The following is a 288,358-nucleotide window of genomic DNA, read 5'->3' on the forward strand; positions in this document are numbered from 1 at the left end:
GATTTGAAAAATTAAGAATTAACATACTTATGGTAATTTTCTAAAAGTAACAGAGTTCACTTACATAATGACACTGTCAAGACCCAATCCATACTTGCCAACTTTTTTGAAGTCTGAATCCTGAGTGTCCGGTACCCATGTACCCGAACATAAATATGTGTGAGCTCCTGCAAAATGTGATGCTGTCCCGCCGCGCATGAAGCACACGGGCTATTTAGTTGCTGCGGCTGCTGCCTCGTCAGGGTTGGGGAACTTTGGCTATCCTCGGAACTCCCGCCCAGTGGTTGGAAGCGGAAATGACGCCCATCGAAGCCTGCTGTCCAGGCTAGTCTGGACGTTTCAACGAAGGTATCAAAATCGTCTGAAAGTATATATAAACCCCTGCTCAGCTCATTCAGCTGGAGAAAGAGCCCAGCGGACGTCGCCGAAGACTGCCACGCTGCCGGAACACCTCGCGAGCTACACTGTCAGCAAGCTGCCCGCTGCCACTGCCCTACCGATGACGTCGAGAGAGATGGACTTAATCTCTGGTGACTACACTTTGCTCGAGTCAAATAAATAAGACTGGTTGCACAAAGTTGCAGAATTGACTCAGTAATTTGGAGTTTGTGGCAATAAGGAGTAACAAGTGGTAATTTATACTCTTAGTTGCTTGAGTGCTCAACTTTAATAAGTAGTTAAGGTAATGAGGGCAGACGGCAGTGTTGAGGTTCGCAACGTGCAGGCAAGCAAACCATAAACATTACCAGACTTAACTTTGTACCCCAGTAGAGTTGCACATAACCAAGAAATACATTATTTGTGTTGTTACATTGTCGTGGTGTAGTCGCATACAGCGAGTTGAAGCTGCAAGAGAACAGACACTTTGTAGTTTCAAGACTTGAGGGCATAGCGAGTCTTGCAAAACCAGAGGAAGTTGCTGTTTGAAGGAGCGAGTGTAACAACTTGTGTCGCTGGTCACCAAGTTGTAGTATTTGCGAGTGGCAAACTGGTTCTGCTACTCGCTGGAAGCACCGCGATTAGTCGCCGCCATCAGCGAGTTCGCAGCCAGGAGACAAGTTGCTCCAGAAGTCATTCCCTGCAACGACGAAGCTTCAAGCTGCACGTGGCACCCTGGGAGAGGATGTTTACAACCCAGAGGAGCAACTCATTGGGACTACACTGTAATATTCCGAGGCAAGTACGATTGGGATTGGAACCACATTAGTAGGCGGTGTATTACGTTGACAACCTCATAAAGACTTACCGCAGTGAATTTTGGGCCCACCTTCAGGCACAAGACATTTATGCAATTTTTTAAAATAATTTTTGATAAATTTGTAAATAATCTTTGATCTATACATGTTAAATAGAAATGTTAATATTATAGTTTGCCAAGCTCTCAGGTTGGAGTGTAGTTTATTTTTAACTTGTTAACAGCCCTATGTTTTGTCTTATACTATAAAATAATATTCTATTACGTTAGTGCTTTAATTATCCATGTGTTAATCATTCACTGATTAAGTTTTCAGCAGTCAATACCAGGACATAACAAAAAATTTTTTTTGTTAATAATAATCCAACACATTTATACAGTTTGGTAGTTCTTCTTACAGCATGGTCTTTAACCTGTTTAGCAGACGGTAGCAGGGCGAACGCCAGTGCGGTGGTCATAGTCACCATTAAGGCTCTTGCAGTATATGATTTCTCTAAAATATTGATTTTGCTAAAATCGCATTTATGTTTACAGATCTATTACGATAACGGAGGCAAGCATAGTTGTGAATTATACAATAAATTGTGTGTTAACATATGTATGCATTCATTCTCGCCTCTTAGTTTAAGTTGTTTTGCATCCCTCTCCTTTTAAGGGAATTGTATCACATGTTAACAATCCAAATGCTTAATTTCGGCATAAATCAAATGAAATAATTTGGCTGCAACAAAAAGATTAAATATTAAACATTTTATACAATCTCTGTCACAATATATGTCAAGAAAAAAATTCTGTATTTACAAAAAAAAATATTGTCGCTGGAAGAAGAAAGTGAATTAACAGTGATCAGAACAGCCTAGTTAAAAAATACTGAACATCCTGCCTTTAACTGATCTGCCTTTAACCTGCTCTGCCTTTAACCTGCTCTGCCTTTAACCTGCTCTGCCTTTAATCTGCTCTTGTTAATGGCCACCTGCATCTCAGCGAAGACATGACATATGGAATGCAGTGAAGTGGAAGGAACTGAGAATTCAAGTGGAGGCTTCCTTCAACCTTCTGCTTCTCTTCACTGTGGCTGCTAGCAAAGCCACCCTCCATCTGACCGACCACCATATTTGCTTTCTGAATGATGGCTTTAGAAACATAGCCAACAAACTCAACTTTGATGTGACGTCTAATAAATCTATGAACGCCAGCTGCACACACGAAAAAGGATGACTCTGTCCCATTACGCTCATTGTACACTTGCACCGCATCCTCTCGATTGGAACAACCATCGATTTTACTTTTTCAAGGCACATTAAACTTGAAACACTCCATTTAGTACAACTTTGACTGAGAAGCTACAACGTTCGTTTGAGTTTCAAACATCAGCTCTTGTCAAAATGTATCGATTGCATCCATAAAACATTTAGTGTAAAATAGTTTGCGAATATATATGGTGTTAACTTAAAAAATATATTATCACAAATATATAATGTCTGTCTATACACATCAAAAAGCCAAATGGAGATCGTGTACGGTTAGAAAGGGCTTCCCAAAAGCAACCTAATGATACCAGTAAAACAACATGACCGAGTGAAGCAGTGCCAGGAATGTAAAAGAATTAATGCGGCCGAGCAGATCAACAACGGTGCCAGTACATCTGCAGCTGGGGCAGTTGAAATTATGCAAGTGGATGATGAAATCGCTTCTATATCGAAGCCGGACTGTGTACGATCGTCGATTATAAAGACACATTGGGCAGCAGCTAGTGCAAGTTTCACCACGACATTTGTCAACAATCCATTCTGACATAAGTGTGATCGATGGTTTCTGCTCATTGAAGCCAACAAAAAACACCGCTGCTTAGTAATACTTTAATATAACATACATAAAATAGCATAGGTATTTTATATTTTGTATAGAAAATATTACCTGCTGCACATATTCACATATAACACATGGCCGTGTCCATGACACAGCCACATCCCATTTCTGTTATAAATTTTTGCATAGGGAGCTAATAATTTGATAGAATAAAGAAAATCCTGCACTGTAAATAAATTATGAGTTTCCTAATTTTTTTTTAAACCAATAAAAGCCCTTGTAATTCTATTGATTCCAATAGTCACCCTGTTTTAAAATATGAAACATTTGATATCGCTGAACTAAAAACACTATTTGTGATGCTGAAGTTGAAACTTTAAATCATTTGCATGAACTACACACAAAAACAGTTCACATTTGACATTTTAAGTTTTATAGGGATGTGCGAAAGTGACTTCCATCCACACAAAATAAAAGTGAAATAAATTTATCAAGTTTCGCGAAAGTGAAACGAAAATGAATTTTTCTACGAGATAAATCTATTCTTAACGAAAGTTAAGCGAAATTTTTTAATTAAGAAAAAAAGTGCCCCAAAATTTGCTCTTCAGTAATAAATTCTATTACATAAATCATTTTGGTGCCTTTTGATGTATCTAAAAATGACAATTTCATAAACTCATGTTTGAAGACATGCTAGCAGAATACAATATAACCTCAAATGTCATTTGAAATTTTCTACAGATGAACCAATAAAATTCTTGTGTTACTCCAGTTTAAGGTTGAGATGCTAAAGCTACATAAACTTGTTCCAGATTTAAAATTAGGCTTTTCTAATCACGTGCATGGTACCGACGAAAAAACACGTGACTACTGCGGAACGGCCACAATCTTGCACCGTCACACATGGCTAGCTCAGGAAGCTGTAGATCAGGCAAAGGGACATCGTCAAAACAAAACAAATGGTTGCTGCCGAGTGGTCATTACACGCAGTGACTTGATCTTTTTGTCTGATTGGCTGTGTATTATGAGGATTTTATATGCCGGACAGAGTATGTAAAATTTAAATAAAGCCGACGACAATGTTTTTGTTTGGCAGTGCACGAATAAAAGTAGGTATGTTCTTTGTTTGTGTGTATACGGTAAATACTAGTGTACTAACAGTACTGGAATGTATGTTTTACGAATATAGTACCTACACTGTTTGAAAGCAAATTAATCAGGTAATTTTTCAAATATTGCATGATTTTGTTTTGATACCTAGGCCTACTGTAATCACGTTTGAATTTTGTTTACTTTATCTGCCATGTTTGTTCACATTATGATTTTACCATATTTTCATTAACGTGAGTTTTTTTCATCACTACGTAAATTAATCTTAACAGAAATCTTTTTTCCTAATTAATGTCTTTATATGATTTGCATATGTTATTACGTTATTAGTACAGTACATTCCCTTTATTAAGTACTTGAGGGGGACCAGAAAATTACACACTATTTAATGGAGGTGTACTTTATATTGGGTGCATCCCGAAAATATGTTACAATTTGTCACTTCGCTCCAATTTCAACAACCTGATAGCTTTTTTATTGTAGGCCTAATTACTACATTATTATTTCTAGTAGTGAACTAATGACATAAAAAAAAAAGTTAAATTTCAAGACTAAACAGCACAATTAAAAAAAATTGAAATCCTGCATGACCTTTTGTTACAGTTTAATTAGACATTCCAAATGCACTGACATGCAATGGAACAGTACCAGTCCACGAGAAATAATTGGCAGAATTTGCATTTTGTGTCTACTTTATCCCTAATAGCTGGATATTCAAACCCAATTATAAAATAATGTTCAACTGTACAACATACAGTACCCAGTTTTATTCATATAGTCAAGAATGTTTGAACTTTCCTTTGAGAAATGTCTTTCATAACTTTTTGCAATGCTGATACCCACACGCTTTTGGGTACTCAAACTTTTACGGGTAGGCCTACCTACATATGCTGCCGTAATACACTAAATATAAAAATATAAACTAGTTATCCACGTCGTCACGTCGCCATTAAACAAGCTTCACGAAACGTCACAAAATGTTCACTAGCATCGGAAACTGTGTGCCACGAGATCTGTTAAATAAATGTTGTAAACATATTATACATGTGTACGATTGCGAAAGATGTCAATCTGAAATGATGTTTACAAACTATAGGTTAGGTCATCCTAACAGAAATCAAATGGTAACAAAAAACGCTATAGAATTGTGAATGAAATGAGAAAATGTTTTAATATTTTGTGAATAAATATCGGCAAAACAATACGTATTAACAAGAAATTACAGTCCAGGGCTTTCAAAAACATACGTTATATATTTATTATGCCTATTAATTTGCATGGCGTTTCAAGGGACCGGCGGCTTTAAACGTTTTACTGGATCGTACGTTAACAAGAGGGACGTACTAGAGAAAATTTGCTGTAATAACATATGCAAATCATATAAAGACATTACATTTTTATTAAATCAAGAGTTCTTTTTCAACTAGAACAAACGAACTTCGGTAAGCTATTGAACTTTCGTTTTACTCTAAATATTTCGCTAAAAACCAAATTCGACAGATGAAATTCATACAGAAATTGAAAATGAAAGTAGCAAAATTTCTGTTTCAGTATACCGAACATTCTCACAACCCTAAAGTTTTCACAACTTTCTCATCAATAGTACCTTAAACCGTAAATCTTAGAATAAATGTGCGCAAGGAATGAAACATGTTTATAATTTAATGATTTTAATCAACAAAATATCCAATTTTAATGGCAAATTTCCACATGCCTGGCTTGGCTGATGTTTGTTCTCCCACTAATTCCAAGCCCTTCCAACCATTAACTTGATGCACTTTCAACTAATCAAGAGCTTAGTTAGTAAGCTCTGCCTCTAAACCAAGTCACTTGCGAAACTTTTGACCGCCTTCTGAACCAACAGGAATATGACAAGAGGATAACCTTGAGACTGGACGAATGAGGGGAGTGGAAGAACGAGCTATTTAGTGTCACAATGTCCCTTACACTTTTTTTTTCAGTCAGCAATGGCTGCACTTTCCCCTCTACATCACCCACCAAGTCTATCTTCAGATTCTTAACTTTTTAAGTTTATATCTGCTGCCTTTCATTATAAAAGATGCCACATGAAACTTGCTGATGAAAGCAGCACCAGAAAAGCTCTTAAATACCATAAAACTAAAAAGTGTTAAGATGTCTACCAAGCTGTTTACGATAATTTTAAAAAAAAATTCTAATATTAAATGTTTTAGGGAATTTACAAAAAAGAAATTGTGTTAATAAAATTAAATAAGTTTTTTTTAAATCTGCCATCCGTGTACACAGAATAAAAAACTTGAGCCTCTGTCTCAAAACTTGTAAAAAAAAAATACCCTTTCAAGAAAATTATCTTGCCCTTGTTGCAGATAAATTCCAATGTAATAGTACCATCAACTAATGCACACCCACCAACATTAGACATTGTTCATGTTGGCTATAAAGATCTTCCGACTAACATTACTTCTGTGTTCCAGTAAGAAAGGAGAGAGAAAAAAAATTCCACAATACTGCTTATCAGTTCTATATTATGTATAAAAATATTTACATAGCAAAATAGTAGTTATTCAACATTTCACCAACTTTGTTAAGAAAATTAGACATACTGCTTATATATTCAGTCTTAAAATCTTATTACTTCTGCGTTTCTTCTAAACAGTAACATATAATATATAGAAAACTCTTTTGACACCATCACTACTTCTCTTTCTTGTCTGCTGGATTGGGGCTTGCCTTTCCAGAAGGGTGCTTCTTGGACGGGGCGGGGGTGGGGTTGGGAGCGGAGGTGGGAGCAGGGGTGGAGTTGGGGGCGGGGGCGGGGGCTGCGGAGTTGGGGGTAGGGGCGGGAGCGGGGGCAGAGGCGGGAGCGGGGACAGGGGCAGAGGCAATGGCCGGGGTGCGTCGCAGAGCGTTCACGTAGTTGGTTATGTGCACCAGCTCGGCGAGCGAGCGCACGTACTCCTGTATGTTCTCCCTGTTGAGCGTGCGCACCTGGCTGGACAGGGCGTGGTACAGGCGCCGTGCTGCCTTCATGGACAAGCGGCCGACCGTGTGCACGGACGTCAGCACCTTGTCGCCCTTGTCTGCCGGCACATCTGCAAACAGGAGTTGCAGCAACAAGCTGAAGCCATCTTGTACACATTCAGTTCCAGCCAGTGATTTATTTACCGTATTGGTCCGAATATAAGGCGACCATTTTTACATAAACGAGAGATGCAAAAATTGGAAGTCGCCTTATTTTCGCACCCAAGACGTCAGAACCGCAAACATTAGTTCCAAGCTGAAAGCTACAGTAGAAACACTGTTTAACAAAACGTTCACGATTTTTTATATTAACTAAAACTTTGTTACCTCACACGGGGAAAAACGATAAATCCACCTAATATTGCAGTAATTCACAATTGTTTGAAGTTGAAAATTAAAATATTTGTTCTTGAGTAAAAACGTGAATGTTGAAGCATCTCAAAATGGCAACCTTTTATTTCACAATTCATATTTGTACTTTGTGTACAATCGCGTGTTAACATTTACGGTAATTTATCTTCAGATTTTTAATGGAAATATTTGTACTAAAATATCAGTTATTTTCAGAACGATTGTTTACGTTTACAAACATTTCGGATGTAATGTTTGGAAATTCACGGCTGCCAACTGTCTTTCCACAATATTTCTTTGTTGTAAAACGAACATTGCCGAACACGCACGAAGACGCCATATTAACAGGAATTTGGTACGTTGCTTCAAAAGCTATTTTAATAATCCACTCTTTATTTATGTAAAAACCTTTCATAATTATAATAGATTATTCTTTCAAATTCATAGAACAGACTCTCTCTGTCAGAGAGTAATATGGACAAATATACGCGGTCACGTAACCGAAGTTATTCATGGCCGTAAGCTTCATCATGTCAGCTAACCACTTGTTTTGTTCCGGCAAGATGCATTCTTTGTTTGCTTTTTTTACGTTTAACACACTACTAAATAGTAATACGCCTTGTTCTGTGGTAATACGTAGCTTAAGTCAAACGGATAGTTAAATGCTGTATTTTAAGAGTGATTAATAGCCATTGTAAAAATTTTAAATTCGTAGATACAGTAAACTGTGAAAAATGAACAATCGCACATCGGTGGAACGGCGGGGAATGAGCTCTAGACAAATAAACAGCTCTGAAGATGACAATTATGCAGCTTCATTAGAGTAAACATACGAAAAAATTTCTAGTGTAATACTTAAAAATGTAAATATTTTCTAATTTTTTTCTTTTGACTTTTAGGCTAGGCCATTCAAACTTATTTTAAATAAGTAATGTGATAAATATAAATTAATTGTTATACATACATGCAAAAACGATTTATCAACACAAAATGTATGTCTAATGAATTTTCACATTAATTTCTACCAAACATTATTTTTACATTTGTTTGGCCTCCTAAAACTGCAGGTCGCCTTATATTCGGGGTCGCCTTATATTCGGGCCAATACGGTAGTTATTCCAAAAAAATTTGCAAGGCACAGAACAACTCTTAATATAACCTTGACGTCTGGGGAAATTATGTAGAATTATATAGACTAATTTCTAGTCATGGACTTCGGCAATACCACATGGATGGGCACGTAGGCCCGGCTTGAGACTACCCCGGCAATACCACATGGATGGGCACGTAGGCCCGGCTTGCGACTACCCCAGGGTCGTAACGTGACCCGTGTGGATCCTAGGCTCAATTCCCCTTATGATCTTTCACAAATCCAAGTCCACGAACATCATAAGTGAAACGTAGATCATTAGGTTTGGGAAACAATTTTCTTTGACCGAGGTCAGACAAAAAAATAATGTTCAAGTATTTGTCATTTCTACCTCTCCCCTGACTTCATCTCCACCAGTTCCCCCACCACATACTTCACTCTTTCCTTTGTGCAATTTGAATTTTCTTAATGCTCGAAAATATAAAACCCCTCAGCAAAGAAAACTATGTAAATTCACAACATATCTTAATTATACACTTGTCAAAAAGCACCTAAAATCTTATAAATTAATAAGAACTTTACCTGACCCCAAATATACAGGAACAACATAGTCTAGACAAGGATTTAATTTTCTCCCACGAAAATCTTCACTACATTAGAAGAACAGTATTGGTTTAGTATTTACATTAATAAGAAATGGCAAATTCAGGCTTTAATGATAATTGTTCTGTACCATGTATCTTAAGTTTATGCATTGATCCTGTGGTACATGATACTTGCAGTTTTAATTTAGTACATACATCTAAAGATCTGACGTAACTAGTATCACAACACAAATTGTCAGGTCTTGAGGAAATGTTTTAATTTGTATTCAACTTATAATTCATTGTTACATCACCTGTTATGCCAAGGAAATTTTGACATACAAAATTAAAATAGCAATCATCATGTACCACATGATAAATGTATACAAGATCAAGCCATCATGATCAAGTGAAACTTGATACATGATGCAGAACTTTTACATATGTTCAGTCCCAATCTGTATAATTTTTCTGATTTAGAACAAAACTAAACAAATTTTATTTCAGAGTATTTTCAACCAAATTTTAACAGGTTTTAGTCTCCGACAAGTTTTAATAAAAAAAACATTCACCCAGCAGGTGCTTAAGAATTTGCATCCAGCCGATAAATTTCTTTACTAAATGAACTTAAACACATATTTACTACAGATGCTGAAAAACCACGACCCCTCTATATCCGAACTACCTTTATTAAGCATGTCAAAAACTGTCAACTAACACCTGTAATGAAGCACATTGTTTAACATACTATCCCAAGTCAGTTTGCAGAGTTTAGCATCTACTTTTAAAAAGGCTTTTACTAGTTCTATCCCCAGTACAGTGCAGTTATTAGTCACTGTATTTGTAGTTATGTTGCCAAACTACATTTAATCTTTCTACTAATCAAACTTGGCGGCAAGCATTTTCGAACCCACATGGTAGTTTCATTTTAATTGCAAGCCTGAAGTAATGCAGTATTAATCACGCTGACGGCGAGACACGCACCAGTCTCCATGGGCTCTCCCTCGACGGGCGGCAGATAGTAGTCGATGTACTTCTCCGCGACGGCGGCGGTGTTGTCGAAGCCACTCAGCGCCATGGAGCCGTAGCGAGAGGCCAGCACCTCGTTGGCCTTGGCCAGGCTCAGCTCCTTCAGCGAGAGAGCCTTCGTGGTCCCGTACTCCTTCACCACCGACACCGTGTTGCGGGCCGGCTGCAGCGCCGACGACACGAACGTCTTCGCCGTCTTGTAGATCTGTTCACAGACACGACACATCGGGACTTTGTGGCTTCCTGCTCAATGCAAGCATGAGCTGCCAGAATTACCCAATAATTTACCAACAGTAGAAATGCTACTTTGAGAAATAGTTTAATAGTTAAAACTACTTCCATTAAAAAACTGAAAGGGGTGACAAAGTGTATACATTTTTTGTTTAGCTAAAAATTTGTTAATGTCCTAATCTCTGACTATACTGTAAATCCTCATTATGTGAAAAACCCATTCAATGGAGAATCCTCCTCCTGTGGGGAAATACCCTTTCAGTGGTTAAGTCCCAGTCAGATGTGCAGATTTGCTAGACTTCAGTTCCTTATTTAATGTTATAACTTTTCTGGGGTAACATTAGTGGCAGAAAGCAGGATGTTTGATGGCTTTCATTTGAATATGCCGAGAACCAAAATAATTTAATAAAAAAAAAAGCTGGGTTAAAAAACTTTAAAAAATATCTTTTCCAACCATGTCAAAAAGTGGTATGGGGAATAGAGAGTTCTTGGTAATGACCATCAAAAATCACAACAGTTTTAAAATTTCATTATAAACAAAAACAAGTTGCTCATTCCACAAGATAATTTAGAGTTTTACGGCCTCACATTTGCCACCCCACATCTCCAAAATGGTGACTTTCAAAACCAACATTCTAAAAGGATTTCAGAAGAGAACTGTATATACTCCATACCTATGCAAAGACCAATATCCCAATAACTATTCATAACTGGTATGAATTTGACATTACTAAATGTTGAAACCAAAACCGCAAAACAGCAAAACTGGAATGAAAACCGGATTCACAGTGCCTTAAACCTACTTAACAAGCATTAAATAGGTCTAACCAAGTACTACTACACTAAAATCTTGCAACATGCTACTCAGAAATTGCATTTCAAACACTACTTCTGTTTCACACATTATTACCAATTGTTTTTACAAAAATATTTTTGCTTCTTAAGTAAACCAACAATTTACAAAAATCTGTATTACCTACTAACAAACATTCAATAGGCTATTCATATAAAATGTTTAAATAATGACTTGGAGATAAACTTGATTTTCATAAAAAAAATGCTTTATTAACTGTAATTTCAATGCTACATTATGCATTATCTTCCATTTATTGTACTGTTTTCTATTATTGAACTATTATTTAACTAGCTGACGTATCCTGGCATTATACCCAGGCTCTATGCATCATGATTTTAAATTTAATAAAAAACAACTTCTTTATATAGTCATTTACAGAAGCTTTATAGAAGCTCGTTGCTTGTTCATCTACATACAACCAGCAAGAGATACATGCTGCCTACAGGGTTATAGGAACTATAGAAAATTTACTTTCCTCACATAAACCAACACAAACTTAATATCCATCTGATTTTTACTATATATTGGCAAAACAAAATTTTTACTTTCGAAGACTTAAAATGTGGAATGTATTTCAAAAGGCACTAATCAAAACTGAGAAAAATTCCTAAACAATCTTTGCCACTTTAAATAACTGTAAAAAGTTCATTTGCTTAGGTCAAATACATTTATAATATGTATTCCATATTAATTAGGTTTAAGGTAGAGGTGGGTTGCAGAGTATCAATTCGCTACTTTGTAACTGATACACACCTGTATCAAGTACTGCAAAATAGTACACTATTCAAGTATCAAGTACTTTAGTATCAGTTTAGAATTCACCTGGAACACCACCACGGCCAATGTGCACAGAACCCGATCGCAGATGACGGTCACTTGGGCGGAGCTTGTGAATGGGGAGGGAGCGGCACGACAAATAAGGGATAAAGAAGGGAAAGAACGTAGGGTTTACGCTGGTGATGACGGCACGGAGGATGTGTAACCTGTAACGAGAATGCTGATATCTTGTATCCTGGGACCGCTACTGCTTTAGGTGATACAGAAGTATCAGCTACTTGTAACCAGTACATTACTGTATCAGTAACTGGTTGGAACAGATACCAAAAATTGCTGTTAACAACCCACATCTAGTTTAAGGGTAGGTATTACGATGTAGCTATGTCGGGGGAGGGAACGCACCTGCTCCGGCTGCTCCTTCACGATGGGCAGCCTCTCCTCCACCAGGTCCAGGCCCTTGCACAGGGTCTGGTCCACGGAGGAGATGGGCTGCTCCAGCCGCCGGGCCAGCGGCGACGCCTGCTGCAGGGCGCGCAGGAAGGAAGCCTCCGCCGCCGACAGGGTCCAGCTCACCACCCCGTTGCAGCCCTTCACCCGGCCGTACAGCCCCGACGACTGGCTCCAGGCCCTCTCCACCACCGGCAGCTTCCACACGCGCTCCACGCACTGCAGGTGGGGCAGCGCCCCGGAGTCGCTGCTCAGCGTGGCCGTCTCTGCCGTCATCTTCCTGTACATGCGCTGTCACGAGCACTGCCCTCAGCTCTCACGCAGTGGTCCACGTACCCCGACACTACGCTCCGTCATCTGTTCATTAATAAAAATTGATGCTTTGCAAGCAACAGTTGGGAAATGGGCACCACTGGTAGTAGTACCGCCACTATGTTGGGAACTGTCAAATTTCAGACAACCTGAAAGACTAGGTACACCCACACAAAACTGTATAATTTTACCAACATTTCTGCAACATCGCACACATTTTTATTTTTAAATGACGTGGCGGCTTTAGATTTACTCTGCTTCAGCTGTTTTATTGGTCTATCTATACCATAATTTATGAAGAAAATTATAAAACTGAACTACTGAGTAATTTGTCAGGTTTTTCTAAATACTTTTAGCAACCAAATGCTATACATAATGAAACATTGAGTATATAAATTATACTGCATTAAAATTACACAGGTACCTCAACATGGCAAGTCAAGCAAAACCATAATTCGATTTCCATTTTTTTTACCACATCTCCTTTACAATAACTGATGAATTTTCACTCTTTATATTTTAATGAAATGTTCTCTAAAGCAAATGTACCTACATACCAAATTACATAATGGTCAACTGCTGTAAACATACCAAATTACATAATGGTCAACTGCTGTAAACAGGAGTGCAACAACTAGATTCCCAAAAAGGGGGGGGGGGGGGCAATTTACCTTATTATAAAGAATCATCGATCCCCCTATTGAAGGGGTCCTCCCCCAGAACAAAATCTGTATTTCAAGGTGGAAAATGGTGCTATTTAAGCAGTTTTATTATCTAAAAATTGAATACACAGCACTTTCTTGGCCCCCGTTTGCCCCCACTTCAAGGTTTCAGAGGGGGGGCAAAATACCCTTGCCCCCCCCCCCCCCCCCCACTGTTGCACCCCTGGCAGTAAACAAAACATAAATTTTTTTCCAGTTTATCTATAGAAATTTAATGTAATACAATTTATCTAATAAATCCCTATTTTATTGGGTAAATATGTAGAGTAGCGGTATATACGAAAAAAAAAATGCTAAAAATACGAAAATACTTATATTCTATGCTCTTTCACTTCCTCTTTTCAAATCAACCGGCGGAGATAAGAAATTCTAAATACTTTAGGAGATATCGAATTTTTTTAATTTTGAACATGTAGAGTAGCGGTATTTGCGAAACAAAAATTCTAAAAATCTGAAATTACTTTTATTATATGCTCTTTCACTTCCTCTTTTCATTAAAACCGGCGGAGATAAGAAATTCCAAATACTTTAGGAGATATCGAATTTTTTAATTTAGCAATACAACACCTGTACAACCATTCCCCCATTGCCATTTTTGTTATTTTTGTTATTTTGCCGTGTGTTCGTGAATGCGTAATAAATAAAATGGTCGATTAGGTCAGGTCAGTTACATTATTAATATTACTTTCAAACTAAGCGGACATAAAAAAATATGATTTAATTTCAATGGTTCTTTAGTTTTAAAGTATTTATAATGTAAATGACCTGACCTAACAAACCCGGACAAATGATGAACATTAACAACTCACGTAATTTTTTTTTTGTTACTTATTACTTGTGCAACAATATCCAAATAAAAAATAAGACTTTAAAATTAGAAACGTTAAAAGCCCACCTAAGTTGGGGGCGGGTACATTTCCTTTGCCATTATTAGGAAATGATGTAGTCGTTCACCTACGTCGCGATACCTCCGACGGAACATTAATAAATAAATAATAACGTATTGGTTCATTTGAATACTGGCCAATCACGGAACTGTCACGTGACAAAATTGTCCAATAAGAAACATAATAGATACTGGTAAACAAGAAACAATGATAATCGCAGCATGAATACGCAGGTATTGTGATGAAAATTAAAAAATTCTATATCTCCTAAAGTATTTGGAATTTCTTATCTCCGCCGGTTGATTTGAAAAGAGGAAGTGATAGAGCATAGAATAAAACTATTTTCGGATTTTTAGCATTTTTTTTCCCACATAAACCGTGACTCTACATATTTACCAAATAAAATGTCATTTATAATGAATGATCGTCAATTCCAATAAAGGGGAATTTTTTTTTTCCAACCTACAATCTTAATCCGTTCTTATTTCGCAATTTCTATAACGTGCAAGATCTTCCGAGGTATTGAACTAAAACAGCAAGCAACAGTAGGTAACAAAATCAAGCCAATACGATCATTCCATTAGGGTTAAGCTTTTAGGATCCAGGGATAAAATTGGATACACGAAACACCAGCCATAACGAACACAGAATGTACGACGGCTGTAATCAAAGAATGCTCTGGAACGACTGCAAAATCCAACGTGCGAGCTACTTCAGTGCAAAGCACTTATTCTTAAGTTAACAATTGAATTTAAATTTTAGGCACCCATCAGACTCGTTCGTTATAACGTCACTCAAAATAGTACGTACTTTAAATGCAATGTAACAAAGCAAACCTTTCTAAATACAATTACGTACCTATTCTATAAACAATCGTGAAATACCAGCATTAAAATTTTCCTTACAACTGCAATACAGTCGTTATTTACTACCCTAATCAAATTTTCATTTTATTCACCAACACGAAGACGTGAATACTTATTTACCAAACTCTTAAATAATTATATTTCCTCTAAAAGTATTTTATCGCGTTTAATGCGTTTAACCCCACTAATTTCCTTACTTCACTGTGCCCTCCCCTATCTCCCAACTACTAGCTTCCGAAGAATGTGGAATGTTCTACAGAATGTTTATGAGTTATAGGTTTTATAACTGGTCACGTACAACTTTGTTAAAGGTTTTCTGCAGCGTAGAAAATTAGGGAATATTTCTACGAAATGTAACGCCCGCTCCCATAAATTCTACATCAAACTATGTTCACACATGAAGAAAATGAACGGGTTCAAATTGCTTACTAACAGAATCTAAATATTTTATTAAGTCTTTCACCACACTTACCAGATACTTCAAGAATATCCCACTTTACGCACAACGAGCACCTAACAACACGTTCGACACGCAATACGGAACGAAACTGACGAAATTTGACGGAGCAATTACATTTTATAAACCAAGCTGTACAGTGTCGCGCTCTATCTCGTTGTCAGTAACTACATCCTCTGTCTTTCTTTAACTCTTAACTGTTTAGCTCTCTTTCCCAGTCGTTCATGCGCAACCTTTCTCTCTCTCTCTCTCTCTCTCTCTCTCATTCTCTCTCCCTCCATCCATCCTTCCCCTTTCCCCCCCCTCTGCCCACATGCCACACTACATGCACCGTCATTTCACTTCCTGGACATTTCCCCATCCAAAACGAATGACGTTCATAAATGCTGTGTCTCACCCGGGTATCACGTGATAACTACTCCCGTGATCTTTGATCATGAAGGTGAATTAGAAAGTAAAGAGTGAGCATACATACATTTACATATTGACTCTAGAGTGAACCAACTACACATACCTAGATTAAACTTTTGTGTGGATTTGTAATACACTTAATTCTCATTATTACAGCACGTTTGGGATTGGGACCAAAATCATGCCAGATTATTGATTTTTTTCAGGATTATTGAACGTCACTGCGGTTGTACCTACAGTATCAATATATCTACATTACAATGATATTATAAAACAGTTGTAGGTAATAAGTTGTTCTATGGCTATAAACTGTATGTACACTGTCGTAATATTGTGCCAACAAGCACCATGATATTTTATATGTAACCGATTAGAAAACAGAAACTTAAAAAGAAAACTCTAATCACAAGCGGTTCGATAGGTGCCGGATTAAATAATGTGCCGAACAGAAGAATTCCTGATTAAAGCGTGCCTACTGTATTAAGTGTGTGTTGACAAACAATTTTCACTTTTAAGGGATATTTTGACCACTTTCTTACTTCAGCTCAACACTTACGCAGACGATAGATACTACCAGACACAAATCAAAAGTGAACTGAATTCCTCATAAAGCTAATCGGTTTTATAAACATTCAAGATAAAAGTATTATTAAGTATATTATTCGACAGTAACCAGTAAGATAGAATAAGCGATAGTCCCTGTCTTGATATAATAAGATATTTGAATTTTGCTACTACAAACACGCCGTTGGCACATTTTGAGTTTGGAATGAATTGTAATCGGCGAGCACTGATATTCACTTGACTGCCGTAATTGCACACAGAAATAAACAACTGGCCGCTTCATTAGACATTTCGAAACGTTCGGCAATTATTTTTTTTTTTTTTGGGGGGGGGGGGTTATACAAATAATGGAAGCATTTTTTTTTTTCTTAATTTTATTTTTTGGATTGTCATGTGTTTCTATTTGTATACTATCTTTAAAAAAATACTGGATTAGAAATCATTTGTGTATTCGGAGGTGATTGTATGTTTCTTTATGCTGAAATAAGGTGAAAGATAAATCTACATACTACACTGAATCGTGACGCGCCAAAATCAGATTTTACTGACGCTACACGCTACACAACACTCAACAGCTCCGATGTTCTCAGTGATCAATGTAGCCTCGAACAGGGTGCTTTTTGGCTCATGTTTTTCTCTGAAATCAATGACCAGTTAAATTTGAATATAGTAACGGGGTTCTAAGGGAAGATAATAGATTGAGAGAAACAAAAGAGGGGGGGGGAGAGAGAGAGAGAGAGAGAGAGAGAGAGAGAGAGAGAGTAAAGCCAAAATCTCCGGGACATTGGTGCCAAGGGGTCCCCGGTTGGTTTTCGAGATTTATTTATACGTGAGTTTATCTTGTTAGTAGAACGAAAATTACAGGTCTTTTGTTAATAGAATTAAAGCCTTTCAAGTAATGTACATATGTAAATTACGTTTACGTTTCAGTTATGGCTACGATTAAGAAGTGCGCATAATTTCATTTCCGGGGAAGGGTGGAGGGTTAGAACCACTCTGACAGCGGTTGGTTCTGAAATCCTTTCCTTATGTTGATGGAGATTATATAAAATCAGGTCCAAATCCGGGGTTTAGTATTTTTTTTTTCATGTCTTTCTTCACTTTTATCGGAGCCGTTTCATCATATAGAATTATAGATTAATATTTCGGTCTGTTAATCAAATGATTCAATAGTCGACGTAGCTGCTCCGGCAGCGAATTCTAGTGGCCAGTGCGGAAACTACATGTGATTCGCGTCAAGAAATGTAGTTGAAAACACAATTTGCGGATATTTATCACGCTTGGCATTATTTTACAGAATTCTGATTTAAACTTCGTGTCCAAGTTCCGTAATATAAGTGTATTTGCAACATGAGAACATATGAATTTTCTCGTTACCAAAGTTAGATGTTACACATCTCTGGAGAGTATGTACTGAAAAGACTCGTTCACCCTTCCTCCCCGGTTCAAACCCCAAAAAACATTGTTGAGTGACTGACAAAAATATTTGCCCCCGGGTCCTTAGTTTCTACCGATGGCACTGATCGTAAACCAATTTTTTTTTTTTTATTTTTTTATTTTCCTAACCTAAGTTTAAAACTAAGTGTATTGGGAGGGGTCCGGGTTAGGGAGAGACTCTAAGTGCGTCTCAGGCCGAAGCCTATACGCTCTAATCATGCAGGGGGTACCATGCAGAAAGGGAACATGCATATGTGCTAAGGAGGGGGATTGGCCAGCCATGGCAGCAATTGGCGCCATGACTAACTCCCCTCACTTGACTATTCTAGACTATACTAGATAAGTTGGGCCCAGGTAAAACCTGCATAGACACAGGGAAAACCCTGGGCACTGACATGCGGGATGCAAAAATTCATGCATTAATTTCATGCTGGTTGGTTACGGGAGTAGAAGGATGGCTCAGGAAGAAGAGTTGGAAGAGTAGAAAATGTCTACTAAGCAAGGGCGGGCACTTGGACATTTCTGTCCGCATTTTAGTTTGGTAGGACTGGTTTTTAGGGGGCGACTTTAGTCGTTTCCCGCCAGGCTGCCAGCCAGCCAGGTTTTGAGAAGGGAAAAAAAAATTTGTGTTATGTATATATATATATATACACGCTCAGGCTTATATACATATATATACACACGCATACATATGGTTGGTATGCATGTTGTGTGTGTGCGATGTCACACTAGTTGCAATGGTAGCTGGTATTCAAAATCTCATGCCATCAGAAACACGACCGTCACTGCAGGTGAGGCCTGCAGGCGAGCCATGCCCATCAGGCATAAAGAGTCAGCCCTAAACACACAGGCAGTGGACCTCTGCATAAGTCAAAACCTACACCTGCGTGCCTCGGACCATTTTGAATAAGCATCATGTTTGGTTATCACATGTATTACAGCCATCTGTGTGTTTATTTAGGTGTAATTCAAAATCTCATGCCATCAGAAACACGACCGTCACTGCAGGTGAGGCCTGCAGGCGAGCATGCCCATCAGGCATAAAGAGTCAGCCCTAACCACACAGGCAGTGGACCTCTGCATAAGTCAAAACCTACACCTGCGTGCTTCGGACCATTTTGAATTATTATAATCATGTTTGGTTATTACATAATCACATATTTAATTGTCATGTATGATAATTAGGCGCGTATGTTCTTAATTTGCGCCGGCAACTAGTTTTGTTTGGAGGGGGTCGTGCGCTGATTGGCTGTCGGCTCGGCCAATCAGAGGGCGCCTCGCCCGCAGCTACGGCGGGCGGTGCGCCAGGATTGATTTCGGAAGCTTATACTTCTGTGTATTATTTGGATCATAGTTTCCAAGGGAGGAAATATGTGGATTTAAATTATTTACGCATTTATCGTAAAAATTTTGGGTTGTGCGGATATAAAAATCTTGCAAAGTTTCAGTGTTAGTTTCACTGTGCAAGTTCTCTACTGGACAGTATATCGGGGCGTCTGCAGCGATTCGAATGCATCTATTCTGAACTCGCTGCAGTTTTATTAGATGGCAGTATGCTGCAGTAGCCCAGACTGGGGCTGCATACGTGATTATCGGGCGTATGAGAGCTTTGTAGAGCAGTAATCCATTTTTGACTGTGCTGCCACATCGCCTGCTCATTACAGGATATAATGCGCGCATTCTAACCTGAGCTTGGGTTTTTTTATTGTCAATGTGCTGTCTCCACAGGAGTTTCCTATCCATGTGGACTCCTAGGTATTTAACTACGTCCTTGTGAGGGATTGGCTCATCAAATAGGCGTAGTTGCGGCCTGTTGTCGGCTGGCGGGAGGTTTTTGCGTGTAAACACAATCGCCTCAGACTTGGTCGTGTTTACTTTTATGCGCCAGGCTGTACACCACTGTTCAATTTCCGTGAGCGCAGTCTGGAGCCTGGTAGTGGCTAGCTGTAGGTTATGATATCTGCTATACAGTACAGTGTCGTCTGCATAGCAGCCTAGCTTGACTAGTCTGTGTGCGGGGCGAGGCATGTCGCGTACATATATATTAAATAGTACTGGGCCTAGGATGCTGCCCTGCGGCACTCCGGCTTTAATTAATTTTAGGTCAGACGTTGCCCCTTCAGATGACACTCTAAAGGTTCTGCCTGCTAGATAGGATGCTATGAGTTTAGTGTAGCAATCCGGGAAGTTTGCTGCATACATTTTATGTATGAGCCCTGCATGAAAAACTCTGTCAAAGGCCTTTTCTACATCGAGAAACGTAGCAACTACGTAGTCTTGGACGTTGAATGCGCTGGTTATCTCTTCAGTAAGACGGACCAGTTGGTGGGTAGTCGAATGAGCACTGCGAAAGCCAAATTGCTCATTTGGCAGCAAGTTTTGTTCGTGTATGTGTACTTGGAGTCTGTGTAAAATTATGCGCTCCGCAACTTTAGACACAGTACTTAAGAGGCTTATTGGCCTGTAATTTTGGGGCAGTGTTTTGTCCTTGCCTGGCTTGTGGAAGACTATTACTTTAGCTTCCTTCCACTGGGAGGGAAAAATATTCAGTCTGAGCATTGCATTAATGCATTCAGCCAGATATTCTAAGGCTTCATCTGGAAGCTGTTTGAGAACGACTGCTTGTATGCCGTCGTTCCCAGGGGCTTTTCGCGGCTTCATATTCTTGATAGCGCGCTTAATTTCTTGGGCCTGGGTGGGGAGAGGCTCAGAGATAGTGGGCTGGTGCAGTTTAGCGCGGAGTTCGCGGTAAATTTGTGCAGTGAATGGCCTGTCGCAAGGCTGCAAATTGGGCTGGAATGCTGTTTCTAAGGTGCTTGCGAAAGCTTGCGCCTTGTCCTGGGGAAGAAATGCGAGTCCATTATTTGTTTGGAGGGGTGGAATTTTATCAAATTTATTCAAAATTCGCTTAGTCATTGCCCAGGTACTCCCGTCCTGTACATTGAGCTTCGCGATTTTGGCTTCCCACTGGCTGCTACGCCACAACGAGAGTTCATCTGATATAGCAGTTTGAAGCTCGTTGATTCTGCGTTTGATAATGTGCGTGCGTCGCCGTGTGTATTCGCGGCGCAGTCTGTTCTTTTGCGATATCATATCGCAAATGTATGCTGGCAGCTCGTCATGCACTAACTTAACCTCCTTTTCTGGGATGCACTGGCTAATTCCGTCTTGAATTTGCGCGGTAAAATTGGTTATAGCGTTTTCTAGATTATCACTATTATTTATTTCGTCAAGTTCTGAAAGATTTAATGACAAAAAATTTTTAAAACTAACCCAATCTGCATTTTTGTAGTCCCTGACTTTACGAGGTGGGTTCGATTCGACATTTGCGTCGTCAAAAATTAAATGAACAGGGAAGTGGTCAGACGTTAAATCGTGTACAACTTCGAGTTCGAATCCCGAGTTCACACGTTTATTAATAACGATGTCTAGAACATCTGGGAGAACCCCCACACGCCCAGTGTCGTGTGTGGGCTCCATGGGAGCATGAATTTGGTAGTTGTGATTTAGTTGGTGGTTATAAAGATTTGTACCATTCTGTGTGGCTCGCCTGCTGTTCCACTCTCTGTGTTTAGCATTTATGTCTCCTAAAGCGAGGAAGGTCGGGGCCGCCCCATACAGGGCGTCCAGATCAGCCTCGCTCAGGGACCTACCTGGTCGCGCATACATAGAAATAATTTTTATGTTTTGCCTGTTAATAGTTAAGTTAATTGCTACTGCTTCGAGATTCTGAAAGTCGGGGAGCTGCCATTCAGTGTGTTTTATGCTTTTATGGACAATAAGGGCTACTCCCCCTCCTCTTTGATTAACTCTGTCGCGCCTATAGATTACATAATTTAGTATAGTAATTCTATCAGTCGGAATTAAGTGGGTTTCATTGATCGCAGCTATTTTTATTTTGTATTTTTCTAAATGGTGAATTAATTCCGGTAGTTTATTTTTAATGCCGCGTGCATTCCAGAATAGGAGGGACTTAAGACTATGGGCCGCGGTTGGTATACAACACTGGGCCTGATTATGAGCTGCCATTAAGCTTGGCAGCCAGTGTCTGGACGAAGCCCATCATGGCGTGGACTTTTTCTGTTAGGGCAACAGATGGGTCGCACCATATGACCATAAGCTGGCACATGGGGACGATTGTGGCCGCCAGATTTGCATCCGTGTTGAAAGTGCGCGACTGCTCGAGCACTTTCTGGAAGTCAGCCAGGCCCGGTTGCGGGGCTGGCTGCTGTTGGGGCGCGGGCGGTGCAGTTGGCAGCACTGGAGCTGCGTCTACCGCCATGCTCATCTCAGGTGCCGGGGCTACCTGCGGCCGGGAGAGCACAGACGTGCGCCTCGCCGGGGCTGGCGCAGCCTTGGCTGCCACGAGCTTGTCCTGGGCGGGCTGTCGCGGCCTGTCCGGTCCAGGCTGCTGGGGTCTGTCCTGAGTGGGTCGCTGGGGCTTGCCTTGGCCGTTTTTGTGGCCCGTCGGATGTTTTTTGAACCCCTGCTTTCGCTGCCAGGGATTGTTAGCAAGCACTGGGTAGTCCAGCTCATTGTAGCTGGGCTCGCAGTGTTGCTCCAGGGGCGCAAACCTGTTGCCACCTGCCTGCTGCAGGTAGTCTCCGAAGCTCTGGGGAGGAGGGTACCTCGGTGGGCCCCAGGGATTTTGCCTCGGGGGGCCGAAGTAGCCCGGAGGGGGCCGTGGCATCGGTTGCGGCTGGGGCTGCGATGCAGCTTGCTTATTTGCGCGCAAGTCGCGGCGAGACTGCTGCTCGCGCTGCTTGCGCACCTGGGGCGGGAGGTGCCTGCGTGTCTCTTTCTTGTACACCTGGCAGCCCTTGTAATTCGCGCAGTGCGCCTCTTTGCAGTGAGCGCACTTCTTAAACTCCTGGTTGCCCCCATTGGGGCAGTCGGGAGCGCGGTGTGGCCCGCTGCACCACCGGCACACAGGGGCCGCGTGGCAGGCCTTGCCAACGTGATTGTAACGCTGGCAGACGCTACATTGAGAGGGGCCTGAGGGGCGACGGTAGTCGTCAACACGCACAAGCATGCCGGCGAACTCTTTCAAGGCGTAGATGCGCTCAGAGTCGCAGCTCTGAGGCACCTCGATGACAAGTGCATCGCACTTCTCTCTGCGCTGCCGGTTCTCCAGGAACCAGTGGTTCTGAACCGGCAGGTTTTGGACACGGAATTCCTCCTGGAGAAATTCGGAAGGCGTGTGGCGGTGCACCCCGCGCAGCACGAACTTCTTGGGAACCTCGTCCCTCTGAAGGAGGACCGAGTGTTGGGCACCGATGGCCTGCAGTGCTTTAACTGCTCGTTGGTAGTCGGGGACTGAGGCCACGTTGACCTGTATTTCATCACGCCCGCGGTTCTGGCACGTGAATTTTTCGGCAACTGCCTGTTTCAGGGCAGTGTACACACGCGGGTACTGGTGTCCCTGATCTAGGAACACGAACAGGGGCTTAATTTTGGGCGCTCGCTTGGCGGCCTCGGTTGGTGTTGGTTGCTGGAGGCGGGGGGCGGGGCCCGCCTCGTCATCACTGCCTGCACCGGACACCTCCGCGTGCAGGCGTTTCGCTCGCTTTCCAGCGGCGACTGTCCAGCCACTGGATTGATCGTTGCTAGGCCCTGAGGGGGCCTCGCTTTCTGCCATCTCGACAGCGTCGCTCATGTCGTCGTGGTAGCCTACGCTCGGGTCCACCCACTGACCGTCCCCCGGGGCTAAGTTAGCCGGGTTCTGGCTAGGCTACAGGGGAGCTAGCTCCCCGGGTGTTGCCGAGTTGTTGGTTGCCAATAACTTACTTTACCGCAGCTCACTCTTACCGCCTGTGCGCATGTAGCACACAGGCACCTTTCAGTACACCGCTGGGTAGCACTAAGAAGTGCTAACCACAGCTTGGGCGTCGTTGATCTGGAAGGTCACGTCGAGCAGCTCCGGGACACGTCCGTCCTCCACGAAGGCGCAGCTGGAACTCTCTTCTCCCCTTTTCTCTCTTTCCTCTCAATTTTTCCGATCGTAAACCGCTGAGTATTTCGGCTTTTCGTATCACTTCTTTATGGCAACTCCCAGACTTCCTATGGATGAAGTATGTACGCTCGAGAGGCCAGTATTTCCGCTATGCTGTGACGATACTCGACTAAGCGGGCCGTTGTTGACACGGGAGACAGTTCGCCGCTCGCTGCCGACTGTCGGCTCGGCGTGGGAAAGTCAGGGGTACGGCTGCTCGTCTCGAGTGTCGGCGAGGAACTTTCTCCCGTCGCGTCGTGAAGGAGTAGTAGTAGTTCTCCCGCCACACGCTACTTCCTGCACGGCAGCACCAGCAAGCCTCGAGATTACTGCCTGGGCTCGGGCCAGCGGCGAGTATAGCCTCCCATTCCAGGTCATGATTTTATATTTATATTCATCACTGGTCAACTTTTACACTTTTTTTGATTGTTTAACTTTCACGAAATTAAAAAAAAAGTTTATACAGCGCATACTTTTTGCATAATTAGCTGCCAAAGTCACAATTTTAACGTTTTTGGGTTGTACAAATAAGGAGAATTTAATTTATTGCACAACTGGAACTTTTTAGGTTTAACTGCAATGCCACTGGCTACGTCATGATAAGGTTTGCAATTCTATCACAAAAACTCATTTAATGTTTCTTGGCTGTCGAAATAGTAACAAATTTGAGAATTTTGAAATGCCAGGTAAAATAAATTAATATTTTCTGAAAGAAATTCAAAAAATTTCTTGAAGTAGCCAGTGGTATTGCAGTTAAATCTAAAAAGTTTAATTTTTTCAATAAATTAAATTCTCCTTATTTGTACAACCCAAAAACGTTAAAAATGTAACTTTGGCAGCTAATTATGCAAAAAGTATGCGCTGTATATATTTTTCATTTCGTGAAAGTTAAACAATTGAAAAAGTCTACAAGTTTATCTATAATTACTGTAAATATAAAATCTTGACCTGAAATGGGAGGCACCCCCTTAAGCCGGGCGCACAGTTGAGAAACTAACAGAAACTCGTGCGCAGAAGATTTGACCGCCATGTTTCCCACCCTACTGATTCACAACAACACACTGGGCGGACGTGTGCGTGGGAGACAAGTCGTGCGCATGATAGGGAAATGAATATATTTTATTTATGTTACGGACGCAAGGCGCTACAACCAATGAGAGTCGAGTAGGAAGCCACTTTTTAATATAGTTACTCACTAACACTGCCAACAGATCTCGGAAAAGTCGCGAAGTTTCATTGGCTGGAATTTACAGAGAGATTTCAATTGGGAACCGACTCCGCACAAGTCGCGTGCACAGTGCTGTGCGCTCGCTTGTGTTTATTTTTTGACGTGATAACGTCCTATAAATCGATGGACGCCGGCTGCACGCACGAAATTGTCACGTTCCGCCTGAGCCGAGCGTGCAAGAACCGGCCAACCACCGTGCGAGAAAATCTATAATATCAAACAGGTTAAGGCGCGCTTTTTAAAAGCAGCAATTTTAAAAAAAAATGTATTTATTTGTCCAATTTCGTCATTTAAAATTAACAATTTATTGATATTGATTTGATTTCAGTTTATTTCTATAACTAATTGTTCGTGATTATATTTTTAAAAAATATTTAAATTAAATTTGCAAAAACTGTAAATAATATTTGTAAATTAAAAAGTATGCAATTTTTCATCAATGTTTTCTTATGACGTTATAATGTAAAATTATCGTCCGTAAACCGACTTTACATACAACCCCCTTTATTTATATATTGTGAACCCGGCCTTGCACTGCGCGAACTTGACTTCCTACTCGACGGCGAACAATGCCCGCTCAGTCTGATTGCGCCGACGCTGTTCAGCTGAATACTGGTCGGCCGTTCTCGCAATTCGCTGTCTACTGCACGGGGAAAAAATTTTTTGTACTTTTACAAAAGATTCCTTTGGAAACCAGTCGCCAAGAAATAGTTTGTAATACTACAAAGAAAAATATTGTAACTTTGTAAAACACACGGCTGTGGTTATTTTTGCATATATGAAATGCGTTTTTTTTTTAAGATAATACTGAGTATTTCTTAAGAAAATTGGTGCATAATTTTATATTTTGATTGGTACTTCATTCAAGCATAGTTTTTTTTCTAAGCCATGGAATAGATAATCGAATATTCAACAATTTGACTTTATTTTGTTGTATCATGCTTATTACGTGCACAGTTGATACTGGAAAGCTATTCAGGGAACGGTTTGCACATAACGTTTAACTGTAGGAGGTACTGGGACAACATAAAACATAAATGCCCGGGTAAGTATCCTTACCCAGTATTACTGTGAACACTTTTTTTTTTTAAAAGGAATGGTTATTTTCATGTAACTGTGTAAATTTATAAATATATGTATTTTAAATGAATATTTTTGTTCCATTTAGAAAAAAAAACTACATTGTGTGTTGTGATTGTCGTTGAAGTCTCGATAAGACAGTTGAAGAAGGAAGTTGTTAAGAAAAATGTTGGTAGATATTGTTTCATTGTAAATCAAACTTAAATGCTTAGTAAAAATAATAATCAATACCTAGAAGCGATTTGATTCAAGAATAGCACTACTACCTCACAGCAAACCTCTTGTGAATAGACAAGTTTCACTCGCTCTTTTGTAATCGACTCTCTCTGGGATAGTGACGTCACTCCCACACATGATCAGGGTTTTTTTTTTCCGGCGTCGAGTAGCTAGTAAATTCGTCCTATGTATTAAATGCGCGTTTACTAGCGATTCGCCGGCGAAAATTTTCCATTGGCAAGTGAGCGTGTTGTCACTAGCTCAGCGAGTGTCAGTTGTACAGCGCGAGTAGAACTTTCTTACTCGCTCGCGTTTGGTTTTTCTTGGTGCTTTTTTTTCTTTTTAATCTTTAATAATTTAATTTGCATTTTTTTATCAGTCAATTATTTATGCTTGTCAAATAACAAGCGTCTTCAATTTAACTCGCTGTAGCTAAGCGTAAATGCGAATAGCAAGAGGAGTCAGAATAATTACATTGAGATGGTTTGTTCGCAATGAGTGAATTCACCAGCAAGTAGCATAGGGCACACACACACACACACACGCATGTACATATATTTTTATTTTATTTAAACATAACTTATATCCAAACACGATATTGCCACTTCAGTCCAAAGCGGCAGCCACCACGACCAATGTAGGCCACAGGTGGATTCAGAGCCTTGCACTTCAGCGGTATGCTGATAATGCCGATACCGCATCATAGAGAACACAGGTGTCACCATAATTATGCTAGTGTCCAGCGATCGTCCCAAGTTTTTAACTGACTTTTGCGACACTTGAGGCCCCTACACGCCTTCCAATCCAATCCGATCCGATGTCCTAAACGTAGGATGAAAATGGAAAATTGTGTAGTGCGTACGTTGATCGTCATAACAAAAAAGTTGGAATCCGATTTAGGAAGGTCGGACGGTCTTCCCCATCCGATTATCCGACTAGGATCATTACCAGATCGGATAGTGTGTAGCGCAGTCGGGCGTCGGTTCCGATTAGTTGATACTTTCCTTTTCAACGGACTGAGAGTTGTTGAACGAGTTTTTTTCATTTGGATTCTCGCAAAATGGTATTACGTTTTTGGTTTTTCTATGATTGGCTTTACCATTCTATAAAACACTGTTCATTCATTCGTAAAAAAATAAAAATCGGAAATCGTCCGAGTTCAATTGCTTCAACAATATCGAATCGGCAAATTTCTTTATTTTCTTTGGCCATTTGTTTGCCCAAAATTTCCTTTCTGATAGTTCTTTCTTCTAAAGAAACAACAATGTTGTAACAGCAACCCCAATTTTTTTTTCCTCGCGACTGAACGGTGCCATTACGAGGGTGTGATCAGGACAGGAGTCGCAGTGGCACTAATGACGAGATCAGAAGAAAGAAATTGTAGAGTCTGGATAACGACCTCCTTTCCTAAATTGGAGATCGGATCGCTTTATTGGATGTGTGTAGTGGCCTCCAAGCTCTAAATCGCTTTGCCATTTGGCTCTTGGTGCTACTGGAATAAACCACGTCAACTATATATGCAATGAACAAATAAAAAAATAAGAGTGAAATTATTTATTTCACGTTTAAAATTTAATTTATTTATATATTGCTGTTTCGTTTAGTTAAGCGTACATACGGGATATCTCTAAATCCTGCAATTTTGCAATGTTGTCCTAAACTGCCAAGTATGCTTGATATTCATGTTCATGTATGAACCAACAACTCAATCTACATTCAAAGAGAAAGAAGTCGCGTGCTTAGCTAATGCAGGTTGAGAAACCTAACGATTTCTTTGCTCGTAGGCATGAGAGTAATGCTATCAAAGAGTGGCTAATAATATGTAATTCATTTTTTTTTTTCTCGTTTCGTTAAGTTCAAAGCAGATCAATATAACATATGACTCCTGGCATAGGGCTCGATTCTTGGCCGGATAGAGGATTTCGTCAAGTTGAAAATTTTCCCTCGGTGGTCTTTACACTTTCACGCCACTGAAGGCAGTGAGTGTCAACTCAGCATAGCCACACCTTGCAAGAGATGTCCTAAGGCGCGACGCACTTTCTCTAATGTACCAGTGTTCGTTGAGGTCACTTACCTCCACATGAAGCAGCTGGGCACCGTCTTTTTTTTTTTTACGTAATATCTTAGCTCTCGTATCCGGCATTTGGTGGGAGTAATTTCGTGGATGTAACGGAAGTCGCATGGAACGGAAATGTGTAACAACGGTGCTACCACGTGTGGCGGTTGGTGCGAACCAAAGTTCGATAATGCAAAGGGTAAATTTATAGCATTAACTGTTTAGTGAATTTTAACAAGATGGGCAGTATTTTAAAAAAATTTCCTTGTCGAAAATTACTTTTTTTTTTCAGGTATTTTTCGTTGTTATCGGAGCCGTATCATTATTTAGATTAAAATTTCCGTCTGCTAATCAAATGATTGGATAGTCGACGTAGCTACTCCGGCAGTGAATTCTAGTGGCGGGTGCGGAAACTACGTGTGATTCGCGTCAAGAAATATAGTTGAAAAAAACTATCTATATAACGCTATATATATATATACATATATATAACGCTCGGCGTAATTTTAAGAATTCTACGTTAAATTTCATGATCGAGTTTCGTATTAAAAGTGTATCTGCAACATATCTCGTTACCGAGGTTAGATGTTACACATCTCTGGCGAGTACTGAAATATTCGCTCACCTTTTACTTTTTGCTACACGTTTTTCAACAGCGATGCCATTAAATGCAAATATACGTAACTAAAAATTGAAGAAATTTTAGTAATGGATCGACCAAGGCCTTTGGTAGAGAACCACCCGGTGTTTGCTAGAAGATTTATTTCAGCGAAACAACGGGAAACCTAAATCAGGATTACTGGACCGGAATTCGATCCCAGGTCCTCGCTCATCCGTCTACGTAAAATTGAAACGGTTAAAAAAAACTGCAAATCAGTGATATTTTGACTGTGGGTCGGTCATGCCTGCTCCTTCGGGGTCAAATGTCCCTGATTTGAAGAGGTTTTAATTGTATCTACGTACCTATAACACGTCTAACTCTTGGTTTGCAGTACAGGGAAAATGAAATGCGTTGTTGTCAGATTGATATTGCGTGGCGGCGTTTACTTAAGTAAAGCTACATCTTTAATATACATATCATTGCTTAGTATAGTTTTAAAAAATCTCTAAATCATCATACGGTATCATATGGTATCTTGGGGTATGTACGTGTGTGTATATATATATATAAAATAACTTATTTTAATAATTTGTATTTGTATATACATATACACAATGAAAATGATTTAAAGTAATACTAATTTATTAATATGAATAAATAACGAGAAAAACATGTAAGTGGTTATTCAAATAAATAAACCGTCACACATTGTTCATGAAAATCGCTGGACAGTGGTTGTAGAAGTGTTAAGGGGCCCGCCTAGTCAGAGGTGTACTTGTTGTACATGTGTCAGTGAGACGGAATGATAAGTGCGTCGCACAATGTTGCTTCTAGCGCGGTATCGCCTCTAAGGTCTAAGGGTAAGGCTCTGAACTGGCGCACAGTCTTTTCATCGTGCATGGGACTAAGAAATTTGAGCGGTGGCCATGACTTTTTATGACGGAGAAATAAAGTTAACGGTGTAATGCAAGTCAAGAATCAGCACCTGTTGTTTTACGCTTAAAAATTACCCTGAAAAAAAAAATCTTTTTAGCCATTTTAACTCTTCTAAAAATACAATTCAAAATGTTAATCCGGAAACCAAACATCTTATCGGCGCTCAGCGAACTCTTAAATTGTTGTCGTAAGCAGACCCCACTCGGATATCTTCAGCTGTTTTCAAAAAACGAGAGAGCCACACCCGAAGTTCCCCGAAGTTCATGCTCGCATTTTTTTTTTTTTTTTTTTTTTTTCGTTTTATCTCATTGTATAAACCGGTTTGGCATTATATTTTGCGGTCGATTAGGATAGGTTAGCTGCATTATAAATACTTTAAAACATTGTGGATGGTTGGTTATAAATATTAGGTAAGTATAGCTACATTAAAAATACTGTAAAATCATTTTATGGTTGCTTAGCAAATATATTTTTAATATGTAGCTATACAGGGCTAGGAAACCGTTTACATGATTTCAGAGTATCTTTAATGTAGCTATCCGAACCAAATCAAGCGTCCACAATGTTTTAAAGTATTTATGACGTAGCTAACCTAACCTAATCGACCATTAGTTATCATGAGTTACAATGAACAAAAAAAAAACCGAAGATGCGCGATCGGACGTTTGTCTCTCTGGTCTGTGAAAAGAAGACCTCTCCTCGTGCTGGCGGAGGGCAGCGGACGCGAGGCGCCGTGAAAGCGACGCCTGAGGCCGGAGAAAGCCCGTGCGCCCCTTGTCGCCGGCTCTGAAGGGACGCCCCGTGCGCTGTGTCCGCGCGCCGAGCACACACATGGAGGGGGCAGGCACTAGGAGGCCCGCCTAGTCAGGGGTGTAGCTCACATCTCGACAATAACCAGACAGCACGACACTGAACTCAGAATATGGATAGAAATAAGTTACTAGCGTGGATGGTCTTGTATGGAAGATCGAGGAATATTGTTCAAGCCACCCAAAGCATTTCTCGTCAAAATTATGTCGTTATAAGCCGCTTGAGTTTTAACCCATCAAATGGTTCGATCATAAACTAACGTAATCAGTGTAATGTTACGGTTATCTCTAAATAATTACATGGTCGTCCTATGCACGACGATAAGAATGCGGAGACATCGCGCTAAGAAGCACCAGCGAGCGACGCACTTGCCATCCCGCCTCACTGACATACATATGTACACCTCTGACTAGGCGGGCCTAGTCTCATGTTCGAGATGTTCCTGCGACCTGTCACTAGGAGGATTGCGAGATGAGACCCTGGACCTGTAGAAGAGAGCTGTAGCCGAGATGCTCTCGACGAGAGAGAGAGAGAGGAAAGCGGTGCGCCTTTTCGCTCTCTCGCCCTCAAGTGGCCGGTTCCTGTCGCGACTGCGGCTGTGCGCCTCTCTGCCTGCGGGCTCGCCGGAGTCAGCCTGCTGAGTGCCCGCCTGACTCCTGACTCCTGACTCCTGACTCCTGACTCCTGACTCCTGACTAGCCGCGGCCCGCACACCTCCAGTCAGCCTTCAGTGTCATTGCGGAGCTATCATGTTTAGCAGCGCACTCCAAAAGTTACAAATAATAATAATAAATGTTGAACTGGAATGCAATTAGACCATTTTATCATTTGGATAACATTTTTGTTTCCAATACTGCTTTAAATTTTTTATCAACCAACATATAACTAGTTATAATGTTCCGTTTTAAGTTTTGCCATCATGTTACATTATCTTTCCCTGTTGTAGTTATATTATCTTGGAGTGTTCCAAAATTCCAACTATAGTTCTGTCAGTGCAAAATAATGTGACTTTCTGTAGCTACCGATTTTATTGTTTTTGCAGTTTTTAATTGTTTATAAGGCTTACACAATATATGGTGTAATTCATACATGTACAATTAACCAATCAATGTTATTGTTTTCATTCAAACAAACACAGTGAAGCACTGACAGCCCACAGTGTCACCCCTACAGTCACCTCTGCTCGCAAGAGAGTGAGCGAGTTCGTCTCCAGTTGCGATACTACCTGAGTCTGCAAGACTTCAAGAGATGGCCCTGTATTTGCATCGTTTTTAAATGTGAAAAAATGCACACGCCTTGGTTGGTTTTGAAGGCATTCTGTTTTTGAGATGCATCAGTGTGGAAATCTCAATTTTACTATGTTGTAGCCACCCTAAGTATTGTGAATATATTTTCATTCGTGAAAACGGATTGCGAATGCGTCCAGTAGTTCCCTATATATTGTTACGAATTATTAAAAACATAAATAAATCGTCGTAAGAAAACAATTGGGTTCGTTAATGGATAGACGAATTAAAATTTTTACTACACCGTATTATTGATTGTCAATATTTACATCACTAACAAATGATCTTCTAAAAATGCCTAATAATCAATTACACTACTGAAAAATGTTCATTCCCCAGTCACTCAGTTGTTACACACAGCGCACCTCGCTGGACCGCAACTCTCGCCGCAGCACCCCTCGTGGACCTCCGTCACGGGACTCCGTCACCGCACTCCGCCGCCGTCGCACTTCCCTTCGCCGAGGTTCCGCTCGACGCTTTGCTCGGAACTACGCTCGGGACTCTCGCCGCACCCGCGGCACTCTCGCCAGAAAACTCGCTCGCGCAGACTCTCTCGCTCCGGAACTCTCGCTCAGACACTGGCCCCGGAACTCCACCACACCCGCGGCTCTATCGCCCCGACTATCGCACTGGAACTCCGCCGCACCCGCGGCTCTATCGCCCGGATCAACTCCCAACTACACTGAACTCTCCGTCCTGGAACCCTTCGTCCAGGGACTTCGCCGCTCCGCCGCGCCCACGGCACTATCGCCCTGGAAACTTCGCCGCGGGAAAACTCCCGACTCAACTGCCCTCTGAGGCCGGTGTCCTGGGCTTATATAGATTTCTAGAATTCACGATCGCGACTGGGGCCAGTCGCGTCATTCCGCGCCGACCCGACGCCAGATATCTCTAGAAAGGCATCGGCAGCTCGCATGGCGGCGCGCGGAACTCCCCAGCTGTCAGGTATCAAGTGTCAAGTTAACTGCGCCGCGCGGGGAGTTTGGGAAGGAGGGGGGAAAGCGGCGACCCTTGTAATCTACCAGACGCGCGCGGCGCGTCTCACGTTGCGGCGGCCACGTGACGTCAGTGGCCATGTGGGGCCGCCAGCCAGCTCTGCAACTGCGCGCCGTGGCCCTGCTTACGTTTCGTAACAATATGTTATATTTAAAACACCTTAAAGCGCAATTTAGTGCAAGTTATATGATTTGAGTAAATGTATAATACCGATTATGAACGATTTTATTTTCCTGGTATTTTTTCACCAAGATATACATAGATGATTACATATCTGTCGCGGCGCTGTCGATAAATTTGCGCGCATCAAAAGTTTTTTGCCGCTACAAACTTTGTTCGCGTGGCTACACTTAGCTATTCTAGTCGCAACGCATACTTATACTGCGCGCGAATTATCACGCTAACATCTCATAGCTATAGCCGCAACACGACGAGAGGACTGGACGCTAGTTCATTGACTTGCGTGTTAAGGGGGTACGGCACTAGTGTCCTACTGCTCTCTCGCTCGTGGGCCTTAATCGTGCGATATGGTGCGTATCTGTGCATTTACTTATCTTTATAACATTTCCTGCTTTTAATAAGGTCAAAGTGTTAAAAGAATTTTATATTAATATCTGTTAATCGTGATATCGTGTGGCAAGATAACGTAACTTTTTCTAATTTATCTTGTAATTGGGAAATTTAAATAAAATATACCCTTCGCCATTTAATCCATACTTAATAATGCGAGTTATTTAAAAAAAAAGTTATCAGCCAGGTGCCAGACCTGCCTTGATATTCAGCACTTCAACAGCTAAAGGGAAGCCACAGATACACACACCATGTATGCACGATGGAGTGCTTGAGAACATCGTGACAGGCAGCAGTAACTTGGTAACTTGCCAAGAGCGTGCACTCGACAAGAGGATAGTGGGGTGGCTCCTGTGTTGCGGGGAACGTGACGCTAAAGGCCTTCACACACGATCAGTCCAGTTCGAATCCATCAGTCGGAACTGGACAGATGGAATTTGCTAGGACGGTGGACTCATCAGTCGAAACTGATGCACTGACGTACTGAGGGCTTGAGAACCTTCAGTCCGAACTGCCGTGTGCGGAAACAGCGTCCCGCCAGTCCAAACTGCTAGTCCATCAGTCCATCAGCTGAGTGTCGTGGCAGACATCTTTGTTTACACTCTTTGGTTATTTGCTTTTTTTTTAATTTTCCTAACTATAAATGCAGCTGCAATTGCAACGTCCAAAGTTTATTTCACATCCTACTATGAGACGATACATCCAACAACAACAGCAGCAACAGCAAACACAAAACTGATCGCGTGTGGGGAAGGCTTCAGTTCGGGCTGGGAGCTGGACTTATCGTGTGTGTGAGTGGGCCTTAACAGCGTGGCAGTTTGCTGCGAACGTTAGCGCTGCAATCAGCGCCATTAGCAAGTCAGCGCACTCACTGCGGGGCGGTCAGCAGCTGGCGCGGACCTGAGGGTCCTTAGCCAAACACTACAGCCCTCCCATTCCCAAAGACATATGACCTTCAGGCTATGTGCAACGCGTACACACTCCAAACAAATACAGACAGGGTGGGTTTGATATCGAGTTCTGAAGAACTAGCATTAGGATTTTATTGCGACTATGTAGCCTGTACGAGTGTAAGGGTCTATGATTGTCCTGTACGGGTAGTGTGCGAATCAGCCGTTGACTCAAGAATTAAAAGAAATTATTGTTTTTTTTCTATATATCTTTACTTAATAATTGTAAGAAAGCGCCAATCATAGCATAGTACAATGTGTTGTTTGGCGTGAAGAATTATTAGTAGGATGTCAAGAGACGAGGAAGTGCTAATGAAAAAATTGTACGAAAAACTAAAAGCGATTTGGTCAGAAAATATATTATTGTGATTCTGTTCCTGGGAATTGATTATCTGTGGGTTTCTGGTAAACTTCTTATTAGAGTTGATGAAAATGAGTTCACAGTTCGTGTTTCCTTTTATTTTTAACTGTAGCCTACAGCTTTTTCATGTTACATCAATTGGCTCGGAATTTTTTTTAAAAAAAAAAAAAAAGCATTTTAACACCACAATTCTCTTGTAGTTGTTGTTCTGTCATTTATATGTTCAACTAATATTAACAAAGTATAATACTACGGGTGTAAAAGGTCGTGCAAGTGATAATAGTTACGAACACTAGTGCGACTTTTTACATCGATAATATTACACTTAGTGAATATCTGTCTATAATATATGTGACGGATCAGCAAATGCAAGAGAGATATCGAGTTAAAATCACGTAAACAGCCCTTAAATAACGGTAATGATGAGAAGAAGAAAAACATGGTGTGTGAGACGGAGCCTACCCGAACGCTCATACCGTGTGCAGAGCTTTGGTGAAAACAATCGATTTGAAAACTGCTGAAGATAACCAATTGGGATATGTTTACGAAATAAGAATTTATGAATACTCTGAAGGTATATGAGTAGTTCTCTTTCCGGATTACGTTTTTAAAAAGTATTTTTAGAAGAATGAAAATGGCTAAAAAAAAAATTTTTTTCCAGAATAATTTTAGGTATGAAAAACCTGGTACAGATTTTTAGAAGGACTCAAGGGCCTTAAATTGCATATTTATCTTAATTTCTCCGCCATGTGTAAGGGTAGCGCTTAGACCTCAAAGTTGGCCTATGCACGACGAGAAGACTGCGCGTCGGTTCACAGCCATGCGCTAGACAGCTGGAGGGTTGACAGCGCTACCTACCGAGTATTCTATACACTACTTCGAGAGCAATGCCGCTGTTCTCATTCCATGGAGTGTATAAAAAAATATGGCCGAATTCCACCTCGTCCTTTTAACTTCGGCAGTTTTCCATTATGGTACTTTTCCACCTTTTTCGAAGAGGCCAGGCGGAATTCTTCAATATGGTAGTTTTCCAATATGGCAATCTTCCGCGACCCCCTTGCGCGTAGGCCCGTTCTACAATAGCTCGGGAACGGAGAGGATTCTCCCAGGTCTGCTGCTTCCACAATTAACATATACGTAACAAATGGCAACCAATCAGATAATATTTTAAGGTTACAAAATTTTAATTTACTTTTTTTTAAAAAAAATAAAATTATTCGAGATCATAGCACGGGCAGAATTTACATATAGTTATAATTAAAATAAACCACAAAGTAAATATAGAACACTAGATATTCTTGACCTTGAAACAGTTTTTTAGCGTATTTAGAACAAAAATAAACATCGCTACCACCGCAGCCAAGTACTCGGCTTCTATTGGTCGCACGGAGCAACGAAAACGTGAGAGGTCAGCACGGGTCAGTCTGCGTGCTGTAGTAGAAACTCTGTTCCGTGAGATCCGTCTCCGTGTCCGTGATCCGTTTACGTTTCAATGTGATTGTGGACGGGCCTTAGAGGCGATACCACGCTAGATGCACCAGCGAGCGTTGCACTCATCACCCCCCACCGGGGACGCACCACAACGCCGAAATACACTAACGTCGAAAATTGTCATTGCAGGACTGCCACAAAGGTTAGGTTAGGTTAGATTAGATTAGACTAGGTTAGGTTTGACTAGGTTAGCTTAGACTAGGTTAGGTTAGACTAGGTTAGGTTAGGCTAGGTTAGGTTAGGCTAGGTTAGGCTAGGTTAGGCTAGGCTAGGATAGGCTAGGTTAGGTTAGGTGAGGTGAGGTTAGGTTTGATTGTGGTATTTCGGCGATAAGGTACATTTAAGAAACACACACAAATTCATTCGGTTGTTATTTCGGCGTTGTGGTACACAGCAGTTTTATAGCTGTCGGCGTTGTGGTCAATTTTGATATTCGGCATTATGGTATTTCGGCGTTGTGGTACACAGCAGTTTTCTAGCTGTCGGCGTTGTGGTCAATTTTGACATTCGGCATTATGGTATTTCGGCGTTGTGGTACACAGCAGTTTTCTAGCTGTCAGCGTTGTGGTCAATTTTGACATTCGGCATTATGGTATTTTGGCGTTGTGGTACACAGCAGTTTTCTAGCTGTAGGTGATGTGGTCTATTTTGACATTCGGCGTTATGGTATTTCGGCGTTGTGGTAACGACCCACCCCGCCTCACTAGCTAACACAGACACACCCCTCGCCTGGTCGACAGCGATGTCTTTGGAGTAAGATAGCGCGTCACACGGCCTGCGGCGAACAGCACCGCCACAGCATTGGCCTGCAGTGGTGCGGGTAAACCGCGGGAAACAAACCAGGACGGCCGGGCCAGGATTCCAACTCGGGTCCCCTCACGTACTGCATCGTCTCGCTCGGTCAAGTGAACATTTCCAACTCGAAAGCAAGCAGGCAGTGAAAACCATTTACTTCAGTCACGCAAGAGTACGGAATGCATAAAGCGGGGTGGAGGGTGGGGAACAAGAATAAAATTGTTACTGTAACAATATTGCCGTAGTGTTTTTGTTTACGTAGATTTAATGTTCAAGTAGCTCTTTCCACATAAATTTACTCCGCTTCGCAGCAGATGTAAGTTTTTTTTTTGTCGGTTTGAATGAAATGACAGAACCCGAGGAAGGTATGTCGTGAACAGCAACGAGCGGCTGGCACTGCGCCGTGTATGCCCACCCCTGGCTCTCCACGTGTCTTGCTCCTCGGGCTGAATGATGGAAGGGGGGAGGGGGGTTGAGGGGAAGGAACCGCCGGCGCCGGGTCGTGAGACGAGCAGAGCTAGCGCTGCACTGCGCGCGTTACGCAACTCCCCGGCTCGCACGGCCGAGACCGCCACACGACCACACGTGGCCGGGAAGCCCAAGATGTGCGTCCCTGCCCGAACACGCCCGAATATTCACCTTCGCCCAACCTCGGGATTTGTTTCATTTTTGCGCAGGAAAAATGAATTCAAATATTAAAAGTGGTCGGTTAGGTTAGCTACATCAAAACACTTTAAAACACTATGGACGGTTAGTTAGGTTAGTATTAGTATAGCTACATTAAAATAAACAGAGAAATATAAATATATATATAAATAAACCCGAGGTTGGCCGAAGGTGAATATTCGGGCGTGTTCGGGCAGGGACAGAACTTGCACATCTTAGGCTTCCCTCACGTGGCCTGTCTGCCTGCCTGCCTGCCACCCAGCGCAACCAGCACTGGTACAATGCTCCATCTTAGCTCTAGGTGTGCACCACTTGCTAGGAGTCATTTCATGAGTATGGAACGGAAAACTGTAACCGCGGTGCTGCCATCTGTGGCGGATGGCGCGAACAAAAGTTCAAAAAGCCAAAGGGAAACTTTATTGTATTAACTGTTTGATGAATTTTAACAAGATAGCTAGTATTTTAATAAAATTCCTTGTCGAAAATCATGTCCAAAGCCGGGGGTTTAATATTTTTTTCAAGTCTCCCCCCCCCCCCTCCCCACGTTTTTATCGTAGCCGTTTCATTACATAGTTCAACCTTTAGTTATGCAAATCGAATGATTCGGTAGTCGACGTAACTGCTCCGGTAGTGAATTATAGCGGCGCCGCGCCGGCGGTTGCGGAAACTACGTGTGATTCGCATCCAGAAAACACTATTGTCGTGTATTATCACACTTACCATTATTTAAAGAATTCTACGTTAAATTCTGTGTTCGAGCTTCGTATTATCAGTTTATTTACAACATGAGAACGCGTGAATTTGCTCGTTACCGAGTTTAGATTTGACACCCCCCGAACAAGAATTCGTTACCGGAGCAGCTTCGTAGACTATCGTATAATTTGATTAGCAGATCGAAATTTTAAACTATTTAATGAAACGGCTCCGATAAAAACAAAACAAAAAAAGACAAAGAAATACTGAACCCTGGATGTGGATATGATTTTCGACAAGGAATTTTATTATAATACTGCCCATATTGTTTTAATTCATTACACTGTAAATACTCTCGTATATAGGTTCCCTTTGGCTTTGTAAACTTTGGTTTGCGCCATCCGCTACATATGGCAGCACTGTAGTTACACATTTCCGTTCCTTGACTTCTGTCACATTCACAAGATCACTCCCACCAAATGCCGTATATCGAGAGCTAAGATGTTACACATAAAAAAAATTCTACTCTAAAAATATTATTTACAACCAATTCACAAAAGTGCACACATTTTCTCGCGTATAACACTATGAACTGCACATGCGGCTCATTAGGCACTCATTTTATTCGTCACAACAGGTCACGCGCAATGCAACGTTTTCCTTTTCGTTTGCCATAGAGTGGTCGTACTTACTTACACTTTTATGGTGTGATAATTATAATCAGGGGCCCCACATGGTTGGTGCTACCGTTGCTATGGCAACGGGGCCCATGGGTCTAGGGGGCCTGCGAAGGAAAGAAATAAAACTTAAAACAAAAAAGTAGACAATTTTAAATAAATCATAGAAAACAATTAAACAGTAAGGCCTAAATTTAGTTACCGATGAAATATTACACCAGAGTAATATTATTCGGAATATGCTGTGCGTACAGAACGTGTTTTAATCTACAACTGTGAGTAACAAAACCACCACCAATTGACGTGACACCATGTTGACAGTGCAGAACACTTACACTCATTTATTTGCCATTATTCAAAATAAATTTACGTTAACAATCGAAACTCTGACTTAAAACTAGTTTTAATGTGTTTTAAAAATAAACGTGAAAAGGTTAAAAATATATATATAACTAAAACGATGTACATAAAGGAAAAAAACATTTTTTTATCTGTGTTAGAAAATAAAGGGGGGGGGGGGCATCATGACTTCTAGCAACGGGGCCCACAGAATTATGTGGGGGGCCTGGATATTATTCAACATCATTCTATTCCATAGCTTGGTAAGTACGTATTCTAGTCGGCCGGATTCCGGCGGTGACATGCGCACAAGCAAATTATGTCGCTCGCTTGCTACACCGGCCTCCTTTATTAATAGTGATATGGCTTACACTCACCTCTCAATCTCGCCTCTTCTTGATGGTCCTAATGGTTTAAAGCTGTGCATCTGCGTAATCAACATCACCGTCTATCATCATTTATACCACACATTTCGTTTAGTTAATGCTTTTCAATTTTTTAGTTAAATATGGTACTTTTTCTGAGATACTTATTTTTTCGGGGGGGGGGGGAGGGGGTGAATATAAACACCTAATTAGAGGACGGGAAAATATTCTTCTCCTCCGCCCCTTTCTTCCACAGTTTCGGAGCCCGTTGTTTACTAGCTACTTGTGGACAATACACCTCGCCCGCGTGTATTTCACCAGCTCTGGCGGTGTTCTTTATGTTTTAAATAAAATTAGACGGTAAAATTATGTATTATTCAGTTTGTACTCCAACCGTTTATCGAAGAATCCAAACAACCAAGGAAAACACAGCCATGACAAGCTTGTGGCGAGGAATTGGAGCTAGTTCGTTCACGATAGGTCGGCTAGAGAGTAGCTAGTGAACTCGTCCGATGTGGGAACCACACATAACTTAGAAACACACAACTTATGACAATCATAACCTCGAAAAATATCCACGTAACCTAGAACTGTCTTAAGTTAGAACGATCATAACTTAGAAACACGTAACTTAGAAACACACAGCGCATAACCACAAAACTTAAAAACGTCGTAACGTAGAAAGTCATAACTTAGAACTATCACGAATTAGAAACTCACAACTTAGAACTGCCATAGCTTAGAAACACGTAACTTAGAAACACGTTACACCGAACCACATAATTTAGAACGATCATAACTTAGAACGGGCATAACTTAGAAGATTCTATCTCGTGTGTTTGTAAGTTGTGACAGCACCCCGTCCGATGTAATGCTAGCTCCAGGCGGACAGTGTCGAGGCGGTTGCCCCCTGCCCGCGTGCTGCGGCGTGGTACAGGGGTGGCCACGCCACGTCCTGCGATGGAAGACTGGACGTCACCGCGCCTGTCTCTTGGACAGCCGTCAGCGGTCATCCGCCGCGCTCCGGAGGACAGCAAGGAAACACCACCGCTGTCGACACTCTTCGCCTTTAATTCGCGAGCAACACTGGCCGCAAATAATCCAGCGGGCATCTGGTTTGACCATGTCACAACGCAGGGGCGCAAATCTGTGGGATTCGCAAGAGGGTGAGTGGGCCGCGCGACCCGACAGGTTTGTGCGTGGGGTTAATAGACACAAGTAATCTCCGAACAGGGCGATTCATCGTTTTGCACTGCCTATATTTTGGCCTGTACGCATGCAATAAGCAGAAAACTTTAAAATATACACAAAGTTTTCCATACACAAAGTTTTGACGTTAATGTTTTCAACCCCGTTTCACAGTCACGATTTTGCAAGCGCAAGCGAACAATGAGGAGCTTTTTTATTCCAGGGGGTCCCGGGTTGCCTGTCCCCCCTTTCCCCCATGAGATCTACACCCGAATTCAAAATAGTCGTCTTGGAGTATCAAAAAAAATAACTATCGAAGACTTGTTAAGTCTACAGCAGAAACACTCTTCTTCCTTGCACGTGTGTGATTTACGTGTCTGCATCGGACAAATAACTCGGAGGTCGAAATGCGGAGTATTTTTGACGAGGATCCTGTTACACGATACATTTGGAACAACGAAGGATCCTTCGTGTGTAAGATTGCACACCGCTCTTGGGTGAAAGCAGCACCTGTGAAATAAATAAAATAAACATTAATGCGTAACAGAGTATCCTGTTTTGCACCGCACGGGTGCAAATGTAAAGTTGTCATATTTTATGGGAACTTATGTTAAAGATTACGAAAATGATGTTTGCCACGTCCACAGTTATGATACATGTGTAAGGCATCCCCTTGACATATTATGCATTAGGCGTAACATTAGTTTCATGTAAAGTTCATTGAGACTTCAGCCAGACGAAAAACGTATGCTAGAAATAATGGATTTACACAATATTTCATCGTCAATCACCAGTTGCTGTTAGCAATTGTAAATTTAAAAAAAAAACTTGTAGTCTTTGAAATTCTCACTGTAAAAAACATTTTCCTCCGTCAATGTCTTACAAAATGGAGAGTACTGAGAAAGCCATTTTCAATTGAAGCAATTGAAGCTAGTTGGAGCAAAATGCATTTGTAGCAATTGGAGAAATTGGAGCTATTGTAGCCAGTTAGAGCAATTGGACTATTGTAGTCAGTTGGAGCGATTGGAGCTACTGTAGCCAGATAGAGAAATTGGTGCCATTGTAACCAGTTAATGCAGCAATGATAGTAGTCAGTTGGAGTTGTTATATCAATTAGAGAAATTGGAACAGTTAGAGCAGTTGAAGCGATTGGAGCGATGTTCAAATATGACTTGTGAATATTCATCATTTTGTCTTCAGTTCCATCCCTGCTATACATAGAATTTTTGGTGCATATATTTGTAATAAAGCTTGTATTACTCGTTATGCACTCCCGTTTATGCCAGTCCTACTGTGAGTATGGCAATTTGGGGACTCTTGTTTTGTCTGCTTGAAACTGGTCTTAAAGTACGCTTAAAGAATGTTCAGCAAATCCTCACAGCAGGTGTTCGGAGACGAATGGCCTATATGCCTGATATTGTACATGACATGGTTGAAAGGTATGTCAAGAATCGAAAAAGAAAGCCTGGTAGTTCGGAGACACTTGGTCTATATGCTTGAAGTCGGCAGTTTAGTAATCATAAGAGGAACCACATTTGGCATCCATGGTAGGCGTAATTAAATTGTGTAGCATTTTTATTTAGCCGTGCAGTTATTTTGTATAGTCATTGTTTTCAGCGAGGATGATTCATTTTAATAACGAATTTAAACCTTAAATTACGTTTTACTTCTACCAAGGATTGAACCAAGGAAGGAAATCGATTGAATTAATCAATTTATTATTTCATAATCTTTAAAATGATTCCTAGAATTATATCAAAAAATTTTGGTTGATAGTTACAGTGGTTAATGTGGTAGTCGATCTGACTTCAGTGGCTTACTGGATGCTGGTAGATGGTAAATATAAGCCACTTTGGCGACATTTCATCATTATTAATTAAATAAGTATTTTAAATAAAAAATTACCTTTTCCGACTCCGGCCAAGGATCAATTCGAGGATAGAAATCAATCGAATATATTGAAAAGTAATTATTTACCGAACGTTTTGAATTATTTCCGAATATTTTTGGTTGATAATTACTAATTTTTAATAAGGCTACCAAGATGGCTGACGAGATAGCGGATGCTACGACAGTTGATGATCTGGTGATTGACACTTCTGCTATCTAGTAGGTATAAATTAAACCAAGATGGTGACAGCGCACTCCAGCAGACTATGGGTGCAATATGTGACACTAGCTTTCCTAGTACCAAGCATTGAAAACAAATATGGTGGCTCTGTGTAAAACAGGTTCTGGTATTATTCCTTCATATTTAAAAAAATACAAGTCCGACTATTTTTTATTTTTTATGTATACTTTTACGAGTGGGGGAACATCGGGTTCGTAAGGTCAGCCCGATTAATTTTATACATTTTTATTTGCTACTAATATTTACATTACTAATCAAATCACCACACTTAATGTCTGTTCACAAATCACTAAGTATCTGTCAGGATCCACAGTTCACACTCTTCACTGGAGCTAGGCTCGACAGTGCAGTTTGTAACGAAACCCCATAATATTGTAGTTTCTGAATAAAGTGAGTATTTTCCGGCCGAAGGTATGTGACGCCCCCCTGAACAGGCTGCCTGCCCACTGTGGTCAATGTATGTACATGGACAACAGAGATAAAAGCAAAGCACTGCGTGAATGGGCCCGCCGTCGCGTCGTTCAAGCTCTGGCTGCTGCCGGTCGAGCATGGTTCTCTTTTTCGCCCGTCATAGGGATGACGCGTCATCGGTATGACGCTTCGCTTCTAAAAGCGAGCATGGATCTTTTTTCGCCTTCTGTAAGACGCCTTAGCTACGACATGCCTGTCATAGGTAAGGCGGGATGGTTTGCCCGTCGTAAGGCCGTCATAGCCGTCATAACCCCGTCATAATGCCGACTACGTGCGTAACTTTCATTTAATACTGGGAAATAATTCTTTCAAATGAGTTAAATAATATATTTTCGTGAAACTTAAGGTTTTGTCTCAATTATATTTACTCATAAATTACGTAGGCCTATGTGAGATATACGACGTATCTCAAAAAAGGTTATGTTTTTCTCTGAACAAACTTCGAAACAACTTGTTTCCGATAATAATCACGCCGCATAAATAAATAGTTTCTATGTTTCGTGTGAATGAGACACATTAATTCTTTTTTTCTCGATATTTTTAACTGCACAATACTCAGTTTACCAAAATATATCATACTAAAAAAACTGCCAATCTGCCTACTTTTGTCATATCACATAGTAAAAAAAATAAAGGTCGAGACAAAATAACGTAATATTTCAACAAGATAGAAGAAAACATCACATTAGTTAATTATTCTGTATAAAAGTTAAGTGTAAAACACCTATAAGCGTGTGGTTTATTAAACTTCTAAAAACAACTAATTTTCCCTTCAGCTTCCTTATGTGTAATAAAAAAAATCACTTGTAAAAATAAAATACATGCGTTGATAAGGTTGAAAATACACAAGAATGCCGCTGATAAATACATAGTAGTCTGATGGTTATTTTAAACCTTCGTTTTATCGCATTTTAAACAGAAAGCATTTCCTCACATGATTTAGTGACTTTTAGGTTAGGCCTACTCCCCACCCTCGTTGGTGGCTAGGTTTGCTCCTGCTGTATCGCATATTGAAACGTATTTTATTCACCTAAGATTCGCTCAAGTACTTTCAGTATGATAAAATGGTAACAATGTAGGAATAATAGTGTCTCATGTAGAATTGAGGGGTTTCGTGTTTATAGTTAATACGAAAATCGTAATTTGTGAGAGGAGCGGCTTGTGTGAAAAGTAAATAATTCCGTTAAAGGGTATTTTTAGTTCCTCTACTCTTCTGGTTGTTATAAACTGCACACACAATACTGTCAACTACAATTTACTTAATAAATTATATTCAGGCATTTAATTAACAACACCGACTTCGTGTTATATTGTTTCAAGCTTGAAAGATGCTAAATAAATAATATTATCAGCGTATTCATCCAGTACATATGCTACGGTACAAAATAGTGTGAATAAAACTTGCAGTGTACTAGAAAATATGCTATAAACAAGTCTAATAATAATGTGATTAAATATATAACAGTAGTATTTTTTTAACAGTCTTTATAGCACACCGAGTTGTTTCGGTACCTTCAAATCGGCAAATTAACTTGAACGGTGACGAAAATTACCAAATAATGATTAAATCAGGTCTAGTATTGTAATGTTTTACGTCGAGTCACAAGAGTGTTTTTAAATATTTTTTTTTTCATCATAATGATCTTAAATAGTAACAACTGACCATTGAAAACAAAATTAATAATAACGTGCAACACGTTTTATAAGATCGCTAAATAATATTGTCCTATTAAAAACCACAAACCTTCACAGTTTCTAATACACTCAACCTTTTTATATACTATTTAATAATCATAAACGACTTTGCTATGTAAAATTATTTTATTATATTCTGAGACTGAGACGTGACGGGTGTTTTACTGGGCAAAAAATAGTCTGTAAAACACATCCTTTCTGTAAATTCACTGCCAACCTCTGCATATTATCGATTGCCAAGCCGTCGTAGGTAAGGCGCCTTAGCGATGACGGGAGAGATATGACGATGGGATCCGTGCTCGCATTTTCACGCGGCCGTCATAACTCCGCCGTCATACCGGCGACGCGTCGTCGCTATGACGGTGGCGAGTAAAAGAACCATGCTCGACCTGCTGGTGTGTGGACGAGACGAGATACTCCGACCTTCGCACGTGTGCGCCAGGTACAGGTTGGCCCGCGGCTACCGGCCCGCTTGTACCGGGTGTGCGTGAAACAGTGTTACAACGTTGCAGGGGCCAGGGATGTCGCGTGACACCGGGCCTACCTAGTCAGGGGTGTATTTGTGTTAGTGACGACGCTCGCTGGTATTTCTAGCGCGGTGTCGCTTCTAAGCGCGAGACTCCAAACTGGCGCGCAGTCTTCTCGTCGTGCTTAGCAAAACTGTGAGATGTGAGAGATGACTATATCATTATATATGGTGTGGAAGTGAAGACAAAGGTGTAGTGCAAGACCCTTGAGTACTTTCCAGAATCTTGAGTGGATGAAAATTGCTGAGTCTGGCGCAATTTATTTCTTATGAGACTACGATTTGGTGGCTTACTTAGTAGCGGTTTGCCAATTGTGAGGAATCGGCCATCTTGGATGACCTTGAACTTTGATCTTGACCTTAACCTTCAAAATTTTTCCAAAATTTGCCAAAAATTCCTCAAAATTTCCCCAAAATTGGACAAAATCCGCAACAATTTCCAGTTTTTAGAAGAAACATTTCGCCAAAAAATTTCAAAAAATTTGAAAAATAAAAAATTACCCAACTTCGAGGGAAAATTTCACGTTTTGAGGGAAAATTTCCCTTTTGTCTTCAAAATTCCCCAAAATGGCTTAAAATCCCCGGCGAAAAGTCACTCTAAGCCGCCGAGGTCATGACCTCGATCATTAGGATGTCACGGCCGCCGTTTTGGATTCTAGAACGTTGCAATTTTCGTTTAGGCCACTATATAGGAAATCCGTTATTTTTAAATTAGAAATTAATGAAAAAATTTACAATTAATAATAATATTTAATAACAACATTTTTATAAAAACGTTCTGAAATTTTGAAAATTGTTTACCATCTTGAAAATCCGTAATTATTTAGCCAGAAAAAATCGGGAATAAAATTACTTTTTAAAAAATTTAATTAGTCAAATTTTAATAACATTTTTATTAAAACCGCACTACGTCATGTAGTCCTCGGTTCGAAACCAGTGAGGGCAAAAATAAAAAAAAGCGACAGATCCTTCCTCCACGGAAGCCACTGCCAGACTGACCTCCCACCACTAGTCCACTACTGATAAGGTATATATCGCCAGCTAGTATGACGTGACGCCCGCCATCTTGTTTTCGTCTGCTGAAGGCCATCATCTTGGATCCAACATCATGTTTTCGTCTGCTAGAGGATGCCATCGTCATGTTAGTTAAATTTTTACTTGCTAGAGGCAGTAATCATTTATTATTGTGGCGCCCACAATCTTGAAATTTGGACGCCATCTTGAAATTTCGTAATTATTTAGTTATAAATACGAGAAAAATTCCAAAATTTATTTTAAAAAGACTGCAATAAATATACTGATTGTTTAGATCAGGCCCTGTCCTTGGTTCGATACATAATCAATGGAAAAAAAAATAATTTTACATAAAACCAGCCTCCAGTAAGCCTATATTCCCGCCATATCGGATATTTGTATTTATTGACCTAGAAATTCGAAAAAAAGATTCCAAGATTCATCAAGACAATTCCCTTATTAAATCGATGGATTTCCGACCTTGGTTGATTCCCCGCCAGTGGTAAGAGAAACAAAAGCTTAAAATAAATTTTTAATTCTGTGGAGTTTATTAATCATTCTCTCTACAAAAAAGAAAAGATAACTGTTCGTCGAATTAATAAGTAGTTGCAGTGCCTACCACGAAAGTATAATTTTTCGATACTTGGAATACCTTCCAACCAGGTCTTGTACTATGTTAGGCGTAAAGTCCAAGTGTCTTCGATCCACGAGACCAGGTCATATGAAATGTCATACATATAGACCAGACGTCTCCGAACCACAAGACCTTCTTAGTAGATAGCTAATATAACATATTTCAAGCAGTCAAGACAAAGTCTCCGAACTAAGACCTCAGACCATGAGGTTTTGAACCAATAAATATTCAGACTTACTACATATTCGACTAGGCACATTCAACGAAACGACACACATTAAACAAAAGAGACGACTGGACATGCAATGAACACACAATGGAAGCACAGAACACACAATGAACACACAGTATACACACTGGAAACGCAATTAACACACAGTACACACAATGAACATGCAGTACACACAGAGCACACAATGAACTCATGAAGTCATGGCCGGTTCGATCCCAATCCTAGCGTCACAAGTGTGGCTCCTGGAAAAAGGCCGGCGGGGAGGGGGGGGGGGGCGAGCAATATCCCCTGCCAAGCCTGTATATTTTTGATGCGTAAACATCTTAGCTCTCCGTATACGGCTTTTGGTAGAAGTAATTTCGTAAATGCGATGGAAGTCGCATGGAACGGAAATTTGTAACCACGGTGCTGCCATCTGTGGCAGATGGCGCGAACCAAAGTTCACAAAGCCAAACAAAAACATTATAGTATTAATTGTTTAGATGAGCAGTATTTTTATAAAATTACTTTTCGAAAATCAGGTCCAAAGCCGGGTTTTAATACTTTTTCAAATCATTTTCGCTTTTGTTGGAACCGTTTTCATTATATAGTTTAACCTATTGCTCTGCGAATCGATTGATTCAATAGTCAACTTAGCTGCTTCGGCAACGAATTCTAGTGGCGGGTGAGGAAACTATGTGTGATTCGCGTGTAGAAATATAGTTGAAAACACATTTTCCTTATATTTATCACGCCCGGCATAATTTTTAAGAATTCCAATGGAATTTCGTTACCAAGTTTCGTATTATTAGTCTATTTACAACACGTGAACATATGAATTTGCTCGTTGTTACGAGGTTAGAATTTTTACAGCTCTGGAGAATACTGAAATATTCACCTACAATTTTTTTTTTTTTAATTTTAATATAGTGAGTAACTTTATATTTACCGAATTACTTAAATCCACGTGTTAAATATTCATTTTATTACAAGTTGTATGGAACTGTTAAGGTTCAGTATTTGAGACCGTGAATTTGTAATTAATTATTACATCAGGGCCACTTTCTGGCTTCTATATCATTTCATTGTAAATTAGCCCCTTCCTAAAATTCTTCCTTGAGCCGTCACTGTAGGCGTTATAAAAATTAGCAATGGGTGTAAAAAATGTAAGCGGAATTTGAAAATCTGTAGCGTCCCGTCTGAGATGGTGTGTAGTGTATTAATGACCTAAGAATTGTCCAAACGTAAAATATGCTTTGTAAATAAAACAAAAGTTTATTTTTGCGCAGTAAATCATAAATTAGTGCTTGAAATATAAGGAAGTATTTTCTATAATTACTCATACACTGACTCTATATAGTTCAAGCGTATGTATAATGCATTCCAGCTAATCCCAACTTTTTGAAATCAGTTCGTGATAGTCACTCCTATTAAAAACTACATGGAAGTAAACTAAAATTCTGGACTGACAACGTAAATTTTACAAGTATGTATACTCTCGTATTGCAAATGCTTTCATGACCGAAAGAAAACACTTAGCAAGAATTAACTGAACAGATTAGATAGAATGCATCCCATGTGCACGCAAATACACACATATATATAATTTGTATTTAAAAAGATAAAAAAAAAAAAGTCGCATCGCGCATTAATTACGAGAATATAAAAACAATAAGAGAATCTGAACGTCTTGACAGAATTCTACGGGGTTGGTTTTGTCGGGTATATATTCTCATTACGAAGACCAGAATGTACAAAAATAGTCAATATAGTATATATATTTTAAAAAAGGAAATATTTTTCCTAAAATAAGGTCTTGAAACCAAATAATAAACATAAAAGAAAAACATTTGGCTGTAAAATTATTAAAATCACATTAGAAAAACCCCTTATGATAACCAAATCGTAGAACGAATAATTTATTAAATTTTTAAGCTAATTTTAATAAATTTAAGCAGTCTTTTATTCAATTGTAAAATATAATCATTTAACTATATTTCGTTATACGATTTGGTTACTTCAGAGGTTTTTATTATGAGATTTTAATAATTTTACAGCCAATTTCTTTCTTATTTGCTTATTTTATTTGTCTCAAGCCCTTATTTTATGAAAAACTGAAGGAAAATATTTAGTCGAAAAAAACCAACCCCCTAGAATTGCGTCACGGCGTCAGATTCTGTAATTGTCACTCGTGCACCATGCGACTTTTTCTATCCCCTTAAGGTACATTTTCTTGACTTTGGTTTAATGCTGGGAGACGAAACAAACATAATGTCTTGTTAATGTGGTGCTATGCATACTGAAATAATATCTTTGAAAAATATTAACAATAATAAAAATAAAAAATTATATAACCTCAAAATATGAAAGAAAATGCAACAAAAGTTAAAAAAAATAATAAAATATTAAATTTACGTTTTTTTTATCATGTTATTATTTCAACACCAATATGAAATATATACTTACAACCTGTAAAAATCTGGAACAAATAGCTTTCATAGATTTATCTAAAATGTTCGTTATGTAAAGCCTATGTTAACATGGCAAGCATAGGGTGCTCCGTACCCCCTTCATGACCCGTCGGCGGCGAGGCGCGCGACCACTCAGGACGGTGACACGGGGGAAGGGGTGATCCAGCATGGCCGCCTCGGTGCGCGATCCCGGGGCCTCTGCGACGCGAGTCCGGCGCCCCGCGCTCTGCGGTATGAGGTGGATGCCGCGGGCAGAGATTAGCCGTCACACGTCAACCAGTTTTTTTTTACCCATTTTTTCCTTCTGATTTTTACATGCTAATATGGCGGACGCTTGTTTTATGTTTGTATCAACTGTTCTGGCATGGTTTCATAGTTAAAGCTGTTCGGAATAAAATTATATCAAAATATTACTGGTTAATAGGTTGACATCTATTAAAAGTCCAAAACGAATCTTCATAATACAAATGTAATGATATTGAGTTGACATTTTTCTCCAATTTAACATGCAAACGGCCGCCATATTGGTACGTGTAGTACCCCTTCCCTTTTGGCTTCAACCCACTCGTCTAGAATCTGACCTTAGGTTCCATCCGTATATTTCCCTAGTTTCTGGCCGCTGTTAACTAATTACACGTGCATTGGAGGCTATAATATTTGTGGGACTCATATTTTGGATAGGTGGCTTATCGAATTGGGGGTTCGGGGTGGGAAGGGGTTATAAAAGAGCCCCCAAAGAGAATAATGATAGTTCGGGAGTTATTCTTCGGAAAAAAAAATATATATATACATCCAAAACAACGTTTTTAACCCAGCAGAGAACTTAAATTTTGACAATGATTTCATCTGAAATTTTGGTATTCTTGTTTGAATCAGAATAAATTATGTTCACGTTATAAAATGAATATGAGTCTACAATTTATTGACAAACAACAAACATTCGCGTCGGTATAGTAAACTGGAACGGAGCCCTTCGGGTTGATCTGGGGGGGGGGAGGGGGCATAGCGACATCCCCCCCCCCCCAAACCCTGAATATTTTTCATATTTTTTCATTATTCCTTATCATAATTTGCCAAACTTACTAAAGTATTATTTTTACTGCAGTGCTTAAGATGACATGACCTTTTGAACCACAAATAAATGTTACTAAATATTTCAATTGAAAAATGTACTAAAGTTGTAGTGTAATACAGTACACTCCCGATTATCCGCGAAATTAAGTGGCTGGGCCACCGTGGATAGTGAAAATCGCGGATAATCCGCAAAAGAGCCGAAAATGGGAAACAAAAAAGGAAACCTTATTTTCAACTTAAAAATCTAAAAAATTTTGTACAGTAAAAGTTACAATTAACAGTAAAAAATTTTAAATGATGCTAAAATTTTAGTATTTTACTGAATAATTAACATACAATACATTTCAGTAATGTGAACATAAAAGTGCTCAACCATACGACTAGAAACAAAGCGCGACAGACAAAAATAGCAACGCATGCCAGCCTACTGCGTGAGTTCCGAGAAGGTCTGTGGCGTTTTACTGTATACTGAACCCAATACACTCGTCAGTAGAGTTCAAATTTGCTCACTTGTAATAAAATACAGGTTTATTTATGTGCTGTATTTTTTTTCGTAGCATGCGCGGATAATAGGGAGTTTACTGTATTCATCTGGGCCCTCCCCTGTCCCTGGGGTCGCGCCTGCACGCGTGTCGACACAAGCTCCGGCTCCTGCAGTCTCGCAGTCGTGCGATGAACAGGGCGTCTCTCGGGCAGACAGGCCGAGCACCCGTCCCTTTCACTGCTGTCTTGTGCGTCTGGTTGTCCGTGGGGGGGAAAGGAAGAATTGAACTGTTTTTAGCGTGCAGTTCAAACTGCTGTGGTCGATACTTTTTTCGATTTCAAATGAGTTTTCATGATTTCCTACTAAAAAAGAAAATATTTAAAATATTTTATTGCCTCTTAAAATACCGAGATTTCACCGGAGTTTGATCGTTAGAAGTCGTAAAACCATCAAGAAAATAATTTATTATAAAAAAATCTTAAGATAGTTCAGCATAACCATAAAGTTCCAGACTGGATTATAAATGATGTTAAAAAAATTTATTTTCAAAATTACCGGAGTAGAGTGTATATTCCATAACACATTATCCTCCCCCCCCCCCCCACACTCTTTTCCAAGACCCCTGGTGAAGTCACTCTCCAGAAATATGAGACCCTGTAAAGCCCAAGACCGCCACTGGCAGGGACGCAAACCTTTAGGATTGGAAAGGGTGTGTCTCGGGGAAATTTTCCAGAGGGGGGCAGAGAGTTTTGCTCGTGGGGTTAACCGAGACACACGCCATCTCTGAGTAAGGTGCTTGTATGTTGTATACTGCCCATATTTGCATGCAATTAGCAGAAACCTTTAAAAGTCACAGAAAGTTTCCCATAAGACATAGTTTTGACATCAAAGTCACATTTTCTCAAGTACAGGTAGACCGACCGACCCCCCCCCCCCAGGAACTACGCCCATGGCCACTGGCGAAGAAAGCGACTGGGAGCCAAGCAGTGACAGCGACCGTGGGGTGACTTGCAGGAGGACTTGGTATCTCGAGCTGCGAGTGCGTCACTCGCCGCAGACCCCGTGGACTGGCGGTGGACTTCGTCCGTCTGCGAGCAGAAGCAGCAGATACGAGCGACGCTGTTTTCTCTGGGCTTATTATATACGTGAGTCATTAACTACCCTCCCCCGATGAGAGGCGTCTTAAAGGAGACACGTCACAGCAGGACTATGTGAGCTATAAAACATTTTATGTTCTCCTCAGCAACAATGCATTTTGTAAATACATGTGTGCGCAATGAGCGAAGTTGAGTAGGTTAATGTTGTTTTTTGACGTGACGTCTAATAAATCGAATAACGCCGGCTGCACGCACGAAAAAGTGTCCCGTTACGCACATTTTACCGTTACGCTGTGTCCCGTTACGCTCATTGTACGCTTGCGCCGCATCTAATTCTCTTCCACTCGATTGGAACAACCATCGATTATACTTTTTCGAGGCACATTAAACTTGAAACAATCCCATTCGTTTCCTACTTTTCCTATCATCGTCCTATCCTTAACAGAATAACACAGATTGGAAGAAGTTAAATAGCAAACATGTATACAAGTTATAGTTAAAATAATCTCTTCGTTAAAGTAATAAACATAATATTTTAATTAACGAGTGCAAATAAAAGTAAATTTATCAATTAAATTGTAGATTTCATTTCACTCCTTTGTATCCATACGAAATAGTGATAATTTAATTAAAATGATTCAATTTTATTCATAAAAGTATGCAATCATTTCATCAATGTTTTGTTATGACGTCACGTTAAACTATCATCCGTAAACCGACTTTACAGACAACCAATTTTTTATTATTAGAATATACACTCAGCATCACAAAAATCGCACCTAGTGAAATATCTTATTCAGAGTTTGTGATGATTAAATCAACTTTAAAAAAAAGAAATAAATTGTATGCATTTTTGGTTATCCGTGTTTAAATAAAGGGTTGAGGTGTGAACTTCTCGCCGGTCACTGTATAACAGGGACTCCAACCTCCGACTGCGCAAAGACGTCCAGACAATAAAGCGATCGCGTCTTTCGGATGTGCAGCGTCGTCGTCCTGATCCAAGCCACCAGTCTGATGAAGCCACAGGGAAACCCGCTTGGGCTGGATGTATTGGCTCGGGAAACGTATTTCTGAAGATGTGCTATTTTTGTGACTCCGAGTGTATTAGCGTCTTTACCTTAAGGTTGAGATCACAGTAGGGAACAGCCTGCAACAAACTAATACTAAATAATTAAGTATGAACTTCAGCCCTCAATGACGAAGTTAAAAGTTATGTTGGCTGACGACAATACCAATGAATCTTACATTTTCATTCTTAAGCTATGATTTGAATTTTTTTTTAGTTCAAATTTTTAACATACTAGACGTTAATTTCCTAGTAAAAAAATTTATACGAGTTTGTTTTTGAACTGTACAATTGTCTCCTAGAGTTGTTTCAATAATAAATGAAACATCTCAATTTTATGACATAAAAAGACACGACTAAAGCACTCAATATTGTATTATTACTATGCCCACTACAGTGAGTGCTTAATCAACGTCAAGCTAGTTTACGAAGTTTGCAGGTTTTTCTATGTCTATATTGACATCGAAATAACTTCCCTTCTTGCCACATCGCAGGCAATGGACTATATGTTCCATGGTTACATGGAGGACACATGGCGTTTGACCACACCGGGAACAAAAAACAGATGGCTGACGTGAGTTTCGAGTGGTTTGACTACTACACCGCTGTGTCCTCGAAGCTTCACGTGACCATAGAATAACAAGGCTAAGGGCGGTATTGCAAGACGTTCGGGTAAGGCAGCGAATATGCCATGGCGGGCTATCTCTTATGGGAAAACAGCTTACAGTGTAATTAGTTCGAGGTACACCCACGTGAGTGCATTTGAGCGCTAGTAGTCTGTTTTGTTTACGTTGACTGACATTTTTTCCCCGCTGAAATGCTTATGCACTGTGCACAGTTTGGTTTAGCTTATTTCTGTTGATCGTGTAATTTATATTTAGTGTTTTTGTCGTACTTGCGTTATGTCAATATGTACTACACTAAAAACTGTTGTGTGCCCAGTTGTCAAAACAGGACAGAAACCCGTCACAGATTTCCTCGTGTTTGTGACGTGGAAAGATTTCAGCACTGGAAACGTGTGATTGCTTCGCCGAAATTAGCTCTCATTAGTAAAGAGCATATTTACAAAGTCTACAGGATATGCGACAGTCGCTTCAGTGCAGATTGCAATTGGGTAGGGACTGTAAACCTGAAAATGATGGTAAAGTAATGCACAATAGTGATCAGATTGCATCAGAATTCAATAGGTTATTTACAAATGTAGCTGACACACTAAATGTAACAAACAACACTCGATTAATTACAGCCATTGAGAACTTGAAACGTAGGTGCCCTTCTAACAAGAAAACTATTTATTTACATCCTACATCAATAAAAGAAGTAATAAAAGTCATAAAACAGTTGCAAAACTGAAACTTGACAGACGCATATGGTATATCAAACAAAATTATAAAACTTGCTGTGTATCAGATTGCAAAACCATTATCAATCTTAATCAATGAAGCAATGCCAGATTGCCTAAAAAAAAAAAAGCTAAAATATTACCTGTGTTTAAAAAGGGAAATCCTCTAAACGTAGCCAATTATCGACCCATTAGCTTATTACCAATTATTGGGAAAATATTTTAAAAAGTGCTATATAGTAGACTAGCATAATTCCTTAGAGACTGTGAAATTCTTAATAGTAATCAATATGGCTTTCAAAAAAAAAAAACAAATCAATGCTAAACGCAATACACAACTTTACTAGTCAAGTTCTCGAAACTTTGGAGGGCGGTAATGCAACAATGGGAATTTGTTGTGATTTATCTAAAGCTTTCGATCTCGTAAATCACAAGATGATATTGGAAAAATTGACTAATTATGGGATCAGAGGTAAAGCGCATGATTTATTGAGTTCATACTTGCTAAACCGTAACCAAAGAGTTGAAATAAAATCACACAGTAAACTAGATCTCTCAGGCTGGAGTGACATTAAACATGGAGTTCCTCAAGGAAGTAATCTAGGTCCACTCTTATTCTTAGTGTACATTAATGACTTGCCCTCTCACATTTTACAAGGGAGCATAGTTCTCTTTGCTGATGATACTTCAATAATAGTGGAGGGAAATAATGTAAATAATGTCATACCAAAAGATAATCTAATACTTGGACAACTAAACAATTGGTTTGAAGCTAACAAACTTGTATTAAATCCATTCAAAACCAACTGTATAAATTTTAGTAATAAACATTGTATAGGCCTAGCATGTGATAAAAGTATTAATTTGAAGTTCAACGACAATGTCATATCTGGAGTCACAAAGGTAACGTTTCTGGGTGTAAACTTAGATGAAAAACTAAAATACAATGATCATATTAACTCAATAGTTAGCAGGCTCAGTAGTTCATGTTATGTGTTAAGACGACTAACGGATACGGTAGAATTAGAAACGCTGAAAACAGTTTACTATGCCCAATTTCACTCTGTAATGCCGTATCACATTGAAATCTGGGGCAATGCAGTAGGAGTTGATAAAATCGTAAAAAAAAAAAAAAAAAAAAAAAAAAAAAGCTATTACAATAATAACAAAATATAAAAAAAACATCTCACTGTAGACCAAAATTCAAAAAACTTAAAATCCTGACTGTCATAAATGAATACATTCTGTGAACCGTTTTATTCATTCATAAGAAAAAAAACCAATTTAAAAAAAAACCTAGATATTCACACATATAACACCAGAGATGCTATTAAATTGAGGATAGTTGAACATAACTCTAGGCAATTTGAAAATGGACTTAATTATATGGGAGTAAAACTTTACAACTTAATATCACAGAAAATAACTTACATAAACAGTTTACCAGTATTCAAAAAAACAATATAACAAATACTTATAGAATATCCTACCTACTCTCTGAAGGAATTCTTTAATTTGATTGATAATAGAGAAATTGAACTGTTAATTTGTTGAATGGACTTGTGATAACAGATGCTTCATGTTTTGCATAACGTATCAAGTATCACTATACAGTTAAATTGTGTAACATGTTCTGTATTTTTTTTGTAACTTGCATCATGTAAATATTAATGTCTGCACATACAAACATATGTAAAGGGAACTACATGTATAACGTAACATGTTCTATATCCCGGAGCCTCGACACCATGTGGGATCAACGGAACAAAACTACAAAATAAATAAATAAACTCCAATTCTGTACCAACCCTCCTATTGCCAGGTTAGTAATATCAAGTTATGCCCTAGTATTATCTGATTCTGTTACTACAAATGTATTCGTTAATGTCGGCATAATGTACGTCACTACAAATGTTGGCAAAAGTATGTTATAACTTAAGCTCATATATTTGCAGTGGGTTCGGCATTCATGAATTTTGTGTTGTCAATACATTCACATAACTTATGCACTGCCAATGTTAAATCAGCAAGATTGGCAAAAATGTGCCTTGTCCCAATTCTTCGAGAGAGTACTCTTGCATCCTCTTGTCAGTGTACTTACTCTCTGCTGTCCGAATTGAAAGGGAGTGTGAGCAATGATACCGTCTGGCTGCACCATTTTTTTCTTTCTACCCCTGTTTTTTCAACCCCTTTCAGCAATTGTTAGTATTATCAAAAATTGTTTCATGTAACAGTTTTAGATAAAAATTATAAGATTTATAAACAATTCGAACTGTTTTGATAGTGTGCCTAATGAGGGAGTTATGAATTTTTGTGTTCTTGAACCCCTGTTTTTTTCTCCCCTTGCAATAAATTTAATCGTATAAAAAACTGTTTCAGATGAAAGTTGTACAAAATAATTCAATTTTTAAAAATAAATAAGATTGTATTTAAAATCTTACATAGTACTGAACTTACGAATTTTTATTTATATTCAACCCCAGTTTTTTCAACCCCTTTCTGCAATGTTTCGAATTATCAAAATTGTTTTTGATAAAAGTTTCAGATAAAAATTATAAGAATAATCTAAAAATTGAATGGTTTTGATAGTTTGCCTAATGAGGGAGTTATGAATTTTTTTAGTCCCGGAAACCCTGTTTTTCTACCCCTAGCAATATTGGTTGGTTGGTTGTATAAAAAAATTAGTTTGGACAAAAAAGAATTGTGTTTTCACTACAGTTTATGATATGTTCCATCGAATGTGATATTCATCATATTATGGGAGTTACTGCAATTTTTCTGTTTTTCGAAAAACCTCCCCCATTCCTACGCATTGGAGCGGATTTTGCCCATTAACGAACTCGACCGAGATTTTCCGTTACGTTGATTTTATGTATCAGTTTGGATGTGATTTGTGCAAAATTACGGCAGATTTTGTGTCCAAATATCTGAAAGATATATATATATATATATAATTTTGAGTTGACTATGGTTTTGAGATCTTTGGACCACGAAACGTAAAACTATGTAAAAATTTTCCTGAAGTTGCACCGTGTGAACGGATACAATTGGTAGTCTTTCTTCGAAATCCACCTAAAATGAAGCCAATCATATGGACAGTACAATCACTGTTTCTTGATAGAATTTGTGCTTTTATGGCACAGTACATCGTATGATTTATAGTGTAGGTACTAACTATTTTACTATTCTGCAATGTCAATAAATGATTAAACATTTTTTGCCAGTTATATGTACAATCCAATAAATAAATTATATTGTATACAGTTTGTCTAGTTGCTGCTTTATACATTTGGCAATATGTTTGCTCTATGCTGTTGCAAATGTACAATCTTAATGCTTGTTTTTGTTGTCACCAGTATCATATATACCTATTTTTGTTTTAATAAAGTTATTACAGTGGCGTAGCCAGGATTTGTGTATGGGGGGTGTTAAGAAGCATGGCCCCCCCTCCCGTATTAAAGCGGGGGGCCGGGGGTCCTCCCCCGGGAAAATTTTGATTTTAAGATGTAAAATAGTGCTATTTTAGCAGTTTTCGGTACTTAAATTTAAATATTGTAATGGTAAAAATTTTATTAATTTTAATATTAAATTTGTCTGAGTGATGAATAAGAAATTAATTAAAGATTTGGTACTAAGTGGGGGGGGGGAGGAGGTTGAGCCCCTAACCCCCCCCCCCCCTGGCTACGCCCCTGTATACAATATTTTATCTCAACTAACAATTTACATGCACACATGTGGTGGGCAGTTCAAAATGCACTGTTAAAACTTAAAATTCAACTCATAATTTTTTTATTTTGTTGCTTTCCTTCTAACAATTTATGACAATGTTTATTAAAATTAACAAACAGGACTTTCATTTATGGTGACGTATACTCGGTAAATGGAATTTATTGTTTGTAAAATTTAATTACTCATTGGCTCTTACAGTTAAGCAAATTCATTGATGGAGTTGGAATGGAAGTCTCAATAGTGCATTTTGAACTGTCCGCTACAGTATTTTTTTTTTGGTTTAATTCGAGCTCCAGCCACCAGGAGCGCTGTAACCACTGTCAATGTTTGCTCTATGGAAGATATCCATCTATCCCCTCCCTTATCTATGGAATATGCACTGCCTTGTTGGGACACGACCGTAACTTAACTCGCGGGCCGTATTTCAGAACGAATCCCAGTAAAGGAACAAAGCAGTTTTAATAAACTGTGCCCTGCGCGAGGCTAGAAACTGTTTTCAACGCATTCTAGCGGACGTTCCGCAACCGTCGAGACAATTGTTACAGCAAAAATCATAGGGACAGCAGCACCATCGAAAAAAAAAAACGGAACAGCCTTTCTAATTTTCTCAAGTATTATTTTAAGTTGTAATTATTTCTTGTTATTGAATACGTAATGTATTTCAGGATAGTTTTGCTTTTATAAAGTTTCATTGGACACACTAAATTTTGCACACTTCCCCCGATGTTCAAAAAATGAATACATACCTACATACGAGTTAATGGCGCCATACACGGATCTGTCATCTGGACGAAATAAACGAAAAAGTGAGCTCTGCGCATACGCGGAATTTGGGCAACAGATCGGTAACGGATAGGACACCAAAATTCGTTCACTAAAAATAAGGGACTGGCCGTGACCTATAGTGCATTCTGAATACGGTTATGGATGGTACAGGTTTAGCATATTAAACACCTAAACCCTTATTGTTGTGTCTTTGGTATACCGTCCTAAGTGAGATACGTACTTGTACAGTATGCTGCAGCATATACCTTGAATGGTTTTGGAAAGGTTGCGGATATCTGGCTGATCTTCAAACAGAGGCTCCTTTAAAAATAACTTGCCAATAGTAGATTTCACCAGCAAGTAAATCTTCAGTCACACGTATCAAATGAAATATTAACTATTGGGTTTTTATATGTCATAACTATTCTATTATGAATAGAAAATAAATAAATCCACAAATCTGTGACTGGACAAACTGGATTTTTTAAAAATAAAATTAAACTATACATTAAATCTAATGAACCACTGTATGCAAGATACATGCAGACCAAGCCTGCTTATTGACCTGAAGAAAGGAAAAAAAAAAAAATTACAAAATTGCCCGACCATTCACTACAAAATTTTCAGTTATGAGTTTCACTATTGATGTAAAATTTGGAATAATTTCAGAAATATAATGTAAAGTCTGATTTTTAAGCATATATGTATATTAAATGTTTTATTATTTATTTATTTCTGCTTCATTTGCATCAGTTAATATTACCGTAGTTAAGGCGTGTAGGCATTAAATTATACTGAGCATTTAACTTTTAATAACTTAAAAACAAATTGACAATCAAACATTAAGTATTAACTTGTTTACGTTACAACCACAAGAATGGCCAAATATGTTATTGATATAAAATTGCAGCATTAAGGAAATAGTTTACATATTACACACATATATTATTTTTGAAACATTTATTTTCTTTATACATAGCATGGGATATTCTTTATGATTTAACAATCGATACTACAGAACCTATTCAGGAATATGAAGACCTATAGTTTCAGAGCAACAACTGGAAATCACTCAAAAGAAGAACTAAAGGCCCTGTGACACTGTCAAAAATTTGCCTCCTTCTATATTTGACAATAGAGTTTGAGGGGTAGTATTGGACAAAAAATTGGCTTCTTCTTTTCTCCATCAAATAAATTTAGACAATTAACCTCAAATATGTTTTAAATAATGTCACAATACTAAAATTTATTTTTGGTCTGAGCTATCTCAAATTTTCCAATTTTAATCTCATTTTGAAATCAAATAACACTCACAGTGCTGAATGGAATTTTACAAAATGTCATGATACTTGTGCTTTTATATTTTTTTTAAAATATAAAAAATTTAACTCACAATAATATTTGTTAATTATATGAATAAATTTTCAATGATTTTTTAAATTATAGAAATATAGTTTCATCTTTACACATAAAATTATTTCGCATACGACTCTAATGTTAGATTTTAGTTATTTCACTTTCATAGCATCTTTAATCACCAATGTGTTCTTCGCTATTTTAAAGATTCGTTTGACGGAAACGGATTTCGTTTTCGTTTCCGATAGACACCATTTTGATTGGATGGTATCATCCAGCATCAAACATATTTTAGAACCTGTCCTACATGAAACATAATTGATGGAAACTCAGGTCATCCACCTTGTCAAACAAACATGACTGCACTAGTGACGTTTTCGATGACGTCACAACCCTTCAAATTTGAACACAACATTTTGAAAGATGTTGGAAGCGAAATATTTGACTGCGTGACAGGGCCGCAAATAACACCAGCCAGGAGCGGCTTCTTCGTTGTGGAATACGCTCCGCGGGGTCAGGCAGGCGACGGGGAACGGGACATGTATTGCGCGGATTGTTCCAGTTCGTTAATAAAAGTCAGCACTTTCAGCTTGGCGGCGCCTATCACCCCCGGTGTGAACTTCTTGACGGTCAGCGCGATGCTCCTGAAGAACGCATCGACGTCGTCCTCGGAGCTGACGGTCCTGACCAGCCGCGGTCTCTCCGCCGGGCCTCTATCGAACTCGCTGACGACGGTGCAGAAGGGCCGCGGCCTCCTGGCGCCGAGGCGCGGCATCTTGGAGCGACGGGGGTCCGAGGGCAGGGACCTCGCCCGCCCGCGAGGCGTGGACGGCTCCTCGTGCCCCGCGGGCTGCTGCGAGAACAAGTCCGTGCGCTGGTCCTCGTCCGTAAAGTCCTCCCCGGAGTCCGTGTGCTCGCACTCGCCGCGGTCCGCCGGAGGCTGTGGCCGGGACCTGCAACCATACACTCTGCAGTTCCCCGCGGGCTGCTGCGAGAACAAGTCCGTGCGCTGGTCCTCGTCCGTGAAGTCCTCCCCGGAGTTCGTGTGCTCGCACTCGACGCGGTCCGCCGGAGGCTGTGGCCGGGACCTGCAACCATACACTCTGCAGTTCCCCGCGGGCTGCTGCGAGAACAAGTCCGTGCGCTGGTCCTCGTCCGTGAAGTCCTCCCCGGAGTCCGTGTGCTCGCACTCGCCGCGGTCCGCCGGAGGCTGTGGCCGGGACCTGCAACCATACACTCTGCAGTTCCCCGCGGGCTGCTGCGAGAACAAGTCCGTGCGCTGGTCCTCGTCCGTGAAGTCCTCCCCGGAGTCCGTGTGCTTGCTCTCGCCGCGGTCCGCCGGAGGCTGTGGGCGGGACCTGCAACCATACACTACACTCTGCAGTCCCCCGCGGGCTGCTGCGAGAACAAGTCCGTGCGCCGGTCCTCGTCCGTGAAGTCCTCACCGGAGTCCGTGAGCTCGCACTCGCCGCGGTCCGCCGGAGGCTGTGGGCGGGACCTGCAACCATACACTCTGCAGTTCCCCGCGGGCTGCTGCGAGAACAAGTCCGTGCGCTGGTCCTCGTCCGTGAAGTCCTCCCCGGAGTTCGTGTGCTCGCACTCGACGCGGTCCGCCGGAGGCTGTGGCCGGGACCTGCAACCATACACTTTGCAGTTCCCCGCGGGCTGCTGCGAGAACAAGTCCGTGCGCTGGTCCTCGTCCGTGAAGTCCTCCCCGGAGTCCGTGTGCTCGCACTCGCCGCGGTCCGCCGGAGGCTGTGGCCGGGACCTGCAACCATACACTCTGCAGTTCCCCGCGGGCTGCTGCGAGAACAAGTCCGTGCGCTGGTCCTCGTCCGTGAAGTCCTCCCCGGAGTCCGTGTGCTTGCTCTCGCCGCGGTCCGCCGGAGGCTGTGGGCGGGACCTGCAACCATACACTACACTCTGCAGTCCCCCGCGGGCTGCTGCGAGAACAAGTCCGTGCGCCGGTCCTCGTCCGTGAAGTCCTCCCCGGAGTTCGTGTGCTCGCACTCGACGCGGTCCGCCGGAGGCTGTGGCCGGGACCTGCAACCATACACTCTGCAGTTCCCCGCGGGCTGCTGCGAGAACAAGTCCGTGCGCTGGTCCTCGTCCGTGAAGTCCTCCCCGGAGTCCGTGTGCTCGCACTCGCCGCGGTCCGCCGGAGGCTGTGGGCGGGACCTGCAACCATACACTCTGCAGTTCCCCGCGGGCTGCTGCGAGAACAAGTCCGTGCGCTGGTCCTCGTTCGTGAAGTCCTCCCCGGAGTCCGTGTGCTTGCTCTCGCCGCGGTCCGCCGGAGGCTGTGGGCGGGACCTGCAACCATACACTACACTCTGCAGTCCCCCGCGGGCTGCTGCGAGAACAAGTCCGTGCGCCGGTCCTCGTCCGTGAAGTCCTCCCCGGAGTCCGTGTGCTCTTCTCGCCGCGGTCCGCCGGAGGCTGTGGGCGGGACCTGCAACCATACACTACACTCTGCAGTCCCCCGCGGGCTGCTGCGAGAACAAGTCCGTGCGCCGGTCCTCGTCCGTGAAGTCCTCCCCGGAGTCCGTGCGCTCGGCTTACTCTTAATGTAATTAGACAGTTTTCTGGAATGAAGAACGATTTGTTAAATAGCACGTTATCATCTGCAGCTCTGCATGCCTTTTGCCTATTAGGCAGGCAAATTGGCATACATGTCACAGCCATTCTACATAAGATTTATGTTGGGAAATTTTCAAATTGGATGTCGCATGTTGGGGTGTAAACAGGGCTGCATTGAAATATATATAAACGGATTTTAAATTCTGTCATTAGTAGTACACTTATATTCCTTCTGGTGCAGGGTTTTCTAAAGAGCAGCATGAACGGGCGAGTCAATGGGTCGACCGTCATATTTAATTTCTATGACTTTGACCTCGACTGTTGAACTTGACTAAAGCCTTCAAATTCACTCAGGGTTTTAGAATGACACCCGTTTCTGCCTTTTTTCTATCTTTTCTTTCTTTTTATTTACGAAAAACAGCTGGTACCAGCGGTAAACGTTGAGTTAGTTCAAAGAATACATGATATAAAAACGTACACTGAGTACAGGAGTGTGGAAGTTATATATCCTATATCTACCAGTTTACCTATTGAAGTGTACCGTAACTTATACATTAAGATAAGCCTTCTGTTAACAACGACTTCATTAGTTTTTTTTTCTGACATGCATATGCAAAATCAGTAGTCAGTTTCTGTCTTTTTTTAAAACATCATCTATAATTTGTTTTAATTGTACTAAAATCCCTAATATTATAAATTTAAAATCTAACAGATACCATTGCTAGTTTTATGTGTAATATTTAGTAATTTTTAAAAATATAATGAAGAATCTTTTTAGACATTAAGGAATTTTTTATAAGCTATAAACATACCTTCGTTCCTTCCTCAAACCATCCAAAAAGGTCAACGACTCAAAGAGATTCCATTTCGGCTGTCTGCAGGAAGACAATGGTCCGATTTTCATCTTTCTTTTGATTTTGAAGTAATGGTCCCTTATGTCTCGCCATCTCTTTTTGCATTCTTCCACTGTAAAAAAAAATTACAATTTACGATCTTTCTTTTGATTTACCAATCCAATTTGTATTCATACTTTCGGGTTTTTAAGTTTCAGTAACAAATTGTTCAAAATAAATTGGCTGGATGAATGAAGTTTCTGATGACTGACCCGTCTGAATAATTTTAAAGGTCCATAGTCACCACCCTCAGAAGATGATCGCAAACACCCAAACCACAAGGCAGATTTTAAAAAAAATTATTCCGTGATGGTTATCAACTACCTTCTGCGATATGCTCCAATATTTCAGTACATTTTACTTTCAAACAAAGTCTGCCTTATTGTGCACCATTTGCATTATGTACCTATACATGGTTTGTGTTTCAGTGTCCCTATCTTCACTTGCTATAAATATTCAACCAGAATTTGTGTTATTTACTAAGAAGCACAGTAGTATATAATAGGGCATTCAAGGACAGGCTTCAGGCTGTGGAGCCAGAGCCGATGTCCGCCATCTTGGATTGTGATGTCACGGCGGCAATTTTGGAGATCTTGAACTTCATCTTGACATTTGAATTTCACCCTGGCGGCCACATTTGATCCGCCATATCAGAGTCTGCCATATTGTATTCCGCCATTTTATTTTCTAGAAATTTCCACCATTTTGATTTATTACATCATTGTTGCAATTTTAGTTACGGCCGCCATCTTGAAAATCCGTAATTATTTTCAAAAAAAATAGTAAAAAATTTAAAAATTATAAAATATTATTTAATCAAATTTTAATAAAATATTATTTAAAAAGTGATCATGGCATGGATCTCAGAGTCCTTGGTTCGAACCCAAGGTGGGAAAAATAAAAATGGCGACCAATTCTTCCCCTATGGTGGCTCCTGACAGACTGACCCCCACCACTAATGCCAAACTAAATAAATATCGCCAGCTAGTAATGTTGCCACATCCGCCATCTTGTTTAATTATGCTGGATGCCGCCATATTGTTTTCATCTGCTAGTGTGCACTGCCACCATGTTAGTTTAATTTTTCCCCAAGAGTTTCCATTTAAATAAGTTTTTATTTAAATGGAGTATTTTGGCAAGAATTGTCGAAGGAATTTATCAAAATTGTGTTGATAACAGGTATTATGCTTTGGAGAATAAGTACAACTTTATTGGTATGTACAGTCCACCACCATTAAATCAGATAAATCTTTTTGAGAAAAACAACCCTGATGTTTCAGTTAATGTGTATGTGCTAAATGAGGATAATATGGTGTTTTCGATTCGGGTAACTAAACAAGAAGGAAAAGATCATTTTGATTTGTTGCTTTGTGACAAATGAAAGCAATGCTGCACACTACTGTTCATCAAAAACTTTTCCCGACTTGTGAGACCTCAGGTTACAAAACATCAGCACAAGATTTACGAGTGTAAGATGTGCTTTGAGAATTTGTTGATCAACCTCGAAAATCGGGGCAAAAAGGTATAAAATGTCTTGAATTGCGCAAAATTAAATGTGGAAATAAATCTTTAAAAGAATTTGTTTAGGTAATCTAATTATTAAATTAATTTTTTAGTAGTGCAATTTATGTAATAAATTTTTTTTGTAAAAGAACTTGTGGTGGTTTATTTCTCGAACCTTATCACTTTTATGGTATTTAAAATTAAATTGCCTTTTTTGCATTGACTAAGGATCGAAGCAAGGACAGGAATCCATCGATGTAAACAGTAAATTAATGAGTGATTTTTTGATGATTTTTGGAATTTTTCCCGAATTTTTAGGTTAATTATTACCGATTTTCAAGATGGTGGTCAATGTGTGATCGTCGGCTTACTAGATAATAGTAGTATAGGAATTTAAGCTTATTTGAGGAATTTCACCATATTTATTGAAATTATTATTTTTAAAAAAATTTTTTTTTGCATCGATCAAGCATCGAAAAAAGGACAGGAATCTATAGAATTAATCAGTGTATTAATTGCAGATTTTTAAAATGAATTTTGGAATCTTTTCCGAACTTATAGCTAAATAATTATAAATTTCCAAGATGGCATCCACATTTCAAGGTGGCGGGCACCACAGTGATAAATGATAACTGCAATCTTGGGGGAAAATTAAACTAACATATGGTAATGGTGGTAGTGCACACTATCAGATGGAAACAAGATGGCGGCCTCCAGCAGACTAAAACAAGATGGCGGATGTGACAACATTACTAGCTGACGATATTTAAATACCTTGGCATTAGTGGTGGGGGTCCGTCTATCAGCAACCATCATTGGGGAAGGATCGGTCGCCATTTTAATTTCCCCTCACTGGGTTAGAACCGAGGACTCCGAACTCCATGATGTGCTTTTTAAATAGTGTTTTATTAAAATTTGATTAATAATGTTTTAATTTTAAATTTTTTCCAAATAGTTTAGATAATAATTACAGAATTTCAAGATGTCAGCCATAACGAAAATTGCAAAGTGACATAATTCCAAATGGTGGAAATTTCTAGAAAACAAAATAGCGGAATCCAAGATGGTGGATACAAGATGGCTGCCAGGGTCATGCTCATTCAAGATGGCCACCATGACATCATAATCTAAGATGGTGGACATCGGCTCTGGCTCCACAGCCTGAAGCCTGTCCTTGGATGCCCTATTATATACTATTAAGCACATTTTAATTATTAATACAGTTCTTAAATATTCCAACCAATAATAAAAATATATCTTTGCTAATATTTCTTATAGTATAGTAGGCTACTTGCCATAAACGAAAGGAAAAATAGGATCTTTTTAAAAATTGCCATTGTATACAAAGTATTATTGTGATTTAAATACAGCTAGAGGCTAACTGATATACCTTACCCACAAACATATTGTTACGAACGTAAGAGACAAGACCGCGATGTGCGCCAGGTTCGGATCGGGCTTGCGTCAACGCATGGCCACTGACGTCACGCGCCGTCCATTGGCATAAGGCATGCCACGCGTGCCTGGCCGTATTAAAAGAGAACTCCGCCTCAGCTCCCCGCGCATTGTCCCGACTCGGGCTATTATCACCTTGAGTGGCCTGGGAATTCGGTTTACAGACGCCGCGCCGCGTGCAGAGGCTTGAATAAGCGTCGCCATTCTTGGTGTTTCGGTTTGGGGTCGGCCCGGGATGACGCGACACGTCATAGCCGCTCTCGTCGGTTCGATAAGGGTGCCACAGGTATTTAAGCAGCGACGCCGGCCTCCGCGGGAGTTCCACGAGTGAAGGGACGTGCGACATCGGCGAAGAGGGTGAGAGACTCGCTCGAGAGTGGCGCGACGCGGAGTGACGGGATCGAGAGAGTGCGACTGAGTGGCGCGAGGCTGTGTATGTGGTCAGGCGCGAGGTAATGGGCGAACCGCTGTCGAGCCTAGCTCCAGTGAGGAGTGCGAACTGTAGAACTTGACAGACATTGAGTGACTTGCGAATAAACAGGTTTTAAGTGCCATTGACTTGTAATCGAACATTATTTAAATACAATTATTTATTAGTAGTGTAAATATTAGTAATTAATAAAACTGTATAAAACATAAATGGGCTATCCCTTATGAACCCAGTTCTCCCCACATAGGTCGTAACAGTATGTTTAAACAATTATGTTGTGAAATAATAAAACAAATCATTTAAAATCAACTGTACATACTTTGTTATTTACTGACACATAGTGACACCAACTTCCACTTAATAAAAAAAAAATTATTTACTGTTCATTAATTGTATGAATTTTATAATTGTTTAGTAAAATATTGGTAATTGCTGAGAGATACTTAACTATTCTCCTATAACAGAGCTTCCACAGTGAAATTAATATGTAAACAGTCTTAAAAGTGTTCTGTACTCTACGGCTGAACTGTTAGGGTTAAAAAATATATATAAAATGTATTCATCAAAAATTGTCTCTCTAGATTCATAAAATGTATTCTTCAAAAATTGTCTCTCTGGATTCATAAAATGTATTCTTCAAAAATTGTCTCTCTAGATTCCAAGAAGAGCAAATAAATAAGGCATGCTTGGTCCGACGAGATTGTTTAAATTTGTTGCCGCCAGTGCAAGACTGGAAAGGAGTTTGTTGCATCGATAATCATGAATGCGCATTAAGTAACTTGTGATTGGCCGACATGTTGGCCCACTTGCTAGTGAATCACCGGCCCCATCCCAGGTTTGATTCCTTCCCCGGTCCACGACCGGGTGTTGTGTTGTCTGTTAACCTCCGTGCTGCGGAAGGCAACGGTGTACCATAGCGGTGTCGCCTCGCCTAGCTCGCCCCAGTCACGCCGTGGTCCTCAATTCAACCCCGTGGCGATGGCTGGGGCACAGTCCAGCCTCCGGACTATAACCCGTCGTCATCGTCGTATATAGATTACGGTTCATCGTTACAATGGCGGCTCCAGGAAGACATCTCGGGCAGGGCTCTCACACACAGGAGGATGCAGTTGATAATCACGACATTACCCTTGGGATATTCACTAAATATATGGTCTCAAATACTGAAGTTTAGTATTTTCGTACAAATTTTGATTGAAAGAAGACTTTAGCACATTAACGAAAGTATTTAAGTTAACATTAATATTCCCTACAAAGAAATAAGAAGTAGAATTTGGGCTCGGAAGGGGCTATCGCACCCTGCGCCCTTCCTCTGGAGCCGCGCTTGCATCTTTAATATGATGTAACTATTCGTCACTGCAAAGAATGCCTGATGATGGGAACAAATCACAGTTCCCGAAACGTCGCAACTGTTTTGTTTTAAAAGGCCTACTGTTTTCGTATGTGCTGTCGTCGTTGTGTTGTCAGAATACTTGTTTTTTATTCATCTCTGGGTTCGAGGTATTGTTGTGCAGTCCAAGGTGGTTTTTTTTTTTAATCTGTATTTTCGTTTTTTTCTTCAACTGTCTCATCGTTGTCAGCGCTCTGTATTTCGTCTATGCTCTGATATTGTTCTAATTCCTTCCACTGAGTTCTCTGTGTTGTCTATACATTTAACACTTGTCATCGATTGATTTTAGCTTGTTTTCTGCGTGTTTGTGTTATTGTATTTCTGTGTACGTTCAGGTTTTCTTCATGACATACAGTGCATACTAGCAATGGCGAGTAGTTGGAAAAGGGGGGTTCAAGCACAGGCGGAGGATCGAGGATCCGGCTGACCTTGAACCTTGACCTTGAACTTTGACCTTGACCTTTGACCTTGACCTTGAACCTTGACCTTGAACTTTGACCTTGAACTTTGACCTTGATGTACAATGAGCGTAACGGGACAATGCACGTTACGGGACACTTTTTCGTGCTTGCATCCGGCGTTCATGCCAATCTATGCCAATCCGTATGCCAATCTATGCTAATCCGTATGCCAATCTATGCCAATTCGTATGCCAATCTATGCTAATTCGTATGCCAATCTATGCTAATCCATATGCCAATCTATGCTAATCCATATGTTAATCCATGCTAATCCATGCTAATCCATCCGCCATTTTGTATTTCAAGAAATTTCCACCAACTTCGAATCGTGACGTCACCGTTGCACTTTTCGTCAAGGCCGCCATCTTGGATTCGAATTTTTTTTTTGAACTTCAACTTTTCGAAATTCGATGTAATCATCAGCCGCCATCTTGTTTCGTCTGCTGGTGGCCGCCATCTTGTTTTCGTCTGCTGGTGGCCGCCATCTTGTTTTCGTCTGCTGGAGGCAGCCATCTTGTGACGTCATATAGTTCTGTTGGTCGCCACCAGATAGCAGCAGGGATAATTTTATTTTTTTCTTTAACTAAAATATTTTCAGTGCCGAGGCTGGGATTCGATTCATGGGACGTGAAAACGTCCAGGATGTCGTGGTTACGAGGCGGACGCCTTGACCACTAGACCACGAGACCAATTGGGATATGGTGGAATAAATAATCTATATATGCTACGTACTGATGGCAAGTTTATGATAAATGGGGGAGGGTGTTTTTGCCTTCCTTAATGCATACCTAAGGCGCCACATTTGAAATTAAAATTATTATACAGCCGCCATCTTTAATTCCAGCACAAACTACCAGATGACGCTAAATTCAAAAAATTAGTTGCCAGAGTCGCCGCCATCTTGGTTCTCAAGTTGGCTGGTAGATGTCGCTAGTATCGCGCGCCAAATTCAAAATTAGTTGCCAGAGGCGCCGCCATCTTGGTTCTCAAGTTGGTTGGTAGATGGCGCCACCGTCGCCATATTTTAGTTAATATAATCGATACCAGATGACGCCACAGTCGCCATCTTTAGTTCCTAGTGTTGCTACCAGAGTGTGCCACCGTCGCCATCTTTAATTCTTAAAGTTACCGCCGGAGCGCGCCACCGTCGCCATCTTTAATTCTTAAAGTTACTGCCGGATGGCGCCAAGGTCTAGACAAGTCGGAATAAGTTTGGAACCTGTAGCCATATTATTATTAATTAATAATGTATGTTTATTAAATATGATAGAGTATTTATAAAATATTGGTGTTGTGTAGAGTCTCTCTCTCTTCTTCTCGTAGTGGCGGAAGACATCTCGAAGGTAGTGTTACAATTTATGTATTAAAGCAATCACTCTAGCTGAGGAGGTTAATAACTTATAGTTACAACTTTTTTAAAAATACTCTGAATTTAAAACAATTTTTAATAAGAAGGACCATTAAACGGTTTGAAATTAAAGCAAACAACTTAAATGTTAAACACATATTTATTTAAATCTTATTACAAACAGCAAGGGATAAGAAAAAACACTGATTTAAAAGAATTAAATAATGAGTAATAAAAGTACACAATATTCACACACTGCACATCATAGTGACAAAGTCAACATAACCCTATTTACATAAACCAGAGACCCAATACATAAATTTTATCATAACTACAAGTTACATAGAGTAAAAACATACTCTGAAATACATAATGAAGAGAAAATTGATATAAATAACATTATACTTTGCTCAATAGTTCCAGAAGTAATGAACGCACTGCTACACGAGCAATTTCAACAGTTCTTTCATCACTAGTGTTTTCTGTGGAACATACTTGAGTGGTGTCTTCACTGATCGGACCTAGATGACTGAGATCTCGGGTTCGACTCTTGCGAGATGTAGGAAGGCGAAGCCGACGCCGGCGTTTAGGCTGGACTGCTACTGATGTAGTAGGTGCTGGCGATGTAGCACCCATCTGGGTACAGGCAGTTTATGTCTGGACTGACGAAGTCTGACCACATGCAGATGCTGGCGGTGACTGAATAGTTGAGGCACTGAATGTTGCAGAGAAATAATGTCATTTTTGCCAGTACTCACGATAACTGATGTGTGAAGCTGTGCTAGCTCTGCAAGGCTGATGCTAGTTCTACAGGTATGACTGCAAGGCTGCAGTGCTGATGTTGTCTCTAGGATGCTGAATGTCAGACTGGTTGTAACAACCTTTGGTGTCGTAGTACACACAAATTTATAATTCGTCTTCATCACTATCCCCCAAGCCACTATCCGTTCCTTCATCCACATCTTCGTTCGCCTCTTGCGCTTCCTTTGCGGCCTCGATGCAGGTCATAACAGCCTGATATAAATAGGTAATAAATTCCTCTTCCTCAGGGAACTCAGCGAGAATGTTGAGGGTGGAGGATGTAAGGTGGTAATGTATATCATTAAAGTCCATACCTATGTACCGACGTACTACCTCCATTACAAATTCCCGAACATCGTCCATCGTAACACTGTTTAAATTACAATCGCAAACACTCTCCGCGTAAACACTGGTGGAAGCCATGATGATAGGAGCGTGGTTAGAAGCAGACTACCACGTTAGCATGGAGATGTCGTCAGAGCCCCCCACACCACTGGGTGGCAGTTACGAAGACTCCAGAACTCGCTCGAAATATCCTGCACAACACATTCCAAAAACATGATGTAGCCTATGGTTGACGGCACAAACACCCTGAGTGGCTCTGTGTGTTTCCTCCTGCCCAAACACGCGCTGCTGTGAAAGCCTCTTCCCAAGCATGGACGTCACTCCCGCAGCAGACAAAACAGGCGTATGCTACAGGAGCTAGAACAATTGAATAACCAAATATATTTAGACTACCCAACTACATAAATGACATGAGATAATTCCTGTGCGATAATCGTACTTTAAATGTTGTAATGTATGTATAAACATTAATCATTCCGAAGTACTTGAAAAAAAAAATGTAAGTGAGGTGTTATTCACCTTTAGCGCTTCTCGATTTCTGTATCTGCTACCCACGAATTAAATTGAGACGGGAAACCCCACCATTTCACAAAAGACCGGCCATTTCTTCGTTTGAGAACTATCTCCACCAAATATGTGTCCGGATACATCGTAGGCTGGATCTCTTCAGCATAGAAGCCACCACGAATAGGCTTGTGGTCCAAGTCTTCGAGGTAGTAGGTCCTGGGTTCCGATTCACGAACGTGTGTCACACGGAAAAGTTCAGAACTCCAATTCGCCGTGAAACCTTTCTCAAAGACACCTTTCTGCTTGGAGATTCTCACAATGACACCAACATTAGCTTTATGCTTGCGTGTATCTTTCTTCTTCGTGTTGGTGAATACAGTCCCAAGTAGACGATCATCCTTTACATCTTTAGGCTTCATTTTCGTGGTAGAATGCACTGTGGAATTATATTCACTTATAAGTTTCGACAAAAGATCCAACCAAAAACACCTCAAAGTCTTTTACAAACATAATATTTATTACTCAATTTCTATCCTACTACAGAATCACTTGCGAAAGCCAGCAATCTTATAAACATTTAGCCCTGCATAGACGTGCAACGACTACTTCTTAGCTCCAAATGGCTCCAAATGCTCCAAACAGCCTTCAAATGCTCCAACAGCTCCAAAAAAAGGCTGCAAATGCTTGACAGCTCCAAATGGCTCCAAATTCTCCAAACGGCTCCAAATGCTCCAAATGCCTCCAAATGGCTCCAAATGGCTCCAAACGCTCCAAATGTCTCCAAAAGGCTCCAAATGCTTCAAAAGACTCCAAATGCTCCAACAGCTCCAAAAAAAAGGCTCCAAATGCTTAACACAGCTCCAAATGGCTCCAACAGCTCCAAAAGGCTCCAAATGCTTGACAGCTCCAAATGCTCCAAATGGCTCCAAATGCTCCAAATGGCTCCAACAGCTCCAAAAGACTCCAAATGCTTCAAAAGGCTCCAATTGTTCCAAGAGCTCCGTCTTCAATTGGTTCCAACTGATTCCAATTACTTTTCTTATCGAACTTGGCATGATTACTAACATGTCTTTATTAGTATACATTTTGACTGGCAGTGGTAACGTATTTTGCACCTTTAAGTTATAAGTTTTATTTAGAAATCAGATTTCGATAAATGGTAGATACCATTTGGAAAGAAAATATATTAATTTATCTTCAAGTTTATACACATACATTTAATTTAAGCCATTATTGTATGTAGCCAGCTTCCCTCAGTTCTTTGAGTATGAAGGATATTTCTTTAATGTTCGAATAGTTTCCTGCACAAAGCGATCCATGTAGTAGTCGTAGCCTGTCAACCAATATGTTAGGATCTTCCCATGAGGTATAATCAAACTCTTCTGCTGCGTTCATCATCCTTGCATGTTTATAATAAATATTATCTCTGGTGTCTATCGTTTTAACACCAACCTCAAGGTCACTTTCGTCATCGTGCCAGTGATTATCACAAGCTTGATCAGGATAATTTATTTTATTACGACGTTTCCATCGTTTTGGTCTCAAACCACCATCACAGTCTTCACTCTTGCATGCTTTTGGTGCTTCAGCACAATACTCTATCATGTCAGCCTTAGATGTGTCAGCACATTCTTCGTTCATGCCAGCTTCTGATGTGTCACCACAGTCTTCAATCATGTCAGCACCACAAACTTGATCAGGATAATTTATTTTATTACGTCGTTTCCAATCGTTTTGGTCTCAGACTGCCATCACAGTCTTCGATCTTACCTGCTTTAGGTGCTTCAGTACAGTACTCAATCATGTCAGCCTCAGATGTGTCACCACATTCTTCAATCATGCATGCTTCAGATGATTCATCAAAGTCTTCGACCTTGTAAGCTTCAGATGGTTCTCCATCTTTCTCATTTTCATGGAGACGACTAGATATTGGAGTAAATATATTTTCATTTCTAATGTGGTTACAACTACCTTCGTTTGTTTTAAATTTTAAATTATTATCTTCATCTAGATCAGTAATTTTAGCATTAGCTTTTTCGCCTTCGTTCCTCTTCCGCGATGTTGTAGCCCAGTCTTCGTTATCTTTATTCATCTTAATTGTACAGGTCTTGTAATGTCTATCCAAGTAATATCTTCAACCAAAGGATTTCTGACACTGACTGCAATGAAACGGTTTTTGACAAGGACCCAAATTACACTCGCTTCTCTCATGTCGTTTAGCATTCTTTCTCAAGGTAAACACCTTGCTACAGTATCTACAGTGATGACGTTTCGATACAGCGTCAGATCCTAAATCGGAATTCATATTAGTTACCGAGACTAATGCCAGATGCAAACTAAGAGTTTTAAATTAGATATATTACTTAAATAGAATTTTTTAATTATTTCATCAGCGAGAATTAATTTATCTCATTCAAAGGTACTTGTTGCAAGTAGTTCTGCTTTTCAACAACAGATGTCGACACATGTTACTTGCAAGTAAATAATATTTAGTTCTTTTATGCGGGGATGCGGGATGCTCACTAACGACCGCAATAGATCGATGGCTTCGCTAGACTCCAAGGAGAAGGAAGTTCGTCCATCCTGTTAGTGCTTCTTAGATTTCTCAGAGATTATTTGACTGAGTAATGATATTTTTTTTTTAAATTTCCACCTGATAAAAATATTACAAGTGATGGTATTCATAGGTCCTCAATACATCACCGTCCTCGATGAACATTGCTGCAAGTTGCTTAACCACATACCCCTTCGCAGGCTTTTCACGACCATTGTCTGAAGTAGCTTGTCTTCTGGGTTGTAGACGTGTCCTTGGCGAATAATTCCCCGGCGTTTCGGTCGACAATGCAGTCGCCATCATCAGGGAGCCGTTACCTACTGAGGTTCTTACAATCAGGACAACTTGTAATAACCTCAGTAGGTAACTGCTCCCTAATGATGGCGACTGCAATGTCGGCCAAAACGTCGGTGAATTATTCGCCAAGGACACGGCTACAACCCAGAAGACAAGCTACTTCAGACAATGGTCGTGAAAAGCCTGCGAAGGGGTATGTGGTTAAGCAACTTGCAGCAATGTTCATCGAGGACGGTGATGTATTGAGGACCTATGAATACCATCACTTGTAATATTTTTATCAGGTGGAAATTTAAAAAAAAATATCATTACTCAGTCAAATAATCTCTGAGAAATCTAAGAAGCACTAACAGGATGGACGAACTTCCTTCTCCTTGGAGTCTAGCGAAGCCATCGATCTATTGCGGTCGTTAGTGAGCATCCCGCATCCCCGCATAAAAGAACTAAATATTATTTACCTGCAAGTAACATGTGTCGACATCTGTTGTTGAAAAGCAGAACTACTTGCAACAAGTACCTTTGAATGAGATAAATTAATTCTCGCTGATGAAATAATTAAAAAATTCTATTTAAGTAATATATCTAATTTAAAACTCTTAGTTTGCATCTGGCATTAGTCTCGGTAACTAATATGAATTCCGATTTAGGATCTGACGCTGTATCGAAACGTCATCACTGTAGATACTGTAGCAAGGTGTTTACCTTGAGAAAGAATGCTAAACGACATGAGAGAAGCGAGTGTAATTTGGGTCCTTGTCAAAAACCGTTTCATTGCAGTCAGTGTCAGAAATCCTTTGGTAGAAGATATTACTTGGATAGACATTACAAGACCTGTACAATTAAGATGAATAAAGATAACGAAGACTGGGCTACAACATCGCGGAAGAGGAACGAAGGCGAAAAAGCTAATGCTAAAATTACTGATCTAGATGAAGATAATAATTTAAAATTTAAAACAAACGAAGGTAGTTGTAACCACATTAGAAATGAAAATATATTTACTCCAATATCTAGTCGTCTCCATGAAAATGAGAAAGATGGAGAACCATCTGAAGCTTACAAGGTCGAAGACTTTGATGAATCATCTGAAGCGTGCATGATTGAAGAATGTGGTGACACATCTGAGGCTGACATGATTGAGTACTGTACTGAAGCACCTAAAGCAGGTAAGATCGAAGACTGTGATGGCGGTCTGAGACCAAAACGATGGAAACGACGTAATAAAATAAATTATCCTGATCAAGTTTGTGGTGCTGACATGATTGAAGACTGTGGTGACACAACAGAAGCTGGCGTGAACGAAGACTGTGCTGACACATCTAAGGCTGACATGATAGAGTATTGTGCTGAAGCACCAAAAGCATGCAAGAGTGAAGACTGTGATGGTGGTTTGAGACCAAAACGATGGAAACGACGTAATAAAATAAATTATCCTGATCAAGTTTGTGGTGCTGACATGATTGAAGACTGTGGTGACACATCAGAAGCTGGCATGAACGAAGACTGTGCTGACACATCTAAGGCTGACATGATAGAGTATTGTGCTGAAGCACCAAAAGCATGCAAGAGTGAAGACTGTGATGGTGGTTTGAGACCAAAACGATGGAAACGTCGTAATAAAATAAATTATCCTGATCAAGCTTGTGATAATCACTGGCACGATGACGAAAGTGACCTTGAGGTTGGTGTTAAAACGATAGACACCAGAGATAATATTTATTATAAACATGCGAGGATGATGAACGCAGCAGAAGAGTTTGATTATACCTCATGGGAAGATCCTAACATATTGGTTGACAGGCTACGACTACTACATGGATCGCTTTGTGCAGGAAACTATTCGAACATTAAAGAAATATCCTTCATACTCAAAGAACTGAGGGAAGCTGGCTACATACAATAATGGCTTAAATTAAATGTATGTGTATAAACTTGAAGATAAATTAATATATTTTCTTTCCAAATGGTATCTACCATTTATCGAAATCTGATTTCTAAATAAAACTTATAACTTAAAGGTGCAAAATACGTTACCACTGCCAGTCAAAATGTATACTAATAAAGACATGTTAGTAATCATGCCAAGTTCGATAAGAAAAGTAATTGGAATCAGTTGGAACCAATTTAAGATGGAGCTCTTGGAACAATTGGAGCCTTTTGAAGCATTTGGAGCCTTTTGGAGCTGTTGGAGCCATTTGGAGCCATTTGGAGCTGTGTTAAGCATTTGGAGCCTTTTTTTGGAGCTGTTGGAGCATTTGGAGTCTTTTGAAGCATTTGGAGCCTTTTGGAGACATTTGGAGCGTTTGGAGCCATTTGGAGCCATTTGGAGCCATTTGGAGGCATTTGGAGCATTTGGAGCCGTTTGGAGAATTTGGAGCCATTTGGAGCTGTCAAGCATTTGCAGCCTTTTTTTGGAGCTGTTGGAGCATTTGAAGGCTGTTTGGAGCATTTGGAGCCATTTGGAGCTAAGAAGTAGTCGTTGCACGTCTATGCAGGGCTAAATGTTTATAAGATTGCTGGCTTTCGCAAGTGATTCTGTAGTAGGATAGAAATTGAGTAATAAATATTATGTTTGTAAAAGACTTTGAGGTGTTTTTGGTTGGATCTTTTGTCGAAACTTATAAGTGAATATAATTCCACAGTGCATTCTACCACGAAAATGAAGCCTAAAGATGTAAAGGATGATCGTCTACTTGGGACTGTATTCACCAACACGAAGAAGAAAGATACACGCAAGCATAAAGCTAATGTTGGTGTCATTGTGAGAATCTCCAAGCAGAAAGGTGTCTTTGAGAAAGGTTTCACGGCGAATTGGAGTTCTGAACTTTTCCGTGTGACACACGTTCGTGAATCGGAACCCAGGACCTACTACCTCGAAGACTTGGACCACAAGCCTATTCGTGGTGGCTTCTATGCTGAAGAGATCCAGCCTACGATGTATCCGGACACATATTTGGTGGAGATAGTTCTCAAACGAAGAAATGGCCGGTCTTTTGTGAAATGGTGGGGTTTCCCGTCTCAATTTAATTCGTGGGTAGCAGATACAGAAATCGAGAAGCGCTAAAGGTGAATAACACCTCACTTACATTTTTTTTTTCAAGTACTTCGGAATGATTAATGTTTATACATACATTACAACATTTAAAGTACGATTATCGCACAGGAATTATCTCATGTCATTTATGTAGTTGGGTAGTCTAAATATATTTGGTTATTCAATTGTTCTAGCTCCTGTAGCATACGCCTGTTTTGTCTGCTGCGGGAGTGACGTCTGTGCTTGGGAAGAGGCTTTCACAGCAGCGCGTGTTTGGGCAGGAGGAAACACACAGAGCCACTCGGGGTGTTTGTGCCGTCAACCATAGGCTACATCATGTTTTTGGAATGTGTTGTGCAGGATATTTCGAGCGAGTTCTGGAGTCACCGTAACTGCCACCCAGTGGTGTGGGGGGCTCTGACGACATCTCCATGCTAACGTGGTAGTCTGCTTCTAACCACGCTCCTATCATCATGGCTTCCACCAGTGTTTACGCGGAGAGTGTTTGCGATTGTAATTTAAACAGTGTTACGATGGACGATGTTCGGGAATTTGTAATGGAGGTAGTACGTCGGTACATAGGTATGGACTTTAATGATATACATTACCACCTTACATCCTCCACCCTCAACATTCTCGCTGAGTTCCCTGAGGAAGAGGAATTTATTACCTATTTATATCAGGCTGTTATGACCTGCATCGAGGCCGCAAAGGAAGCGCAAGAGGCGAACGAAGATGTGGATGAAGGAACGGATAGTGGCTTGGGGGATAGTGATGAAGACGAATTATAAATTTGTGTGTACTACGACACCAAAGGTTGTTACAACCAGTCTGACATTCAGCATCCTAGAGACAACATCAGCACTGCAGCCTTGCAGTCATACCTGTAGAACTAGCATCAGCCTTGCAGAGCTAGCACAGCTTCACTCATCAGTTATCGTGAGTACTGGCAAAAATGACATTATTTCTCTGCAACATTCAGTGCCTCAACTATTCAGTCACCGCCAGCATCTGCATGTGGTCAGACTTCGTCAGTCCAGACATAAACTGCCTGTACCCAGATGGGTGCTACATCGCCAGCACCTACTACATTAGTAGCAGTCCAGCCTAAACGCCGGCGTCGGCTTCGCCTTCCTACATCTCGCAAGAGTCGAACCCGAGATCTCAGTCATCTAGGTCCGATCAGTGAAGACACCACTCAAGTATGTTCCACAGAAAACACTAGTGATGAAAGAACTGTTGAAATTGCTCGTGTAGCAGTGCGTTCATTACTTCTGGAACTATTGAGCAAAGTATAATGTTATTTATATCAATTTTCTCTTCATTATGTATTTCAGAGTATGTTTTTACTCTATGTAACATGTAGTTATGATAAAATTTATGTATTGGGTCTCTGGTTTATGTAAATAGGTTATGTTGACTTTGTCACTATGATGTGCAGTGTGTGAATATTGTGTACTTTTATTACTCATTATTTAATTCTTTTAAATCAGTGTTTTTTCTTATCCCTTGTTGTTTGTAATAAGATTTAAATAAATATGTGTTTAACATTTAAGTTGTTTGCTTTAATTTCAAACCATTTAATGGTCCTTCTTATTAAAAATTGTTTTAAATTCAGAGTATTTTTAAAAAAGTTGTAACTATAAGTTATTAACCTCCTCAGCTAGAGTGATTGCTTTAATACATAAATTGTAACACTACCTTCGAGATGTCTTCCGCCACTACGAGAAGAAGAGAGAGAGACTCTACACAACACCAATATTTTATAAATACTCTATCATATTTAATAAACATACATTATTAATTAATAATAATATGGCTACAGGTTCCAAACTTATTCCGACTTGTCTAGACCTTGGCGCCATCCGGCAGTAACTTTAAGAATTAAAGATGGCGACGGTGGCGCGCTCCGGCGGTAACTTTAAGAATTAAAGATGGCGACGGTGGCACACTCTGGTAGCAACACTAGGAACTAAAGATGGCGACTGTGGCGTCATCTGGTATCGATTATATTAACTAAAATATGGCGACGGTGGCGCCATCTACCAACCAACTTGAGAACCAAGATGGCGGCGCCTCTGGCAACTAATTTTGAATTTGGCGCGCGATACTAGCGACATCTACCAGCCAACTTGAGAACCAAGATGGCGGCGCCTCTGGCAACTAATTTTTTGAATTTAGCGTCATCTGGTAGTCTGTGCTGGAATTAAAGATGGCGGCTGTATAATAATTTTAATTTCAAATGTGGCGCCTTAGGTATGCATTAAGGAAGGCAAAAACACCCTCCCCCATTTATCATAAACTTGCCATCAGTACGTAGCATATATAGATTATTTATTCCACCATATCCCAATTGGTCTCGTGGTCTAGTGGTCAAGGCGTCCACCTCGTAACCACGACATCCTGGACGTTTTCACGTCCCATGAATCGAATCCCAGCCTCGGCACTGAAAATATTTTAGTTAAAGAAAAAAATAAAATTATCCCTGCTGCTATCTGGTGGCGACCAACAGAACTATATGACGTCACAAGATGGCGGCCACCAGCAGACGAAACAAGATGGCGGCTGATGATTACATCTAATTTCGAAAAGTTGAAGTTCGAAAAAAAAAAATTCGAATCCAAGATGGCGGCCGTGAAGAAAAGTGCAACGGTGACGTCACGATTCGATGTTGGTGGAAATTTCTAGAAATACAAAATGGCGGATGGATTAGCATGGATTAGCATGGATTAACATATGGATTAGCATAGATTGGCATATGGATTAGCATAGATTGGCATACGAATTAGCATAGATTGGCATACGAATTGGCATAGATTGGCATACGGATTAGCATAGATTGGCATACGGATTGGCATAGATTGGTATGACGCCGGATGCAAGCACGAAAAAGTGTCCCGTAACGTGCATTGTCCCGTTACGCTCATTGTACGTCAAGGTCAAATATCAAGGTCAAGGTCATAATTAAAGGTCAAAGTCAATGGTCAAGGTCATAGTTAAAGGTCAATGTCAAGGTCAAAGGTCAAGGTCAAAGTCAAGGTCAAAGTTCAAGGTCAAGGTCAAAGGTCAAGGTCAAGGTTCAAGGTCAGCCGGATCCTCGATCCTCCGCCTGTGCTTGAACCCCCCTTTTCCAACTACTATGGCGTTTGTCCAAAATAATGATTAAAATCAATCGTCCCCATTGCAATAATCATTCAAAGAACGTAAATAATGCCTTGCACGTTTTTACGTGTGCAACTTGATGTATCATTTGACGAACAAAATATCTCCGTAGCAGCCCCCACATGGCCGGTGCTACCGTTGCTATGGCAACGGGGCCCATGGGTCTAGGGGGCCTGCGAAGGAAAGGAAAAAAAACTTAAAACAAAAAAGTAGACAATTTTAAATAAATCATAGAAAACAATTAAACAGTATGGTATAAATCTAGTTACCGATGAAATATTACACCAGGGTAATATTATTTGGAATATTCTGTGCGTACAGAACGTGTCTGAATCTACAACTGTGAGTAACAAAACCACCACCAATTGACGTGACACCATGTTGACAGTGCAGGATACTTACACTCATTTATTTGCCATTATTCAAAATAAATTTACGTTGCCAGTCGAAACACTGACTTAAAACTAGTTTTAATGTGTTTTAAAACAATTCTGAAAAGGTTAATATATATATATATAACTAAAACAATGTACATAAAGGAAAAAACTTTTTTTAATCTGTTAGAAAAAAAAGGGGGGGGGGGGCATTATGACTTCTAGCAACGGGGCCCACAGAATGATGTGAGGGGCCTGGTCGGAGAACCCGTCCAGCACGGCTCGCCATAGCTTCCTTCCCAACATCGACGCGACACAAGGAACCAAATCGATTAGTCGATGCGACGTATCGCTTCTTTTAGATTTCGGAGTTTTATGCTGATACACAGGCATGATTGGTAAGCCTGTCGCTAACATCGGTGTCTCGAAATCATACACAAAAAAAGTGACTCAACCAATGGTAATATTGTAAAACTTGATTATGACAGAATGCACACATATGTGTATCTTAAATAATTCAAATATGCTATGTGGTATACATCGTGGTCGATACATCGAGAGATTGTACAGTCACACGTCCACACTCCCTGCGGTTCGCTAATGGCGTCGTGCCGCTCTGTTTGATGTACCGCTCGCTGGCGCCATTGGTGGAGCAGTCCTTCTTCGGATCGCCTCTCAAAAAATAACCTGAGCTGCTCAGCTAAATATCAAATTCCCCCCCCCCCCTCCTTCCCCATAAACCAAGAAGGGCTGGACAACACACGATTTTAACGTAAAAATAAATTAATTTTCCTCGAAATTAAATTAAATTTAAATCAGGCCATTTGTAGTCACCAAGCTTCGCAGCGAATTTTCAAAGTCAGTTATTTCACAATCCCCGTCAGAACTTACTATTTACAGGCACAGAACAGGAGGTCAGGGGTCGCCTGGGACTCCTCGCGGGCCTCGGGGTTCGATGCCAAGTTCCGGTACATACTCGGTCCCTGGGTCCGCTACTGGCGGAGATGATATCCCTGTCGGTCAGTCAGCAATGTCTGCTCGGGGTCGCTTTCTGAGCCTCTTCCCCCAACAGTGAGGTGGCTGCCTAACTCCGAGAGACAACAGCGTGCGGCATTTTACATTTGCTCGGGTTACCCATATCTGCATTCCTTCCTCGCTCAGGAAGAACACATCTCTGAGGCGTGTCATTTGAACACGCCTTGTTTACTGTTTGTTCTGTGATGTGCTGTCTTAAGTTATCTCCCTAAGATAGCCACTATCTTTTTTCAGTCCGGATTTATCGCGCTGCTTTCGTCCATGCGTACTGTTCAGTCCATAAATTTAGCTTTCATCAGTAGAGCTTGTTACAAGTACAGGCTATTTACTCTCCAACACTCTCTCTCTTTTTTCTTTCTACATTGCTCAATTTATCTCATCTCTTTCTCTCTTCCTCTCTCTCTCTTACTTTCTCTCTAATCATCAATTATTTCGAGTGAAAACACTGTCTACTTCTTGACTGAGAATAATCTCGTTCCGAACAAACTCCATCAAAAAAAAAAAAAAACTACTTGCTTTGCTCCAGAAAGTGAAGTTGTAGACTCGTCTACTTTTTTCGATACTCATTCGACATTGCTGTGTTAACGTAGGTAACGTGAAGTCTCGCTGAACAGTTAAAATAGAAAACAACACGATTCTAAAATTAAAATAATATTACAACCTCACGCGAAATGAGGAGTTCAAATCGCCCTATGTGATGGACGCTTCCTGAGCCAGTGGCAACACTCCCATAGCACAGGGTTCTCGGTGGCTGTGGCCGCTAGGGCACCGCGCTCGCCTGGCGAAGGCATTCGGCCCGAGTCACTCCGCGGCTTGACTCGAATTCATGAGCACAGTGGTTTGTAGCCCACTATAATCTTAGAGGTCCCGTCGCCATGACCGTGCGACGAAACACCATATCAAAGACCATAACCAGTCTCGCAAGAGCGCGAGTTTTTTTTAAGTGTAACATCTTAGCTATTCTGTATTTATATGGTATTTGGTAGTCTAGTAGTTTCGTAACGGAAGTCGCATGGAACGGAAATGTGTAACAACGTTGCTGCCAACCGTGGCGGATGGCGTTAACCAAAGTTCACAAAGTCAAAGGGAAACTTTATTGCATTAACTGTTTTATGAATTTTAACACGATGGGTAGTATTTTAATATAATTACTGTCGGAAATCAGGTCCAAATCCGTGATTTAGAATTTTTTCAAGTCTTGTTTCGCTTTTATCGGAACCGCTTCGTTATGTAGTTTAACCTTTCGCTCTACAATTCGAATGATTCTATAATCGACGTAGCTGCTCTGGTAACGAATCTTAGCGGTGTGTGCGGAAACTAAGTGTGATTCGCGTCAAGAAATGTGGTTGAAAATACACATTTCGTCTATTTAACGCGTATGACATTATTTTAAATAATGCTACGTTAAATTTCGTGTTCAAGTATCGTATTATAGGTTTATTTTCAACGTGAGAACACGTGAATTTTCTCGTTAGATGTTACACATCTCTGGTGAGTACTGAAAGACTCGCTCACATTTGTTTCTTCCTTGGACGAGTGGCTGGTAGCAATGGAGCGAGGCGGGACTCTACTCGCAGTCCAGAGGTCCCGAGTTCGAATTCAGGTCCGGCCATTCTGATTCACACTTCGTGTGGTTTCGCGAAATCACTCCAGGCAAATGCCAGGATTGGTACCTAGTATGTAGGCCATGCCGATTTCTGTCTCAGCATCTATCGTCCTGTATGTATATCAGTGCGTATAACCGTCTCTACTGAAGTCGTTGTCAGCGAGACGTCAAGCCCAAATAAATACGTGGCCAAGCACATGAAAGGAACGAGTGCCGTCCGTTCTACCTTGGCACGGAAACGTAATGAAATGGCAACCGATGAGATTTCATTCACGATTAGGAAAAATTTATTTAATTCAGAAAAAAAAAATTAGATATCCGGAAGAGCAAAACATGGTCAGTATTTACATATTTAATAATAGTAATAAACCACAAAGTAATGATATAACACTATAGATATTCTTAGTTGAAACGATTCTTCAGGTATTTGAATGTGTAAAGAAACATGGCTGTGACCGCAGCTAAACGCACGGAAGAGCTGCACACGGGCGCGCATGAGGGACTCACCGCTGCGGCCGGCGCCCTCGGCCACGGCCCGCCAGGAGTCCTCCTTGGCGCGCGGGGCCTTGCACTGCCTGCACTCGGCGTCGTAGATGGCCGGGTGTCTCCTCACCAGCTGCACCAGCTTGTCGTCGCCTCCGCCGCTCGCCCGCGCAGCTGCCATGCCGCGGCCGTCTGCCGCGCCCTCCGCCCGCTCCCGCCCCCCGCTCTCCCGGCCAGACCGCGGCGGGCAGCTGGAGGGGAGTGTTTGTCCGCGCTCTCCGCCATAGACAAATACTGACCGTAACACCTAGTGCTTCCATAGCGGGAGGCAATTCAAAAAAAACGAATGATAACAAAATCTAAGGATACAGTTTGGTGTTGCAGCTACATATCTATCATCTCCATCCAAAATTTAATTACACCACTGGATAATAAAAAGGATAAAAAAAATCCGTGTGACGCATCGCGTGCGGTGGAGGGAGAAACGCCGCCATTTTGAGATCATTTCGCTGCGTTTCGAGATTTCCATTCAGTATAACTTTTGACTCGGAGAAGCTACGACGTTCGTTTGAGTTTCAATCGTCAGCTCTCGTCAAAATCTATCGATTGAATATAAAACAATAGTGTAAATATATATGGTGTTAAAATAAAAAAAATAGCGTATTTTATATTTTGTATAGAAAATATTACCTGTTACGTACACGTATTCACGTACAACACACGGCCGTGTCCATGACTCAGCCACACACAATTTTTATTTATGTGTAACATCTGAGCTCTCGGTATACGGAAATGGAACGGAGGGCAAGAAACGGAAATGTGTAACAACTATGTGCTGCCATCAGTGGCGGATGGCGCCAACAATGATTCACAAAGACAAAGATAAACTTTATAGTATTAACGGTTTAATAAATTTTAACAAGATGGGCAGTATTTTAATTATACTAAATTCCTTGTCGAAAATCAAACTACATAGCTGGGGTTTAAGTATTTTTTTGACGTGACAACGTCTAATAAATCGATGAACGCCGGCTGCACGCACGAAAAAGTGTCCCGTTACGCACATAGTTCCGTTGCGATGTGTCCCGTTACGCTCATTGTTCCGTTACGCTCTCGGCGAGTGCAGTAATCATAGGTTATGTTACAATTGACTAAAAAATTATGGTGATTCATATAATTGATGATAGATATTTGATTACAGTTTATTTATATAAAAAAGTGTTCATAATTATATTTAAACTTTATAGTTAAACGCCAGTTTTTAAAATTAATTACAAGTCATCTACACGTGAACTGTTTCGTCGACTGTTTATAAAGTGAAGTGAAAAGTTAATGTGGCTTTAATTGCTTATTACAACAACAATTTCGGCAATAAATGTTAATTATTCTTGCATTTTAAAAATCTGATAACTAGTATAATTTCAAGTATTTATTCTTTTATTATTAAAATAAAAATGATTCAATTTTATTCATGAAAGTATGCAATAATTTCATCAATGTTTTGTTATGACGTTGTCACTTTAAACTATCGTCAGTAAACCGACTTTACAGACAACCAATTTTTTTTTCCAAGTCTTTTTCACTTTCATCGGAGCAGTTTCATTATATAGTTTAAAATTTCCCTCTGCATATAGAATGATTCTATAGTCGACGTATCTGCTGCTGCAGAGAATTCTAGCGGCGGGTGCGGAAACTACGAGCGATTCACGTCCAGAAATGTAGTTGAAAACACAATTTGCATGTATTTATCACGCTAGGCATTATTTTAAAGGATTCTACGTTACGTTTCGTGTCCGAGGCTCAAGTTTCGTATTAGAAGAGTATTTGCAACATTAGAACACGAAAGTAATTTCGTAATACTTTTCGGCAGAAGGAAGGGGGTGACCGAACCCCACATACACCCTCTCCGGCTACGGACCTTTGCACGGTACTTCGGTATCTACTCATTTTACTTATTATCTTAAAGTAAAATTAATTTCGATTTTTGATTTCTTTGTTTGGGTAATCAGACTTTTTGTATGACATTGGAAAAAAACTGATATGATTTGTTTAAAAGAGTGGTGCTTTTTCAAAACGAAATAAATCAATTCATGTTTAGCTGAATACTTAGTCAAATACGAATGACCTTTTTCAGGCTACTTAAGTTTGCTTGAATGCTGGTGTAGGGTTGCATTCAAGATATACATGACTGTTTAGATACAAGAAAATGCATTAAAAATAATTTTAAAATATTTTAGTTAAGAATATTATCCTTTTTCGAGGAAAATAATACATAAATGATGAAGCCAATAGTTAAAAAGATGTATAAAAACACTTTATTGTGTGCATGAAATACGAAGATAGAAAAAAAAAATCGAGCATTCATACTATTAATTTTCTTTACGGAATGAGTGTGAGTTGGAAAGGGACGAGAGGGTTTAGGAAGAGTTCCGCCACTGCTTTATTTAACTCTAGTCTACATCACTGACTTCGTGTAAGAAACGGAACACGGCCCTGGCAAGTCAATGCACGAAGAGTTGCTTATCTTCCAGGCATTCCCGAAGTATTTTGTGTAGTGCATAGAAAAGAGAGGGAGGGAGGTGTAGTGCCACGTTAGGAATGCAAGCAAATGCAGGCAAACAATTACTTATTTTTACTCTCAAAAACATGTCGAAATATTTATGTTAATTTTTTACAATCCTTTACAAAAATCTGTGTTTATTAATGTTCTAGCATCTGGAACATCCCGTTAATTTATGTCGAAATATAATTATGTCACGTTAATGGATCAAGTGTATTAATTTTTGGTTTGATTTTAATCACCAGTCCATAATAATGAAATGGAGGTTTTCACGTATGTATGTCACTACGAAAGCATCAAAAGAAACTGGAGACTAGGTCCCAATCTTGTGGAACGAAGACAAACTAGAAACATTATGCTAGTAGATATATTTTTTTTTTCACCTAAAATTTTATTTCATGGTCGAAGTATAGAAAACCAAGATATATACCGTAGATAAAATATTAATACCTACTTAATGATAGCTGATAAGCAGCAAAAAAATTACTGGAATGTAAACAAATTACGCCATTCTACGATCATCAAGCAGTACATCAAGGTAGCCTAGCAAAATTAATTTGTTTTAACAAGTTTCTCCACAGATCCTAATTATTGTAATTGAGAATAGCGATTTAGTTACTTTGTATAGCCATTGGTATAAAAAATATCCGCGTCTCAAGGATTTGATGTATGCATATATACGTACTTCTGTTAATTACTTAATTATTTTAAGATGACAATGATTATAATTTTTAAAGTAATACAAATTTATTGTCAAACTAAAATCTCAGAACGCCAATTTTTACACACAGAAATTTAAGTAATTTTTTTTTGTTTAAGAAAAGAAAACTACATTATACACTGGTTTTAATTTAATAAATTTTAATACTTTATTCTTAAATCAATTGTTTGCTGATTTACTTAACACAATTAATGTTATTAAATACATTAAACATACCTGTCAAGTTTGTTTGAAAGAAATACAGTAGCAGTGCAGACGGGCATTAAATATAGATTACTTGGAAATACAATTCTTGCCGCATGCAGTGGCGGATTCATATGGGGGGGGGGGCGCAGCCCCCCCCCCCCCTTGACCAGGGCAGCCCAGCACCAAGCATGGTTCTTGGCAAGGGGAGGGCGCGCACCCGGCCGCCGATGTTATACAATACACATTCATACACTTACCTTTAACGACTTCATGTCTTGGAAACAGTTTGAATAAAGTTTTATTAGGCTGGGGACACACTATCCGTTTTCCCGGGACTCGCATGTCCGCATCCCGTTTGCCGGGATGACCTGCGCCCGACTACACTTTCCCGCTCGCCAGGACCAGTTGAAACTCAGAATTCAAACAGTGCATTCGACATGTTTACAAAGCTCGCAGTTGTTTAAAAGGTGCTCAACAAAAACAATCGTACTTTTACATTTTAACAACAATCATTTAACTTTACATGTTACATTCATTGCAATGTTCGCAAGTGATTTTATTTTATAATCCATAGTTTTCGTATATTCGTAGGTCAATGTAGGGGTTAAACTATAGAAATGATATGTTAATATTGAAAGTGTACTAGGATACTGAATGATAACTTTGTTACGGTTTGTTTTAAATAAAACTGAGCTAATAACATAATGTTTGCCTAATTGAGTTGCACCTGTATCTGTATTTCGACGCGCAATTATATAAAAACTATGGAATGTATTTTTTAATTCCAGGAATATCATTGTAGTTTAATGCATGAAAATGTTGACCATGTTTGTTAAAAATATAACATTATGAAATATTTTTGGTTCAAAGCACACTTAAATGTAATATTTCATAATTTTGTTTGGTATTTTTACCTGAATTTGCAAGCAGATTGTATAGTTATGATTTACTTTTGTCATGTAAGAATAACATAAACACAGTTTTATTAAGTATGTTTATAATTTACCATGAATAAATTTTTCCACGTATTGTCATAATTTAATAAACAAACAAGAAATATTGAAACACAACATGTAAGTTAATGCTGTAAATATAGTTGTAAATAAATATCCAAATGAGACTTAACTTCATCCATTTTATTTAACTAATCGCTCGAACAATGTTCTAATGGAGTCGGTGTTAGTGAAAAGCAGTATCTATAATAAGAAATTAATGCATATCTACACTTTTAAAAAATTCTAATGCTCAGTGAATAAATGTATTATGTGAAACATTTGTTTATATTCGGCCTATCTGAAACATCATCTTTTACAATTTATTAAGTTAAGTAATTGAACTGAAATCGGGAAACATAATTAACTAAAGACAATTTTTAGCATACTTAGCGGGCTTCACGTCTCGATACATCGAGGTAATTCTCAAAATGATGTGGCGTGATCTCTAAAAAGTATTGAAAAAGAAAATGAGAATTCACAAAATGGGATTCGAACCAGCATCCTCCATAATGCAAAGAAAAATTTTACAGTTGTGCCATCTCGTTCTGTCAAACGAATATTTCATTAACAAATAATAAATATATGCACGTGCCTTGTTGTTGCTTTTCTTGTGGTCCCAATTCATCCCACGTTGCACACATTCCTTTTCCGATCTCTTCCCAACTTTTTTCTCACTCATTTCGGTCCATATAATTTTTGTATTACCTTGTTTAGGGTAAAATTTCAATCCGGATTGAACCTGGAGTGGAGTGAGGAATCTAGATTGAAATTTTACTTAAAACACTTTGTTGTGGACTGAAGTTGGAGTGAAGTGAGATAATCCACTCCACTTGTTGAGGTGGACTGGACTGAAGAATCCGGATTGAGATTTTACTTTAAACACGGACTGGAGTGAAAAGAAAACACGCACGAGCAAGCCGCCGCCATATTGCATTGTTTGTTATTGGTCTCGTTGCATTTCAGGCATAATTTGTGAAAATGGCAAAAAAAAAAAAAGAGCAGAGGAATGTGTGGACAGAGATGGAAGTAGAGTTATTGTTGGACGTAATGATTGAAAAACATATTTTAAGATTGCTGGACGGAAAAAAGGTTAGATCGCACCACAACATTTTCAGTCCATGTTGACTCCAACTTCGATCTTGTTTACATTTAAATCTGGATTGTGATATTTACCATAAACGCATTTCATCAGTCTATGTTCGTTACACATTCACTCCGAGTTCACTCCACTCCAGGTTAAATCCGGATTGAAATTTTACCCTAAACAAGGTATATGCCATGTCCCAGACACCGGTATGGTCTTCTATTAGCTGTATAAAACGATCAGTATCAAACATGGTCTCCTCGAGCTACGGACTACAAGCGAAACGGGACCCGCACGACTGGACAGTGTAGCCTCACCCACTGGAATGCGTGTGTTGTTGTCTCCCGTCCCTTCATCCCGGCGACGGGACGACCGACAGCATGTTCCCGGCGCTTCCCGGTACTACCTGTTTTCAAGGACAGTGTGGCCTCCCACATTAAAAGCAACAGTACATGAGCTTCCCGCTTAGAAGGACCCGGAAAACGGGTCCCGGGAAAACGGATAGTGTGTCCCCAGCCTAAAGCTTTGCATGTGTCTAGAATCTTTAGTTTTTCTGTAGTGATTTTGACATTTGTATATTGCACAATTGGCCATTTTAACTACATATAGCACACAATTATGCACCAACAACAGCAAATATTCGGGAGAGACGTAAATGAAACGGATAGAGCTTGGAAAAAGATCTCTGGCTGCATCCAAGCAACCAAGGTGACGTAACAAGGGAGTCTGTGGAAGAGGCAGTGATGCCAACTCCTACAAAATGTTCCCCCTAGGACCAACTTCAAATAGGTACCCCTAAATGTCGATCAAAAACCCCTATAGTTTTTGTTGTACACTTGGTTTGAGCGGTAATTTCAAATATGAATTAAAAATACGTTGAAGTAGTAAAAAATAGCTGTTGTATTTATGTGAGTACATTTTACATATTTATATATGTTAATCAATGGTTGATATATGTTAGTCAAATTAAACGATACAGAATTAAAATAAAAAACTAACTGCTTCAATGTCTCCTTTTTTTCCTTCTAACACAATATTATTAAATGTCATTGGGATAAGCTTCTAATATTTCGTTGAAGGCATCGGCCTGGATATCGCGCTGCGTTTTGCTGTTGCTGATATTTTTGAAATCGTACATATTGACGTTAAATGATTTCTTCATACGGTCAGAAGGAACAGATTTGACACATGAGCCGCCATCTCTTTGCAAAGTGAATCTCACCATCATTATGCTTTGCAGCAATTCGAGAGATAATCTATTCCGTAATTTATTTTTAATTACGTTATAAGTTGAAAAAGCACGTTCAACACTTGCGTTTGACTAAGTACGGCATTAGTTTAAACATATTTTCAAGGCAACCGATGATAATTGAGCAAAAAGAGTGTTTGTAGAGAAAAAAAAATCTTGAATAAAGTACCCCCTAAAAAAAAACCTGGACATCTTGTTTTCCCCTAAATTTGGGGGGAAAACCCCCAAGTTGGCATCACTGGGAAGAGGTAGACCTGCGCCCCCCCCCCCTCTGAAATTTTTCTGTATCCGCCACTGGCCGTATGTCAGGTTATAATGAGGAGGAACTACGTTATTGTAGCGCACTAAGGATTACAATGATGCGACATTATGGTAGCTAATTTGTTGTAATTTTCTTATTCAGTCTTTGCTTGTTTATTTCGTTTTGAATGCTGTAAGGGAGGGGTCCGGAGCTGCGCAGTACGTGAGGCACCCCGCGCGCCGCGAGCGCTGGCTGCCGGCAAGTGCCTGCACTATGCAGCGGCAGCGCTCCGGTGCCGACGCCGCGTGTTGGACTCCGCGGGTCAGCGCCCTCGCCCCTCGCCCTCTCCAACCCCCCTCCCACCGGCCCGCTGCCTCTAGCGCTGTAGCGCTCTAGCGCGCCTAAACGTCGGGGCAGGGGAGTGAAGGCCGCTATCTCCCGGTCGCGATAAGCGGTCGGTGCGTAACCCTCTGCATCCACCCGCATTCCTCTGCTGCCGACCGATGTTACGACTTCATGGGCGAGCGAGCATCCACCTACTTGAATCGCTACCAGCTGGCTACCCGTTCGCCATTGCTGTGTTTACATTCATAGTCCAAGTATCAATAGATAGTAGTAGTAAGAATTTTTTTTTTAATGTTTGATTGTAAATAAATTAATAAAACAACTATTAGAAAACAACGCGATTCAAGAACAAAAATACAACCTGCCGCGACTGTGTGAGCGTGTCGACAATGGGGCTGGGTGGACCCATGGGTCCAGTGCCCGGGTCTGCAGGGGGCCCGGGCCCAGCCCTACGCAATTTTTTTTTTTTTTAATTTTGGTGTGTGGGCTAGGATTTTTGAGCGTTAAGATTATTCTGATCTAATGAGGGTAATAGTCAGGTACGTGGTGGGGGGAACCGGTAGAGGAGGAGAGTGCGTCAGCGGCGACGCCACTCCAATGCATGCTCCCTGTGGTCATTGTTAAGAAAAAATATTTTATAGATAAAGTTTAGTTTCAACTTACAAAATAGTTACTATAATACCTGTATTTTCAGATTAAATTACATTCTAAAAAGAGTATGAATAAGACATAAGAAATAACCACGCAGTTATAATGTAGCACGCCCGTGTCTGATCCTGGGTCCAGGGCAAGTAATAGAATGTGGAGGCCATGGTCGACGCTCACACACTCACGCGTGTTTATTTTTTTTCTTTTCGCCTAAAAACAGCCGGTGTTCACCCAGTGTAACTGAGGCTTAGCAAAGCCACTGAGGTAAGCCCGTCACGGGAAGGGCCTCGCTGAGTGTTGAGCGTCAGTAATCAGGCATCATTTGGTACTGTTTTGATGTGTAAAATCTTAGCTCTCCGTATACGGCATTTGGTAGCAGTAATTTCGTGAATGCGACGGAAGTTCCATGGAACGGAAATGTGTAACCAACGGTGCTGCCATCTGTGGAGGATGGCGGGAACCGTAGTTCACAAAGCCAAAGGGAAACTTTATAGTGTTAACTGTTTAAAGAATTTTAGATGGGCAGTATTTTAATAAAATTCCGGGGTTTTAGTATTTTTTTCAAGCATTTTTCGCTTTTATCGGTGCCGTTTCATTATAAAAATACACATTAAAATCACTGCTAAACCAGTAAAACTGCGTACTTATTGAAGCAATTCGTGTGTCTCAGAGATTTTCTTCCACTGCATCGTTATATGATAAACTATTGCCCAATTTGGTGAAATATTTATCACCGGTAAAATACCACGATTAAATAATTCATGCTAATTATAAATTGTAAAATTTCAACGTGTTTATTCAGATGATTTTTTTTGTGATCGTGAACGTTTCCTTTACGATATTACGATAATTTTCTTTCACTGAACTAACGCACTAGTCGCCAGGGTAAGGTTTATATGAATTGTGCTAGTCTTAATTTATGATGTGTTAACAAAATTGGCACATCGATTTCCGCGATTGCGTAATGACAGATTAAATAAGATAATGAGAACACATGAGATAGGTATCAAAAAAAATATGTTTGCTTGGATACAAATTCCCTAAGTTCGTAGTGGATTTGTCTTATCAATTAAAACTCTGCTGGTTTACGATAAGAAAGCTCCGTTTATTATCACGATCCATATGAAAGCCAGGTACAATGAATAATAATAAAAAAGAACTAGCAGAGTTTTACACTTATCAACGACTGACGTGAGTGAATGAACTAGGACACAACGTCTTGTTTACATCAAGGACAAAGAAGCGGCCGAGATGTGACACATGAAGATGAAATAGCGACTGAATGCACTGGCGGAGACAACGGGAGCACCCCGAGAAACCTGCCGGCTCGCGGCAACATGCGTCACGAATACTCAGGTGAAACAAGTCTGGTCTGATCCCGCCGGGACTCGAACCCGGGATTTTTGATTAACACACGACTTCCAGACCCCGTGCAATCTTCGTGAACGGTTACGCAGACGAAGTTCAGTTCCGTGTACGCGCAAGTACCAAATGACTCGGTCTGGTCACACACAATGCAGAGGACATCTTAGTTTAGATTCATAAATCCCCTAGGTTTTCCCCAGGTTTCTGCCGGAATAAAACACTCAAATAAGTCAATTATATTACTTGAAATTTATGGTCCAAGTATAATAACTTATATTCCTCCTGAAAAAAAATTGCTAGCTTTCGAATACATAGTCTAAATAGGCCTTGATAATGATACATCAGTTAAAAATAATAAATTTAACGAAAGAAAAATATTTTAGGTTTATAGCAAAGTATACTGATTTTAATTGGATTTTTCACTTACATTCACTGTCATTTACCATGGGTGAGGAAAGAAAAAAAAATTAGGGCAACCACCGGCTATGGCAGGCCAAATGTGGTGGGTCAAAAGTGGTACAAGTGATGTATTTGCAGGCACAGCATGTAGTTTAAAATGTTTCCAACAACCAGACAAACTGTTTCATGGAATTCCCAGTTGGATGACAATTTTTTGAAGTTCCAACAACGTAATGGTTTCCTTTACATGTTGCATGCATGCAGGTGACTAGGCTATTAACAGAGCTATTTAGGTATGGGAAGGATAAATATTGGATGATGATCTTAAAGGCCTAGTCATGAGTGCATTTGTGTTGATGAGGTGGGATGTGTGACATTAGATGGTGCTCCTAGCGTGATATCTCCTCTAAGCATAAGGCTCTGGACTAGCACGTAGTCTTTATGTCATGGAAGGACAACTATCAAAACTAATAGGTAAACGAAACATTATATGGCATAGTCCCTTGAGTGTTTTCAGGAATCTCTACTGAATGTTTCGTTGTTTCCTGCCTAAAAATTACTTTGTAACACCAGTTTTGGCCATTTTCACACTTATAAAAATACAGTTTAAAAACAAAATAAGTAAACAGAACTACACATTTGCCCTCAGCATATTGTTAAAATGCTTTTTGTAAACAGACATTCTGATATCTTGAGCAGTTTCCAAATCACCTGGTTTTATCAGAAGCTCAGCACACCTGAGTGCCTAGGTAAGTAGAACTCAGAAAATGTTCATATAGGCACGAACCATCCTTGTTTGTATTACAGTTGTTAAATGTGGCCTTGGTGCTGCATGATCGGGACTTGGAAGTTCTGATTCAAATGTCTTGCAAGTGTCGCCAAGCAATGGCTGAAGGAACTGAAGTGATCATGCCTGTCCGTACAGACACAAGGTTTCAAACCACTGCACGAAGATCGTCCTGTCACAACTGGCAGCAAGGTGTGTCGTGTGGGATTTTCAACTTCGTTGCTAGCATTTTGTTTGCTACAAAAAGTGCTAGGGTTCACCCCATGATAAAATTCACATTTTTTTCCAAGTTATACTTCTTTTAGCGACTATGAAAAATTGAGAGTGAATTATTACAATGCGCCCACAGCATGCAACAAAAATTGAATGAAAAAAGGTTACATTCAAATAAAAATTTTATATATATATTTATTAAATCATATACTTTAGCAAGAGATAGGCTACTGAATACTGGTCAATATAATCAAAAACATTTTTCTATTGTGAATATTAGTAATAAAAATGTGTTTATTAATTTTTCAAGTGTAGGTATTTATATAAGTGAGGTTATGTTCCCGCATGTATAACAATGTCAGGTAGCTTCCATTTTCGCTGACAGGGAGTGTCCATGGAAGGTTATAGTTGTCTCCTGGCCGTTTTCATGGGAGTGTTTGTGATGTTTTGTTCATGTATGTATAAGTTTTTCATTGTAAATTATAATAAACACTCAGCTTATTTATTAATTTTAATTATTAAAATTTATCTTGTTTCATTTAATTAAATAATTAATTTTATACACATATTTATATTACTATTTAACACTGAGTATTTATTTGAATTTTAAAATTTGATTGAATTTATACTTTACCAACCGTATTTATATCACACCAGTCCGTTTATTATTTTATTTCTATAAATAAATTTCATACAAAATAAAAGTGTTTTTTATTTAAGTAAATATAATTGCTAACACACCTACAGTACAACCAGTTTTTTTTTTTAGATTCATATTACACATGCACACTAAACTATTAAATAAAATAAATAACTTTATTTTCCAAATATTTAGGCTAGCAAACATTTACTGCAGTATTTTTCTCATAAATCTCTAAACAATGTTCACTTGTTAATTTATAAACATTGATAGTTTCCTGAAACTAAAGTTCAATTGTTCATGGGATAAAAAAAAGAATATATTGTATTACAATACACCTCAATGCTAAGAATCAAAATTTGTACTCCAACAATATCTACTGTAAATGACAGCTAGTTACAGCTAGTTCACTGTTAAACACTTTCAAATCTTTGTTTGGTTTTTTGTTAGACATGTGACAAAACAGGTAAAAGTTTTCATTATTTTATTATTTCACAACATTATTCACATGAAGTTAAAAATAATTAATTAACTTTGGTTTATGTATTTCTAAGGTTTGTTTAAAATTCAAAATTCAAGTAAGGTAAAGTTTCAAATACGTATGAATATAGCTTTAAGCAAGAAATACAAATTTCATTTTTACAAGTAAGGGCAACTTAGGTAAAAGTTTTTTTTTTTTTTTGCCACTTGAAGCAAACATACTCCACTTTTAAGGGTAAAGGGCATACATGCACAAGTGTTCTCCTTGCAAAATGATCATTTGGCTGGCTGCCCGGCAGAGCTTGCGCAGGGCAAGATACAGACATATATTTGCACAACCGGCTGGAATTTACACACCCTGTATTCTGGGTTACCTTTTAGCCACCCCTCCCACTCTAGGGGTTCCAAGAAAATAAAACAAAGGGCTATGACCACGAAAAGATGGAAAACAGAGCGAGGCAGCACGAGCAGAACAGTCTGGTCGCCGAGACACGGTGCACCAAACTGGCAACTTGGTCCGGATTGGCTGCAGAGCTACGGAAAGAGTTCAAATGTGTGCTGCGACTCAGGTGAGCCCCTAGAGGCATTGCACATCAGTTCTCACCCTATGAAGGCCACACAAATGGCAGTGAGAAATCAGTCGGGCTAGGGCCGAGGCAGTAATCCAACCAGTGCAGCGCAGCACGGTAAACATATATGTAGCTGGTGGCACTGGGCTACAAGCCAACATCCTAGTACAATATTTTGCTTTCATGTGAGATGCTGTGTATATCTTGCCTGGCAGAAACATGTCTTTAAATTTTCTTTTTGTCTTACCTCTTTCTTATGTGCAGGTGAATAAAACAAATGGAAAACACACTTGATTGTAATTTAACAAACTTTATTCAGGTATAGAACTTTTTTTATAATGTACAACTTATAGAAACAAACTATTAATCACTCAGTAAGACACATAGAACACTTGATGTGCTACCATAACACAGTATGCAGTTACAAGTTCTTGGCAAACACATGGCACACACAATATTCCATTCACAAGACTAGGGCAATAGGGATGGCAAACAATAACATGTAAATTATTATGTATTATCTTTAAAATTTTAAATTACCCCATAAAACCGCAAGAGTAATACTTTAAGTAATTTCAATTAAAAAATAACTTACTATTCAGAATTTTACAGTCATCAGTCTAAAAATAATCAAATACTATATGTTAAAAATGTTTTACTCTTAAAATTTTTACACAAAAACACAAATTACACATATAACCAAATACGAAATGGGTGTATAGTACTAAAATGAGACTGGCTAGATGAATGCACCAAATACTCTGTACATCTACCACACACATACTGTTTAAAAAACAATGTTTGACACATTAATTCTATTTTACTAAACGGTAAGAAGATAGGTATGACTTATTATAATGAACAATTATTATTCTGAGCATTAAATAGACTATTTTTTCCCCTTCAAAAACACAAAATTGTGAACCATCATTTCAAATTACATAATTTGTAATAATAGAAAGACATTCAGTGCTTCCACAAATTACCAAATAAGGACTACCACTCAGTATACAAAACCAATATTTTGTTGACAGATTTGTGTTACTACAAGAAGTACAAATCATTACACATTTCCATACAGAAAACACACACGCTAAAATAGCTACTTCATAATACCTACTTAATTAATTGCATTGATCGACCTAAGCATTGCTTTCTCATCAAACTGAGGTACTAATTCATTACGCAAACAACGTAACATTCTGTGCCATAAACACAATCAGTGTCATTAACTTCCACAGAAGTGTTCCAACACTAGTATAGTCCATCCACATTTCAAATGACCATCTTTCACTTCTACACTCTGTTCTTACTCTTCAAAATATCAGTCTTTGCATGGGCACTTCTGAAAAACAAACAAAAAAACACATTTGTGAAATTTTACACACATATACAATTTTCTTCAATAAACGTTACTTAAATGTGCACAATACTTGTAGCATGGTATACATAAAATGATAAAAATAAGGCTGAGCAAATACTGTGGAACATACGAGGGTTGTCTGAAAAGTTTCTGACCTCAATATGAATATGAAGATGGCAGCTATCGTCAACAAAAATTGGGAAATGTGTTTGTTTATGCTTCGGAATGTACTCACTGAAATTTCAGCAATTTTAAACATGCATTTATTTTTTAACAATCATTTCCATGAGTCAATGTGCACGTTTTTGTGAAAACGAAAAATTGAGTATCAAGCTGTCATTGAATATTTGATTTTGAAAGGCCAATAGGTCTACTGCTGTGGTAGACTTCACACTCCTGCGAAGGTAAAATGCAATAGAGTGCAGCCTGTTTTGTTTTCATATTAGTAGCCAACCATACACTATTTGTCTGCGAGATGAGAAAATTTCATGTTGTGTTTGTGTATTAACCTAAGTGCTAATGTCTTAAATGACAGACATAAATTAAAATAATTTAATAATACATGTATGTGTGTTCCATAAAAACTGCAAAGTATGAATATAAGGTGAGTCAGGCTACTGAAAGTGTACTTGTTTCTTTCTAAGCGAGGAAAAGGTACGTTTTGTACAATTTAAAAAAGTTTCAAGAATATGTAGCAGTTATGTGGCTTTTTTTTTTTTTTTTTTTTTTTTTACAAATTAATGGCATTTAAAAATAACTAGCTGTAAAAACAGGCATTTATTTATGAAATTAGATAAAAAAAAAAAAGCTTTTATGTTGGGAATTAGTAAAAAAAAAAAAAAAAAAAAAAAAAAGGCACCTGTAGCAAGACGCTAATTTTTACGGCAGCTAGAAATAGAACTAATGACCCCTTGGAGGGAGGCCCGCCGTTTCCTCATATGCTCGGCCGGGAGCGTGTGACAGCGATACCAGGAACTATTATGTTCCCATAACTCGCTATGTGGTTGCCAATATAAATATTGCGACCCCGTCACTTTGTTCGAATCATTGGAAACGACGGCGGGGCGCGAAGTGTGCGATTTTAAGATTAAAGGTGGCCCTCGGTCCAGAAAGTAGTAAAATAGCTGTCGGATAAGTCAAATAACTTGCGGACCTACTGGTGGCACGGTGGCTCGGTCGACTCACCCTACTTGGCAGCACAGGGCCCGTCCTCGCAGCTCAGCACCTCGATCGGCAGGAATATGCGGCAGGAGTGGTCGATGTGGGCGCGGCACAGGGGGCACCGCTCGCAGCGGGCTGCGCAGTCGCTGCACGTCATCATGTGCGCGCACGGGAAGAACGCCGTGTCGATCACACGGTCCATGCAGATGCGGCAGGACATCGCCTCCACGAAGCTCGACAACTTCTGCTTCGACTGTGTTGGGGGGGAAATAAAAAATAAATGAATTTTGCCATGCTGGCAACTTCCAAGTGAAACATTGCTTGACATTTTTTTACTTAAAGGTTATTATTATTTTCAATAAGAAATGAACATTTTACCACAGAAAAAAATTATTTAAAAAATGGCTTTTCATCAACTTACACACCGTCTATGCACTATTTTATCCCTCAAAAACTAATCAGAATATGTAAATTCAACTCAGTTACACAATTAAACATAGTGGCTGCACAATAGGAATCGTACAATTTTTCTTGGTTTTCCCTGTTATACAGCACATTTACTCTGTGTCTTTCTTTCTTTAATGTTGAGGCCAGTCCCACCAGAACCCAACACCCACTGAAAGAAAAACTCTATTTTTACCAAAGTTTCAACACACAACATAAGACTTGCATGCCTAGATGGGGCCTAACCTGAATGTAAATACCAAAACAGAAGGAAAATAACCTAAGACAAAAAGTCTAGGGATTGGCAAAACATAAACAAGATAGATAGTTTTATTTTCATTTTAATGTATATACACACACACACACACACACACACACACACACACACAACACACACACACAACACACATATATATATATCACACACTGAAAAATTATATTAACACACAAACCCCCGCCCAAACCCGCCCACCCACACACAAAGCAACAATTTTTGTAAACAAAGAAATTAATTAAAATGAAAATAAAAATACTTTATTTTATTGTTGATGTTTTGCCACCCCTTAAAAAAGTCATAAAATTTTATAGATAATATTCAGGTATTTTGGAGAACTAAAGTATATTCCTGAAACTAATATTGCCACCAAAATAACCAACATTTGTTAGAACAAAAGGTGCAGAACAAAACAGAAATTACACCCTAGAAAACCAACATTATAAGCAACCTTTTTCTTAACAGGTTGTTTGATGTTGTGTATCAATAATGGTAATGGACAGACTGTACTGGCAGAAGAGGGTCAGGCAGGGGAGGATTGAAACCGGTTTTGAAGGGTAGCGGACAGAGGGGTGCCGTGAAGCGGGAGCAGGAGAGCTCGCGAGGGGACAGTGTGTCTGTAGGCTCTGCGTGTGACTGCACACAGAGATGCCCAGTAAATATTACAGTGAACAATGTTGTTATCATTTCACAGCCCTGCATTACAGTAAGCTTGCAACACAGGTGGATCACTCAAAGCAAATCCATAGAAAAACTTAAACATTACAACCAGCATAAAAAACAAACAAAACACTGAAAAACTACTGGCCATTACAGAAAAAACAAAACTATCATACTTAACTCTCCAAACCTCCATTAAGTCTGTGATTCACTCTTTCTATCACTCTTTCTCTCCCTTTGCGTCTCTGTCTGTTACTGTTTCTCTCTCTCTTTCTCCCACCCTTCCTCCCTCCCCCTCTCACAATGCAGTTGCTCGATGGTTGGCACTGTGATTCTCTCTACTAAATCTCCTCAAAATCTGAGTATATATACCCTACAATCCCTCCCACTTCCCACAAACTGCCCCTCAAAACCTCCAGGAATATATGTCTGTGAAGCAACTGAATCCTTCTCGCATATTCTTCACTATTCTGTAGCAGACTTGGCACAATCAATATCTAGACGAGGCTTCCGCTTCTATTCTTCTTGTTTCTAGGTTCACAACCTGTCTGGTTGGTACCCCTGAGGTTTTGGTCATGTTGAAGAGACCCATTTGCCCAGACTATGGTTGTTCTAAATATATTTACTGTTTTTGTGGACACAGCAGTATCCTAACTATTATTTGTTTATAATGTTCATCATGACAACATTTATGTTTTCATTTTCCCCACACTAAGTATCTGGTAAGGTTATTTACACTTATTTATTTTATAATGTTTTCAACTGCGTTTTTAGGGCATGAAACATAAAAGCAAAATTGCTGAAATGTCTCGACCTAATACATGGTCACAACATGCATCAACCACAGAAACTACAGTGTGCCCATGAGTTCAGCATTAGAGGACTCAATGAGTAAAGAATTATTATTTGAAAGACAATAAAATAACATCTGTTGAACATGTTAAAATTGAACCTCAGGGTTACAGTCATCTTTAGATATGTATGCTGTCTCAGTTCAAAACAAAATAGTGCACTACTAATTGTAAGTTGAGCTTTAAGCCAATACAGTAATTGGGCGAGGTGATGCAGTGGTAAGACACTGGACCTGTGTTCCATGGTATGCCGGTTTTAATCCTGATCCGGTCATCCTGATATTAGTTTCCAAGGGCCAAAGAGTGGTTTCAAAAGTTGGGGAACAAACATTTTAAGTATAAAAATTTGGGTACTGATAAAAACTCTTTGAATAGTTTGCTAAACTATTATCATAAAATTACAAAGAACTAGAATGTGCAAAAATGTAATTTTCACAATAAGCATAGAACAACCTGTGTAAAGTTGTGGAAGTTATAAATAATATATAAAAAGAAATAATTATTTATATACAGGCTGTATCAAAATTAATGTTACTATGCTTGAGGGTAGAAAGCTCTTATTATTTGCAACCATTTTTGCCAATAAACATGTTGCCGGAAACACATTGTTAAGCCCCTGTAGCCCTAGAAAGAGTCAGCGTAGGCAACCCGTTGTAGAGTGTTATGTTGTGGATGTGCGGGCGTTCGAGTAGAGAAATAACCTTTTTAATCGTGGCACAGATTTTAATTTCACTCTGAAATCAATCACAGCTTCGGCTTTGTTTCACAACATTGAAATTGTTGCATACGTTTTAACAACGTGACAGCCTAAAGCAACGGCTCAAAAACACGCCCACCTTGAGCGACACAGAGGTGGCAATGGCTATTCATGTTTTCACGGATACGCTGGAGCATGTGTGGAGTCGACCTTATGATTTCGAACGCTTCAATGATTCGCTGTGTAAGCTCTTCTACCGTTTCTACTGGCGTAGCGTAGATAAGCCCTTTTACGTAACCCCACAGAAAGAAATCTAACGGGGTTAGGTCTGATGACCTTGGCGGCCATGCGACAGGGCCCGCTCGTTCAATCCATCGGTTTGGAAATTTTTGGTTTAAATACTACCGCACTTGCAGGGAAAAATGAGGTGGTGCCCCGTCATGTTGGTACCACATCACACCGGACATGCAATGGAACCTCTTCAAGAAGACCTGGTAGTTTGTCCTGAAGGAAGTTGAGGTATCCGGCGCCAGTAAGTCGTGGCGGAAGAAAAGGCCAGACGAGTACGCCGTCAACAATACCGGCCCACACATTAACTGAAAAACGTTCCTGGCGAGCTGTAACACACGTTGCATGTGGATTGACATCATTCCAAACATGACTGTTGTGCGAATTGAGAATAGCATCTTGAGTGAACTTGGCTTCATCGCTGAATAAAACCGCTAACTCAGGGTTCCTCAATACTCTTCGAATGTACCATCGAGAAAAGGTCATGCGAAGAGGATAGTCCGCCGGACCCATGTGTTGCACTTTTTGAAGGTGCTACGGGTACAAGAGTTGCTCATGAAGAACTCGACAAACAGCCATTTTGTCAGCGTCCATATCGGAACCTTCTGCCCTTGTGCTTGTATCCGGACTCTCCTCAAATCTCTGAAGTACATCTTCTTCAAAACTGGGAGTACGAACCCTGCGTGGAGCACCAGCATTTGGTCTTGTGACGGCACATGTACCAGTATCACGCATTAGCTGAGTAAGTCTTGCAAACATGGCGTGAGCTGGAATCCTACGACCCGGATATCGTTCTTTGTACAGACGACGGGCGGCTCTTCCATTTTGTCTAGCTTCCCCGTAAACAAGCAGCATGTCCGTGTACTCACTAAATGTGTACTCCATTGAGCTCCACTAAAACGTCACCCTTTTCAGAACCACAGCGAAAGAAATGACACCACGTTTTTGCTTGTACGACAGAACAGACGACAGACCACCAGTGATATCAAAACACACTACGACACTGCGATGTCACGCTGCGCAGTGCTATGGCACGGCACGAACAGAAGAAAAGAGGTTAGGACGCCACCAACGGAAGTAAAAAGGGGCGGGGGTCAGCATTCAACATCGTACAGTCCTCTCGAGCGCTGCCCGGCGTCGTAAACACGTAATTCACCACAGCATCATCTGTCACACACAAAGCCCAAGAGGTTGCCTACGCTGACTTTCTGGGGCTAAAAGAAACGATTTATTTGAATTAAAGTAACAGATAGACGTTGATCAGAGAAAAGCAAAAGTTGAGGATGACAGGGTACTCGGAGCTCCTTACCTCGGGCAGTAGCGGTGACAGACTGGACAAATCCAAGCGCGATATAGAGGCAGATAGGCTCTCTTACAACCGGTCTGATGGCCATTACATACATTAAAAAGTGTGTCACCGGGGAAAAGAAATAAACACATACAAACCCTTATTTAAATCAGTTGACTGACTAGACAATAATACAATGAAAATTACATTTAAAATAAACTAAATATTTAATGGCCGGCTTCTAATTTGTTCGACATAGTTTGGGATTGTTTGGGTCCCTGAATATTTAATACAATATATTTAAAACAAAAGCCTGTTTTGAAGTTGTATTTTTGCCTGCTAAAAACTTTAGGGTAGAACAAACAAGTTCACAATTAATTACTCTGGCATCATTACGGGAGCAAGACACTGATGTTACGTCGCTGTAGCTGTGTACAAATACACATGAGACGACAGTAGCACTCAGAAGAAGTACGAGTGAGAGAAGTGGTGGCCGGTGGCTGAACGATCACATCGAGCTTAGGACATCATCAGCCAATGTCAAAAAATTGAAGAAATTAGCCAAAAAATTATTACAGCACAGGCGGATAATGTATGCTAACAATGATGAGACAGTAGCAACATAAACAGTAAACAAAGGCAAAATGTTATTGCCATCTATTTTGTATATTCATTTTGTGTCCATTATTTATTTTTCTTATGACCTACAGTGTAACTCACTATGGCGTATGTCTAAAAAAAAATATCTTAAATCACAGGTATATTGTCTGGCCTAATGTCTTTGGAGATATCTATCTTTCACCCTCCAGCCCAAACCTTCATTAAAATAATAATAATAATCTAAATGCCTAAAAACTAATTTTTGAAAGAAAAGTATTAAGATTTTTTAAAAATCATTCAAAGAACAAAATAATAAGTAATGTTTATTATTTAATTAAATTAATTAAACAGTGATCAGGCCTACAAAAAATTTGAGCCTATCAATGAAAGTATAGTTTCCGTCTCCATAAAATGTATCGCAAAGCCAAGATTACAAATGCAAATTTAAATCAGTCTACATCCTCCTGAAATAAATGCCAAGCAAACTGCTTCAACACAAACCAATGTTCAACATACAATAATGTGTTAGAATACTAAACTACATGTGCTAAAATGTTGACATGTACATTAGGTTCACACCTCAAATTTGTATCAATACTCCCCCAGGCAGGTAATCCCATTAGGGCATAATCCTGGTTAGGAGAAAGATGGGTCTTTTACATGCCAGACACTGTTACCAGAGCCTAACATCGGTTCCTAGAACCGGGAAATAGATTCGCCATTTCCAATCGCGGCATGTTACTGGTGAGCGCCCGGCTAGGTCGAGAGGTTGAGGAGACCCATCCCAACTTCGGCCCCACCGAAACACCCCCAGCTCCGCCGTCCACCCCCAGACCTCCAACAGAGCCAGCCCCCTCTGAGGGATCTGAGTAGCAACGACACGGAACCATACCTCTCACATCCCTGGGACCCCTCTGTCACCCAGTTACTCGTGATCCAGCTGAGGCCTATCCAACCTCTACTAGCTCAGCAGGCTAGTACCCGAGCTTAAGTAGCTCAACACTTCCACTCGTCAACAGGGCGGGGACCCTTCGGAGTGTTCTCCAAGCATAGGAGGACCACTACCACCACGTTTCCTACTCCAATCCTGATCCTGAGCCATTAGAGGAAATCTCAGCAGGGAACTATCACAGTAAAGGATCAGTCCCATGGCACCCTTCATCTTCAGGTATAGTGCTTTCCCAGGCAGCCTCATAGCGGGAGAGCACCCCCTAATCCGGACTTGGATGTCCTTGGGTACTTCAATATCAGCATATCCCCCGCCCGAAGGTTACAGCTTTGCCAGAGCCCGGGTAGGTATGGTAACACCAAACCAAGGATTGCCTTAATTACCATCCCTTAGACTATCCACCGCCCGAAGGTTACAGTTTTGACAGAGCCCGGATGCCCGGACAGGGAGCGAAACCCTGCCACGCTACCGCCCTTCGCTATTCCATATGCATCCTGGATTCTTCACGTTGAATCCAATGCTTTGAGACACCACCTAGGGTTTGGGGGTCCAAAACCCCCCGGTGGACTTTCTGCAGGAGAAAGTCGTAGTCACCTACTCACAGCTTACTAATCCACCAGAATTCCCGTTCCGACATACCGAGGAAGCCTGAGGAGTGGGCACCCCCGGCATTTCCCATATTTGTTTAAACACTGGCGCCACGAGAAGGCTATGGGTTGCCGTAAGCGGGAGAGGCTATATATTCGCATCGCACGCCCTTTTTGGATCTTGCTGAGAGCTTCACTCAGATACTAGAGCAGACTACAACTCCGACACTTCATAGGTCCGCTCTTCATCCCACAAGGTTGACGGGAAACCCTGTGGGACGCAAGACCCTTAAGCCAGCGCTAAAATGTTGACAAGTTATTTACGGGCAAAGCCCGGCCTGGCCTCTCCTCCTCCACCTCCTGGAACTGAACCCGTGAGGGCGTACCAAGAGCACTAACTTTTCTTCTTTGCTACACCCAGGTTACCTCGATGAGGACCCCTGGGTGGCTTGGCCTCAGATGTACTTCACTCCTCTGAATGGTATTGACAGTAGGAAGAGGTGGGGAATTGTGAACAGGAATGAACGTCAGACGTTGTTTTCAAAGTGTTCACATTAGTTGGTAAAGCGATGGCAGCCAACTCATGGCTTGCAGACTATCTTTGGTCCGTTACGTATTGGGTTGGTCTGACACTAAGGGAAACCAATACTGTTTTGCAAAATTTAAATTTGTAAATTTATGCTTTCTAATTGCTACAGAGGAAAGCTGGTATTAGTTGCTTGTACTTGTATTGTCGCTCACAAAACAAAAATAGTGCATAAAAAAGAGATAAAGTTGTTGTTGATACTTAAAAGACCTATAAATTGACCTTGTATAGTTAAATTTTTTAACTGGCCCTCTTTACATGAGGGGTTTGCCTCATCAGGGTTGCATTTTTTGTGCTAGTGAGGCACGATGATAAGTGTGACGCTCGCTGGTGCTTCTACTGCGGTCACGCCTGTAATCACGATTGTCCGGAACTGACGCGCAGTTCATAGGGCAACTATGAGATTTGAGATTGAATATCATATTGCAGAGAAGTAAAGATGATGGTGTAATGCAAGGACCTCTAGGGCTTTCAAGAATCTGCACCTGGTGTTTCATGCCTAAAAATTACTATGAAAACACACGTTTCAGCCTTTTTACTCTCCTAAAAAACACGGAACTACTCATCCGCCCGTGACGAGTGGCGAGCGTCTCACCTGGCACTGGTCGTCAGCGCAACGGCCGCACTCGGGGGTCTCTGGCGACGAGCCCAACGCCTCTGCAGGGGGGAAGGGTGCGCTAACCGGCTGGTACAGGGCGCGCCTTGCGTTGTCGTACACCTCGCGGCACGTGCGCCGGATGTCGAACACGTACTTCTTGCCCAGGGACGTGTCCTCGTTGAATATGGACACGATGGTGCCCTGCACACGACACCACAGCATGCAACTGCAGCAACAGGTAATGTTAGGGTGCTTGAAGTGAGCCAGTGGGAAATTAAATTATAAATTAAGCCTCAGACATGCAGTGCAGGCACACAGTGGCCAGAAGGTCCAACGAAAACATCATTTCGTGAAGGCACAGGGCAATGAGGAGCGATCGGCAGTGTAAATAAGTGTTTTCTTAGTCACATCATGTAATATACATGTACGTAAATTAAAAGTGAGAAAAAGAATAAATACCAAAATTAATTTGGAAATATTTTATTTAAACACAAACATTATCAGTTATGAGAAAATTAACAATAATTAACAGAACTCTCCACCCAACTACTTGCAACATCCAATGAAATATTTTTCAAGTTTTTTCTTTACGTGTGAGGAACAATTGTCGTGACAGCTGGGCGCAAGTTTGTGACCTGTACACACTGATCAACTGTAAACTACCAACTGTCACATTGTGTAATGCTTCCTGCGATGAGTAGGCCTACCTTAGGCACACCTTATACTTGATAACTGCCTAATAGGTTGCACTTGGTTGGTCCCAGCCCACCCTAGGTGGGGTAGAAGGGATGGGCCTGACGAGCTCAGGGGAGTACCCCCAGTGACAGATGCCGCTATCCCCGGCAGTCCTCGAGACCCAGGTGCTAGATGCTGGTTTGCCTTGGTGGGGGCCAGGGTTAGTATGAGCCTGATGGGTGCCAGGGAAAACAAAGCAGACCGGCTGGGAGCCTCCTCTTGACTGCAGCACGGTCTTGGACCTTGGCGTGAACCCAAGGCCTCGTGGGCAAGTCCTCCTCTACTGGGATAGGATGTGGCTTGGGAGGGGGAGGGGGGGGGGGGGGAAGGGCACAAGCACTTGGCTTGGACAGAAGGGTCTTCTTACCCCCGCCTCTTTAGGATAATGGCATCGACAGACGCGGGTTACTCACGAGCTCCTGGTTGCTAGGGCTGCTTCTGGGTGGCATCTTCCTCCCTGGGGTTGATGCAGACGGGACTGGAAACAGTTGTGTAGGTTCCCCGTGTGTATGCGAGATGTTTCGGATCCCAATTTACTGTCGGTAGATGTGCAGGAGTAAGGGACGGCCTTCCCTTACAATCTGACCTAAGATATATCACCTCCTAATACTTAGGGGTCGTCAACACTGGCTCAAATCTGCCTTCAGCCTATAGACAGTTAGGTCCTAGGTAAGCAAGAATCGCACTCCTCTGGTTCGCGACTCCCTTGCCGAACTTGGTCATCACCTCCTCCGAGGGACTCCGTCGCGGGCGAGCAGGCATCAACTCCTGGTAGTGCTGTGGGTCTAGAACTCAGCTGCTTGAAGAGGTGCGATGAGCTGGGCTCGGCTGCGGTGGTGCCTCTCGGACACCAACTGGTTTTCTGGGCTAAGGGCTGGCCTTTTTGTACCGCAGCCCTGAAGGCCTGGGAGTGACGGAGGGAGCAACTCCAGGAATCGCCGGCCACTTCCAGGAATCCAGGCAGCAGTAGTGCCCTGCCCCCTTTGCCAGCCTGATAGTAGAGGGGATAGGCAGGGAATAGTAGAGGCCGGTCGGGAGAGCTCAGCCAGCTTTGCCGCTCCTCGGCTTAGTTACCCGTAGCAACGGGTGAGGCAGCTGTGGGGAGCAGGTGCTTGCTATCTACCCATCTGTCGCAGCCCCCCACACTTTTTAGGAAGAGAGGGGCTAACGGCTTTGAGCTTACAGACGTGTATGGCACATTGCGGGTAAAAATTGCCAACGCTCCAGAGACAAAGGATTGTTCTCAGATAGCCAAAGAGTGCAATGCAACTCACTGGTTGTCAAATTAAATTTATAACCACCCCCCCCCCCCTTCTCACCAAGATTTCACCCATGGGGGGAGGGGGGGGGGGGAGAGAAAGAGAAAGAGAAAGAGAGAGAGAGCTAGACCGACCTTGAGATCGCGTATGAACTGAGTGGTGACGGCGCTGCGCACGGTCTCGCAGCTGTAGAAGGCGTGCTTCTCCGTGATGGCGCGGTACAGGCCGCTCGCAGCCTGGCACGTGTCCAGCTTCAGGCTGAACACCCGCTCCTCCCCGTCAGACTCCAGGTACACCAGGTGGAACATGCGCCGGCACGAGGCCGCGCTCTGGATCGCAGTGTACGCGATGCTGCTGCAACATCACCGTGGCGACACCACAGGCCGGGCATCGCTCCGTGCAACACCCACTCAGCAATCCTTGGCGTCTGACGCATTCCTGTGGGAAACTGTGCTTCCTGTACTTTCCCAGAACCTCACATAAATGCAAAACCAACCAAATACCAAAGCATCAGAGCACAAGAACTACGCTTATGAAATAACAACAATTCGTCACTGCTTACGCAAAAATAATTTCAATCCTCAGTCCTCAAACTTTTTTTTAAAATGTAATTACTTTTCTTTTCTTTTTTTGTCTCACTAACTTTACACATTTCTACCAATCATCCTTATAACTAGTTACTATGCCTGTGCGAGTATCAGTAGTTTAGTTCTTATCAAATCTGAATACAAACATCAAAATATCCTGAATACGGATATTGAATTTTAATAATGAGAGCAGGTAAATTTATATTTTTTTCCATTGGTTTTATTAACAAATAACAACTTGCATGTGTTTGTTATTTCCCATCAATGGTTTTAAATACTTAAACACAACTAAAAAAATGAAATAAGTTAGCAAAATTTTAATGGATTTTTTTATTTATTTATTTATTTATTTATTTATTTATTTATTTATTTATTTATTTAGAAATAACCAACAGCTTATTGTTTGCTTGCCTTGTTTTGAACTTGTCAAAAAAAATTTCGGTAGTTTTGCTGTTCACTGTGCAAATGTTGAATAACTCTTGTGTTGTTATATTAGGCCCATAAATATATTGAAAAGGTGATGTACCTATACATTTTTTATGTATAACAATAGCTCTTAACCTCAATTTTGATTGTTATGTGTGGTGATATGAAACAGCTACCCTACAATTAGTATTAAAAAAAATTGCTATTTTGATTTCTATTTAAAATCAAATTGAAAACAATTAATAAATTATTTGTTTTTATATTTGAAATTCTGAATTTTTGTACAGGCATACTAGTTATATATCACTAAAATTTTTTAAAGAAGCTGTGGCACGGAGCTATAAAAAAAATCTTAGAAAGGAAAATGAAGACAACTACGTACTACAGACATAGAAACTATGAGAGACATTTAACTTGTTTTGTTTTGAGAATGATCCACGTCAATGATTTTATTAATAATGAAGCATGTTAATTTAAGGTGACAACAATTGTTTCTCTAAATGATACAGTGAAATTTTGATGCAGTGGTTGTTCAAAAATGCATGAATAATATTAAAAGGCTTAGGTTTGAACTTTTTATCTATGAAAGCCGTAAAACACCAAGAACACTTTATATTAATTGGATTAATTTTATAGTGGAGTTTGTGAAGGATGTTCGAGACTAGCAGAATCACTCGGGCGGACCGCAGAGCACAGGGACACACCTCTGCTTGGCGTGGTCGGCGTGGTACAGCACGACCCCGTGGGGGCCGACTCCCAGGCCGGGGCTGCCCGCCTCGCCTCCAGCCCTGTTCTGGAACACCTCCTGCCCAAAGTCCTCCATGTAGGACACCTCCTTGAGCAGCCAGTACTCCGCCGTCGACGCCTTCATGCCCTGCAAGCAACCACCGCAAAGCTCACGCCTGCCGTTTCGCCCCTTCGCCGGCACACACGCGACCTACGTGCAGGTAGAGGATGCATGTGATCTCATGAAACATGACACTGCAACCTCAGAATATGAGAGATGAGACACCACCATCCTCAATCTTAAGACCTGATTGCATATTTTACGGTGGAAGGTTCGACAAGGCAAAGGAACTAGCTGTGAGCACTTGTTGAAGAGGACATTCGCAGACTGGTGTGATCTTTGTGCTGGCTGCAGCTGCCCACCGGCAGTTATGGATCGGAGCGGTTGGCAAGTATTGAACCATAACCAAGTATTATAACTTGGGAAAAGATTAATAATGCCCTGTCATGCCAAAATTTTTGATAACTCAAAACATACATTTTAGCGAAAAATTTAATAATGCAAAGTGGCAGAAACCAATCCCCATTACAAGATGTATTACGATATCCTACAAGATAAAAGGCAATACTTTGGAAATGATAAAACGGTGCTGTTTTAACTTCATAACAACAAAATACCTATTCTAATTATTTTCAGTAAAAATATTTAATGGCTCATTCTGCTGGAGAAGTTTGAATCAACATTTTGCTATTTAGTTAGATAAGCTTAAAGAACGAGAGACAGGTGCACGACATGGGGCGCCAAGTTTCTGGACATTTTTCAGCTGCCGAGATATTCTGGTGCTTTCTGTACAGATTCTTCCGATGGGAAAACTGGCCGGTGTTCACTCTCACGGGAAGCACATTTTTGCACCAACTAATCATACAGAACTTTAGTGTTTTGTATGTTAATTTTTTTTGCAAAATGCCTAGACAATGTATGTTATGTGATTTTGTGTCCTTGTATGAGAAAGCCTTATTATGATTGGTCTGTGAGGTCACACCGCTTCCTCCTGCCTGTGTGGCTGTGTGGATGTGGACGCAGTAGTTTGTGTCCTGCAGTTGTTCAAGCCAAATAAATTTCAGTTCATTTTTCTATATTTACAGTAATTATAGATCAACTCCTACACTTTCACGAAATTAAAACTATAGACAAAAGCATAGTTTTTTGCTCAATTAGCTGCCAAAGTTACATTTTTAACATTTTTGGGCTGTACCAACTGGAAAACAGGACTAAAACCTTATAGGTTTAACTGTAATGCTATGAGCTACTTCAGAGAACTGGATTAGAATTTAATTCAGAAAATATTATTTAACTTAACCTGGCATTTCAAATTTCTTAAATTTGTAAGTATTTCGACAGTCAAGCAACAAAAAATGAGTTTCTATGAAAGAAATGCAAACCATATCATGGAGTAGCCAGTAGCATTTAAGTTAAACCTAAAATATTTCAGTTCTGTAATCCATTAAACTCTTGAAGTGTTTTCAGAATTTTCCCTTTTCTTCTGTTATTTTTCAGACAGCTCCAAGGATGAGCGACCAAAATTTCAAAAGGGTGTGCCACCGTTGGGTGATCAAAAATTCTATAAGTATTTTCAGAATTACTCTATGGAGTATATTTCCTAAAATGCCAATATCTATAATGTAAAATGTGGTCTAGTTGGGCGCCGTGAAAACTCTATAAAGTACTAGTGCTGTGATTGTGTATGTAGCACAACTACTAACCTCTACAGAATATTAACTAAAATATGTCTTGTTATGTTGATAGTGAAAATAAATTATTCTCAAGTTGTATGTACTGGTGTAGTTTGACTCAGTGTGAATACCAAACAATAAAATGTCGTATAATTCCTTAGCAGTATGTCTCCTTCTCTTTGGTGTAAGTATTCTGACCTTAAAATCAACAAATATAAGTAGTGTGTTTAAAAGCATTAACTTCTCTATGACTGCTGATCTCAGTGTAATAAAAACTAATTATTCTTTCAAGACAATCCAAGCTAAATATTTCTGTCTATCTGGTTTAACATACACATGATATGTAAGTATGGTTATCAATCGGAAAAATAAAATATAATGAAAATTTAACTTTTTACTAGGGTCAAAATCATGGTTGTATGGGTGACAATACTCTTTTGCAACATATCCAACTGTAACATGAAAAGTGACAGAGTCAATGATTAGCAAGCAACATACAAATACCTTTGAGACAATTATTCATATTTAAATAGGTTTTTCATTAAACAAAATTTCAATATCCGTTATACTTAAATGTCTTTCAGAACTAATTACGTTTTACGTAATTGTATCACTGAATAATAGTTTGGTTATCAGTCAATATTTTAAATATTATTGAAACACATTTTAACTGGCAAATTAGTCTTTTCTTTGTTTTTACTAGCTCAGTCTCTTTCGGTAGATCAAACTGTCTCAAGACTTCTGGACCTGGGACTATTCTTTAAACATTCAAGACAATTAATGACTTTAACAGATTTTAACTTTGATATCGTACATATTACTGATCAATGTCAGTTAACCAGGTCCAGTATGTACAAGCTACAAGTCTTTACGTAGTTAAGTAGTATTAAGTTGTTTTTGCGAGTTTCAAATTAGGTCTTGATCGTAAACATCATAGTTTAAGATATCTTGCCATTAAAATAGGACAGGTAACTTCTCGCTGTTCTTGTTAATTCGGGGATGGGGCAAACAAACCTCGTCGCGTCGTTACAATACCAAGAGGCTGTGGAAAACCTCTCCGAACCCCTGTCTCTCCTCCGATGTTGCTGGTTAGATCTCACTCTCCTCCGATGTCGCTGGTTGGGTCTCCGTCTCGATGCACCTCCTCTCGTGCTGCTGGTACTCCAGCAGGACTGGCGTCGGTCACCTGGAGTCGTCTAGAAGGATGATGTCCTCCGGTACACCGTCTACGATGCCGTCTACCGCTGTCGAACTCCTTCCATCTCGAAGATTGATAGTCCTTTTCTTCTTTTCTTCTTAATTCGTCGTTGATCCAGTTCTATTTATGCTGTTAGTCAAAACTTATCGTCGTCGTCGATTCTTTAGTAGAGCTTCGAACATCGGTAACTACCTCTTCTTCATTGTGTAGTTCCGGTATTTATTATAAAATCATCAATTTTACGTAGATTCTAGCTATTCAGTCGTCGTACCAATGTTTTACGTGATATTCTTACATTCATTTATGACTAAATCACGGAGCTCTTTCTCTCTAATCCTTCTCCCATGATAGTAGAACAGAAACTCAAGTTCCAATTTGTTTCAAACAGTCAAAGCTTTCTCTATTGAACACTCTCCGAAATCACACTGGAAATACTAAATTCTTTAAATAAAATATATGCGCAGTCGAGCGTCCAATCACATATACTCTTTCCTCAGTAATGACCCAAAAACAATATTAAAAGGTGTAAGCTCATTTCCTATTCGTCGCCGTTTAACAAATGTTTGCAAAGACATTTCATAAAATTATTACTTAGATAAAACATGAAAATACTTAAAGAGTAAAACCAAATTGACCTGACCATAGAGATACAATACTGGTAAATATAATTCATAACAGGACTAAGACAAAGTCATAGAGGTAAGAAGTAAAATAATAAACATAAAATTCATTTCTATTGAGGGCTTCTCAAATACCTCTATAGAATAGTCCCCTTCAGAAATGTGACTAACGAACTATACTCTGATATAGGTCTTAGGACCATTTCTCATCATACAAACATCTCATCTATATTCTAATTATTTGCAGAAAATTTACATTTTATATTATTGACCTTATTTACATACTTACTTGCAAACATAGAGTATTGTCACCGATATATGTCTTCAAACGGACATATGTGTAACAGTGTATACTATTCTACAGGAGTGTAATATTTCCTCAACTGCGTTATATTATAGTGTCCTATTACTTGTTTCGTTTTAATGTCAGACAGTTCGTAACAGTTACTTCTAATAATCTTCGTGATCATATATGGTCCATCGAAGAGTAGAAATAGCTTCTTAGTAACGTACTTCCAAAATTGGCTTACTGGATTCGTTCTCTTGAGTACTAAATCTCCACAGTTAAAACTCATCTTGCTGGAATCTTTCTGGTATTTTCTCCGAAGATCCGCCGTGGATGTCAACTTGGCTGCGACCAACTCTTCAGTTTCCTTCTGTATCTCGACTAATTCTTTATCTTCTGCGGCCAGAGCTTCATCGTGATGTCTCGGTAGTAACGATGACGGTATTATCAATGATCTTTTTCCTGTTAACGCTTCATATGGAGTAACCATGGTAGAACTGTGTACAGTATTATTCAAAATGCATTCAATGAACGTTAATTTACTCATCCAGTTCTGCTGTGTATCGTGGCAGAATGTCCGCAACATATTACCAAGTGTGCGCATTTGTCTCTCCACAGGATTACTCTGCGGGTGTCTCACCGAAGACGTGGTGGGTACGATTTGCAGTTTTCTGAGTCCTTCTTGCCAAACTTGACTCATGAATTGTGTGGCATGATCTGAAATAATTTTCTCCGGTCGACCCACTTCCGCGATAAACTGTTTAACTTTCTGGAATACTATCTTGCTGGTGGCATTGACTATGGGATACAACTTGGTGTATTTTGTAAATAAATCTACCATCACGAACACATATTTCACCCCGGCTGTTGATCTAGGTAATGGTCCCAATACATCCACTGATACCAACTGCAGTGGTCTCTCCGGAAGGATAGGTTTAAACTCACCTTCGAGATTTTGTTGGGCATGTTTCGCTTTCTGACACAAGTCGCACGATCGAGTAATGGCGGCGACTGACTTGTGCAGATTCGGAGAGTATAGCTGCCTACTCAATGACTGTGTCAGCTTCTTTGAACCAATATGCCCGCAATTCCTATGAACCTCCCAAATAATCGAGTTGATGTTTCGCTTCGGTATTACCGGCTTCCATGGCTCTTCAAATCTGGCTTTTCCCTTGCTATGATTGAACAATACTCCCTCCGACATGCAGTATCTCTCCTCTAACCTAGTTGGAACCTCTGAACCCTTCAATTTATCTATTATGACCTTGCAGAATTCATCTTCCTGTTGCAGTTGAGCTATCTGGTCAAAACATTCTTGATTGTTGCGTTATCTTTAAGTTGTTGTGTCACAAGATTAGCTACCAAAAATTCCTTGGAGTTCTTCCTCGGTGTCAATTCATCATTCAATACATCGGGTATTCGACTTAGGTAATCGGCGACTACATTCTCTTTCCCTTTAATGTGGCATATTTCCAAGTCAAACTCTTGCATCAGCAAGCACCATCGTGTCAGCCTGCTACCAAAAATTTTGCCTGCTTTTAGACACATCAGGGCTTGATGGTCAGTCATTAGCTTTATATGTTCTCCCAGAAGCAGGTCTCGAAACTTCTGCAGAGCCCATATTATTGCTAGTGTCTCTTTCTCCGTGACCGTGTAATTTCGCTCTGCCGAATTCAATGTTCTACTCGCCATCGCTACGGTACGTTCTACTCCCTCATCGTCCATTTGCGCGAGCTTCGCCCCTAAGGCATAATCAGATGCGTCTGTGTATAGTAGAAATTCCCGACCTAACATGGGATGATAGATGACTCGTTCTTCGAGAAAGACCTTCTTGAGTTCTTCAAAAGCTTCCCGCTGTTCTGCTTCCCATTTCCACAGCTTGTCCTTCTTGAGTAGATCAAACAATGGGACTGCGATCTTGGCTATCTTGTCGCTGTAATTTCGGTAAAACCCGATAACTCCCAGGAATGTACGTAGTTGTTTAACATTCTTTGGTGTAGGGAAGTTGGAAATACTGTTCAATTTTTCAGGATCGGTATGAATTCCGGTCGGTGTCAGAATATGCCCTAGAAATGTTAACTCTTGTCGGCAAAATACGGATATTCGCAGTTTCACCGTCATTCCTGCGTCACGTAGTTTCGTTAGGACAATGCCGATATGCTCCAGGTGTTCTTCGAATGATGACGATGTAATCAAAATGTCGTCGACATATGCTCGCGCGAATCCTTTGCACTCAGATCCTAGCGTTTCGTCCAGACAACGAGTAAACTCAGCTACCGCATTACATAAGCCGAACGGCATGACTTGGAACACATACTGCGAGTTCTTGAATAGGAATGATGTGTACTGTCTAGATCTTTCTTCTAAGGGTATTTGCCAGTACCCTGCCGACAAATCAAGTGTGGTTAGAAACTTGACACCCTGATATAATCGCAGAATATCATTCGTTGGTCTCGGACTTTCCCGATCTCGAACAGTAATTTTGTTGATCTCCCTCGCGTCAAGGCATAAACGTACTGTTCCGTCTTTCTTTCGCACACAGAGTATCGCATTCGTGAATGGGCTAGGCGCTCGCTTTATTACATTCCATTCCAACATTAAGTCTAGATATTCTTCAGCCTCTTTCAAATATTTCGCCGGGATGGGATACGACTTTTTATGGAATGGTTCACCGGGTATGACCTGAATACTAGCTGTATATAATTTGTTTAACCCAGGTTTTTCGGAAAATATATTTTGAAAATTTCTTAAGACATGAAGAAGATTATTTCTACCGGTTTCATTTACCATGGTAATTCCCTTTACAGCTTCTATTAAATCAGCTCCGGTCGCCATCAAATTTATGTCACTATTAATACACGAAGTTTCCTTATGAATGATTGCAATGCATTTTTCCGAAACTTCCCAATTTTCAGTAGTTTTCGTATTTTCTGTGTCATCCATAGCAGTTACCATCCAACCTGCAAAATTCAAAATTATTTTATGGCTAGTTAGAAAGTCTACACCGAAAATTACTGGTTTAGCCAATCCTTTTACGATTAATACATTAATGTACTTGGTGCTACCTAAACCTTCTACTTCCAATAAGGTCTGACGATTAATGATGGGACTAGCCCTTGATGTAACCCCTAGAATCTTTAAACTTGGTACTGGCATTCTCGGTAATGATATTCCGGTGCTCTCTATCATGGCTACGCAGTCTTCGCTGATGCAGGATATCTCTGCGCCGCTGTCTAATAGTACAGGCACTTTAACTCCGTTTAAAGTTAACGATATCTCCGGACATAGTGCTTGTTTCGCTTGAACTTCGGTTTCTGTGGGCTCGCTGAGTAAAAATTCACGCTCGTTTTCTTTGAACATAATGGTGTGTATGCTTCGACAATTATTCTTGTCATTTGCGTCGGGATCCAATTTTATACTAGCCCCGTCTAACTTACAATTAGGGACTGACGTGCGGAGCGGGTTTTCGCCATCCCTAATTAGTTTACCGCACTGTCCTTAAATCCTCTAATTTGCTCTTGTGACAAATTAGCAAATCCATTATTTGCATTCGGTGAAATCAAAAATGTGTTATTACCTCCTTGGTTTGTATCTGAGCGTCTGCTAGATTGCATGCGCGGCCATTCCGTGTTGCTTTGCTCGTGACTTGGCGCTATAGAATATGAATTTCTTTCTCCTTGTCGCGCGTCGTGAATGGTGGTGCTAAAGCTGTTCCCTTTTGCAGACGGTACAAACGTTTGTGCATTTATGCTGTACTGACCTCCGGAATGATTATTGTAATTTGCCGATCGTTCTTTCGTTGTTCGATTTTCGCCTGAATTCTCTCTGAAATTAACTGTCCCCTCCTGACGTTTATTCTCCCACTGTGATTCATTTTCGCGTCTGTCTTGTCGCTTCTCGTTTCTACGACGATAGTACTGTGGTTTATAAAATCCGTTACCATATCGCTGACCTCGATATCTATTGTGATACCAATTACTTCCGCAGTTTTCAACGTTCAGTGTGTGAATTTGAGGTTGTTTGTGTCCGCTGTTCTGCCCTTCATTTCGGTTACGCCAGTTATTGTATAACGGTGTCTGTTGGTTCGTGTTCTTGCGCTCGTTAGTTTCTTTGTGCGTTACCGTTTTATCGAGCTTAACGAGTCGTTCATACGTTAACAGTTGTTCCTTGAAATCTACAATATTACTGTATTGCCGTCCACTAAGTTGTAATTGATAATTGAGTGGTAATTGCGAAATTATCATGGCAATAAACTCTTCGTCTTCCATACGGCAATCAAGATAACGAGTTCTCTCGTACATATCGCTGATATGCGCCTCTAAATTTTGAAATTTACGATTTTCGAACTTTTCAGAATGCAACTGTATTCGCAAATTGCTTTGGATACGAGTATTCCAAAATTGGGATATGAAAGCTTTCTGAAACGATTCGTATGCGTGTACCGAATCTTTCGCCAACTCCCACCAATAATATGCCGTGTTTTTCAAGCAGTGGCTAACGCATTTCAATTTTTCTGCGTCTGTTAACTTAAATGTGTGGCAATATTCTCCAAACTGATTTAAGAATCTTCGAGGGTTTTCATTACTTTTCCCTGAATATGTTGGAACGTCATCCAACCATTTCTTAGAAGGGTGGTGTAGTGTAAGTACCGGATCTGCTGACATAATTGCAGTACTAATATTCGCGGGATTTCGCTCGGCTTCTATCGTTATCGATTTGTTTACCGGCGTGTCTTCCTTGTCGGTATTACATTCGCTAGTGTGGTGAGTCGCTAGTTGGGGCGAGAATGTTGCGATGTGTCTGGATTCTCTTTCTATTTCCCCTATTTTCGCCTCTACCATATCTAACCTTCCTGTTAGACGCTCGCTTAAGTGTACTACTTTATCGTCAGTGCGTTTACTGAATATTTCTACACCTTCAATACGAGTGTGTACACTGGAAAACTTCTGTTGCATCTCGTGCTGTGTTTCAGTTAAGTCATGCCTGATTTCTGCTGTTTCATCTGCAATCCTGCCTAAAGTGTTATTTAAGACTTGCACTAAATTGTCTAGTCTTTCGGCGTTTTCTCGCTCCTTTTGTTCCCTTTCTAACTTCTCCTCCTGTTCTATACGCTCCCGTTCTTGTTTCTCCCGTTCCCGTTCTCGTTTCTCCTCCTGTTCTTTACGCTCCCGTTCTTGTTTCTCCCGTTCCCGTTCTAGTTTCTCCTCCTTCATGAACTGGAACAGTGCATCTAGGGTAACAGTTGGTGTCGGCGGCGAATGACCCAACTCCATTTCCTGCTGTGACTCCATACCAGTAGTCTCGATGTGCTGTTCTGGTACTACTTCTCTAGGTTCTCGTTCAGGACTAGAGTCAGAAGTGTCATTGCTACCTCTCAAAAAATATGACTTCCTACCTGTGTCTGTCATCTTGACAAAATAAAATTACTGTCTGTATTTTTCAAAGTGTCTTGAGTTGTTCAAAAAAAAAAATCATAAAATAGTCCCTAACGTTGGCTTACACGTTGTGCGCCAAAAATTCTGAAGTGTTTTCAGAATTTTCCCTTTTCTTCTGTTATTTTTCAGACAGCTCCAAGGATGAGCGACCAAAATTTCAAAAGGGTGTGCCACCGTTGGGTGATCAAAAATTCTATAAGTATTTTCAGAATTACTCTATGGAGTATATTTCCTAAAATGCCAATATCTATAATGTAAAATGTGGTCTAGTTGGGCGCCGTGAAAACTCTATAAAGTACTAGTGCTGTGATTGTGTATGTAGCACAACTACTAACCTCTACAGAATATTAACTAAAATATGTCTTGTTATGTTGATAGTGAAAATAAATTATTCTCAAGTTGTATGTACTGGTGTAGTTTGACTCAGTGTGAATACCAAACAATAAAATGTCGTATAATTCCTTAGCAGTATGTCTCCTTCTCTTTGGTGTAAGTATTCTGACCTTAAAATCAACAAATATAAGTAGTGTGTTTAAAAGCATTAACTTCTCTATGACTGCTGATCTCAGTGTAATAAAAACTAATTATTCTTTCAAGACAATCCAAGCTAAATATTTCTGTCTATCTGGTTTAACATACACATGATATGTAAGTATGGTTATCAATCGGAAAAATAAAATATAATGAAAATTTAACTTTTTACTAGGGTCAAAATCATGGTTGTATGGGTGACAATACTCTTTTGCAACATATCCAACTGTAACATGAAAAGTGACAGAGTCAATGATTAGCAAGCAACATACAAATACCTTTGAGACAATTATTCATATTTAAATAGGTTTTTCATTAAACAAAATTTCAATATCCGTTATACTTAAATGTCTTTCAGAACTAATTACGTTTTACGTAATTGTATCACTGAATAATAGTTTGGTTATCAGTCAATATTTTAAATATTATTGAAACACATTTTAACTGGCAAATTAGTCTTTTCTTTGTTTTTACTAGCTCAGTCTCTTTCGGTAGATCAAACTGTCTCAAGACTTCTGGACCTGGGACTATTCTTTAAACATTCAAGACAATTAATGACTTTAACAGATTTTAACTTTGATATCGTACATATTACTGATCAATGTCAGTTAACCAGGTCCAGTATGTACAAGCTACAAGTCTTTACGTAGTTAAGTAGTATTAAGTTGTTTTTGCGAGTTTCAAATTAGGTCTTGATCGTAAACATCATAGTTTAAGATATCTTGCCATTAAAATAGGACAGGTAACTTCTCGCTGTTCTTGTTAATTCGGGGATGGGGCAAACAAACCTCGTCGCGTCGTTACAATACCAAGAGGCTGTGGAAAACCTCTCCGAACCCCTGTCTCTCCTCCGATGTTGCTGGTTAGATCTCACTCTCCTCCGATGTCGCTGGTTGGGTCTCCGTCTCGATGCACCTCCTCTCGTGCTGCTGGTACTCCAGCAGGACTGGCGTCGGTCACCTGGAGTCGTCTAGAAGGATGATGTCCTCCGGTACACCGTCTACGATGCCGTCTACCGCTGTCGAACTCCTTCCATCTCGAAGATTGATAGTCCTTTTCTTCTTTTCTTCTTAATTCGTCGTTGATCCAGTTCTATTTATGCTGTTAGTCAAAACTTATCGTCGTCGTCGATTCTTTAGTAGAGCTTCGAACATCGGTAACTACCTCTTCTTCATTGTGTAGTTCCGGTATTTATTATAAAATCATCAATTTTACGTAGATTCTAGCTATTCAGTCGTCGTACCAATGTTTTACGTGATATTCTTACATTCATTTATGACTAAATCACGGAGCTCTTTCTCTCTAATCCTTCTCCCATGATAGTAGAACAGAAACTCAAGTTCCAATTTGTTTCAAACAGTCAAAGCTTTCTCTATTGAACACTCTCCGAAATCACACTGGAAATACTAAATTCTTTAAATAAAATATATGCGCAGTCGAGCGTCCAATCACATATACTCTTTCCTCAGTAATGACCCAAAAACAATATTAAAAGGTGTAAGCTCATTTCCTATTCGTCGCCGTTTAACAAATGTTTGCAAAGACATTTCATAAAATTATTACTTAGATAAAACATGAAAATACTTAAAGAGTAAAACCAAATTGACCTGACCATAGAGATACAATACTGGTAAATATAATTCATAACAGGACTAAGACAAAGTCATAGAGGTAAGAAGTAAAATAATAAACATAAAATTCATTTCTATTGAGGGCTTCTCAAATACCTCTATACTCTCCTTATTTATACAGTCCAAAAACTTTAAAAATGTAACTTTGGCAGAAAATTATGCAAAAAATATGTGTTTTAAATATATTTTTCATTTCATGAAAGTTAAACCATTTAAAAAGTTTTCGTGAAAGTTAAATCATCTAAAAAGTATAAAAGTAGAGACGTGATTACTGTAAATATAAAATCATGACCTGAAGTCACCCTTAAGTGATGAACTTTACAACTATGGCCAGGGCTGCGCTGTTTATCAACCTTTAATTTTGGACATGTTCAACTAGATTTTTGCGACCACAATCGTCTGCACTTAGCCCACGATGGGATGTTAGTAATTTTTAGCCATCATCCCAAGGACACGTTTGTCCTTGGTTATACTATTGATGCCACGCAGCTTTGGGACTCATTTGCAAGATGTGATTGTATGTGAGTATTCAGATTGTTTTTAGCTTTAACTAACTAACATTCATTTTTCGAGCATGAAAAATCATTTGTGTTGTCCCTATGGAAACTGTGTGGAACTGTAATGAACATCATGCAATGGTCAATAGGCCACTTCAAGGACAAATATAAATTTAGATAAATTTTACTAAAAAAAAATTTTTTTTCTTCATAACTACAACTCATCCTAAATTCACATCAGGAAAGCTAACCTCAAAAAATTTTGGAACTTATCTGAACAGTTTTTTCTAAAGTGGCAGAAATTCAGTTTGTCTTTAAGCTGGGTACAAACTAGGACATAACAACTCAACAGTATTTGGGCATTTTGCTGCGATGGCAGCGAGGTTGTCACTTATGTGACTCTTTTTAAATTATATGTCTTGATTGGAGTGAAGCCTGGATATCTGTCCCTACTCTGTGCTCAGAGCAACTATGCTCTACATCTGCATTGCCTGGGCAGCTTCCACTGGCCGACTGTGACCACCAGTTGTGGTTCACCGAGCGAGTTTAATAAATTTTATCTAGTTAAAGTACATATCTCATATATCAATAAGCTGTCATTTGTAATTCAATTCAAACCTTATTATAAATTTCTCAGATTAACAAGTTAAAAAAAAAGCTATTAGGGTCACTTTAAAAATAGCCACTAAATAATGGGGAATCAGATAATTTTATTGGAATAAAAACTCACACTTGATTTTAATCTTATTAAACTTGTGGATGTTTCTCCATAACCAATCCGTGATTGGAGGTCATTAAAATACAATTCTGCATGCAATTCATAATTTCTTCTTGAAGTACTAACTGGCCGAAAAGTTGAAATAAATTCCTTTTAACTTAATATTCCCTTTAAAAAAATCATACTGGACACGTTTCTAGTTGTTTGTTTGTTTTACATCACTATCCTCTAAAATCCTTGCCCGACAAACGTAAGCGCAGAAAATCAAGATATGGTTCATGATAAAAATGTTTGATAATCCAGATAGCTTGGATCTTAAATAAGATATTTTTTCGTTATCTCTGTGAGTGAAACCTAATTAAATTCTCAAATTTTGTTGGAAAAAAATTGTTTATTGGATATGAACATAAACAGATGGCTTGGAATATGTGGAATTCGATATTTTTTTTAAAGGGAAAGAGATGTTTACAATTTCACTTAAACACAGTGGTTACTTCAAATGTGAAATTATTTTGAAGAGTATCATGATAGGTAGGCTAAGATATCTTTAATACAGATAATTCATTGTGTTCCACCTCTATTTAACTAGATAAAAATACACTAACCCTATTCAATTGTTTCAAATTTCCCAGTTTTTAATCCCCATTGGAGAAACTGAGACTAGTGCAAGTTGCACCAGCCACGTGACTTATCTGTTCCCCACAGCTGTCCAATGACATGCTCCTTGATGTTGTCTTATGCATCTTGGCAGGCTTGAAGAACAATGGTCAGGCACTCTCATTTTCACGCCAAACAACCTTGCTTACGAGAGAAGAAAGTTACATATTGTTTGGGAGCAACTCAAGAAATCAGACACAAATGAATTAATATATAATCTCATTAACATCAAGGTCATTGGAGACGACAAGGAATAATAAGATGAGGATGGAGCATCGTCAGAAGAATTGGTGGAGAAAACGGAAGTGCCCTGAGAAAACCCACCAACATCCCACTTTTACACGAAACCCCCACTTAACACAATGTCACTTCAAAAATAAAATTCACAATAGTCTGTTCCTTTTATATTGTTTCTCAGCATTTATTGCAATGTTTCTTGACGAATATTTTCTAAAATGCGGACTTCTTGTCGGAACGTGTTGATTTCATGTCTAGTTACCCTTGGTGGTATTTCAGTTCTCTGAATTTTCTTCAAGATCTGTTTTGTTCCTCATATCAATTTCACAGTCATATAGATAGGTCTGGCACCTTACCTTCACAGCGGTTTACGAATGAACGGCGCTAGTAGTACGCGAAACCCATGCACACCAAGGGTAGAGCTGGATGGGAGGGAGGCCGGACTGACCTTGACGGCGGCCAGCTGGGCGGCCACCAGGAGCGGGAAGTCAGCGGGCCTGGGCTCCCCGTCCTGCACGGCCAGGTCGCAGGCGCTGGGCGGAGGGGACAGGGGCTGGTAGTCCCCGCAGTCAGCCTGCGCCACCAGCGCGGCCAGCCGGGCCGCCAGCCCCCACCCGGGGGCCTTCAGCCGCCCCTCCAGCAGGTCCAGGCGGGCGTGCAGGTAGAACTGGTGCCTGCGGGACGGGGGGCACACTCCCTCACCTGCCCTCCTCCCCCCTGCTCTTGTAGCTACTTCCGTGTCACCTGGTTTCTCATACTTGTAATTTATTATTCTTAATGGGCCCGCCTCGTCAGGGGTGTATGTGTGTTAGTGAGGCGGGATGATAAGTGCGACGCTCGCTGGTATTTCAGCGCGGTATAGCCTCTAAGCGCAAGTCTCTGAACTGGCGCGCATTTGTCTCGTCATCACAGGATAACTGAAATTTGAGCGGTGACCGTAACATTATATGGTGGAGAAATGAAGATAAAGGTGTTATGCAAGTCCCTTAAGTGCTTTCAAGAATCTGTACTGATTGTTTTATGCCTAAAAATTACTCTGAAAACACGCGTTTTAGCCATTTAAACGTGTCTAAAAATACGGTTTAAAAACTTAATCCGAAATTAAAAGTACTTTTCGGCCCTCAGCAAACTCTTAAATGCTATTCGTAAATAGGCCCCACTCGGATATCTTGAGTAGTTTTCAAATCGCATTGTTTTTCCTGAAGCTCTGCACACCGTATGTGTGCCCAGGTAGGTGGACCCCTTAATACTGTTACGATTTATGTAAGGATAACTACTGGGTTCGTAAGGGTTGGCCAATTAAATAGTACAGTTTTATTTATTACTAATGTCTACACTATAAATGTAATTACTGCACTCAAGATTTCTGTCCACAACAATTAGTCTTACAATGATGATTAAAACATTAGCTTAGCTCGACAATGGCTTGCTCTTCTGTCCGCTTCCTTCGCACACTCACCCGTGCCGTGCCACGGCACTCAACTTTCGCTCGTCACACCAGACTGGCTCGCCAGGCCTTCAATCGCAGGTATCGCCTCCCGATAGGTCCGATTCGCTCACCGGTGCCACTTTCCCTCTTCACCTCTCGCTGATGGCACAGGTATCGCCAGTACCACTTCCGAGAGGAAGACTCTCTCCCCTACTGTCAGAACTCTCTGAACACTCAGAACTCCCGCGGAGGCCGCCGTCATCGCTCATATACCCGTAGCGTCGTTCTTGAAGGGATGAGAGCATCTGTGATGTGTCGCGCCATCCCGAGCCGACCCAACACCCGAAACACCCAGGCCACTAAATGGCAACTATAGCCCGAGGCTGAATGGTGCACAAGGAGCGGAAGGGAGTGAGCAGCGAGGATCCTTGTCATCCGGCCAGACACGCGTGGCATGCTTCACGTCAGTGGACGGTGCGTGACGTCAGTGGCTGTGCGTGACCGCCAGCCCGCTCCGAACCTGGCGCGCGTCGCGGTCTTGTCTCTTGCGTCCGTAAAAATATTCTCTAAATTCATTTTGAAACTTGGTTGCTTTTTCAGAAAAGCCATTTAACTACGTATGTTTTTACTGGTTTTATATTTGTTTAAGTGCCTTTTTTTTCAGGGTTTCATTAATTTTAAATAGTTTTATACCACTATTTTAAGTTTGTACATATTGAAAGTTAGAAGCATGTTTCTGAGACATTGTGTATTGTGTTGGAAAAAGGAAGAATGAGAGACAGATGCACGAGGCTTTCTGGTGCATTCTGTATGTTTACTTATGATGGGAAAATAGGCACGTGTCCTTTCCCAGGCGAGACAGTAATAGTGTCATGTTTTATTGGCAGCCAATCATAAGAGAGACTGTAATTGTTCATGTTTTTATTTTTTTCAGGAAAAGCCTCGTTGTGAGGTTAGGAAATTTGTATACTGTCAGGTTTTGTGTTTAATTGGTTGTTGAGGTCACATGACTGCCTGTTCCCTGCATGGTGGCGGTTGGTCACGTAGCCTCTTTCAAATTTAGTCGTTCTAGTACTGTGCCGAAAGGATGTGTGGGGGTGGCAGCTCTTAAACAACATGTTATGAGACTGTAAGGGCGAGAATTTCAAGCCAGGGTGCTGGGGCCATGCTGGGGCAATAAGTTTTAACTTGTTTTTTTTTTTGTACTTTAAACTAGAATTTGCAGGCCTCAGACGTGCGAAGCAGGCCCGGGTGGTCTGTTGGTCCACCAGGACATAATTTCCCATGTTTCATCATACCTAGATGACTTAAGTCGCTAAAGACATTTTTTTGTGAAGGCACAGGACTGTAAGTAGCGATCAGCAGAAGTAAGTGTTTTTCGTGCGGAGCTATCTTGTAGAGAACCTGTAAGTTTTTTTCCATCGTGTGAAGAATAAAAGTCCAAAGTTATTTCAGCTCTATTATTTAAGAATCACCAATAACTGTTGCGAGTCAGTTCTGCAACTACTGATTTTATTTTTCCAGTGTTTATATATGAGCAATTCGGGCAATAGCTAGCCGGCGAGGTTTGGATTGACATACTCTGAGATAGATGACACTTTTCTGACATGTGCTTTTTTGAACATTCACACTTTGATACTCAAATGTTAAGAAATAAATAAAATAATTATTGTGCAACAAATCAGGCTACTGCCCTCCCCAATTTTTAAATAAGTTTATTAAATATATTATATTCTGTATAATTATAAATGATATATGGTTATGTTTTCTTGTAAGATGTAAACAACAGCTGTGTATTCTTTTCAGAGGTATTTATCATTTACAAAAATGTTTTATGATCATAATTTACATTGGTTCAAGCTCTTTTTTTGAACTTCTGATGATTTGTTTGCTTTATGGTGAATAAGCCACTTAAGAATTTTTAGGTGTTGTTTATTAGATTGCTTTAATTTGTTAATGTGATACAGGGATTGTTCTAGGGGTTCTTTAACATTTGGGCTGATGCGATTGTTTTATTAGTTACAAAAGTATAAGAGACAGGTATTGTTTGTGCGTGGGAAAAACTATCATATGATGGGTCTTGTGTGTGACATCGCAAGGCATCAGGGCCCATTTTCATGCTAAAAACGTTTTTTGTCATTGGTTGTAATTGTAAACTGCTCTGTGATTGGTTGTTGATGGCATCACAAGTGCAGTTTTGACACTGGTCCAGTGGGAAACAAGCTGGATTCATAGGTTGCACATCTGTGAAGGTAGGCATGTTGTATGGGGGCTCACCAAATTTAACAATTTAATGTCGTTGAAGAAGAATTCCACCGCTGGGGTCTGAGCCATGCTGTTGAACATCACTTAGGACATTGTTTCAATTATAATTTGATGTCACAGGTGGCAACGAAGGCCCTACATGGAGCCTTTTTAAGTAAATTAGTGCCCACAGTAAGCAGACAATGGTCCCTTGGCCATTTGTGGGATTTTGTCAACGAGCTATAATTAGTGCCCAAGTGATGACCAGATTGGTAAAAAAAAGTATTTTTTTGTGCTGAAATTTGTTTTTCCCCCCCTTGGGGAATGTTACTGCATTGTAAAATGGTGGCCCTGTTCAGTGTCAGGTAAAGAAAAAATAAACTGACAAACTTTATTAGTGTATTCTTTTATACATGGAAGACAATCTTCAAAGTAAACATACCTAACCTCAAAAAAGAAATATTTTCTGGAACTTAATATTTCAATCTACAATCAAAATTTCTTCAAGTGTTTATGCATGTAACAGCCGGACCAATTTTAGCTATATGCAGGTTTCGACTGTTATAATTGATAAATTATTAGCTAGTCTGGAAATACAAGAATATTACCTATTTGTTTTTCTTATAATAATCATAATATTAGGCTTTTAAAGCCTCCATGTTGGTTGACCTGTCAAAAAATGATTACCTTATCTTGAATAGAGCATACTTCTGATGAAGTAATGGACAAGACCAATGAAAAATTATCAATGCATCAATTTTTTCTCCCATTGGAAAGAAACATTGTACCGTCAAGCGGGGTGACTACGGTCACGGGGGTGACTATGGTCAAAGCAAAGATATATTTTAAGATTGCTCCTATCCTATAAAAAATTACACTACTAACAATAACTATATTTTTTACAGAATATATGAACACATTGAAATATAACAGGAGAATGTTAACTTAAACTTCGCCAATATATATTTTTTTTGGTCAAATTTTTTGTACCGGCAAATTTACCCCAAAATAAATGTTGGCTAAACTGTTTAACACAGCTGATCAGTGTCATGTGGTATAGCAAAAAAAGTACTTTTGTAACCTGCACCAAGATTTCAGGATTTTAGGTAAGTAAACATGTAAGCATTTATTTTAAAATTGCTATTTGCCATTAATAATTCTAATAAATAGTGTAAATACATAAATAATTTGGGGTTACTATGGTCATTTGTTAATTTTCATTATAACCTATGAAACATGCATATTTTTAAAAATTTAATGTCTACGATAGGTAACCTATTCAGAATTAACTAGCAATTAGGCCTTAAATGTATAAAAACAAGAATACAGATACTTATCACTGTGTTCTTTTTATATTTACCTGCAGGTGATCTTCATTTGTGAGAACCTATCAACGATCCCCTGGGTCACGATCCTACATGGATTACAGCCCAGAAAAATGGATTCAGCAATTACTGCTGTTAGAAAGGGAATGAGCATGACAGCTGCCGAAAGATACAAAGTAAAAAGGGAAGCGTTGAGGAAAAGATGCAAGAACATGGACATGAAGAGACCATGTGGACAGACAATATTAACGGAAGCTGAAGAATCTTTGTTGTGTTCTTACACCACCCAGCTTGCTGAATGGGGCTTCCCAATAACCTCATTTGAGTTACGTTTACTCGTGCGATCAAACTTAAAAAGGCAGGGTAAAACAATCACAAGGTTTTCTGATGGGTGTACCCCAGGAGTAGAATGGGCTCGGTCGTTCATAAAACGCAACAGTGAAAAAATATGTTCCCGCATTGTCTCAAACATCAACCCCAAACGTTCTCAGTGAAATCCTGAAGATGTTAACAACTATTTTGACAATATGGCAGACATTAGTAACAGAATCTACAGACTTAGGACTTTTCTTAAAAAATCTCGAGGGGGTTTCTTTATTTGGTCAGACAAGCCAGATGTTTCTGTCATTGACAAAGCACAGGCAATCAGAGTTCTTCCTGCATCAGTTGAAGAGAGAAGAGGCAGGTTAATGTTTCATGTAACGTTTGATAGCTTTAATGTTGGTTAAACTGTTCAACCGAACTTGTGTTTTTTTAGTGACGTTGTTGTAGAATTTACAAATTGGTTGGCAAAATGAACAACTATGGAACTGCATGTAACATAACTATGGGTACCGTAGATATGATGCCCTATTTAGGACTATTTTATATATTTCATTCTTGTGTATTGCTATGTATTCATTATTTTGTGTGACCATGTTCACCCCTTTAAAAATTCACCATTTTCAGAATGTTTTGCATTGGTTTTGTGTTGTGACCATAGTGACCCCAATCGGTGAGGTGACTATGGTCACAATGTATTATTTTTTTACTTAAATATATAGGCTCAAAAAAATTCATGCTAATAGTATTTTGAAAGCCAGAATCAAGAACTGTGTTGTACAAATTTTTAATGAAATATATAATTAAATATAACAAATCTGGTATGAAAAAACCATTAAAAGTGACCATAGTCACCCCGCTTGACTACTAAAAAAGGAGACGATTGTTACTGCAAATTCTTTGTTTAAAAAAAGTTTAAACTTTTTGAAGAAACTTAAGAATCTATGAAAATCCAATGGATGAAAAATGTACTATACTTACCACATACTTTTAAGAAGAACATAGTACCTAATCTTACTGTACCAGATAGCAATAAATCTTTTTTGAAAATAAAATACATTTAAAAATGTCAAAATTGTTTTGGCAGTTGGTAAGCTAAAGAAACAGTTCAAATACCAATTTTTGAACATCACAAATTGGGAACAATAGTTTTAAAATAACTGTCCATTAACATTATTTGCATTATATGCATTTATCTGCATTACACTTGATAAACCATCAAATGTCACGGGAAGATTAAACTTTTCTGTGAAATAATTTTTACAGCTGCATAAATATTTATACTACAATCCTTAATTTGTATAAAGTAATTTGAAACAAAATACACCATTTTGTCCATTCAATACCTATTATCTAAAGACAATAGAAGAAAATAAGTATTTTCAAAACCCCTTATAAATAAAATTAGATATCAAAGGACTTTTTACGGACCGTATGAACCCCGCCACGTAATAAAGTTTAAGTATTTAATACAAATAAAGCATACTTATTGACCATTGTTTCCATTGTTTTAACTACAAAATAACTTCAAAGAAAAAGCAAAAAACACTCTGGGAGACTGTTTAGCTCTACTTTAATTTTTTTTTTCAGCACTAGAGAGTACCCTACCAAATTCTTGTGAGTCAACCAAACAAACCAAATATCAATGCAAGCAGGTAACACAAAGTGGGACTGAGATAGCTCTTCCTGTTTAACCACGTGTGTCCTGTGATTGTATGCAAATACTGCGAACTAGTTTGATAAGCACACAACACAATGATGCCATCCTTGCAGCTGTGAAGAGGCATGAGCTTAACCTAGTTACACGGCTGCCATGCTGCGTGGATGAGGAGACAAGGCACATGCCATTTGGAAGGTGAAATAACTGGGCCACACTTTGAAAGGCATTGCTTAGCTGCTAGACTCAAGCTCTGTGAGATGCTTGTCTTTAAATGAAGCCCCTCACCACTATGTACAATACCTATGGCACTGTTTCAGACAGTTTCATTTTTATTACATTTCTTTCAGATTTTTTTTGTTAAAACATCTGTTTACATTCTAAGGAACCCTAGGCTTTACAGAACAATACTGTAAAAAAAAAAAAATTTCCATCAGTTTGTAGGTAGCCATAACTACAATAACTTAATGTTTTGTAGACCAATTAGTCCTGTGTGTTACTTGCAGAAACTGAACATAGAAGGAAGTATTCATAGATATTATAGTATCTTTTATGCTTAATGCAATGGTAGAATGATTTTGCCAGTCTCACATTGCAATGAAGCCACAAGAACCAACCTTGCTTTGTTCACAAACTAGATATCATGTCTTCTAAAGGAAATTAACATGGTACAACTCATAGCAACTGGGAGTAAGGGAATATTCAAGTGATGATGTTAACCGCAGCGCAGCTAGCTGACTGCTGCAAATGCCACACTAGATCTTAATGAATCAACTGGACTTAAGGTGTCGTGACGAGGTCATTAAAGACCACAAAACACAACTTCAGAGAACAAAGATACTTAATAAGGAATCGGTTGGACTTGACTGCCTGTGGCAAATAACTCCAGCTTTTGTTCAGGATAGGTGGACGGTTACTCGCACCATACTCTCTGGAATGTGAGTTCAGTGTCTCACCACTGTGCCACCTGACCCCTCAGATAGCATGTTGAAAACAAGACAAGGTGGAATGTTGAAAACAAGACAAGGTGGAATGTTGAAAAAAAGTTGAAATGTGGAATGATAAAAAATCACCTAAAAAAATTAACACTGGAGTTCATACAAATATAACTAGATAAGTTATGTGAACATTGCATATATAAGAACAAAGAAGAGTAAGATTAAATGAATGTAGCAAAGGGAATTACATTTCCTAGCTCAGTGGGTAAAATATTTTCTTGCTGCATTGCTATGCACAGTAGCTGCCTACAGAACAAATATTAGAAATTTGGCAGATCAGTAGGTGTGAAAGATTACAAAACAAAATAAATAACTATTGAACATCACACTCACATCCTTTTTTTCTGGTTTTTATTAACATACAGGCTTGTAAATGAACATAAAGAAAAAAAAATATTAACCTTATTTATTATTAATTAGGTTTTTATGCAAGAATTATTTATAAGTGAGGTTTACTTCAACCTATAATTTATTTATTATTTTTTTTACTGTTTGTTTGTAACTCTAAGTAATTACGAAAATTTGAATACAACCTCACAATAACTCCTGAAATATTGCAAACAGAACCTAAAATTTTTTTGGTTGTTTACTGTTAATTTTAGTCTGCTATCTTAACTTCCTGTACAAGCGATGGTATGCCAACAGGACTATGTACAAGCAAGAATATTTGAAATTTTTTAACTGAGCTTAATCATGGCACTGCTTTCAGGCCATAGTAATTTTGCACCAGTTTTGTGTAGTGCTCCATGCACATTTGTAAAATTGGTAATCAACCACATACACAGCTGTATTTGGTGGAGTTGGGGGGGGGGGGGGAGGGGGGCACGGTGAACGAACAAGTATGCCACTTAAAGATTTACAGAAGCAAGTAGAATCCAATGATATGTTGACATATTTAACTGGTGGATAGAAAGCAGTCTCTCAAAGCTTTTTTTTTTATTCTAGGTGACTGGTCACTGACTTAGTAGCACATTGCTTTAGGCACTGATTATTGTCTCAGATCTCAACACAAAGTGTTGCTACAAACTTGTAATTCTGAAACATTTCCAAGCATTTAACACAACTGTGCACCACTCTGTGCTCACACCAGCTTGGTTTGGTGACAATAACAAATCTTATATATTATTCCCTTCTATGGTGTCAATTTTATCTGGAAACCTTGTTCAATAAGTTCCTATTCTAAAATGGTTTTAAATATTAATTTCAAATATTTTTTCCATTGCGCCTTAATCCCGTTACCACGCATGATTCACTCTTCTCAAAAATCAAAGTTGTTAAGTTGTTTGAGAAGCGGGGCCGGTCCTGGGAGCTCACCGAGTGGTCTCCTGCAGCAGCAGGTGGGGCGGCACCCAGAACTTGACGCGGAGTGCCAGGCGGTGGGGCGGGGCGCCCGCCACCTGCCGCTCCAGGGGGTTGCGCAGGTTCAGCCAGAGCTCCTCGCCCTTCGCGCTGTGGTACTTGAGGCCGAAGTAGTCCGCCTCGTGGCCGACGCCCAGGCACTGGCACACCTGCCGGCACACCGTCCTCGCTAGCCCCGCTCTCACTCTTCTCACAGTTCATCTCAAACTATTCCGGTGATGCTTTGAACTGTGTTGCTGGAGTATGATCATTAAGAAACATTGAAAAGTGTTCAAGCTTTTTAAACAGTCAAAATAATACTATTTTAGGAAATTTATAGAGTTTTAGAAAGAAAAAAACAAGATTGTACAAATTGATTGAATTTGACAATAAGCATAAATGAGTGGTCCACATTAAATATACTTAGTTAAGTAAGACAAGATAATGGGGAACTTCTCTCAAGACAATGTTATAGGTAGCACTCTGTTACGGTAGCCGCCTGACTGGGCCGCCAAACAGCATCCACAGCCTCATGTTTTGATACACCATTTAAAAACAATTCATGACTTCTTAAAATGTCTGATTAAAAAATAGCATTAGCAGTTATTACTTTCCTATGGCAGTTTCATTTCATGGTTTCATTTTTTAACATGCATTTTTCTAGTTGTTTGCTTAGCTTGTACATCCAAAAATGCATATGATAAGTGAGCAAGTGTCAGCCTTTGCATCAAAGTTGGCAGCGATGTACCTGACATGTGGATTTGGGGTTAGGTTTTTTCAATAAGACCCAGTTGAAAAACCCAATCTATTTACTACCCACTTGGTCTCATGTAATAGATTAAAAAAATATTACATTTAGAAAAACAGAGGGTAGAAGGATTTCAATAGACTTAAGTAATAAAATTAAGTTTATTGTTTAAAAAAATAATTTTCAGAAAACCCAGCATAATGAAGACTTTTTGTAAAAAAAAAAAAAAACTAACTCAGGTTTTATTTAGAATACATGTTCCAAAAACTAGCATCAGATGTTTTTTTCCCCCTTCAAAAAAGCGCAGGTTTCTCTGCCAATCCTGCGTTTGCACCTCCGCTCTTTAAAAGAGTTCATGGCCCCGGTCAGGTAGCCATGAAGGCACTGATGGCGATCATGGTCAACTCAGACTTGGGTAAATATGTATTGTACGGATTAGCGCCAAAAAAAATCGTACAAATATGAAATAACTTTCATTATATGCTCTATTACGTCCTCTTTTCAAAACCGCCTGCGGAGATAAAAAATTCCAATTACTTTTGGAGATATCGCCGTTCTTATTTTGCAATACAAGCCCTATGTAATCATTCAACAGACGCCATTTTATATTTTGCCGTGTTTGCGTGAATGCCTAAATAACAGAAATTTTCCATTAAGTAAGGTTAGTTACATGATAAATACTTCAAAATAAACGGAAATTAAAAATAATATCAATTAATGTTACTTGTATAGTTTTAAGTATTTATAATGTAACTGACCTGACCTAACAAAACGGGACAAAGGTAGATCAGGTCAGGTCAGCTACAGTATAAATACTTTGAAACTGAACGGACATTAAAAATAATAAAAATTAATTTTAATGGTTGTTTAGTTTTAAAGTATTTATAATGTAGCTGACCTGACCTAACAAACCGGGTAAAAGGATGAACAGTAGGAACTCACGTAATTTTCTTTTTATGTGATGTAGTCGTTCAACTACGTCGCGAAAAAAAAAAAAACAAAAAAAACAAATCATACTTGTAAACAAGCAACAATGGTGAAAGCGGGAAGCCTACGATTCACTCATCTTTCTGGACATACCCGAATACTCACGTTGGCAAGCCTTCTTTCAACAGACGAGAGGCAAACGCCCGATCGTGCATCTTCGTTTTTTTTTATATATTTTTCATTGTAAATAAATATGCAATTCATGAAAAATAATGGTCAATTAGGTTATGTTAGCTACATTATAAATACTTCAAAACATTGTGGATGGTTGATTTGGTTAGGATAGCTACATTAAAAATACTGTGAAATCATGTAAACGGTTTCCTAGCGCTGGATAGCTACATATTAAAAAGTTATTTGCTAAGCAACCATAAAATGATTTTACAGTTTTTTTAATGTAGCTATACTTACCTAATATAACCATCCATCCACAGTGTTTTAAAGTATTATTAATTACTTCTTGCTAATTTTAAGAAAAGAAGGCTTGCCAACGTGAGTATTCGGGTATGTCCAGAAGGATGTGTGAATCGTAGGCTTCCCGCTGAACGCCGCATCAGTGCACAACATGAAAATTAAAAAATTCCATATCTCCTAAAGTATTTGGAATTACTGATCTCCGCCGGGTTTAATGAAAAGAGGAAGTTGAAGAGCACAGAATAAAGGTATTTTCGGATTTTTAAAAATTTTTTTTAAAAAAATTGCCAAAAAATTAATATTAAAAAATTCTATATCTCCAAAAGTAATTGGAATTTTTTATCTCCGCAGGCGGTTCTGAAAAGAGGACGTAAGATAGCATATAATGAAAGTTATTGCATATTTGTACGATTTTTTTTGGCGCTAATCCGTACAATACATATTTACCCAGACTTGTCCGGCAGTACCTGGGGGCCCCAACAGAACTACACTACCACTGGAAAATTCTCACTGGTGTGGGTACTGGTCAAGCCGGCACTAATTGTGAAGCCCCATGCCGACAGACACGGACCCGTACGGATTAGTTCGGCAATGTTAAGCTCTTCCGTTTAGGTTGCTCTGTGCAACTAATAGAAGCCAAGTACTTTGCTGCGCTAGTAGCCATGCTTGTTTAGTTCTAAATATGTTAAAAATTGTTTCAAGTGCAAGAATATCTAGGGTACTATTATCTCGAAGCATAATATATTTTTATAGTTAAATTAATAATTCGTACCTTGATATGCAATCTAATTAGTTGCCATTTGTCACGTTTCCGTGCATTGTGGAAGAAGTAGATGTGAAAGTGAAATGATTCGGGAGATCCGTCACTGTTTACGTGTTACGTTTCCGTGACATTGTAAAACAGGCCTTCTACCTTTTACCAAATAAGTACTCATCATAAAGGGGCTTGTTAATCCATAACTAAGATATATTTTGACACATCAGTTGCTCCTCTGAATCAAATATTAAACAAATTATAAAAAAATTATGCAATAAAAGTTTGCAAAGCCAGAACCTCATAGAGATTTTCAAAAATCGCCTTCTGTACTCAAACGATTTTAATTTATAGGACTCCACCCCAGGCTGTCAAATTTAGAATACACACATGCAGATAGAAAAAAAATCATTTACAAAATATCATCAATAAAATAATAATTACGTGTTATTTTAGTAAAATGCTTTATTTCAGTTACCTTCTCCAAACATTCTTGACCCTTGGCTCTCGGATCAACTTCAACTTCCAATATCACAGAATTTGGTTGACTGACCAGACACCACATTTTAAAATGATAATACTAACCTAACGTTAGCACAGTCTTATGTTAAATAAATTCAAATTTGATCTATTCAACGTTCTGAACCACACACGTACGAAACAAATAACCATTGTCTGGCAAACCTCAAATGAAACTGCTTTGTTACACAAAATATCAAAATGTTTTTGATACGTGACCAAAGACATGAATGCATTATTTACAGACAATAGTCCGCACATCGATTGTATTATAAACTTTCTATCGATATATCACAAGCCATAACACTTATTAATAAAAAAACCTGTACCTAGAGTTTAAAAAATAAACAGTTACCACTTTTTTTTAGTGAGTATAGAACAATACAAAGTTACAACTGAGCGAATGGTAGAGAGATTGAACCCTCTTGCCCGGGCAAACATATGGACGATTTCACCAATATCGCCTAACTTTTAAGGGCTTAAGGTTAACGAAAGAGCTTCTTAGCACATTGAATCGTTCACTAATAGTTAAGCAACTCCCAGCGATCTTAACCAGAACTTAAATTAGACAGAGGAAATTGAATCCCTAAGTTCTTAAGAAGTCATTACCGATCCCAAACAAGTTAAATAAATTTATGCTATGGAGAAATAGAAAGAACTTGCTAAAGAAGTAAACATATTTGTTGCAATTATTGTTTTGGTTAAAATACTGCCTATCTTGTTAAAACTATAAATGTTTCCGCAAATGTTAGATGCAGGGCCGCCGAGAGGGGGGGGGGGGGCAAAAGGGGCAAATGCCCAGGGGCCCGGTAGCCTTAGGGGCCCGGGCGCCCGGCTGGGAAGTGGAAAAAAAATGGCTGGAAAAACATTTTCCCCCTGCTATTAAAATATCTTGTACAATATATATATATATATATATATATATATAATTGTTTTGTGTGTTCCTAAAACTACAGTCGATAACCAATACCTAACCGAGCAGTAGGTACTTGTAACATTCATTTCACACCAAAATACTTGCTTAGTAGCAGAAATGGGAACGTTACAGGGACGTCGGAACAGGGGGGACAGCAGGGGCGAGTCGCCCCCGTGCTGTTATGCATGGGGGGACGAGAGTAGCATTTCGCCCCCCTCCTTTTCCCGGAATAAATGTTTGGTCGTAGTAGTATTTTTCTCAACCTGTAGTTACAAATGTTGCATTGGTGATCACATTGATTAGAAAATCAAATTTATGATTGTCAATATACTGTAAAATGATTGCAAATTCCTAGATGGTATTTTATTTAAATTGTACTACATCTATTGTAAGAGTAGTATTTAATACATACTACGTCATCAAATTCTTGGAATGGTATATTTAATATTTTGGTTCGGAAACTCATTAAATAGCACAATTTTGCATCTAAAATTCCAAATATTTTCGGGGGGAGGGCCCCCGGACACCCGCTCTATGACTGAGGTAAGTGTGATACATCTGTTCGGCCCCCCACTAATGAAAACGTTCCGACGTCCCTGGAACGTTATAAATAATTAATATGTATTACAAATTTTTCAATGTAATAAACGTGGTTCACTGTGTTTGATGTTTTCGAAGTAATAAATTTGATTATTACTTTACATTATTTTAATAATATTTACTTTCAGAATAAATTATTATACTTATGTATTTTAAACACTCACAATAATGCAATTTCTGATTACCATTTAAGATTTTTTGTTTTTTTTAGCAACATACACATCAAAATTAATTATTATTTGTATTTTGATGGGATTAACAATGTAAAAGTGCACTGAGATAATACATGCAAATGCTCTCTTCTTTTTTTTTGCGTAACTAGGAAATCGTTATGTATGTTCAAATGAAGTATGCAATTTTACGATACCATATATATTTATGGTATAGGCCTACGTAGTAGTGGTATGCAAAAAAAAAGGAAGGGGGCCTACTACCCCAGCTGCCCAGGGGCCCACAAATTCTCTCAGAGGCCCTGCTAATAGGTGTGACTTGCGTTGAAAATGTTCATGGTATTGATAATTGTAATGCTCGTCTACATTAGGCGTAATTAGGATTTGTCAAATATCATTGCTAGAGGCAATCGATTTCGCTGGATTTTTTTTTGTATTTACCTAAATTTATAAATGTCTTACTATTCACAGACAGAATAACTTTGTCATCTCTTCGGCCCTATGTCCCTCGGTCCCCGTCGAGGATCGCCCTGTGAAGTCGTTCAGTTGCCCGCGTAGCTCCAGCCAGAGAATGGCGAGTTCAGGCCTAACGTGGCTGGAACTGGAATAAGTGGGACAGGGAAAGGATTTCAGGAGAGTTGGAGGTACTGGTGAAGGCAGTAGGGAAGAAGACGTCTTGTCCGGTTCCGTGAGCTGGGTTTATTAACGGAAGCCCTATCGCATCCTGGCCGACCACGTTGCGAAACGGAAGTTTCTGTCACGCCGCGACCCGGACTACCTAATTACATAAATTATGAAAATGCAGTCTTGTAGGGCGGCTGAAGGTGGCCCTGTGATGTGCTCAGCTAATCGCGAAACTCGTCCGTACGTTATGGGTTACTTCTAGCGGAGCAGAGCGAAGCAGGTCTGCTCCGCGTAGCAGCTAGTCAGCGACAGACTCTCCGCCCGCCCGCACGCGCCACTACGCGCGGGCCGTGGAGGAGGGGGAGAAAGCAGGCCGGCGCGGGAGAACTTGAGCTCGCGGCGGGCCAGGTGGCGGATCTACACACTACCACAGGCACTGAAATAACATTATATACATAAAATACAAATACAAATGAATTACAAAATAAAATACATAACACAAATACGTGGCCATCCGTGAGCTGTCCAGGGCGCACGCGGGTGCGTCCCTGATCTAAACACTACACCACACTGTACTGTACTGCACCAGTAATACAAGAGAGGGCACTGACGAGGCATAATGGCCTAAAGGAGCCGGAGAGACACTTGGGTCGACGTCAACTTCTAATGGTAAATTCTCATGATAATGGTATTTCACCTGTCAGTATTACTTTGTATGAAATGTTCTATAGTGTATTGTGTAGCTCAATTAGGCTCTGGGCTTGATTAAAAAATGAATTTAAATATTCTCTTATTGGAAACTTCCTTCGTAGTCCCTGTTGAATGCATTGTTCTCTAATACACAAACACCTTAGACTTTGCCGAATAATTTAATATGGCCACTTCTTGTTTAGACTGCAATTATAGAAATATAAGCTATCAACTGAAGTAACACATTCCAGGTATTTGTAAATTTGTAATAAATTATGTGCATGAATAACTCATTCTAATCAATGTCAAATTGATATTTTAAAAAATTTAACCATGCAAGGTTGACGCCTTCCCCGCTACCTGATTTAGAATTAGTTAATTGAAGCTGTGAAAATTTAGAATTTTAACTCGAGGGCGGGGTTCTTTGCCTCGTGGCTGCAGGTAGGGACGCATCGACTTAGGACTCCCTGGGCTGTTTAAGCCACCCAGGATGCCATGACGAGTAATGGAAAACACTTGAATGTAATTGAATTTATTGAAATGTCACATAGTACAACACGCCACATGGTACATGGCGCTGTTACGCATCTGGCCGTATCATCGTCTACCTTTTAATCTCCGCAAACGCAGCCCTCGAGGGGCGGCACTGATTTATGCAAAATACACGGGGCGGCTACCTCCCCGCTTAACATGCCCTTGGTATAAGCAGATTACACAAGTGGCTGATGGACGGAACTAATACTACAATCATCACCGTAGGATCAATTCTGATATGGAGTTGGTCTGAAGGGCGAAGTGAATCTGTGGCCGTAGTACAGTTTCGGTTGGGTTGGAAATAGTTACCAGAGTTCCGTCCTCGCAGCGGCGTAGCGGACACGATTGCTGGGCACGGGCGCGGTGGTACCGGGGCACGGAGAACTCACACGCAACTGCAGCACATTCCAGAAAACTGAGTCGTTTAGAAATGTCACTGAACGACATCGCACAATCGGTTTAGGGCCAGCCATGGAGCGGATCAAAACGGATTAAGAAGATTGAACTATGGAAAACTACATGCTGATTTTGCCACGAAAAGTGAAGGCTTCACGTGCGCGGGGCTGCCGGCCCAGATGAGTGCTTGATGGCTACTGACTCCGCTCCCTGGCAAACTGGCCAGGGAGGGCTCGATTTCCCGCGGAAAGTTACAGAGCACGGAAAGATGGTGAACGACAGTTTTGTAACACAAAAGCACCTGGAGAAAAATGAATTAATTATTTATAGTGACGTAGTACCGACCGAAGGCCATTAGCCCGGCCTCAGCCCGCAATATTAGCTCCTGATGGCGGAACGCACCCCTCGCCAAGTCTCCACCTAGATGAGACGAGCGGCGTAACTTTTGCGCATGGAGGGGGTGTCCCCCCCTCCGCATGCCAACCCCTGAGGGAGTTCTGATCATCTCGCGTCCCAGAGCGGACGTGCACGTACCGTGGGGAGTCTTCAAGTTTTGTCTCTCTGATTCTTCACGACTGGTAACTATAGTCATCACCAAATACCTTTTTCAATGCAACTCCCCACGCGACTTCGGGTCGGTTTTTTCTATGGTGCAGGGATTAATCCAGCCATCGCTACTTTCCGAATCAAGCCACCTAGTCTAGGGGACACGCTGGGGCTGATCGACCCACTCACGGTTAGATGACAGAGCTAGCCTGGCGCCCTCCCGGAAAACACACCATTTTTCACGTACAACTCCTTAGACTCGCCGCGGGAATCGCACCCGAAACCCTGGCTGATGGCAAATGGCGCCCCTGCTTGTGGCAAATAGTGCAAAATAAATCAGCAAGAGAAACATCCGTCAAGCAAAACCGGACAGAAAACAAATCTCAAAACAGAATTCTTCAAGCCATTCCCAACTCTGAAGACAAAAGGGGCACGAAATGGCCATTTTGCGGGCGAGAACGGATCAGGTTAAGACAGACAACGCGTCGAGTTGAGAGGACATTGGAGCTTCTCCCCCCACCCCCCGCAGCCACCCGCTTTACGACCTTCGCGACGCGGGAGCGCGACACCACAGCCCGACATCCCCTCCCCTCAACAATCGTTTTCCACCTACTCTTTGTGCGGCTGTCCGGGCGCTCTACGCCGTCGCTTTGCACGCCCATCCGCATCCCCTCCTCCGCCGCATCCATCCTTGACCTTCGCTTTGTGCGGCTGACCGGGCGCTCTCGGCCTCCGCTGCGCACGGCTATCGGCACTCCCCCTCCGCCACTCCGCCTGTTCGGTCCTCCGCTTTGTGCGGCAGTCCAGGCGCACTTGGTCCCTATCTTCACACGGGTGTCCGCACCACCCCCTTCTTCCGAGCCACTGTAGCGGCGTGCACAACCAACCCGCCCTCCCAATCGCGAACTCCACTTTGTGCGGCTGTCCGGGCACCCAGCCCACAGACCCGTTAAGGCACACGTGGCATGTCAACAATAACAGCTATCCAAAGTACCAAGAGTCGCAACACAACTATGTTTCACCAAACATCCAACGGGACATGCGCACACTGCAAGCAACCGAGAACCACCGACTTGCTGACAGGCTCACTGTCTTGGCACAGCATGTGCCAATGTGCAGCGCAAACCAATACCACGTCACCAACCAACCAAGCAAACCACGAACAGTGGAACATAGACTGGGAGAAGTTTTGGAAGGAAAAAGTAGAGACAGGGTATACAATACCACCACAACCCCCACTGACAGTGCCAGTCACCGGAAACAAGCCAAAAAAGTGTTACGGCATGCCCCCACACCAAACTACAGAACAACCGATTGGGCACGACATTGCAACGCGACCCACCAACACACGCATGGAGTCGGTGCGAACAGCCTCATACTCATCGAGGTTACCCGAATTCAGTGGTGCACCTCACGAGGTCCCTCGCGCATACCTCCTCGAGTGCGAAATCCGACTCACGCAAAGCGGAACCCCAATCGACGAGTGGCCCGAGCAGACCAGCGAACAGCTGCGGGGAAGCGCCCTGACCTGGTGGCGTGTATTGGGCCGCTTCGATATGGAGTGGCAGGAGTTCACGGAGGCCTTCAGCCAACGGTTCGATGCAGGAGCGACGATGGTGCAATGCACGGCGCAATTCTACGGGAACACACAGCGAGACGGCGAACCCGTTGAGAACTTCGTGGCACACAAGCTACAGCTCTTAAAGCGCATAGCACCATTCGCAGAGCCCACCAGAGCACTCCCCACCATCACCCTACTGTTGAGGGACGAGCTCCAGCTGTTCATGCGCGTCACCCACGTAAACACCGTCATGGAATATGTGCAACTCGCGGTTGCGACGGAGCAAAATGTTCAGAGGATGTGGGGAAGGTGCACGCATGGCCCCAAGTGAGAACAGAGCAGCCCACCCAACTGCCGACACCTGCTAGCAAACCCAGGCACCACCACTGCAAACACAACAGAGGGGCCCCAACCTTAGGGAGCCAAGAACGCTACGCACCGACGGCCTGACGCGGCTGGAAGCAAGAGCAAGTTATCAACCGCCGCAGTGCAGGTTAGGATGCTCCCAGGGCACGTACCACTGGATTAGCGACTGTCCTAGAAGGGCAAACGCCCAGCGCATGACACAACTCGCCTACCAACCACCCACCACCTCGCACGATCAAGAGCCGACGGTAAACGAGTAGTTAGGGACACAGATGGAGCCCCCGCCCACAATACCGACACGCGAACCAAGTGATGCCATGACCACGTCAAACCCACCCGTGACAAGGGCAGCACAAAGTAAACCACCCACCACGACACACACGACAGGACGTGATGACCCCAGCGCCGCACCACGCTCAACCGCTGAGTGCATCCACCATGCCAACATACACCACATGAGCACCGGTGACAACCACGACGAGCCACGACAAGCACCGCCCACCACAACACCTCGCTACCGAAGACCAACAGGAATGCCAACGACGACAGAACCCACCACGACACTCACGACAGGACCCGGCGACCCCAGCACCACACCATGCTCAACCGCCGAGCGCACCCACCACGCCGACATCACCACGCCCAACAGCCCGGCCTTGGTGGACCAATCCAGTTACAACAACCCCCCAGGATGGGACAACTCGCACAACCCAGCGACCACATGCTCCGCGTGCCCGTCGAGGTGAATGGACGCCCGACCCTCACTATCATCGACACGGGGGCAAGCCAGGTGTCCATCCACACCTCGCTGCTACCTACCGGCACCTTCCGCCCACACCAGGGCGAGCTCCGGCTGGCAACCACCACCCACACCGGCTGGATGATTGGACACGCGGATGTGAAGGTAAGCATTCAGGAGCTAACTACACTAGTGACTGCTGTATTTGTGGGGGACTTGGGGGAAGAGCTTGTGTTAGGGCAACCCTGGCTGGCAGAACACGATGCAGTGTTGGAAATGGGGCTAGCTAAAATCAATGTGGGGCGAACTGAAAGGTTCGCTGTGTATGCGGTGGATCGAACACCTAGACCATCAGGCCCGACTGTAGCCCTAGACGACCTCCACCACGATGTACCACCGGAGTTCCGTAGTGCCATCAACAAAGTCCTGCACGAACGATGAGGTGTGTTCTCGACCGCCGAGCCCTTACGGCGCACCACTCTTGCCGAGTACTCCATCCCGACTACCACCGACCAACCCATCTATGAATCACCCCGGGGTTATGGGTACAAGGAACAGAGGATCATATGGGAGCAGGTCACTGAAATGCTGCACAGTGGGGTGATCGAACCCTCCAACAGCCCCTACAACGAGTGTATCATTCTGGCCCCCAAATGGGACGGTACCCTGCGTTTTTTTACTGATTTTCGCCCCCTCATTGCCGTAACCATCAGTGCACCACCCCCGCAGATCAGCGTCGAGACGGCGGTATCTGGCTTCGGGAGGGCCTGCGTGTTCAGCACGCTAGATCTGAAGTCGTGGTACTGGCAAGTACCAATTAAACACCAAGACCGGGAGAAAACTGCTTTCACTGTCCCCGATGGCAGGCGATTCCAGTACAGGGCCATGCATTTCGGGCTCAAGAGTGCAACAGCGACATTCAAAGCAATGATGATGCGGGTGCTAGAAGGGTACCTTGGCCAGTTCGCCCTCGCATATCTAGACTATGTTATCGTCTTCTCAGAGACATGGGAGGACCACTGCCGCCACCTAGCACTCGTGCTCGAGAGACTCGCTACCCACCACCTGACCGCGAACCCCGCTTAATGCCACCTGGGTACCGAGGAGGTGGAATTCCTGGGCCATTGCGTCAATGCGGAGGGGAGCCAGCTTCAGACTGGCCATCTCCAGATGATCGCGACCGTACGAGGAAGCAGCTCCAAAGGTTTATCGGTCTGATCAATTGGCTGAGGGTATACATACCCGATTTCTCCCGGATAATCATACCCCTCACCGACCTGCTGTCACCGAAAGGCGCTACCACTGGGTCAGTGATGCGCAATGCGCATTCGAGGAGGTGAAGAGCGCGTTCACTCGCTGCCACACCCTTGCGTGTATTGTCCCCGAACGCCCACTCATCCTTCAGACAGATGCAAGCGCCTTAGGGGTAGGCGCCGTCCTGTTTCAAGTTGACCACCTAGGAGACAAGCACGTAGTGGAGTACGCCAGCGCAAAGTTCGGGCCTGCTGAGCGTAGATACCCCAGCAATGAGCAGGAGTGTTTGGCGGTGATCTGGGCAATAAAAAAGTACCAGCCGAATCTCGAGGGCCGGACCTTTACTCTCCGTACCGACAACCGCTGCCTCACCTGGCTCCAGACAATGCAGGGCAGAAAAGGGAAACTCATATGGTCCTTCGACTTCGCGGTGGAGCACGTGCCAGGGCGAAAAAAACCAGATGCCAGACACCCTGTCGTGGCAACCGAGCGAACAACTCAAGGTCATCGACGTGGAGGAGTGGGAGGACATGCTGCCGCCCGGTTCCAACAACGAACACCTCTCGCCACTAAACACCTCTTTACGGATCACGACCGACCCCAACCAAACCGACCTGCCACCTGACACCGCAACAAACGTCGACCAACGGGTCATGACCACTCAACGTCAATCAACCGAAATGATCCGACGATGACAACAAGCCAGAGACGAACTACACCCACGTGGAGAGACCAGGATGGCCGGATCATGCACCGAGCGCTTGAAGTCGCGGGGTCGTGGAAGACCTACGTGCCTCCCGAGGTGCGCGAGTCCGTCTTGACTGGCAAGACACCCCTGTATGGACCAGACTCGACACGCGGTCTCCCAACACTACCATTGGCCCGGCGTGGCGCGGGATTTAAAGAAGTATGTTCGGGAGTGCGAGGTCTGCCAGGTCCGCAAGGCGCGTCGATGCGACGGGGAACAGCAACAGCACCCACAACAACCGACCCATGCATTCCAGACCATCGCACTCGACCTGATGGGGCCCTACCCCAGGTCGCCCAGAGGGAAGAGGTTCATACTCGGTGTGACAGATATGTTCACAAGATGGACAGAGGCATATCTGTGCAGCAATGCCAGGGTGTCCACCTCATGACGCAGGAGTTTCTGCCTCGGTGGGGCTACCCACTGTCGGCCTTGACCGATAATGGCAGCCAGTTCATCGGCAAGCAATTGTAGGACTGGTGCACACAGGTGCATATCCAGCACCACACCACCCCAGCTTACCATCCCAGAGCTAACCCCACCGAACGCAGGAACCAGGACTTGAAGATCCAAATCCGACTCCGACTGACTGACGACCAATCGAAGTGGGACCAACACCTCGCCGATGCCCTGTTCTGCATCTGCCGTCGTGTGAACGCAGCCACCGGCCACACGCCCGCCGAGATGGTGCAAGGAAGTAACCTGCACCTCCCAGGCGAATGTGCTGCCCACAGGACGCCGCACGACTGAGAAGGGACGGAGGAATGTGACCAGCGCAGGACAGACATGTATGAAGACGCACGACGACGACAAGCGACATACTCGCAGAAGATCACCTCTAAGAGCACGCGGGAGCCACCCCTAGTCCGAGCGGGAGACCAAGTCTACGCCCGCGTGCACCCACTTTTGGCAGCCCTCCGCATCTACTGCTCTGGATTGGCACCGAGCTGAATCGGGCCTTACAAAATCTAGAGACGCGTGGGCAGGACCGCATATCTGGTCAGACTCGGGGGGTGGCGCATCCGGAAGATCAACCGCAACGATCTACGACTGGCCACGACACCGGTTGAGCTTATGCCGGAAGAACCAGACCACGATGAGACATACGACGACATGCACGACGACGAACAACCGGTAGCAGACGAGCCCGAACCGGCTACCGGAGAGCATGACCACAACATCCGAACCAGGACACCAGAAGAGGCCCTCGACTACATGGAAACACCAAGTGATGCACAAGATCCCACACACGAGATGACGTCAAGCCAACAGGGACAGATGATCCACCACGGACAGGTGACCATTACCGACATCTCACTTAGCGACCCAGAGGGCCTATTGAGAGACACTGCCTCCATCGTCGACGAACCCGACGACGTGGTACTCGGCGCCACTGGACAACAACTACAACTCTGTGCGGCTGGGCCAGTGATCGCCCATGCATCAGAGGAGGAGGCGGCAACCCTACCTGAGGGCACAACACCCGTCATGGAGGAACATGACGACGAGGCAGGAGAAACCCCGGGTATACCCGAATGAAGGAAGCAACCTTTCTCTAGCAGGCCATCCAACAACCACGATGCGAGCAACCGCCGTACAACCCCGACGGAAGATCACAACAACACCACCACGACCACTACTCGGACACCTCATGACCCACCAGGAGCGCCTGACGAAGCGCCTACATGCCAAGTGACGAGACCCCTCCAGGGACAGGCGGCCCCCGGGGTACCTGGCCGAGTACGACCTCTGGAGGGGCCAACGCAGCCCCCGCAATCCCGAGGGCATGATCGAGGAAACTCGACCACCGGTGGACACGCACTACAACCTGTGACCGCCCATAGCCCCAACCGCCTGGACATGCTGTGAAAAGTAGGCCACCCCACCACACCACCACACGACCACAACACTGCACACCACCACCTCATCATGCCTCCATGCGGCCCCACCAACCGCAGCCACCAGGTACAGAGTTCTGGCCCCACCAGCCGCAGCCACCCCAGGTGTCAGGATGGGGAGTCAACGACATGCTAGGGGTGCAAATGGCCGCAGATCCTGATCGCGTGCATGGCCGGGCTTCTTCAGGGGGGGGGGGGGGGCGTTTGACGTTGTACCGACCGAAGGCCATTAGCCCGGCCTCAGCCCGCAGTACTAGCTCCTGCTGGCGGAACGCACCCCTCGCCAAGTCTCCACCCAGATGAGAAGAGCGGCTTAACCTTGGCGCATGGAGGGAATGTTCCCCCTTCCGCACACCAACCCCTGAGGGAGTTCTGATCAGCTCGCGGCCCGGAGCGGACTTGCGCATACCGTGGGGAGCATTCAAGTTTTGTCTCTCTGATTCTTCACGACTAGTAACTATAGTCATCACAAATTACCTTTTTCAACGCAACTCCCCACGCGACTTCGGGTCTGTTTTTTCTATGGTGCAGGGATTAATCCAGCCATCGCTACTTTCCGAGTCAAGCCACCGAGTCTGGGGGACATGCTGCGGCCGATCAACCCACTCACAGTTAGACGACAGAGCTAGCCTAGCGTTCTCCCGGAAAACACCCCAATCTTCACTTACAACTCCTTAGATTCGCCGCGGGAATAACACCCGAAACCCCGGCTGATGGCAATAGATTTTAAAGACATAAACATTTTAGTGACGTCCCTCGGCTTTAGGTCTCTGATTCCCCGTTTGCGTAATTGCCCTGTCTTTCCCGTGCAGCTCTCGTCGGTGAGGTGTGGGTCCAGGCCAACGTGGCCGGGACCGGGAAATACGAGACCTGGAGGGAGTTTTAGGTGAGGAGGAAGAATGGTAGGCAATTCCAACTCGGTGTTGACTGTTCCACGAGCCCCTTTTACTGTCGCTTAGAGAGCCTGCCGTAGCCTGGCGGACCCGTCGCGGAATGAGCGCCTTCCCCGCTACGACCCGGACTCCCGGAAGAAAGTCTCGTCCGTTAACACATCCCGACACAAACTGGGAAGTTATTCCAGTAACAATGGCTCCGATTAAGATTGCTTCGTAACAATGTACAGCGCGTGTGCTGTCCGTCACGTAAGAGTCTCGTACTGACTGCGAGGTTCGGCGGTCCGTAACTGCGCGTACACGGCCTATGACGTTCGTCTGATGACGTCCCGGAAAACTCGTAAAACTGAAATACGGTGAGCGATACAACGGATGCAGCTCTGCTGCAGATACAACTCGTGACGTTTCACTGTCGTCCGACTGCGACCTGAGAAGGCGCGCCTCACGAGCAGCGCGGAGCGGTGTGCACGTCTGTCCTCGATCGCGCCCAGAACACCACTGCCCTTTCCCGCCCGCCAGCGGACCGAGGCCCGCGGGCCGCGGAGGAGTGGAGTAGAAATCGGCCGGCGTGGGAGAGGCCCACCCCGCGATGCCCCAGGCTGCGATTACATTACTAGCATGGCGAAACACTTGAGAAAAATCACAGAATCATTTACACAACTTAGCGAGACATTAATCAAAAATTTACACATCAGTTAATTAGTTACGATTACAAAATATACACAATTATTGAGGCTCGCGATCATTTAAAAATACATAAAAAGCAGAATTATTTATAACACAAAAGAAGCCCACTGGCATACTAGGGCGCTCGCGGGTGCATCCCTGACCATCGCACTTCACATTCGGTGCACTAGTATTGCAAGAGAGGACGTTGACGAGGCATAACGGCCTGAAGGTGCCGAGGAGACACTTGGATCGACGTCATTAGTTTTCCTCTGAATTACAATTACATGTGCACTATTTTGATGGTGCCAGTAGCGGCCAGTATTAAAGAGCACAAGTGCACGTGCACACCCAGTTTTCTACAGAACATTTATTTATTTTGTAGAGTTAAAAGTTCCTTTTTTCTACTTTTACCAGTGGCAGCTACCAGAGTAACACTCGTCGCTTTGTTTGCATCTGTCACGGACGTCTGTTTTTATTTTTTCGATTGAGGCGATACGGCAAGGCTGTAGTGTTCACAATAGATCTGTGCACGAAACGCGCTGCCTGCATGCCTGCCTCGGTCCTTTTGCGCATGTGCACGAAGGAATTACGTCACCTCCTACGGGACATTTAATACTGGTCGAGTGCACGGCTCTGGTGTGCTCGTGATTTTCCTGGCGTTTCATTGATGTAGTTCCAAATTTCAGCACGCACAGCAGCACTGATCAGAGAAGTAAGTCATAACTTATGAATCAGCCCGGTAGATGCCAGTATTGTCCACTCCAATACTATCACCCCTAACCAAACAAACTTTTCGTTTTCAGTTTTTTTACGTCCAGTAGAAACAAATAGTTGCGTGTGGTTCAGTGCGAGCGTAAATATCTTTAAATCATTAGTGTGACTGTGCGTTTGTAAAATATTTTTCTGTGCCTTACGCAGGACAACATTTTTCTGAGGTAAGTTACCTATTTTATAAAGTTTCCCTTTGTTGTAAGACTTTAACTGTGAAAATGTGACTGCGTTCTTTAGCGCGTATAGAAAACATGTACCATTTTTAAAAATCGCCATAATGAATTCGGTACAAACAATTTTAGCGAACAGAAAACTTACTACAAGGAAAAGATAACAATTAAAAATTTAGGAACACTATGTCAGAAGAAAGACTTACTGCTTTAGCAATGTTGTCAATAGAAAAAAAGACTAATAAACAGCATGCATGATTTTAATCATAGAGTCATCAACAAGTTTGCTCAGCTGAAAGACAGAAGAATGGATTTTTTTTAAAAATAAATAATGGTGCAATACCTTTGTAGCATTAAAGTTTGTAAAATCATATTTTTTAGCTTCACATTGCTTTCAGGCACAACACTTTGATAAGCTTAAGCCCAGCCACAAATTTGAAAAATCAAGAACATCAAACATAATTTATTATTATTTATGTGAGGCTTGATCAGCGATCTACCATTTTGAATTACAATTTAAAATCTCTTAAAAAACAACTAGTCTGCTCAATAAGCTTCGCTGAGTTTGTGTAATAAACGAAATATATCTTTCACGACTCCAAGATAAGCAGTAACTGCTACGGTGCCGCACCAACACAGATAATCTGACACCAAAACAAGCTTCTAGTACGCAGTAAGGTAGGAGGTCTTTTTTTTTCTTTATGAGTGCATATGTGTTAACATGTGTGTGTGTATGAGTGTGTGAACACCCATAATTTAACATCACCGACCGCTACTGGATTAGTGATGGGCAGAACGGTTCTTTTGACCGAGTCGGTTCTTTTGGATCAGTTCCGTGAAATGATTCGTTCAGAACGATTCGTTCATCTCGGTCAATTCGTTCTTTTCTGTGTATGGGATCTGGCTCTTTTATCAGGTGTCGTAACTCGTTCATCCTTTAGAGTATTAGGTACGTGTTTTTGTATTTGAATGTGAACATTGCTTTCCGTAGCCAGTGAATCACAGTTGCGTATATGAAACAAGATTATTTATATTTTATTACTTTTTAAGTTACAAATATTAATATACAGGCTATTTACACTTTAGTGACAGTAAAGTGTTTACATGTAGACCAACACATTTAGAGAAAAAAAAGACAAAAATTTAATACTACTACTGCGATTCAGTATGAAGAGAAACAAATGAAGTACATTAATTAACCCAAAAATGGTAAGTGTGAACATTTGTAGTTACTTTCCCTGTTATTGTTAATTCATACGGTTTTTATTTTTATTTGAGTTTTTTTTTAGTTTTTTATTTCCAAATTTGTGTATGTGAATGTGAAAAAGCAATTTTAAACCACTACTTAACAGTTGACATTTTCAGGTATAGATACTTTTCATGTTACCCTATTTTATTTGATCAGTTATCGTTTGCTCTTGTGAACATGCGCACGCTGTGATTACTAATTCTTCAGACTCCTGACGTCATGAATCATTTCACGAACGAATCAGACCGGGCGCGTGGCCGGTTCTCTCATCTCGTTCTCTCGTTCTCTCCTCGTTTTCGTTCTTCCGAATCTTTCAAGGTACCGGCTCTCAAAGAGCCGGATCTTTACATCGCGAACGAATCGCAAGATTTCGTTCTCTCAAAGATTCGTTCTTTTTGAACGAATCGTTCACGAACGACCCATCACTATACTGGATGGCGCATTGCCACACCCGTTCGGGAGCGTCGCACAACACAGCCGGCCGTGACTAGCCTCACACCGTTCGGTGCGCTGCCCTAACTCACTCTCCCTGGCCCTCATGGGCGTGTTCGTTGCACGTGTCCTGATCAGGTGTTGAGGACACATAACTGCCTGTGCGATCAGAGGGAGCACCGATGGGTGGCGTCAAGGTTCATGCATAAATCTTCAGTTATTCTGCGCAATATTAAACAAACAATAATTTGGAAAATTACTTGTGTTAAAAGAACGGTTTGCTTCAGCTTCTTACTTTCCAGCATACATTCATGATAAGCATTAATATGCTTGCTTTTAAGATGTGCAAATAAGTTTGTAGTTGTTCCTGAGACGCAATATGTTTTAAAACATAAATTGCACTTCACACTTTTGCTGTCTTTTTACAATTTTCTGAAATATTTCCACACTTTATTGGCGCTCATTATGTATACACAGTTGACATTACACTCTTACACAGTACACCACAGCACTAGCAGGAGACGAGCACAGTATAGGCCAGCCGAGGACCCAGGAGTGATGCATCGGGGCTTTTGGACAGAAACATAATATAAGAAAAGGTTTTTCCCCTTTGTTTCAAATAAAGCGGTAGTTCCCACTTTCCAGAGAAGCTATATTCACAGCTAGAGGGTTTCCAGTTAGTGTTGCCAACTAAAAATATAAAAAAAATTCCAAAAAATATTCACATGACAATGAATACTCTTATACTATCGATTGAATATATTGTAGTCACAAAACTATTTACTTGCTTCAATAATATCGAGACAAAATATCGAATAGTTCGATGTATTCTATAAATATTTGCATCGCTGTTATGCAAAAGGAGTAATGCTCGTTGGTATGATCCACTAGCACGACTATTGTTCATGTTCATCGTTACTCTATGTTTCATCGTAGGCTTCCCTGAAATTGTTCTTGTATATTGTTTACATTTGTAATGTTATAATTTTATGAAATAATTTTTGTATAACTATGTATAGGAGCCATAAAATTATTAACTGAATGTAACGTTCTCAGTGGCAGAGACGGTGGCAATACCCAAGTTGCACGTTTAAGTATTTAAATGATAAATAAAGTAAGTAACACTAACTAAATATTGAAGTTGTTAATTTTTTGTTGAGAAAAAGTAATGTTATAATGCGCTATTATCTCAGGCTTGCGTTTATTCTCGTTTGTTTCAGTTGAATGATGCATCGATGAAATGAGGATAACAGCTCGGTTTTTCTTTGGCACACAGCTCAGTAAAGTAATTCTGTCTCTAAATCCATACAATGATGAGCCAACTGGACGTACAGGATCTTGTAGAAATACTTCTGGGATAGCCTTCTTGTCTTTTCGTACTGTGCCGACGTAAGTGAGTTTTCTTTTCAGTAACTCATCTACAACTTCAAGTGAGCTAAACCAATTATCTGCAGTAACGTTTTTGTTACTGTTTACGATCGGTTTACAAAGTCTTACTACAGATTGAGTTGGTATGGCAAGGGTTTTTTCTGTCTCACTCAGTCCCACGGAATCAGAACTCTTTCCGGTGTAGATGTAAGCATTTAGAAGATAAAAGGTTTTAGCATCACATAGACACATGACTTTGATTCCATATTTCTTAGGTTTTTTTGACATAAACACCTTAAACCCGCACCGCCCTCGAAAAGGTACGAGCATCTCATCAATCATTACCTCAGAAGATACTGAGTACGATCTTTTGCAGTTTTCAATGAAATTTCCAAATATTTCAGGTATAGGAGCAGCTTTGTCTGTTACTCTTATTTGATTACGTGTTCTAAAATCATCGAAGCATAGACACATTAGAAGTACCTATCTCGAATCGTTTGATGGACTTAGTCGCTGAATAAATCTGTCTACTGTAAGGATCTTTTGTAAATACAGAAGTTATTTTTTCTTCATATGAAGATAAAACTGATGATGCCAGCAATAATCCAATTAGAGCTTTGAGCTCCTCAATGTCTGTATCTCTATAGTTGTTTTTTTTAGTCGTAACTGACAAACCAGCTCTTACGGCTTCAAGTTTTATGTTGGTGTTTACCAGGATCATGTTCATAATTACGTCATCAAACAATAGCTGCCATACCTCTTTTTTGCTTGGTTGGTTTCCGAGTGTTCTACCTCGTGCTTGTAATCCAGGTAAGCCCCTAATAATGTTCCTAGCAGGTGTTCTCACGTTTCGGGGTGGTGGCTTGTTGGTCCATGCGTTTGGCACTACTAGCTCAGTCTTCTTAGTTCTTTCAATGAAAAAGACTTCTCTTACAGCTTGATTAGCTTGATCCACTATTGGTTCGTTCGAAGCATCCTCTTCTAACATAATTTCATCTTCTTCCTCAGAACTGTCATCTATAACTTGTCCTTCGCGCCCTGGTAAAATGAAGTCGGAATCTTCGTCGGAGTCGTCCACTTCACTTACACTGCTTGTTTCATCGTCAGGGACGTCATTATGCAACAAATCTCGGATAATATCACCAAACCGTGGATCACTAGGGTCCAAACGTCTTCGGGGTCGGTTTTGATTACTACCACCCTGATCCTCATCCATAGTACAAAACAATATCTTACACACAGATTCAGCCTAAAAATGTTATACACACTACTTTAAATCCTACAACGTAACTAAAAACTAAAAAAAGAAATCAGTTCAAACATAAACAGAAACCCTCGGTCTGTGTGACCGCGCGTCACCACTACACTTACAGAAACCGTCGGTCAGGGAGACCGGTTTGTTTACGATTAGGGCTCAGTCAAGGTCAAGTGCCGCACTCAAACTGAACAAAGGATGTGTCAGCAGTAGGAAGGGAGGGTGGGGGGAAGGTACTAGGGAGGTGGACCCGAGACGTCCCACTAGTGTTGCCAACATTAAGATGTACAATTTCCTAGCGGTCTGTGAGACCGGGGTTTCGGTAAAAGTGTTAAGATGAGGTTAGGTTAGTCAATTAAGAATCATATGCTTGCATTTGGTCGTTTGTTCTGTGGCATGGAGTTTTCCCTTAATATACTACTAGCTGCAGTACCCGGCGTTGCCAGGGCTGAACACAGGGTGAAGGGGACCTTTTTCGAAATCAGATGTAGTTAGTAATTGTCTTCTTAATTTGAATGTCAAGTGTGCAAAATAATTTATATCACTTTCAGATCCCGACAGACGTTCTGCCAGTATATAATTATGGTAAATATGTAGTTGAGCGGTATTTGCGAAAAAAAATGTTAAAAATCCGAAAATACCTTTATTAGATGCTCTTCAACTTCCTCTTTTCATTAAAAGCAGCGGAGGTAATAAATTCCAAATACTTTAGGAGATATCGAATTTTTAAATTTCATCATATGTAGTTGAGCGGTATTTGCGAAAAAAATTGTTAAAAGTCCGAAAATACCTTTATTAGATGCTCTTCAACTTCCTCTTTTCATTAAAAGCGGCGGAGATAAGAAATTCCAAATACTTAGGGAATATCGCCGTTCTTATTTTGCATACAAGACCTGTGTTTATCATTCAACCGTCACAATTTTTTTATTTTGCCGTGTGTTTGTGAATGCCTAATTAATGAAAATGGTCGATTAGGTCAGGTCAGTTACTTTATAAATACTTTGAAACTAAGCGTACATTAGAAATAATATGAAATTATTTCAATGGTTCTTTAGTTTTAAAGTATTTATAATGTAACTGACCTGACCTAACAAACCGGGACAAAGGATGAACATAAACAACTCACGTAAAATTTTTTTGTTACTTATTACTTGCGTAACAATAAAAAATAAGACTTTAAAATTAGAAACGTTAAAAACTCGCCTAAGTTGGAGGCGGTAATTAAACACCGTTTTAAACAATAAATGAAGTAAATAATCACGTATTGGTTAATTTGAATTCTGGCCTATCACGAACAATCACGTGACATCATTATCCAATAAAAAAATAGATGCTCTTAAACAAGAAACAATGGTGAAAGCCACATGAACGCACTGCTATAATTGTGATGAAATTTAAAAATTCAGTATCTCCTAAAGTATTTGGAATTTCTTATCTCCGCCGCTTTTAATGAAAAGAGGAAGTCGAAGAGCATCTAATAAAGGTATTTTCGGATTTTTAACATTTTTTTTTCGCAAATACCGCTCAACTACATATGATGAAATTTAAAAATTCGATATCTCCTAAAGTATTTGGAATTTATTACATCCACCACTTTTATTGAAAAGAGGAAGTTAAAGAGCATAGAATAAAAGTATATTCGGATTTTTAACATTTTTTTTCTCGCAAATACCGCCCAACTACATACGTATTTACCATAATTATTTACCTGTATGTATGTATGTATGCATGTATGTATATATATATGTATATATGTATATATATATATATAAATATAAAAAGAGGTGGTCTGTATTTAATCTAGATTCTATAAAGCACTATAGAAAAAAGCTGAAAATTAAGAGATTACTAATATTGAAAAGATTCCATTATCTAGCTAATGCTCGGCATGCATTGCAATGACTCAATCAGTTTTGTTTTGTAATATGTTTGAAGTAGTTACATATATACAAATCATCTATCCATCTCTCTAAACATATATTTATCTCTATCTACATCTTTATATAACTATGTATCTCTCTATCGCTATTTATCTCTTTATATCTACATAGGTATATACATATATACCTCACACTATCTCTTCTATATATAAATCTCTATATAGCTCTATACATCTATATATCTCTTTATCTAACCCATTTCATTCTCTATACCTGTGGTGGGAACGCGAGCGTCAAGAGAGACACAATGATGACGACGGACAGTTGCTAGTTACTGAATTACAAAGATAGAAAAATTAAAATATGTTGCTTAAATAATGTGGTTAATAAATAACGTAGTAAAAAGTAACCTATGTTCATCAGGGATAGAAAAATTAAAATATGTTGCTTAAATAATGTTGTTAATAAATAACGCTGTAAAAAGTAGCCTATGTTCATCAGGGATAATGTCGGCTTCTAATGGAAAAATAATTTTTCAAATCGTTCCAGTAGTTTCGGAGCCTATTTAATACAAACAAACAAATCTTTCCTCTTTATAATATTACGTAATATAGATTGTGCCATTTCCTGAAGCTTCTTCCATAAATCAGAGCCAATATGTCCCCTTGAGCTAATCATACTTCCGTCTGGTTCTTACCATGAACGAGTGCTTTCGTCTTTCTGTTCTTTCCCACTCCCTTTGGGTCTTCTATTCATGATCTCTCCTTCCTCGGCACATACATCTTATCAATCTATTTCCCACCCAGCTTTCCCAACCCCTCTCCCCCTTTACCTTGTTAAACAGCCTCCAGTCTTTCTCTCTTCCTCCTCCCCTGTAGTGTGTCCCACCCCAGCTCCTTGATCATCACTGATGGTCTGTATATCTTCCCCTGCCCTTCACCGGCAAATACTCATCACCCATCTCTCTGCCCTCCATTTTACAATTCTTTCATTCCGTCATGTGCAGATCTCAAATTGCCGCCCTATACTCCATCATTGACCTCACCAACCTGTAATATGCCTTTTATTTTACTTTCCTTTCATATCCCATTAGGTCCTGCCAATCACCCCCAGCCCCCTTCTTTACAACCTTCTGTACTTGCTTTTCCCATCCTAGGTTGCTCTGTAGGGTTACCCCCAGGTATTTATAGTCTTCTGCCTTCTACCTATCTTCTGTCCTTTCCAACCACATATGTAATTTCTTTAATACTTCTGGTAACCCTAACCACCTTTGTCGTGTTTATTTTTATCTAAATTAAATTTGCTCTTGACAAGTTCTCCAACTTCTGATCACCCTTAGGTGTGACCATTCCCCCAAGGTTTCATCCATGATGCAGCCATACGCAAATATTCCCAATCTCCTCATTCCCTCTACTGTATCATTTATCGTTATAATGAATAGAGGGGCCTCATAACACTCCCATGCAGACTGCATGGGAGTATACATGAGAGTACTGCATGATGCAGTACCTACCCCTGGTGTCACTACGCTATTTTCCGACCTTTTCTTTCCCACCCACACCTGCTGTTTCTTATCCCGAAGAAGTCTTCCGTCCAATTTACCACCCTACTGTCCATTATCAACCTATCCTCTTGTGTGTGCCACCTTATCATACATGTTCTCAAAATCATTAAAGATGGTATCCAACTGTTTACCACCACCAAGTCCTCCAGAAGCCCAGCATCTGTGTCTAGCAGGAGAAATGGATATGAAGACAAATCTCTCAGAACAGAGTGTCTACAGTTGCACGCATGTGGGCATGGATCCGTAATGATTATCTCTGCAATGCCAGTTTTTATATTTACATTACCTCGTGCAACTAAAAGAAACTTAGTATTCGGCTGATGTAATACCCATCTTTGTTTATAATTTGAAACATGTTAAAAATGTTTTGAAGTAGAAGAATATCTAGCATTCTATCATTCTTTCTGGTTTATTTTTATTATAGGGCCTAATATGTAAATTTTGACCCTGTGGTTTTTCTCGTATCAATTTTTCTTAATAAAATTAATTTTTCTTAACAGTGAAATTTTATATCTTTGTTGCCATTTTTTACATTTCAGTGCAATGTGAACGTGCCAGATGGATAGTGAAGACCGGTTTCGTGACACGGAAACGTAAAAATGTAAATGGAAAAGTACCTGCAAGTTATTTAAGTGTCACTATTTGTCTACCACTTCCGTAAGGTACGGAAGTGTAACAAGGGCAATCAACGTTACTGTACTGAATTTCACAATTAAAAAAATTTATTTTATCAAAATGAAATTGAGTTACAAGAACATAACATGGTCAGAAGTTACATGTAATACATTTATAATAAAATAAATCAGAAAGCATTTATAGAACATTAGATATTCTTGAACTTCAAAACATTTTTAACAAATTTAAGACATAAACAAACTTGGCAACAACCGATAGGTACCAATACTATGCTTCTATTTGTCACATGGAGTGACATAAACGTAAAGCTGGGAATCTCTGAGCTAATCTGTGTGGGTTCGTGTTCTTATACTCCGTTATATTATATCAGTCTCTGTTTATGTGATTCATCTCTGCTTGCATGTTCTTGTAGAACAGGCCTTCACTGAATAACTGTTAATGTATTAATTATATTAACATTTTTTTCCAGGTAATGGATTGGTGGAGTGAAGATGTTTTTGGCAATGAGTGTTGGAGTATTGGGCTTGACAGACCGGGCAAAATTGTTAACCCAACAATAAAACAAGAAAGTTATAAGCAGGAGGTAAGTTTTAGTTCTTTGCATTTGATCATGGATGTACACACGGCATACACCTAAATCAGAGGAAGTTGACACATTTGGACAGAGCAAGTGGAAATAGGGAGCAGGGTGTTTGAAAAGGGGGGGAAAGGGGTCAGGTAGTTATGGTTGTAAGATGCGAGGAAGAGGGGAGAACATGATGTAAGAAGGGTTGATATGAGGGGAACAGAGGTAGAATGAGACGTACAACTGTGAAATAGAGGAAGCAACATGTAGGGAAAGGGGAAAGCATTAATATGGGAATGATGAACTATAGGAGCATGTATAAAAAGGTAGACAAGGCTTGTATCACAGATTTTGTGGTAACGGTAGAGATGTGGTTGGATGAAGAAGTAGGGGATGTATAGCTAAGGAGCTGGCTAAGTATGAGATATTTAGAAGAGACTTGAACAGAAATTGATGGTGTGTCTGGGTTAGGAACTGACAGGTAAGGTAGAGTACTGGAGTTACCAATCAAGGGACAGGATAGAAAGGTAAGGCTGCTGGAAAGTGTACAGTTCACCAGGGCAAGTGGAGGAAACCATACAGGTGCTAAAGGAAATGTTAGATATGTTGAGGAAGAGAGCTAGGTGGTCATAGCTGGCGATCTCAACATGTCAGGAGTGGTGGTGTGGGAGGCAGGACTAGAAGAGATGGTAGTAAGTTAAGCTAAGGTAGGCCTTCCAACTGGCACGTAGGAGGCTCGAGCAGGTATTGGAGGAGCAAACAAGACATGGAATAGGGAACTAGAGAATGTGGGTATCACTGAATGTGATGCTAATATGACCGGTGCAGGCAGTGATGGGAGTATAGTGATGGAGGCTATCAGTGACCACAGGATCCTGTTGGAGTAGATAGAAACAGGATGGAGGGTGAAAGATAAAGAGGCAGAAAAAAATGGAAGAATTTGGGGGAGAGCATATCAAACTAGGGCGGAGAATTACTGAGGTGGGCAGGAATTGAAGGGCTTGACAACAAATGGATGGCACTAAGAGGCATCCTGAGGCTGGCTGGGTATGGTTTGTGGCAGTCAAAAGGGTAGGGAAAGGAGAAGACTCGTTGACTATGGGGAAGAGATTCAAATACTGAAGCTCTAATATAGGAGGCTTAATGTCAAAGCCAGAATGCTGGAAGGAGAAAACATGAAAGCAGAATTAATGAAGGAAAATAACGTAAGTAAAGTATGCGTACATGGGAAGGCTACTGGAGGAACGAAAATTGAGTTGATCTATACCGCTATTTACAAAGAGTGAAGGGAGAAGAGGGAATAGAGAGCGTGCAGACTGCTCAGGAGTTATCACTCCTAGATAAAGTAGGGGCTTCGGGGTATCAAAAAAAAATTTTAAAAGGGGGGTGGAGCTACATGGAATAGGGAAAGAAAAGAGACCACCAAAGTGCATGGTGGTGCTATGTGGCAGAGGTGTGGAACTAAGATTGGCAGTGCTGACATATGGTTGATGACAGAGCTGGTAGGTAGTGCGCAGATACACGGCGGTAAAGCATACTGCCTGGGGACGAGGGTCTAGGAGGTGGTGCTCCCTGGTGGGAAGGAGAGGACTTAAGAAGGGCTATAATTTAGTTCTACAGGAGGCTGAGAGATAAGTGAGCCGGGTGCAAGCATGGGCGTGGTTGTTGTCCACGGGAGGGAGAGCTGGGGGCAGAGTCGGTCATTGCCCAGCCCTGAATTCTCTGAAGCACAGTGACAAACGGCGGGGGCAGGGGTGCAGGGTGAGTGCCGGGCGTGCTCTGGCGCTCCGGAACGGGAGCCGCACGAAAGACAAAACTTTCCGCGCCCGTACATTGGCAGCACTGATGGGAGTGGGGCGGTCCAGTGCAGGAGCGTGCTGCCGGTGCTTTGGACGGGAGGAATTACACGCCAGAACGTGCAGAAGGGCAAGTGAAACTGTGATGCTGCTAGCACAGCGTGGGACAGAGTGGCGTGTCCGGCCGCTAAGGTCGTGCTGACTGACTAAAGTTTAAATAGTAAGGGCTCCTTAGGGTACAGAAATTAAAAAAAAATTCAATCTGTCTCACACATATATACATATACATATACATACGGTTTCTACCAAAAGTTTAAGAGCACCCTCACTTTTCACATAGTACGACTTTGGACAGATACTTTTTTTTGCAATTAGCATCTTAATTTTTTTTAAATTTTCTATGAGTAATAGTACATATTTTGGTGATAAAACAGTTGAAATATTCCGATTATTTATTTAATTACAATTTTTATAAGAAAATAGAATAAGGAAAATACGGAACATTTTTTACTTACTGCAATATTCTACAACTAATTGTAATGGATGTACACAGTTATTGATTTTACACAACATGCATAACACTATAAGGAATCTATAGCTTAATTGGTAGAAATGAGCAAACCGCAAAAGTTACTTTTTTTGGCAGATTTATCACTCATGTCCAAATCAAAAAATAACAAATATGTTCCTATCAAAAGTTTAAGACCACCTGTTCAGGTGAGAAAATACATACTGTTACGAAGATTTTTCTACATTGATATCACTGTAATGATAAAATAAGGAAATATTTATAACACTATTTTTATTCAAGTTTTTAGTAATCTATGACACATCCTGCAGTTTTAAGGCATTTATTTATTCTTGTAGGCAAACGGTGGACGAGATTCTGGCGAGATAGCGAAGTTGTGCCTGACACAGTTTGTAGTATATAATTTACTCACAACCGAAGGCAACATCACTTAGAGACGACCGTGTACTTGCAAGACTCGCCAAACAAAGTCCGAATGCATTTGTGCCAGTACTGAGAACACGACTGCAAATGATATTTTTTAAGGCGGTGTCAGGAATGATGGTATCTCGTCGATTGCGAGAGCAGGGACTGCATTCTTACATGGCTGTAAGAAAACCGCTTCAAACAGCGGTGTCCAGGAAAAACAGACGGCTTTGGTGCCGCAAGAAGAGAAATTGGGGAATGGAGAGATAGAGAAAAGTTTTGTTCAGTGATGAGTGCCGCTTCAAACTCTATTCACGCCGCCGTATTCGTGTACACCGTACACCTACTGAGAAGTTTCATCCCTAGTGCCTCTCTTCCGCCGTCAACAAGGAGGTGGTTCGATCATGGTGTGGGGCTGCATATCCATGCAAGGGACATACTTTTTTTTCGGTTTACTGACGGTTCTATGGATTCCAAAGAATACGTTGAAACAATGTAGGATGCCATGCTGCCTTCTGCACACAAACTTTATGGAGGTTATTTCGTGTTTCCGCAAGACAATGCTACTTGTCACTGGTCCCGCCTAACAATGCAGTGGTTCGAGGAGAATGACGTCCCACTGTTGCAATGGCCAGCACGAAGCCCGGAATTGAACCCCATCGAGAATGTTTGGAGTTATATTGGAGCTAAAATAGCACAGTCACGACCAAAAAACATACATGAACTCAGAACCATGACTGCAACAATTTGATCAGACATTTCCGTAGAATATTTCCAGAATCTCGTCCGCCGTTTGCTTACAAGAATAAATTTATGCCCTAAAACTGCAGGAGGTGTCATAGATTACTAAAAACTTGAATAAAAATAGTGTTATAAATATTTCCTTATTTTATCATTACATTTTATCATTTTATCGTAACAATATGTATTTTCTCACCTGATCAGGTGGTCTTAAACTTTTGATAGGAACATATTTGTTATTTTTTGATTTGGACATGAGTGATAAATCGGCCAAAAAAAGTAACTTTTGCGGTTGGCTCATTTCCACCAATTAAGATGAAGGATGCTTCAACCTGCTAATCAATATAGGATGGGGGGGGGGGGGGGGGGTTCTTCTAGTAGAACCTGTTGCAGCTAGTTTATAGGTGTACATAAAAGATTATACAAATAGACGGGATCATAAGGAACATGAGACTAGTGTATTAAGTATCCTTATACACACAAATGTATATATATTCTTTGGAATAATAAGTACAGGTTAAAGTGTACAAGTACAAAAAAAAAAAGTTACTGATTATGAAGGTACATCGTGCGCCACAAGCGGTAGTACTGAGCGAGTTAAACGCGAGCATAAATGAACTAAGTTAAAGTGAGCATCTACGCTCGGACCAATTCCTCCTCTAGAATGTCGGAATCGGCATGGCATGGCCCAACGTAATTTGAGACCGTCGGAGAAGGAAACGTACCCAGAAATTAAGCACGCTGCACGAAAACAAGAAAACCCGGGCTTTAAGACGTGCACACGTGCGACAGAACCAGCAGAGCCTGCGATTGAAACCCCATACCGGGTATTCAAATAGGGGAAGGGGTGGCCAGCCAGGAGGCCTATGAAAACCACACTTTACAAAGGGCACGAAAAAAAAAGGCAATGCAAAACCATCTTGCAGCACCCAGGTCGGCAAGCGACGTGTGTTTCCATGAAAGGAGCGAAAGACAATTTCAGAAGGTGACAGCAGCTAAAAGAACGGCAACACACTATTTACTTTACGCTAGTTCCACGGTCATATCGCGGACAATCCAAGCATCCAAATACATTACCGACCAGACGAGAGAGTGGACGACCACCACCGAACGCACAACCGACCCCAACGAAAGCTAGAGGTGAAAAAGGCCCAGAGGCGATGAGCCTCGGTTGCACATCGACTTGCCATTGGAGGCGCCACCATCGCAGCGCGGGGAGAAGGGGAAAATAAACGCTGCGTCACAGACCCAGGAGCGGAAAGGAGGGGGGGGGGGTAGGCGCGAGGCGTGACGTTTAGGCCTAATAAACTGAACCAGGTGGGGCAAGAGTCACCCATCTGACTGCCTCAGATGTCACAAGACACAATTAATACAAGAAAAAGGAGATAAATAAATAAATAAATAAAAAAGGAGATAAATAAATAAATAAATAAATAGAGCAGAAATCCCTTTGTATAATCTGAAGAACATCATTAATTAGTACATTCGTTAATACTGAAAAATACTGAATACATTATTAATACTGAAATGGCACATTCCTATAAGAAAAAAAGTGCTTTAAATAACATTAAAACAAGCAAGTATAACAGATTGTAAAGTCAATAATAATTTAACATTTAAAAAAAATAAAAGACAAATTATAATTACGAGTCGCCCCTGTGTACCTGGTAAGGCTTGGTAACAATCCAATAAAAACACGAGATGATGAATCAAAAGAGGCAGAAGGCCTGAATCATGCTGCCAAACAAGTGGCCAGACATCAAAATTAATCAACGCACATTCGGCCGCAGGGCGAAAGGCGCAAAACAAATGGGCATGACAAGCAAATACGCCTTACCAGACACAGGGGCGACGAGAACCAGGACCGCTGCCGGCCGAAAAACGAGTGAAGCGGCCTGCTTACTCACGGTAAACAAGTGGGCGAGACGAGGGGAAGAGAGGAGGCAAGGAAGGTTTAGAAGGCCGGAAGAATCTGGAAGGTCGGAGGAGGAGGAGGAGGAAGGAGGGAGGGGAAGGGGAGAGGAAGGAAAGGAGGGGAGGGCGAGCGAAGGGAGGGGAAGGTAGGGAGGAGGAATGAGAACGGACTAGAAGAATGTGGCCATTCTTCAAAACGAAGAGGTTCTCTGGGCCTCTTCAAAGCTATAGTTTCCTTAGAGTGATATGCATGTTGTGTAAAATCAATAACTGTGTACATCCATTACAATTAGTTGTAGAATATTGTATTAGGTAAAAAATGTTCCGTATTTTCCTTATTCTATTTTCTTATGAAAATTGTTATTAATATATAATCAGAATATTTCAACGGTTTTATCATACATTTAATACATATGTACTTATATACATTTAATACATATGTACTTTTACTCATAGAAAATTAAAAAAAAATTAAGATGCTAATTGCATCAAAAGTATCTGTCCAAAGTCGTACTATGTGAAAAGTGATGGTGGTCTTTAACGTTTGGTAGAAACTGTGTGTGTGTGTGTGTGTGTCTATATATATATATATATATATATATATATATATATTCCTTGGCACCTTTAATTTTTGTTGATTTATATATATATATATATATATATATATATATATATATATATATATATATATATATATATATATATATATATATATATATAAATTAACAAAAATTAAAGGTGCCAAGGAAAATGTCTAATTTGTGGCACACAGAGGTGGGTACAGAGGAAGGAAAGATCACGAGTGAAAGCTCTGGAGGGAGAGTAGGGGAACGGGAAGAGCGAGACACTCATTTCTGGTGAGGACAGAGAGGGAGTGGAATGGGCTTTGAGGGAGAAATATTGGAAGTGAGAATTACAAAGTACCTAAGCTGAAGGCTCGAGGGAGGGGGAGAGTGAAGAAAGGATTTGAACTCAGTGCCTTGCTAGTGGAAGTCCAATTGCAAGTGGGAATTTGTTCAAATTCAAGTAATTACTGGTTTTCCAATGATAAAAATTATACATAACGAGCAGGAGATAAGCTGTTGTTGATCTAATGTTTTGGTCATGGCTTACTGGTTTTCTACATCATCTATTTTTATGTATGAAGGTTCCTTCTTCCCCCCCCTTCCCTCGCAGTTCACAGTCCACACAGACATTTGAAGTGGAAAATAAGAAATAAAACAAGGAGCTAAGCCCTGTATTTAGAGAAAATTTGTAACTAAACCAAACAAACTATTTTTCAACTATTTTTTTTATTTAACTTTTCTCCTTTTGTTATTGTTTATTGTTGTATGGCCCTAAGGACCATTCTCCCCCACGAAAGAGGGTGAATTCTGGAAAATGTTCTCCCTTTTGTTTTGAGCTGCATATCGTCGCTGTTACTGCAAAAGGTTGTATGTCTAAATGTCTCACTTTCCAGGAGATCAAAAAAACTGTTTCATTCATCAGGGTTATCATATTATGTTATGAAATTTTGGTAGTATTCTTAGAATTATGCTTCTTACTTTACAGTTATTGACAAACGACTTTTTCCCATAACATAGGTTGCCTTCCGAAATACACAAACAGCCAAAAATTTAAAAATTCCAATTTTTGACATACGACCTTTTGCAGTTACAGCAACGATATGCCCTAGCAGTGAAATTTGTTACTGGGTCAGTGACATCATGAATTGGTGGGAGAAACAGGGTGGCCTGAGAAAACATCTTACGTAGTTAAACTACAGTTGGTTACATACCTGTTATGTATAATATTAAGTGATTTTGTAGCAAAGAAAATTGGTTTTGTTTATGATATTCAGTGATTTTGTATCAAAGAAATTGGTTTTCTGAAGTATGTTACATATGCCAGGAACACCACTGTCACTTTGAGCAGAAAGATGGAGTGGTATATTGTACGTGACTAAACGTTTATCTGTCATTAATCATGTTTCGTTCCTGTGGGTGTACTTTTGTTTCAACTTTAGGAGAACACGTATATATTTAATGCAGTTTTCTCTGTGGATGGGGGAGAGAGGGGTCTGTTGCTTCCACCTTCTCTCCCGTTAATTTTCTTCAGGACTGGTATGTGTTCACTTTGTGGTACTTATTTTTTACTGTGTTTGCAAAACTTTTTATGTAAATTGATTGTTTATTTATAACATCATTACAAGGATAAGCTGATATGTACTTTCAGTTTTTTAATATTGCTGAGAGAGTTAGGAATTTTCAAAAGATGGCGTGCTGTGATGTTGAATATTACCTATTACCTTACATTCGCTACATAGCAACACCCAGAACTTTTGAAAAGGATGCTTGACAATGGCTGATTATGGTTAGTAAAATTAAGTCGATTTTCCATCAGTCTCTGTTATATAAAATATAATACAAATCCTTTAAAAAGTCTTTCCACAATGCAGACACTACACTTCACCCAATAGATTGGGTGTCTTAAGGGCTCGGTTCACTCCCATGCTAGCCGAATGGCGGGATAGGGATTTACAGGTTAAACTTAAATGCACGTGATTCCGTCAGTTATTGTAATAGAAAACTAAAACAAACACCAAATTGTAGATATTATAAGCATACAGGTTTCTACGAAAACAATTTTAATTTAGTTTAAGTTTTTAAGTTTGATATTGTAAAATTAAGTTTTAATTTTTTCACAATTATCAGTCAGTATGTTCTACCCCCTTAATCATCTCGTAACAACGTTGGTAATATCTCAATCTCACGAAAAGTCCTTGGCTTTGGGAATGTATCTGGTTAAATATAAGAAGAAACACCAAATTTTTAAAATGTATATTGTGGAAGTGCCTGATGTATAGGCTGCAATGCACGCTGGTAATATGACGTGCTCCGCCGGCGGCGGACAAGAGATAAGGGCCGCGTGGAATGAGAGAAGGAAAGGCCTTGTTGCCACTTCGCCTATCCCCCCTCATCCACCCCTTATCATCAGCTGTCCCGCGACAGTAAACCGGCACTTCAAGTGTTTTTGTTCCTCGGTTCAATTCTCCAGTTGCTACGCTACAGCCATGGGAAGAAATTGGCGTAAGTGTTCCAAGATCTCGCGACCTTTATCTCACAGTAGAAAGTCCATGAAAAATCGAATGAAGTTGCTTCTAGCATCTAAACGTCAAAGTAAATGGTATATATTTATATAATGCAACAATTATTTTAAGAAAATTTAATTGTAACCTTTTTACAGCTGGTAAAGTAAGATGAGGCGATGTTGTAATCAGCATAACAAAAGCGTAACGCTTACAGGGTAACTAACTATCAGCAGTGTCGTATTCGAAGGAGGATAGGGGAACGGGGCTCAGGAGTGAGGTGCTCAATGAAATTTTTGCATTATAGCACACTCGCTTAATTGAATACTTGCGCATTTGTCTACTTGCTCACTTGCATACTTGCACACAATCCACACATTCGTAGACATTATTATTCCCCTATCACTTACATATATTGATACATCACTTCTAACGCGCATAGCGGCCACTCGTCCATATGACTTTTATGGGTTTTACGGCTAGAGTATGCTTTTTAAATCAACACAGTCAGTACAGTATATAATTCTGTAGTGAACAACCGGCTTAGGGCTAAAGGTTTCCAGCGGGAAATGAATATATATTTCATTCGTAAAAGTTTTTATTGGCCTTATAGGTTGTGTATGGTACATGCAGCCTTACTAGAAAAACAATACACATTTTAAAGTTTTATTATTGTCCTGCCTATAAATTCAGCAAGCCTTTTTAAAAAATTGCAAGCAATATAGTTTAAATGTGCAACATGAAATGACCACTCTATGCGATATTCCCCAGTATTATTTCAGGTGACCGTAGCTGAAGTCACTATGTACCTTTGGAAGGAATTTGGATCAGAATTTCGGGTGTGCCATGAATTTAGATAAAATTGTATAATTTTTTTATATAATTTATTGGTCCATCCGCCCCGGACTGGCAGACGTAAAGAGCGAGCGCTGAAAAGCAACAATTTCACAAGAAACTATCTAAGCTTAATTACTGCATAAAAATGCGATGAAACTATTTAAACTATCAAAAAACCTATGGACGTCTAAATCTGGATCAGAGATTTTGAAATAAATTTTAGGCATTAGTAATAAAGATTCCGCCGGCTTTCGCGGCCATTGTCTTGCATTTATTGGCCAATAAATTTAGGCATTAGTGTTCCTAAGATTATGTAGTTGATACGCCGAGCCCTAACAAACCCGCCGGCACACGGGAACCTGTAAAATAAAATAAGGTATCAAAGTTTTTAAAACTAGTCAGTGCTGAAATTAATGGAGTTGAAATATTGGATGTTTTAAAATGAATATTACTAAGTAGGATATTAATACATTGTTATCAGTTAAACAATTTCTTACTTACAAGAGAATGTAATACTATCATCATGCCATTGACTACAATATTATAATACGCACAATGTTATTATGTTGCTATTTTTATAACATGGTTGTATTTGATTCGAACAACAGGAAAAAATTATTTTTTTTTTTTCAAACTATATTTACAAAATTGTAGTAATTCGACAGGCCCTTGAAAATAATTTTGATATGGTAGTCATTGATTAGGCCTATGTTAAACAAAGTTAATTGTAAGTTAATTTAGATGGTTCATGAGGCTGGAATATATATATATATATATAAACTAGATAATGCCCGGCATGCGTTGCAATGCCTCAATGCTTCGCACGGTTATACCAATTGAAAAAAATTAAGCCACACCTCCCATTTACGGTAATGGTAAATAAAAAAAATTCAGTGAAAATGTATTACAATGCTGTATAATGCACTGGAGAGAAAATGAATAGCACCGATGGTTTCCCGACTCGTGCACGCAAGGTACAACTGATGTACCCGTACTTCGCTACGGCAGTCTACAGGCAGATCACTCTTGCGCCGCTCATTCTACATGCCCCTCCTTGTGGGTACGCCACTGCCGCGCGATGCCCGTTGCCATGGAGATGCAGTAGGCATGAACAATGCAAAATCCTGTTCTCATGCACACAAAGTACCCACTGTTGCCTTGTTTGAACCACCCATGGGATCTAATTTCGGAAAATGTCATCCTGTGTAACATAAGGAACATTACTGTGAAGTTACAAATCTGTAAAATATATATACTTGAAAAAAAGGGCAATTTTTGATATTTAAAGTACCCGCAAAATTTCAACGGTGATGAGGACTGCACTAACAATGAAATAGTCGTTGCCATAGAGACGAATGAAGCATCAACAAAGCAACAGCCGTTGCCATGGTGATTTCCTACCAAAAACTGGAAATTTTGATATATTACGCCCCCGAAACTCCCCTTGGGATCGGATTTCCACAGAATCCGTTCTTAGTGAGCGTCTACATCACAAAATGAGTAACTATGCTAAATTTCAAGTCAATCGGGTGTATAGTTTTAGAGATCTCGTGATGAGTGAGTCAGTCAGTGGTATTTCGCCGGCGCCATCTACTTAAAATGTTGGTTTATCCTGAATTTTTCCTGAATTTTCTTTGCTATAAACCTCACGGAGCCCGAGACCTTTCCAACGACTGCAAAACCGTGGAAATCGGTTCGTGCGTTCTGGAGTTATAGCGTCAGGAAGGAAAACCCGACTTATTTTTATATAGTAGATTACATTTAGGTTTATGTAGTGAAGTGGTCACTCAGTAACTGCAATTACGTTTATTTTCTCCCATAATCTTTAGTATAATTTGCGCCAAACTTCTTAGCGGGCGAATTTTTGCGATGTTGTGCATTACCACATCAAAGAACTTCTGACTCAATATCCAGTCGTTATCTTGGTAATAGTCTGCTTACAGCCGAGCTGTTAGCAATTTAAGCTACGGTGAATAGTGCTTTTCTGAGGACCATTGAGTGAGCAACTAGATGGATGAGTCGTTGTGACATTGCTTGGACAATTATTAGTAGCAGCGATTTTTTTACCTCTTAATTTATGAATATATATTCAAAATACCGAACATTTAAATGACATATAAAGCAAATTAAATTGTACAACTCATTTAATATTGTAAATAGATAGGTAAACTGAATATTTCCATCTTTTATTTCAGACTGTTAAATAAAATAATAAATGTTGTTTATTACATCCACAGCGCACGCTGTTCACCATGTATTTGAAAAAGATAAACATGTCGAACTATTTAACTGATAGAATTAGTTTATGGACATTTTATAATGTGCCTGAGCATTTAAAATCTAAATGTATTCTAAATTTTATTCTTCAGGTCAGATCAGTGCAAATAACTATTTACCCCAAAAAATAACATATTGTTACGATTGCGCTTGGCTGCAGTGCTTGGCGTCGCCGCGCTCGTTCGGCCTGTCTGCGTCCCCTTCCACCCGCATCCTCTCCCTGATATCTCGTGTCATATTATCGCGCGACATCCTGACCGTCGCAGCGCGCACCTGCCTCAGATCGAGTTACTTAAAAGAGGCCGCACTGCGGAATAAAAGGACCCAGACATGTTTATCGGCGCGTTTTGTGGGAACCCGATGCTTGTTGCGTTTATTGGCGTTCTTTGAGCAGCCGCCGCGTCCTTCGACAGGACTTACGACGCGTTTCTGGACATTTCGACGGCGAAGGTCGCGCGATATCTCGGAGACATGCCCGATTGTTCTGGACAGGAACCCAAGGGCTATATAAAGAGGTTGGGCCGACCTTCGAGTCAGAGTCAGAGTCTGAGTGGGAAGTTCTCCCGCGGTGGAGTTTCCGGGCGATAGTGCCGCGGGTGCGGCAGAGTGGCGAAGTCCTTGGACGAAGGTTCCAGGGTAGGGAGTGAGTGAGTTCAGTGGAGTCGGGAGTTTCCGGGCGATAGAGTCGCGGGCGCGGCGGAGTCCCGAGTGAAGTTGCGAGCGAGTCGTCGTGTGGGATCTCGGCGAAGGGTGTGACGGCGGCGGCAGAGTGCGGTGACGAAGTCCCGCGGCGGAGACCCAGGAGGGGTGCTGCGGCGAGAGTTGCGCCGGAAGTGCGGCCCAGCGAGGTGTGTGGAACGAGTGACTGGGGAATAGACATTTCTTTAAGTGTAGTTAATTATTTGCCATCTTAGAAGATTAATTGTAAGTGACAAGTAGTGGTAATAAATAAAACTGTGTGTGTGATAAAAATCTTTAATTGGGCTATCCTTTACGAACCCGCAGGTAAATCGTAACAATATATTCAAGCCGGCGCATACAAAATACAACTGCAATACATATTAGAGCTGAAAGAGTTGAGGAAATTAGCTAAAAAACTAAAATATAATTAAATAGAGCTGGAAAAAAGTGTGAATTAAGAATTCGTGTGAAGCTATTTCATTTTTATCTGGGAACCACAACTTCTTAATTATTTTTTTATACTCAGGAAAAAAAACACTACAAAATAGTTACTTTTATTTTTAAGAAGTAGAGAAATGTTCGTTATAGCTGTAGGTTTTCACTGTGTTTTTTAAGGTCTTGTGTGTTTCGGCATAGTAGTGGGAAAACCTTGACAGAAAAGTAATAATATCAAGATACGCGAGGACTGATTGCCACAGCATTATTATCGTTCCACTATTCGTCTTGCTATTTTTAATACATGAAATAATTAAACAATTATAAATATTTAACTAAGGCTATTTATATGTACATCTCAGTAAGTTTTTTAAAGGAAACCTGCTACGGAAAATTTTAACATAATAGGGCTAGTTTACATCTTACATTATTACGATGCGGAAATTAAGATTTACTTTAAATGCACTGATATGGATCATTCTTGTCTCCAGTGATAATTCCGATGTGAACAAACATTTTGAGAATAATTTTAGTTTTCATACAGAATATTCTCAATTGTCATTCTCAACATAAGAACAATATATAGCATGTTATCCTGAGCATTTCATTAATAATAAAGTCTTAAGTAAAATCAGAACTAATAATCATTTTAAAAAGTTTGTTTTTTAAGCCCTAAAAATGTTTAATAAGATGATAAGATTATACAATATCGAGGTTTTGTAGCGATACATTTCATTAACATATGACCATTTTGCATCATTAACACGTCTTTGTCTGAAAACAATATTTCCGAATAAAATGCCAAATCATAACTGTGTAATAAGCATGCTTTCTTAACAAAAGTCATGTATTTAACATTTAGTTAAAATATGTATTTGTACTAATTTCTTATTTTATTATTGTTAAGCACATTTTATTCTTATTTTTATTTTACAGTTCGGCTGTTTGTGAAGATTTTAATGAGCATTTACCAAACTTCATTGTTGAAAACAGCCAAATTGAGAGTTCTTCATGGATGGATTTACAAGGAAACAGGATATTCAGACCCTCATATGTAATACCATATTAATTAAACCTACAAGAAAAGCACACAAGACAGTGCACTGCAGGAGCCATTCAGTTCAAAAAAGAAATTCGTCATGGTCTTTAGAATATTTATTTCCCATTACTTTTAACTGATAATAATGTATTCTTTATGGGACTTACTCAAGTTAAACATGGATATTGATTATTTACTACGTAGCTTCACAAAATTAGTGGGTAACGTTTATTAATTGAGTTGCTACCATATAGTACGATTTTGAAATGAAGTCAAAACTAGAGAGTAAAGTAAGGAAGACTGCAGTACTTGTGCAATTAATTAATCACAGTTGTAGCCTTATTTGTATCACTGCTTTTTGTTCACGAATTTAGTATTTCTTATACTGACCCCACTTCCAGCCTCCTGATCCCGAAGTAACTACAGCGACACAGGTAGATTTATCTTGACTCTGAAGTGCAGACCGATTCAGGCCTCTTACAATTCCTAGAAAACAACTTAAAACTATTACCACAATTATTCTATTTTTAAGGAAGCTGTAGCTGGATTTATTGTAATATGAGACTAAATCAAATTCTGTGATTGAATTTAGGTTTTGTAATCAGTGAAATGTATGATGTTTGAAAAATTGAAACATTTATCACGGTAAATCTTTATATTTACTTACCTAAATTTGTGTAACATTACAACACTGACGAGAGTTTATATGTTTGGAATGCCAATTTTTTACTTAGTATAAAGCTAAGTGTAATTAATACATCATATTTGATATAAATAGTAGACAAATCAATTGTGATACTTCAAATAATCACAAACCAAAATCGCACCATGGAGAAAAAAATTTTTTTTACGATCCACATTGTAACTCTGCAAGTTTACCTGGGAAACTAAATATTGCTTGAGTTTCATCGAATACCTATAGAAAAATCATTAAACATCTTTGGTGTGGTCGTACATAGACCTTTCAGGGGTTTCCCCCCTTTTCTTTGTTGACCCGGTGCTCTTAGCCATAAGGCCCTGCCGCCCCGGGCCCCCACGGCCGTGGATATGGATGTGACATATACGCAATCGGAAAAGCCGCTAGAGCTCTGGCTATGCACAGAGGCTGAGGCATGTCCACCACCTCGGCCCCCTGCTCGCTCAACTCACCTTAGCCCCTGGAGCAGCACTGCTGGCGCCTACATCACACTGGGTCCCCTCAGTCACCCAGTGGAGGCCGTCCCGGTGTTGTCGTACAGTAGTGTCTCGCTTATCCGACATAAACGGGTCAGCAGAAAGTCGGATAGTTAAAATGTCGGATTAATAGGGAATTGCTAATAAAAACATTATAAAAGTAAAAATTTGCTAATGTTTTAAACATTTCAAACCTAATAAACATTTTTACAACCAAAAAATAACACAAATATATGTCTGAATAATAAGTTGCAGTACCTAGAGTCGGGATCAACAAAAATTATTATGACACAAATTGTCGTTTATGTTTCCGATAGAATAGTTTTTATTTTTGAGATGTCGGATAATACGAAATGTTGGATAAGGAATGGTCGGATGAACGTGACACTTCAGTATATGATTATTTGTGCATAATTCAGTCATATTCATTTAGTAAGAAAATGAAAGTGGGTAATGAAAATAAATCATAGCATTGCGTGGTTAAGTTTATATCAATCATTTATTGGAATTAAATAAAACCTGCATGTGTAGTTCCGATGCGAGTGGTAAAGTCTCTGTTTTCAATGAGTGGAATTCGTGATTTTCCGGAGGTTCAAAGTACAGGAGGTGCTTTTGGGCGTTATTTATTTAATGCCTAAATTATTTCGATAAATACTAAATTGTTTACATGGAATTATGTTAATATAAAGCAGTGTTTACGTTTACAGTAGTCAAATGTCAAGTTTCATTTCGAATGACTGTGAAAAACGGGGAAGTTCATCGCAGCAATGAAGGAAATATTTTTGTGTCCAATATAAGTTATAAGCTGAGGCTTCAGATTGTAAGGATCTCAAGGCAATCGTGGGTTACATATATCTTGGGTGAAAAATATTGGGTCAAGTAAAGTATTGCATTAAATGTTCTGGACATTTATAACTCGAAAACCACGAGATGAAAATAAACTGTAGAAAAAATGCTAAAATGTCGTTTATTTATTATTAATTCTGCTTGCGTTTTGTAACATATTGTCCCAGCCTAATCAAAACGCGAGTAAATAGGCCTCAAAGATATAAATTTTTTATTGATAAAAAAGTATTAGCCTGGATTAGTATATATTGCACTGAATAATTTCTGTTTGTCACACAACATATTTTCAATCCAGTGTTAGTTTAATACGGTACAATTTCAAATTTATATAAATATATAACATTTGAAACAAACAAACGGTGCGTATTTTGCTGAATGTATCAAATATGTATTGTACTTAAAACCGATTGGATGATGATATCAGGAAACTAAAAAAAGTTACGTTAACTTATTAAAATATTGTTTGCCAAAATCGAAACCATTGAAATAAATATATAGGTCCTTTATGAAAATAACTTTAAACTGAGAATACACAAAAAAATAATTCTGTTTTAATTCTTGAATCACTATATTAGTATTTTGCCCTTAGTTCTGTGTTTTTTTTATTTGAATATAATTTTGTAGGTAATATTCTATTTAACTTTTCCTTAATCGTACCAGACTGCCTTTCCCACCAGCCGGCCAAATGGTCCACGGACTGCTATTCAATATATCCATGGTTAAACCAGCAAGCAAAATAGCACACGCCGCCAATTGGGCCCATTCGGAAGCAGAAGGCACTGCCTAGCTGCCCTCGGATAAATAGCAGAGCGACCGCGGAACCGCCTGTCTTCGGTAGCCCATAGCCCTTGGTGCGAGCGTCACGTGTCAGATAACGCTTGGCAACACCGCGCTGTAATTATCGTGTCCCCCCCGCTTCACTAGGATGACAGCGGTGCCCGGGAAGAATATATGTCTGTGATAACGAGTGTTCAACTGATCGTGACTACTAGCGCTCTCCAGCGGGACAGAATCACAACCGTGACCTTGAACCGAGCCCTTAAAGTCATGGATCAGCTGGATGAAAAGCTGTAGTAATGGCATTCATGCATGGCCACCTCCTGACATTAGTTTTGATCATTTAGTAAACTATATATGTACTTTTTAAGTCCAGGAGTTGGTACTATTCTGTGGGCCCTTTTATTTTTCAGGAAATTACTGTTGAGAACAACTGTAACAATGAAAGTTATGATGATGTTGATGAAGATGACTCTAGCCATGAAGATGATGGTGGTGATGAAGATGACTCTAGCCACGAAGTTACAAGTAATGGAAGTGTCATTGATTCCATGGCAACTTGTGACATCACATTTCCCAGCATTAAAAAGGAGGTAAGATAAATGTGTGAATGATAATTTTCAGTCAAATAATAACATGGTAAGACGTGACATTAATGTTCAGCTCCAGTAAAATTACATTTCTTATTTGGTTAATATAAACTTAAGGCACAGTCTTGTATTGAATGTTGATTTTTTTTCAAATATTAATTTTTTTGTTTAAAGGCTATTTTTGTATATTGTGATCATCCCTAATTTAAATATTTTGTTTAGGCACAAATATTTACTGCAAATTATATGCAAGTTGTAGAATGTCATGCAATTGATCGTAAAAATTAATACTTGCTTGACTATTTACTGCTGTTTGATGATTCTTGGTTGACAGCTGGAAAAACAATTTGTAATCAGGCATATAATGCAAGAGAGCGATTATACACCAATCCCTCTCTTAGCACGATGAATGCATTCCTAAAAATGATAGTTATCCGAAATCACGTATTCTGAAGCATTGGTCTCAATAAATAGCAAGGCTAATTTACTTAATGTGTTCCAAAACGTGTAGGCAAATATTCTGTACATAATATAAATCTCTGGAATAACACTCAGCGATAAATATGTCACACTATGTATCTTTATAAGCCTACCATAGAATACATTGACAAATGCAACACCGCGTATGGACCTGCTGTATAAGGTGAAATAAGCTAAAGAAATATAACTCACATTAATTAAATGAGGGTCTTGAAAATCTGTGCCAAAATTTTGCCAATTTGCAGTATAGTTCTATCACTGTTTTGCCTCATGTCGAAGTGCATTCTACCCACTCTATTTCTGACACACCATAGTGGCTTAACCTCCGGTGATACATGTTTACAAACTGCCTGGGTTTGTCACTGGTCTTTCCTGAGAGTTCGAGTAGCTCGACTTGGCTCACTGAAACATGTTTCCACGTGTCTTAAGTGGAGCTGTTCTGAGTCTGGCTAGACGTCTCACATGTCATGTGTCTCGCATCCTTAAACCGCTTTCAGATGTACCACCCATTTTTGAAAGAAGTATTTCAATTTTACCCATACATTTCATGTGTTTGAATGTACAGCAATTTTGGCTCCAGGTGATTTCGCATGTTTGCGCGTTACAGTGTCAGTACTGTAATGTATTAATTTTGATATCGTTCCATAAATAACTAAAATTCAGGCTGTATTTTATTTTTGAATTAGAAACTACCAAACTAATTTGAGTACCTGTTGACTCTAGAATATCTGATTTATACATAAGCTGTGTTAAGTGGTATATTAAAACATCATTGTAAACAAAGTAAATGTTAAAGTGTGGGTGCTGTGGATAAGATTGTATTAATAACAAAACCTTGTGTGATCTATTCAAATTCATTACTATATTTTCTAAAGTGAAAGTTACGAACATCCTACAACAACTGTATGTATAATTATCGTGATGAACAATATGAATTTTTTCACAAAATTTCAGTACAATACACTCTGGCGTGTCTTACGGAACTAGATGCCTTGCATGGATTGGGTTTTATGGACTATTACTCTAATGGTGTAATATTCACTTGTTTAAACCATTCCAAACTTGTCTCGAGACAGTCTTAAACAAAACATATATACGTATGATATATATTCCAAGAGCAAACAACAGATGATTTTTGCTTCGATTAAGTTATTGCTAGCTCTGCGGGTGAAGCAGTACTTCTGGTAAATACAAGTTGCTGTGAGGATAGAATGTCTAAGCAACTCGTAGATTAATGGTTAATTAATTGAAATTGGCAACTACCAAATCCACACAAGGATTCGATTCCCGAATTAAAATAGTTACAATTTATGATGTTATCATCATTTGAAAGGAACTTGACGGTTTTCTGTTGGTATGAGTAAACTGGTGAGCTGAAACTAGGAATAGGTCTTTAAATATAAAAAAGTTTCCTATTAATATGAATGTTTACTTTATACAACGACAATGGGACATCGGTGTACAAAAGTCACTTAGAAATAACCAACATTGGAGCGAAGATCAAGTACATTTCTATTTCTCCTGGTAGACTTGGCAGTCTTTGGCCAACCTCCACACTTATTCTTGATCACAGCTCCTGATAAGAATGTCTGATGACCTCGATTCTTGTAGTTCCAAACCCTGTATACTCAAACTCCGGTCTGGATCTGCTGGTTCTCCTCACTAACTGGAATATAGTACTGGTGTCGCCTTTGGAAGTGGATTGGATCATTTATTGTCGTCTTCCTGCACATCGGTGGTTCTTTGAAATCTTCTATGTTGGTTGCTCTTCTGACATCATGTACTCCAAATATTGCCTTTATGAATTTGGCACTCGTAGTTACTTTTCGTAAAGTTTCAGTATTAGGTCAATTCCTCCACTTACATATGCTGCATTTTTAGTTGTCTAAAGAATTGTCTTCTATAATATTTTTGATGTGAAATTTAATATTAGTTGATGACAGTAACTTATTATAATTTTCGCAGAAGTCTTATTTTTAGAAATATTTTTTAGTGGATTATCATTCTTGAATCGAGTTTATCCCTATCATGACAGTTATACTGTGACGTGTGTGTCACGTCACTTAACACATAAAAATTACATTTGTCTTACCGACACTACGCAGATACAAATTTCATCCATATTGTGTTCAAGATTCAACTGCCAAAAGTTGCAAATAAAAAACAAATAATCCATTGCTAAAATGAGTCTCTTATTTTATTTTAAACATAAATAAATGCACTTATACTACATTATGAAGATTATTAAAATGTTTTTGGTCAAATATCATGTTATTCTTGTTCTTTGCTAGGAAGGCTAAACTTCTACCTTCATAGTACACTTAAGATATTCCGGTACAACTATTTTTACCGTTAAGCATGAAGTCATCACCTTGTGGTTCCAGACATACTTAATTGTTCACCCACAATGCACATACTACTCTGCCTACATGTCTGGATTGGGCCCATTTTGCACAATATATATTATTCAAGGTTAACATACTTCTTTACTGTACTCAGGTCGATGCCTAGGCCTGTTCGTCCGGCCTTGCGGTGTGTGTGGTAGTCAGGCCGGTACACTACCTCTATTCTCCTTGCTATGCTGCACGTTAAGCATTCCAGCATACACATGCCCTGAGAAAACTTGACCGCGCCCGGAATGTGTAGCATGTGCTTGTTATGACCTAGTTCTTTGAAGCACTCGTGCACCAAGATGATCATGTGGTTAGTCAGTCCGAGTACCAACACCACTCGCTACCTGGTCTCTGCGTTCCGACGCACAACCATACATAACTTTCTTTCAGGTTTTTCCATTTAAGAACATGCACTGGTCTCACTCCTCGCTGTTGGCGCCACTTGACATGGGGTTTTTAAGACATAATTTGGTGAGAATAGTTCAAGGTGTTTTAATGGGTGCCGTGTGGTTAAGGGCAACACGGACCAAATGAGAACTTTAAACTCAGGGCATTACGTAGCCCAATTGATGGAAAAATGAGACAAGGCCCCTTACATTAATGCTTTGTGCACAGATCTAGTCAGCTTTCAGTCCCAGACCTGCAGAATGTCAATGAAACACATGGGCTCTCTTGGCATCCCACACACCTCTACACTTCCACGCACTCCCACGTGGTTGAAGAGAAAAACATGTTTCCAGCAATACATACCTTACTATACTTTTCGTGCTCCCGTACTTCATGGAAGTTGATGTAGAGCAATCCAATGAGACAAGGGATAAACTTCCTCTTTCTTCCTCTTGAGTGATGGAGCATTGTTCACCACGGCCTAGTGCACATGTCACGTAAATTATGGCAGGACAGGAGAAGGGGTGGACGGTTCTGGAGAATGAAAATCTAATGTTAGATTTAAAATAAGAGAATATTTTAAATCTCCCCAAAAGCTGTTGGTAAAGATGATGTTTTCACCTATTTTCAGGGAAATGAAAACAAAATTTTACATTGGCTTTAATAATACCTGTAGAAGAAAACCAGGTTAATCTAATTTTACTATATTAATTTTGTAACTGAAACAATAAAAATATAATGCCTTCTTAGCATACAACAATTTATGTAATTTATAAAAAAAATTATATTTCTAAGTATAAGTGTTGTGTTTTTTTTTTTTTGCCCTGTCATGGTACTATACATTCTAAATGTTTTTGACATAGGAAGCTGAGGAACATTTAAAAAAGGAATACGAAGAAATAGAAATCTGTGAAGAATATGTTTCCAAATTATCAGAAGAAACTAATGGTAAGTACGCTAAGTTTACTGGTAACTTAAACTTATCTTTAATATTTAACACAATTCAATTTAGTGTAACTCAAACTTACTTGTGTTGTAGTATCAAAAATACTAGGTGAGGCAGAAGGGTCGGACGTTTATGAAATGGCTAGTACTCACCTCCTATTGGGGCGAGCGCCTTGCGGCCAGTCCTGACAAGTTTGTGAGGTCTTAGCATTTGTTTATCAGTTGACGTCATGGTGCCGTGTGTATAGTAGAGCACCATAGTTTTGCATACAACATTTTTGTCAGAATTAATGAGTCAGTCACGGGAATTCAGTGCAAATTTCATCGTCACTTCAACATCCACAGAAACCAAGCTGTTCCCTTAAATAACACCATTCTTCGTTGGGTTGAAGCACTTCGTATGCAAGGAGTTTTGATGAACAGAAAACCACTAGGGTCTCCACGAATGGCTTGAACCCATGAAAATGTAAAAGTTGTTCGATAAGCCCTTTTGCACAGTCCAGATTGATATGTTTGGCGGCATGCTGCTGAACTCAGCCTCAGTAATCGTTCAGTAAAGCGTATTTTGCATTTAGAGCTGCATTTACACCCCTACAAATTGGCCATTGTGTAACAGTTGCAGTCTGGGGATTATGCTCAACAACTGACCGTCGCGCTTGAGATGGAAGCACTTTTTCAACTAAATGAAAATCTTATTTTGTTCATGAGTGATGTTCATTTTCATCTCAATGGTATGGTGAATCAACAGAACTGCCGTTATTGGGCTAATGAAAATCCTAGAGATTTACACGAAAGACCGCTGCATAGCCTGAAAGTGCAGCTTGGTGCGCTATAGCCACAACTTGCACCATTACCTCTTACCTTTTTGCAGACGATAATGGTAATGCTGTTACCATGAACTCGGAGTGCTATGTCAAGATGATCAACAACATCTTTTTTCCTAAATTACTACGAAGACGAATGCCCCAGGATGGGGCAACGGCCCACACAGCTAGAGCTTCAATGGACATTATTCGCCCTCTCTTCCCTCGTCGCGCCAATTCCATGTTTCGTGATGCTCACTGGCCTCCTCTGTCTCCCAGTTTAACCATGTGCGATTTCTTCTTGTGGGATCACCTCAAGGCACGCACGTGTATACCAGCACAATCCCCAAACAATAGAGGAATTTAAGTAAGCGATTCGCGTGGAAGCCGCTCAAATCGGCGGACTGAAGTTGGAAAGAGTGAATGCTAACTTTCAAGAATGCCTCCAAAAGTGCATCGCTGGTCATGGCCACCATATAAAGGATGTGATTTTCCACACTTGATTTTCTCAAATGCTATGGAAAGACAAACCAATATTTGTCAATAATTATTTTTTCTGAAAACAGTTTTAGTTGAAATTGAAATTATTATAGGTAATAGACCCTTTCTGAAAAAACATAAGGGCCATGAAAGGGAAAATAATAGGTTCCTAGAATGTTCATAGTAAAAAGATGCATATCAAATTATATTATCAGGTTGACTGCGGTGATTGTAGAACTTCATTCATTCAAACATAATCCAATGCTCAGTGCTCCATATTAAAGGTGTTCATCACGTGGTGTTTAACTTTCTGATGCAGACCTCTAAGACTTGGAAGATTATGCCGACAATTTTACACTTTAAACATTTCTGTTGAAGCATTAAAAGAGTTAAAATGTTTGTGAATGTTCTGACAGTATTACGTTTCGAAAATATAAATTGATAGTTGTTTTAAAAGCTTACTTAAAAGACTATTTTCGGTCATTTTGAAAAGGCTTTGTAGACAAGAGCTATACACAAATCTCCATTCTGTTTTTATAAGAACATAGTGTTGTCAATTATGATTTGTCCCCCATTGACACCGCGGGAAATTTAGAGTAAATCTCATATTATGATGACACTGCGCTCATTTCTAGCGTAAAGTTGGGTGAACTGGATTGTAATGTCTGTGTGAGGATGAAATAAAGAGAAACTTGCAGGAATCAGCTTAGAATGTGAAGAAACGTTAAGTAGGAGACGAAGAAATATCGGGGAACATGTCTCAGTGTCTGCGCGATAGGCGTGCGGTAACAAAGCTTATTGCCACCCTCTTAAATAATTTCCATCTCACTCACTAAAAATTCAGTTTTAGCAGTACGATTCGTTAGCATCATGTCGCAGGACTATCAGAAATCAGGCATGGCAAGATTAATTTGTCTGCACCTATTAAAATAAAATGGGCACCATTATAGCTTAACAGCAAAGAAATGTAACATTTATGAAATTATTTAACATAGTGAACTATAAAACTTCTTGGTTTGTTGGTTCAGCTTTTAACAAGTTATAATGCCAACTTTTCATTTTCTTTCTAAACATGTAATGTCATTCCTGCCCTTCCTTACATTGACTTTATATAGTAAATGAAAATGGACTCATTGATACTATACACGCTAAATATATTTCCAGCAAGAAAACATCAACTGGTATGCGTATGGCTGACAAGACTGAAACGCTGTCCACATCTTCGGAAGTTATAACAGTAGAACAATTAGCACCACATGAAATTTGTATTCAGTTGCATGTAAACATTTAAAGCTTAATGATTTGCTCGTCAAATTTCGGTGCGAGAGGCTTAGCTATAAGTGTAAGTTTTTTTATGAGCCTCAAGGTAAAAATTAGCAATAGAGGTATTAGTAAATAAAGTTTCACAGTGTTGAGCAAGTGCAAAAAAACTACGTAAATAAAAAGCAAGACTGAAAAATACTGTTCAATAAAGATAAGAAATGCAGACATTAAAAACTTTTTACCTACTTTGAATCCTGCCCAGGTTGAAACTTTATAGAAATATGTTTATTTATTTTATTCACGCTTAACATTTTCATCAGCTTAAATTATGGTTCGCTTATTCTATGCAATTGTGTGTGATTTGAAATGTATTTTCTTTGTCTATGATTATGATTTTATCTTTGGTCATAAACCTTAAATTTTATTTTAATTCATTTTTTTCCTCTACATTTGTAAAGAATAGGAGTTTTCATTACTTAATTTCTGGACAAACAGTTCATGTTTTGTCAAAATTTAGAGAATCGCGTTGTTATTAACAAGATAGAGGAGAATGTTCTTCTAGAATGTTCGTCAGTAAGCACGTTTTAAGTTAGATTCTCCAAATGTCTACTACAAGAAATATGAAGATAAATATTTCAAGCTGGATTGCTGAAAATTAGAGAAGATTTATTGATATTTGCAAGAAATTAAGTGGATTTATATAAAATGATTTACGAAGAATTACCAGTTATTATCAACGAGTCCTGAACCATTAGCTGCTGATATCGACATGTAGAGAAGAACTTACCAGGAATATATAATTTTGAGGATAATCTAAAATTGACCTGCGAGAGAATAATCGACAAATCCAATGAAGGTTTGATGTCCGAATCTACTTCTGTCCTGTCCAACAATGACTGATTGAAGGAAGGTGTGGAAGAACGTTTCAACTCGACGATGGAGTATCCAGAGAAGGACGATCCGTGAGCCAGTCTGATGACCAGCCCCAGGAGACCGTTCGAGAGGAGTGCCCGAAGGACTGTTTCTACCAGTAACGAGAGTGATGGAGGTTATTGTCCTATGATCGCGCCGTGCAGTGGTCACCGAGTATTGCCTATTTTCCCTGGTGTGGTTTGCTGAAACCGAGGTTGGTTTGTCCCAGTCCCGTCCCGTCGCTGTATAAACTTTCGTCGTTACGTTCAAGATTTCTATCCACGTTAATAAACAATCATTCATTCAAAGAGACTTAAAGAATTGAAAGTTTAAATTAAAATTGTAACTCATATTCTGCATACATACTAACTTGGCTAATTTAATTTATCGTATATTATACCGGGATCCCAGTATTAGTTTTAGACGTAGTACATGATTGTAATTCATTTTGGAGTTAGTAACTATTGAGTAGGATGTTTATTCTGGTGTAGTATGTTTTCACTGAAACCCAGAGGTTTGCTCACCGTCTGATTACTAAACGGCACACACTCATATATAATTGATTTTTGCTTATGGTAACTTTCAACTTGAACTAAACTTAAAAATGAAAGATAATTTTTAGTTTTTTGATCTAAAGTAACTGATTTACATGTTGGCCTAAATATTCATATTAGGAACTTGATTACTACTTTGCACTTGGATTGATGAGTAAATAAAACCCCTGAAAGAATTCCAAATATCTTAGATTGGCAAATAATTTTACTTATACTATAGTGTGACTTATTAATTCTGTGAATCAAATATGTTGTATGATTGTTATGTCAACGATACATCAATACTATGATAATACACTACCATTTGTTACAGATATCACATACTATTATTTACCATAGATAAAATAGTTACACCAAGAAATATTTTCAGTTTGGATTCTAGTAGGGTTAATTTACACTCTTCAATTCGTTCATCCTGGCAGGACACCACAGATGTTAGGAAATTGATAATAAATAATTAATAATTTCCGTATTGATAATAAATAATTAATAATTTCTGTTTGACACATTGTTGGGTTCCGCGCATATTATGGCACCCAATGTTTAGGCTGTATTTCGGTGGAAACAACTGTATACTACACAGGGACATTGAAAACCTAAATAGTAGGAGAGAAGTAAATTTTGAATCCCAGGTTATGTCATTTGAGGGAAATCGAGATCCATATTTCCTCAAGGGAAGTACACACGGAGATAGGAGTAGTATACAGTCGGAAATAGGTTCTGAGAGACTGTTAGGAGTAGGAGAAATGGAAGCAGAGACAGTCCCGGAACTTCATCACGATGCGAATTCCCCGATCAATTGTTAGTTGCAACAGGATGAGGAAGCGACTCGAACAGTAAAGGAACTTCAAAATGTTACGCTAGAACAGATGTTCAGATTTATACAGGAGGAGAAACAGGAGCGCAAATGCAAGGAACAGGAGGAGAAACAGGAGCGCGATCGCAAGGAACAGGAGGAGAAACAGGAGCGCGAACGCAAGGAGAAACGGGAGCGCAAACGCGAGAAACAGAAGGAGAAACGGGAGCGTGAATGCGAGAAACAGGAGGAGAAACGGGAGTGCGAACGCGAGAAACAGGATGAGTAACAGGAACGCGATTGCAAGGAACAGGAGGAGAAACAGGAGCGCGAACGCGAGAAACAGGAGAATACTGAGAGACTAGATAATATTGCACGAATTTTGAATACGGCGTTAAACAGTTTGGCTGCCGAAACAGAACAACTTCGAACAGATATTACACAAACACAACAAAAAATGGAGCAAAATTTTACTGTCGTTCACGAACGTATTGAGTCATTAGAAAATACTGTTCCGCGTTTGAAACATGTTGTCAATCGATTACAACAGGACCTGGAAAACACAGTACCGTGTTTGAAGGAAAATATTAATCAATTACAAAAGGATTTAGAAGGGAAAGTAAACCGAGTAGAAATACGCGTGGAGGAAATGGAGAGAGAGGTCAGACAACACACTGCGTTGTGCACTACGAAACCAGCAGTCACAAATGAGAAGAATAACAACACAAGGGAAAATATTAGTGTAGCTTGTTCAATTGGAATAAGCGCAGAACCGACCACTACTATTAGTAACGATTTTCCATTAGTTACTGATTCGATGTTAACACTACACCATCCCGCTAGGAAATGGTTGGACAACATTCCTACGTATGCCGGAAAATGTACAGAGAACCCCAGGAAATTTCTCAACCAATACGAGGAGTACTGTAATATATTCAAGTTATCGGAAACGGATAGGCTGAAAAACATCAGTCATTGTTTGAAAGACACCGCATACTATTGGTGGGAACTACTCAAAGATTCGATCACTGATTATAGTTCTTTCCGCAAGTCATTTCTACAACAATTCTGGAGTACCAGAATACAAAGTAATTTGCGTATTCAGTTACATTCTGAAAAGTTCGAACCTAGGAAATTTCAAAACCTAGAAGCCCACATAAGCAACATGTATGAGAGGACACGTTATCTAGACTGTAACATGGAAGATGAAGAATTTATAGCGATGATACTATCTCAGTTACCTGTTAGGTATCAGTTACAGTTAACTGGACGTAACTACAACGGAATAGTTGATTTCAAAGAACAATTGCTTAACTATGACCGACTCGAAAAGCTTGATAGGGCGAACTCCAACAAGGAGGTGTTCGAACGTAAAAACACTAATCAATCTCCGCCATTGTATCAAAATTGGCGAAATAAAAGTGGTGAGCAGGAGAATGGACAAAAACCATCACGCGTGAATACATTGAACGTAGAACCATCCAGAAATCAGTGGTATTATAAAGGATACCGGGGTCGACGTCGAAATTACAATTACTGGAGTAGACCGAACAGTTCAAACGGTAATCAAAGACAACGAGATAATTACGACCAAGGACAACACTTTAGCCAACAACAGAAAGGGGCTGTTTGGTTCTCGAATCAGAAATTAAATACAGACCAGGTAGTAGAACACTGCGCGTGTGATCGAAACACGTCACGCGGTCAATATCGCGTAGAAGCCCAAACCTTTTGTCCATCGGGAAAAGTAATAACGAGCATGAGTAACACCGAACACGAGGTTTCGCGAGGGTAGAATGCCAACCTTATTTCTCCAAGCAACGAAAATGGCAATAGGAAATGGCCGTCTAACCAAACGAATGATTGTGCGAACTTTAGCCTAGGAGGAAATCAGGCGCAAAACATGGCAAAGATTTCTGGTCAGATAACAACGTGGCTACCTGACCAAATAAAGGGATTCACTAATCAAACGGGAAACTAGTCAGGGAGGGTGTACCACAGCTCCTATCACCGCTCCCTAATAAGAATGTGGAAGGGGCTAATACCCACAACGAATATTCATTGGAAAATCGAACGAACACTTTAGTCACAAAACGGATCAATGCTGTGATGTTCAAAGAAAACGAACGCGATTTTCTACTCAGCGAACCCTGCGTAGAAACCGGTAACGCTAAGGAGGCATTGTGTCCTGAAATCACACTTATCATAAATGGAGTCAGGTCACCTGTTTTGTTGGACAGCGGAGCAGAAATTTCATGTATTAGTGAAGATTGTGTCTCCACGATTGAAAGCGCAGGAATTAAATTACCTCGTATGCCCATTCCGAGTATTAAGATCTTAGGAGTAACATCCAGGGCTAGTCCCATAATCAATCGACAAACCTTATTAGAGATCGAAGGATTAGGTAACGTAAAAACGCGTGCCTATCTTAATAGTAAAAGGTTTGGCAAAACCGATTATACTAGGAATCGATTTTCTTACTACGTATAAAGTTATATTGGATTTCGGAGGATGGATGATTACGGCTATGGATAATTTAGAAAACCCGACTACTCCAGAAAGATGGGACGTTACGGACAAATGCGTATCCCTTATTAGAGAAGTAAATCCTTATACAACAATATGCAATACTACTCTGACCAATCTAGATGCTACCGAGGAAGACTTGCGTAATGCAGTGAGTGGAGTCACTTTAATTAATAATAACGAGAAAAATGGACTGTTTCAAGTTTTAAAAAATTTTCAGAAAGTATTTTTGGATAAACCCGGCCTAAACAACTTGTACCAGGCTAGCATATGTGTAAAACCAGGCGAGCCGTTTCATAGGAAATCTTACCCGATACCAATCAAATTTTTAAGTGAAGCCGAAGAATACTTGCAGTTGATGTTAGACTGGAAGGTAGTTGAACGAGCTCCCAGCCCTTTTACCAATGCTATCCTGTGCGTCAGAAAGAAGGACGGATCCGTGCGGTTATGTTTAGACGCACGTGAAATTAACAAGATAACCATCCGAGACCGAGAAAGCCCCCGACCGATCAGTGATATTTTGCGATTATATCAAGGTGTAAAATTCCTAACCACTTTAGATTTGTCGGCCGGCTATTGGCAAATTCCTTTGAAGAAGGAATCACAGAAGTATACATCATTTTTATGTAAGAATTATCAGTACGTATTTCGAGTAATGCCTTTTGGGTTATGTAATGCCGTGGCAGAATTCACGAGGTGTTTGGACCAGACATTAGGACATGAATGTAAAAGTTTCGCGCGTGCGTATGTCGATGACATACTTATTACTTCGGCGTCATTTGAAGAACACTTAATCCATATTAGTATTGTACTAAGTTACGTGATGCTGGCATGACGGCGAAGTTGAAGAAGTCCATGTTCTGTCGACAAGAATTACCTATCCTAGGCCACATTTTGACACCTACCGGCATTAAAACGTCACCCGAAAAATTTCAGAGTATTACCAACTTTCCTACGCCTAAGAACTTCAAACAATTAAGGACTTTTCTTGGGGTAATCGGATTCTATCGCAACTATAGTGATAAAATAGCCAGAGTAGCTGTACCCCTTTTCCGGTTATTAAAAAAGGACCAAGCATGGGATTGGTGTGAAGAAGCCAAGAAAGCGTTTGAGGACTTGAAGAAAATTTTCGTCGAAGAACAAGTCTTACACCACCCTGTTCTAGGCAGAGATTTCCTGTTATATACAGATGTGTCAGCCTACGCGCTGGGCGCAAAATTAGCACAAGCGGACGATGAAGGTTTAGAGCGTATTTTCGCGATGGCAAGTCGAACTCTAAACAATGCCGAGAGAAACTATACAGTCACAGAGCGAGAAACCTTAGCAATTATATGGGCATTGCAAAAATTTAGAGACCTGTTATTGGGCGAACATGTAAAATTGCTGACAGACCATCAAGCCTTATTGTTTTTAAAAACTGGAAAAATATTTGGTAGCAGATTAACTAGATGGTGTCTACTTATACAAGAATATGACATCGAAATTTGTCATATCAAGGGCAAGGAAAACGTAGTAGCGGACTACCTTAGCCGAGTACCGGATGTCGTGGAAAATGAAATACCTAACAAGAATAATCCGAAGGAATCTTTAGTCGCTCATTTAGTTACAGAACAAATCGCTCATAACGACACTATCAAAAATATTTTTCAAAATCTGGAGCAACTCCAAGATGATGATGTGTTTTGTGAAAACATTAAGGTAAAACTTCAAAACGTTGGATCGGAGCACAAACTCAATACCAAGTATTGTATTTCTGATAATGGTATCCTATTTTGCCAGGGAAAACTATGTTCCCGATTTGAAGATGTATGGAAACCGGTCATACCTAGGGAAATAATAAACAAGGTTATATGGGAGATCCATCGAAATTGTGCGCATGTTGGTTCCGAGAAATTGACGGCGGCGTTGAGTAGAAAATTGTATTGTCCTAATTTGCCTAAATGTGTAGCGAAAATTACCCGTTCCTGTGACCTCTGCCAAAAGGCAAAACACTCCCAACACAACCTGATCGGTGAGACGCAACCGATAATTCCGAGAGGACCTTTACAATTGGTGTCCGTAGACTTACTGGGACCATTGCCTCGATCAACCGCTGGGGTGAAATATGTATTTGTAATGTTAGACGTATTCTCCAAATACGCAAAACTATACCCCATAGTCAGCGCCACTAGCAAAGTCGTTCTTCAAAAGGTAAAAAAATTTGAAACTGAGGTGGGACATGCCGAAGCTATTATTTCCGATCACGCTACACAATTTACTAGTCCAATATGGCAAGAAGGATTGAGACAAATGCGAATTACACCAACCATGTCTTTGATTAGACATCCTCAGAGTAATCCTGTCGAACGACTAATGCGCACATTGGGTAACATGTTGCGTACATTCTGTTATGACACGCAACAAAATTGGATGACCAAACTACCATTTATTGAGTGTGTCATTAATCACACCATACATAGCTCAACCAACAACACCCCTTACGAAGTACTTACTGGAAAACCATCTCATAAAATACCAGATACTTTGATACCTAAGCTAAAACTTGAGTTTGCGGAAGAGGAAAAACAAGAGCTGGAAGAAATAAGACGTGAAACTGAGGAGTTAGTTAAGGCTAAGCTGACATCCGCTGCAGATCTCAGGAAAAGGCATCAGAAATTTTCAGGAAAAACTACGTTCGTTTGCGGAGACTTCGTACTAAAAAGGACTAACCCAATCAGCCAATTCTGGAAATATGTAACCCGAAAATTATTTTTATTGTTCAACGGACCGTATGTAGTGACGAAAGTTATTAGAAACAACTGTTATGAACTGTCCGACCTTAAAACCAGGCAGATAGTAGGACACTACAACATTACCCAGCTTAGGGAATATCACCAGCCCATTTTAACATGATTATCTTGACAGTTTCACACCTATAATTTTAATCCTACGTCACGTTGACACAGCATTCATTAGATTTTTTTTAGTTATACTCCAACATGTGTTTAATTTATTATTGTTAACATATGGTTAGTTGTTAGTAGTTAATGATCAAATGCTAGAATAGAATAACTTAAGTGAAAAGGACACTGAGAACTTTAAGTGAATGAACATTTATTTAGTGTTATATCAGAAATGTCATTCTGCTGGTTATAAAAAAAAACTGCCCGCAATGAACATTTCTAGAAAGGGGCAATTCTATAAAGGTAATTTCTACACTTTATAGAAATATGTTTATTTATTTTATTCACGCTTAACATTTTCATCAGCTTAAATCATGGTTCGCTTATTCTATGCAATTGTGTGTGATTTGAAATGTATTTTCTTTGTCTATGATTATGATTTTATCTTTGGTCATAAACCTTAAATTTTATTTTAATTCATTTTTTTCCTCTGCATTTGTAAAGAATAGGAGTTTTCATTACTTAATTTCTGGACAAACAGTTCATGTTTTGTCAAAATTTAGAGAATCGCGTTGTTATTAACAAGATAGAGGAGAATGTTCTTCTAGAATGTTCGTCAGTAAGCACGTTTTAAGTTAGATTCTCCAAATATCTACTACAAGAAATATGAAGATAAATATTTCAAGCTGGATTGCTGAAAATTAGAGAAGATTTATTGATATTTGCAAGAAATTAAGTGGATTTATATAAAATGATTTACTAAGAATTACCAGTTATTATCAACGAGTACTGAACCATTAGCTGCTGATATCGACATGTAGAAAAGAACTTACCAGGAATATATAATTTTGAGGATAATCTAAAATTGACCTGCGAGAGAATAATTGACAAATCCAATGAAGGTTTGATGTCCGAATCTACTTCTGTCCTGTCCAACAATGACTGATTGAAGGAAGGTGTGGAAGAACGTTTCAACACGACGATGGAGTATCCAGAGAAGGACGATCCGTGAGCCAGTCTGACGACCAGCCCCAGGAGACCGTTCGAGAGGAGTGCCCGAAGGACTGTTTCTACCAGTAACGAGAGTGATGGAGGTTATTGTCCTATGATCGCGCCGTGCATTGGTCACCGAGTATTGCCTATTTTTCCTGGTGTGGTTTGCTGAAACCGAGGTTGGTTTGTCCCAGTCCCGTCCCGTCGCTGTATAAACTTTCGTCGTTACGTTCAAGATTTCTATCCACGTTAATAAACAATCATTCATTCAAAGAGACTTAAAGAATTGAAAGTTTAAATTAAAATTGTAACTCATATTCTGCATACATACTAACTTGGCTAATTTAATTTATCGTATATTATACCGGGATCCCAGTATTAGTTTTAGACGTAGTACATGATTGTAATTCATTTTGGAGTTAGTAACTATTGAGTAGGATGTTTATTCTGGTGTAGTATGTTTTCACTGAAACCCAGAGGTTTGCTCACCGTCTGATTACTAAACGGCATACACTCATATATAATTGATTTTTGCTTATGGTAACTTTCAACTTGAACTAAACTTAAAAAGGAAAGATAATTTTTAGTTTTTTGATTTAAAGTAACTGATTTACATGTTGGCCTAAATATTAATTTTAGGAACTTGATTACTACTTTGCACTTGGATTGATGAGTAAATAAAACCCCTGAAAGAATTCCAATTATCTTAGATTGGAAAATAATTTTACTTATACTATAGTGTGACATTAATTCTGTGAATATAATATGTTGTATGATTGTTATGTCAACGATACATCAACACTATGATAATACTCTACCATTTGTTACAGATATCACATACTATTATTTACCATAGATAAAATATTTACACCAAGAAATATTTTCAGTTTGGATTCTAGTAGGGTTAATTTACACTCTTCAATTCGTTCATCCTGGCAGGACACCACAGATGTTAGGAAATTGATAATAAATAATTAATAATTTCCGTTTGACACATTGTTGGGTTCCGCGCAAATTAAATTATAAAAATTATTATTTATGCTTATTTGCAAGATTCCGCACCTAAGGGGTGTAAAGAGGTTAAGTTTGGCTAAAAGGGCGAAAGAAAAAATTCTGAATCTACTATATCTAAGGGTTAGAAATTAAGAATTAACAACAAACATTAAGAGTAGATTTTTTATTTGTTTTTTAATTTTACAGGTTTTGTTTTCAAGGGTGTGAAAGGGCAATATTTTATATTAAAAAAAATTTTCTTTAGCAAATAAAGTTGGATGTAAGAAACAAAGCATGAAAAATGTTAAATAATTAATTATGTAGAGTACTTTTACCATTTTATGATATTCAACCCCAAATGCAGTGAAACAGGGGCACATTAGTTTTTATAGTAATAAATCATACATACATAAAGCACACATTAAAAACACACACCAACCGAACATACACCAACATACAAACACTGTATTACACTATAAACATTCACATATGCATACACACACACACACTCACTCTCTCACACTCTCTCACACTCTCTCACACACTCACACTCTCACACAATCACACTCTCTCACACACTCACACTCTCACACTCTCACACACTCACTTTCTCACTCTTACTTTAATACATCTAACATTTTACAGACATAATACATGTGGAAAGAACTTTAGGAGAGAGAGAGGATCTGAGTCTTCACAATCAACTTCACCTTCCCCACATTTATTTCTTGTGGCCTGATTTTACTTTGTGAAGTTAGTACTTGATATTTACTTCCTGTACTATTCTTAAAATATATAACTCTGGCTGTACCGACTCCTGTGTATCATTTATAACAATGGGCCTTCCTCAATTTAAGATTTGCATCCGTAGTTTCCAAAAGCAGTTATGTGGACGCATGTGGTCTTGATGAATGAAGGCACTAACCTGTCTCACATGATTCTTAAATATATACAAACTATGACAACAGTACAGTGGTATGTATTAATAATGTAATCTTGTATGTGTTTAAGTTTTGAGCCTGTCTGTATTACTGCTTGAAGCACAACTTTTGATTTAACCTTTGCATTAAATTGTAAATGTAAGAAGTATTTATCTCAGTTATAGATACACAAAATACATTCGTCCCTTAATATTTAAATTTCTATGTTATTAACCTTTAGTTTTAAATTCCATTTTCTTTTTTTTTTCCAGCAGTCCAAAGTAGCTGTAAACCATTCAAGACTGGAGGTGTGATCAATGGGATGACATACTTTAATTCCTCAAAAAGCATTTTTTTCCCAGGATCAACAGGAGATGTTTGTGATCCAAAAAAAAGTATTAATGACCACTACTTTAGCAAAACTAATAAGATACATACATTAAATTTAACACCATATCTAAAAGCACACATGTACACTCATACAAATGATAAACTATTTTCCTGTTCAGAATGCAAAGCAAAATTTTCTACAAAATATACCTTGATAATGCACATACGCACCCACACAGGTGAAAAACCATTTTCATGTTCAGTGTGCAGTGCAAAGTTTTCTCGGAAAGCTTATTTAAATAATCATATGCATAACCACACAGGTGAAAAACCATTTTCATGTTCAGTATGCAGTGCAAAATTTTCTCTGAGAGCTTCCATGATAAAACACATACGTACCCACACAGGTGAAAAACCTTTTTCTTGTTCAATATGCAGTGCAAAATTTTCTCGGAAAGCTTATTTAAATAATCATATGCATAAGCACACAGGTGAAAAACCATTTTCATGTTCAATATGCAGTGCAAAATTTTCTCTGAAAGAATATTTAAATAATCATATGCATAAGCACACAGATGAAAAACCATTTTCATGTTCAGTATGCAGTGCAAAATATTCTCTGAAAGCTTCCTTGATAAAACACATACGTACCCACACAGGTGAAAAACCATTTTCATGTTCATTATGCAGTGCAAAATTTTCTCTGAAAGCTTATTTAAATAATCATATGCATAAGCACACAGATGAAAAACCATTTTCATGTTCAGTATGCAGTGCAAAATTTTCTCTGAAAGATTACTTGATAAAACATATACGTATTCACACAGGTGAAAAACCTTTTTCTTGTTCAGTATGCAGTGCAAAATTTTATTGGAAAGCGTACTTGATAAAACACATGCGTACCCACACAGGTGAAAGACCTTTTTCCTGTTCAGTATGCAGTGCAAAATTTTCTCATAATTGTACCTTGAAGAGTCACATGCGTATGCACACAGGTGAAAAACCATTTAAATGTTCAGTATGCAGTGCAAAGTTTTCTCAGAGAGCTTATTTAAATAATCATATGCCTAAGCACACAGGTGAAAAACCCGTATCATGTTCATTATGCAGTGCAAAATTTTCTCTGAAAGCATCCTTGATAAAACACATGCGTACCCACACAGGTGAAAAACCATTTTCATGTTCAGTATGCGGTGCAAAACTTTCTCTGAAAGCTTCCTTGATTAAACACATACGTACCCACACAGGTGAAAAACCTTTTGCCTGTTCAGTATGCTATGCAAAATTTGCTGAGAAATGTCATTTAAATGTTCACATGCGTATCCACACAGGTGAAAAACCATTTTCATGTTCAGTATGCAGTGCAAAATTTTCTCTGAAAGCTTCCTTGATAAAACACATATGTACCCACACAGGTGAAAAACCATTTTCATGTTCTATATGCAGTGCAAAATTTACTTGTAAAGGTTCTTTGAAAAGACACACACTTACACACAAATAAAAATCTTTTTTCCTACTAAGTTGACTGTGGAAAATGTTTTCTTAAAAATAACATGTATACTCTATGGTGAGAAATTAGAAAAATAATTTATATATCAGTAAATGCAGTGGTATTTTCTGAAAGTGTGTGTGCATGCATGGCTGTGTGTATGTTTATATATTTACTTATACAGAATGAGTCTGGATTCTACCTACAAACTTGGACTGCAGGGTCATCACAACATAATAATTTGAAAATTAATTAACTTATTGTCTAAAGTGCTTTACGAAGCTGGCATATGTCTCTGAACAACACTTTTATTTTAAAAAATAGAGTATTTAAAATAGAACACTAAGTGTCAGGTATGTGTTCAAGTGAATGATATCTACAGCCACTGTGAATTATATTTCATCAAAATAATTGGGGGTATTAACATGCCACAAAAACAAGGCATTGCCGCCACTTATTTGAATGAAATAATTTTGCACTAGCAAAAAAATTTGTAGTGTTTTTAGAACTTCATTCAGTTAAACATGTATCAGATGCTCAGTATTCTATATTTAATACTTTCTCTATTATTAACAATAAAAACATTGGTCAATTCCAACTTCACTTCAAAGATGTATAGCAGCCGTGGGAAGAACTTAAGGGCATAATTCGTGTAGAGGCTTTCTACTTATTTTGTCTTACACATATCCCTCACTTAGCACTACTAATGCGTTCCTAAAAATCTCGTGTTATTCAAAATCACTTATTCTTAAGCATTAGTTTCCATTAATAGTAAAGCTAATTTATTTAATGTGTTCAAATTGTGTAGGAAAATATTAATTAGTAATATAAATGTGTAGAATAACACTGAACGATAAATGTGTCACACCATTAATCTTTATATGCCTCCCATCGCACTTTGTATGACTAATACGTAATACATCACCTTGTAACAGGAGATATGTGGTTATGTATTTTATCTTCAGTCGGCTGGCTGACTTTCCCAACCGGTCTGACCTTCAACTCACGTTGCGTACATTTCGAAACCATCCTTTACAGTCAGTGAAACTAATATTACTGTCCGGATAATTGAATTTTAATTTTTCAAAAATTAATTTCTTATCTAGCTTATCACCACATGGTTCTCACCAATCCTGTCAGGCCAATAATTATTTTGTCCATGGCAACTGTCGTTTAGCAACCTTTTCAATGTGAATCATCCGTTTATTTGTGTTCCGGTATCTAATGACAAATATATTCCCACTAGTACATCCAACAGCAACAGACTTATATAAACTTTTGATGGAGTCCTTTAACTTACAATTGTGCGCACAGTTGACTTGCTTTAAACTACAGTGTGACCAACATAAGTGTGACCTTAATGACAATCTGCACGCCTTAATACTTCTAATTTTGTCTCAAATACTTTAACACGTATTATGCTCTCACTTGGAAGCCATGATTCCACTATGATTCCAACTCCTGGTAATTACGCACGTACTGTTACCGGCAGATGAATGGGAAGATGTTGCTTTTGTTTGTGTGAATTCCCTGCCACTGGCTAGACTGAGATCACGGCCCGAACTGTGGCCAGGTGGAAACGGTACGCCATGGCAGCATACGCGCAGACGTAAAAACATTTTGTCCTTTACACTCCATAGCCGCAATTTAACTTGCCATATCAGATGATTGTACAACAGCCGATAGCGTAGACAGACCTGCGCTCACATCTTCCCCCTTTTTTGGGCAAACTGTATCCCACGACACATCTGTTGTTTACAGAAGTTGAAACAGACTTTATGGCGTCGTGCTCAGTTTTTTTTTTTTTTTGCCTGCGGAGATTTCGCGCTAACTGAAATTTACAGGCGTGCTATTCAAGATTGGGGCAATAAAATTAACACCACGCAATCTGAAGACATGTTAAGTGAGGGATAGGTGTAATAAACCTGGAGCCAAGGTTTGACGGTTGGTTAAGCCCTCATACACTAGAGAATATGCTCGCTGCATAGCCGCAACAATACACTTCACGAGCATGCTCGTCTCTTTCTCTATAAAGACAGTCGGTGTTGTACTTGCACAATGGCTGCAAGTAGCAGGATGGATAAATGTACATTCACATTCACATGTAATGCTCATTCACATTTCTCTGGCTTCTTTTTTCACTAGCTGTTCGTAGCACTCTTGTTTGATATGCCTATTGACATATTCCTTACTCCTTATATCCCACGATATAAATTTATGAACGCCTCCCAAAAAACATGATTGTCATTAAAAGACATGATGATGCGACAACAGACAGCACACTCACTGTGGGCTCGGGGCGAGCATGTTGGGACCTGCCACACACTGGCGGATATGCTCGGTACGGGGCTCGGCTCGGAGGGAACTGCCATCCGACGGCGAGCCGAGCATGCTCGGTCTGACAGAGGCCGGACCTGCCTATACATTAGTGGATATGCTCGCCGAGCCAAGTAGGTGAGCATATCCACTAGTGTATGGGGCACTTTATATTCAGACTCTATCTGTATGTATATGTATACGCATGTATGTGTGTGTTGTGTACGGTTTTAGGTATATTTATATTAGAATAATTTATTTAAAAACTATACATTACATACTATTGTACTAAATAATTGAAGAATTTTTTGTATGCATTGTATTTAAATATTTTTTTTAAGAAATAGTTTTGAAACTGAAAGTTTGATTCAATATTTATTATTAATTAATAGTTATTTTATTTTGAATAGCTGTGTTTTGAAGTATGTGCCACATATAGATTCAGCATATTAAAAAAATTTTTGTTCAAATCCTATTTGCTAAATTATTAACTATTTGTTTATGTTTTACTAATTTTCAAAAATACCTATTGTTAATTTTGATTATTAAGTTTTTCATAACTTGTAACAATTTTATAAGCAAGAAATTATTTCTACCAATCATTTGAATGATCTGGAATTTTTTTTAAATATTTTCTATTTTTAATGTTACATATTATTTAAATAAACTTATAGCTATGTTTGTAATTGTTACTGGTTTTTGTTATGAATATGTATGTTATATATTGTAATTTACAATTAAAATCATATTCAAGTTGTCACTTAATTGTAGTCTGGGGTTAATATAAGGTTTTTAATTAATTAATTTATTAATTTATTTATAATTGTAACATGCCAACCAACAGGACAAAGTCTATAATGGTTGGCACACAATTAGATACATATACACACACAATAAATAAACATAAATGAAAAACACTAAACAATTCAATATAATACATATAAAAACAAAACACACATAACAAAAAACAATAAAACAAAATTCAAACGTTACCATTTAGACAATATAAAACTAAAACACACATGATCATTAAGAACTAATTAAAGTCTTTATCAAATTTATTAAAATTGGTTATTAGCCTAAAGATAAGATCATTATTTCTGTTAACTGTACATAAAGTGGAAGTTAAACGACTGTTGAAAGGAGGTACTCTTAAACCAGTGTTGTCAATTATATATTTACAGTTTAATTTGTTAGTATAACAGTTTTTAATGAAAATAGAGTCAAGTATTTCTCTTCGACTTGAGAGAGATATCAGATTGGGTAGAAGAAGATGTTTTTGATTAATAATATTTATTAATTTATTCTGTATATTTTCGATTTTCATATTATCGCACATATTGATGTTGTTCCAAATTACTGAACAGTATTCTAGTTTTGACCTAATTAATGCTAAATAAAGTGAGAGGATAGAATCAGTTTTTGTAGCATAACATGTGACATATTTAATTAAAGCTAATGTTCTTCGGGAACTAGAAATTAAATGTTGAACATGTTGGTGAAAGAACAATTTAGAGTCTAGAATAATACCTAAATCTTTGAGAGAAGAGGATTTCTGAATTAAGGTGTTGCCCAATTTATAATCATATTTGATAGGAAGGTATTTTCTAGTAAAGGATATTATTGTTGTTTTGCCTTTGTTGAGGGTCACAAGATTTGCTTTACACCAGTTATTAAATTCATTTATGTCAGTTTGTAATAATAAACAGTCATTAAAAGAGAAAATTTTTCTACTTATTTTTAGATCATCTGCGAATAGAGTGCCAGAAGAATGATTTAGAATTTGAGTAATATCATCAATAAATATGTTAAAAAGTAAAGGAGACAAGGTACCACCTTGAGGAACTCCAGAACTAGCTATAAAATTTGAAGAATTGGAGTTATTGATAGATACAAAAAAAGTTCGATTTTTAAGGTAGCTAGAAAACCAATATTATTTTTGTTTTGCCTTTGTTGAGGGTCACAAGATTTGCTTTACACCAGTTATTAAATTCATTAATGTCAGTTTGTAATAATAAACAGTCATTAAAAGAGAAAATTTTTCTACTTATTTTTAGCTCATCTGCGAATAGAGTGCCAGAAGAATGATTCAGAATTTGAGTAATATCATCAATAAATATGTTAAAAAGTAAAGGAGACTAGGTACCACCTTGAGGAACTCCAGAACTAGTAGCTATAAAATTTGAAGAATTGGAGTTGTTGATAGATACAAAAAAAGTTCGATTTTTAAGGTAGCTAGAAAACCAATTAACATAATTGTCACTAAGACCGAAATTATGTAACTTGCCTAATAGTAATGAATGGTTTACAGTATCGAAAGCTTTAGCAAGATCAAAATAGCAGGCATCTACCTGACCCCTGCTAATGACTTCATTAAAAATAGGATTGAGGAAAGTAATTAGATTGGTGGCTGTGGTCATTCCTGATCTAAAGCCATGTTGATTACTAGATAAACGATTTTTTAGTTGGAAATTAGTGATTTTAAAAACTATTTTTTCAAAAACTTTAGAGAGACCATTTAATAGTGATATTGGTCTATAGTTAACCACATTTAATTTGCTTCCGTTTTTATGAATTGGAATGACTTTTGCAATTTTCCATTTATTTGGAAAAACTTGGGTTCTTAAACTAGTATTAAATAAATGTTTTAATAGGGGTACTAATAAATGTGAACAGCTTTCAGAATAAAATTAGGAATCCCGTCGGGTCCTGTAGACATTGAGGGTTTTAGAGCCCTTATGCCCCAAAGCACAAGGCTGTCAGAAACAGAGGGAACAGATATTGTATCAAGGAATGAATTTAAGGTGGGAACTTGGTAATTGACATTAGAGGACACATAAACACTTGAAAAGTATTCAGCAAATACATTAGTCAACACCACTGGATCACTAGATACAACATCATTAACTTTTAACGAATGCTGTTCATGATAACCATTTTTTATTAATTTGACATAGCGCCAAAACTTCTTAGGGTTGTTCTTGATATTATTGTTAGTGGTTCTGGTCCAATTTATTTTATCACGTTTGATAAGATATTTGGTTTCTTTTCGAAAGAATGAAAATTTAGCATAATAGTACATATTTTTGTTTCTTCTGTAAAGTTTGTGAAAATGTTTCTTGGATTTTAAAGCTTGAATTAAGTCTTTTGAAAACCAAACAGGGTATTTAGATGGTTTGCTAATGAAAACGGGGATGAATTCATTAATATTGTGACATATACAAGTAGTTAATAGATCAACAAGATAGTTAACATCAGTAGATTCATAGAAATTTGACCAATCATAGTTTTTAACAGCATTGTTAAAAGACCAAGATAGTCACCATTTATATAGGACCTAGAGACTCTAGTAGAACTGACCACATAAGGAATGCTGTCAGATATTATTTTTATAATTAAGGCAGGATGATATTAAGAATATCAAAATACAATAGTTATATAAAATTTTATGAGATTTCATAAAATTAAAAAATAAAGATGGTTCAATATAAAATTTTAATAACTAATAGTTGCCTACATATCAATATCACTATAAATACTGAAATGTGCGTTTTTATTTGTTTGATAAATTTAGATTTGATTCTGTATGTGTACAAGCTGTAAAGAAGATGGAACATTAATTTTATTATTACGTTTGAAAGAAAATTGTTCATACATATTATGTTTCTTACATAAGCAAATTCATTATGTACTCTTTGTACTCATTGTTTAAAATGTTATAGTGTGCTATGTTTTTAAAGGTAGTTTGTCTGTGGGGGTGGTTTGAAAATTGTGTTTGATAATTTATATGGTTTTAAGCAGGGGTGACCATGTCTGCATAATTTTGTTACCTCCTGTCCGGAAGGGCGGGAGGACAAGGTTTAGAATCTCAGAGATTGGTTCAAAAGTTCGTGAAATAAAAGTTTTTTTAATTGACAAAACTTGTAACAACATCACACCCTTCATTACACGAATGATCAGACTTGACAAACTTCTGAGGTATTACTTTGATGACCAGCACAATGAGTAGTGCCCAAGATGTCTGTGAACAGATTAACAATATTGGATCACTTATACAAATTACACAAATTTAATTCGTGCCTTTTTCTAAAGCAAACAGCAATCTAAATTTTATTTTTAGCAAATATCACTGTAACCAACGAACGTCAAATTATTAGGCTACTTACAATTCAAGTTTTTGACACATTCAAATATGACGTTAATTATCTTTACTAGCCTTGAATTTAACAATGCCAAACAATATCAATTTACCGTTATAAAATAAGACATGCTAAGGAATATAATCAAGGACAACTGAAATGAAATTGCTTGTAGCACAGTTTACATATTTCCTGTAACTCGGTTACACAGTTTATGAAAATATTGATTAAATTCACAATACATACACTGTCACTGTGGTATGATTAAAAGAAACAATACTTTAAAGGTATCAAACATTTTTCTTGGTGTAAGTGTGTATAGTCTCGGTCTTACTTATTATACATCTCACCAGACCCAAATTGCAAATTTACTAAAATGTTTATGTTCTTACATACACATTTTGTTATAGGCAGCAAGTTCTATTCACATATCTCCTGACTAGTGATAGCGGTACTCGTATTCCGTGGTGCCCCGTCAATATTGCGGCGAGTATTCTTTTATTCACTCGCCTTCTGGAGAACTCAACAGACAACCCCGCTGGTAGCACGCGCGTTACATCAGTTGAATGGGCAGGGAGGTTCTGGATCGACGCCTGCCACTGAGTTGGCGACGTCTATGTGGACTCACCCTGTCAGTCGTTCTACGCCTCCTACGAAGTAGTTGTGTACTGATGGTTAAAACGAAAAGGTCGTTACATTGACCTGCACTGTTCAGGAACTTAGAGAAATGTTCATTCGAATCCAGTTACGTAAAGGATACGTTGGTTACGGACATGTTAGTTTGTTACGTCACGGTAATAATCTATGTACTGCTGGTTGGTACAATGTACGTAATGCGAATGGCCTCGACCTCTCCTCCGACACTTGTTACACTGCCCCACTAACGTATTACTATCAGCTCCAGCCAAACACTTCCATTTCCCGTGACTTTCACGAGACTATTCCTTTATTCTACAGACGAGGCAAAACTTCTGTTTCCTCACTCTGCGGAAATATTCTAAGTCCAAAATATTTCTGCTTGAAATTATTCTAAGTCCACAGGGACTTGTGTTTTTTCTACTAGGTTGAAAATATTTTCTGAGTCCCTTACGGACTTAGTTTCTAACGGCGTCTCTTACCGTATTTTCCTGCTGTAGTGGTGGGCAAGATCGCGGGCAGCGTGACGGGGGAGATTGTTGGTGCGGGTCGTGGTCACCGCAAGTTCACACAGCCGGGCGAGTCGGAGACTGACTGCAGAAGTGTTGGCTGGGCCCGTATTTATAGTCCGCCAGGCCCCGACCGAGGAACAGTCTGGATACCCGCGGCGGAAGTACGTCATGTTGGTAGTTCCGAACAAAGGCCGTGAAGCCGAGCGGTGTCGAGGCGGCCCGAGCGGCCCCGATGCATTGCCGGCCGGCACTGTGCTGCGGTTGGTATCCATCAGAAGGGCAGGGGCGCTGTCTGGTAGTCTTATAGTTATGCAGTGCGAAATTGCGTAACAATTTCATGGTAGTTGTGTGAAGCAGATTGTTTTCTTCTGCTAGCCATATTGGCTGGACACCCAACACATTGGTGCAAGGGTAGTGTTTGCATGGTGAAAACTTTTTTAATTTACTTTTTTTATTATAAACGTAACGGTTTGATTTTGATCGAGTTTCTAATTTATACTTATTAACAATCATCAGAAGTAATGAACCACTATTTAGTATTCAAGCAATATTTTTGGCATGACCATATGGCGATAGACAGGTTAAAAAGTGACTTCAATGACATCCCTGCATGCAGTCTCCTGGCAATACCTAAATCTGTGGTTTTGAGACTGTTTATGTTTAATTTATTGAAACTATTTGGACAGTAAGTTTGTAGATAAAACCAAAGTTTTGTAAAGCAAGCAAGGGTTATTAGCTGAAGTGGGTTTGTTCGTTTGGATGCATGTGGAGGTGTGCTGTCCAATCAGGATGAGGGTTTTAAGGTGGAAGTGTAGTGTGAGTTTGTTGGCATTTAAGCAGAGAGAGACGCTTGCCGGATGAGGGAAATGAAAGACGTGTAGTTTTAAGTTCATGACATTTGATAAATGGCTATAGTTGTGAGTTTGGAATGAAGATGTGTTGCTATTTATACTTCCTGGTTAATAAAATGGTGGAGGAACAAATTGCACGGTTCATTATGTAACAATGGAGTTATTACCTATTGTTTTCTTATCTAGAGTAACTTGTAGTATTAAGTTAATGTTTGCTTAGTAAATACTGTTTTGTACTAAAATGTTTTATTTGTGATATTTAAATTTAGTGTAATAAAACTGCATTTTATTAAAGCAAGTAATAGAATGGATAGCAGAGGACAGGTGTGGTTGGTACCTGAGTTGACAGTTTTTTTAGAACGAGATGAGTTGTAAGAAGTTAAGTATTATATGAGCCTAATGCATTGGTATAATAGGCCTTTTCATGTCTATATTGTTGTGGGCTTCATGACAAAATAATTAATTCTTGTGTCCAGCCAGCCAGTATCTGGCATTATTATTTAATAAATTCTTTTAGGAATTTGTACCATGGTCATTCCTATTGTTTAGTGTAGTTTTTTATAGTTTCTATTCGAAGTTCCAACTACTGTAATTATTTAATTTTTTGTGGCTTTGCATTATCTCCAGTTCCCATTTGGTTTTATTTTTGAACAAATACTGTTGTTTTGGATAAGCCCTCTTGGCTTGTTCTGTTTTACAGCCTGTGTTTATGATTTGTAGTTCGTCACAATACCATTTTATGCCATTTCATTTTCATTTTATCTCATTATCAACTAAACATCACCACAAAACTTTATTCTTACCACACACGTCCTACCTAAGACCATTTGGTGTGCATATTAAAATTTGGACTCAATGGTCCTAGATTGTAATTTTTGTTTGATAGCCCAATATAGCCGAAGTAAAATCATATTTAAAAAGAAACAGGTTTTTGTTTGATACGAGGAAACAATTTTATTTGAGGCTTAAAATTTATGTACCATTTACATTAACTACAATACCTCATATTGGGAAGATTGTAATTATTTTTAATTAAAGTAATTTTAACACAGATTGACTATGATAGCCATTTTAGGTAGGTATTAACCTAGTTATATATATTAAATTGTTAGATTCCAAAGTTGGACTGACTTGACACAACCTGGAATAATAACAAATACAGAAATTTCACTTTTTGAGAATTGTTCCCATTTAATACTTTTGAACTTGAATTTGTTTTAAAAATTATTTTCACTGTTCTTTAAAAGTTACATTTTTGTATTATGAGTTGCTGCAGCCGGACGTCACACCAGTGTAACGACGACAGGAAAACTAACATAATTGAACAATACGAGCAAGGACGACTGCCGGCCACTGTCTACGACTGTCGACGACTCAATGACGACGACCGACTGTAGACTGTTACTGAACACGCCCCAAGCAGTTACCGTCCCTTTACAAGACAAAACAAAGGGATGAGACCCCGTGGGCCAACTGACCAATCACATTATTTTCTGAAAAATACTGGCTTGGGGAGACACATCAGGCCACCTCAAGGTTCGTCCTGATTGGCTGGCGAGACTGTGCCCAGCGATAGTTCCAGTTTCTTGGTGCGCAGTTGTGCGTTCACGTGCTGGGATTTTCCAGCGACGCACTATCTTGAGGCGTGATAATTGGTTGGCGGATGTTTGATGCACCTGTTTCCCTTTCTTCTCAATTCTTCTAGAATGTCTCGAAAATTACCGGCCAACTATCTATACACTGCTTTAAAATATATTAAAAAACCAAGATAATACTTTTTTTTTTAAATTTTAAATTATAAAGTAAACAAATATAAAAAAAACTGGTCGATACAAAAAAATCTACATTAGGTGTAATACGGGGGAAAAAAATCATAAATGGCTATTTACATTATTGATAAAACAAAATTATAGTTTTTAAAATTTTTGATTTTTTGATTTTAAGCATAAATCAAAAAATACTTAATTAATTTTGATTGTTTTTTATTAGAAAGGTTTTGGGCAAACTTTAAAAAAGCCTATATATAATTACGAAACTCCAACTCTTAAGGGGAGAAAGAAGGGGTAAATATGGTTTAATTTAATTAATTATATATTTGGAACTAATAATGCATAAGAAAAGATATTCAGTACCAATAATTAACATATGAAAGCTACCAACCCTAATTTTTATATTTTGCTAAATCCTACCCCTAAGGTGTGAAAAAAAAAAGGTAAGTAGGTTTTTAGGCATAATAATTATATCTTATAATTTATTCAAGCATAATAAATAATTTGGGTACCACAATAAACACACAAAAACTATCATTCACAATTTTTATATTTTTTGCAAAATGCACACCCTAAGGTGTGAAAAATGGTTAAGTATGCTTTTAATGTTAATAAATAAATCTCTAAATTTAATCAAACATAATAAATCATATTGAGTACCAATAATAAATTTACAAAAACTACCAACTATGATTATTTTATTTTGCTAAATTCAACCCAAAGTTGGGTAAACATGTTATAAAGTTAATAGTAATATCTCCTAAATAAATTGAGTGTAATAAAAAATTGTTTGTACCAAAAATAAACGTAGAAAAATTATCAACCACAATTTTCATATTTTTCGATATTCAACTGTTGGGGTGAAAAAGGAGTAAGTAAAATTTTGAGGTAAATAATTATAATTCTTAATAAATGTTAATAATAATAAATTATTTTGGGTACCAATAATAATTATTAAATTTTGCAAAATGCAACCCCTAAGGCATTAAAAATGGTAATAATGGTTTTAAGATTGTTATTTATATCTCTGAATTAAATTAAGTATAAAAATTTTTTTTCGGGGTGCCAATAATATAGATACGAAAACTATGAACCACAATTTGATCAGTTTGTGAAATTCCCGCTCTAAGGGGTGAATACGGTTTTAAGACAAATCATTTTAACTTTTGATTTAAAAAAGCATTATAAAAAAAATTGTTAACAATGATAAACGTGCAAAAACTACCAACCACAATTTTAAATTTTTTGCGAAATTCAAACCATAAGGTCGGTAAAAGTAGTAAGTTGGTTTTTAAAACCAAAAAATAGCCAACATTTCAATTCAATGCTGTTGCAAAGGGGGTACAGATTTTCGGATATATGTACTTGGCTTTATACTTAGGGCGCCACCATATGTGTTACAGGCATGTAAACCCGGCGACTCTATTCTCAGGGCCTTGACGTCCGTGTGCAGCGAGGGATGTTTCCCCAGTATAAATAAAAACACGTAATTACATCCCTTCTCAAGGGGGGTCACACTATTTACTAAAACACACAATAAGGTAGGCTCTCGAAGGCAGCCCACACGCCTAAGTCTAATCCCCGCGTGGCCAATGAGCACAAAAGATACTGATGTATTAATTAAATAAACAGCCTACTGCCCGAGGTAAGTCCTGAAGTTAAAGAAGTGATCTATATAAATGAAATAGCCAGATGGACGTGGATCAGTAACAGTGGAGAGCAGCAGACGACGGGCAGGTGAAGCTCCTTGCCTCGGGCAGCGACGGCGACCGACTCTCTTCCGACGCCCTCGTGCGGGTCCACCACTCATGCCCGCCCAACGGCTGTTAACATGCATTTATAAATGAACAACAAACATGTAGAGTTATGTTTTTTTTTTTTTAGTTTTAGTTTTCCAGGTTTAGTTTTTAAAGGTGTGAAAATGCAAAATTTTTGTAACTTAAAAATTTAAATGTCCATAGCAAATGAAGTTGGATGTAAACAACTTAACTTGAAAAATGTGAAATAATTAATTATATACCATTATTCGTTATTTAACTTCAAATTCAGTGAAACTAAATGAGTCTTCAATATCAACTTCACCTTCCCCACATTTATTTCTTTTGGTCTGATTTTACTTTGTGAAATTAGTACTTGATGTTTACATCCTGTACTATTCTTAAAATCTTTAACTATGGCTGTACCAACTCCTGTGTATCATTTATAACAATGGCCCTTCCTCAATTTAAGATTTGCATCCGTACTTTTTACAAGCAGTTATGTGGACGCATGTGGTCTTGATGACTGAAGGCACAAACCTGTCTCACATGATTCTTAAATATTTACACACTATGACAACACTACAATGGTCTGTTTTAATTCTGTAATCTTGTATGTGTTTAAGTTTTGAGCCCGTCTGTATAACTGCATGGAACACAACTTTTTTTGATTTAACCTTTGCATAAATTTGTAAATGTAAGAAGTATTGATCTCAGTTATAGATAGACAAATCATTTTCGCCTTAATATTTAAATTTTTATGTTATTTACCTTTAGTTTTTAATTACATTTTCTTTTATTTTCCAGCCTTCCAAAGTAGCTGTAAACCCTTCAAGACTGGAGGTGTGTTCAATGGGATGACATACTTTAATTCCTCAAAAAGCATTGTTTTCCCAAGATCAACAGGAGATGTTTGTGATCCAAAAAAAAGTATTAATGACCACAACCTTAGCAAAACTAATAAGATACATTCCTTATATTTAACACCATATCTAAGAGCTCACATGTACACTCATACAAATGATAAACTATTTTGCTGTTCAGAATGCAAAGCAAAATTTTCTAGAAAAGACTCCTTGATATTCCACATACGCAAACACACAGGTGAAAAACCTTTTTCCTGTTCAGTATGCAGTGCGAAATTTTCTGTGAAAGCAGTTTTGATAAAACACGTACGTACCCACACAGGTGAAAAACCATTTTCATGTTCAGTGTGCAGTGCAAAGTTTTCTCGGAAAGATAATTTAAACTATCATATGTATAAACACACAGGTGAAAAACCATTTTCCTGTTCAGTATGCAGTACGAAATTTTCTGTGAAAGCTTCCTTGAAAAAACACGTACATTCCCACACAGGTGAAAAACCATTTTCTTGTTCACTATGCAGTGCAAAATTTTCTTGGAAATCTTCCTTGATAAACCACATACGTATCCACACAGGTGAAAAACCATTTTCTTGTCCAGTATGCCATGCAAAATTTTCTCACAAAGGTCATTTAAATGGACACATGTGTATCCACACTGGTGAAAAACCATTTAAATGTTCAGTATGCAGTGCAAAATTTGCTCGAAAAGCTTCCTTGATAATCCACATACGTACCCACACAGGTGAAAAACCTTTTTCCTATTCATTATGCTATGCAAAATTTGCTGAGAAATGTCATTTAAATGTTCACATGCGTATCCACACAGGTATAAAACCATTTTCTTGTTCAGTATGCCATTCAAATTTTTCTCAGAATTTTTATTTAAATGTTCACATGCGTATCCACACTGGTGAAAAACCATTTTCATGTTCTATATGCAGTGCAAAATTTACTTGTAAAGGTTCTTTGAAAAGACACAAACTTACACACAAATAAAAATCCTTTTTCCTACTAAGTTAGCTGTGGAAAATGTTTTCTTAAAAATAACATGTATACTCTATGGTGAGAAATTATTAAAATAATTTACATATCAGTAAATGCAGTGGTATTTTCTGAAAGTGTGTGTGCATGCATGGCTGTGTGTATGTTTATGTATTTACTTATACAGAATGAGTCTGGATTCTACCTGCAAACTTCGACTGCAGAGTCATCACAACAAAATATGTTGAAAATTTATGGTCTAAAGTGCTTTCCAAAGCTGGCATGTGTCTCTAAATAACACTTTTATTGTAAAAAATAGAGTTTTTAAAATAGAACACAAAGTGTCAGGAATGTTGTAACGTTGCAGAACCCTGCCCTCCTAGCTAAATATTTTTCTTTTAAACTATTTTCATGAATGTAAATATTTCTTAAAAAGTCTTTCTAAAGATATTTTACCGTTTTTTGTATATTTTAGTGTTGATATTTTTCACTTGCTATGTTTTTAAGAAGGTATTTTGTATTTTATTAGACATTTTTAATCATTACTATTTTTTATGTAATTATTCACAAATGAGCCGCTGTACTAGATTTTTGCCAGTTTAGGCCTACTTTTTCAGGTTATTTCTAAATGATTTTAATTTTGTAAAGTAATTTGTATTTTAATTGCTGTTTGTAATGTTCATTAACATGTGGAATGATTCTAGAACACGGGACTGTGTCTAGTGTGATGGATAGAAAGAGAGGCATGAGAGGCCTGTAAGTGTAAGTGAGAAATAAACAGTAATTCCCCTCAGAGATAGATAAAGACGGGAATTCCCCCACTGCGTGGGAACTGAGTGATAACTGCTGTCTTTTTTTAAGGTGTGGGAGAGAGAACGAGAATGGGAGTCCCCGATTTTGATGTGAAATTGAAAAGAGACAGATCAAGGGAAGCCCCGAGTTATGTGTGTACAGGGTTTTTCATGTATTGTAATTTGTTCTCTGATTGGCTTATATCTGTAAGCGTGAATGAAGCGTGCGTGTGATTGGTCGGTGAGGTCATGTGACTTATCCTCCCTGCGTGGAGGAGACGGTGGCAGGACTTCAGCCAGTCGTCCGTCGAACGCTGCACGATTAGGTCGCGTTCGGTGGCTTCTCGCCAATAAATGAAGTAATTTGCTGGAGAGATAATTTAACGTTGGTGGTCAGAGCCATGCCGAGTATTAAATTAACCTAATTTTCTTTTTATTTCGTTCGAGCAGTATTTAGAAATTTTGATCACCTTCGTCGGCGTTTTGGCTTGTGGTGAAATTCGTTTTTGCTGGGTGCGGCCCTGTTCGAGGTCGCACTATCTTCGTGTACTTACAGTAAGATTTTACTGAAGGACTTAATCTACATTATTTTTCGTTAATCTTCATCGCCCGAGCTGTGAGCATTCTCGACAGGCGAACGTACGAATGATACGAGTGAATGAAACATTGAAAGTGTTTGGATTCGTCTGTGCATTCTAATTTGAAAGAATAAAACAAAAACTACAATCGACGCTTTTAAATATTTTTATTTTTGTATGTAACGAACCGTTACAATGTGTTCAAGTGAATGATATCTACGTTACTAAAATTTGTGTTATTTGAAATAACGTATTCTTAAGCATTAGTTTCCATTAATAGCAATGTTAATTAATTAAATTAAATTGTGTAGGAAAATATACTTTAATTAATATAAATGCATAGAATAACACTCAACGATAAATATGTCACACCATTAATCTTTATATGCCTCCTATCGCACTTTGTATGACAAATACATCACCGTGTAACGGGATATATGTGGTTATGTACTTTATCTTCAGTTGGCTGGCTGACTTGCCCGCCCGGTCTTGATCTTCAACTCACGTTGCGTATCTTTCCAACCATGCTTTACTGACAGTGAATCCAATATTACTGTTTGGATATTTACATTTTAATTTTTAAAAAAATAATTTCTCTTCTCTTATCACTGCCAGGTTTTCACCAATCCTGTCAGGCCAATGATTATTTTGTACTTGGCAGCAGTCGTTTAACAACCTTTTGAATGTGATTCACCGATTATTTGTGTTCCGTTATCTAATGACAAATATATTCCCGCTAGTACAACCAACAGCATCAGACTGATAGAAACTTTTCATAGAACCCTTAATTCTTACAATTGTGCGCACTGTTGACATGCTTAAATCTAAAGTGCGACCAACATAAATGTGGCCTTAATGTCAATCTGCACACCATAATACTTGTAGTTTTGTCTCAAATACTTGAACACGATGTATTATGCTGTCACTTGAAAGCCATGATTCCGCTATGATTCCAACTGCAGGTACTGTTACCGGCAGATGAATGGAAAGATGTTGCTTTTGTTTGTGTAAATTCCCTGCCACTGGCTAGACTGAGTTCACGGCCCGGTCTGTGGCCAGGTGAAAACGGTACGGCACGGCAGCATACGCGCAGATGTAAAAAAATTTGACCTTTACACTCCATAGCCACAATTTAACCTGCCAATAGGTGATGTTTGTACAACAGCTGATAGCGTAGACAGACCTGCGCTCACATCTCTTTCCCCCTTGTTTGGCTAACTGTATCCCACGACACATCTGTTATTTACAGAAGTTGAAACAGACTTTGTGGCGTCATGCTCAAGTTTTTTTTTTTTTTTTGTTGCGTAGATTTTTGCGCTAACTAAAATTTAGAGGCGTGCTATTCAAGATTGGGGCAGTAAAATTAACATCAGGCAATCTGAAGACGCGTTAAGTGAGGGATAGGTGCAATAAACCTGGAGCCAAGGTTTGGCGGTTGGTTAAGCCCCCCATACACTAGCGAATATGCTCGCTGCATAGCCGCTACAATACACTTCACAGGCATGCTCGTCTCTTTCTCTATAAAGACAGTCGGTGTTGAACTTGCACAATGGCTGCCAGTAGCATTGCACTGTTTGGCAGATTATTTTGTTTGGATGAAGAGCCACTAAAAAAGGAAATAAAGAGTTTGATCTAACCGGTGGCTTGTGGAACGAAATTGTTATAGTGACATGGCACTGCTGAGAGAGCTGGAAATCTCAGACCCAACAGACCTGCATAGTTATTTGATGATGGATAAATGTACATTCACATTCACATGTAATGCTCATTCACATTTCTGTGGCTTCAATCACACTAGCTGCTCGTAGCACTCTTGTTTGATATGCCTATTGACATATTCCTTACTCCTTATATCCCACGATATAAATTTATGAACGCCTCCTAAAAAAACATGATTGTCATTAAAAGATATGATGATGCGACAACAGACAGCACACTCACTGTGGGCTCGGGGCGAGCATGTTGGGACCTGCCACACACTGGCGGATATGCTCGGTACGGGGCTCGGCTCGGAGGGAACTGCCATCCGACGTTCAGTATTACTACTGCTGACTGTATTTACTGTTTGCTTTGTGCGTGTAGTGACAGTTTAGAAATGGCAAGCACAAGTGTGTAACGTAAACATAAAACATTTAATTTATCTGAAAAATGGGAAATTTATAACGAATAGACCATGGAGAAACTCCGAGTGCAATATTTAAAGTGTATAACATTGGACGACCTACTGTCTACGATATTGTGAAAAATAGGGAAAAAATTGAATAATTTATGAGATCTGTTGAAGATGAACCTATGAACAGAAAAACTCTTAGGACTAGCGAGTTACCCGAGGTCAAAGACGCTCTTTTTATTTGGTTCAAACAGCAACGGAACAGGAATGCAACTATTTCAGGAGACGTTTTGAAACAAAAAGTCCAGTTTTTTTACCAAGAAATAACAAAGAAAACTGACTTTCGCGCTAGTCATGGGTGGTTTGAAAACTTCAAGAAACGTCATGGTATAAGATTTATGCAGATGCGTGGCGAGAAAGTGTCTGCTAACGAGTCTGAAATCCAGGAATTCATCGGAAAGTTGGATGTAAAAATCAATGAACTTGGCCTAGTTCCTGAACAAATTTATAACGCCGATGAAACTGACTAAAATTGGCGTCAGCTACCAACAAAAACATTTGTTATTGAAGAGGAAAAAAACGTTTCTGGGAGAAAATTACAAAAAAGAATGAATCACCCTGATGGTATGTGCGAATGCGTCAGGAACTCATAAGTTAAAACTGCTTGTTGTTGGTAAATCAAAAACCCACGTGTGTTGAAAAATGTAAAGGTCGAATCTCTACCAGTAACCTACATAGCTCAAAGCCGTGCATGGGTCACCATGTTTCATGATTGGTACACTAACAGCTTTGTCCCACAAGTTAGGCAAGATTTAATAAATAAGAAGTTACCAGTGAAAGCCCTTCTGTTGCTTGACAACGCACCCGCACATCCTGACAAGGATGAATTAAAATTTAAAACTGCCCTTGGGTACATTGAGGTAATGTACTTACCAAAAAACACGACCACTTTGATCCAGCCAATGGACCAAAACGTCATAAAGACTCTCAAGGCACATTACAAAAAGCGTCTTTTAATGGATGTTGTCAGTCAACATAATGATGACATTGCAACAATTTTGAAATCCTTCAACATTATGGATGTGATTTTGAATGCCCCATTTTCTTGGCAGCAACTAAAAAGCACAACCCTGATAAAATCTTGGAAGAATATTTGGCCTAATAACCAACATCTTGCAACATGCAACTGTGCATCCAATGATTCTGAATTTATTTTGGATGCTGCGCTTGAAATTTGTAACGAAGTGGAACTTGCGCCAGCATCAATTGAACAGTTCAAGACATAATTTATTGAAGACAACCTTGCTACTGATGTGACAGACACAGAAATAATCCAGGAAGTCACGACAGTAGATTTCAAAGTGATTGAGGAGGCAGTGCCGGAGATAAACTTCACTATCAGCTGTGATGAAGCGTTATCGGCAACCAAAACTTTGCTTTGTTGGTGCGAGGAGAGAGAGTTAGATGTTTCAAACATTTTGATGTTAAAATAGATTCAAGAACAAGCAATGACGAACTGCCTGCGTAAGAAGAAGCAGAAGAAAATCACAGACTTTTTTAACGTGTAAATATGTAGTATGTAGTATGTACTTTTTTTTTTTACATATGTACTGTACATTTTACTTTACTTTCTTTCCGTATTTCTTTTAAAAACTAATATATACCATCATTTCGTAGCCTAGTTTTAATAAATTACATGTACTTATACTGTTTGGTACTTCTTGTTAACTTCATTGAGTTCAAAAGCATTGAGAAAAAAACATCTTTGATAATCCGACATTTTCGGAAATCCGATACGGCCCTGGTCCCTTATCTGTCGGAATATCGAGGGACAACTGAACTAAAATGTGAGGTTTTATTTCTGAGATAAATTTAGATTTGATTCTGTATGTGTATAAGCTGTAAAGAAGATGGAACATTAATTTTATTATTGCAGTTGGAAGAGGATTGTTCATACATACTATTATTATGTATTATGTTTCAAACATAAGCAATTTCATTATGTACTCTTTGTACTCATGGTTTAAAAAGTTATATTGCACTATGCTTTTAGAGTTAGTTTGTCTGTGGGGTTATGTTCAAAATTGTGTTTGATATTTTATATGGTTTTAAGCAGGGGGTGACTGTCTGCATGATTACATGGTAGTTGTGTGAAGCAGTTTGTTTTCTTCTGCTAGCCATCTTGGCTAGACACCCAAAACATTGGTGCAAGTGTAGTGTTTGCATGGTGAAAACTTTTTTAATTAAATTGTTTTATAAAAGTGAATTTTTTATTTTGATTGAGTTTATAATTCATGCTTTTAACCATCATCAGATGATATCAAGCACTATTTAGTATTTATGCATTGTTTTTGGCAGGATTATATGGCTATAGCCAGGTTAAAAAGTTACTTCAACCACATCCCAGCATGCTGTCTTCTGGCAATTCCTAACTCTGTGGTTTTGAGACTGTTTAATTTATTGGAACTATTTTGACAGTAATTTTGTAGATAAAAACTAAGATTTGTAAAGCAAGCAAGAGGGTTATTAGCTGAGGTGGGTTTGTTCGTTTTTATGCATGTGGAGGAGTGCAGGATGAGGGTTTTAAGTTGGAAGTGTAGTGTGGGTTTGTTGGCATATACGCAGAGAGAGACGCTTGCCGGATGAGGGAGATGAAAGACGTGTAGTTTAAGTTCATGACGTTTGGAGAATGGCGATAGTTTTGAGTTTGGAATAAAGATACGTTGCTGTTTCTACTTCCTGGTTAATAGATATGGTGGAGGAACATATTGCATTGTTCATTATGTAACAAAGGAGTATTACCTATTGTTTTCTTATTTAGAATAACATGTAGTATTAAGTTAATGTGTGCTTAGTAAATACTGCTTAGTACTACCACGTTTTATTTGTAATTTTTAAAGTTAGTATTATAAAAATGCATTTTCTTAAAGCAAGTAATAGAATGGATAGGAGAGGACAGATGTCGTTTGTCCAAGAGTTAAATGTTTGCTTTATAACGAGATGAGTTATAAGAAGTTAAGTATTTTATGAGCCTGATGTGTCTATATTGTTGTGGGCTTCATGACTAACTAATTAATTCTTGTGTCCAGTATCTGGCATTATTATTTAATAAATTCTTTTAGGACTTTGTACCACGCTCATTCCTATTTTTAGTGTAGTTTTTTTATTGGTAGTTTCTACTCGAAGTTCCAACTACTGTAATTATTTAATTATGTGTGGCATTACGTTATCTACTGTTCCCAATTGGTTTTATTTTCGAACAAATACTGGGTTTTTGGATAAGTCCTCTTTGCTGGTTCTGTTTTACAGCCTGTTTTTATGATTAGTGGTTCTACACAATACCATTATAAGCCATTTTATTTTATTTTCATCTCATTATCAACTAACCATCACCACAAAACATTAGTCTTACCATACACGTCCTATTTAATATCATCTGAAAAATATTTAGTGTGAGACATATAAATTCAGGAATAATATTTTAAATTTGAACTAAATAGTCCTAGATTGTAATTTTTGCTTGATAGCCTAATATAGCCGAAGTAAAATTATAAAAAAAAAAAACAGAATGTTGATTGATGTTAGGAAACAATTTTATTTGGGATTTTAAATTTATCTTTCATCCACATTAACTTTAATACCTTCGATTGGGAAGATTGTAATTATTTTTAATCAAAGTAATTTTAACACTGATTGACTACGATAGCCATTTTAGGTAGCTATTCACCTAGTTATGTATACAAGTTTGTTAGATTCCAAAGTTAGCCTGACTTGACACAACCTGGAATAATAACAAATACAGAAATTTCACTTTTCTTTAAAAGTTACATTTTTTTATTATGAGTTGCTGCAACCGGAAATCACACCTTCACACGTCAACTAACATTATTGAACAATACGAGCAAGGACGACTGCCGGCCACTGTCGACGACTCAATGACGACGACCGACTGTAGACTGTTACTGAACATACCCCACGCAGTTACCGTCCCTTTACAAGACAAAACAAAGGGAGGCAACCCCATGATCCGAATGACCTATCACATTATTTTCTGAAAAATATTGGCTTGTGGAGACAACATCACGCCACCTCAAGGTTCGTCCTGATTGGCTGGCGAGACTGCGCCCAGCGATAGTTCCAGGTTCTTGGTGCGTTAGTTGTGGGTTTGCGTGCTGGGATATTCCAAAGACGCACTTACTTGAGGCGTGATAATTGGTTGGCGGATGTTTGTCGCGCCTGTGTTCCCTTTCTTTTAATTCTTCTAAAATGTATTACTGCTTTAAAATATATACGAGTATAAAACCGAAATAATACACATGTTAATTTTAAATTGTAAAGTAAAGAAATAAAAATAACTGGTCGATGAAAAAAGTCTACATTGGATGAAATATGGAAAAAAAACGTTGTAAATAGCTATTTACATTATTGAGGACACAAAATTATAGTTTTTAAAATTTTTGATTTTTTGTTTTCAAGCATGAATCGAAAAAATACTAAATGAATTTTAATTATTTTTTATTAGAAAGGTTTTGGGCAAACTTGAAAAAAGCCTATATATACTTAATTACGAAACTCCTACCCTAAGGGAGAATGAAGGGGTAAATATGGTTTAATTTAATAATTATTTATTTGGAACTAATAATGCATAAGGAAAGATATTGAATACCAATAATTAACATATGAAATATAATATTTATGTTTTGAAAAATCTTACCCCTAAGGGGTAAAAAAAAGGTAAGTAGGTTTTTAGGCATAATAATTATATATTTAATTTATTCAAGCATAATAAATAATTTTGGGTACCACAATAAACACACAAAAACTATCATTCACAATTTTTATATTTTTTGCAAAATGCACTCCCTAAAGTATGAAAAATGGTTAAGTATGTTTTTAATGTTAATAAATAAATCTCTGGATTTAATCAAACATAATAAATCATATTGAGTACCAATAATAAATTTACAAAAACTACCAACTGTGATTATTTTATTTTGCTAAATAAAACCTAAAGTTGGGTAAACATGTTATACAGTTAATAGTAATATATCCTAAATTAATTAAGTGTAATAAAATATATTTTGTACAAATAATAAAAGTAGAAAAATTATCAACAATTTTCATATTTTGTGATATTCAACCCCTAAGGGTGAAAAAGGAGTAAGTAAATTTTTGAGATTCATAATTATATTTCTGAATAAATGTTAATAATATATTATTTTGGGTACCAATAAATATTATTAAGTTTTGCAAAATTTGATCCTAAGGTATTAAAAAGGGTAAGTATGGTATTAAGCTTGTTTTTTATATCTCCGACTTAAATTTATTATAAAAAAGTTTTTCAAGATACCAATACTAAAGATACAAAAACTACGAACCACAATTTTATCAGTTTGCGAAATTCCCGTCCTAAGGGGTGAATACGCTTTTAAGACAAATCATATTAAGTTTTGATTTAAACAAGCATAATAAAAATTTTTTTACCAATGATAAACGTGCAAAAACTACCACCACAATTTAAAAATTTTTGCGAAATTCAAACCATAAGGTCGGTAAAAGTAGTAAGTTTGTTTTTAAAACAAAAAATAACCAACATTTCAATTCAATGCTGTCGCAAAGGGGGTACAGATTTTCGGATATATGTACTTGGCTTTATACCTAGGGCGCCACCACATGTGTTACAGGCATGTAAACCCGGCGACTATATTCTCAGGGCCTTGACGTCCGTGTGCAGCGAGAGATGTTTCCCCAGTATAAATAAAAACACGTAATTACATCCCCTCTCAGGGGGGTTCACACTATTTACTAAAACACACAATAAGGTAGGCTCTCGAAGGCAGCCCACACGCCTAAGTCTAATCCCCGCGTGGCCAATGAGCACAAAAGATACTGATGTATTAATTAAATAAACAGCCTACTGCCCGAGGTAAGTCCTGAAGTTAAAGAAGTGATCTATATAAATGAAATAGCCAGATGGACGTGGATCAGTAACAGTGGAGAGCAGCAGACGACGGGCAGGTGAAGCTCCTTGCCTCGGGCAGCGACGGCGACCGACTCTCTTCCGGCGCCCTCGAGGCGGGTCCACCACTCATGCCCGCCCAACGGCTGTTAACATGCATTTAATTAAAGCGTGCCACTGGGAAAAGAATGAACATACACAAACCCTTAATTAAATTAGCCTACCGGCTGAAAACAATAAATTACATAACTAAATTAAAATTAAAATAAACTCTGCCTCGGGAATGTTCGAATCGTTCGGGAGAGAGCACTGACGTCACACCGGTGGGCGCGGGCTGACAAACGCACACACACGTACACTACGGCGGGTGGTTAGAAGCGCCAGTCATAGAGGGTGGTGGTGGGAGGAGGAGCCTGCAAGGGTGAGACGTGAGGCATATCAGGCCTAGGTCGTTGTCGTCTATTAGAACTAGAAGTAAGAAACTGAGGAAAGCTTGCATCTAGAGTTATGTATTGCTTTTTGTGATTATTAAAATTTGTCATATAATGGGGATGAATATGCTGACAAATTTTTTTATTTTAAAAAATTATGTCTCTGACACTAATTTTCTAAGAAATATTAAAATGTAAAAATTATTATTATTATTTGCAAGATTCCGTACCTAAGGGGTGTAAAGATGTTAAGTTGGCTTAAACGGAAATAAAAATTCTAAATCTACCAGAAGGAAGTGTTAGAAATTATAAATTAACAACAAACATATAGAGTTAAGTTTTTTATTTTTAGTTTTAGTTTAAGTTTTCCAGGTTTAGTTTTTAAAGGTGTGAAAATGCAAAAATTTTGTAACTTAAAAATTTAATATTTCCATAGTTAATGAGTTTGATGAAAGGAACTTAACTTGAAAAATGTGAAATAATATTATACCATTATTCATTATTTAACTTCAAATTCAGTGAAACTAAATGAGTCTTCACAATCAACTTCACCTTCCCCACATTTATTTTTTTTGGCCTGATTTTACTTTGTGAAGTTAGTACTTGATGTTAACATCCTGTACTATTCTTAAAATCTTTAACTATGGCTGTACCAACTCCTGTGTATCATTTATAACAATGGCCCTTCCTCAATTTAAGATTTGCATCCGTACTTTCCACAAGCAGTTATGTGGACGCATGTGGTCTTGATGACTGAAGGCACAAACCTGTCTCACATGATTCTTAAATATTTACACACTATGACAACACTACAATGGTCTGTTTTAATTCTGTAATCTTGTATGTGTTTAAGTTTTGAGCCCGTCTGTATAACTGCATGGAACACAACTTTTTTTGATTTAACCTTTGCATAAATTTGTAAATGTAAGAAGTATTGATCTCAGTTATAGATAGACAAATCATTTTCGCCTTAATATTTAAATTTTTATGTTATTTACCTTTAGTTTTTAATTACATTTTCTTTTTTTTTTCCAGCCTTCCAAAGTAGCTGTAAACCCTTCAAGACTGGAGGTGTGTTCAATGGGATGACATACTTTAATTCCTCAAAAAGCATTGTTTTCCCAAGATCAACAGGAGATGTTTGTGATCCAAAAAAAAGTATTAATGACCACAACCTTAGCAAAACTAATAAGATACATTCCTTATATTTAACACCATATCTAAGAGCACTCATGTACACTCATACAAATTATAAACTATTTTGCTGTTCAGAATGCAAAGCAAAATTTTCTAGAAAAGACTCCTTGATATTCCACATACGCACCCACACAGGTGAAAAACCTTTTTCCTGTTCAGTATGCAGTGCGAAATTTTCTGTGAAAGCAGTTTTGATAAAACACGTACGTACCCACACAGGTGAAAAACCATTTTCATGTTCAGTGTGCAGTGCAAAGTTTTCTCGGAAAGATAATTTAAACTATCATATGCATAAACACACAGGTGAAAAACCATTTTCCTGTTCAGTATGCAGTACGAAATTTTCTGTGAAAGCTTCCTTGAAAAAACACGTACGTTCCCACACAGGTGAAAAACCATTTTCTTGTTCACTATGCAGTGCAAAATTTTCTTGGAAATCTTCCTTGATAAACCACATACGTATCCACACAGGTGAAAAACCATTTTCTTGTCCAGTATGCCATGCAAAATTTTCTCACAAAGGTCATTTAATGGACACATGTGTATCCACAGTGGTGAAAAACCATTTAAATGTTCAGTATGTAGTGCAACGTTTTCTCAGAGAGCTTATTTAAATAATCATATGCATACCCACACAGGTGAAAAACCAGTTTCATGTTCAGTATGCAGTGCAAAATTTTCTGTGAAAGCTTCCTTGAAAAAACACATACGTACCCACACAGGTGAAAAACCATTTTCATGTACAGTATGCCATGCACAATTTTCTTATAAATCTTCCTTGATAGTCCACATACGTACCCACACAGGTGAAAAGCTTCCTTGATAATCCACATACGTACCCACATAGGTGAAAAACCTTTTTCCTGTTCAGTATGCTATGCAAAATTTGCTGAGAAGGTTCAATTAAATGTTCACATGTGTATCGACACAGGAATAAAACCATTTTCTTGTCCAGTATGCCATGAAAAATTTTCTATGAAATATCATTTAAATGTTCACATGTGTATCCACACTGGTGAAAAACCATTTTCATGTTCTATATGCAGTGCAAAATATACTTGTAAAGGTTACTTGAAAAGACACATACTTACACACAAATAAAAATCCTTTTCGACTGTGTTTGCTGTGGAAATTTTTTTCTTAAAAATAACATGTATGTTACTCTATGGTGAGAAATTATAAATATAATTTATATATCAGTAAATGCAGTGGTTTTTTCTGAAAGTTTGTGTGTGTGCATGCATGGCTGTGTGTATGTTTATGTATTTACTTATACAGAATGAGTCTGGATTCTACCTACAAACTTGGACTGCAGGGTCATCACAACAAAATAAGTTGAAAATTTATGGTCTAAAGTGCTTTCCAAAGCTGGCGCTGAACAACACTTTTATTTTAAAAAATAGAGTTTTTAAAATAGAACACTAAGTGTCAGGAATGTTGTAACGTTGCAGAACCCTGCCCTCCTAGCTAAATATTTTTCTTTTAAACTATTTTCATGAATGCAAATATTTCTTAAAAAGTCTTTCTAATGATATTTTACCGTTTATTGTATATTTTAGTGTTGATATTTTTCACTTGCTATGTTTTTAAGAAGGTATTTTGTATTTTATTAGACATTTTTAATCATTACTATTTTTTATGTAATTATTTACAAATGAGCCGCTGTACTAGATTTTTGCCAGTTTAGGCCTACTTTTTCAGGTTATTTCTAAATTATTTTAATTTTGTAAAGTAATTTGTATTATAATTGCTGTTTGTAATGTTCATTAACGTGTGGAATGATTCTAGAACACGGGACTGTGTCTGGTGTGATGGATAGAAAGAGAGGCATGAGAGGCCTGTAAGTGTAAGTGAGAAAGAAACAGTAATTCCCCTCAGAGATAGATAAAGACGGGAATTCCCCCACTGCGTGGGAACTGAGTGATAACTGCTGTCTCGCGGTGTGGGATAGAGAACGAGAATGGGAGTCCCCGATTTTGATGTGAAATTGAAAAGAGACAGATCAAGGGAAGCCCCGAGTTATGTGTGTACAGGGTTTTTTCATGTATTGTAATTTGTTCTCTGATTGGCTTATATCTGTAAGCGTGAATGAAGCGTGCGTGTGATTGGTCGGTGAGGTCATGTGACTTATCCTCCCTGCGTGGAGGAGACGGTGGCAGGACTTCAGCCAGTCGTCCGTCGAACGCTGCACGATTAGGTCGCGTTCGGTGGCTTCTCGCCAATAAATGAAGTAATTTGCTGGAGAGATAATTTAACGTTGGTGGTCAGAGCCATGCCGAGTATTAAATTAACCTAATTTTCTTTTTATTTCGTTCGAGCAGTATTTAGAAATTTTGATCACCTTTGGCGGCGTTTTGGCTTGTGGCGAAATTCGTTTTCGCTGGGTGCGGCCCTGTTCGAGGTCGCACTATCTTCGTGTACTTACAGTAAGATTTTACTGAAGGACTTAATCTACATTATTTTTCGTTAATCTTCATCGCCCGAGCTGTGAGCATTCTCGACAGGCGAACGTACGAATGAAACGAGTGAATGAAACATTGAAAGTGTTTGGATTCGTCTGTGCATTCTAATTTGAAAGAATAAAACAAAAACTACAATCGACGCTTTAAATATTTTTATTTTTGTATGTAACGAACCGTTACAATGTGTTCAAGTGAATGATATCTAGAGCCACTGTAAATTATATTTCATCGAAATAATTGGGGGTATTAACATGCTACAAAAACAAGGCATTGCCGCCACTTATTTGAATGAAATAATTTTGCACTAGCATAAAAATTTGTAGTGTTTGTAGAACTTCATTCAGTTAAACATGTATCAGATGCTCAGTATTCTATATTAAATACTTTCTCTATTATTAACAATAAAAACATTGCTCATCTCCTAAATCACTTCAAAGATGTATAGCAGCCGTGGGAAGAACTTTAGGGCATAAGTCGTGTAGAGGCTTTCTACTTATATTGTCGTACACCTATCCCTCACTCAGCACTTATTAAAATTTGTGTTATTTGAAATAACGTATTCTTAAGCATTAGTTTCCATTAATAGCAATGTTAATTAATTAAATTAAATTGTGTAGGAAAATATACTTTAATTAATATAAATGCATAGAATAACACTCAACGATAAATATGTCACACCATTAATCTTTATATGCCTCCTATCGCACTTTGTATGACAAATACATCACCGTGTAACGGGATATATGTGGTTATGTACTTTATCTTCAGTCGGCTGGCTGACTTGCCCGCCCGGTCTTGATCTTCAACTCACGTTGCGTATCTTTCCAACCATGCTTTACTGACAGTGAATCCAATATTACTGTTTGGATATTTACATTTTAATTTTTAAAAAAATAATTTCTCTTCTCTTATCACTGCCAGGTTCTCACCAATCCTGTCAGGCCAATGATTATTTTGTCCTTGGCAGCAGTCGTTTAACAACCTTTTGAATGTGATTCACCGATTATTTGTGTTCCGTTATCGAATGACAAATATATTTCCGCTAGTACAACCAACAGCATCAGACTGATAGAAACTTTTCATAGAACCCTTAATTCTTACAATTGTGCGCACTGTTGACATGCTTAAATCTAAAGTGCGACCAACATAAATGTGGCCTTAATGTCAATCTGTACGCCATAATACTTGTAGTTTTGTCTCAAATACTTGAACACGATGTATTATGCTGTCACTTGAAAGCCATGATTCCACTATAGTTCGAACTGCAGGTACTGTTACCGGCAGATGAATGGAAAGATGTTGCTTTTGTTTGTGTGAATTCCCTGCCACTGGCTAGACTGAGTTCACGGCCCGGTCTGTGGCCAGGTGAAAACGGTACGGCACGGCAGCATACGCGCAGACGTAAAAACATTTTGTCCTTTAAACTCCATAGCCGCAATTTAACTTGCCATATGTGATGTTTGTACAACAGCTGATAGCGTAGACAGACCTGCGCTCACATCTCTTCTCCCCTTGTTAGGCTAACTGTATCCCACGACACATCTGTTGTTTACAGAAGTTGAAACAGACTTTGTGGTGTCATGCTCAAGTTTTTTTTTTTTTTGCCTGCGTAGATTTTTGCGCTAACTAAATTTAGAGGCGTGCTATTCAAGATTGGTGCAGTAAAATTAACATCAGGCAATCTGAAGACGCTTTAAGTGAAGGGATAGGTGTAATAAACCTGGAGCCAAGGTTTGACGGATGTTTAAGCCCCCCATACACAAGCGAATATGCTCGCTGCATAGCCGCTACCGTACACTACAGGAGCATGCTCGTCTCTTTCTCTATAAAGACATTCGGTGTTGCACTTGCACAATGGCTGCATGTAGCATTGCACTGTTTGGCGGATTATTTTGTTTGGATGAAGAGCCACTAAAAAAGGAAACAGAAGTTTGATCTAACCGGTGTCTTGTGGAACAAAATTGTTATGGTGACATGGCACTGCTGAGAGAGCTAGAAATCTCAGACCCAACAGACCTGCATAGTTATTTCATGATGGATAAATGTACATTCACATTCACATGTAATGCTCATTCACATTTCTGTGGCTTCGTTCACACTAGCTGTTCGTAGTACTCTTGTTTGATATGCCTATTGACATATTCCTTACTTCTTATATCCCACGATATAAATTTTGAACGCCTCCTAAAAAAACACAATTGTCATTAAAATACATGATGATGCGACAACAGACAGCACACTCACTGTGGGCTCGGGGCGAGCATGTTGGGACCTGCCACACACTGGCGGATATGCTCAGTCCGGGGCTCGGCTCGGAGGGAATTGCCATCTGACTGCGAGCTGAGCATGCTCGGTCTGACAGAGGCCGGACCTGCCTATTAGTGGATATGCTCGCCGAGCCAAGTAGGTGAGCATATCCACTAGTGTATGGGGCACTTTATATTCAGACTCTATCTGTATGTGTATATGCATGTATGTGTGTGTTATGTACAGTTTTATGAATATTTATATTAGAATATTTTCTTTAAAAACTATACATCACATACTATTGTACTAAATAATGGAATAATTTTTTGTATTCATTGTATTTGAATTTTTTTACTTCCAAGATATAGTTTTAAACCCAAGGTTTGATTCAAGATTTTTATTAATAGTCGTTTTATTTTAAATAGCTGTGTTTTGAAGTGTGTGACACATATAGATTCAGCATATTAAAAAATGTTTTGTTCAAATCCTATTTGCTAAAATATTAACTATTTGTTTATGTTTTACTAATTTTCAAAAATACCAATTGTTAATTTTGAATATTAATTTTTTCATAACTTCAAACAATTCTATAAGCAAGAAAATGTTTATATCAATCATTTTATGGTCTGGAATTTTTTTTTAAATATTTTTAATTTTTATTGTTATATACTATTTAAAATTCCTTATACCTATGTTTGTAATTGTTACTGGTTTTTGTTATGAATATGTATTTTATATATTGTAATATACTATTAAAATCATATTCATGTTGTCACTAAATTGTAGTATGGTGTTAATATAAGGTTTTTAATTTAAGAATATCAAATACAATAGTAATATAAAATTTTATGAGTTTTCTTAATATTAAAAAATGGCGATGGTTCAATGTAAAATTTTAATAACTAATAATTGCCTACTTATAACTATAAATACATTTGTCCCTCGATAATCCGACATTTTTAAATCCAACTTACTTGGTAGTCCGATGCGCTGCCAGCAGTCTTACCAGCTGTTTGTTGTGTAAACAATACAAGCCTGCAGCGACATGAATCTCCGCCCCCCCCCCCCCCCCCCCCCCTCTCTGCTGTGTACACTTATTTCGCCGGGACAGATCAGTAAGTGCGCAGTTGAAGTGTAGATCGGACGTTCAGTATTACTACTGCTGACTGCATTTACTGTTTGCTTTGTGCGTGTAGTGACAGTTTAGAAATGGCAAGCACAAGTGTGTAACGTAAACATAAAACATTTAATTTATCTGAAAAATGGGAAATTATTAAACGAATAGACCATGGAGAAACTCCGAGTGCAATATTTAAAGTGTATAACATTGGATGACCTACTGTCTACGATATTGTGAAAAATAGGGAAAAAATTGAAAAATTCATGAGATCTGTTGAAGATGAACCTATGAACAGAAAAACTCTTAGGACTAGCGAGTTACCCGAGGTCAAAGACGCTCTTTTTATTTGGTTCAAACAGCAACGGAACAGGAATGCACCTATTTCAGGAGACATTTTGAAACAAAAAGCCCAGTTTTTTTACCAAGAAATAACAAAGAAAACTGACTTTCGCGCTAGTCACGGGTGGTTTGAAAACTTCAAGAAATGTCATGGTATAAGATTTATGCAGATGCGTGGCGAAAAAGTGTCTGCTAACGAGTCTGAAATCCAGGAATTCATCGGAAAGTTGGATGTAAAAATCAATGAACTTGGCCTAGTTCCTGAACAAATTTATAACGCCGATGAAACTGGCTAAAATTGGCGTCAGCTACCAACAAAATCATTTGTTATTGAAGAGGAAAAAAACGTTTCTGGGAGAAAATTACAAAAAAGAATGAATCACCCTGATGGTATGTGCGAATGCGTCAGGAACTCATAAGTTAAAACTGCTTGTTGTTGGTAAATCAAAAACCCACGTGTGTTGAAAAATGTAAAGGTCAAATCTCTACCAGTAACCTACATGGCTCAAAGCCGTGCATGGGTCACCATGTTTCATGATTGGTACACAAACAGCTTTGTCCCACAAGTTAAGCAAGATTTAATAAATAAGAAGTTACCAGTGAAAGCCCTTCTTTTGCTTGACAATACACCCGCACATCCTGACAAGGATGAATTAAAAGTTAAAACTGCCCTTGGGTACATTGAGGTAATGTACTTACCAAAAAACACGACCACTTTGATCCAGCCAATGGACCAAAACGTCATAAAGACTCTCAAGGCACATTACAAAAAGCGTCTTTTAATGGATGTTGTCAGTCAACATAATGATGACATTGCAACAATTTTGAAATCCTTCAACATTATGGATGTGATTTTGAATGCCGCATTTGCTTGGCAGCAACTAAAAAGCACAACCCTGATAAAATCTTGGAAGAATATTTGGCCTAATAACCCACATCTTGCAACATGCAACTCAGCATCCAATGATTCTGAATTTATTTTGGATGCTGCGCTTGAAATTTGTAACGAAGTGGAACTTGCGCCAGCATCAATTGAACAGTTCAAGACATAATTTATTGAAGACAACCTTGCTACTGATGTGACAGACACAGAAATAATCCAGGAAGTCACGACAGTAGATTTCAAAGTGATTGAGGAGGCAGTGCCGGAGATAAACTTCACTATCAGCTGTGATGAAGCGTTATCGGCAACCAAAACTTTGCTTTGTTGGTGCGAGGAGAGAGAGTTAGATGTTTCAAACATTTTGATGTTAAAATAGATTCAAGAACAAGCAATGACGAACTGCCTGCGTAAGAAGAAGCAGAAGAAAATCACAGACTTTTTTAACGTGTAAATATGTAGTATGTAGTATGTACTTTTTTTTTTTACATATGTACTGTACATTTTACTTTACTTTCTTTCCGTATTTCTTTTAAAAACTAATATATACCATCATTTCGTAGCCTAGTTTTAATAAATTACATGTACTTATACTCTTTGGTACTTCTTGTTAACTTCATTGAGTTCAAAAGCATTGAGAAAAAAACATCTTTGATAATCCGACATTTTCGGAAATCCGATACGGCCCTGGTCCCTTATCTGTCGGAATATCGAGGGACAACTGAACTAAAATGTGAGGTTTTATTTCTGAGATAAATTTAGATTTGATTCTGTATGTGTATAAGCTGTAAAGAAGATGGAACATTAATTTTATTATTGCAGTTGGAAGAGGATTGTTCATACATACTATTATTATGTATTATGTTTCAAACATAAGCAATTTCATTATGTACTCTTTGTACTCATGGTTTAAAAAGTTATATTGCACTATGCTTTTAGAGTTAGTTTGTCTGTGGGGTTATGTTCAAAATTGTGTTTGATATTTTATATGGTTTTAAGCAGGGGGTGACTGTCTGCATGATTACATGGTAGTTGTGTGAAGCAGTTTGTTTTCTTCTGCTAGCCATCTTGGCTAGACACCCAAAACATTGGTGCAAGTGTAGTGTTTGCATGGTGAAAACTTTTTTAATTAAATTGTTTTATAAAAGTGAATTTTTTATTTTGATTGAGTTTATAATTCATGCTTTTAACCATCATCAGATGATATCAAGCACTATTTAGTATTTATGCATTGTTTTTGGCAGGACCATATGGCTATAGCCAGGTTAAAAAGTTACTTCAACCACATCCCAGCATGCTGTCTTCTGGCAATTCCTAACTCTGTGGTTTTGAGACTGTTTAATTTATTGGAACTATTTTGACAGTAATTTTGTAGATAAAAACTAAGATTTGTAAAGCAAGCAAGAGGGTTATTAGCTGAGGTGGGTTTGTTCGTTTTTATGCATGTGGAGGAGTGCAGGATGAGGGTTTTAAGTTGGAAGTGTAGTGTGGGTTTGTTGGCATATACGCAGAGAGAGACGCTTGCCGGATGAGGGAGATGAAAGACGTGTAGTTTAAGTTCATGACGTTTGGAGAATGGCGATAGTTTTGAGTTTGGAATAAAGATACGTTGCTGTTTCTACTTCCTGGTTAATAGATATGGTGGAGGAACATATTGCATTGTTCATTATGTAACAAAGGAGTATTACCTATTGTTTTCTTATTTAGAATAACATGTAGTATTAAGTTAATGTGTGCTTAGTAAATACTGCTTAGTACTACCACGTTTTATTTGTAATTTTTAAAGTTAGTATTATAAAAATGCATTTTCTTAAAGCAAGTAATAGAATGGATAGGAGAGGACAGATGTCGTTTGTCCAAGAGTTAAATGTTTGCTTTATAACGAGATGAGTTATAAGAAGTTAAGTATTTTATGAGCCTGATGTGTCTATATTGTTGTGGGCTTCATGACTAACTAATTAATTCTTGTGTCCAGTATCTGGCATTATTATTTAATAAATTCTTTTAGGACTTTGTACCACGCTCATTCCTATTTTTAGTGTAGTTTTTTTATTGGTAGTTTCTACTCGAAGTTCCAACTACTGTAATTATTTAATTATGTGTGGCATTACGTTATCTACTGTTCCCAATTGGTTTTATTTTCGAACAAATACTGGGTTTTTGGATAAGTCCTCTTTGCTGGTTCTGTTTTACAGCCTGTTTTTATGATTAGTGGTTCTACACAATACCATTATAAGCCATTTTATTTTATTTTCATCTCATTATCAACTAACCATCACCACAAAACATTAGTCTTACCATACACGTCCTATTTAATATCATCTGAAAAATATTTAGTGTGAGACATATAAATTCAGGAATAATATTTTAAATTTGAACTAAATAGTCCTAGATTGTAATTTTTGCTTGATAGCCTAATATAGCCGAAGTAAAATTATAAAAAAAAAAAACAGAATGTTGATTGATGTTAGGAAACAATTTTATTTGGGATTTTAAATTTATCTTTCATCCACATTAACTTTAATACCTTCGATTGGGAAGATTGTAATTATTTTTAATCAAAGTAATTTTAACACTGATTGACTACGATAGCCATTTTAGGTAGCTATTCACCTAGTTATGTATACAAGTTTGTTAGATTCCAAAGTTAGCCTGACTTGACACAACCTGGAATAATAACAAATACAGAAATTTCACTTTTCTTTAAAAGTTACATTTTTTTATTATGAGTTGCTGCAACCGGAAATCACACCTTCACACGTCAACTAACATTATTGAACAATACGAGCAAGGACGACTGCCGGCCACTGTCGACGACTCAATGACGACGACCGACTGTAGACTGTTACTGAACATACCCCACGCAGTTACCGTCCCTTTACAAGACAAAACAAAGGGAGGCAACCCCATGATCCGAATGACCTATCACATTATTTTCTGAAAAATATTGGCTTGTGGAGACAACATCACGCCACCTCAAGGTTCGTCCTGATTGGCTGGCGAGACTGCGCCCAGCGATAGTTCCAGGTTCTTGGTGCGTTAGTTGTGGGTTTGCGTGCTGGGATATTCCAAAGACGCACTTACTTGAGGCGTGATAATTGGTTGGCGGATGTTTGTCGCGCCTGTGTTCCCTTTCTTTTAATTCTTCTAAAATGTATTACTGCTTTAAAATATATACGAGTATAAAACCGAAATAATACACATGTTAATTTTAAATTGTAAAGTAAAGAAATAAAAATAACTGGTCGATGAAAAAAGTCTACATTGGATGAAATATGGAAAAAAAACGTTGTAAATAGCTATTTACATTATTGAGGACACAAAATTATAGTTTTTAAAATTTTTGATTTTTTGTTTTCAAGCATGAATCGAAAAAATACTAAATGAATTTTAATTATTTTTTATTAGAAAGGTTTTGGGCAAACTTGAAAAAAGCCTATATATACTTAATTACGAAACTCCTACCCTAAGGGAGAATGAAGGGGTAAATATGGTTTAATTTAATAATTATTTATTTGGAACTAATAATGCATAAGGAAAGATATTGAATACCAATAATTAACATATGAAATATAATATTTATGTTTTGAAAAATCTTACCCCTAAGGGGTAAAAAAAAGGTAAGTAGGTTTTTAGGCATAATAATTATATATTTAATTTATTCAAGCATAATAAATAATTTTGGGTACCACAATAAACACACAAAAACTATCATTCACAATTTTTATATTTTTTGCAAAATGCACTCCCTAAAGTATGAAAAATGGTTAAGTATGTTTTTAATGTTAATAAATAAATCTCTGGATTTAATCAAACATAATAAATCATATTGAGTACCAATAATAAATTTACAAAAACTACCAACTGTGATTATTTTATTTTGCTAAATAAAACCTAAAGTTGGGTAAACATGTTATACAGTTAATAGTAATATATCCTAAATTAATTAAGTGTAATAAAATATATTTTGTACAAATAATAAAAGTAGAAAAATTATCAACAATTTTCATATTTTGTGATATTCAACCCCTAAGGGTGAAAAAGGAGTAAGTAAATTTTTGAGATTCATAATTATATTTCTGAATAAATGTTAATAATATATTATTTTGGGTACCAATAAATATTATTAAGTTTTGCAAAATTTGATCCTAAGGTATTAAAAAGGGTAAGTATGGTATTAAGCTTGTTTTTTATATCTCCGACTTAAATTTATTATAAAAAAGTTTTTCAAGATACCAATACTAAAGATACAAAAACTACGAACCACAATTTTATCAGTTTGCGAAATTCCCGTCCTAAGGGGTGAATACGCTTTTAAGACAAATCATATTAAGTTTTGATTTAAACAAGCATAATAAAAATTTTTTTACCAATGATAAACGTGCAAAAACTACCACCACAATTTAAAAATTTTTGCGAAATTCAAACCATAAGGTCGGTAAAAGTAGTAAGTTTGTTTTTAAAACAAAAAATAACCAACATTTCAATTCAATGCTGTCGCAAAGGGGGTACAGATTTTCGGATATATGTACTTGGCTTTATACCTAGGGCGCCACCACATGTGTTACAGGCATGTAAACCCGGCGACTATATTCTCAGGGCCTTGACGTCCGTGTGCAGCGAGAGATGTTTCCCCAGTATAAATAAAAACACGTAATTACATCCCCTCTCAGGGGGGTTCACACTATTTACTAAAACACACAATAAGGTAGGCTCTCGAAGGCAGCCCACACGCCTAAGTCTAATCCCCGCGTGGCCAATGAGCACAAAAGATACTGATGTATTAATTAAATAAACAGCCTACTGCCCGAGGTAAGTCCTGAAGTTAAAGAAGTGATCTATATAAATGAAATAGCCAGATGGACGTGGATCAGTAACAGTGGAGAGCAGCAGACGACGGGCAGGTGAAGCTCCTTGCCTCGGGCAGCGACGGCGACCGACTCTCTTCCGGCGCCCTCGAGGCGGGTCCACCACTCATGCCCGCCCAACGGCTGTTAACATGCATTTAATTAAAGCGTGCCACTGGGAAAAGAATGAACATACACAAACCCTTAATTAAATTAGCCTACCGGCTGAAAACAATAAATTACATAACTAAATTAAAATTAAAATAAACTCTGCCTCGGGAATGTTCGAATCGTTCGGGAGAGAGCACTGACGTCACACCGGTGGGCGCGGGCTGACAAACGCACACACACGTACACTACGGCGGGTGGTTAGAAGCGCCAGTCATAGAGGGTGGTGGTGGGAGGAGGAGCCTGCAAGGGTGAGACGTGAGGCATATCAGGCCTAGGTCGTTGTCGTCTATTAGAACTAGAAGTAAGAAACTGAGGAAAGCTTGCATCTAGAGTTATGTATTGCTTTTTGTGATTATTAAAATTTGTCATATAATGGGGATGAATATGCTGACAAATTTTTTTATTTTAAAAAATTATGTCTCTGACACTAATTTTCTAAGAAATATTAAAATGTAAAAATTATTATTATTATTTGCAAGATTCCGTACCTAAGGGGTGTAAAGATGTTAAGTTGGCTTAAACGGAAATAAAAATTCTAAATCTACCAGAAGGAAGTGTTAGAAATTATAAATTAACAACAAACATATAGAGTTAAGTTTTTTATTTTTAGTTTTAGTTTAAGTTTTCCAGGTTTAGTTTTTAAAGGTGTGAAAATGCAAAAATTTTGTAACTTAAAAATTTAATATTTCCATAGTTAATGCGTTTGATGAAAGGAACTTAACTTGAAAAATGTGAAATAATATTATACCATTATTCATTATTTAACTTCAAATTCAGTGAAACTAAATGAGTCTTCACAATCAACTTCACCTTCCCCACATTTATTTTTTTTGGCCTGATTTTACTTTGTGAAGTTAGTACTTGATGTTAACATCCTGTACTATTCTTAAAATCTTTAACTATGGCTGTACCAACTCCTGTGTATCATTTATAACAATGGCCCTTCCTCAATTTAAGATTTGCATCCGTACTTTCCACAAGCAGTTATGTGGACGCATGTGGTCTTGATGACTGAAGGCACAAACCTGTCTCACATGATTCTTAAATATTTACACACTATGACAACACTACAATGGTCTGTTTTAATTCTGTAATCTTGTATGTGTTTAAGTTTTGAGCCCGTCTGTATAACTGCATGGAACACAACTTTTTTTGATTTAACCTTTGCATAAATTTGTAAATGTAAGAAGTATTGATCTCAGTTATAGATAGACAAATCATTTTCGCCTTAATATTTAAATTTTTATGTTATTTACCTTTAGTTTTTAATTACATTTTCTTTTTTTTTTCCAGCCTTCCAAAGTAGCTGTAAACCCTTCAAGACTGGAGGTGTGTTCAATGGGATGACATACTTTAATTCCTCAAAAAGCATTGTTTTCCCAAGATCAACAGGAGATGTTTGTGATCCAAAAAAAAGTATTAATGACCACAACCTTAGCAAAACTAATAAGATACATTCCTTATATTTAACACCATATCTAAGAGCACTCATGTACACTCATACAAATTATAAACTATTTTGCTGTTCAGAATGCAAAGCAAAATTTTCTAGAAAAGACTCCTTGATATTCCACATACGCACCCACACAGGTGAAAAACCTTTTTCCTGTTCAGTATGCAGTGCGAAATTTTCTGTGAAAGCAGTTTTGATAAAACACGTACGTACCCACACAGGTGAAAAACCATTTTCATGTTCAGTGTGCAGTGCAAAGTTTTCTCGGAAAGATAATTTAAACTATCATATGCATAAACACACAGGTGAAAAACCATTTTCCTGTTCAGTATGCAGTACGAAATTTTCTGTGAAAGCTTCCTTGAAAAAACACGTACGTTCCCACACAGGTGAAAAACCATTTTCTTGTTCACTATGCAGTGCAAAATTTTCTTGGAAATCTTCCTTGATAAACCACATACGTATCCACACAGGTGAAAAACCATTTTCTTGTCCAGTATGCCATGCAAAATTTTCTCACAAAGGTCATTTAATGGACACATGTGTATCCACAGTGGTGAAAAACCATTTAAATGTTCAGTATGTAGTGCAACGTTTTCTCAGAGAGCTTATTTAAATAATCATATGCATACCCACACAGGTGAAAAACCAGTTTCATGTTCAGTATGCAGTGCAAAATTTTCTGTGAAAGCTTCCTTGAAAAAACACATACGTACCCACACAGGTGAAAAACCATTTTCATGTACAGTATGCCATGCACAATTTTCTTATAAATCTTCCTTGATAGTCCACATACGTACCCACACAGGTGAAAAGCTTCCTTGATAATCCACATACGTACCCACATAGGTGAAAAACCTTTTTCCTGTTCAGTATGCTATGCAAAATTTGCTGAGAAGGTTCAATTAAATGTTCACATGTGTATCGACACAGGAATAAAACCATTTTCTTGTCCAGTATGCCATGAAAAATTTTCTATGAAATATCATTTAAATGTTCACATGTGTATCCACACTGGTGAAAAACCATTTTCATGTTCTATATGCAGTGCAAAATATACTTGTAAAGGTTACTTGAAAAGACACATACTTACACACAAATAAAAATCCTTTTCGACTGTGTTTGCTGTGGAAATTTTTTTCTTAAAAATAACATGTATACTACTCTATGGTGAGAAATTATAAATATAATTTATATATCAGTAAATGCAGTGGTTTTTTCTGAAAGTTTGTGTGTGTGCATGCATGGCTGTGTGTATGTTTATGTATTTACTTATACAGAATGAGTCTGGATTCTACCTACAAACTTGGACTGCAGGGTCATCACAACAAAATAAGTTGAAAATTTATGGTCTAAAGTGCTTTCCAAAGCTGGCGCTGAACAACACTTTTATTTTAAAAAATAGAGTTTTTAAAATAGAACACTAAGTGTCAGGAATGTTGTAACGTTGCAGAACCCTGCCCTCCTAGCTAAATATTTTTCTTTTAAACTATTTTCATGAATGCAAATATTTCTTAAAAAGTCTTTCTAATGATATTTTACCGTTTATTGTATATTTTAGTGTTGATATTTTTCACTTGCTATGTTTTTAAGAAGGTATTTTGTATTTTATTAGACATTTTTAATCATTACTATTTTTTATGTAATTATTTACAAATGAGCCGCTGTACTAGATTTTTGCCAGTTTAGGCCTATTTTTTTCAGGTTATTTCTAAATTATTTTAATTTTGTAAAGTAATTTGTATTATAATTGCTGTTTGTAATGTTCATTAACGTGTGGAATGATTCTAGAACACGGGACTGTGTCTGGTGTGATGGATAGAAAGAGAGGCATGAGAGGCCTGTAAGTGTAAGTGAGAAAGAAACAGTAATTCCCCTCAGAGATAGATAAAGACGGGAATTCCCCCACTGCGTGGGAACTGAGTGATAACTGCTGTCTTGCGGTGTGGGAGAGAGAACGAGAATGGGAGTCCCCGATTTTGATGTGAAATTGAAAAGAGACAGATCAAGGGAAGCCCCGAGTTATGTGTGTACAGGGTTTTTTCATGTATTGTAATTTGTTCTCTGATTGGCTTATATCTGTAAGCGTGAATGAAGCGTGCGTGTGATTGGTCGGTGAGGTCATGTGACTTATCCTCCCTGCGTGGAGGAGACGGTGGCAGGACTTCAGCCAGTCGTCCGTCGAACGCTGCACGATTAGGTCGCGTTCGGTGGCTTCTCGCCAATAAATGAAGTAATTTGCTGGAGAGATAATTTAACGTTGGTGGTCAGAGCCATGCCGAGTATTAAATTAACCTAATTTTCTTTTTATTTCGTTCGAGCAGTATTTAGAAATTTTGATCACCTTTGGCGGCGTTTTGGCTTGTGGCGAAATTCGTTTTCGCTGGGTGCGGCCCTGTTCGAGGTCGCACTATCTTCGTGTACTTACAGTAAGATTTTACTGAAGGACTTAATCTACATTATTTTTCGTTAATCTTCATCGCCCGAGCTGTGAGCATTCTCGACAGGCGAACGTACGAATGAAACGAGGGAATGAAACATTGAAAGTGTTTGGATTCGTCTGTGCATTCTAATTTGAAAGAATAAAACAAAAACTACAATCGACGCTTTAAATATTTTTATTTTTGTATGTAACGAACCGTTACAATGTGTTCAAGTGAATGATATCTAGAGCCACTGTAAATTATATTTCATCGAAATAATTGGGGGTATTAACATGCTACAAAAACAAGGCATTGCCGCCACTTATTTGAATGAAATAATTTTGCACTAGCATAAAAATTTGTAGTGTTTGTAGAACTTCATTCAGTTAAACATGTATCAGATGCTCAGTATTCTATATTAAATACTTTCTCTATTATTAACAATAAAAACATTGCTCATCTCCTAAATCACTTCAAAGATGTATAGCAGCCGTGGGAAGAACTTTAGGGCATAAGTCGTGTAGAGGCTTTCTACTTATATTGTCGTACACCTATCCCTCACTCAGCACTACTAATGCGTTATTAAAATTTGTGTTATTTGAAATAACGTATTCTTAAGCATTAGTTTCCATTAATAGCAATGTTAATTAATTAAATTAAATTGTGTAGGAAAATATACTTTAATTAATATAAATGCATAGAATAACACTCAACGATAAATATGTCACACCATTAATCTTTATATGCCTCCTATCGCACTTTGTATGACAAATACATCACCGTGTAACGGGATATATGTGGTTATGTACTTTATCTTCAGTCGGCTGGCTGACTTGCCCGCCCGGTCTTGATCTTCAACTCACGTTGCGTATCTTTCCAACCATGCTTTACTGACAGTGAATCCAATATTACTGTTTGGATATTTACATTTTAATTTTTAAAAAAATAATTTCTCTTCTCTTATCACTGCCAGGTTCTCACCAATCCTGTCAGGCCAATGATTATTTTGTCCTTGGCAGCAGTCGTTTAACAACCTTTTGAATGTGATTCACCGATTATTTGTGTTCCGTTATCGAATGACAAATATATTTCCGCTAGTACAACCAACAGCATCAGACTGATAGAAACTTTTCATAGAACCCTTAATTCTTACAATTGTGCGCACTGTTGACATGCTTAAATCTAAAGTGCGACCAACATAAATGTGGCCTTAATGTCAATCTGTACGCCATAATACTTGTAGTTTTGTCTCAAATACTTGAACACGATGTATTATGCTGTCACTTGAAAGCCATGATTCCACTATAGTTTGAACTGCAGGTACTGTTACCGGCAGATGAATGGAAAGATGTTGCTTTTGTTTGTGTGAATTCCCTGCCACTGGCTAGACTGAGTTCACGGCCCGGTCTGTGGCCAGGTGAAAACGGTACGGCACGGCAGCATACGCGCAGACGTAAAAACATTTTGTCCTTTAAACTCCATAGCCGCAATTTAACTTGCCATATGTGATGTTTGTACAACAGCTGATAGCGTAGACAGACCTGCGCTCACATCTCTTCTCCCCTTGTTAGGCTAACTGTATCCCACGACACATCTGTTGTTTACAGAAGTTGAAACAGACTTTGTGGTGTCATGCTCAAGTTTTTTTTTTTTTTGCCTGCGTAGATTTTTGCGCTAACTAAATTTAGAGGCGTGCTATTCAAGATTGGTGCAGTAAAATTAACATCAGGCAATCTGAAGACGCTTTAAGTGAAGGGATAGGTGTAATAAACCTGGAGCCAAGGTTTGACGGATGTTTAAGCCCCCCATACACAAGCGAATATGCTCGCTGCATAGCCGCTACCGTACACTACAGGAGCATGCTCGTCTCTTTCTCTATAAAGACATTCGGTGTTGCACTTGCACAATGGCTGCATGTAGCATTGCACTGTTTGGCGGATTATTTTGTTTGGATGAAGAGCCACTAAAAAAGGAAACAGAAGTTTGATCTAACCGGTGTCTTGTGGAACAAAATTGTTATGGTGACATGGCACTGCTGAGAGAGCTAGAAATCTCAGACCCAACAGACCTGCATAGTTATTTCATGATGGATAAATGTACATTCACATTCACATGTAATGCTCATTCACATTTCTGTGGCTTCGTTCACACTAGCTGTTCGTAGTACTCTTGTTTGATATGCCTATTGACATATTCCTTACTTCTTATATCCCACGATATAAATTTTGAACGCCTCCTAAAAAAACACAATTGTCATTAAAATACATGATGATGCGACAACAGACAGCACACTCACTGTGGGCTCGGGGCGAGCATGTTGGGACCTGCCACACACTGGCGGATATGCTCAGTCCGGGGCTCGGCTCGGAGGGAATTGCCATCTGACTGCGAGCTGAGCATGCTCGGTCTGACAGAGGCCGGACCTGCCTATTAGTGGATATGCTCGCCGAGCCAAGTAGGTGAGCATATCCACTAGTGTATGGGGCACTTTATATTCAGACTCTATCTGTATGTGTATATGCATGTATGTGTGTGTTATGTACAGTTTTATGAATATTTATATTAGAATATTTTCTTTAAAAACTATACATCACATACTATTGTACTAAATAATGGAATAATTTTTTGTATTCATTGTATTTGAATTTTTTTACTTCCAAGATATAGTTTTGAAACCCAAGGTTTGATTCAAGATTTTTATTAATAGTCGTTTTATTTTAAATAGCTGTGTTTTGAAGTGTGTGACACATATAGATTCAGCATATTAAAAAATGTTTTGTTCAAATCCTATTTGCTAAAATATTAACTATTTGTTTATGTTTTACTAATTTTCAAAAATACCAATTGTTAATTTTGAATATTAATTTTTTCATAACTTCAAACAATTCTATAAGCAAGAAAATGTTTATATCAATCATTTTATGGTCTGGAATTTTTTTTAAAATATTTTTAATTTTTATTGTTATATATTATTTAAAATTCCTTATACCTATGTTTGTAATTGTTACTGGTTTTTGTTATGAATATGTATTTTATATATTGTAATATACTATTAAAATCATATTCATGTTGTCACTAAATTGTAGTATGGTGTTAATATAAGGTTTTTAATTTAAGAATATCAAATACAATAGTAATATAAAATTTTATGAGTTTTCTTAATATTAAAAAATAACGATGGTTCAATGTAAAATTTTAATAACTAATAATTGCCTACTTATAACTATAAATACATTTGTCCCTCGATAATCCGACATTTTTAAATCCAACTTACTTGGTAGTCCGATGCGCTGCCAGCAGTCTTACCAGCTGTTTGTTGTGTAAACAATACAAGCCTGCAGCGACATGAATCTCCGCCCCCCCCCCCCCCCCCTCTCTGCTCTGTACACTTATTTCGCCGGGACAGATCAGTAAGTGCGCAGTTGAAGTGTAGATCGGACGTTCAGTATTACTACTGCTGACTGCATTTACTGTTTGCTTTGTGCGAGTAGTGACAGTTTAGAAATGGCAAGCACAAGTGTGTAACGTAAACATAAAACATTTAATTTATCTGAAAAATGGGAAATTATTAAACGAATAGACCATGGAGAAACTCCGAGTGCAATATTTAAAGTGTATAACATTGGATGACCTACTGTCTACGATATTGTGAAAAATAGGGAAAAAATTGAATAATTCATGAGATCTGTTGAAGATGAACCTATGAACAGAAAAACTCTTAGGACTAGCGAGTTACCCGAGGTCAAAGACGCTCTTTTTATTTGGTTCAAACAGCAACGGAACAGGAATGCACCTATTTCAGGAGACATTTTGAAACAAAAAGCCCAGTTTTTTTACCAAGAAATAACAAAGAAAACTGACTTTCGCGCTAGTCACGGGTGGTTTGAAAACTTCAAGAAATGTCATGGTATAAGATTTATACAGATGCGTGGCGAAAAAGTGTCTGCTAACGAGTCTGAAATCCAGGAATTCATCGGAAAGTTGGATGTAAAAATCAATGAACTTGGCCTAGTTCCTGAACAAATTTATAACGCCGATGAAACTGGCTAAAATTGGCGTCAGCTACCAACAAAATCATTTGTTATTGAAGAGGAAAAAAACGTTTCTGGGAGAAAATTACAAAAAAGAATGAATCACCCTGATGGTATGTGCGAATGCGTCAGGAACTCATAAGTTAAAACTGCTTGTTGTTGGTAAATCAAAAACCCACGTGTGTTGAAAAATGTAAAGGTCAAATCTCTACCAGTAACCTACATGGCTCAAAGCCGTGCATGGGTCACCATGTTTCATGATTGGTACACAAACAGCTTTGTCCCACAAGTTAAGCAAGATTTAATAAATAAGAAGTTACCAGTGAAAGCCCTTCTTTTGCTTGACAATACACCCGCACATCCTGACAAGGATGAATTAAAAGTTAAAACTGCCCTTGGGTACATTGAGGTAATGTACTTACCAAAAAACACGACCGCTTTGATCCACCCAATGGACCAAAACGTCATAAAGACTCTCAAGGCACATTACAAAAAGCTCCTTTTAATGGATGTTGTCAGTCAACATAATGATGACATTGCAACAATTTTGAAATCCTTCAACATTATGGATGTGATTTTGAATGCCGCATTTGCTTGGCAGCAACTAAAAAGCACAACCCTGATAAAATCTTGGAAGAATATTTGGCCTAATAACCCACATCTTGCAACATGCAACTCAGCATCCAATGATTCTGAATTTATTTTGGATGCTGCGCTTGAAATTTGTAACGACGTGGAACTTGCGCCAGCATCAATTGAACAGTTTAAGACATGGTTTATTGAAGACAACCTTGCTACTGATGTGACAGACCCAGAAATAAACCAGGAAGTCACGACAGTAGATTTCAAAGTGATTGAGGAGGCAGTGCTGGAGATAAACTTCACTATCAGCTGTGATGAAGCGTTATTGGCAACCAAAACTTTGCTTTGTTGGTGCGAGGAGAGAGAGTTAAATGTTTCAAACATTTTGATGTTAAAAGAGATTCAAAAACAAGCAATGACAAACTGCCTGCGTAAGAAGAAGCAGAAGAAAATCACAGACTTTTTTCACGTGTAAATATGTAGTATGTAGTATGTACTTTTTTGTACATATGTTTACATATATATTACTTTACTTTCTTTCCGTATTTCTTTTAAAAACTAATATATATCATCCTTTCGTAGCCTAGTTTTAATAAATTACATGTACTTATACTGTTTGGTACTTCTTGTTAACTTCATTGAGTTCAAAAGCATTGAGAAAAAAACATCTTTGATAATCCGACATTTTGGTAATCCGACAGGCCCCTGGTCCCTTACCTGTCAGATTATCGAGGGACAACTGTACTCAAATGTGAGGTTTTATTTCCGAGATAAATTTATATTTGATTCTGTATGTGTACAAGCTGTAAAGAAGATGGAACATTAATTTTATTATTGCAGTTGGAAGAGGATTGTTCATACATACATATGTATTATGTTTCAAACATAAGAAATTTTATTATGTTCTCTTTGTACTCATGGTTTAAAAAGTTATATTGCAGTATGCTTTTAGAGTTAGTTTGTCTGTGGGGTTATGTTCAAAATTGTGTTTGATATTTTATATGGTTTTAAGCAGGGGGTGACTGTCTGCATGATTACATGGTAGTTGTGTGAAGCAGTTTGTTTTCTTCTGCTAGCCATCTTGGCTAGACACCCAAAACATTGGTGCAAGTGTAGTGTTTGCATGGTGAAAACTTTTTTAATTAAATTGTTTTATAAAAGTGAATTTTTTATTTTGATTGAGTTTATAATTCATGCTTTTAACCATCATCAGATGATATCAAGCACTATTTAGTATTTATGCATTGTTTTTGGCAGGACCATATGGCTATAGCCAGGTTAAAAAGTTACTTCAACCACATCCCAGCATGCTGTCTTCTGGCAATTCCTAACTCTGTAATTTTGAGACTGTTTAATTTATTGGAACTATGTTGACAGTAAGTTTGTAGATAAAAACTAAGATTTGTAAAGAGAGCAAGAGGGTTATTAGCTGAGGTGGGTTTGTTCGTTTTTATGCATGTGGAGGAGTGCAGGATGAGGGTTTTAAGTTGGAAGTGTAGTGTGGGTTTGTTGGCATATACGCAGAGAGAGACGCTTGCCGGATGAGGGAGATGAAAGACGTGTAGTTTAAGTTCATGACGTTTGGAGAATTGCGATAGTTGTGAGTTTGGAATAAAGATGTGTTGCTGTTTCTACTTCCTGGTTAATATAAATGGTGGAGGAACATATTGCATTGTTCATTATGTAACAAAGGAGTATTACCTATTGTTTTCTTATTTAGAATAACATGTAGTATTAAGTTAATGTGTGCTTAGTAAATACTGCTTAGTACTACCACGTTTTATTTGTGATATTTTAATTTAGTATAATAAAACTGCATTTTATTAAAGCAAGTAATAGAATGGATAGGAGAGGACAGTTGTCGTTTGTCCAAGAGTTAAATGTTTGCTTTATAACGAGATGAGTTATAAGAAGTTAAGTATTTTATGAGCCTAATGTGTTGATATAAAAGGCCTTTTCATGTCTATATTGTTGTGGGCTTCATGACAAACTAATTAATTCTTGTGTCCAGTATCTGGCATTATTATTTAATAAATTTTTTTAGGACTTTGTACCACGCTCATTCCTATTTTTAGTGTAGTTTTTTTATTGGTAGTTTCTACTCGAAGTTCCAACTACTGTAATTATTTAATTATGTGTGGCATTACGTTATCTACTGTTCTCAATTGGTTTTATTTTCGAACAAATACTGGGTTTTTGGATAAGTCCTCTTTGCTGGTTCTGTTTTACAGCCTGTTTTTATGATTAGTGGTTCTACACAATACCATTATAAGCCATTTTATTTTCATTTCATCTCATTATCAACTAACCATCACCACAAAACATTAGTCTTACCATACACGTCCTATTTAATACCATTTGGAGTAAAAATCATCTGAAAAATATTTAGTGTGAGACATATAAATTCAGGAATAATATTTTAAATTTGAACTAAATGGTCCTAGATTGTAATTTTTGCTTGATAGCCTAATATAGCCAAAGTAAAATTATAAAAAAAAAAAAACAGAATGTTGATTGATGCTAGGAAACAATTTTATTTGAGATTTTAAATTTATGTTTCATCTACATTAACTACAATACCTTCGATTGGGAAGATTGTAATTATATTTAATCAAAGTAATTTTAACACTGATTGACTATGATAGCCATTTTAGGTAGCTATTCACCTAGTTATGTATAAAGTTTGTTAGATTCCAAAGTTGGCCTGACTTGACACAACCTGAAATAATAACAAATACAGAAATTTCACTTTTCTTTAAAAGTTACATATTTTTATTATGAGTTGCTGCAACCGGACATCACACCTTCCAACGACAACACGTCAACTAACATTATTGAACAATACGAGCAATGAAGACTGCCGGCCACTGTCGACGACCGACTGTAGACTGTTACTGAACATACCCCACGCAGTTACCTTCCCTTTACAAGACAAAACAAAGGGAGGCAACCCCATGATCCGAATGACCTATCACATTATTTTCTGAAAAATACTGGCTTGTGGAGACAACATCACGCCACCTCAAGGTTTGTCCTGATTGGCTGGCGAGACTGCGCCCAGCGATAGTTCCAGGTTCTTGGTGCGTTAGTTGTGGGTTTGCGTGCTGGGATTTTCCAAGGACACACTTACTTGAGGCGTGATAATTGGTTGGCGGATGTTTGTCGCGCCTGTGTTCCCTTTCTTTTAATTCTTCTAGAATGTAATACTGCTTTAAAATATATATAAAACCAAAATAATACACCTGTTAATTTTAAATTGTAAAGTAAAGAAATAAAAATAACTGGTTGATGAAAAAAGTCTACATTGGATGAAATATGGAAAAAAAAATGTTGTAAATAGCTATTTACATTATTGAGGACACAAAATTATAGTTTTTAAAATGTTTTAATTTTTTGTTTTCAAGCATGAATCGGATAAATACTAGATGAATATTAATTATTTTTTATTAGAAAGGTTTTGGGCGAACTTAAAAAAAGCCTATATATACTTAATTACGAAACTCCTACCCTAAGGGAGAATGAAGGGGTAAATATGGTTTAATTAAATAAATATTTATTTGGAACTAATAATGCATAAGAAAAGATATTGAATACCAATAATTAACATATGAAATATAATATTTATGTTTTGAAAAATATTACCCCTAAGGGGTAAAAAAAAGGTAATAGGTTTTTAGGCATAATAATTATATATTTAATTTATTCAAGCATAATAAATAATTTTGGGTACCACAATAAATACACAAAAACTCTCATTCACAATTTTTATATTTTTTTGCAAAATGCACTTCCTAAGGTATGAAAAATGGTTAAGTATGTTTTTAATGTTAATAAATAAATCTCTGGATTTAATCAAACATAATAAATCATATTGAGTACCAATAATAAATTTACAAAAACTACCAACTATGATTATTTTATTTTGCTAAATTCAACCCAAAGTTGGGTAAACATGTTATAAAGTTAATAGTAATATCTCCTAAATAAATTTAGTGTAATAAAAAATTGTTTGTACCAATAATAAAAGTAGAAAAATTATCATCAACAATTTTCATATTTTGCGATATTCAACCCCTAAGGGTGAAAAAGGAGTAAGTAAATTTTTGAGATTCATAATTATATTTCTGAATAAATGTTAATAATAATAATTTATTTTGGGTACCAATTAATATTATTAAGTTTTGCAAAATTCGATCCTAAGGTATTAAAAAGGGTAAGTATGGTATTAAGATTGTTATTTATATCTCCGAGTTAAATTAATTATAAAAAAGTTTTTCGAGATACCAATACTAAAGATACAAAAACTACGAACCACAATTTTATCAGTTTGCGAAATTCCCGTCCTAAGGGGTGAATACGCTTTTAAGACAAATCATATTAAGTTTTGATTTAAACAAGCATAATAAAAAAAATTTTCCCAATGATAAACGTGCAAAAACTACCACCACAATTTAAAATTTTTTGCGAAATTCAAACCATAAGGTCGGTAAAAGTAGTAAGTTGGTTTTTAAAACCAAAAAATAACCAACATTTCAATTCAATGCTGTTGCAAAGGGGGTACAGATTTTCGGATATATGTACTTGGCTTTATACTTAGGGCGCCACCATATGTGTTACAGGCATGTAAACCCGGCGACTCTATTCTCAGGGCCTTGACGTCCGTGTGCAGCGAGGGATGTTTCCCCAGTATAAATAAAAACACGTAATTACATCCCTTCTCAGGGGGGGTCACACTATTTACTAAAACACACAATAAGGTAGGCTCTGGAAGGCAGCCCACACGCCTAAGTCTAATCCCCGCGTGGCCAATGAGCACAAAAGATACTGATATATTAATTAAATAAACAGACAACTGCCCGAGGTAAGTCCTGAAGTTAAAGAAGTGATCTATATAAATGAAATAGACAGATGGACGCGGATCAGTAATAGTCGAGAGTTGCAGTTGATTGGGGCATGAGACTCCTTCCCTGAGGCAGCGACGGCGACTGACTCTCTTCGGGTCCACCACTCACGTCCGCCCAACGGCTGTTAACATGCATTTATAAATGAACAACAAACATATAGAGTTAGGTTTTTTTTATTTTTAGTTTTAGTTTAAGCTTTCCAGGTTTCTTTTTAAAGGTGTGAAAATGCAAAAAAATTTATAACTTAAAAATTTATATGTCCATAGCAAATGAAGTTGGATGTAAACAACTTAACTTGAAAAATGTGAAATAATTAATTATATACCATTTTTCGATATTTAACTTCAAATACAGTGTAACTAATAGATTATTAGATATAAATCATTCACACACAAATCAAATATTAAACACACACACCAACACACACATACACCAACACACACACACACTTTCTGAAGTACACATTAAACATACAAATATGCATACACATACACACTTTCTCACTCTCACTTTAATACGTCAAACCTTTTACAGACGTAATACATGTGGATAGAACTTTAGAAGAGGTAGATGATATGAGTCTTCATAATCAACTTCACCTTACCCACATTTATTTCTTTTGGCCTGATTTTACTTTGTGAATTTAGTACTTGATATTTACTTCCTGTAATAATATGAGATACCCTTAAAATCTTAAAATCTATAACTCTGGCTGTACCGACACTTGTGTATCATTTACACACTAACCTGTCTCATATGATTCTTAAATATTTACACACTATGACAACACTCAAGTGGTCTGTGTTAATTCTGTAATCTTGTATATGTTTCAAGTCTTGTGCCTGTCTGTATAACTGCATGGAACACAACTTTTTGATTTAACCTTTGCATTAAATTGGAAATGTAAGAAGTATACATCTCAGTTATACATACACAAATACATTCTTGCCTTAATATTTAAATTTTTATGTTATTTACTTTTAATTTTTAATTACATTTTCTTTTTTTTTTCCAGCCTTCCAAAGTAGCTGTAAACCCTTCAAGACTGGACGTGTCATCAATGGGATGACATACATTAATTCCTCAAAAAGCATTGTTTTCCCAGGATCAACAGGAGATGTTTGTGATCCAAAAAAAAGTATTAATGACCACAACTTTAGCAAAACTAATAAGATACATTCCTTAAATTTAACACCATATCTAAGAGCACACATGTACACTCATACAAATGATAAACTATTGTCCTGTTCACAATGCAAAGCAAAATTTTCTAGAAAAGATTCCTTGATAATACACATACGCACCCACACAGGTGAAAATTCATTTTCATGTTCAGTTTGCAGTGCAAAGTTTTCTCGGAAAGATCATTTAAACCATCATATGCATAAGCACACAGGTGAAAAACAATTTTCATGTTCAGTATGCAGTGCAAAATTTTCTCAAAAATGTACCTTGAAGAGTCACATGCGTATACACACAGGTGAAACACAATTTTCATGTACAGTATGCAGTGCAAAATTTTCTTCAAAAGCTTTCTTGAAATTCCACATACGTATCCACACAGGTGAAAAACCATTTTCTTGTCCAGTATGTGATAGAAATTTTTCTCAGAAATGTAATTTAAATGTTCACATGCGTATCCACACAGGTATAAAACCATTTTCTTGTTCAGTATGCCATGCAAAATTTACTCGTAAAGGTCATTTAAATGTACACATGCGTATCCACACTGGTGAAAAACCATTTTCATGCTCTGTTTGCAGTGCAAAATTTTCTCAGAAAGCTTCCTTGAAAAGGCACATACCAACACACAAATAAAAAAATTTTCCCGGAGTAAGTTTTCTGTGGAAATTGTTTTCTTATAAATAACATTTATATTCTATGGTGAGAAATTATAAAAATAATTTTAAATGTCAGTAAATGCAGTGTTTTTTTATGAAAGTTTGTGTGTGTGCATGCATGGCTGTGTGTATGTTTATGTATTTACTTATACAGAATGAGTCTGGATTCTACCTGCAAACTTGGACTGCAGGGTCATCACAACAAAATAAGTTGAAAACTTATTAACTTATGGTCTAAAGTGCTTTCCAAAGCTGGCATGTGTCTCTGAACAACACTTTTATTGTAAAAATAGACTCTTTAAAATAGAACACTAAGTGTCAGGAATGTGTTCAAGTGAATGATATCTACAGCCATACAGCCACTGTGAATTATATTTCATCGAAATAATTGGGGGTATTAACATGCCACAAAAACAAGGCATTGCCGCCACTTATTTCAATGAAATAATTTTGTAGTAGCGAAAACATTTGTAGGGTTTGTAGAACTTAATTCCATTAAACATGTATCAGATGTCTGTTATTCTATATTATATACTTTCTCTATTATAAACAATAAAAACATTGCTCAGCTCCTAAATCACTTCAAAGACGTATAGCAGCCTTGGGAGGAACTTTAGGCCAAAGTTGTGTAGAGGCTTTCTACTTATTTTGTCATAATAAACCTGCATTTAAGGTTTGGTGGTTATATGCAGACTTAATCTGTGTATGCGTATGTATGTATGTGTGTGTGTTGTGTATGTATTTCTGTATATTTATATTAGAATAATCCATTTGAATACAATAAGTTATATAATATTTTACTAAATAATGGAAATTTTTTTGTATACATTGTATTTGATATTTTTTTTTACTAAAGAATTAGTTTTGAAACCCAAGGTTTGTTTCAATATTTTTTTATTATTTAATTTATGTGTTTTGAAGTGTGTGCAATATATAGATTCAGTATATTAAAAATTTTTTGTTCCTATTCTTACGACCTAAAACATTAACTATTTGTTTGTGTGTTACTAATTTAAAACTTACCTATTTATAATTTTGAATATTAAGTTCTTGATAACTTCTAACATTTTTTAAGATTGTAGTTTTCTCTTCCAATCCTTTTAATGATCTGGAATTTTTTTTATATATTTAATGTTATTAATGTTATAAATTACTTAAATTTCCTTAAAGATATGTTTGTAATTGTTACTGATTTGTATGGGATATGCTGTAATTTTTAATTAAAATCGTAATCATGTTGTCACTAAATTCTAGTCTGGTGTGAATATAAGGTTTTAATTTATATTAAGAATATCAAAATACTATAGTAATATAAAATTGTTCAGATTGCAATAAAATGAAAAAAAAAATTGATGTTTTAATGTAAAATTTTAATAACTAATAATAGCTTAATTATAAGCATAAATACTAAAATGTTAGTTTTTGTTGCAGTTATTAAATATGACTAGTTTTATTTGTGAGAAAAATTTAGATTGATTCTGTATGTGTACAAGTTGTAAAGAAGATAGAACATTAATTTTATTATTGGAAAAGAATTGTTCATACATGTTATGTTTCTTACATAAACAATTTCATTATGTACTCTTTGTACTCATTGTTTAAAATGTTACAGTGTGCTATGTTTTTTAGAGTTAGTTTGTCTGTGGGGGTAGGTTGAAGATTGTGTTTGATATTTTCTATGATTTTAAGCAGGGGGTGACAATGTCTGCATGATTACATGGTAGTTGTGTGAAGCAGTTTTTTTCTTCTGCTAGTCATATTGGCTTGACACCCAAAACATTGGTGCAAGTGTAGTGTTTGCATGGTGAAAACTCTTTTATTTGAATTGCTTTATAAAAGTGAATTTTTTATTATGATCGAGATTTTAATTCATATTTATTAACCATCAGCAGATGATATCAAGCTCTATTTAGTATTTATGCATTGTTTTTTGCAGGACCATATGGCAAAAGCCAGGTTAAAAAGTTACTTCAACCACATTCCAGCATGCAGTCTCCTGGCAATTCGTAACTGGTTTTGAGACTGTTTAATTTATTGGAACTATTTTGACAGTAAGTTTAAAAAAAAAATACTAATATATTTAAATCAAGTAAGAGGGTAATTGGCTGAGGTGGGATTGTTGGTTTTGTTTCCTGTGGAGGAGCGCTGTCCAATCAGGATGAGGGTTTTAAGGTGGAAGGGTGGGTGGTTGGGTTTGTGCGTGCATGCGTATGTGCATGTGCGGTATGCAAACTTCTGCAAGAGGGCACGGTGAGCCCATCACAAGGCATAAATAAAATTGTAAGCTTTTTCTTTACATTTATGGTAATATGAATTGTAAACTTTTTCTTTTAATAAAATAATTAGGGATGGGCCGGTCGAATCCCTTGAATCCAAGGGATTCCAGGGATTCGACGAATCTGCGAAGATTCGGCGAATCTGCGAGGATTCAAGTAACTAATTGGCGAAAACCACACACATTAGTAAACATTCAGCCAAGAACAAGAGAAATATGCCCGTAGACATAACCGTATTTACCCGAATATAATGTGATAATTTTTATCAAAATATCCAAAACTGAAAGTGGGGATCGCAGTATAACCGCAAACTTACATCTTTGCCGCTCGAAGAATGTTTTGAAATGACCCGGTGCGGCGAGACAATTGTGTCAAGGTCAGAGCCGGCGCCAGCAATGCTGGAAAAACGTGAAGTATGTGTTTTAAGGGATAATAGTCGCACATTTTATAATCAAACCGTGCATCAAAAACACATTTAGTTCAAATTAAAACAGAAAAACGGAACTCGGACAAAAGACGGAATTAACGCATAATTATCTTCGTAGTACATACTAACGAAAACATAGGTAGTTTACTCAGTACTTGATAGAGCGCGCACAGGGCATTCAATCATCGGTGATTTATCGATAGCCCACTACGTGCGCGCAGTCTATACAGAAATCAACGTAACCAAACGTGAATGATGCTAAGATGCAACAACATAATTCAACACGTTTGAAAATATCTTTAAAAAAATTTCCACATTAAATCAGTAAGTGGTAGTATTCAAACTAATAATAAATTTCAACTTGTAAAATACATAAAACGTTTGATATGGGAAAATAACTTTATTGACATCCTGGAGAAAAATGGTGTATATCTTAATGAGAAAAATGGCAGGACCAAAACCTATTTCCCGTGTTTGCAATATGATCTGTGGGGGTGACTGTTAATTGTCGCGATTTGGGGTTATGTTACGAGGGGAAAAAACGTAAATAGCGGAATTGATCGTTACATATTTTACCCAGGGCCAGTGCAAGGTAAATTAGCGCCCTAGGCAAACCCCTCTCTCCCCCCCCTTCGTACACCCCAAAAAATTTTTCCTTGCCTCAAAATACATCACGTAAGCCTAAGATTTTGTCAACAATCAAATGTAAGCAGGATTTTTACTTATTAAAATTCATAAACAGGTCACCGTGGACTTTAAATAATTACTTACATCAATATAAACATTCCAAACTGTTACAAAAATCCATTTTCATCTAGTTTCAATAATCGTTAAACATATGATATCAGCTGTTATGTGTCGTGCTGCGCCGCCCCCAGCTACTTGGCACCCTAGGCGGTTGCCTAGTTCGCCTATATGGACGCGCCGGCCCTGATTTTACCTCTAGTAGGCCTACTAAGTGTACATCAGGCATGTTCCATTATTATGGTTTTTAAATTAGGCTTCTGTGCTCATTGAATGTAACTATCTTAAGTACCTGACGTTCATATTACTTAAATTAACTCATGAGTAGTGTTAAAGTAGGTTTTTTTTTAAATTATTTAGGTCATATTAACTAGCATCGCATGCCCATATTTCATCATGTAAGTTCTTTGTATTTGTTTTATGCCTTTTTTAATGGAATAATCTCAGTGTTTTAGGTTCATTTGTACTAGAAAACAACAATTTGAATGAAAAAAATTTTTTTTAATAATTTTTTTTTCATGGATTCCGATTCGATATTCGACAAATCCTTAAAGGATTTGACTAAGTATTTGGATTCGGCCAAAAATAGGATTCGACCCATCCCTAGTAATAATGTTCATGTTTTTTTAGATACTATAATCAGAAATTTATATATTCTAGTTACTGCGTAAGCTATAATTGTTTACGCAAATTGCTAAGGGTTTAAATATGAAGTAATTGTATTGTAATTTTTTTAATTGAACATTCTGTGTTCAATTGGCACACAACGAGGCACAGTTCTGTTGGCACAACGGTACTTTCATTTTGGCGCTATTGCACTGACGAACCATCTCGGCAGCCACGTCCTTCGTCAGTCTCTTCACATTGCCCCCTGAAGTAGGGTGCTCTCCGCACTCCGGGGACTTCATCTTTTGTGCCAACTGACTATAGAAGTTCTGTACTCTTTATTTAATTTAAAACACTTGCTTCCGGAACCTACCTCCTGGGGGTTGGGCAAGGCCTTAATTTAATAATGAATCTATCTGCTCGGCGGAATTTCTTTTTAATGCGAACCTTTTGTCCAGCCACGAGATGCCCTGGACCTTCTAGAAGCCGATCATGGCGCAATGCATTTTGCAGTTTTACGTTTATTTTATAAAATAAGTATTGTTTGTGGGATGTTTTACAGAGTGCTGTTTAATAAATACCAGTTTTGCATACCTCGTGTTTTTCATCTTTGTCTGATCATGTGTGTGTCTGTGAGTACCTAGGGGTGTGTGGGTCACTGTAAGAGCCGACGAGAGCAATCAGCATACCATGCTCGACACTTATGGTGGTATTCCAAGACATTCTGTTAAGGTAGCGAATAAGCACTTCCTTATTAGGACACAACCGATACCTGACTCGTGGGCTGTTTTCCAGAATGTGTCCAAATCGAATCTCAGTAAGGGATCAGAAAAGCAACCATTTTTATTTATTAATGCCGCCCACGAGGCTAGAAACTGGTGCCAACGTATTCTAGCGGACTTTTTGCAACGAACGTTATAATAGTTACTGCATAAATCCTAGAGATAGCAGCACTTTAGCACTTTATCCTGAATTAAATGTTGTTGTTATAATTTTCTCAGGTACTTATTACTTGTGTGAACTAATTAAATTGTACAATATGTATTCCAGAATAGTTTCGCTATCATAAACTTTCATTTGACAGACCAATACATTTGATTCGTCCCTTGAAATCACGAAATTGAATATATATGAGTTAATGGCGCCAGATGCAGGTCCGCCACTTGACGAAATCAGCAAAAAAGTGAGTTCTGAGCATGCAGTGAATTTGGGCAACAGAATGGCAATGAAATAGACACCTGAAGCCTCTCTGAACTGGAGGTCACAGGCAGCTTCCAAATTGTGCGCTGACAAGATAGTAGTACAACATTTTTGAGGGAGGGAGGGAAGGTGGGGTCCCTTTTGATAGGGACCAGGCAAAGCAGTGAAAGTGTTGGTGGAACAAACAAAATAATTGATGAAAATTTTTAATCAAAACATACCACAAAATTTATTACATATTTCTGTTGAACATACGAACATGGCGCGTGATAATAGATGTCATATTGTACATTCAAAACAATACTGTAAAGGGCAATGAGACGACCTCAGTCATACAAATTTATCCACACAAAAAAAAATTCCATGTAACAATAAAATCTATAATCCAGTCCTAGTGGAAATCGCAAGTTACACGAGAGGCAGAGCAATGTAAGTCCAATCAGTGGCAAAAATACAAGTAAGCATATTCTCTGCTCCATTTACAAACTTATAAGGAAAATAACACTGAATACAATAAGTATACATCAAAAAAATATTAAGCCTTTTGCGGGCATGCTTACACCTAGTGTATGAGTCCACGAGCATCCATTAAAATACAAAAAGTTTAAGGATAGAAATACGTAAAAACTTTTACATTAAGTCTTTCAGAAGTATCGGACATGAGAAGCAAATCCACAATTATGGCAATTATTCCTAGGGTGGGTCACAGGGCCACGTTACGCAATAGCAATATCCAGATAGTGGTGATGGCACACGTCCCAATCGACCTGACCTGGTAAGGACAAGGTACACAAACATGAGACAAGAGAAAGAGCAAAATTAACATGGCTCACATTTAAGAGCATCTAAACACTAATAGAAACGACATCGTGGGGGTTCGGAACATTTAAGTGCACCGCTGGCCATGCGAGCCAGATCAAATGTAAAAAAAAAACTAACATGGGATAAGAACACTACTGCACAACCAAGGCATGTAGCACCCGGGACATGTCCATGTCAGACATGGCCTAGCCTCTGTTCCTCTGTGCAAAACAAAGAAATGTGAAACTGCCAACCCACAAATTGAAAACATTTTACAAAACAGCAAATAGTTAAAGCCAAACATAAGAATTTTTATCCAGGTGGAAAAAAAAACAATAATTTGGAAAATACAGACCTGTGGCCATAGCCTACACACCCTTATAAATCCTGTGCATGCACCAGAGCACAGTCGCGAAGGGGAAGGAGGGGTGAACAGAAACATGACAAACTTAGCAGAGTAGGGATGGCTGGTAGGAGGGGAAATAAGGGATGCTCGTGCAATGGGAGTTCGCCACACGCCAATGTAGCACACCTTAATCTGTTTCCTAAATATAAGGGACTGGCCATGTCCTATCATGCATTAGGAATAAAGTTAGGGTTCAGGGTGCCTATTCTTTATGCTGTCTAAAAAAATCCGCTAGCAGTATGATCTGATAGTTCCATTCTGCTAAAGAGTTTTAAGCCTATTCTTGAAACTGCTTGACGTGGCCGGGGTTTGTTCGGAAGGCTTTAAGGCGGTGTGTTAGTGGGCGCCACCACGTGGTGAGGCACCTGGACCCGGTGAGACTCCTAACTCGGGGCGTGACGTCGCCCGTGTGAGGACATGACTTGTTTGCCCCGCGCGCTGCTTGTAGAATAACCTGACCTCAGCCCGCTCTCAGCGTCGGGCACGCTATGCTTACGCAGTGGGCTCTTAATGCGTCCCACATGCCCGCCGATGAGGGTACACACGTGGTCAATTAAAAGAACAACACGAGTTCGGGGCTTTTGTGGTTTATTAGCCCCTGTAGGAACAGGGGGCTTGCACAACACGTTACATTTACTCACGAAAGAAAGCTGTTCAAAAGCCTTGCGGCGCGATCAGTTTAGATGAGGGCCAGCCATCACGTGGCCGGGATTTAAGATTCGCGTTTATTCAAAGTCCTGCAAACGGGGTTAATACATTTAATTAAACAGTCAGCCCCCGAGGTAGGCTCCGAGGACGAACGAAAGCGATTAGGATGTAAAATTGCACAAACAGAATTACCAGATCAGCGGAAGTAAAGTTGAAGTCTCCGGAGTGCTGGAAGCGTCCTACCTCGGGTAGTGATGAGAAGAGACTGGGCGAAAAAATGGCCGCCGTGGTAGCAAGACAGTGGCGCTGCACGCAGAAACGGACAGTACCGTTATTCCTAGACCGCGCTGTGGCCGATTTAAGAAATACATAAAAAATACAAACACCTCTTCACATTTCAAAGTAAAGCTACATGCACTGCAATTACATTAAAGTTCAGTTAATCAAATGTTAAATATAAAAGATAATATTGCCACATGGCCTTCGGCAAGTCTGCGTCTATAGCGGCCAGCTAATATTTAGGTGGAACAAAATTGAAGGGAATACTGTTATTAAAAGATACATTTACTTAATGGGAGTTTTTTTAAATAAAACAAACATGACACTTAATAATAATCACGGGAGCGAAGCACTGACTCTACTGTGCCTTTTTCCTGTAGTCCGTGGCGCTCTCTCACACGCACACACACTCCCGTGACGTCGGCGGGCGGTTCAAATGCCGAGGAAGGAAGGAGGGTGGTTAGGGAGGTGGTGGCATATTTCGAGCTAGGACGCAGCCCCGGACGATGTCATGCTAAATTGGGTTTCAGAATCAAATTGTTTGGTTCACGAAAAATCTCAGGAAGTTTGGCAAAGTTTATCTTAATGCTGAGGACACGGTTACACGACCAATCACAATGACAAAAGAAGCATTTTTCATGAAAGTGTGTTAACTATTTTCAAATTTTTATGTATGCTATGAGGTGAAAATAAATATTGTGCAGAGTTGTTTTAAAAAATCATTTATGAATGTGTAGGTAAACTGAGATTTTTTAATTACTTTAAGTCATTACAAAATGATAACTTTTATGGACAATTTCATGTCAATAACTTTGGGAGAATATTGCTAATTGTTTGGAAAAAAAATATATTTATTTATCAAATATTCTACTTTCAGCAACTATCTATTCTGTCATATTGTTTGTTTTTACTAATACTAGAGTGGGTTTTTACTAATGTGTGTTGTTTTCAAGGCTGTTTTCTACATGTGTCTACATGCATGGCAGGAATATAGGATAGGTTTTCTGATAGGAAGGGGTAAAATAGATAACCTTTATTTTTCACAATCAATTGTAATTGAGTGAAATTAGTAAATATCAGGGGCCCTATTCTTGATGCTGTCGGAATAATTATTCCATTAGCAGAATTGCTTAATTCCGACAGAGCTTTGCTAAACACTATTCTTGAACCATCGCTAGTGGGGTTATGTATCTGAATTATTCCGCCATCTCCTTTACTGGCGGAATCACTATTGTTTTTGAAATTTGAATGTTTTTTTTTTTGAACTTAGATTTGTTCAAAATGAGGGCTCTGTTGTGGTTCTGAAATACTTTATAATCGTGTGGATGGTTGGTTAAGTTAGGTTAGCTACGTTTAAATTTTGTAAAATAGTGCGGGTGGCTAGTTATGTTAGGTTAGCTACATTTAAAACCAGCAATAACTTTCACTGCATTATTTGACTATTTTATTCTGAAATCACTTGTTTAGCAGAGTTTTAAAGTAGGTACTTACCATTTAGTGCCATTTATATAGAGACACTTATTTTCCTTAAAGGACTGGTGTTGTCTCGGAAAGACTCACACGAATCCTCTGGATCCTCAAGAAAATCACTTGCTATATTGATGGATAGTCCCTCTCTGTCTTCATCTCTCATTTTATGTTTGTATAACCTTGCACTCCAATTGGTAGGAATTCACAAACAAGACTGAACATTTCAATACTAATAGGAAGTATGGGCATGGGTGAGTTAAAAGTGACAGTGAGAAACTGAAGGATACGTACGGCCGTCGTGCCAAGGTCAGAGCAGCAGGGACTTCCGTCTGTGTGCAACAGCCTCAGGTCAACAGGATTGTTTACAGTCAAGTCGTGCCTATTCTTGAGTGCATGTGCAGCCATGCTCTGATCATATGTTATCACACTGATCCGAATATCTAGGCTAGGAAAAGGGCTCATGTGACTTAACTCATTGTGTACACCCTGCAGTCAGCCCCACTTTCACAATATTCACTTACACCTAGCTAAAATGAAGCTATTTTTTATTTTTCAAAATGCAAGTGGTTTCCTTGCAGAAACTAAGCTGGTTAACCACACCTGCCCCACACACACATATCACCTAAACAAAAAACCAAGAATAAATGTAAACAAACTAATGGAAGTTAAACATTCTACACTGCTACGCATTCTTCCACTGCCTAACTCCCAATTACAGTAGAACTGCACAAACACTTGTATTACATGTATATATCCTGAAAAAAGTTTAATCCGTTAGAAACTTTTGTGGATACTGTAATACATGCTTATGTACCTAAGTAACTTTTCTGCATAATACCATTTATTTTACAGGAAATTTAAATTAATCAATTTATTAGATTTCAAAGCAAAAGAAAATTATTTTCAACCAATTACTATTACACACCGAATATTTAAATTGTCTTTCCTAGAAATCTTTGTACTACCTACTGAACAGGAAAATTGTTTTCCACCTGTGTGTATATGCATGTGTATCTTAAAAGAACTTTTACAAGAATATTTTTTTACTGGACAGAAAAATTGTCTCTGTTGTATGTGTGTACATGTGTGCTGTTAGATTAGGTTTAATATGTATATGTGTGTGTGTATATATATATATTTTTACACTTACTGTACATTAAAAATAAAATGTTTTCTGCTCATCATGGTTTACATATGTTTCTGTTGGCTGACTACTAGAATGCTCTCCATCAAGTACAGAATTTAAAGCCATGTTCTTAGACCTGTGGGTAATTATGTGATGTTTCAATGTGAAAGGTTTAGAAAAAAATGTCTTTACACAAACAACAAGAAAAGGCTTTACAATAGCATAATTCAACAAATCTAATTTTAAAAAAAGAAATAAAATTTGACGTCGAACCAGGTGCCTACCTAGCTCCCTACAGGCTTTTATGACGAGGCAACGCCCCTCCTGCCAGTTATGCGTGTGTGGTGCAGTGTAGCTAAGGCAGGAGAGGGGGCAGTTAGGCGCAGTGGTACCGACAAGTACGACAGTACTTCCCCGCGACGAGGGCGATGTGTTTTTGTTTCAGCAGACGATTTATGTATCGCAGAAGATACTGAATTTGTATATATTTTTTTACTTTTATTTGAAAGGTCTTTATGTTCTGATTGTGCTCTGGGTGACTTTGGTCCCGCCCCGCCTGCGACACGTCACGAGCTCCGTGGGAGACGCACGCGACAGGAGGGGTAGCGCCGTGCGCGGATAGGAGTCAGTCGCGAGCGAGTCACGGGCACAGTCGTGGTTTGTAGTGCTGGTAAGCAGAGTCACTCAGCGTCGCTGGTCAGGACGAGGGTAGGCTTTTTACTAGACGCGCTGGACCACGTAGCAACGTCAGTAGAATCTAGGCCGACTAGACATTCCGTGAGGCCGCCACTCAGGCGGGCGCAGGACGCAACTGAGAGACTTGACGAGTAATTCTGTGATGGTCAGTTTAGCCACAACGACAGCTTGGACTGCAATCAGCTTCGCATGTGTAAAGTGGCAACCTATTGTGTGCGAGGTACCAATTTCCCGTGCTCTCAGCCACTAGTCTAGTTTAACTGCACCATCCTGGAGTTGTATCATAGAGACACTGCCTCTGAGCGTGCGAGTGTATATAGTGTGTTAAAATCTAGGCTGTCGTAAATAATTTTGTGTGTATATATATATATATACGTACGTTGTGAGAACCGCAAGTAGCCCTCGCGACGCGGGCGCCCCAACAGACAGAGTCACAAGTCGGACACGAGAGACGCATCTCGCAATCCACAGCGACTTGGAGTATATCCTGAACGTCGTGTGGCCAGTAGACCTCGTGTCAGTGCACGGCCGAGGGACTTTTCAGGCCACAGGACAGGGCACAGTCGGGTCACTGGACCATGAGGACGATAGTCATTATTCGTGTCAGAGCCAGTATCGCATTTACTTGCAGTGCGGCACAGATCGAGGTGGCACTTTTCACGGAGCCGGGCTTCCCCCTTAGACCAGCACAAGAGGGGTCGAGGTCAGCCCCAAGTATCAGGGTCAGTATGACAATAAAAACCGGCATTCGCCTGGTAAACTTGGACGTTGTCATTACGAGCACCAGGTTAGCTTCCCCCGTAGGCCACGAGGCCTGAACCCCCCTCTACCTCGAGCAGCCGGGCAGCTGCACCCTTCACGGGGAATAGCCTGGACGGTGACAAATTTAATGAACTTTAGTCTGTCTAAGGTTGTGAAAGTTAATATTTTTTTCACTTGGTTCACAAGCTTGAGCAATCAATAACATTATTTGAAAAATTACTGTAATAGTTGATCAGTTTTGATTTCAAATGACTTCTTGACCATTCATTTGCTGTAGATCCTGGAAATATAAAACTTTTTGAAGAATTAAAGTTTGTATCTCATAGCCTCATAGGTCACACTACCAGTCTGGATAGGTTTACAGCTCATGCAAGCTGCTGGAAAAAAAGGAAACAAAATTACCAAATAAAGTTAATGTTTTGGGGGGTATGTTATGTACACTTACATTTTCTATTTTCTGAAAAAGTAAATATAAAGTTGTGCTACATGCAGTTATGCACAGAAAGATTAAGGACTTAAACAAATACAATCTTTATCTCTTTTTTTTTTTAATTTTTTTAGATAAATTTAAATTAGTTTTAAGTGCTGAAAACCAGGTTTCAGATAGTGTACTTAAAGATTTGTTGTCAGAACTATGAGATTTTCAACTTGAATATCTGAACAATGCCATTAAGAAATAGGAAAGGAATGATGTTTAGTGGAGTTTGGTAGGGAACGTTAAAGGTGCATGTGGAAATTTCAAGTGTGAAAAATATTTTAAAGGTTATGCTGCCAATTTTGAAAATACTCCACAGAAAAACTGAATCAGAGGGGATATTCTGCCATGAAAAGACTACAGGAACACAGTTTAAGTCTTCCATATTTAAAAAGATAGTCAAATTGACGATTGTGAAATCTTTGCAACAGGGATGCTGCTATTAGCAAAATTTTGAGACTATTCTTGAAGAAAGCCAAATATACATCCAGAGAAAGCTTAAAGAATTAATTTATCTGGAAAAATGAATTTTTTGTATTGTAACTATGTTTATGTTATTTAATAAGTCATCGGTATTGTCAGGTTTGCAGGTCTGCAACAGAAGCAATAAATTCCGAATGAACAAGCAATGCTGGTAGAGCAGCAATGCAACCTGGTGTCAAAGTCAACAGCCAGAATCCACCCGACAATATATGAACACAAGCAGCTCGCTGGAGCTGGATTACATAAGTTCCAAACCGAGGCATTAAGGATTAATGACCTTACCCTGTATTTATAGCAATGTCTTCTCAAATGAAGGTACTTTACATTATTAATTTATCCATGCAGATGAAAAATATTAATTTATTTGCTACTAATTACATCCTAAAATTTTTTGGTTGTTAATAGGCTACATTATTTGCTGAATTCATCTTGCGCGCCAAGCACTAGTTGCAACACACACACTTCAGTACAGTCGGTGCTAATAAAATAACGGAGACGTAATGTAACAGGAAGCACCGTAGCACTTTGTTCAGCGTAGGTGGTTCATTTGTGAAGAAAAAACTATGAACTTTACGCCTAATAACTGTTTTCACAAAATCATCACAAGTTTTTATAACAGGATACTCACGTTTCCTTTTCTTCCCGGAAGATGTTAATGTCCTGGTGTCCTGTAATTCTTTCCTTGCACGAAGCACACTGCTCTTCGAAACACCCGTAAATTCCGCAGTTAAACTCGCGATATCGTTCACACGACAATCCAGATATTTGTCTGAAAATGTTTTAAAAACATTCAACACAATAGTTTTCTGTGCACTTTTCAAAGGCTTTCCCGTTCTATGCTTTACAAAACCTTGTCCGGCGTCAGCCATAACAAACCATGCGCGCGCGAATCCGAAATACAACTGTTGCGCCGGGTATCAACTGTACACTGTACACACGGCGTCTGCTAACATAATTGTAAGTAAATACTTGCTGACATATTAAACTGTATTGGATATTAATGGTGAAACGCTATAATGCTATATAACAACAATTGTTATAAAAATGGCAGTTTAAAAATACTTACAAATGGTACGTAACCAAGGGACTATTTCTTGCGCACGAATAATGTGCATGGCGGCCGGCAGCCAATGAGAATGTTTGTTTACAAGAGGCTTTGTTTATTCCAAAATTTAGGTAAGAGTGAACGGAGAATAATTGGTGCAATAGATGGGACACATATCCCAATTCTGCCACCATGTGATGGGTACCGTGATTTTGTAAACCGCAAGGGGTGGCCTTCGTACAACGTTATGGCAGTTGTAGACCACATGTACAGATTTAGGTATGCGACATGCCAACATGCTGGAAGTTCACACTATTAATCTGTTTTGAAAGATTCTATGCTATATAACCATGCAGATGTTATAATACCAAAATGGAGCAAAACAGTTAATGCCAATGAAATTCCAGCAATGCTGTTAGGTGATCCTGCCTGTCCTTTGCTGCCATGGCTGTTGAAAGGGTATAAAGGTAATGTTAGTGCTGAAGAGGAATCATTCAACGTTTACCTAAATCGTGGGCGTGTGGTGGTCGAAAATGCATTTGGCAGGCTAAAAGCAAGATTTAGGTTCTTGGCCAAGAGGCTCAATGTGCATTACACATCCGTGCCTAAAGTTGTCATATCTTGCATGATCCTGCACAACATCATAGAAATGAAGAAAGAAACTTTTCAGCAAAGCTGGTTGGACGCTGTCCAGCAAGTTGAACTGCAGTTTCCTCAGCCTCCTCGCAGACTAACAAGAGACTACGATGACATAATTGCTGCAACAGTACGGAATAATTTAAAGAATTATATGTTGAGATACCCTCTTAGGAGATCAAGGCTCGAATGACATGTGAATTTATAGAGGTGAATATTGTGGAGCAATGTAGGCAAAGTTTTTTGTTTGTTTAAATGTAATGTGTAATTATCAGTGTTCATTTGTACAACAAAGACTTCAAGGTTCTATGTATATCTGTGCAAAAAAAAATTAAAATATACCCTTCCTAGTATTATTTTGAACAATAGGATTGGTAAACATTTGATACCGTACTGAACATAATTTGGTCTGTATAAATTACCATATATGTTTTAAACCTTTAAGATTTATTCATTGTAGTCCTATATCTCATACACTTACACATAGTACATACATATAGGATATAGTACAAGTCATGACAATCTGTTTAATAGCATGGTGTTTCCCTTGTATACTAAATAAACAAATAACATAGTTGTATTTATTTTACTTTTGTGTGGCAACTGTGCATTAACTGTTTTGTGACATTCCTTTTCGAAAACGTCTCAGTTGTCACTGAACCCGACTGCCAATGCTCCTCTATGTCGCATAGACCGCTATGCCTCATCAATGTCTCACGAAGGCGTGTGCACCGAACGCGCTCGGGCGCGCACCGGAGTGTAGAAAGTGCAACAGGGCAAACGCCATGTAACAAGTGCCACGTCGGCAGAAGGTTCTGGCTGGGTGTGGCATATCCCTCCGCCGAACTACAACAAATGTTTATGTATTTTTCCACAGGAACATATTAGATGTTATAGTCATTGTTTAACACTTTATATCTTCCAAAATTATGTTTCACCGTGCGCCTTGTCCCGAACCTGGCCGGTTCAGTTTCCCACGTAAATCACGTGTTTTGCGCGGGAGGGCTGGCGGGGAGGAGGGTCGCACGCGGTGAGAGCGGCAGTATTCTTCCGGAGCTCAGAGGCCGGCAGCCTCCGCGCGACACGGGACCAGCATTTCTTATTTTCACTGATATGTAGTTTTCAATAGTTGTATAATTCTTTAAACCTTTTCTTCCAGTCCCGTGGTCGGCCTCGACTTACCGAGTGATATGTAATTATTCAGTGCTCCAAGACGAGCGTTCGATGTGATACGTAAGTACTATGTACGAACTGCGAGATGGTATGTCGGCGCTTCACGCGATATCCTAGCCAGTCGGCTAATTAGTTTCAGCCCGCATGGGGCAGCCAGTAGGCAACACGTAACTAACAATCTTACTAACGCGTCAATTTCTGAGACAGTCCTTAGATTCATGTAGCGTCACTTGAGTTACGGGCCTACGCGTTCTTAGCCCAGTGTTCTACGTAATTATAATTGTGAAGTGTTAATCTTGCTCAGGATTCTAGTGTGTTATGTTAGGGTTTGTTTATGTAATCATCGCATTGTGTCCAAAGTGAATGAATGACCTTACCGGGTAGTAAAATCGTGAGCCACCACTGAGTGAGTGGTCGAGCGTGTGACGATTCGTTTCGGGACAACCGTTACTGCCAGGACTATTATCTCCGCCGGGTTTAATGAAAAGAGAAAGTTAAAGAGCATAGAATAAAAGTATTTTCGGTTTTTTAACTTTTTTTTTCGCAATTACCGTCCAACTACATATTTACCACTCTCGTCATTTTTAAACAACACACTTTAAGCATGGACAGATTGGTACATAATATTGCACTCGCATATTGTTAAAATATTGCATGAATCATTCAAAATTATTTACAGTTAGTTTAGTACACTGTAAGTCATTGACTATTATTATGGAATACGAAAGAAAAGGCATTGTTTTGTATGTTTACGAAAAAACTTCTTAAATTTGTTTCCACGCTATTTCATATTTTTTGGTTATAATTATATATTATATAATTATAACCAAAAAATATGTGAATACAGAATTAAAAGTCTAGAGCAATCTTTAAAAAAATAAAATTCTGAATTTTTAATTGTATACGCAGATAAATTATGGATAGCAACAGTAATCTCATGAACAATAAAATTCATGTGCGTCTCGAAACCTAGTTCCTAAAATATGGGCTCTCTTAAACAATAAACGTTATTAATCACTAAATCAGTGTCAAATTTAATTTCACAACACAACTATTAAACTATGTTATGTGTTTTTGGCATTTGTTTCTTGAATAGTCCAAGCTAAGAGTCAGATTCCATCTGAAAACCCTTAAGAAGTGTACAAAATTATAACGCTAGGTTTTTAAAAATAATTTTTTTTGTAGGCCTACACCACAAGCGGTAGACGATATACCTATACATAATAAATTGTTAAAGTAATATTTTGCTTCGTATAATGAAACCAAACAACTACTAAAATATACATTTTAAATTGTATGATTTTAAAATTCTACAGTAAATTGTGTTGCATATTTTATATGGAAGGTTAAAGCTATACGAAATTTGTTATTTCATTCTTTTTCCAAAGAATAAAAAAAAAACATTACATGCTCCTACTTAAAAAAATTACTAAGTGCAAATTTTTTTGGACAAATTTCAAACTAAAAAAATTAATATATTTAATTGTGATTTAAGCATAACAAGACCTTTACAAAATTGTTTCCCTTTGATTTGATTGGATTACTTTCTGTGTTTTGTGGGATAGTTATGCATTTGCTATAACATGGTGGCTAACCATGGTCACAACTGCATTTAATTTCACGTAATAGTTCACCGAACAAAGTTTATCATAGAACATTGGACTATTTATTATATTTTCCGCTTCACAAATGACCAATTTAACAGAACTTTCCCAATTACACATTAGCACAAAACTTTAAATTACGCAGTTAAAAAAAAAAAATTAAAAATCGGTATTCACTATGACAAAGAATAAGGCCAAAATAATTATTGCCAGTTATAAAAACCATGCAATAAAAAATACCCAGTAAATATGGGTTGCTGAGAAATTAGTACTATTTTTGAGTACACGTCACTGAGCCTAAAATTTTTCAGCCTAAAATTAGGCTGGATGTATTTTAGGCTGAGTGACTGTAGGCTGAGTGACTATAGGCTATGTTACTTTAGGCTTAGTGATTTTAGGCTGAATGACTTTAGGCTGTACGACTTTAGGCTGAGTGAATTTAGGCTGAACGATTTTAGGCTGTGTGACTGTAGGCTGAGTTATTTTAGGCTGAATGACTTTAGGCTGTACGACTTTAGGCTGAGTGACTTTAGGCTGAGCGACTTTATGCTGAATGACTTTAGGCAGAACGAAATTCTGATCTTGGCTGTTAATGTATGTGAGCGGTTGTATTTTTAGGCTGAACGATTTTAGGCTGAATAATTTTAGGCTGAGTGACGTTTCTGATACGCAATGGCATAAAAGTTTAAGTTTTGTGCGCTTCGCATCTCATGTAGTAACATATTTTATTCCTAGGTGGCAGCACTGAAACGATATATCGTAGAGGACGGTAGTGTCAGATTTCACCTGAAGATGGTGCCATGAGCACTACATTTTCGACCTTTTCATTCAGCGGCAATAACAGATAAAGCCACAGAAATTAAACTTAAATGTATAATGAATTGGCAAGGCGAACACAACAAATATGTTGCAAATACTAAAAAGAATAATAGTAGCAATACGTTGAGAATTTCCATAGCGTTATGAAAATGTAATAATAATATACAAAACATTTGACTTAATTGGTAGAGGTCGATTCTAAATGAATGTGTGCATTAATTACAAAAATAATCTATAACCTATTTTTAATAAATAAAAAATCATTTTGGCAGGTCAGTTATTTGTAGACTCAGTGCTATTTTGTGCCAAAAAATTAAAACCGTACTGAACGGCTTGAAATTGTGTTAAAAGACACATTTAGAATAAATTGTGGACGTTATATCCACCACGCTACCATTTGACACTGGCGTCCTTTTCTTTCTTAATATGTTTTGTATGTGTACCTATAATTCAAAGTTTTGTAAGTATTCTATGACATGTTTAACAACAATTTTTCTTGAAGAATTGTACTAATAAGTTTTAGGGTTCGCATTGGTATATTGTAGGAAGATGTAACTTTGTTGCGACGCGATATGTGTGTCATATTACAATAATATTAAATTCTTTTGAATAATTGTGAAGTGTGTGCATTTTGCATGGTTTTTTGCAGTTCAAGTTCAACAATGTCAGAAAATTTGTTATCTGTGAGATTTTTTGAGTACACGTCACTGAGCGCCAGCCTAAGAATACAACTAAAGATGGTACAATAATCACTGCAATACGAAATAATTAGCAACTAGACACATTTAATAATAAATTTAATAAGTCTTGTGGCAAGAAAATTCAATAACAATGTTCTTGTCACCATATCACATAATGTGAAAATAAAATAATGAAAGAATTTACGTCCAAGGAATGAACATTGGCTATCATAAACCACACATATAACATACACAATTACCATTAAAATTGCATAGCTTTGTAGAGCTTTACAATAAATTCTTCACTAGGACTTTTACTTTTGTGAATAGTACTTGAATTATTCCCTGGGTAAATCAGTAAATAGATCAACTCAAATTCATTTCTCGGGACCTCTGGGCTAGTACATTTTAAGATATATTCGATTATACGTCAAGCACGAGTTCAGGAATACCAGTAACGTTTTTGCGATGACGTGAATTAAACTCACATATTTTAGTACAAAATACACTCCCGAAAAGTATGGGTCGACAATTTGATTAAACAAATTTTCCATGACTCTGTCGTAGGCTTCTCTTGTAGTGACGCTTGACATCGTGCACTAAAGAAACTATTTAAAACTGAATTTTAAACCAATTAACACTGTATTTTTACCTCAAACTGTAGAAAACTTGTTTACTGCCAAAACTATGCTGATAATAGCAGATTAAGAGCCGAATTTATAAACGACATTCGAATGCCTGCCGGCAAGCCGCCGGCTGTCACCCACCCAGCGGCTTACCGGCGGCAATCCACCCTTTCCTAGTTATAAACATCTGCCATTTGACCGCCCGAAGAATGAGAGTTGGATGGCTCTTCACCTTGAAATGTGGCAACGTTGCTGTGATTTTTGTGTTTGAAATACTTCTGAACCACACTTTTTCGATATTTTGGAAAACGCCTTAGAAAATCATTTGCATTTTGCTTGTTATTGTTTTTGACTGTGAGCTAGGTGGCTCGAAAGTCGGCAAATAGTTTTAAGGTTATAAAATGTAAATACTAGAGTATGTGTTAAACATACTGTCATTTTGAAGAAATAATGCTATTTACGAACGAACTTGAGGGGAGGACACTGGATCTGGGAGGAGGGAAGGACTTACGAAGGAGGCTCCAGAGGGGGGAGGAGTGAGGGTAGTTGGGGGTGGGAACTCCTTGCCACCGGGCGGAAGCCCAATTGCAGGTGTAAATTATTATTATTATTATTACTTGAATATAAATAAGCGCGACGTGACGGAATACAAGAAACTTGAGGCAATTCGAATTAAGAAATTTAAACATGTAAAAAGGTTAGGGTGCATTAGGATTTGTCATATTTCTACAAATTGCTTTCGTCCTATTATATATGTCCTAAAAAATTTTAATTCAACAACACATATACAATAAAATTGTAGTTTGGATAATAAAATATTATGGTATACAGTCAAACGACTTACTCAACTCACGCAAATTTGCTTGGATAAAGTTGTTAGTGTTAAATGAATTTAAAACCATGTTGACTAGAGATCTAACAGCAGTTGTATCTTTACCTGTTCTAAAACAAAATTGATTTTCTGATCTTTAAGATGGGGATAAGGATTTGGAGAATGTCTGAAGCTGCTGTAGTAGGGAAAATCAAAAAACTACTACCCTGCGTTTTTTTTCCAGCAAAAACCAAGCATAGTGGCAATGTCAGTTCAGAGTGTATCTGAAAATATGATCCATAGGCCACTCACAGTACAAAGCTCTGTTAACTCTGAACGTGCCATTAGCACAAACAACTACACAACTTAGGTCAACTACTCCATAAAGAATTGTAGTTCAACTTATGGTTGCATGTTGGAAATCTTGCACAGTAGACCTAAAATTAAAACAAAAAAAAACGTGCTTTCTATCATCTGTAGCACCAAACCTAAGCAATAATGTCAGTAGGTAGTGTACATAATAACCTAGTTACAGTAACGGGGTAGGATGGTTTAGGAGAGGATTGGATCCTCCCAATAAAGTGTGATTCATTAACCTTTCCTAATAATTCTTCTTGTACCATTTTTGTTTTGTCCTACTGAGCGAAAGTGGCATTTGGAAAATGATGGTTTTTATATTAGTCATGTACTTAATCACATGGTTGTTGTATTCGAGTTTTGCAAACACTACTGATTTGCAAAACACCACCAAGAAAACATCACATCCATTGTACAATTACTTGCTTGTTACCACAATTATATTAATCGCAGTTTGACTGTCTCCAAGTTGGGTTAGCCACTCTATAATTGTACTCTGTAATTAAATCATCTGATCATGTGGTCACTTTAAATGGTTTCTTCATACCAGATTTGTTGTATTTAATCATATATTTCATTAAAAATTTGTACAACACAGTACTTGATTCTGGCTTTCAAAATACTATTTGCATGAATTTTTTTGAACCTATATATTTAAGTAAAAAAATAATACATTGTGACCATAGTCACCTCACTGATTGGGGTCACTATGGTCACAACACAAAACCAATGCAAAACATTCTGAAAATGGTGAATTTTTAAAGGGGTGAATATGGTCACACAAAATAATGAATACATAGCGATACACAAGAATTATATATATAAAATAGTTCTAAATAGGGCATCATGTCTATGGTACCCATAGTTATGTTACATGCAGTTCCATAATTGTTCATTTTGCCAACCAATTTGTAAATTCTCCAACAACGTCACTTAAAAAACACAAGTTCGGTTGAACAGTTTAACCAACATTAAAGCTTTCAAACGTTACATGAAACATTAACCTGCCTCTTCTCTCTTCAACTGGTGCAGGAAGAACTTTGATTACCTGTGCTTTCTCAATGAAAAGTATCCGCTGAGTCCGTGCAGTTGACTCATTTACTCGTCACTATATGGCAGATGTAAATCTTAGCTGTATGCGAGTAGATGCGGATGCAGATGACGTCCTCGCCAATACCATATTTCCCCCCTGACACGAACAAGCGCCACACAACATTACATATTTCTCAATCTCGCTGGTAAAAATGCTCCAATGTGAGTGTTGCTGGAGACGGCCAGTGATTGTATCATAATTAAAACACATCCGCATTGACTGGCTGCGACGCCTGACGTAATGGCTAGCAGTCGTAATCAGGTGAACTGTATTAAGGCGGGTGGCCTGTGCGTTGGCTGAAAGCGTGTCCCAGATATCCTGGTTACCGCGGTCAGCTATTTAAACTTGAGATATTCTCACTATATTTGCGAACACAGTGCGTAGCTCTGTACCTAGGAAGCCCGGATAATGTGATAGCTTGTCTGGTATCGTATGAAGTAGGCAAAAAGTGCTATATTTTTTAAAATATAAAAGTAAATCAATAATAAATTATTTCAAATAAAGTGTATGACCTATAGTAATTTGTTAATTTGTTTAGCTCGCCGAATATACTACTTCTTATACTCTAGAATATAGTTAAGGAAGGGATTTTGATCGTTGAAGTAGGTTGCCACGAATTAAGTTATATTACAAAATTAAATTACAAAACAACTGCAAAGTGCAGGTACAAGAAAGATTGAAGTTACATTATTCTTTAAAAAACTTTAACAAACAAATACGTGCGACGACGTCTCAGGGGGAGACAGTTGCAAACAGAAAAACGGAAGCGAAGGTGAAGTTTAATTTAAAGCAAAAATTCCAAACAATTTTTGGTGGTGGCGGCCGAAAAGGAATTTAGACAGAACAAATTCGTGTATAAATGATTCTACATTAGGGTGAGGGCCACCGCCTCACTGACAACTCAAACCAACTTACATTTCTCCCCTGAGGTCGCACATGCACGAAGTTTAACTAGAAGCTCTCGGACTACATGCTAGTAGAATTACAACAGATCAGCTATTGCTGACAAACAAGCCTGACAAAGTCAACCAGTAGAAGAAGGCTCTCAACATGGTTGCATCTTAATTTATAAGCTCGCGCCGCAGCGCGCGCATGCGCCTATAATCAAAAGGGTGGGGGAACGAGTACAAATTGAACAAACTCTTCGGGGGGGGGGGGGGGGGGGAAAGGAGGGAGAAGGAGGAGGGGAGCGGAGTGCCGGAGGCCCGCGATGACGCGCGCCGTTTGAAAGTAGCGGACCTAACCGCTACATCGTATTGAGCAGAACATACTTATAGTTTGTATTGCGATATATCTTGTATGAATTACTTACAAATTATTTCAACAAATAAATAAAAACATACAAATAATTACATTTTTCAAAAATTCTTGTCCGTAGGAGTGTGTTTGTTTCTGTTTTAATACCTCAGCAGTATAGCAAATGCATAGTTCGATATATATAGACCATATATTTGTATATATATTTAATTAAAGGAAACAATAACCACAAAATAAGATTGTCGAATGAATATTGATCTCAAGTGATTTTACATAACATATTGTTCGTCTGGATCTGAAAAGCAGCCCATTAATATTACCTTTCCAAGTGGTTGATATAATTAGATGAAATCGGAAATCAGCGTACACTAAAAATGCCAATAAATCTAGGCTTTTTTAGATGATTTCAACCAAATACTACTCGTATCACCAGAAATTCCCAAATGTTGTGAAACTATAGTTACTTATTGCTGTCATGTGATTATTTCATCCATGGACATAGTAAAAAAAACCCTTACTTTATTTAAATTACTTTAAACTTTCACTCGGCTGATGCCAAGTTATCATTACATACGCCGGTCAGATACATATTGAAACTATCATCATTTAAAACACACACCGTGTTTGAATTATTATTTTTGTAGACTAGTACATTCATATTTAGAAGCGTTCAATGGGAAGTCATAAGCCTATATCATCATTTGTTCAGCTATGGTTGCGATGTGGTCATTAACTTAATTCTGAAATACACAAAAAATCGTACAGCATTTTTGCCGTACACGCCACCGTTTTCGAAAAAATTAATGCATTTTGTTCGCGTCGTGAATTGTCCATACTTTTGTAATTTAAATGATAGAAACAAGCTTTTTCATTGTTTTAATATTCACATATTGTTTTAAAATATATTTTCATTTCAAATTAAAAATTTAACTATTATAAGTTTTTATTAATTTTTTTAAATGTTTTTGTAGGTTTTGCGTGCTTTCCGGCATTCTGGAGCGTTCAATACTCCACAGCTTTGGTTCAAATAATGGAGATTTTGTGCTCCACAAGTCGTTCAAAATCGTTGCACTTGCCAACATCTATCGCAAAGCAGACATGAAAAAGGTTATGTAGGGTGATGTTCTGATTACAAACTAGCTGTAAAGTTATCTTTTTAATTAAGTTTTCATGAACAAACTGTTCTAAAAATGTGAAATCTGAAATTTAAAAAATGGGATATGTCTATAGAAATAATAACTGAACAATTACAATCGGCCTATGCATTTAACAACATATGCATAATAAACAAACTTGACGAAGAACGGTTTATACAGTAAGTATTGCTTATTTGTTTATGAATACTTGAGAAATAAGTACTTATGTCTTGTAGTGACTATGAAATCACAATAAGTTGTACTTCAACAAGTATTACTTCATGAAGTATTTCTTTAAAGCATTCGAATAAGTAATACTTATTTATTGTACTGTGAAATGAAAACAAAGCAGTTCACTATGAATTCCGCCCTAACTGTCCTAGGCGCGAATCCCGGTTATTGAAATGCGCTGCAATCGGACATTGCAGTTCTTTCTTGAATCAGGTAAACAAAATTGCTTCCTCCCGCCACCTTCTCGTTTCTCGGAAAATCCACAGCTATGGCAAGCGTTAACCTTTCTTCCCCTTCCTTTGTTAACATTCCTCAGAGAGCGAAGCCAAGATTAGCCTTGACTTCTTTATATCCATCCCCTGGCATCATTTCGCATTATTTGATGGCAAGAGTGCTATTTCCTTATTTCGTGCTCTCGCATTCTGAATTGGGACAATTTGATATCTAAGCAATATGCATTTAAAACACACGATACGCGCAAAAAATGTATGCACAAATTAAAATAAATTACAACTGCAATGCTTTGTTGCATTGAAATATTGTGATGTCTCAGCACCATTTTTAACATATCCACCGTTTGCAATAACCACGTTCTACAAATATAAACAATATAGCGGATGGCAGAGAGTACGAGAGAGTGCAGCAAGTATATAGCATCGCTTTCTCTGGTACTCTCGCTCTTTCGCACTCTCTCAGCGCATTATCGAGACGGCCAGAGTGCTCTGTACGATGAATAAATGTCGTAGAAACCTGAGCATGACAGAGCACTCTAAACCAATTGAGACACGACCTGACACACGCCCTAATATATGCAATTTGCTTGCTCACTAAATAATTGACAAAATATCCGGTCATTATCAAGTTGTTATATAGTCATTAATATAATGTTGTTTATCGTACTACCAAGCAATGTTATATTTATATGCACTTTTCATATTATCACATTTAGAAAACGCAGATTTTTTTTACATGTATAACCCCCAGTCTTTTCGTCCTTACAGCTGCAGCTTTTTGTGAAAAAAAATTGTTAACATGTTTACCACGTGATTTCTCATACTATGCAGCCCTGCCATATTCAGTAATTTATTTGGTTTGTTGTTAGTTAACAAATTTCGGTTGAACGTAGCTGGAAGAATGTTAGCTCTACTATGTAAATAGCTAATACTGGCCGTGCATGCTACCCTTGATAGCAACCCAGAGGTATGCGAGTCAGGCACCGGCCTAGCGTGGTAGATAACCTGCAGAAAACGAAGAAACGTAATACATCAACGTAACAATTTATTTACAGTAGCCTATGTGACGAGAGGCCGCGGTTGGTTACAGGATACTGCGCTCATCTTCTGGCACGTTTTGTTGTTGACTGCCTTACATTAACGTTTTATATATATATATATATATATATATATATATATATATATATATATATATATATATATATATATCAATGATCAACGAATACTACACTAAAATAGTCTTGATTTTGCTTTGCTTAGCTGTTATCACCATCAAACAACTGTACTCCATCCCATACTTTTACGTTTCCGAAATCTTGTAGAATTATATAGGCTGTAATATATATTAATCTTGTAGAAATTATATATATACATAAATAAAATTAATCCTTTACAGACAAATGCGTACTAAGATATGCTGTAAACGTAAAAAAATACTACACCCATTGTCAGTGGCCTGCGCGTAGACGTGCGAGGCACTCAGTACGGATGTTTAGCGTTTGTGCGCCTGAAGGTCTCGAATATGCTAAATAATTCTAGCCGGTTGCTTTCAAAACAGTAAGAAAATACTTATGTTACTCCCCTACCACTTCGTTTTCTCCATAAATAATGTTTAGTAGTACATTCTTGACCTGTTAGTGAAATGGTTTTCGGTTTTATATTTGTGTGATTTTACCAACGTCTGTATCATTTCGACGGCGCGACTTTAACAACATCTTAAATTTTTATTATAATTTTTAAAATTTATGTTTCTTTTAATAAGCAATTATACATTAAATGTTGGCACATTGCATTTGCTTTCATCTATCAATAACGGTATCTTCTATTTTTACATAAATACTGCCAACAGTATACACATGAAGCCACCACCTACCGTGCTTTTATGAACACGATGGCATGGCACTTGCCATAAGAATTATAAATAATCAGACAGTTTTGTAGGAGCAGAAAATTTATAGTGTGTTAACTTGGTTTGACAAGCTATAACGATGTCACAAATCTATACTTGTACTGTACAAATGAAACGATATTCTATACTTCAAAAAGCTTAAAGAAAAATTGCCATAACTCTGACTTAATTTGCAGTTCAACACAATTCTGTCAAAAAATCGTTTTATATTCACTATGATAGTAATAATGGGAGCAGAGATAAACATAACAGTTACAATAATATAATTGCACAAAAACCATGTTCTAATGAGAAAAACAATATTTAATGATTTCGTTTAATATATTGATTTATTTTGCTGTTTGCTACAAAATACGTGGACAATAAGTTACATGAACGACAAAAGAGTTACCACGAATTCAATCGTATCCTGTATCTTAGCAACAATTACTCACTTTTGTAAATTGATACCTTCTGAATAACGATTTTTTTTTTCTCTCGTGATGTATTTCAAGGCCATCTTTTTATTTACTTCGTATTTATATGCAAAGTGATGTGGTAATTTATCCAGTTCCTAGACAGTATCATTATATATACACGCAGAATAAAAATTTAAATAGTCACATAATTTGCCTTGGGCTTGGATGCACAAGTATAGTAGAATAACAGCTTAAAAAAAAACTAAAGGTTTACTAGGAATTCCCCCTGCCAAGCTGTTATGTAGAATTTCTGCTGTATTGACTAGCTGTCAAAGGGAGGAATGGCCGGGGACCCAGACGTTATTCCCGACTTTTACTGGCTTTAAGCATAGCAACATGGTAGGTCGCGAAATAAGTTGTAGATCTCATCGCACCCTTGACATTGCCAACACGCCCCAGCGGATTTTTCCGAAGATGGCAGGTACCTAACGCCGTTAATGTTTCAAAAATGCCGAAAAACTAATAGCGTCACATACACATGCCATCACAAATAGGAAATAACAAGTATCCATCATACATTATTAATGGCAGGGATTCGGGAAGTTGCAAATCATTCGAAATACTAATCCCGGACTTCACAGCTCTATAACTGGCGTAATTAGGGATGCAAACGATACATCGATGTTTTCAAAACATCGATGTATCAAACGATACATCGATGTTTTCAAAACATCGATGTATCGTTCATGAAACATCGATGTTAGCATCGATGTTTTGAAGAGCGATATATCGCCGATGCATCGACGAAAAAGTCCAAAAACATCGACATCGTTCATCATTAAAATTACCCTAGTTATTTTATAATATTTTGGCTATCATTTCATGAATATTTATTAAATATATAAAAAAAAAAATTATGATACGACATTTAGTTTTTAAGATACAATTTTTTTAACTGTCTATAGCCTACTTACTATAAAAACCCACATTTTAAGTACGTATCAAAAATGTTGTAAATACTGAACTATTTGGTTGATTTCAGTATCAATTTTTTCCCAGTATTTTAAGATGTGTAAAATCATTTGGAAAAAAATAAATACCGTTAAAAAAATTTGTTTACTTAAGAATTTTCTTTTAAATTTTGAAAAATATAGGGGAAAAGCAGCGAGACTGGACAATTTCATAGCTTGTTGTACATACAAGCTATTGATTGATACCGATACGATCTCGCTAGCTCTATCGAGAAAATTAATGTTACATTTTAAACCTGCACATACTCTTCATGCTTTTTCCCTATTTTTTTTTAATTAAAAATAAATTGTGTAAAAAAAGCATATTTATTTTAAAGAAGTATTTTTTTTTACTACAGTTATAATAACTAAACATTGGCAACTTTTGACCTTTCTTTTTTGAGTCTGGTCAGTAAATTACAATAGCTACAATTAGGAAATTCGCTTCCAATGTATACTAAAATTTATAACATTTCATAAAAAAATTGGTTGTCTGTAAAGTCGGTAAAAAACATTGATGAAATTATTGCATACTTTTATGAATAAAATTGAATAATTTTTATTGAATTATCACTAAAGAAGGAGTGAAATGAAATGTACAATTTAATTGATGAATTTGCTTTTATTTGCACTCATTAATTCAAATATGTTTATTACTTTAACGAAGAGATTATTTTAACTATAACTTTTATACAAGTTTGCTATTTAACTTCTTCCAATCTGTGTTATTCTGTTAAGGATAGGAAGATGATAGGAAAAGTAGGAAACGAATGGGAGTGTTTCAAGTTTAATGTGCCTCGAAAAAGTCAAATCAATGGTTTTTCCAATCGAGTGGAAGAGAGATAGATGCGGCGCAAGCGTACAATTAGCGTAACGGGACACAGCGTAACAGGACAATGTGCGTAACGGAAGACTTTTTCGTGCGTGCAGCCGGCGTTCATCGATTTATTAGACGTCACGTCAAAAAATAGTTATTTTTAAAATGATTTTAGACTTCTTAAAATACTGGAAAAAAAATGATAAGGATACCAACCAAAATGGTTTAGCATATGCAACATTTATTTATACTTAAAAATATAAGTTTTATAAGTATCGAAGATTAAAAAAAAAGTTTCTTGAAAACTAAATGTATCGCAATGGTTTTTGGATAGATAGATCTCTCATGATCTGTACTATTTACAATATATTCATGAAATGATAAATAAAAACAAAAAAAACAAGGGTAATTTTATTTTAAGTAAGCCTGTGTCTTAAGGCTGCAGTCTGCCCGGGCACACACACGGTGCGCAGAGCTTCAGGAAAAACAACGTGATTTGAAAACTACTCAAGATATCCGAGTGGGGTCTGTTTACGAAAAGCATTTAAGTGTTCGCTGAATGCCGAAATGTACTTTTGAATTCGGATTAAGTTTTTAAACTGTGTTTTTAGTAGAGTGAAAATGGCTTGTTTTCGGAGTAATTTTTAGGCATAAAACAACCGATACAGAATCTTGAAACCACTTAAGGGCAGTGCAGTACACCTTTATCTTCATTTCTCGGCCATATAATGTCACGGTCACCGCTCATATGCACTGGGAGAAGACTGCGCGCCAGTCCAGAGGAGACACCGCGCTAGAAGCACCAGCGAGCGTCGCGCTTATCATCCCGCCTCACTAACACACATAAACCCCGAACATACGGCCAGCTTTACATACATTTAAATTACGGACATGCCCTTTTCCACGAAAAAAAAAAACTATACATTTACATTTAAAATTTTGATTAAAACATTAATCAACACTGAAGTAATTTTCTAGATAAATATCTACATACGAAATGTTAAAAATGTGTGTTGTGAATCATTGTGTTTGCTATTGTTTCTGCTTTTGAAAGTAAAATTCTTGTATAGTTTGGACCAATGCATACATCGCTTGTGGCATTACTTCCACATAACCAGCTGTCCCCCCGGTGACGTCACACACTACCAACCAATGGCGCGCGAGCAACCGGTGCGCCCCTTTCATTCATTTCATTTCGTTCGTGGATACTCGGCCGACGATACGTGGAGTCGCGTTCGCGCGTATTTCGGGTTGTGCAGTGCTACTGGATATTGCTCTCTTCATGATTTGTGTATTTTGGATAAGTAGGTAAGTAAAGTATTATGTTTATAAATTATAATACAATCATTAGTCTTAATTAAATTTATTTGAAACGCACACAGTCATCGAGTATTTTGATGATATGCATACTATAGTTTATTATACATCCATGTGTGTGTTATTTAAATGATTCATGCAAAACCAGGAAATTTAATATAATACAATTATTTAGACTATGTCATTTCAGTTTAGCGCTGTTTGTTATGGAAAAAACGGAAGATTGCAAAATAAGAAAAAAAAAACTTTAAAAACACACAGTTGCACAGATAACAAGCCTAGATCAGCCGATGTCGAACAATTTGACCTAACAATGAACCTTAATAGGTATTTTGAACATAATACCTGTTTATTTTCATTGTTGTGTTAGTATGTTTGCTGCGTTGCCAATGCTGTTGACTGTCTGCTTTTCCTGATATTGTTGAAACTGTCCCATCATTATTAGGCCACTGTTCGTCTGTGTTTTTTTTTTTGTGACTAAATTTCTTCCATGGAATTCTTGTGTTGTCTGATATTTTAATTTTGAATGTGTTCGTCGATTCTGTCGTCGTTGTGTTGACACATTCCTCACATCCTTGGCGGATGTTCGCCTGTAAACACAGTTCAAAAATGTTATAAGTAACGCAGTTAATAGGCATGACGACTTGAGCAGTTTTTTCAACTAAACAAGAGCTTGTTATCCTTTATTCTGGTAATCAATGTGCGTTCATTAACATTTTTAACGCGTTAGCTGTTAAAGATTAACTTATACAGCTGATAAGAGGAAGGGTGTAGAAATGCAAGGTAGGAAATTCTTATAGCTTATCCACCAGTATTACTTGTCGACACCAGTAATACTTCGGTTGCTTTTTTCATTCTGCCTTTATCTCTCCCATAAAAATTAGATACTGGCGCAAGTGAGACTTGGAATGTTAAAAAGTATGGGATGGGATACAGGGGTGGACAGAAGGCATCATGTTTGGGGAAAAAGTGGCGTAATTATTTTTTTACTCTGTGAAGTGACTTTGTTTGTCATCTCATGGGAAAAGATAATTGCTTGAGCTGTCAAAATAAACATCGCCGGCGGCAGTAAAAACAAAAAGTGGTGTACATCTGGTCGATCGCTGTGTATATCTACTCGAAAAAACATGTCATAGCATTTCAGGATAACTAGAGTCCTACCCATACAGCACACAATGTTTCAGTAACATGTCTGTGATATTGCATTAACATTACTATGTTTCGAATAGATTACATTTCATCTGTCATGTTTCTGGAATATTTCATAAACATTTCATTGGAAACATAGTACTCATGTCTATAAATGAAGTTTCAGATACATTTCAGCAAGATTCGTTTGGCAATATTACATTGTGGTTGATTCTGAAATGTATCTGAGACATTATATTGAAACTTCCCATCATGCTTGTTGGCACTGAAGTTTAGAAATCTTTGTCTTTGTGTATTATTTCTTGTTTTGGCGCAGTATTTTGGTACTTGGATTTTTATATGTGGTGAATAAATTGTAAGTTTTAACATTATTTATTTCATGTTAGTTTACTTTTTTTTGTTTTTACTTTCGCACTTAAGCAAGTACCGGTATAGAAACATTCTTTTATGCGTCTTCGAAATGTGTAAAGCTGTAGGTTAAGGAATGTCTTTTTTTGTCGGTATGCTTAACATTCCCGTGCCATATTTATATGTGCGCTGTTTTCAGTCTGATTTTTTAATTTATGTGATGCATTAACAGGATATTCGCGATTTAATAAAATTGCGAAAGCATCTAACAAGTTTTCTACTTACTGTAGCTATATATGGTCGTTGACTGTAGAACACGAATGCTAATGTATGGGTTATTTATTATCTTTAGTTAAAAATCACACAAATATAGGCTTATAGGTTCCTAAATATTTTGGTTTTAATAGCATTTGATTAAACCAATTTATTTTATTCAGTTATCACCTTCGGGCTTTTATAATATACTTAAGTAAATATATTTCATAACCTATAATATGTAGTTAAGGGTAATTAATGTTTATTTACTGTGCACAACACATAAATTAATTATGTTGTGTTTATTTTAATATAAATATTGAAGTGTTTCATTTTAAATAATTTACATTTCTGCTGGTTAAGTAATTATTTTTATTATTTTCTGCACTATGTAGTAGTACTTATTGTATGTTGTAGGCGTACGTATTACTATTAATGGAAATTTAATAAAGCCTTCTATTATATCTGGCTTGTCATAAATGTAATTTATTGTAAGTGAATGCACTAGGCCAGGGGTCGGCAACCTTTTGAGTCGGAAGAGCCAAAAATTACAATTTACAAAATTTCCAAGTTTTTAAAGAGCCACTAAAATTTTTCCTCCCAACAATAAATAGTAGATACTTGCATAAATAAAGTTTTTTGATAAAAAAAATTAATCTATTTATTCATAAGAAAAATTTATTAATATATAAGCCTATCTGTTGGGTGGGCCCGTAAGTACTAGTAAAACGAAAACCTCGAGCGGATGGATAGCTTTGCATTGATAATTTAACTGCTTGATGACATATTGTTTAGTAAAATATAACAAGCATGGAAAAAAAACCAGGCTTACTACTGGTTTGTAATAAAAAAGTATTTTCTGTATAAATGACCTGGTGATGCAGTATTTCTGGTACGGAACTAAAGAGCCGCAGCTTCACATCCAAAGAGCCGCAAGTGGCTCGCGAGCCGCAGGTTGCCGACCCCTGCACTAGGCCTACACATATAATTAGACAGCGGTTTCATTAATTGCCATTTCGTTTTAACAAAGTTATTTCTGCAATCTGGCCTTCATGTTATTGGTGGGCTGGGATTACAGCGCAAAATAATTGAAATAAATTTTATCCTTTCCCGCAGAGAAGGTACAAGTCTTCGAGTTGTGTTGTACTAAGCATAAGCATCATTGGTATTTCTATTTAAATTAGTTTTTCTTATGCTAAATTATAGTAGTAACAAATTATGTTTGATTTGGAGAGTTTGACAAAACCTAATTCCATCCATTATATGACAATAAAGGAAACACATTAAATGATGATTTATTAGATTACATGTTTATAGTTATGTAGGGGTAGCAATTTAAATAATGAAAATAAACATTAAATGTGCACTACAAAGGATAATATTGAGAATCTGCTCAAAAAATTACTAGAAATTTTAGAGTATTATTGCACAAAAACATGGGCTGAATTGTAATGATGTAACATCACAGGCACTGTTCACACAGACACTTATTAGGAAATCATTAGGATTTAAATTTAAGTTTTCTTTTAAAACTTTGCTTAAAATGTGTTATTATACAATGTCATGGGCCTCTTTGCATTAACCAGACACCATTAAATTGATTATTAGAAATGTAAATAGCATGTTAAGAAATTCCCAGTGAAGAAGTATTCCTGCTTAATAAGTTTGAAAAAAAAATGCATAGGTTGCAATACCAATTTGTCAATTTTAAGATGCTTTCAGTTTTGAAATTTATCATTGGCATCAGAAACTTTTTTTTTCTGTTTGCATGGTAATTTAAAAATAAATAATGTAACAACTTAGTGTCTACATGTTTAAAAATCTCACATACATGTCATAATTGACCTGAAACAAGTTAAAAATAATTGTTTTTTCTTCTTTTTTTTTTCCAGCAAAAATCTCCAAAAACATCTGCATAGAGAGTCAGTTAAAAGTTTCATGTATTGTATATATTATTTATTTTTTTATATATATATATATATATATATATATATATATATATATATATATATATATATATATATATATATATATATATATATATATATATATATATATATATATATATATATATATATATATATATATATATATATATATATATATATATATATATATATATATATATATATATATATATATATATATATATAGTTTTTTTTATTAAAGTCTACTTCTCAGACTACGTTGTTATTTGTTATTGAAAATACCCCTTTGCATCTTTGCCTCTATTGTTAAGTATTCAAATGGAAAGAACCTGGTTTGACCTGGTGTGGCTTTCTGATTATGGTTATACATGGTTCTTAACTTACTTCAGGTGCATTCTTGGCTGGTTTCATAACATAGATCATAGAAGTTACAATCCAAAACCCTATTGTCTGTTTGAATAAGTTTCTCTATCTCTAATGACTTCATTGTTGACGAGTTAGGCCAAACTAGCTACCTTCTATTTTGTACAAAGTATAACTCGCCATTCATATTATTTTAAAATTTTGTACTGAATATTATAAAATTATTTATATTATTTGTTTACAATAAATTTGTGATCTCATTTGAATATAGTTTGTGTGGAAGTACTGTTGTGTTAATATTATTTTGTGTATTTACTTTGAAAATTTGGATTTTAGAGACCCTATATACTATTGCCATATTGTATTTGTTGTTTTATCCTTAGGCTATTTAGTCAATTTGGTAGTATTAAAATACAAATATAAAACCTAGCTTAATCCACGAACTTTAGGTAGATTAACATGCTATCTATAGAAAAAATTAAGGAAGCCAGATTTTTTATGGACTGCCACTATTTATCTTCAGCAAGTCACTGGCCACTCAATGTTAGGGAAGCTGGATCAATTTGAGCTCTTGTCTGATACAATAAGTCTTTCAATTAGGGAAAGTGACATTGGAATGTTAAAGAGTATTTCTCATTGCACATTTGTTTCATTCCCATTTATATTCCACTACTACACCACCATCTCACTTCATTTAGGCTGGTCAGACAAGTTTTTTGTTTAGTGAGGACAGCCGATTCTAGTCCAGTCTCATTTATGTTGAGCTTGTGTGAAATGGAAAACAATATGTCGATTATAAAGCTATATGATGAAATTGTATTAAGACTGCATTGTTTCATATTTAGACCCTCTGTAAATTAGTATATGTGTGTTTAAGAAGAAAAAGACATTAATTATAACATAAAATTGTTACATGTCTTTTGAGGGTTTTCAAGCGCACATTTTTTTCTTGCAAATGTCCAAAAAACAAGCACCAGCCATATATACTTACTATAGCATTAAATAAGGAGAAAAGTACATCACAATACGAGCACAGGTCAAGTCTCATGGCTGTTCATTATGTTAATACCGGTTTCCTGTGCAACATACAAGTAGGAATTTTCTATTATAATATGTTAGTGTATTGTATATAGGTATATTATTTTTTTATTTCTATAACGTTTGTTTGAGGTTGAATGCGATTTTTTTTTCTTGTGTGTATCAAGTATTTTAAGTTAATGTAATACCACATGATTATCTAGACCACTGATACCGTACACAATAACAGTGTCGTGATTTTTGAGAATGTCAACATCTGGAATGCAATAGAAAACCATACCCAAATTCTCAAGACATTGTTCAAATACAGATAAAGACATCGATGGACAAGTGCTCATTTATGATACTCAAAAACAAACTTGAAGTGGCCATAACACATTGGGTTGTGAAAATTATATTTTAAAATTCTCAGTAATCATGTCTCCTATGCAAGTGGGGTTTGGTTGTTATGGATTAAGTAAATATTAGCATACTTTCTGTGCTGAGCATAAGGAGATCACATCCAGATAGCTTGGGGAGCCTCAATTTAATTTATTCATTACAAGATGACATTGTCATTGTATTTAATAATGGAACCTTTGTGCATTAGCTTGTCCCTTTTTCCGCATGTACTGATGTAGATGCATGCCTGCCTGCCACTATATCACATTCAAATTCCCCATTAAAATAAAATGCAATGGACAGGAACCATGGACACCAATGCTGGGCTACCTATTACATTCATGTAAGTTTCATTCACTTTGCAAGCATACTGAAGACTTATTTAAATTTTACTTTTATAACCATAATTTGTTTTTAGAATAATAAAATAGTTTGTAAAATTAATGTTAGGCAAGTCTGGTACGCTGACCTGGGAAAACATCTGATGTCTTTATTAATTAAATTATTTCTTTAACTTGGTTCATATATATATATATATATATATATATATATATATATATATATATATATAAATTATAAATTAAGCTCAGTAGGGTGGAGAATATGGTTTCATTAATTTACCTGAATTGTTGGATTTTGTCGGCAGGCCTTTTTAATCTTACATTAGAAATTATAAGTAAATTTTTAATTATTGTACAAGCCAAATTATTAAGTAATATAATCAATTATCATTACATTAAAAACGACAAAAATTTACATTCTATGCCCTACCAGAGCACATCTTTAAAATAATTTCAAACAAAATAATATTACAATATCTATTTTTTTATATAATCAAAAAATGACACATTACTATGGACAAGCAAAACTTGACGATAACAAGAAGATACGAACAAGATCATATCAATCCACCGATTAACACTTTCTAAGGGTGTGGTCAAGGGGCATTATGCAAAAAGTGATCAAGAGGAAGTGTACGAGGGAATGCTGTGATGAATTGGAACACAGTCACTGCACTTCACTGCAACTAGCTGACCAATGCAGCTGTAACATTATGGTATCTGTTAAAGTGCAATACTCTTTTAAATTATAAATATACCCTCAGTCATCCTAATTTCCAGAGGTATTTTGGGTCACATGATACATTTTATATGTATTTCAGAACATTTATGGAAATATTTCGGTTAAATGTTTCAGAAATATTGATGGGACATTAGTGGAAACATTTCAGAAACATTACCATTTGATGTTGCAGGTAGGTTTCATTGAAACATTTCAGAAACATTACCATTTGATGTTGCAGGGAGGTTTCATTGAAATATTTCACAGGGCGGACATTTGGACGTTTCTGAAATATATCCGAGATGTTTCAGGTAGGTTGCGAAATGTTTCAAACATGTTACAATGTTTCAAAAGTTATATTTCTGAAACATATCTGTAACATTTTGTGCTGTATGGGTAATGTCTTACGTTTACAGCCATATGTTTTCTACCTGATACATACAATTTTTTTAGTCACTTTTGAACGAAAATAAAACACTGGCCGAGCGGGCCAGTTTTTTGCCCTGTTTTGTGGATTTAGTATACAGCTTTTATCAGTTTGCTGACAGTTGTAAAATGTTTTTACTCTCTTCTCGGTAAAATTAAGTAAGCCGGTATTAATGTGGTTGTTAACAAGTCCAAACATCCACGATAGGCCACAGCGTAGAGGGCAGGCAGGGATTGGCGAGGAGAGGAGAGCCAGCAAACATTCCATGTTGACATGCTGCGGCCGGAGGTTATTTTGGTCGTTGCATTAAAAATATTTATTATTTAATGGCACTTAATTTATTAAGTTCAAATATACAAAAATCATACCAGATAGATATATAGGGTTCAAAAAGTAAAATAATAGTTTTCTTCGCCTGGAAAAAAAAAAAGGGGGGGGGGGGGGGGGTTATAAATGCCACCTCCGAGTTTTCGAAAGTAGCGATTTTACGAACGCAATACGTGGAAACTTGTGCATACTAGTATAATTAAGGAAAAAAGTTTTAAAGTTTTGAATTTCACTAATAAAATGTTTAGCTTTATTAAATTTAATATGAATATATTGTATTTATAGGTTACAGGTTAATGTTGGAGGGAATGTAATCTTTATTTTTATTTATTTATTATATTGTTGTCTTTAAATCATCTTAAAACATGATTTTTTAATTTTTAAATATTAAATTTTATAAAAATATTCATTTATTAAGTACATATATGTATGCCCCGATTTATCTTACCTACTTGAATTGAAAACAAAAACCAATATTATATAAAATTTTAGTCACTACTTGTTAAAAAAATGCTTTTTAAATAACTTAGTATTTTTAATGCTTTTTCCGTGTAAAATATGTGCCAACACTGTTTACACTTTAAGAAATATAAAAAAAGTATTATCTCGTTTTTTTACAACTTATTACCATTATGTACATTACTTATATTTAGAGACATCTGTATTTCGCGAATACATTTCCTGTCAACATATTTCACAAAAGACTGTATCTCTTTCTCAGAGTTGTGACAAATTGTGGGCGCGCAGCAGAACGGTACCCACATTCTCAGTGACCCCGTCAAGTGGAGGAGAACATCCCTCACCGACCACAGCCAATAACTATACTAAAAAGCTACAGTATGTTGTGAAATACCTTGACGCGAAATGTATTCGCGAAATACAAGTGTCCCTACGTATATTATGTAACCAAAATTTTACAATTGCTTGTTTGTTTCATTACAGATTACAATGCCACCAAACAAATGAAAAAGTAAGATTTGGCTCTATTTTACCAAAACTGGTGACAAAGAAGCTGTGTGCAAAATATGTAATAAGAAACTAAAAACTTCAGGCAATACGACAAATCTTCGTGGTCATTTAGAAAAAGTACATTCGGAACTGCAATTGCAAGATACAGAACCACCTAACAAGAAGTCAAGAGGTAATACCATTACTGGTTATTTAGAAGTAGCTGCCTCAACATCTGGTACCAGTGACTTAAGGAATGATAATCCTACAGCAACATCAAACAACGATGTAAATGTCTGCTCTTTGACAAAATCGTGCAGCACAGATGATGATATTCCAGTACCAGTGTCACTTTCACAAGAAAAAACAGTTGCCAGTACATCGTCAAGCATTCTGGTTCGTGGTTCTAATAAAACTACGCAGCCAACTGTTGATGATTTCATAAACAACATAAAAAGCATAACAGCACAGGATGGGGAAAAATCAAAGAAAATCACTGAAGCCATCGTGAATTTTGTAATCATGGATAACAAACCATTTTCTACTGTAGAAGGTAAAGGTTTTTTACAATTAATGAAAGAGGTGTGTCCATTGTACAAGGTACCATGTCGAGAAACAATAAAAAACCGGATTGACGAAAAGTATGAGGCGATGAGTGATCTTTTTAAAACATACATAAAGAATGCTGATAACTATTGCATTACTTATGACATTTGGACTGAAACAATGCAAACTAAATCATTTGTGGGTATCACTATTCACTTTCTGGACAAGTCTCAACTACTCAGTGGGACATTAGGTGTTTTTGAGTTGACAGAACACCATACATCGCTGTACATCACTGAAAAACTGACAGATATTTTTTCTGAGTGGAATATTTCAATTGAAAAAGTTTCAGCTGTCATTACAGATAATGACAGCACTGTTATGAAGGTCAATCGTGACATGTTTGGTGAAAAAAAAATTATTCCTTGCTTTGCCCATACAATTAACTTGGTCGTAACTAAATCCATTGATGATGCTAATAACTGTACTGAATTGATAAGT

General features: G+C 38.4%; 6 protein-coding genes across 12 annotated transcripts in view; 3 read left to right on the top strand and 3 right to left on the bottom strand.

Moving 5' to 3' along the window:
* Positions 1 to 6,598: 6,598 nt before the first annotated feature.
* Positions 6,599 to 15,949, bottom strand: LOC134533223 (lipid storage droplets surface-binding protein 2-like). 2 transcript variants are annotated; one of them, XM_063370621.1, is made up of 4 exons: positions 15,739 to 15,949; positions 12,435 to 12,759; positions 10,124 to 10,373; positions 6,599 to 7,185 (listed from the first exon to the last, which is right to left on the bottom strand). In XM_063370621.1, exons 2-4 carry the CDS (start codon positions 12,753 to 12,755, stop codon positions 6,788 to 6,790), a joined length of 969 nt encoding a protein of 322 aa, XP_063226691.1. In that variant the 5' UTR covers positions 12,756 to 12,759; positions 15,739 to 15,949; the 3' UTR covers positions 6,599 to 6,787. The 2 variants fall into 2 exon arrangements, with proteins under 2 accessions (XP_063226691.1, XP_063226690.1); XM_063370620.1 differs by having other exon boundaries at positions 12,435 to 12,770.
* Positions 15,950 to 61,086: 45,137 nt separating this feature from the next.
* LOC134533555 (uncharacterized) lies at positions 61,087 to 85,941 on the bottom strand. Its single transcript, XM_063371092.1, has 3 exons — positions 85,780 to 85,941; positions 64,890 to 65,043; positions 61,087 to 62,450 (listed from the first exon to the last, which is right to left on the bottom strand). Exons 1-3 carry the CDS (start codon positions 85,934 to 85,936, stop codon positions 62,012 to 62,014), a joined length of 750 nt encoding a protein of 249 aa, XP_063227162.1. The 5' UTR covers positions 85,937 to 85,941; the 3' UTR covers positions 61,087 to 62,011.
* A 12,590-nt stretch (positions 85,942 to 98,531) lies between these two features.
* LOC134533229 (E3 ubiquitin-protein ligase MYLIP) lies at positions 98,532 to 138,851 on the bottom strand. 2 transcript variants are annotated; one of them, XM_063370630.1, is made up of 8 exons: positions 138,554 to 138,851; positions 135,149 to 135,342; positions 126,309 to 126,534; positions 112,295 to 112,464; positions 110,712 to 110,931; positions 108,581 to 108,784; positions 100,786 to 101,014; positions 98,532 to 99,582 (listed from the first exon to the last, which is right to left on the bottom strand). In XM_063370630.1, the coding sequence occupies exons 1-7, from the start codon at positions 138,638 to 138,640 to the stop codon at positions 100,787 to 100,789; spliced, it is 1,329 nt and encodes a 442-aa protein (XP_063226700.1). In that variant the 5' UTR covers positions 138,641 to 138,851; the 3' UTR covers positions 98,532 to 99,582; position 100,786. The 2 variants fall into 2 exon arrangements, with proteins under 2 accessions (XP_063226700.1, XP_063226702.1); XM_063370632.1 differs by having other exon boundaries at positions 110,712 to 110,928; positions 138,554 to 138,837.
* A 15,843-nt stretch (positions 138,852 to 154,694) lies between these two features.
* On the top strand, positions 154,695 to 223,697 carry LOC134533230 (gastrula zinc finger protein XlCGF57.1-like). 5 transcript variants are annotated; one of them, XM_063370637.1, is made up of 7 exons: positions 154,695 to 154,934; positions 160,993 to 161,106; positions 178,019 to 178,198; positions 182,319 to 182,403; positions 195,795 to 195,917; positions 210,129 to 210,251; positions 222,073 to 223,697. In XM_063370637.1, exons 1-7 carry the CDS (start codon positions 154,923 to 154,925, stop codon positions 222,846 to 222,848), a joined length of 1,413 nt encoding a protein of 470 aa, XP_063226707.1. In that variant the 5' UTR covers positions 154,695 to 154,922; the 3' UTR covers positions 222,849 to 223,697. The 5 variants fall into 5 exon arrangements, with proteins under 5 accessions (XP_063226707.1, XP_063226706.1, XP_063226704.1 ...); XM_063370636.1 differs by lacking the exon at positions 222,073 to 223,697 and having other exon boundaries at positions 210,129 to 216,913; XM_063370634.1 differs by lacking the exons at positions 210,129 to 210,251; positions 222,073 to 223,697 and adding an exon at positions 155,014 to 155,209 and having other exon boundaries at positions 195,795 to 198,079.
* LOC134533449 (oocyte zinc finger protein XlCOF22-like) lies at positions 222,853 to 236,679 on the top strand. The gene is made up of 2 exons (XM_063370972.1): positions 222,853 to 223,052; positions 236,238 to 236,679. The coding sequence occupies exons 1-2, from the start codon at positions 222,857 to 222,859 to the stop codon at positions 236,576 to 236,578; spliced, it is 537 nt and encodes a 178-aa protein (XP_063227042.1). The 5' UTR covers positions 222,853 to 222,856; the 3' UTR covers positions 236,579 to 236,679.
* Positions 236,680 to 280,306: 43,627 nt separating this feature from the next.
* Positions 280,307 to 288,358, top strand: part of LOC134533225 (zinc finger BED domain-containing protein 4-like) — a 9,051-nt gene continuing 999 nt past the window's right edge. Inside the window, exons 1-2 of the mRNA XM_063370623.1 lie at positions 280,307 to 280,589; positions 287,306 to 288,358. The exon at positions 287,306 to 288,358 is cut by the window's right edge and continues 999 nt beyond it. Coding sequence (XP_063226693.1) covers positions 287,834 to 288,358 — 525 coding nt within the window. The 5' untranslated portion in view covers positions 280,307 to 280,589; positions 287,306 to 287,833. The remainder of the gene's footprint in view (positions 280,590 to 287,305) is intronic.

The sequence above is a fragment of the Bacillus rossius genome, chromosome 6 (genome assembly GCF_032445375.1).
Source record: "Bacillus rossius redtenbacheri isolate Brsri chromosome 6, Brsri_v3, whole genome shotgun sequence".
NCBI lineage: Eukaryota > Metazoa > Arthropoda > Insecta > Phasmatodea > Bacillidae > Bacillus > Bacillus rossius.

What these genes read in the sequence shown, in the direction of transcription:
- LOC134533223 (XM_063370620.1), bottom strand. Translation starts at nt 12,767, where the DNA reads ATGTACAGGAAGATGACGGCAGAGACGGCCACGCTGAGCAGCGACTCC. An exon ending in TGAAGGAGCAGCCGGAGCAG is followed by an intron (nt 10,374 to 12,434) that starts GTGCGTTCCCTC and finishes GTCTGTGAACAG; the next exon opens with ATCTACAAGACGGCGAAGAC. An exon ending in GGGAGAGCCCATGGAGACTG is followed by an intron (nt 7,186 to 10,123) that starts GTGCGTGTCTCG and finishes TCCTGTTTGCAG; the next exon opens with ATGTGCCGGCAGACAAGGGC.
- LOC134533555 (XM_063371092.1), bottom strand. Translation starts at nt 85,936, where the DNA reads ATGGCAGCTGCGCGGGCGAGCGGCGGAGGCGACGACAAGCTGGTGCAG. An exon ending in CGAGGGCGCCGGCCGCAGCG is followed by an intron (nt 65,044 to 85,779) that starts GTGAGTCCCTCA and finishes TTTTTTTTACAG; the next exon opens with TGGAAGAATGCAAAAAGAGA. An exon ending in GGTTTGAGGAAGGAACGAAG is followed by an intron (nt 62,451 to 64,889) that starts GTATGTTTATAG and finishes GTATGGTTGCAG; the next exon opens with GTCCCGGCCACAGCCTCCGG.
- LOC134533229 (XM_063370630.1), bottom strand. Translation starts at nt 138,640, where the DNA reads ATGTGGTGTCTGGTCAGTCAACCAAATTCTGTGATATTGGAAGTTGAA. An exon ending in GTCAAGAATGTTTGGAGAAG is followed by an intron (nt 135,343 to 138,553) that starts GTAACTGAAATA and finishes GTGTGCCGGCAG; the next exon opens with GTGTGCCAGTGCCTGGGCGT. An exon ending in AGTTCATACGCGATCTCAAG is followed by an intron (nt 108,785 to 110,711) that starts GTCGGTCTAGCT and finishes TGTCGTGTGCAG; the next exon opens with GGCACCATCGTGTCCATATT.
- LOC134533230 (XM_063370633.1), top strand. An exon ending in AAGAAAGTTATAAGCAGGAG is followed by an intron (nt 161,107 to 178,018) that starts GTAAGTTTTAGT and finishes TTTATTTTTCAG; the next exon opens with GAAATTACTGTTGAGAACAA. An exon ending in TTCCCAGCATTAAAAAGGAG is followed by an intron (nt 178,199 to 182,318) that starts GTAAGATAAATG and finishes TTTTTGACATAG; the next exon opens with GAAGCTGAGGAACATTTAAA.
- LOC134533449 (XM_063370972.1), top strand. Translation starts at nt 222,857, where the DNA reads ATGCATACCCACACAGGTGAAAAACCAGTTTCATGTTCAGTATGCAGT. An exon ending in CCACACAGGTGAAAAGCTTC is followed by an intron (nt 223,053 to 236,237) that starts CTTGATAATCCA and finishes GGTGAAAAACCA; the next exon opens with TTTTCTTGTCCAGTATGCCA.